The sequence below is a fragment of the Delphinapterus leucas genome, chromosome 18 (assembly GCF_059928025.1).
Source record: "Delphinapterus leucas isolate spDelLeu-1000000601 "Yukka" chromosome 18, BTC_Dleu_Yukka2, whole genome shotgun sequence".
NCBI lineage: Eukaryota > Metazoa > Chordata > Mammalia > Artiodactyla > Monodontidae > Delphinapterus > Delphinapterus leucas.
In genome coordinates this window covers 21,816,558-22,104,915 of record NC_143146.1, presented here as the reverse complement: position 1 = coordinate 22,104,915, position 288,358 = coordinate 21,816,558, and the positions used below count along the sequence as shown (strand labels likewise).

The 288,358-nt window shown below is 33.3% G+C and overlaps 1 protein-coding gene and 1 long non-coding RNA gene across 2 annotated transcripts; one reads left to right on the top strand and one right to left on the bottom strand.

Moving 5' to 3' along the window:
- Positions 1–50,126: 50,126 nt before the first annotated feature.
- Positions 50,127–70,478, bottom strand: SLITRK6 (SLIT and NTRK like family member 6). Its single transcript, XM_022576666.2, has 2 exons — positions 69,657–70,478; positions 50,127–67,306 (listed from the first exon to the last, which is right to left on the bottom strand). Exon 2 carries the CDS (start codon positions 67,281–67,283, stop codon positions 64,755–64,757), a length of 2,529 nt encoding a protein of 842 aa, XP_022432374.1. The 5' UTR covers positions 67,284–67,306; positions 69,657–70,478; the 3' UTR covers positions 50,127–64,754.
- A 7,729-nt stretch (positions 70,479–78,207) lies between these two features.
- LOC111176466 (uncharacterized) lies at positions 78,208–198,762 on the top strand. The gene is made up of 3 exons (XR_016388653.1): positions 78,208–97,999; positions 138,068–138,122; positions 167,435–198,762. It is a non-coding gene; the product is annotated as an uncharacterized LOC111176466 (long non-coding RNA).
- The last annotated feature ends 89,596 nt before the right edge of the window (positions 198,763–288,358 follow it).

Below are 288,358 nucleotides of genomic sequence, written 5' to 3'. Positions count from 1 at the left end.
AGATAGGATTATAAAAGTTGGTTGGAGACACATATGATGGCAGGTACTTCTGACAGTTTTATTATGTTAGAGAAAAGAATGTGAGCAAAATATTAGACATAAATGATGAGCATTAAGTATTGTCATAGTGTTAAAAGGAAAAAGTGAAAAAGTAAGCAACATGTGAGTGACTGCCTATTTCAGGTAAATACTCTAAATTACTAACTGTAGCAATCAAGGAGACCTGAATTTCTAAACCTGTGAAAAATAACATCTCATTGGAAAAGTTAGAGAAAGGTTTGCAAGTGACGTTTACATCAGTGAAAAGAGCGGGACTTTGCAACAAGGACCTCAAATACCCTACAGGCCATAAAATATTGAGATGGAATTAAATACAAATCTTGCAGGAATGATAGAAGGGTATACAACATTTTAATGTGCTTGTTAATGTATTACTTTTTAGACATTGAGGCAAAATCATGTAAGAAGCTGTGTTTAAAGGACACTCAAATAACAAGTCTTCAATTAATCTCGTGGCTGGATGCCTAAGACAAGTTGAAAACATCCAAACTATTAACTTCATTTTTTTCTTTTTGTAATTATAGTATTTTAAATCATATAAAACCAAATAACAGAATAAAATCTTTCTGCCCCACTCTCCTACATAGCCATATCTTGATCTTGCATAAAAACAAAATCAGCAGTCCTGTAAGAGTTTCTGAATTTGGGGCATTACATATTGCTCTGAGAATCTAACAAAAGTAACTTTTTCCATCTTGTATCTTCACCACATATAAGACATTTCTGCCTAAACCCATAGTAAGTTTATACAGTATACCAACTTATAAGTAACTTTAAATTTCTTGAAGCCCTACCATAGTTCTCTTTGAGTTCATAAAATAAATGTTAAGAATACTATTTTTAGAGATATTTAGAGATTTAATTATCTTTTACAAATGAGTAAATTGGAGAAAAAATTTTTTTAATTATCAGTCAATATGTGACTTAGCCCTGTGTTAATTAAGCAACCTAACCAGCTACTTCTTAGGTTGTCAATTATATTTGCTCAATAAGAAGTGTAATAAAATTCATGGAAAATTTCAAACCATAAGCAACTGCCCACCATTCATTGGCAAAAGAATCTACTCCAAGGATTATCCTGGCTTTTCCTACTGAGTCTTTCAGGCACTTCCATAAGCACTTCAGTAAGAAAATGAATAATGAAGATAAGGGAGCTCCAATTCAAATCATTTGGCAGTAATTGATGGCAAATAACAAAAATAAAATGTGGAGATCATTTATGTATTTCATCTATATATATGGTTCCTGTTTAATTGAGAGTTGGCTCAAAGTCCTGTGATTGATTATAATTTGATTATTTATATTTCATACTCAGACTCTAAAAATAATTTTATTTTACAGTCTGTTAGTTAATGGATTACAGAATCAGTATGTTCTGTAATTTAGGGACATTCAACTGTTGTTTTCTATTTTCGCCTAGTATTGGCAATTAGGTTTCCACTCACTACAGCAATGACTCTCACCCCAGGGCAATTTTGATTCCCCCAACGCTGCCCAGGGGACATCTGGCAATGTCTGAAAATATTTGAGACATTTTTGGTTGTCACCACCTGGGGAGGGTTGCTACTGGCCTTCAGAGAGTTGAAGCTAAGGATGATGTGGAACAAATTATAAAGCATAAGGCAGCCCACCACAACCAAGAGTTAGGAGGCTCAAAAGTCTCTAATGCCAACTTTGATAAACCTTGAAGAAGAGAAAATGCAACAGAAATACTAATGCAATGATTTCTCCTCTTCCCATCCTCTTCTTGACTGACATCCAATAACTAGAGAATAGGGGCGATTCTATCTTCCAAACCTCTTTGACATGCTGTATCTTTAAAAACTTGTCAGATATTATTAGGCCTGTAGTTACTTGGTCATACAGTAGTGGCTAATTGGCTGCATACCCAAATAATACTAATGCTGAATCTAGAACACTAGATTAACATGTGATTTGCCTTACTAAGACAATATATTTGAGAAAATATTAATTATTATGAGTACCTGAAATAAGCTCTGTTACCCAGTTTATCTCTAAAACTTCCATCTCATCATTTAAAAGTATATAATTTTATTGCTATTTCCAAATGATTCTTTCTACAGTTTTACACCCAGAAAGGAAATCTGTAACTCCCAGCTCTGTCTTTTGTTTGGGAAAAATAAATAAATAAATAAATTGATCTGGCTATGTGATTCATCCCACAGAGATGTTGAGAAGTAATTTCCTTTTTTTCTGTCTTTTTCTGCTTTAATTGTCTATTGATGAAATATCAAAGGCAATTAAAAAAACTGTTTACTCTCAAGAAGGAGCAGTTGAGCATTTGCATACTAGAAGTCAGGGAACAGAAAAGCTCTGCTTGATCAGCACGTTAGTAGACTCGTCAATAATTTAGATGCAGCCTAAAGGCTATAGATGGATATTTGTTATGAACTGCTGACTTGAAAAAGAAATGCATTCTATTCTGAAATGCTTGCAAGACTTCAGCTTTCAAGTCAGGGAATGCTGCAGACAGCTGGAAGCAGCTATAACAATCTCCATACTCCCTTCCCTTTCCCTTCCATACTAGGAAGCACCACATGCTTCCACACTTGAGGGGAGCTTTTCTTTGACCTTTAGTTTTAAGATTTCAGTTTTTTTCATTTCTCAAACAAAACAAAAGAAAACAAAACAAAACCCCCCAAATTGCTTATTGGTTCTAAAGACAAGAGAATGCAATCATGGTGAGGTGACCTAGGCTATACCCATGTTTAATTTCAAAGTTCTAAATGCTGAATGACAGTTATATAGAAAAGTTACATTTGAGGCATTTTTAGAGAAACCATTAGGTTCTATAGCAGAATTTAAAGAGTAAATCTACATCTTTTTTTTTTGTCTCCAAGATTATTTATACAAATGCTAAATATGTTGAAAATTATGCACACATACCACAATTTTTTAAAATTTAATATCAGACAATACTGATACATATCAAAAAGATATTCTTCCAAAGTTTATGAAAGCCAACATTCTTTCCCTCAGATCTGTCTGACTAGAAGAGGCTACAGTATTTGAGATACAGCACAGCTTGCATGTAGGGGCTGTGAGCTGCAAAGTCCTCATATCTTGACCCTTAACATATTAAATGACTTGGGTTTAGTTTTAAGAAAACATAAATAAGTTAAAATATGTGAAATTAAGCACCATCAATCTTAAATCTCATCTAATAAATGGTAAGGAATGCAACATAAACAACTGAACTAATTATTTTTGAATAGGACCAATTTACTGCCATATTACAGTGTGGTGGACTAGAATGTGTCATTTGTTATCAACCATTTCCAAAGAACAGTTTTCTTTATATGTCAGTCTCCAGTATTCCATCCACTTGCAGATCTCTGTTCTTTAATGGCGTAAAAATAAGACTTCAGAATCTGCCCCAACTTGATTAATATAATTTTGGACATGCAGGACAAATTATCTTAAAATTGACTTTTATTAATTCACTTTCATTGGGGCTTTCATATCTAGAAAAATGTTCCTGGAATAGCAAACACATGCCAATAACTGGAAAGATATAAACATTGTACATTAATAAACTTTTATTCTTCTTTATAAATTAATGTCTCATCAAAAATATCAATAAAAATTTCAGAAATTAATTGGATTCTGAAAATACACTGGCATTCTTACTATTTGGATGGTCCCTAGATAACTGACAACTTCAAAACAGGAGAGACTAATACTTAAATATATTGGCTTTTGAACTTTGTTCACATTTGTACACTTTTGTTAGGTAGACAATGGCTCTAATAACAAGGAACAGATGCCTGGAGAGTGACTCTGCATCTTTGGGAAGAAAGAGTTCTAAACAACAATTACAGGAAAATCTGGTGACACTCAGAAGAAACTATATTACAAGGCTAAATTCATTGAAAAGGATAACTGAACATTTGTCATTATCAAGAACCTGAGAAGCCCAACTTCCAGGACACTTGTATGAAGAATTAGTTTGATCTTGATTTTGTTCATTTCAAATTTCTAAAGGTTTTGATGCCTGAGAAGGAGAGAATGTGGAAGCTGGCTAATTGTCTATCAACGTGACCAGAATGATGGCTATTCTTAGTTTTTTTCTGCTGCTATAACAGAATGCAATAGACCAGGTGGCTCATGAACAACTGAAATTTATTTCTCACAGTTCTGAAGACTGGGGAATCCAAGATCAAGGCACTAGCAGATTCAGCATCTGGTGCGAGCCAGTTTCCTGGTTTATAGACTGTTGTCCTCATATGGAGGAAGCAGCAAAAGAGCTTTCTGGAATCTCTTGTAACGGTACAAATCCCATTCATCAGGGCTCCATCTCCTGGAGTAATCATCTCCCAAAGCCCCCACCTCCAAATACCATCACACTGGGAATTAGGTTTCAACATACACATTTTGGAGGAACAAACACTTTCAGTCTATAGTAATAGAGAATAATTTTTCTTCTTTAAAATCTTGTAATGTTCATTTTCTTTGCAATGTTTACTTCAGTTTCTTTCAGCATGACCAACATAAATGATTTTAGTGTACTTTGTACTTTAACCATCAGTCTTAAACTCTATTTTATCTGCTCTAATTTAGCATTCATTTTCTACAAAAAGTCAATTTGATATTATGAAACAATATGTAACAATAAATTAAAAATTACAGCAACAAAGATGATAATCAGTTATATGGTTACTTAGTAGTTCATTTATCAAGTATGATTTAGCTGTTTTATTTTATAATGCTATATGATTTGCATTTAGTGTTCATACTATTTTTTCATGAAGGATCAGTTTAATGTAATTTCACTGCCTCAGTTGGAACTGAGGCTTACAGAGATGACCTTTCCAGTGTCACAGTCTATTTAGTATTCAGATTGATGTTAGTCTCACTCTAACACATGTACACTTTTCACTAGACACTTCTGCCTTTCCATCTTTAAATTCAAAAATGATGTTTTAAAAGTTTCCATTTTTTAGACAGGCAACTTAAATAAGAATTCTGAACTTTCTTATTATAAGCTAAAATATGTAGAAATATTAATTCTTTACTAAGAAAAAAACATTTTGAATTGTAAGATATGAAATGTTCTACATAGACTAGTAGCAACAAAATAAATCTTAGTTGAATAATTACAACCTATTAGATCATATTATCAAGAGAAAAATTTATATCATGCACCAAAAAATGAAGCACTTTCAGAATCTGTGTTTTTACAGGTGTTTACGTATTTATTCATGGCTTTCTCAATGAAATATTTATGTGGAAGATCTTTTGACCACAATGCTAATAATTTATTTCATATTTGTACTTAAAAGGAAAATCTACTTAAAATTTTTCTAAATTGTATAGAGTGATCCCTAGGAGACATTAAGTATTATTAATTTATAAGATCTGATGTTCTTGACAAACAAAATAAAACAAAAACAAATTCATAGGTACAGAAAACAGATAAGCAGTTACCAGAGAGCTAGGGGGTTGGGGGTGTGGGCAAAGTGGGTGAAGGGAGTCAACTATGTGGTGATGGATGGTAACTAGACTTGTGGTGGTGATTATTCTGTAGTGTATACAGATGTTGAACTATTATGCTATATACCTGAAACTGTTTTAAATTTTAAAAGATCAGACATTCTTAAAATTTTAAGATCATGGCAGAAGATAATCTAGGAAAACATAAAAACTAAATCCATGCAACATAATCTAGAATTCTCTGGTGGTAAGATGCTGAGGCAATGTTGTATAATTCACAGTCATTGTTCTCGTCATCTACATCAGTTCTGAATGCATGATATGAATTCAATATAGCCATCTTTATTACTTGTTTTATAACATTTATATTGCTTTACTTTGTTTCAAAACAATTAGATTTGTGTATGTGGTACTCATTAGACAATGAGTTTGAAATGGTCCCTCAGAGATTTAGATCTTGAAGAGGTTCAGAGCATGCTACCCCCAAAATATGACACCTTGGCATATTGAATATTTAAGCTGAAGGAATTTGAGGAAAAAAGCAAGTTCAAGGGTGACTCTGACCTTCTCCCACTCTACTCTCAGGAAGAAGTTCATAAGACCATCATGTGAGAGGTGCTTTATACCCAGAGGACAAGAACTTTCTTATCTCCAAGACCAAAGGGATAGCAACAGGAATCTGAATGAACAGGCCTTGCTACATTTCTCCCAGTTTACTACACTTAGCTCATACCCCTTTTCGTCCTATTGCATTTTCCCACTACTTGCCACTCTTCATCAAACCTAGCCTAAAACCCATCAGGTTTAACTACTTAGGAGGTCCTCATTTCCTCATGAAGTTTCCTGTGTCACATAGCACTTATTTTAAATAAATCTGTGTGCTTTTCACTTGTTAATATGGCTTTTCTTATAGGGTGCCCAAGGGTGAACTTAGAAGTGTAGAAGCAAAAGATATTTTTCCTCCCTTACAACTTCCAGGAGCAGTCAAATTCAGGAAATTGGGAAGGCACAAAAGGAGGAAAAACAGTTGTATTTTTTTCTCCATCAAAATGAAGGGAAATTTTTGTCCTCACCTTCATTTAACTCTAGATAAGTGACAGGGGAAGCTTCATGCTTCATTCACCCTTTCAGATCCTTGGAATGTTAATATTCTTACGAGTAAATTAAGTGGCTTATCTTACATGCTGGTTTTGTGAACAGAGGAGGGTATCTCAAAAATTCTTCTCTCCCATCTTTGAAATATTGCAGGCACTGTGAGAGTGTCTTACGGTCCTTACTCAGCGGGAGGACGCACATTGCCTGAGCCACCATGTCAACCTGCCTGAGCGAGCATTATTAGCCCTCCACTAACCTAATAAAGCACATCCGTGCTTGTGTCTAAGGATCTTGACAATTGTAGACATTTGATACCTAAAATTGTGAGAACCGGTTGGGTTTTCCATTTCTTTGCAAATTACTTCATGACTTGTTCCAGACAAGAAAAATATTTCAAATATACTTCCATAATCACATGCAATGCAAAGTAATTAGTTTGAGATGAAAGTTAATTATGGATGCTCTGAAAAAACAGGTTTGTGGGTTTATCGGATCAACTTCCAATTGTAGTTTTGTAAATGTATAACCTAATACTGGAGTCACAGGAAGAACCTGTACATAAAAATCTAAATATGTAACTCAATTATAGACTATCAACCTCCATAGCATATGGCTCGTTACAAACAATTTAATTATTGTTACAAAATGCTGCCTTATGTGTATACTTGTATCAGGTATAAAATTATACTTAGCAAATCCTTGCAGGTTTTTAGCCAAGATTCTTCCATAGTTGGTTTTGAATCTAGAAGTATGATCTTTTAGTTTCTTGTCTGTAAAATAAAAAAAAATTTAAGTTATAACTAATTGCTTAATATTAAGCATTATGCATTACATTTTCTGTATCTTAATTTGTTTGATTTTTAGTTGACAATGTGTTGAGACACATCAGCTTTTAGTTTCTTTCTACAATTTGTAAATAAAGACCTAAAATGCTATTGTTGCTTTTACTTTTCTTTAAACATTAGGAATCCTGATAGATCTGTTTCCAAGAAAGTTGATATACAGAAATTAATGATTCCATTTAATAAAGTAAAATACATAAGATAGTAGAGTACTTCTTCCCAAATTGTTTTGTTGTTACTCCTGTTGTTATTGTTGTTTTGGTTTGATTATTTTTCCCTCAAGTAAACCGACCTACCTCTACTATGAAATTTCCTGGAATATCTCAACAAATATTGGGACTATATGAATGTGTATGACATACACAAATGTCCATGAGTGTGTGAATCTGCATCTGTGGCTTTGCCAAGAAGCCCTTAGGGAAAGAATTTAGTATGTATAGGACTCAGTTTTTACAGACATACAGGCCTGGGTCTGTGTCCTGGCTTTTCCTGCAAATCAGAGAAAGTTTAATTATCCAGATTCTTGGTTGGTTAACTACTCTGATAGAGTAATTATCTCTGGCAGTGGTAGACCTATTAAATTGTAAAAGAAAGAGAAAGTCCTCAGCACAGTGACCCGGACACTCAGTAAACTTGAATTATGTCCCTAACATCTGGATTTCAGATTTCTGGTTCCTTTGAAATGACTTCCAGAATTAGGATTCTCTTGGCTACTCATTTAGATTTAGTCATTGTTCCAGCTCCGTTAATTTATTTGTTTTTCTTGATTTCTCATATATTGTGCAATATAACAGTGATTTAGAATTCTGAATTCTGGGCATAAATTAATGCTTCTTTGACAATCACTAATAGTTAAGAAATGCTTTGGATCAAAAGTCACCTTTCACAATAATTGATGTGTTTTCCTTTATCACTTAACATGTTTAAATTATAATTAAATTTCTTGTCTACCATGTAATGTCCTTGGTTGTAATATCATTTTGTATGTCTGTGGAACATTAAAAATGATAATTACTACAAATTTTGCTTATATTATTTGTTAATTTTATAACAATATAACAACTTTTGACTCTAATAGCAAAAAGGTTTCTTCAACTTTCTCTTAAATTTATTTAACTATTGTAAAACATGAAATAATTACGTATTGTTAACATTATCAGTCTGATTAGTTTATAATAAACTGGTACATTTGATGAACTAATATAATTAAAAGTGATCACAACTGAGTATTCTGTTATCTCTTATCTTTTTCATGTTCAATTAAGCTTTAAATATTAAACTTTTATCTAAGTGGTATTAGTTATATTGAAAAACATGAGTTTCTATTCTAATGTTGGAATATGTATGAACATGTAGAATATGTATGAAGTGTACAAAGATTCAGGAATTTTAAAACCATGCAATTCATTATCGATAGAAAATGGTGTCTTGTTTCACCTGAGGTTGGGTGAGAGGTACAATTTAATCAGCAGCTGACTTCTGTAACCACTCTAAGTTTAGTTTAAAAATATGTAAATAAAATGAGGAAGAAAGATACCTATCTATATGTGTGTGTATATATATATATATATAGAGAGAGAGAGAGAGAGAGAGAAAGAAATAAACTTTATTTCCACATATTAATCTTGCTATAGTTTTGCTATAGTTTGATATATATTTAGTATTTCCCAGGTAGTTTTTCAAGTTCTCTTTTTCTCATTCAGATATTTTCAAACATTGTGCATCTAAATGTGACATGCAATATTTATTCATTTATTTATTTTTATTGAAGTATAGTTAGTTTACAATGTTGTTAGTTTCAAGTACACAGCAAAGTGATTCAGATATATATATGTTCTTTTTCAGATTCTTTTCCATTACAGGTTATTACAAGATATTGAGTATAGTTCCCTGCACTATGCAGTAGGTCCTTGTTGCTTACTTATTTCATGTATAGTAGCACGTATATGTTAATACCAAATTCTTTTTTATTTTAAATTAATTTATTTATTTTATTTATCTTTGGCTTCGTTGGGTCTTCATTGCTGTGTGCGGGCTTTCCCTTGTTGCGGCAAGTGGGGGCTACTCTTCATTGTATTGCGTGCGCTTCTCATTGTGGTGGCTTCTCATTGTGGAGCACAGGCTCTAGGCGCATGGGCTTCCGTAGGTGTGCCACGCAGGGTCAGTAGTTGTGGCTCGCAGGCTCTAGAGTGCAGGCTCAGTAGTTGTGGTGCCTGGGCTTAGTTGCTCCGTGGCATGTGGGATCTTCCCGGACCAGGGCTTGAACCTGTGTCCCCTGCATTGGCAGGCAGGTTCTTAACCACTGAGCCACCAGGGAAGCCCTCAGATTCTTAATGTATCCCCCCCTCCACCCCACTATCCCTTTTAGTAATCACAAATTTGTTTTCTATGTGAGTCTATTCCTATTTTGTGAGTCTATTCCTGTTTTGTAAATAAGTTAATTTGTATCATTGTTTTATATTCCACAAGTCTATCCACAGATGAATGGATAACGATGTGGTATATATATATATATATATATATATATATATATATTTACACAATGGAATATTACTCAGCCATGAAAAATAATGAAATAATGCCATTTGCAGCATTGCCATAGATGGACCTAGAGATTATCGTCTAAGTGAAGTAATTCAGACAAAGACAAATATCATATGATATCACTTACATATGCAACATTTATTTTCATACTAATGAAATAGCATTTCTTTTCCAAATAGAGGAAATACTAGGAACCAATTATTCAATAATAATAATAATGATAATAATATAGCCTCAAAAGGAAAAAAAAGTATGACCCTGATATATTATTTTCTAAACTTTATCTATTTTCTTTGCTACTATAATTTATCTTTCCATTTTATGTTTGTTTAGAACTGAAAGCCGTCGAAAAATAAGGAGATATAGATGTAGGTACCGATATAGATGTACATGATAAAGGAGAGAAAAGAATGATTCACATTATGTTTAATTTTATTTAAATTGGTGAAAGCTTAAAAGTGAAATATATGTTTAGCAAGAAGAAAATAACATTCAGCTTCTTTAAACTTATTTAAGGCAATACAGTAGGAGAATTTTATTTCACTGTTAGTTGTGCCCGTTGATATACATTTTAAGTTGCAATTGATACTTTTAAATGTAGGCTTTCAAGCACTTTCACCCATGCAGTGCTATTTGAAATATATTAAACAGCTGTTAGTTATATTCTAATTTGTTTGCCAGACTCAGAATTATTTGGTGCTCATAATTAAAGCAAAATATGCAGAGATCAACATAAAGGCAAATCAGAATGTGCCATGTAGACGAATAAAGGAAACTTACTTAAAGGTTCTGTTCTAGGAAATTGATAATACCCACAACTGAAGGAGCCGAGGAATTACTGGCTGGTAGAGCCCTCAGTGGGCTGATAATATTCTTAAGTATCTTCAGATGTCATACACCATGAAACTTTCATAGCACTTTGATGCTCTTCTGGGAAAACTATTATATGTTTTTCAAAAGTTAACAAGCTCTACTTTATTGCCCTCAGCTGTGCAAAGCTTTTGTCCCGTGTTCCTTCCTTCACGTCTCCAATATCGTATGTACACATAAAATTCCTTTGATGTTATGGTCCTGGAATTTACAGAAGCCCACCAAGAGAGAGTTCAGTGGAAAAACCTCTGGATTAGGGATTTGGGACATTTTCTGTGTGTGTGTGTGTGTGTGTGTGTGTGTGTGTGTGTGTATAATTTCTGAAAAGAATACATTTTCCAAAGAAAAATGAAGCAGCATCAGAATATGGAGAGAAATGAGGTATTGGATTTGAGGGTGTGTTTTTGGAAGACTTTTAGACAGGGTGCTTGGGAAGTACTTTTTCAGAATGAGATTTTTGAACAGAGACTTAAAAATGCATAGGAAAAAGCAATAAGAAAATTGGATAAGAAATAAGAAAGAAAGAAATTCCAGTCAAATAAATAGTATGTTCAAGAACTTAGAGGTAGAAATTTGCATAATGTATTCAAGAAACTGATTGGGCATGGGTGACCATGGTAGAAAAATTAGTTGAAGAGGTAGGCAGGGGCTAGAACATACACGTGTTTGTAGTCAACATAGTCAATGGTAAGGTTTGGTTTTATTCTAGTTGTAAAGAAAGTTGTTGTAGGATTGTGCTTAGTTGAATGTATGATATGATTTATATAAGCAGAGACCACACCGGATGCTAGGATAAAATCCATTCTCATGGTCTAGGAACCAAAGATAATGGTGGCTCAGATTTCCATGCAAAGGAAGAAGAGGTAAGAGGAAGAGGCAGAAATTAGGCCAGTTTGGAGTATAGTTTGGCCATCAAAAGAACAAATGAGGTTGAAAATACAAATGAAGTCTAAAGAAAGAAGACAGCACTGTTTTTAGTCCTAAACAACTAGATGAATGGAGGTGCTGCTTATGTATATGAAGATACTGAGGAGGGACAGGGTCAACAATGTACGGTTGACACATCTATTTTACAGAAAAATGGAGAAATATAGATGTACTTCCTTATAAACTGGATATGTGATCCAGACGCACACAGGTGGGCTCCAGAGATATGTATATAGAAAGATAACATTTAAACTTAAAGAACTAATGAGATCACCTCTTCAGTGAATATAGATAGTGAGTGGACACAGACTAATGCCTGGGAACTCAGATATTTAAGGATGAGAAAGAAGAGGAAGAAGAAGCAAAGAGATGGAAAATGGACACTCAGTGAGCAATCAAGCAGACTGGAGTTTCCTGAAACATGAGTTTACCCATTGGGAGAAGTGACTGTAGGAACTTGAGGTAGTTTATGTCAAATTGTCCCTATATTTCATGGAAATAAGAAAAGTCATCAGGTGAAAATGTGGAGATGGGGCGGGCAGTCGTTTTACAAGGAGAGGTGGAGATGTAGCCAACTTTTTCAGAGAATGGAAGATAAAGTTGAAAAAGACATGTAATATATTGGATTAGTTTTTAGGACCTATTTGAGATTTAAGTTTACAAAGTGGGATATGCATTTTTTCAGTATCAAAAGTGAATATATTTAACCATACTCAACTTACAACAAAGGAAATGGGTGAGCAGAATAATAATTCATGCTACAGCATGTTTAGTCAACTGGCAACAGAAAAAGTCAGGTGTAGGAAGGCAGAGAACTTTGTCTTATAAGAATTAGAACCAAGGTTCTGTAATCATCTGGTATACACTCAGTGTTTTACCTCAGGTTAAAATGTACGTGATGGGAACTCCAGGGATCTTCCAGATTCTTTGTTTACTGTCACGGTCAACTGTGGCCACAGTGTAACACTTGTCCTGAGTTACACTCTGTACTAAACAGTCATCTGTATAAGTTCCTTTGTGTGCACTTCATAATCATTCAAATCTTTGATCCTGAGCAATACTTAGAGCCACTTGATACTTCTGCCATTACACAAGCAATTATCCAAGGGATACACTTGGCACACAGACAGTCCATCATTGACTGCACTAAGTTTAGTTTGGCTTTAATGGAAATGTTGATAAAGTTGGTATGAGCCAGGATGTGGTAAAGTGGCCCGAGCTGTGTGTTATAATGGAAGAATAAGCAGGAAAAGTGACGGGAGCCAGGCACAAAGGCTGTGTGTATTTCTTTAAGCCTCATGCAATGCTGGGGTACATGTAAGCAGAGTAGATAGAGGTTTTTCTACGGGAGTGACAAAAAAAAGGAGAGATCTACAAAAGTGTTATACTAGAATTGGCTAGATTATGCTGCAGAAGCATACAATTCTAAAATCACAGACTTAACACAAAATTATATACTTTTCAATTACGTTACAACATATGAATCATCATTTAGCTGCTCAAGATAACAAGGCTTCATCCATCATCCTTTGACTATACCATCTAGTGATACAGCCTTTCTGTCACCACAGCAAGGAAGAAGAGCTGCTAGGGAATCCCACACTGGCCTGAAATGTTTCAACAGGGAAATGATTCATGTCACTTCTATTTACAACCCACTGACCAGAACAATTAATTTGTCCAGACCACACTCAAAAGACCACTGGGAAGTGCAGTAGTTGATGTTCTAACAAAGAGAGGAAAACCAGGTATTGGTGAGCACAAGTAACCACAAGAGTGAGCATGTATACACAAGAGAGGATCTCATAAGGAAAGAATTAAGGACAGGATGACAATCATGGACAATGAAAAAGTGACATGTTCAATATGTTGGTATTTTTCAAAGGAATAGAATAATGATTGCAGCAGTGAACTAGCCAATTGACATGAAAAAGAACATATATGGAACATTTAAATTCCATTCATTGGAGTTGGGGCAATTATGGTAACAACAAGCTAGGAACTGACTTTTTTCAAAAAATTTCTCATTTACTAGCTTTATGGCCTTAGCCAGATTATTTAACAATTTTACATGGGTTCATCTATCCATAAATTGATGAAAATTCAGGGAACTTCTCTCATATGGCTGTTGTGATGATCAGATGTGATAACAAACACAAAAAGCTGTATGTTTTATTATGTAACACATAGTCAAAGTAAAATTCCTTATTATTAATGGAGATGAAATGGTAAAACCCTTAAATGCACATGAATAAGCTTTTTCTAAAAACGAAGCTGGAAACCTAAAGAAACTGGCTTAGAATATCCCTTTAAAAATAGTGAATTTATTTTGAGATGAAGTCAATAAAAATTTGAGGAATGACTGTTCTGTGGTTGGATATCTACAGTGCACATTGAATATAGAATATTTTAATTTGCTGCTATCAGCTTTCCTTAAAGCATAGCTTAAATCATTTTTAAATTACATTCTTTAAACACTTTTTTTTGTACCTAGTGCAAGTGTTTAGAAGTGTGTATTTTTTTCATTTATCTTACCAGCTGACTTGGAATTGTAGTAGTCTGTGATATAACATGGAACATTTTATCACTTAGAAGGAAAAAAGGAAAGGATATCATTTGTGCAAGTGACTGTTTTCTGATCTTTCTATTTATCAGAGAGTTTATTACTCTTTAGCCATTGAGTTTATTGTTCCATGTAAACAAATATGTGCATGCTTGTGTGTGTATGTGTTGGTCTGTGTGCATGTGTACGTATGCTGAGAAGAGCATACATGCATGTATTTTCATAAAATGTATGGCAATGTCTTCTTCCGGTTAGTTCTATTTTGTTTGAACTTTTCCCAAACACACAGCATTCTATAGATAGCAAAGGAATCTACACAAAGGTCTCAAACAAAATCAGATAAAGACATTAAAGGACAACATCAAATCTATTTCACAACTATATTATATCATTATATCATTTTATTGGAAAAATATATATGGAGAGTCAGATTCAGAAAATAAAGCATGAGAAAAAATAAGAATGCTATTTAGAGATCAGCATTGTTGATTATTTATTTTTGAGAGATGTTTAGTCTGGTATTCTCCTATGCTTTACATGAACACTCTGGCCTTACTTTCTTATTCAGCTCCAAGTTTTCTCCATAAATTATACCCAGGCACTGAAACTCTCTCTCTGGAGCTAAACTGTTTACATGCCAGTAATTAAACAAGTTTTTTAATCTAAATTCTACTCTGTTAATTTTTTGATACACATACAAAAGTATATCATTCCTCAAATCAAGGAACTAAAAATATGCTTTAAGACGGTTTAAAAGAGAGTTAAATATGTCAGCCTTTATATAATTGAATGAATAATGAAGACAAAACCAGTCAAATTGATTTTTTATAAAATCTAACATTTATTCTGGGCAGACATGGTCTGTGAAGGACTTTTTCTGGAGAAACGATTTGAGGTGATATCTGAAAAATTAGCAGAGTTGAATGAGTGAAAATGACATAAACTATAAGTTAATATTCAAATTATTCTTTCTTTTACTTTCAATTCTGCTTTCCACTCCTGGCTCTTTATTGTTTTAAGAGATGTCTTGCTCGCTATTTCCTTCCCATGCACCGCCCTACACCTGCTTTTTTCTTTTCCAGTCACAGCCCTCTTTTTTCTTCATCTCCTGGTTTAATACTGAGCAATAAGCATGTTCCCTTTGGTAAATACTTATCAGAATGATGGCATTCTAAATGCTGCCGGGCACAAGCAAACAGGTGTGTAGGTATTTAATGGAAACATTCGTGGGCCAAAGTAAATTGTTAACTAGAATTCTTCAAAGGCTCAGTTAGAGAACATATATTCTAAAAGATAATTCTCCTAATCTTTATTTTATCACTCAGATACAACTTTGGTAGTTCTTTTCTTAGATTACAGCTGCTTCCTAACTCCTCATTTAACTAGCTCTTCTTGAAACCTGAAATAAAGTATTCCTCTATATTTTATATTGAACTGTTATTAAAAAAAGTATCTGAAACTTGAACGTAGACAAAAAGTTGGGTCAATGTCTTTCAATGTTTGTGGGAGTTGAGATCTCCCTAGGATTAGGATTATGCAGATTCCAGGGGAATATTTTTAGTTCTGTTCCCTACTTACTGTTGATTAAAGATTTCAGACTTAGAGAACCCACAGGTTCACTTGTGGATTTTTGTCCAGTAGAGATGCAAATAATTTGTGTCCATTGGAGCAAATAACCCTAGAGGTAGCAGTTTATGGGCCTATTGGACATTAAGCGGCTATTTTTTCATCTAACCCACAAATTTTGCCATTTTATAAGAATTTTAGCTTCTCACATGCTCTTTGAACCAGAAATTAATATGTTAAAATATTTGATATGTGTTCAATTTATATATACGTTACAGTTATAATCTGATCTTCTTGACAATTATGTGAATTATATTTTAACACATTTCAACACCTGTGTCTTCCCTACATTGATTTTTCAGGATCCTTGGTTCCTTTTTTTGTACTCTATAATTCTAAAACTATTAAAATAGTTTGTATTACAAAGGTCACAATGCTTCTTCGCATAGATTTAATTTAGGATGTGAGGAAATACCTGGAGGGACAGTGGGTGCTGTCCCATAACCCTTAATCCAGCAGATGGAGCTTCAGTTATAAAGCACATCTGTTGTTTCTGAAAATTTTCAGTTGATCAGAAGAGTGGAGATGAGACAAAAACCCAAGGATTCTTCATGTAAGAAACTTCATATTTCTGACAATGCAAACCTCCTGGGAATATTGAGTATGTTCAGAGGCTTCATAGCGATTCACCGACTCTTCTTCTGAACCTGGGGGGTTGATCTCCTTTCCCTCTACTGCCAGCAGTCTTTCTCCTCCCCAGGCCCAAACACATACTATCCCATACTTTCCACCTTTCTTGCCTATGTCTACGGCAAGCATACAATCTTTTTTGTGGTTTTCTGACTTATCTATTATAGCTAATTATTTGGGAAAGAGCCAGGAAGGGAGAAAAAATGAATATAAAGTAAAAAAAGAATCACATAAAGAAAACTGTTTTGGTCTCACCTAATTCTACAGATACAGGCCCTGCCGCTTCTTTGTTCCTATCCGTGTCCCTTCAATTCTCTTTCTTCCCAGGGATCATGGTCACAGTTCATCCAGACAGGTAACCTTGCACCTCTTCCCTGGGACTCTTTCCCCTCTCTGGGGGATGTCATGATGCGGTGCTCAGATCTCTTTTCAGGACTGAGGAACTTGTTGCTTCAGCTACTGAGAATGTTGTCATAAAACTACCTTTAATTTTCAGTTTTTTTCTGAAATGCCTCGAGGTCCCTATCAAGTCCACTTTCCTGGAGTGGCCCACATCCAGTGGTTGACAATGGGGAGTTATAGAGGCCAAGCCATCTAGATCAAACTCATGACAGTTCTGAAGGGTCCTTCCATTTCCAGAGTACCCTGGGAGGTCAGCCATAGTCATGGTTGGGATTGTTTCACGGATCAACTCCCTCTACACAGACTCTTCCCCTTCCCTCCCTTCACAGGTGTTGATTCCAGGGGTAAATCCTAGTAAACCTTCTGCAGACTTGCTTCCTAGTAATCTTTACCTCTGAGCTTCTAGCAGAACCCAGCCTGGGACTGCAACCCAGAGATGGTATGTCTAAAATAACAGTTGTGTAGGTAATCATGATTGGTGTTTTTAAATACAAAGAACTAAATAAAGACTCATTTGCATTTCAAAAAGCTATCCAAATTCCCCTCCTTTTCCTCCTCCTTAAAATGATGTCTCAACTGGGCACTTTACCGCAGAAATTGCATGAGAACTCTGAGGAAAGGACAAAAATAGAGTATTCAGAGAAGGAAGTAAGTGTAGGTGAGAAGAAAGCTGCGGGTAAAGCCCAGTGTTGACAGGAGATAATAGAGTAACGGGAATTTAATTTTCTTTGCAGTCCATGGTATCACAGCAGTTACTCCTCACATCAGTGTTAAAAAAAATTTGAAATAGATTTTCCCTCATTAAGATGGAACTTTGGTCATGGGGTATAGAGGAGAAAGATTCTCAAGCAGTAGGAGAAGAACCATTAGAAGCAAGAAAATAAACAGAATTCCTCTGGTCATCATCCTAAGGGAAGCAGCGAAGGAGATTTGCCCATTTGAGACGTATCAGTGGGAAAGATAGTAGTAGTCTAGACTTATATATGCAAGAATGACAGTATTGTGTTACCTGTCCATAGATAAAGTGACAAGCTTAGAGGGCAGCATTTTGTGTATGTATCTATTAAAAAGAAATGAGTGTTCACATGAAATAACCTCTGAACTTTGATAGGTTACATACATTTTGAGATTAGACTACTATTAAATAGGTTCACCAAATCAGACAGCATTCACTGGCTTGAAGATCTGGGAAAAGGTAACAATGTGCAGATACCCCTCTTTGTGATGGAGTAGTTGTTTTTCACAGATGTTACTTCACCCCCCTTTTTATTCATCACCACTCACCATATGATTAGTTTCAGCATGTAGTGGGCTCATTAGTTGCAATTTGATTTGTGCTAGCCTGTCATACTGGTATTTTCCATTTTGAGATTAAATCATTCCTCTATTCAAGAGATTCCAAAGACTTAGAATAAAATCAAAACGTCTAACTGTGGCTGCAGGCCAATTCTACTGGCCTCTGCATCTCTCCAAACCTAGATCCTGCAATTTTCCTCTTTACTACTTTCTTCAATCACATCAGCCTTCTTATTCCCTCAAAGTCCCAGCCTTCTTTTTTTTTCTACATTTACCTCTTTCTGCAACCTTTTTTCTACATCTGCCCTTGTCTCGGCCCGTGAAGCCCTTCTCCTATACTCACACATTATATATAACTCTCTTTATTCATAACTCTGGTATCACCCAACAGTTTCTCTAACCATAATGTAAGTTAGACCTCATCTCCGATTCAACTGATTCTCTCAACCCCTTAGTTCCTTAAAATGTATTTTATAGCACTTATCATGACCTGAAATGCTTATCGATGGGGTGAGGCCCACACACATTATGAAGGATAATCTATTTTACCTAAAATCTACTAATTTAAAAATTAATCGCATCTAAAAAAATACCTTCACAGCAAGATCTAGACAAATGTTTGAGCAAACAGCTGGGCACCATAGCCTATCCCATTTAACATGTAAAATTAACTATCACAATGAGTATTTTTTTATGTATTTAATTTTAATTCCAATTTATTAATTTATTATTAAACAATCATCTCATCCCATGTGATCTATTTTCAAGTCAGAGTTTCAGATAATACAGTTAGCATCAACTTTCAGGTCCAAGTTGGAGATTTAAAACTATAAATACTATCCCATATCGAAGTGTCTGTTTATCATATTGATTGATTGTAAACTTTAATAGTAAGTGAACAGGAACCAGAAATTAAATCCATACTTAGACTTAACCTCAGCATATTATGTCAAGAATCCTTCTCATTATCAATAACATTATTTATGACTTGATAATGTTTTCCGCTTCACAGTAGAGAACATTTAGTTTGATGTTTTATAGCTCTTAACTGACCTGAATGTAGGCAAGTGAAACAAAATTGTTTGTATAATATATGGATGTGAGATATATTGAACATTTTCACAATGATCTTACCTGGACTTCCTTTGAGGTATAATATGGAGCTTCTTTTTATAAAAGTTAACCAAGAAAGTACAATTATGATATTAAAGAGTAGATTTTCTAAGAATTATTCTAATTTTACTGTTGAGAATAAATACCTTAACTTCCTTTTATGTGCTCATACCTCAATAAATACATACTGTTTTCTAATTATTTACTTAATACTTACTATCACCTCATTTACTGTAAGTTAAAAGATACTGTGAAAACAAGCTTTCTAATACTTGTTTTTTATATGAAATGAGCCTCTCACTATATATTCACTCAACGATATTTTATTTTTAATTTTTTTTTACATCTTTATTAGAGAATAATTGCTTTACAATGGTGTGTTAGTTTCTGCTTTACAACAAAATGAATCTTCTTTCTTGCATCTCCCTCCCTCCCACCCTCCATATCCCACCCCTCTAGGTGGTCACAAAGCACCAAGCTGATCTCCCTGTGCTATGCGGCTGCTTTCCATTAGCTATCTACCTTACATTTGGTAGTGTATATATGTCCATGCCTCTCTCGCTTTGTCACAGCTTACCCTTCCCCCTCCCCATATCCTCAAGTCCATTCTCTAGTAGGTCTGTGTCTTTATTCCTGTCTTACCCCTAGGTTCTTCATGACATTTTTTTTTTCTTAAATTCCATATATATGTGTTAGCATATGGTATTTGTCTCTCTCTTTCTGACTTACTTCACTCTGTATGACAGACTCTGGGTCTATCCACCTCATTACAAATAGCTCAATTTCGTTTCTTTTTATGGCTGAGTAATATTCCATTGTATATATGTGCCACATCTTCTTTATCCATTCATCCGATGATGGACACTTAGGTTGTTTCCATCTCCGGGCTATTGTAAATAGAGCTGCAATGAACATTTTGGTACATGACTCTTTTTGAAGTATGGTTTTCTCAGGGTATATGCCCAGTAGTGGGATTGCTGGGTCATATGGTAGGTAGTTCTATTTGTAGTTTTTTAAGGAACCTCCATACTGTTCTCCACAGTGGCTGTATCAATTTACATTCCCACCAACAGTGCAAGAGGGTTCCTTTTTCTCCACACCCTCTCCAGCATTTATTGTTTCTAGATTTTTTGATGATGGCCATTCTGACTGGTGTGAGATGATATCTCATTGTAGTTTTGATTTGCATTTCTCTAATGATTAGTGATGTTGAGCATTCTTTCATGTGTTTGTTGGCAGTCTGTATATCTTCTTTGGAGAAATGTCTCTTTAGGTCTTCTGCCCATTTTTGGATTGGGTTGTTTGTTTTTTTGTTATTAAGCTGCATGAGCTGCTTATAAATTTTGGAGATTAATCCTTTGTCAGTTGCTTCATTTGCAAATATTTTCTCCCATTCTGAGGGTTGTCTTTTGGTCTTGTATGTGGTTTCCTTTGCTGTGCAAAAGCTTTGAAGTTTCATTAGGTCCCATTTGTTTATTTTTGTTTTTATTTCCATTTCTCTAGGAGGTGGGTCAAAAAGGATCTTGCTGTGATTTATGTCATAGAGTGTCCTGCCTGTGTTTTCCTCTAAGAGTTTGATAGTTTCTGGCCTTACATTTAGGTCTTTAATCCATTTTGAGCTTATTTTTGTGTATGGTGTTAGGGAGTGATCTAATCTCATACTTTCACATGTACCTGTCCAGTTTTCCCAGCACCACTTATTGAAGAGGCTGTGAGAGTGTATGTTCATACGCCCTTATTTTCAGTCACAATTACTACATTATGAACTGAAAGTAGAATGTTTTATATGATTTATAACGTAACTATCTTCATCTCCTGACCTTAGTGATCCTCTAGAAAGTACATTCATATTTTTAAATGTTACCATGTGCAAATAAAATTCTAGTGCATGGTTTCTAGTTCACCTTATCCCTATACTCAGGTATGATGTACTAGATGTACATCTGATGAACTTCAAAATGACTTATTCCATAAAATAGTATTTTCTGGAAGCTCAACATGTGTCACTTTTCTATGAACTGAGTATACAGCGTGAATAAATAGAAAAAAACAACAAAACACTTTCTTGTCCTTATTGAGCTTTCAATCTATGGAGGGGATGCAGACAGTGAAAAAAGAAATACACACATATAAGATAGAGATATGTAATATAGAGAAAACTCACCAGAATTAGGGTGTAAGGAGACCTGGGGAATGGGTTGCCTCAGTGGAGCAACTGACATTTGAGCAAATATATGAAGAAGTTGAGGAAGTGACCTACTTAGCAATCCAGGGGAAAACATTCCAGGTAGAAAAGTAAGTGCAAATAGCAAGGAGGCTAGTATGATTGGAAGTTAGTGTGACTGTAATACATGATGGGGAAATAAATAGGAGAGGAGGGCTGAGAGTTAAGAGAGAGATCATGTAAGTCCTGGGAAGCTGCCATAGATAGTTAAGCCTTTACCCTAAGAAGGGGAAGCAAGTGGGTTACGTGGAACAAGGAAGTAGCATCTCCACTCAGCTGATGTGAGAGTAGTCTTATAAAGAGGGAAAAGGATGAATTAGGAGAGTATTATAATACTACAGATGAGAGATTAAAGAAATGAAGTTGGTGAAATGTGGTTAGATTCTAAAAGAAGAAGTAGTTTGTGGTTTGGTAATAGACTGTGAACGAAAAGACAGAAATGCTCCAAGTTTTGGGGCTAAGAACGTAGAAAAAGAACACACTTACCCATTTACTGAGATGGGTAATATTGATATAGGTGCTGATTTGGTTGAAGGGAGGGAGGAGAAGCTGACTTTTGGATCTGCTAAGATATTTAGTTGTTTATTAGACATCCTAATGGGGATTTTGAGGAGGCAAATTGTATATGTGCCTATAAATAAAAAGATGAAATATTTCAAGCTCAGCTATTAATAGTCCATGTAAAGTTTAGGAATCAGTTTAGTAATCATTTGGATAATATGTGAATTATGTAAATTACCTATAATTACATGAGAATCTTGCATTTTAGATATAATTATGAACTAATAGTTTAGTGATTTCAAAGTCACAATGGTTAGTTACTTCAAATTTTGGTTAAAAAATTTAAAAATTTGGTGATTCAGTATTGCATTGAGAATTAATTAAGGTAATTTGATATTCTATGCTTGCAGATTTCATAGATAATATTACTTCTTATTTATCGTTTAAGGAAATATAATACTAATCTTGAGTTTACGAACTTTGGAGGAAAAAGCAACACTGAATGTTTTAATTTTTTCAATACTATTATAATGATAAATACACTTGAGTAATAGCATTACTTAGTGATTATACATGAAAATGTAAGCATTTCTTAAGTTTAAATTAAGGACTAATAAAATGAGGTTTACGTTTTGGATATAGACTAAAATGAAAATAGATAATATATTGAAATATATGTCATATATATAATATGTAATGCATATAACCATACATTGAAGTTCATAGTAGAGATTGAGGGTATATGAAGATCATTTCAGTTAAGTATGCTTTAAAATTGATATAGTTATTAAAAGCTTGTATTTTTTGTCCATTTATATCATGTACATTCTGATGTCAACTTTTGAACATTCTCTTTATCTAAAATTACATATTTAATCAGTCATGTGATAGATAAGTATATTTTGCAAATATAAATACAGATTTTTGAGATGAAAAACAAGCAACAAGAGAAAAAAACACAAATAAGAAAAATATAGATAGTACGTGAGTGCACCAAAAAAGTACTTGATCTGTCACTACGAAGTATCCTCAGAAAGGAAAACCAAACCAAAAGGTAAAGAGTTTATGGCTATTGTTTGTCAAGAAAAAAGAGGCAAAAATATACAATTGCTTTTCCAAATAAGGATATATAATGTTAGGAAACGAATATTTTTTCTTTCGTGCATGTCAAAATATAAACACTTGTATAAACATTTGGCTTGTGTGAAAGTGGAAATGAAACTGAGTGAAGATACCGATTTGCTTCGTGAGGTGTTAGGTCACCTGAGTGAAATGGTTATAATGAAAACAGTTATTCAACCTTATCGTGCTATAAAAATGCTTCATAATCACTTTATGAAATATCCAGGTTAAAAAAAAAAACTGTAATTTAAAACTCTTCAATTTAATGCTATGAATGAAAAGACCAAATGAATTTATCGGATGTAAAAATGTAAACTACTGTAAGAAGTAGGATTACAGTTCTCAAGATTGCTCAACATCTCCTGAATCTGAGGCTGTGATTTGAAAGAAAAAAAAAAAGAAACGTACTAATGGGCTTTCCTACAATCCTACAAGTAAATTAATAATATCAAGTAACACCTTATCTCCTAATGAATGTCAACAGAATAAAATGAATTCACACAGTAAATAGACACATTTAAGTCCTTTAAGATGTTTTATTCTCATAAATAAACATTCAAATATTGTGGGGTCTTCTCTCCCATCATCATACCATTGCTAAGGTAAAGCACAACCTTGTTTTTACTCTCCAAAATGAATTTTCATGTAAAGAAGTGATGAGTACTTTGCACTTTAACACCCAGTCTGACCTAGTTAATAGCAATTCTTGTTGACCTTTATATAGTTACCTGGCAGCTTCAAAGTCGGAATGGGGTGGAGTTGAATTCAGTTGGTTCTTTTCAATTAAGATTCTCTGTGGATTCTATAAGCAAAGCCACATAGAAGTGTACACCTTAATAGTATAAGAGTAATCTGGTAAAATATAATAATAAGCCATTCTTTTAAGTTCATAATAATGCATGTTCTACATAAGTGTAAAAAGGAAGTCCAATCTCCACCACACTTTTCTTGCTCTGCCTCATGTAAAACACACCTCAAAGTCATTATCAAGCTTAACAACTTGTATTGTTCTAGATATTTTTCCATATAATTGTATATAGATGTTTACAGATGTGTGTATTCATGTGTACATACATACACATACTTTTTATTTATAGTTTTTTATTTATATTTTACTATATTGTTTAGCAACATGCTATTTTAGCCAAAGATGTATCATAGATACTTATGACAATCCACACAGACTTTTATTCTTTAACAAGGTCAGAGTAACTGCATATTATGCATGTCCAATGGTTCATATTATCATTCTTCTAGTAATGGGATACTTAGGTTGGCTCCAATTGTTTACTAGCACAAATAGCACTGTAGTAAGCATAGTGGATTTTATTTTTTGGTTTATTTCCTTGGGATGTGTGTGTGTGTGTGTGTCTACAGAAATAGACCTCAAGAAAACAAATCCTGGTTCTGCCAATTATAAGCTATTTGACATCAGGCAAGTCCTATCCTGTCATTGCCACGATTTACCCATCTGTGAAGTGGGGATAATACTATCTCCCTCATAAGGTATTATTGTGAGGATTAAATGGGATAATACAATTACAGTTTCTGGCCTATAGTTTCTGGCCTATAGTGATCAGAGATAGATGTCTTTTGTGAATGTACTTTTTTTCAGACTTTGAATAAAGCTGAGAATTTTTTATGTTAATTATGCATTTGGATTTATTTTTCTATTCAGCTCATTTTTTTCTGTTGAGTTTTTCTTTATCTTGATGATTTGCTAGTGGACTTTAATGATATTGTCTAATTGTTATGTCATTTGTTTGCTATTATCAACATTAAAAAGCATGGGCAACAAAGCAAGGCTAACTAGGGAGATGCCTTGTGTGGCACATCCAGATAATGAGGACATGTTGGCTTAAGTAAGTTGTTGAACAATGAACTCAAAGTTTGTGTTTATTCTTCATCTTGAGTATTTTTCTTAAGCTAAAATAGGAAAGCAAAATATATCTTACAAAAGAATGCTGCCAAAATCAAATTGTGCTTTTATTGTCTTTGATACAATTAGTATCTACCTGGCTCAATAAGGGCTCTAGAGTCTAACCTACAAGAAAGGAGCAATTCAGTCATTTCTGAATTGGTGCTGTGGCACCCAAAAAGACTTTTATGTTTAGGAAGTTGACAAATGATTCAATGTGTTGTGTCCTGTAACTCACCCATCCAATCCCCTTCCATAACAGGAGAAGTGGCACTCCATTGGCTGAAATAATTATCTTGTAATATAACCTTATCTTAAACAAAAGATCATCAATGTTCTATTCTTCTATATAAACTTAATTCTACTTACAACCTATCTACATTTTAGGAAAAACAGATATTTGGGATTTTAGATTGCTGAGACTTTAAATTTTATATTGCCAGGTTTTTGACAGATATGAGTGTTTTCTAATCATTCCAAACCTTTTTCCTTAAATCAAATCATATTGATTGACAGCCTTAGAGAGAAAAATTCACTATTACTATTAAAGAGCTGAAAGCTTGATACATATAATTTAGGAATTGCTGCCCCTCTCGTAACTGTTAGATTTTATTTAGAAGTTAACAGAAAGGAAACATTAGTTAAACTAATGATTAACAGGGTATAATATTTTAAACTAGAATTTTTAAACCACTCTAAATATTTACGATGTCTTAGCTAATGTTCTAATTGTATCATATTACTTATGCTAAATGTCAGCCTTCAAAGAATTATCACTGTTGCAAAACATTCCTAAGTTTCTCAAACTCATGGTATCATTTTTTGAAATCAGTTTATTAAAAGGAATTTTTTTCAGGTCCTACTTCTAATCTCAAATCCTGTTCTAACCATCTGATAAATGAATTACACATAACATTTATAAAAAAACAAACATCCATATTTATCATTCTTTTTAAATGCAGAGCAATACTATCTTATTGAATGAATGATTACTTTTAGTTTTTTTTTTTTCTTAATTTCATTTTTTCTTGTAACCCACAGAGTGGAATTCATTATTTTGGGAATTTGAATGTCAAACTTAAAAAGAATTCCTACCAGGAATACTTGAATACTGCAGTAAAGAAAGCACAATTAAATTTTGGTTCATTTCACTAGGAGCAGATAAAAAACAACAACAGAAACAACAACAAAAAACAAAAATGATATTTGTTAATGTAACTGTGCACTCATAACCTGTCAATCAGTGTGTTGAGGGATTTACTTGTATTCACTCCTGTAATCCTCACAACTCTGAGATATTTCCCATTTTATAAATAAGAAATAGAGGTAGGAAGAAAAGTTTAGTGATCTGCTAAGGTTACACAAGTAGTAAAGGCAGAATCTAGATTCAACTCATGTCAACTCCACAGTCTTAAAAACTGAACTACAGTGTGTTAATCTGAATGAGAATTGTAACTCACCATGTTTACATGCAAAATCTGTTGATACAGAATTGCACCGTATAGTACCAAATGGGAAGAAATTATACTCTAATACCTATTTTAGGCTGGTCTCATAAACTAAATTAAAATGATCCATTTCTGATTGCTATTTCTTTCTTTTTTTAACTCATCAGAGCAACCTTAATGGGCATTTACACTCATGATTGTGCACGAGATGCATTATGTGTGAAGTAAAAAAGAACTTAACTGTTGGTAACATTTTAAATGCCTCACACTTATTTATTTCCTCTTCTATTCATAATTAATAAATTCTTATTAAGCATAGTTTAGAAAATATAGGACATTAAATAAAACAAAAACACTTGCAATTTTACTATGCAGACATAGTTATTTTTATAATTTCAGTTTATAATTTTCCAGGCATACTTTAGAAATAATAATTTTAAAATGATAATCATAATGGATAGTTTGGTTTGTGAGCAGCTTTTTCACTTGCTATTATAGCATCTTTTAAATGGCATGAATATGCTTATACAACAAATTGTAATGAATGCAGAGCTAAGTATTTCTTAAAACATTTTGGATGTTTGGGGAGCAATACCTGCCTTACGGCCCCTATCAAAACCCTGTTGATGAAGTAACTAATTTCACCACATCTGTGTTTGTGAAAACCTGGTGCTCATTTTTCTTGTACCCGTGTTGACAAGAATTTTGAAGTAGCTTTAATAACACACAAACACATTCCCTCTGTCTTCATGTCAGAGAGAAAATATGCAAGATGCAAACATGCAAGTTAGATAAATACCTGGATTTTCAAAATGAAATTAAATTTTTATTAGAGAATTCTCATTTCCACACAAAATTCAGGGATGAGGCCATATAATAGTGACAGGTGGTAATAATTTATGAGAAAAGATAGGGTTATTTCCTGTGACTTGCATTTTGTGAAGAAACTTATAGAAGTCAATGCAGATTAACACTTGGGAGATTATTATTTATTAAGATTTATTATTCTTTGCTTTATATACAAAAAATCAACAGCTCTAAAGGTTTTAAATAATGAGATTCAATTGTCTAGGATGTAGAAAATATTTCTCATATATTATCATTGATGACAAAGTTACAAATAGAGAAATCTTTAAAGCACATCTGGCTTTCTTGTCAGAATATGAATAAAACAGCATTTCTAACAGTTTTTTATTAATACAGGGTTTGTGGTTTTATCTTGATTCAGAAAGGATTATTTTTTAAATGAAAACCAATTATAAGCCTTAATTTAATAATCATGACGTTAAACATGTACCATTTTTCTCCATGAAAATTGTACACTATTTTAAGCTAGTTTTAAGTAGTTTTAAGCTAAATAAGCCCAAGAGGATTCTCGTTTCTAATTACCACTCATATTCCACTGGCACTCCATGTATAGAGAAATAATCGTGGATTCATATATAATTGTATACTTTATGGTCTCAATGATATTTTCTTAAACTTTGTTTTTATGATGAAGAATTTTAAATAGACCAACTTGTACATATTTCTTGTATATCATCTGGTCAGTGGTCCTAAAAAATTAAACCAAACAAAAACAAACTACTATGATCTTGGCAGTAAACATGTTCTGGAAAATTTCAGATGTACTTAATTTGGTTCTCCATTGTCCATTTGTACATTGGTTATTTCATGACATCTTGAATAAGCTGACTGTTTCTCTGTAATACTAGAGCCTATGCAGCATTCTAATAACATCACTTTATTTATCACTTTAAGGACTCCATTCTTCAAGAATGTCTTAGTTCCATCCATAGGCCCTTGCTTAGTTCACTTCATTCTCTGTTTATGCACCAGCATCTTCGTGCACCCTGCTTCATTAATTGGAAAAGTATACGGACCTGACTTAAATCTGCATCATATTTGCACTCCAGATTTTTATCAGATAATATAACCCTAAACTCTGTGCTGTCTAATTCTTTATTTAAAGTTTTATTGCAAGGATCAGTCATCTTGAAGAGTCTCCTGAAGCATGTACAGTGGCACCATTACTCTCAGTTATGTACATAATGACCTATGATCATCTGGAAATAAGACAGTTGTGTAACTACCGTGTTTTGGCTGCTTTTAGAGTTGCTTTGATGAAATTTGGTTATGCCATTGGCCTTTGATGAGAGACATTATAGCAAACATTCATACAAAAAATGTTACTCTATATTATGTTAGCAAAGACATATGTCCACAAGATTACATCATGTTCTCTTTTATCAGGATTGAAGAGTCATATTTTTCTGATATCTCTTTGTAAAGTTTCTCTTGAGGAACTGGTTCATGAAAACTTTTGTTTCTGTTTCCTATTTTGTTTTGTTTCTTAGTCGCTAGTTCACCGAATGTGCAACTACTTCCAAAGACTTTTCAGGATGCCATTTAAAACATTTCATTTGATTAACGTCAGGAGAGTCATTATTTACTTTAGGTTGAATATTTTTTAAATATTGTAAAAATAGGTCTTCAGAACTTCATCCATTTTGTTTTTCAGTCTCCACAGAGAATGCCTAAAAGCTAATCTAATTTTAATATTAATTAAAGTAAAATGACAAATTGAGAGATTTCTGATGTATATGTTGCTTCACGTCCTGTATATTCGTGTTTACATTAACTTATGTAATTAATGGTAAGTTTATGAAGTTGTAATTGAGTTTATTGGTTAAATTGCTGTGTTTAAATAGGTTGTCTTCTGCATAAATCAGATATAATTATTAAAAATAAATGCAAGAGTTTTTTTTGTTTTAATGTTTTATTACTGGTACACACATGGTGAGTTCTAATGCCTCATTCTGTCATATACAGAAAAAATAAGTTATTATTGTAAAATGATAGGGGAAAAAATGATTCATTGCCAATTGAACTAGCCCAAACAGTCTGATAACATAAAGTTATCTTAAATTTATACTATTAAATATTCATTATATATGTAAATTATTCTTTACGTCACATTAGATGAATTGGCTAATTCAGAAAGTGTGCAATCTCAGAAACAGCAGATAATGAACATCTTTTGCAGTGAAATTATTTTATGCTATAAATGTCAAATACTCTCCTTCTTGGCAGGCAATTCTAGAAAGCTCCTGAAACTTGCAGTTTTCTTGAAATGAATTTGAAATAAAAATATCTGTTCAAGTTTTTTAAGGTGTAAGGAGCTCCATGTATCCTGGAACTAGTAAAATACTGTCTGCTTGGTCTTTCCAGCTAATAAAAATTTAAGACTTTCAGCAAGAAACATTTTAAAAACATAATCCTTTTGATTATTTTTTACAGCTTATTTTATAATGATTTGCTATCTTCAAAAGAGAACAATGACCATAATTTAAGTGTTTTATAATTACTTGAAGTCATCATTATGAAAACCCAAATACAGTATAATTAACTAATACCTTTGAGGTTTTTACTGATGGTTGATATTCTAAAACTAGATTCAGACTTCTATGCTTTCTGAATTTTTTCTGCTTACTTTAAACTTTTTAGTCTTCTGCTTTGATTCAGCTGCTAACCTGAAGTTTCTTTCTGTTTTTATTTAGCCTTCTTAGTCTGGTTCTTCTAAAATACTGAGGTACTGGTAATTGATTTATTAAAATTTTCTGTACGTTTAAAACATAAATTTCCCATGATTGTGAACTTGTCAAGTATGACAAACTTGTGACAATTGGGCTTTTAGGACATGGGGAACTCAAATGAGAGTCACAGATAAGATCATAGAGGGAACTGTATTATTGCTTTATGCTTATTGAAGTAACATATGCTGCTACCTAACTTTGGATAGTAGATCACATACATTATCTTTATTAGAAGTAAAAACTACAATAGAAACAGAGATGTACACACTCCAATATGCTTGCTTTAACCATTTAAAAAATGTGATATTTTGTGTGTGTCCTATCAAGGAGGCTTCATAATTGTAGTGATAGACTGTTGATTGAAGCATAGTCTCCAAATTTTACTTTTCAAAGAATATGTTTCATCATATCTTCTGTTGCTATACAACTGAGAATGATTTCTTTAGCACAGCATTTATTTAGACACAGTAATTACAAGTAATCCACTAAAACTCTTGCCTGACTTTCAGTTGCTTTCATTGTAAGTCCAAAATCTTTAAAACAGCCTGTTACTGGTACTGTTCAAACATTTGGGGTCACATATTTACTAAATACCTAATTTTAATCCACAGTATTTTCTTGACCATTTTTTAGGTTGTGTTTATAATATTTTAAAATTTTAAGTTTAATTAATATAAAATGATGAAATGACAAAACTGCAACTGCAAATATATTGCTAAATTGGCCAAATAAATCCATGACATTCTTTTAAAAATTATGAGCAACAGAATTCAAAAGCTAACACAGGTTATACCCATAAATGCTTCAGTATCCTTTTGAAAACAACATGAACAAGTACTTGTAAAATAGGAAAAAAGTATATATATACTTGCATCTTATATTTTAACTCACATTTCCATTCTATTTTTCCCAGAGATTGCTATCCTAATATATGATTTTAATATGCTAGTCTTATATTTATGACCATGTTATACACACCTGAAAAATATCTGTATGTAGATTAAAAAGAAAGTTTCACTGGCTAATTTCCCATAATCAGTTCATTGGAAATGTATCTCAAGGTAAAATAGATGGAGTTTGTGAGTCTCAATCATTCAGTGGATGATTTAATTCTGTTAGCTTCAAAAAAAGATTTCTATTTTTATTTATTTTTTAAAGATTTAAGCAGTGCAAAATATTATTGTATTAATAAGAATTTGCAAAATCACTCAGTTCTCTGCACTCATTCTGGGTTATATGCCAATTATTAAATAATCAGTTGGAAAAATTATCCCAAGCTTGGACATAAGGCAGGAAAGTTGGAGGCACACCTTTTCAGTGCCTTATGGGGGCAAAATCTTTGGAAGGGTTCTCAGGGTAAGGTACTGAGTTTCTCTCACAGTTTACTGTTAATTAAAGGATTCAGATTGAGTGAAGTTACTTTGTTAATTTGATTTACTAGTAATGTAAATAATTTCTGCCCAATGGTACAGATAACCCAAAATTAATGACCCTACAGGGAATTTATCAGTTTTATATATAACCTGGAATTATTATCCTAACTTGTTTTTTGTTAAACGTCCTCTAAATATACTAGCTTCTTAGTTCCTCTTGGAGTTGGTCATAGCATCTTACCAGTTTCCTCTTTAATTAATGAGTTAAATAAATTCTTGATACAAGTCCATTTTATATTTGTCCAATGGTTAAGAATTTACATTTTAGAAATCGTACTTTAACATTATCCATAACAAAAATACTTACAGTGATCTATCAGCTGAGACCTCAATTAAGCTTTCCTTCACACTTAAAACAAAATTGCAAAGAATTTATTACCTAGTCATTAGAATAATTCACTGGCTTGATTTCTCAGAAGTGTATCAAGGAGGATTTACTGACATAAAATTACTTTTATTATGGATTTTACTTTTTTTCTTAAATATATCTTGTTTATGGAACCAAAGTTAGATGAGTATTGAGTAAAAATAAAGCCTCATAGAATTGGACATTTTGTATTTTAGGATGTTATCAATTGGCTGTGAACAAAGGTTTATATATATTTGGTAAATACATACAGAGAGGTACATATCCACATTTAATAGTTGAACATAAATAATAGTTTAATTATGCATTTTAGTGGATTAGTAAAACAGAGCAATATCAAAAACAGAATTAATTCTAATTAAATGCAACTGAAGTTTTGAAGTTCAAGACATTAAACACAAGATTGCATTTTGCTTTTAATGGTTGCATAAATACTCCCTCCTCCCCAAGATTGAAGTATAAAATCTCTTGTGGAAAATACCATCCACAACATCAACAAAAGAGAAACATTTAAGGAATACTGGAAAATATAGGGCTTTGGAAAACTATATTAATGATTTTGTTACTGTATTTTTTTTCATAGAAACTACAACCTCCAGTTTATTTAATATATGATACATAAATTTTATGAATGAATAAACTAGTAGAAATGTGGTTTGCTACCAGTGATAATCAGCAGCCTTGCAACAATAAAACACTGTATATTGATTACCAGTATACAAATATTTGAAGAAAATATTAATAAAAGTATTTTTTGTTAAGGGTCTGATTTATTTTTAAGAAAATATAAAACAATATTTTCAATATGTTATTTTTTCAAAATATAAGGTTGATTTGTCAAAAGTAAACATATTTTCACCCTCTTCTTCCTTGCAATTATGCAAAATATACAACTAAGACACAGAGTGTAATATGGATGAACTAGATTACTAAACCCTTTAAAAAATACTGACAAAGAGAAAAATTCAGAGAGTATAATCTTCATATCCCATTAATATCTTCCAGCATGCTTTTTTACAAGGATTGAGTATTTAACTTTTAATTTAGACAGATAGACAAAGATAGAGATAAAGACAGAGACATGAGAAAGAGAGAGAGAGAGATAGATATATAAAAAACATGAACCCTTGCTATGGGTTTATGGATTAAAAAAATATATATTGAGCTTTTCCATATTTCTGCCTATCAATGCCCTTGCTTTACTCACAAGAGACTCTCCATGAAGAACAATACATTCTTTGATAATTTTTAAGAATAAAAATGTGATTTCCTTAAATAAAACTTGCCAACAATTTTGCTTCTAAAATCATTAATATATTTGAATTCACAACATTCCAAGGTATACTGAAATAGCCAGTTTATAATATGACTCTTGACTCTTAATTTATACATCAGGGAAAGATATAAACTCTATCATAAGTTAATGGTCGCTTGGTTAAAAAAGGGTATAGTAACACCAAGAATGGATTACCTTTTTGCTTGGCACACAAGAATTTTTTTCCATTTTTTAAAATGTTACCTTTCATTAATATAGAAATATACTTTGTTCTTTTCTTGTTTTATTTTAGATCTTTATTGGAGTATAATTGCTTTACAATGGTGTGTTAGTTTCTGCTTTATAACAAAGTGAATCAGTTATACGTATACATATGTTCCCATATCTCTTCCCTCTTGCATCTCCCTCCCTCCCACCCTCCCTATACCACCCCTCCAGGTGGTCACAAAGCACGGAGCTGATCTCCCTGTGCTATGCAGCTGCTGCCCACTAGCTATCTACCTTACATTTGGTAGTGTATGTATGTCCATGCCTCTCTCACGCTTTGTCACAGCTCACCCTTCCCCCTCCCCATATCCTCCAGTCCGTTCTCCAGTAGGTCTGTGTCTTTATTCCTGTCTTACCCCTAGGTTCTTCATGACATGTTTTTTTTCTTAAATTCCATATATATGTGTTAGCATACGGTATTTGTCTTTCTCTTTCTGACTTACTTCACTCTGTATGACAGACTCTAGGTCCATCCACCTCATTACAAATAGCTCAGTTTCGTTTCTTTTTATCGCTGAGTAATATTCCATTGTATATATGTGCCACATCTTCTTTATCCATTCATCTGATGATGGACACTTAGGTTGTTTCCATCTCTGGGCTATTGTAAATAGAGCTGCAAAGAACATTTTGGTACATTACTCTTGTTGAGTTATGGTTTTCTCAGGGTATATGCCCAGTAGTGGGATTGCTGGGTCATATGGTAGCTCTATTTGTAGTTTTTTAAGGAACCTCCATACTGTTCTCCATAGTGGCTGTACCAATTCACATTTCCACCAGCAGTGCAAGAGTGTTCCCTTTTCTCCACACCCTCTCCAGCATTTATTGTTTCTAGAGTTTTTGATGATGGCCATTCTGACTGGTGTGAGACGATATCTCATTGTAGTTTTGATTTGCATTTCTCTAATGATTAATGTTGAGCATTCTTTCATGTGTTTGTTGGTAGGAGCTTAACAAATATTTGTGTAAGAATGACAAATATGGTGAAAAGTCTCTAGGCTCAATTCTTTGTAACTTAAGTCATCTAAAATATCATCCCCATCTTTCTCTGTAAAACAGCTTCCCATCCTTGATATCTCCCTTTTTCTTAATTCCTACTTCCTGGCATCTATTCCCCAGTGACCCAGTTAGCAGTACCTGCTTGAGAGCATAGACTTTTAGATTATTGGTTCGTCACTCCTTGCAGAGGGTTGGAGGAACTGCATTTGGTATCAAATATTGTTTTGGTCACTACATTGAGAGGCATTGAAAAAATTCCACTGTTTTTTCTTAATGCCTTATGACTTTTCAACCACCGTGATTCAAAATTCAAAACACATGCTGGTCTGTAAATCAAGTGTCTACTCCAATACTTCCTACAGAATGAATTGTTAAAAGATAAACTATGGCATTTTAAACCAATGTTTCCTCAATAAAAAATAAGTTTGAAAAAAGGTAAGCTAAGGCATATTAAAATTTTTCAAGAGTTGATTTGAGCAAATATCAGTTCAAATCAGGCAGCCCCAAACTGGAAGTATTTAGTGATGCTCCACAGACAGGAGCTCTGGGAGAGACTTTTATAGAGAAAAGGGGGAAGCAAATTAAGAAAATTTTTGAGTAGCTATAGCTTAAACCTCCTTGGCTGTTTGTGACTAGTTATCATTAGGTTTCAGTTTCTTAATCTTGAGGCATTTACAGGCTTACATTTTGGTTTCCTTATGTAGGCTGTCATGGCATTAGAGGTTCCTCAGTTTAATGGCTTCTTTGTCTAATTAACAGTATTAATACTAAGAAAATCTGGGAGAATTGTTCTCACACAGCATAGAAATCACAGGAGAGAAAATGCTGAACATCATTAAGTAGTTTGTAGCTTAGAAAGAAGTTTAAAATATGAAATTTATTTGACAGTTTGAAGAATTCAAAGTTATAGAAGTGAGGATAGAATTTATACAGTAAATTGATTTTGTGCAGTTAAGATCGAATCTCCATAAGTAATAAAATGTCAATTTTCAGGATAATTAGAAGTCAACCTGATTTTCTGGAACTTTATCTTCAGAAAAATAGAATAATATGGTGTTATTTCCTTGTTAGACATTAGGATGATTTGACTATAGAGACTCTTTTTTAGTGTTTTCCGAAATATGCGCATGGTATCTTTTGGAAGACTTGAGTTACTCATTCTATATAATGTTATTAAGTGTTTACATAATGGGAGACTATTTTTTTAAGTTTTTAAATAATTTCCTTGAAAATTTTAATAATAACATAATCATCACTATTTTGGTATACTTCTCTGCCACATCTATTTTATGATCATTAAAATTAGTAACATGTTTTATTTCTTTTAATGTCTGAACTTAATTATTAAATGTTAATCAAGATAGTTTTCTATCTCTTGATTATATATCCTGCTGGTAGGGAAGAAAGTCTGTTACTTCAGTGATTCATTATTAACCGAGGCCGACTTGATTTTATACCACTTCACAATTTACATTGAACTTTATTAGCAAGGCTTGCATTTAGTCTTTTTGACACTTGTCATAAGTTGGTGATTGTTTTATGAAACCTATTTAGCCATACATTTATGCAATAATTTAACATTTAGTGATAAGACATTTGCTTATGTGAACATAGCCAGAAAAAGACATTAAAATTTGATTTGGCACTGTATTTGTTTTCCTTAATAAGAAAAGAGCTATTACAAACCTTTTTTAAAAGCTCCTTTGCAGAAGGTTTTATTTTGAAATCTAAGATTGAAAACATGGTTAGAGATTAAGACATATTTTGAGTGCCCTTTGCTAATAAAACCCACAATAAAACAGGTGAGGCTTGTTTGACTTTTATTTTGTAAATCTTTTATCTTTTTCTTATTCCTATTTTGTTTGCTATTCTCTAGCCTATAATTGACCTCTTCTGTCTCATAATAAGAACTCATAATGATGGAATGTTACAAAAAGGATAACTGTACTAAGTAAATCTTAAGTAATTTGAGATGTTATACAGACTTTGACCAACATGCTCAGCTTCCAAAGACTATTATGTTAACATAATAAAAGGCACTGTCTTCATTTCACAAGTATTGTATTCAATGGGCCTGAGGTAGAAGGAAAATGAAAGTTCTTAATTTGATCCTGGGTCACATGTGCTTTATTTTACAAATTAAAATGTAAGGAATGAAGTGGTTGAGGAACGTTTCTATCATAGACTCAGAAGCAAGACAGAAATTAGAACTAATAATCCTTAGAACATGCATAGTAATACAATTCTTGCAATATGTATAGGGTTTGGATAAAGTTGGATGCAGATTTAGAATTTTGATAGAGGTATATCCCTGAAATAAGTAGAGGGAAGTCTGGATAGTAATTAAAAACATTCATTCAGTAAATTCACTAAATAATAACTACTGAACTGTGTATTGAGAACTCTTTTAGATATTTGTATCAGAGATTCTAGAGGGCATGACTCAATTCGGATTCCATTCTTATTTACTATGATTTCAAAAAGAGAATGGCCCCAGTGTCTCAAGACTGTTCTTCACCAAGAGCTCTTAAAACAGCCTTAGCATATGTGGACAGTTTCTCAAACAAGGAGCTTAGCCTGCTTGACGTCATGATTGTAAGAAAAAAATATTCAGTTTCACCACATTCAGCCTATTATGTGCCTTTTTGTTTATATTTTATTCAAAGTACTCCTGTTTCTTCAAATGTTCCTTTTAATTCATGTTGTTCTCCAATAAAAGGGTAGAATTTTATATATCAAATATTATGTTAATATATAGGAGTGAATTACATTAATATATTATTTATCTATCAGGGCTATAGAAGGAGAAAAAGATGATGCAAGCACTGATAGAGTGAGAGAAGAAAAAGGGATCATTTAGAAGCATGACCAAGGCAGACTTGAATTTGAACACTTGTCTTTTAATTTCTGGGCTAAGTTACTCCTAATTAAGTTACATCTTAACTTTTGTGAGCTTCAATTGTATCATTTAAAAGAGGAATGAATGCTTGTTAGTGATTAATGTATTTTAACATCTTGACACTGTATAGACTCAAAAATTAAAAGTGTTTTTTAAAAATTTTGATTCTTATGGGAATGCCATTAAAAATTAAAATGAAGACAATTTTGGAGCAAAAGAAAGAGGAAAGTGAGTATTTCTAGAAGTTTGGGTTAGAAGAGAGGTTGAAAGAGGACAAAATATAAAAAAGCAACAGGGAACTCTACTACAAGTTCATTTCTTTTGACATGTCTTACACTGTTCATAATACAAAAACAAAATTGTATTCATGCTACAAGTAATGTATAGTCTTCTCTTTTATTATGCTGTGTGCTTGATCTCCCAATGTCTCTCACCAGATTCTTGCGAGGCTATTATCATTGCTAAAATATGATCCCATATCATCTGAATTCTCTACTTTTTCCCTTCATTCTCCTGCAAGTGATAAAAATCCTAAAAAGGAGAGCAGAGTAAGACAGTTTTCCATCGTATTTTGAAATATTTACACTGTTAACCTGCTGGCTTTGTGCTTTAAGTCTTCCTCTGAATCCATCCACAGCTGTGACTGACTTTAACCTGAACCCTTCTGCAGAACACAGAGGTTTTCCTGATCAAGTCCAGTGCAGATTTTGTTCCTGGGCAATGGGAAGGTGGCTGCTTTTAGTGTTATGTAGATACTGATTTCAGATTGACCATAAGTATTTGTTCTTTTAGATGTTTAGTCAAATAAATCCGTTAATAAACAATGGAACCTTTTGAAACATTTATTTTTCCTTGAATTCTGTTTTATTTTTCCAAATTGACATTCATCTCTTTGATGTGGTATTTATAAGTTTGGGTCCTATAAACATGTCTTTCTTTTTTCTTTTCATAATGTTTACCTTCTCACATCTTGTCTGTGTCTTTGTTATTTCCCAGGTGATATTCTGAAGATTGCATTGTGTTTATTACTTTAAAGCTTGTATGTCTTATCATCTAAACAAACGTGATTTTTTTGAAGTTGATTTGCAATTTGGTTCTTGCTCTAACTCTTTCTCCAGATATTCTTTTATCTTTTACTGTACTTAACAGGTGCTTGCTTATCTTCCTCTTAAGGATGATAGAATTAAATACATTAACTCAGTGATTTCTATATATTACAGTTAGAACAAACAGATGTTCTTCTGTCAACATACCCTCCCAATAATGTTATTAACCCAGAATTGGGTATTATTCTACTAATTTAATATTTTATTTTCTCTTTTCTGTTCTATAAAACTAATAGATCTCAAAAGAAAGTCAAATGTTCTCATAGAGCATTCAAATATTTTAATAATTTAATAAATTCCCACAATATTTCCCTTTAATTTACATGACTACACTTTGAAAATTGGTATAAATTTTAAGTGATAAACATATCTATAGTACAAAAATGGCTGTATTCTTAGAACTAGAATACTTTTTCCAAGGATACATAGGAAGTCTTAAAGAACTTTAATGTTTTCATGGCTCTATACATCACAGTTTCCTTCTAACTAAAAGTATATTGGCAATGAAGCAAACATGAAAAAAAGAGGATAAATCATGAAATCAAGGCTGCTTTGTAATTATTATTCAGGACCTCAATTTGTAAGGAGTAGGGATTGTTATTTAAAATATATATTGTCTATTTTTGTGTTTGGTGTTAAGGAGTGTTCTAATTTCATTCTTTTATATGTGGCTGTCTAGTTTTCCCAGAACCACTTATTGAAGAGACTGTCTTTTCTCCATTGTATATTCTTGCCTCCTTTGTCATAGATTAGGTGACCATAGGTGTGTGGGTATATCTCTGGGCTTTCTATCCTGTTCCATTGATCTATATTTCTCTTTTTGTGCCAGTACCATACTGTCTTGATTACTGTAGCTTTGTAGTATAGTCTGAAGTCATGGAGCCTGATTCCTCCAGCTCCATTTTTCTTTCTCAAGATAGTTTTGGCTATTCGGCGTCTTTTGTGTTTCCATACAAATTGTAAAAATTTTTTGTTCTAATTCTGTGAAAAATGCCATTGGTAATTTGATAGGGATTGCATTGAATCTGTAGATTGCTTTGGGCAGTACAGTCATTTTCACAATATTGATTCTTCCAATCCAAGAACATGGTATGTCTCTCCATATGTTTGTGTCATCTTTGATTTCTTTCATTAGAACACTCTCTAACACCATACACAAAAATAAACTCAAAATGGATTAAAGACCAAAATGTAAGGCCGGACACTATAAAACTCTTAGAGGAAAACATAGGCAGAACACACTTTGACGTTAATCGCAGCAAGATCTCTTTTGACCCACCTCCTAGAGTAATGAAAATAAAAACAAAAATAAACAAATGGGACCTAATGAATCTTAAAAGCTTTTGCACAGCAAAGGAAACCATAAACAAAATGTAAAGACAACCCTCAGAATGGGAGAAAATATTTACAAATGAAGCAACTGACAAGGGATTAATCTCCAAAATATACAAACAGCTCATGCAGCTCAATATCAAAAAAACAAACAACCCAATGAAAAAAATGGGTGGAAGACCTAAATAGACATTTCTCCAGTGAAGACATACAGATGGCCAACAAACACATGAAAAGATGCTCAACATCACAAATTATTAGAGGAATGCAAATCAAAAGTACAATGAGGTATCACCTTGCACCAGAAAGAATGGCCCTCATCAAAATATGTACGAACAATCAATGCTGGAGAGGATGTGCAGAAAAGGCAACCCTCCTACACTGTTGGTGGGAATGTAAACTGGTACAGCCACTATAGAAAACAGTATGGAGGTTTCTCAAAAAACTAAAAATAGAACTACCATATGACCCAGCAATCCCACTCCTGGGCATACACCTGAAGAAAACCATAATTTGAAAAAGGTACATGTACCCCAATGTTAATTACAGCAATATTTACAATAGCCAGGACATGGAAGCAAGCTAAATGTCCATCAACAGAGGAATGGATAAAGAAGTTGTGGTACATATATACAATGGAATATTACTCAGCCATAAAAGGAACAAAATAATGCCATTTGCAGAGACATGGATAGACCTAGAGATTGTCATACAGAGTGAAGTAAGTCAGAAAGAGAAAAACAAATATTGTATAATATTGCTTATATGTGGAACCTAGAAAAGTGGTACAGATGAACTTATTTGCAAAACAGAAATAGAGACACATGTAGAGAACAGACATATGGATACCAAGCGGATGGGGGGATGGGATGAACTGGGAGATTGGGATTGACATATATACACTACTATGTATAAAATAGATAACTAATGAGAACCTATTGTATAGCACAGGGCACTCTACTCAATGCTCTGTGGTGACCTAAATAAGAAGGAAATCTAAAAATATGGGGATATATGTATATCTATAACTGATTCACTTTGCTGTACAGCAGAAACTAACACAACATTGTAAAGCAACTATACTCCAATAAAAATTAATTTTAAAAATATTGTCTATGAGAGACATAATTACCCCCTCCACACACTCTTCATTGTGAAGGATTTGAAAAATTTGAATCAGGAAATGCAGAAAGAAATGTTTATCCAGAAATGATCTTGAAATATGAAGTTTCAAAATGAATTAGCAACTTCATGATCCTGAGTGAAGAGTAGAATTAGTGTAACCTTAGCGTATCATGAGACATTTGTTAGAATGGACTGAAACATACATCTATTAATCAATATTTAGAAGTTTCCTCTTGTATGTCAAGCACTGGGGTTGGCTATTAGGAGTGAATGGATGAATAATGTTATTGTTTATGTTCAATAACATCATTGAAGATATTCAATAATAATGTTATTGAACATAAACTATATATTTTAATATATATATTATAAATATGACTTTCAGAATGTCCTGCTTAAGTCTAACCAATTAAATTATTTACTAATGGAAACAGTGGGCTCCTCCTACTGTGTACCTCTTTATTCCTTGCAATGAAAAATGTGAATGTACACTCAGTAAATTATCATTTGTCTTTTAGGCTGTATATATAAATTTTGGTTGTGCTCTTTCAGATGAAAATGACACATCTTTTTTCAGGCATTATATGTGTCTATTGCAGTGTGGTTTAGAGTTTTTATACTTTTATAAAGAGTTAAAATGATAAATATAATGTCAATAAAAATAGAATCCAAGGCAATAGTTTAAAATCACATTGGATTTTAAAAAATCTCTAATGAAGCACAAAACCTTACCTCTGGAAGTTGCTGTGTAAATAATTAGTTCAGAATGTCTCAGAATGTCTTACACTTCTAAGGATAAATAGATATCTTCTATTTTATTTTTATAATAATATCCTACAAATATATGGTTTAAATAGAGTAATAAAAATGTGTTTTTAATAGACTATTAATAGACTATTTAATAGACTATTTGTTTGAGCAGTTTCAAGTTTACAGAAAAATTGGGCAGAAATAACAGAGGGTTCTCATATCCTTCCTTCTCTTTCTCCACATCATTTCCACTATTATTTACATCTTGCATTAGTGTGGTACATTTATGGGAATTGATGAGCCAATATTAATGCATGACTTTAGAACAGTATAATACTGTATAATAATTCTCCACCGACTCATCCCTTCCCCTTCATCTGAACCACTGGTGATCACTGTTTTTTTACTGTTTTTATAGTCTTGCCTTTTCCAGAATGTCATATGGTTGGAATCACACTGTATGTAGCCTTTTCAGACTGCCTTCTTTCACTTAGCAATATGCACTTGAAGTTCCTTCATGTCTTTTTGTGACTTGATAATTCATTTCTCTTTATTGCTGAATAACATTTGAGGGGACTCAGAGCAGGCCACCCCCAAATATGTCAAAGTAGCATATTGATTATCTTAAGTTAAAATTACTTGGGCAATGGCTTATGCAAGTAGGACACTCTGACCCTGCTCTCTGTGCCCCTGAAAGCAGGAAATAAATCTTGCATGTGAAAAGTACCCTCCCTGTGCCAGGAGGTAGAGAGACCTCCTTATGGCCAAAGAGAAGGAATTCAAGGCCTAAAAGACTGTAGAAATAAACTGTTTAGTTTCTTCACTAATTGTTACCCAAGCCTAAGTTTCTTTGTCTTGTCAGATATTCACAAATTTATTGTTTCTTTGTCTAAAAGATATATAAACAGACTGCTTTTATCACATCTTAGGTTCCATGTCTATGAGCTCTCCGTATGTACAAAATTAAATTTGTTTGTTTTCTCCTCTTAATTTGCCTTGTGCCCATTTAATTATTAGAGCAGCCAAAAGAACCAAGAGAAGTAGGGGGAAATCCCCCCAAACATATTCCATTGTATGCATGAACCACAGTGTGTTTATTCCCTTATTTAGGGACATCTTGGTTACTTCTAATTTTTGTGAAGTCAGCAATGGAGAGAGTTGGTCCCTCTTGCTTCATACCTCTTACAACAAAAAATACAAATAAATGTTCAATATATCATTGTTTATATTTTAAGCTCTTTATCTGTTGTTTTGGTTATGCTCTTTCAGATGGAAGAGACATTTATCTTTTTTCAGAAGCTGTGTGTGTGTGTTGTGGATAAAGCTCCTGTAAACATTTAGGTGCAGGTTCATGTGTGGACATAAATTTTCACCTCACTTGAGCAAAGGAATATTATTTCTGGATTGTAGAGTAAACCTATGTTTAGCTTTCTATGAAACTGCCAAACTGTCTTGCAAAGTAGCTGGACCATCCTGCCTTCCCATCTGCAATGAATGAGAGTACCTTTATCCCACATCCTCATCAGGATTTAGGTCATAGTTTTAGATTTCAGCCATTCTAATAGGTATATCTCAATGTTGTTTCAATTTGAAAATCCCTAATAATATACGATGGTAAACATTTTTTCGCATGCTTATTGCCATCTGTATATCTTCTTTGCTGAAATGTTTGTTCTGAATTTTGCCCATTTTAATGTTTTTCTTATTGTTCAGTTTTAAGAGTTACTTGCATATTTTGCATAACAGTATTTATCAAATATGTGTTTTGCAAAGATTTTCTCCCTGTCTGTGACTTCTCTTTTCATTCTTTTAACAGAGTCCTGCAGAGCAGTTTTTTTTTTAAATTTTAATGAAGTCCGAAGTATCAATTTTTTCTCTCATAGACTGAGCTGTTATCACCAAAAGCAAGCTCACTGAGATTTGCTTCTATGTTTTCTTCTAGAAGTTCTACAGTTTTGCATTTTACATTTATGTCTATGATTCATTTTGAGTTCATTTTCATGAAAGCTGTAAGGTCTGTATCTAAAGTCATTGTTTTACATTTGGATGTCTAGGTGTTCCAGTACCATTTGTTGTAAAGATTATTCTTTCATTATAAAATTTCTTTTACTCATCTATCAAAAATCAGTTGACTATATGTGTGTGGATCTGTTTCTGGCTTCTTTATTATCTTGCATTTATCTGTGTGCTCATTCTCACCATTTCCACACTGTCTTAATTATTGTAGCCTAATATTAAATCTTGAAGTTAGGTAGTGTCCAATCTCTGCTTTTTTTCTCTTTAGCATTTTGGTGGCTATTTGGGATCTTGTTATTTTCTCTATATTGTCAAATCAGTTGATAATTCACAAGATAACCTACTGGAATTTTAATTGAGATTGCATCAGATCTATAGATCAGGTATGGAATAACTGGCATCTTAATATTGAATCTTTCCATGCATGAATCTGTAATAGCTGTGCATTTATTTAGATCATCTTTGATTTTTTCATCAGAGTTTTCCATTTTCCTCCTATAGACCTTGCACATAATTTATTAAATTTATACCTAGGTCTTTCTTCCTCCCCCCCTCCCTCCCCCTTTCTCTCTCTCTTTCTTTCTTTCTTTCTTCCTTTCTTTCTTCCTTCCTTCCTTCCTTCCTTCCTTCCTTTCCTTCATTTCTACTAATGTAAATGATGTTGTGTTTTTAAAATTTTAAATTCCTACTGTTCATTGCTTTTCTTTATACAGGGCTATTAGCTCTTGTATATTATCTTTATAACCTGAAACATTGAAATAATTACTTATTAGTTCCAGGAGGATTTTGTGTGTTTTTTGTTTTCTATTATTTGGGATTTTCTAAACAGAAAATCATATAGTCTGTGGAAAAGGCAGTTTTACTTATTCCTTCTTCTAGTTTTTCACCATTAAGTATGATGTTAGTTATAGATTTTTTAGTTGTTCTTCATCAAGTTGGGGAAGTTCTCCCTTTTCCTAGATTTATGAGATTGTTTATCATGAATGGAATTTGAATTTTTTCAAATGACTTTTTTTGCATCTATTCATACGACCGTATGATTTTTTTCTTCTTTACCCATTTCATTTGATGGATTACCTTAATTGATTTCTGAATGTTTAACCAGCTGTGTGTAGCTGAAAAAAAATCCCACTTGGAGAGATTGTTTTTAAAAAGTAATGAATACTATTATGATTTTTCCATTTTATTATTAGCTTGTTGTTTTTTAATATTTAAAATGTCTTAACTTTTAGCCACCAAATAACTGTGCATGCATGTGTATACTCTCTCAACAAATTTCTCACACTCTTAAATAAAAAAGGAAGTAGCTAGAAATTAATCTGTAGTGATGTTAAGAGGAAGGGCAAGGCTTTCAGGCTTCCTCTTTTTTTAACAAAAAAGTTATTTTTTAAATGTTGAAAACACTTTAAGGAATTACATATGTAGCAGCTCTTTAAAAATGAAATTTGAAAGTGATAGAGTTAATATATCACTGTCTTATAAAAATATTTCCTTATGTAAAGAAGTTATTACAAAAGCAAAAATCTGGGAGGCCTCCTGGGATGTGATGTTACATGCTTTCCCTCTTAACTTATTTGTCAGTCATTTACTTGTCTCTGTGCTTCGCTCTCGTGAAACTGTGTTCCCTCTCTTCATGTGCTTCTTGTAATCACAGAGGACCTGCCATCTAAGTGAATAAATAGACCTCTCTTCCAGTTGATTAATGGAAAGCCATAAATCCTCTTAGTCACTGATGAATAGTAACAGATGCTTCACATCTTGTGGCATCAGAGCATTAGAGCAGACCTCTAGATCAAAGAAACTGGATCATTTAATAAATATACCTGCACCCAGAAGCATGCACTCTAATATTTATGGATCCTAAAGAGATGCCTAACTCTGAGATATATACTGGTACTTTGCAAAGGTTCTGTATTGATGAAATGCCTCTGAAGAAAATTGCATAGAGAAAGTCAATAAGAATACATGCAAGCCACATTTTTTCCCTAGAAATGGAAGACGTGTAATTCAAGCAGTTGTATTCAAAGCTGAACATTACTTCAGATCAACATGGGGATGAATACCCTGGTACACATGATGATGATCATTTAGGTGAGATTTTTTGAGGCTCCTTGACCAACCGAAATTTTAAGTGTTTGCTCTCATCACGTTCAGTCTGTTTCTTAGAAAGAAATGAAATCAATTTGAATTTTGGCTTTCTGAAATATTGAGGGAAAAGAAAGAAACAAACAAAAAACAACAAGAATCTAGCTAGCTAGGCTGGTTGGAAGCTGGCAATCTCATTCACTATTATTCTTATCCTGTACTTGCAGCACAGTTATTTCTAAACCAATTAGAATAAAATGTGTTCTTAGTGGAAGATATTAATCTACCCTTAGATTCAACTGGTAATTGGCCTGAGTGAGTTAGGAAGGGTCACATGCTATAACGTTCCACAGACATCTTTCAGTAGTCCAGTATGTGAGCACATTGAGTTGTATGGAATACAAAGCATGAATCCCCTTCACTACCTTATATTATCAAGCTCAGTTATATGGATGGTAGTTGATAATACATAATTAGTTCATTTGAGAATGGCAAGCCATTGAGTGCATTTTCTTTTCACAAAAAGGAAATGAAAATGTTTATTTTATAACTTTGAAGATAATTCTCAGTGTACTGTGGAGAACGGAATGGAATATTGATAGATTAAGACTATCAAATATGAGTACAAATAAACACATTATTTATCCTACTGTTAATGTTAACATAACCCATAGAATCTTATTTCATAAAGTAATTTTAGTAGAATGCAATTCAGAATCTCCAAAATTATATCACTAATTGCATTTTATTGTAACTGTAACTGCTAAATGATCCAAGACTGTGGTGACTCCCATTGATTACTGCTTCATAATACTGACACCGTTTTCTCTTCTCCTCCCATATTACCTAGGACTGACTTATGGAACTGCTAGGGTATTGAGGAAATAGCAGTGTGTGGTTTCCAAGGTGAGGTTATAGAAGACATTGTGGTGTACACATTTCTCTCTTGTATCACTTGTTCTGGGGAAGCCAGCTGGTGTGAGGACCCTTCAGTAGCACCACAAAGAAGGACACATTGCAAAGAACTGAGGCATCCTGCCAACATCCACAAGGGTGAGCTATGTAGAGTGAGCTATGTAGGAAGCAGGCCCTCCAGTCACAGTCAGACCCTCAAAGGACAGCACCCCAGTCAATACCTTGATGTCACCTAGTGAGAGACCCAGAACCAAAGCTGCTTATGATTTCCTGACCCACAGAAACAGTGAATAATTAATGCCTACTGTATTAAGCTTCTAATTTGGGGGATAACTTGTTGAGCAATAATAGAAAACTAATACCAGATCTTTAGTGAATAGTTCCATGAAAATGATAGTAAACTGGGACTTCACTCTCTATTTCATGTGAACCAGCTAATTATTAGTTTGTTAAATTCTGTTGACATTTTTCTAAAATGTTTATGCTAACCACGTTTCTGTGATAACGTGAGGAGCATTTGGTCCATGCTTAGTGCTTCATCACAGTTGTACTTGGCTTAAAATGGCATAATGACGCTGGGGCTCAACCCACTTAACAATATCGATTTCTATTGCTCATAATTTCTCTCTAAGGTACGCTTGTTTTCCTATGTGAAACATTTTGGCACTTTTCAGTATGCGAACAATACTGTTTTACTCTTTTAGAGGAAGCCGTATATGTTATTTATTCATTGTATTCTTTGCTGACTCTCCATGATTAATAGATACTTTTTTTCTTTTCCCAAAGAAATGAGGTTATACTGTATTTTTTATAATCTAATTATTACTTAACTATTCATTAAATCATAGCTCCCTCATTAAAGTCAAAGGCAGGCGATCATTATTATCCATACAACATGGTGGCTAGCTCGTATTGACATTTGATGAGCATTGGTGAAAATGTTAATAGATTATTTCTATTAAGTTCGATACAGCAGACATGATGTTAAATATTTATATACATTGTTCATTTAACACACATAATAGCCTCCTGCTCAGCACTGAGTGTGTTTTTTTATTCCAATTTTAGAAATAAGGAAGCTAGAGTTTCCACCTAGTAACACATTGACCAGAATTACTCAACCAGCACACAGGAGACGTGAATTCATCTTAGCCATAAATTATGTTCCAAAGCTGTCTTTCCAGTGATATGAAAATTGTGGGTTTTAAAATTTCTGTATCTTGGATATAATTTTTTGCAAGGTTTCTATGCCTAATGAAACCTGCTTTCTGAAAATTTTAAATTTCATTTGTTCCTTCATTCTTCACACATTCATCCAGTGTCTGTTAAATGTTGTATCTTGCATTGGCTTCTGGAAATAAAATAGTGAGCAAGAAAAGAAACTATGACTTTCTGGAGCTCACAGCCTACTAGGGAAAAAGAGGTTTTAATCAAGAAAATACACAAATAAGTATAAAAGTATAAGTGTTATTAGTGCTTGAAAAGGGGTATATAGTCTTAAGTGAGTGTATACACCCAAGGATTTTGTCTAGGATGGAACTTTGGGCAAGTTTGAGGTTAGAACTAATAAATGAGGTAGCATTGTCCATTCAAAGCGAAGAGAGAAGTATTTTCTGGCAGAGAGAGAGTCAAGTGTAAAAAGTCTGAAGATCAGATCTGATCAGACTGGGGAAGGAAGAGGGGCTTTGTTTATTTTGATTTATTACATCTTGAAAAAAAAACAACCTTTGGAACCACAGTTGTCCAAGGACATTTTTTAAAAGTTCATTGTAAATGTTGTGTATAATAGCAGTGATGTAGACAGAACAATGGGCAGGCCAATGTCACAGTACAGAAAAGAAAGGTGAGAGTAGAGAACACCAGAAATAACATTTTTTGAAAAAAAATCTAACTCCAGAAATTTCTCCTGGAGAATGTTTAACAGATTGTGGCCAACTACCAAAGATGCCTTATTTTTAAAGAATTATCGTGTTAGAAAATAAAAGGACAATACATTTAATTATTAAGGTGTTTTATTTTAATACCTATAATAACATTTTTAAAAGCCTTTTTGGCAAATATATTTTAAAGGCATAGAAAAAGTATAGATTTTTAGAGTCTTTTAACTGAGACACTTAAAATTATACTGACTCTAAACCTCCAGTTAGGTCCAAGTACTGGGAGATCAGCTCACTGCTTTGTGACCACCTAGAGGGGTAGGATAGGGAGGGTGAGAGGAAGACTCAAGAGGGAGGAGATACGGGGATATATGTATATGCGTAGCTGATTCACTTTGTCATAAAGCAGAAACTAACACACCATTGTAAAGCAATCATACTCCAATAAAGATGTTTAAAAAAAATAATAATTTGGAAATGTCACATATTGTATTTAATAGTTTTGTTAACTGCTTCCAGCATCTCAGGTATATTTGACCTATTTAAATCATAAGTGATCACTCATGAACAGTGCCTCTTAACTGTACTAGTAGAGCTAGACATGAATTGTCAGTTAGCAAGAAAACTAGAAAACATAAAAAGCCAAGAAAATGGAATGTAAATCAACTTAGAATAAAGTCAAATAAATCTTGAAAGTAGACCTCCTACAAGAAGAACACAATGTACAGACAAGGAGCTGCTACTATAAAAATTCAATTTAAAAACCAAAAGGTATCTCTGCTTCTCTTTAGAGCCATTACCACCCATCAAGAGTGTTAATGATATCCTGAGATCCATGTCAGCAGGGATCATAAGCATAACTTATGATGATATGAATACAAGGAACGCTTCAATTTATAATAGCAAGAGTGTTCAGCAGACATGGCGCTTTTGTTATGGGATATTTAAATAAGAGAAGGACATTGCAACAACTTTAGTAGGAAACAGAAATCAATTGCAGAATAAGAGGCATCATGCTCAATGAGACCAAAATAATGATCATAATATTTATTCAGTGCAATCATTTTTAGCATCTTTCCGCATTCACTGACTGGCACCTTGTTTTTTTGTTGCTTTTTTGTTTTTCTTTTTTAACATCTTTATTGGAGTATAATTGGTTTACAATGGTGTGTCAGTTTCTGCTGTATAACAAAGTGAATCAGTTATACATATGTCCCCATATCTCCTCCCTCTTGCATCTCCCTCCCACCCTCCCTATCCCACCCCTCTAGGTGGTCAAAAAGCACCGAGCTGATCTCCCTGTGCTATGCGGCCGCTTCCCACTAGCTATCTACTTTACATTTGGTAGTGTATATATGTCCATGCCACTCTCTCAATTTGTCCCAGCTTACCCTTGGCCCCTCCCCGTATCCTCAAGTCTATTCTCTAGTAGGTTTGCATATTTATTCCCGTCTTGCCCCTAGGTTCTTCTGACCATTTTCTTTTTTTTTGCGCAGTCTTTTCAAATATGTATTTTAACCCAGGTGACTTTATCAAGTGACTTTATCAAGATTTTGTATTTTTTCTTCTGAGAACATATCACATTATTTATGAGGTGTATCTAAATAAAGAATCAAATGATTACTAAAAAACTTGAAAAAAAATCAAAGTAAACAAATAAAAATAAACCCCATTGTATTCTGCAAAAAGAAAATCGTGAATAAAAATGTCTTAAGTGCCTATTATAATTTATCACTTAGAAATATGCAAAATATTTGGACCCAGTTAGAAAGTTAAAATATTTCAAAGTATTCTCAAGGCAAATCAATCCAAAAAACAAAATTAAGACTTTGCACACTAAGAAGACAAATTATAACAAATTTAATAGACATATATGAAAATCTTCTCATATCATGGTTTATAGAAATTTAATGTTCTTCAAGTACAGAATAACTATATAATAAAGTAAAAAACAAAGATTTATATTCCAAAGTTTTCATGATTTAATAGCAAGCTAATTCAATACAGTATTAATATTATATATTAGGATAGAGTAAATTACTTTTGTTTTACATGTATGCTTAACTATTTGTGGCTGAAAGTTTTATCAAATTTTCTATTTACTGCTTGTAGATAACCTGAAAAAATACCTTTCCTACATTTGCTTCAGTCTCTTCCAACTCATTGTTATTTCTCGGCTTTTGATTCCAAATATCTTGTCAACAACCTTATGACCTCTCACTAATACTGATCCTAACACATCAGTGAATAGTAGCTTTAAGAATTTCTGGAATAATTTTTCACTTTTCTTATGTTTTATACCTTTCCCTGGAAGGCAGGTGTGACATCAGCAATTACAGAATGCATTAAAGCATAGAACTATTTACACTGCATTTGTCCATTGACATCTTTGTTTAATTTGGCAAATCTGAATCAAACATTTTAAAAGAACTTCAATTAAAACACTCTCTCACAAGTTTTTTCTTCCTTGCTATGTATCCTTATCTTGTAAATTCTCCAAAACTAGTTTATAAATAAAACACAATCCTTGATGTCACTACTGTCTTCAAAAATACTTTCTTGCTGTGATCTTTAATAATCTATAATAATCTGAAGGTAATATGCTAATAAATTAAAACGCTTAGTGTTTTAACATGAGAAGATAGATGCTATAATATCACCGGAATATAACAGAATAAACTGTTTTTCTCAATTTCTTTAACAACCAATCTATTGCAACACCTGCATTCTTAATCAATTGACGAAATAGACAATTCTAAGTTGCAAGACAGTAAGTCACCATCCTCACACAATATAAGAATTTTAGGAAAAAAGAGTAAAATTATAGGTAACTTTATCTTCTGCTATTGTCTTAAATCACCATCACCAAGATGCTAAAATTTCTCAGTACAATATAGTTTTTTTTCTATAAATGGCTGCACCTTTTGAATTCCCATCAATAGTGGATGTGTTTCAATTTCTCAACATCTTCATCAACACTTGTGACCTTTTGGTTTTGTTTTCTTAATGATAGCCATCTTGAAAAGTTTGAGGTGATATCTCATAGTGGTTTGTAAGTTGCATTTCTCTGATGATTAGTGATTTTTGAGCACACTTTCATATACATGTTGGCCATTTGTATGTCTTCTTTGGAGAAATGTCTATCCAAATACTTAGCTCATTTTTTAATCTAGTTATTAGCTATTTTTGCTATTGAGTTGTAGGTGTTCCTTGCATATTTTTGGAAATTAACCCCTCATCAGATGTACGGTTTACAAATATTTTCTCCCATTCTGTAGGTTGTCTTTTCATTTGTTTGACTGTTTCTTTTGCTTCGCATAAGCATTCTAGTTTGATAAAAATCCAACTTGTCTATTTTTGCTTTTGCTGCCTGCGTTTTTGGCATCACAACTATGAAATCATTGCCAAGACCAATGCATATAGCTTTTATCTTATGTGTTCTTCTAGGAGTGCTACGGTTCCAGGGACTTACCTTAATGTCTTTAATCTGTTATACATTGACTTTCTTGTATGATGTAAGATAAGGGTTCAATTTAATTTTTTTGCATGTGGATATACAGTTTTCCCACCACTACTATGCAGGTTTCTCAAAAACTAAAAATAGAGCTACCACATGATTCAGAAATCCCACTTTTGGGTATTTATTGAGAGAATTGAAATCAAGATTTTTGAAAAAACATTAGCGCCTCCACGTTCATTGAAGCACTATTCATAATAGTCAAGATGTGGAAACAACCAACTGTCCATGACAGATGAAAGGATAAAGGAAATATGATATATACACACAATGAAATATTGTTCAGCCTTTGAAAAAGAAAATCCTGCAGTTTGCTACAACATGCATGAATCTTGAGTATACTATGCTAAGAAATAAGACAGTCACAGAAGGACAAATTCTGCATGATTCCATTTATATGAGGTATTTAAAATAGTCAAACTAATAGAAGCAAAACAGCAAAATGGTGGTTGCTAGGGGCTGGAAGGAGGGGGAAATGGGGAGATGCTAATCAAGAGGTATAAAGTTTCAGTTATGCAAGATGGATAAGTTCTGCTGTACAATATTTTGCTTATAGTTAACAATATTACATTATATACTTAAAAATCTGTGAAGAGGGTAAATTTCATCTTAAGTGTTCTCATTATAATAATTTTTAATGAACTAATCAAACATTCCCAGAGAATATTTATAATTTTCTTCTCCAATAGATTTTGGAATATAGAATATACATGTTAACAGGAACAAATTCCTATTCCTTTCATTTCTTAGAAGATGACAGTGGTAGTATCAAATTAATATTTCCTAGTGAATTAGTACACATGGGTCAGTGATTAAAGAATATTTCAAATACAGATTTTCAACAATGATGATATTCCAAGGAAAAAACATTTTTTTCAAACAGTTGATGGAGTTTGACAAAGAACAAAAATTACCTACTATATAATTATGGATATATGTTTGAGCTCCTGCCAAGTATATACTCCTCAGTTAAATGTGGGAACACAAGGAAGTATAAAATATACCTCCTGACATCAAAGGCTTTGCAATCTAGACACAGAGATTGGATAATAACAAGAAAGATAACTATATAAGGCAGTATATTCTAGTGTCTAATAAAAATTATTGAGGCTATTATGGCAAGACTCATTGAGAAGGGAAGTCATGGGCTGAGCCTTTTAGAAACAGAAGGAATAGCATAAACCAAAGATATAATATAGGAATATGCGCAAAATGTTCAGAAAAAAAATCTATAGGTCTTTTGGCTAAAGAAGAGTCAGTTTTTGAGTTTCTGAATACAGTGCAAATAAATTATTCATTAATCTGTGTTTAAATTTTGAGAAATGTGGAAAAGCCTTAGATTAGCTGCAGAAACATATATAATCTAATTTTCAATTTTCTATTAATGATCAAAAAGTGGTGGGGGAATTTTGTTAATACTGAAGTTTGAAAGACACTTGCATAGAGTAAATTGCTCATACAAAATTAATCATAGCTAGTTATGTATTTTGGATGGGGTGCTAAGTCTCTCTTATAAAATGAAAAGCTATTGGAAGAATAAAACTTGTTATTTTTTAAACATTTTATACTCTATAGTGCTTCAGCCTATAATTTGCACTCAATAAGGTGAGCAGGACTTACTGAACTAATATACTTCAATTACATTTTAAAATCAAACTTCCATACCCTTGGATATACTTAAATGTCAGTAAATGCCTACATAAAAATAAATTCTGTTTCATAAAAATTCTTCTAATTTCCTAACTTAAATGTTAGGAAATGTTCTGTGATCAACTGGCCTTACTGCTATGTAAAGACATGTTCCTTTTGGAGCAAACTGTTGCGTTGCATTTATTTTCTCAGTTTAGTCATGATCTAAGGACATATTAGAAGGATCCTAGGTTCTTAATAGAATTCAGGTCATTCAAGGTTAAACGGAATTACTTGAATGGAAGCTGATGTTGAAATCCAGGTCAGAAAGCCCAACTCTTGCTGCGATGGTGACCCTGCCATGAACAAGTCTTCCCAGCAGCCTCACTGAGGCTTCCTTTTCACCCACATTGGATGCCTAAAGCTCTAAGTACCCAGGAGAGAATAGCTTCAATATATGTGTGAGGAATATCTCAAAAAGTGAATGCAGTCATCTACTCATACTATTGCCAGCAGTGGTGCTAACCATTTGACACCATCCAAAGTCCACATTCTTAAGTGCTCATTACTTCAGTCACTGTGGACCAAGCACCATCTTTAATAGTGAAACAGAAATGAAAAAACCTGTCCAGACAAATGCAATAGCAATGTAATAGTGAGAAAAGTACTGCTTAAATGAAATGTAAATGAGATAGTTTGCATTTGACATGTATATTACTTAAGAGTTTGGCTTTGATTTCAAAATTAAAAAGAATAAAATAAAGAGGCATTAAATCTTGTTTATCACAGCAATGGATATAGTCAAAATGGCAATTTCTTTATTAGCTCCTCTCCAATTAAGAAGTATGATAATTTTAATTTTTCTTTAATATTAGATTAGAATACCTTTTGTTATTTTATAAAAAATTATAATATTTCCAAAGTTATTAAAACAGTATAAATTATCATTTTGGATTTTATAGATGTACAATGTGTTTCTTGTCTTTTACAAATATTAATTCTCCTTGGATAGTATATGCACTTTCCATTTTACCACTCAGTATATCTAGATATTGTTTTCTTAAACTAACCAGATATCTTGACAAAACTATTTAGAAAAAGGATGATTCATTTGAAAGTCTCCACAGGCTAATTATCTGTATGTTTATACTTTCTTTCTTGCCAACCTCCTTTTATCTGTATAGCATGTTCAACTCTGGATAAGAGATCAAACATAAAACAGTCAATGACAATTTTATTAGCAGCTAAGATTTTGTCTTTGTTTATAAAATTTATGCTATGAACTAAAATTAAGTTTGAGGGAATAGATTCACTTAATCCAACAATATTTCTCGTAAAAATAATGAAAGATTGGAAATTCCTTTATTCTGCAGATCACTTGCGATCAATTTGTGAGACTCCTTTTATTACCACAATTTAAGCATCCAGTGAATTAAAGTCTGGCTCCAAATAATGATAATGAAAAAAATCATAAAATTTCATAGGATTGATTGTAGGTAATTCTGACTCTCATTATCATTTTTCCTGAAACTTTCTGTGTAATTTAAACTATAAACTTTATTGTTCCTTTGCTTTTTATTTTAGATTTTTAAAAATTTCTCATCTTTAATTAGCATAGTCACAATGACTGACAAATGAAGTATCATTCAGAATCTGCCACCTCTGTGAATTACATACATATATGTCTTCCCAGCCAAAATGCTGCATTATATTCATTTAATCTTTCTAAACAATAATTGTTCTCTGAACAAGATCTACAAATAAGATCCTCACATATCTTCACATATCAGTTAATAACCTCTCTTCTTGTAATTGAGTCACAAAAGGTTGAGTCATCAACAAGTTTTGAGAGCTACAACAGTTAAATGCTTTTTTAAAAATTCTATTTGAAGTTTTATTGCTGTAGCTACGTGTGACTAATACACTAGAGAAAAGGGTAACAAAAATGTGCTTTTGAAAGGAATAAATATCCCAGGATGAAACACTAGTCCTAGATCAATTCATCTTTCCTTTGAATTTAATACTAATTACACAATTATGTGTCATTGCATTATTATTTTACTGAAGTCCAAAGCAAAAGGACTGATTATCAGAGAAGTTAATTTTCAAGTGAAAAGGTCAAGGTCATTTGTAATTATTTTCCTTTAGAATTCTATGCCTCTAGGGTTAAAAAAGAAATGTATTGCAGAGGGAAAAAAAATCAGCTAAAGAAACTCAGATATACTGTACCCCTTTAATCTGGAATTTTTCAGAGAAGGGTAGTAGCAATACAGAAAAGGCAGTATTAACTTTGACAAAGGCAACAGGAAATTATTTAGTGAACTATGACCCTGTAGTAAAACTGAAGTCTAATCACATCCGGATATATAATGTGATATGGATTTGGACATTACCTCATCTTGAATCATTTAGGCATCACTGGCAATGTTTTTGGACCTGTGAACTGCATAAATATAATTTTGAAAATTTATTTTGAGATTATTTTACATGTCTTTATACATTAACACATATATGCATGTACATTATTGCTAGCTGCTTCATTTTTTAATGTCTTCCCTAGAAGTGCTGAGACTAACATTTTTACCCAATGCTGGCACTATGAATCATTACATTCCTATTTTGATGGATTCTTTTCCCATGATTATGTAACTCAATATGAGAGCTGGGAAGAAAGTAATTTTCTGTGATTTAGAGATCAGTTATTTCCAGGCTTTTGGGTATTATGCAGCAATGGCACACAGCTCTTAAGCATCAATAGTGCAGGTACTCTTTCTAGTGGAGAGCAAACACTTTTCTAATTCACTAAATGTATTCCTGAGGAGTGACATTTTTTCTCATATTACTCTCATATATTTCTCATATTCCTTCCAAATTGTGAATATTTTGCCTGGCTTCCATCCAAATATATATAAAAGAGATGAATCATAAAGAAACATATTTGCCATATGACTCCAGCTGAAACAAAAAGGTACAGAATTGTACTAAAAAACTCCTGGGTATAATACAAACCTTATAAAGGACACTGCTAAGAAGAGTCCTGCTAAGCTCACTGTTTTACATTCACATTCAACACTGTGGCTTCAGGAAATTCAGACCCAATGATACTAATCTTTATAACTTGACATTTTTCTCTCTTATATGTTATGCCTTGTCAGACATACTATGTAGTGTTAATGGCATTCAAGGATTAAATATAGAGACTACAGATGTAGAAAACAAGTTATGGTTACCAGGGGGTAGGATACAGTGGGGGTATATACTGGGAGTTTAGGATTGACACATACACACTACTATATATAAAATAGTTAACCAATAAGGACCTACTGTATAGCACAAGGGACTCTACTCAATACTCTGTAATGGCCTATATGAGAAAAGAATCTAAAAAAGAGTGATATATGTATATGTATAACTGATTTACTTTGCTATACAGCAGAAACTAATACAACATTGTAAATCACCTATACTCCAATAAAAATTTTTTAAATAACTAAAAATATAGATACTAAAATAAATTATATTGTAAATAATGAAACAATCCATTTTAAATTGCATATGATTTAAAAAACCCAACACATTGTTATTTCAACAAATGGGCATTCACATGCCAAAAAAAAAAAAAAGAATCTGATTTCAAACCTTACATCTTTCATGGAAATTCACTCAAAATGGAAATGGATCATGGACCTAAATATAATGCACAAAACCAAAAACCTCTTAGAAAATAACATGGGAGAAAATCTAGGTGACCTTGAATATGGTAATGACTTTATAGATACCACAAGAGGCATAATCCATAAAATAAATAATTGATAAGCTGGATTTCATTAAAATTAAAAATGTCTGCTCTGTGACACTGTCAAGAGAGTTAGAAGACAAGCCACAGACTAGGAAATATATTTACAAAAGACATCTGATAAAGATGCATTATCCAAAATACACAGAAAACTCTTAAAATTCAACAATAACAAAACAAATCACCTTATTTTAAAAATGGGCTGAAGAGCTTAACAGATACCCCATCAAGGAAGATATACAGATGGCAAAACAGCACACGAAAAGATGGTCCAAATCATATGACATCAGGAAAAGGCAAATTAAAACAATGAGATACCACTACAAAGCTATTAGAATTCCTAAAATCTGGAACACTAACAACACCAAATGCTGGTGAGGTTGTGGAGCAACAGGAATTCCCATTCGCTGCTGGAGGGACTGCAAATTGGCCGTTTTGGAAGACAGTTTGGTGTTTTCTTAGAAAGCTACACATACTCTTATCTTATGATCTGAGATTTATGCTCTTTGGTATTACCCAAATGAGTCAAAGACTTATGTCCTCATGAAAACCTGCAAACGGATGTTTATAGCATTTTTATTCAAAATTTCCAAAACTTGGAAACAACCATAACATCCTTCAGTAGGTGAACGGATAAATAAACTGTGGCACATCCAGGCAATTGAGTGTTATTCAGCGCTATAACAAAATGAGGAATCAAGCCATGAAAACATATGAAAGAATTGTAACTGCTTATTACTAAGTGAAAGAAGTCCATCTGAAAAGTCTGCATAGTGTATGATTTCAACTATATGACATTCTGGAAAAGGCAAAACTCTGGAAGCAGTTAAAAGATCAGTGGTTGCCAGGGAGGGATGAACAGACAACACACAGTGGATTTATGGGGAAGTGAAAATATGCAGTATTATACCATTATAGTGAATACATATCACTATGCATTTGTCAAAACCTATAGAATGTACAGCATCTACAGTGAATCCTAATGTAAACCAATGAGTTTGGGTGATAAAAATGTATTAATGTAGATTAATCAATTATAAAAACTGTACCACTCTGGTATAAAATGTTTACCTTGGGGATGGCTTGGCTTTTGTGGGACCAGCAGGTATATGGGAACTCTGCATTTTCTGATCAATTTTGCTGTGAACCTAAAATTGCTCTAAAATAAAATTTTACTAAAAAAGAAAAATATAATCCTTAGTGTTATAAAGCTGTCTTTCTAGTATTCCAATGATAAATTCATTGAAATAATTATCTTTATTTTAACTTACAAGCATTACCACGTAGATGTAGTCACTTCAGGCAGAGATCTTAGAAAATGGAATAGTGAAAATACCAATATCCTATACCATAATCTCTATATCATAATTCTAACAACACTTATATTACATATTGTGTGTACGTGAAGTTTTAAATCAATGAAATATCATGAGAACTATACCCATTGTATTTTTTGTCTATGCTTGATTCTAAGAAATATGACAGAAATTACATTCTTAAAAATTGTGTTTGGAAAATATAAGAATATTGATAAATAGTAATTCTGAATTTATAAAAAACTGCATAATAAGTTTCTGTCTGCCACATGTGTGTGTTGTCCTAATTCACTAACTCATTCAACACTTTTCTAGCTGTATCTAAAATGTGCTTTTATACCATTTTGAATAATTTAGAATTACGTAACCCATGTCTAAAGTTACTCAAACATCTATTTTTTCTTCCATGAAGTTGAGTGTCCTACCTAAACACAGAAGCAAAGTATGTGCAAGGGTAAGACATACATTCTTTATGATTCTATATGGCCTGTAAATATTCATTTTCATGACAGGCAGTCTGGTGAAGACCAGTGCCCTGAGAATGAAACAAAACAAAGTAAACAACAACAATAAGAAAACATTCCAATTCTGGCCTTATTACTCTTACTAACTATGTAATGTAAGGCAAACTCCTTTATTTGTAAAATGAGAAAATTAGAATAAACTCTAGAAGTTTATGATGTGCTGTTATCTCGGAATTGTGTTTCCTGCATCATAATACAATGTTTTCAGATATATATTTCTAAGCCAAAATACTTCAGAATGCTAGGAATAGGCCCAAAACATGTCCCTGAAAGCCTTAATTGATGAAATCATATGTAGCACTTAAACTGATCTTATTCTTCCAGAATGATGACTCCTCTGAACTTTATTGTTCCTTTTCTTATTCTACCATGTATCAGTATATTAACTTATAACAGTATGAGTCATGAAAACACAGTAATGGGGACTTATATATCTTTAGACTGCTCATAACACCAAATAAAGGGATGGAAATACATTTAACATCCATTCACTAATGATACTTTCATCACTGATAACACCACGAATTTAAAATTGAACATGTTCATCTTGGCAACAAAATGATTCATTTTGCGTGTAGCATCTGTTCAAGAACTTTATAACATCAAATATGACAGGACAATGAAACGCCTGGAGATTTACACAGGCAACTCAAAATACCTTACCATTTACAGATAATCAATTTTCTCACTGGTAGAGCCTTAGAGATGTAAGAGGCAATAATTATTTGTGGAAGGTCAGGTCTTCTGCTTTCCATATTTCACATTTCTGAAATAATTCTCTATTTAAAAATTGTGCAATTTTAAATCATTTAAATTGGAAATACATGAATGATTCTGTGTACGTGTGTGCAGTTTGTTGTTTTGAATTGTTTCCATTCTTTATTCACTAATCTGTTGACAGACATTCACTAACAGAAGAGTATTTGTCTGTTTATACTTTCAAAGCAGCTAGAAAAGGATTCTACATCTGGCAGTCTCCTCTATGTTCCACATACATAGAATAGATGTGTGTATAGTAAATATAAATTCAACTTTAAAAAACTAGATGGGTTCTAGAGAATAGATAATGGAGTTTATTTCCATATAAGACAGAAAGTTGTTAAAGAATATAATTTTAATAATATAATCATCTTATAATTCAGTGATAAACAACTATTATGTCCTATAATTTATTATAGTTATAAGTCTCAGGGAATATTTGGACAAATATCTATATTTCAGGATGTATGGAATTGAAAAATCACAAAGAAACATTGTATTTTTAATCACATGTGTGCTCCTCATTAAAGAGATCATTCTTGATTTGGCTGCCCAGATATATAGGACCACTCCTTGTAACTGTCTCCTTTCCTATTGTAAAAGATTGTCCTTGTATGATATTCCATCTTCTCAAGAAGAAAACTGCAGCCATTCATGCTTGAACCAACAAAGTGTTCAGGGAAAAGAAATAGAGAAGAAACCTCAAATTCATTGTAAAACCATTTCCCAATTACCAGGAGATCCAAACTTCTCTAAATAGTCAGGATTTTCTGAACATGGATACCCCTTTTCATGTACAGAACAGCCTCCTCCAAAGATAATTATGTAGAAAGTCTTACATATAAGAAATATTGTGATCTTCCCTTAGATATATATTTGTTTGTGTTAAAAAAAAAAAACAGATTATTGCCCAACAATTCTGCGTTATTAGTATTCCTTTTCTTTTAAAAGTACCTTTGATTATACCTCTATTAGTTATCATAGAATAATAAATAATACAAATAAATTACACATATGAGACTATCATTATCTATTTCATCTTTAGTAGTTCTCCAAAAAATATATATATGTAGTCATATATATTTATATATATAATTATGTATGTATTGCCAAAAAGTTCATTCAGGTTTTTCTGTAACATCTTACGGGAAAACCCAAATGAACTTTTTGGCCAACCCAATATATGTAAAGACATAAACCAGTATATTAAAAAATTTTTCTTTTTAATGACAAGGGGATAGTCATATCACTTTTGTCAATCCTGGATTAAAGCTTAAGCATTTTAAAGTAATTGAATCAAAGCATGAGAGCAGCTTAGATGATACTGCTACTTCCATTTACTTACTATTAGAGCAACAAGGAAAAACTTTCCTCTGTGATATGAGATTGATTCAAGAGGGAGAATCAGCATTATTGATATAATCCTTTTTTATATAGATTGCAAAATTATCATCCCAGTATGGAGATCAATGGAAGATATCTGAAGAACACTCATAAATTTCCAATAAGTATTTTCATGGTTATTTAGTGAAAGTAATTTGTTAAATACACATTAATACAATTTGTGTCTAACAGATTGACAGAATCGAAAGGGTTTCATCCAGTATGATTATACACTACTATCACAGTACTACAAACATTCAAGATTCAGACATGAATCAGAGCTTGCCCTGATATGCAGTGAACAAAATGTAACTTCTGTTTAAATTTTAAAAAAAAGAATCCTTGGTTAATGAGAAGTCTAATTTTTTTTGAATGCCCAGGTACAATGTAAATAAGGCTGAAGAATTAGGATTTAGGACTCTGAATCTGACAATTAATTGCAGAAAGAGACCACCTTGGCCTTGTAAGTAAATAATCAAACAGGGAATATAATTAAAATTATTCTGTAGTGGGAGGGAGAAGACATATGAAATACAGGTAAAATAACCGAAGTTCTGAGTGATTATCACCAGTCACAAGACCCATTAAGAGGTAAAGACCATCACTAGAGTTCCCAACTCTCAACTACTTGTAGTAGGGAAACAAATTACATAAGAAAAGTTCCATCATGAATTAAACAGTTAAGCCCTTACTCTTACTCTTTGGAAACCATAACTATTCCTACATCATTGTAAGTAATATCCAGACTCTTATAGGATTTCAGCATTGGGGTTGAACCTTATTTGGAGGATATTTTTACATGACTCCATAAGCAACTTTGTTCTGTCTTTGATTTTAAGTTGAAGAATGAATATTATATACACAATGAACGAAGATTTAAAAAAAATATTTCCATCACTCAAAAGAGAAGAATGTTCCTGAGGACATGTCTCTGTCTGCATTCATGGATCCATTCCAATGATCCTGCAGGCATGGGGATTTCTTAAGTCTCTCTAATACCTCTATGCACTTGATTAGGATCAGGAAATATTGGCAGACACTCTACTGAGCAATAACATGAATTCTGCTCTTGATTTGTTCTTTTCTTTAGAGTGTAACATTTAAATTTATGCTTTGGAGGGTTTACTACTCATTGTGCTGAATATTTTTTAGTGGATAAACATATAAGCATTACATATGCACTCAGATTTCCTTTTAGTAAGTGTTAATTTAAAAAAGAATTCCCATCTTTGTCCTTTCCAACCTTAAAAGTTACTGGAGAAATTTAGGTTTTTAATGGACTTTTTAATATATAATATTTTATTGCTTTATATTAATATATGCAATGATTTTTTAAAAACTTAGTGATATGATGTCATAATGAACTCATAACTGTTCTTCATACCATGCCACACAGGCTCCTACTGTTTTTAACAGGGAAGTCTCATTCAAAATCAAAGAAACAATGTATATTTAGTTAGTAGTGCAGAAAATTGAGTGTTGAAGACCAACACATTTAATAGAACATTCACAAATCACTAAAATAGTGCAAAGTAAATTAAAAACATCCTTCCTCATAGGAAATATGTTCCTTCCTAACCCTGTGCATGGATCTGAGTGGTGTTCAGGAAACAGAACTAAATTATCTTAAATCCACTTTGTCTTGTGAAAATCTGCTGTATGATTGATTCTATAATCAGAAAGAAGAAAATAAAATCATTTCTATTTGTATTGAGTGGGAAAATGATTTGCCAGAAAGGGAAAACCACGGGTCAGATTTAAAGTTTGGTTCCATGTCAATCACATTGAGACACTTAATGGCCCTTTTGCACATGGTGAAGAAACTGCTTCTGTGTGGGTGACGACAAACAGAAATCTTGTTTTTGCTTGTTTGTGCTTGTGTGCCTGCGTGCATGTGTATGCGTTAATCCTGACTTGACTGAATTACAGATTAGACTAACTGAAGAAAGCACATTTAAAAAGAGGGTTTTAATTTTAGTTTTATTGTAGTGAGCAGTATTTTTAATTTTCTTGAAAGGCACCCAAGAATAATTACCTTTGTGAACCAAAAATATACAAAACTGTACAGAATAAATAGTTCATAAAAATCTAGCTATACTTTCTTGTAAAATAAAGCTACGTTGTCCCAGTCTTGAGGCAACTTAAACTACTTACCCTTTATATGTTCCTTTTGCTACTAATTTATGGCAACTACCAGTTTACATCAATAAAAATAAAATAATATTTCCTATTTGTTTTACACCAGCAAATTCTTACTTACCACAAGAAACATATTTCTACTGTGGTATTCAAATGTACAAAGGATTAATGCTATGAAAGAAACCAAACTTAATAGATGCACTAATCATATTTACAGTTGAATATCAGTAGCATTTTTTAAATATCCCAAGAATAAGAATTAAACTTTGAGCACAAATGACGTACCTTAATTCACAGCAGCATTAACAAGATTGTCCACAAAAATGTGCAGAAAAACCAAAAAGTTTTCTTATCCATTCCACCTGAACTGTTAATCATTTCCATTTTTAAATTCAGAAAGCATAGCAGTGGCATTTTTAATCATCAAAGGTTCAAAGTTTTGAGCCACTCATAGCCTATATAATTCAACCTTCCATTTTTTCTTTACTGTTACTATTTGTAATTTTAAAGTTCCAGTTCCTTTTGCCTTTATTGCAAGAAAACTAGGTGTATCTAAGAGTTTACATTTTTGTGGTATATATACTGGTTTTATAAACAATATATTTCTTACATATTATAATTACATATACAGGTATACTTTTTAAATGACAAAATCCAATTCTATTTAATCCATGGGCAATATAACTCAAGAAAATAAGGGTTGCTTAAATTTTGAACCCTTTTAGATGTGCAGGAGGACTTCTATGAAACACTTTATGTATATGGGAAAATATTACTATAATCCTTGAATGATTTACATGCAAGGATTTATTTTATTGGGGATAGATAAAATTGCCTGAAGACAATGCAATGGCTTCTCCCAGTTATCCCTGAGTTTCTTTTTATTCTTTTTTCCCCATAGGATTGCTGCTGTGCTTAAGTTCTGATTGATGATACACTCATATAAGGCACTTATTTACAAGGTCTAGACTTAAGACAGAATCACAGCATTTCTGCAAAAGCCTTCTAACTCTCTATGTTTGCTGCTCCAGGACTTCTAAGTAGTCAGGTTCAGCATGTAAGTTAGCTTTCAGCTCAAAATACTCATTTTTAGTCTGTTCCACTAATACCTTCCTCGGTCTTGAGTACATTAATGTCTCCATCAACTTTAACTCTTCATGGGCTCCTGGATAATGTACCTCCATATCAGGCTGAAGTTGAGCAATGTTTTTCCTTAGGTATTCTGTGATTCCCAGTTGCTGAAGTTCTCTTTCTCTCTCTAAAATGTTCCTATATAACAAACTGGCATCCTGGAAGGGTAAAAATTCAGTGGATTGGTCTGTGACTTTGTACTTCATATTTGATCCTGTGAGTGGGGAATGATTTTCTCGTTCTAAGAGACTTCTTTGGAGATGTTTTGCATCACTTCCCTCTTTCTCACTCCTTTCTTCTTCTTCTTCCAGATGCTTTGAGCCAAAGGATGGGCTTCTATAGACATGAACCACAGGGCTCACCATGTGCTGCTCATAGAGTGATGCTGTGGGTCTCTCAGTAGTGTGGTGAGTTGTTTTATGGCCGTACATGCTATACTGGAGATGCACAGGACTGTTGTCTCTCATCTGTTCATCAGCTTGTTTCTTTTTGTATCTTCTCCTACGGTGGAGGACAAGAACCACTATCCCTGCAGCACAGAACACGATAGTTATGAATACAATCAGCAGTCCTAGTATTAAAACAGATAGTGGTACAGCATCGGTAAGTGATTTAAAAATAGTGTCCGCTGTAGTTGTGGCTGTAGGAGTATTGACCATTACGTAACTAGTCTGAGTTGGCAAGGATGGGTTATTGACCAAACCTGGGCAAAGAAGTTCACTGTTAAGTGCTCTCAATTCCTTTTTGTCTAGGTGCTCTGGAGAGGTGCAGAGTATTTCATCTGTCACTGTGTTCTTACTTAATTTTTGTATCCATTGCTGCAATCCAACCAGGTCACAGGAACAATCCCAGGGGTTGTCCTCAAGGTCAATCTGGGTCAGTAAATCAAGGTCATCCAAGATATTACTTACAGGTAGATGGGTAAATTGGTTTGTTTTAAGGTTTACCCTCATAAGAGGAACCCCTGAAAAAATATGTGGTGGTAAAACTTGCAGGAGGTTGTTGTTTAAATAGAGGACTTTAAGTTTAGGCATTGGGCTGAAGCTACCAGGTAATATTTCCTTAACGCCATTGTATTCAAGATATAAGTACTCAAGATTGTGGAGACCAAGGAACATACCTCCACTTAATTTAGTCAGATGGTTACCATTCAGATAGAGCTTTTGTAATCTTGTTAAATTCACAAACGATCCTTCTTCAAGAACCTCAATACGATTGTTTCCCAAGTGAAGCATTTCCAAAGTGAAGTATTCCACTAGATCAGACTTCATTAAGGTATGAATAATATTCCCTGCAAGAATAAGCTTTCTAGGATTTTGTGGAGGAGGTTTTAGATCTGATAAGCTTTCAATATTGCGCTCTTGACAGTGTATTAGAAGTCCTGATGGGGAGAGTACTTTGCAGTTACAAGGAATAGGACAGTAGAGTCCTGGAAGTTGAGTGAATGGCTTTGTAATATAAGGTATTAAACCTGGTGCTTTGGTGGGTGGTTTTAAAAGAGACGTGGTCTTGGTTGACATGCGACCATCACTTATTGAAGATGTTACTGCCAGATGTAATGATCCTGAAGGATCCTCGTGTTCTTCAAACACTGGTGGAGTGGAGCAAATTGATTCCTTTTTCAGCCGGCTCAGTATGCTTCCTTTTAAAAATGGAGGGCTGTTGCACACAATATCACCAATTATAGACTGAGGGGGCATGTTTTCCAACCAAAGTTTTAGCTGTAATAAGTCACAATTGCAGGCCCATTTATTGTCCTCCAACTGGAGATCCAATATTCTGCCAATGTGTTCTAAAAAACCAACATAAGGCAATGTTTGCAACTGATTTCCACGAAGATCTAGATGGGTTAAAGGAACGAATCGAAATATGTTTGGAGGAAGACTCTCAATAGCATTGTCATTTAAAATTAACACTTTAAGTCTGTTGAGCTTGCTAAAGGCACTTGGTTCAATCACTGTAATAAAATTGTTATCTGCTTGTAGGAATTCCAGGTTTTCCAGTCCATGGAAAGTATCCTCTTTAAGAATTTCTAAAGAATTGTGATTGATGTGAAGTTGCTTAAGAAGGCCAAGGCCATTAAATGCACCAGCCTCAATATCTGCAATATTGTTAAATCCAAGGTGTATTGAGATAGCATTGGTAAGCCCGGAAAAGTCATTTGTGTGAAGCATTGTCAAACCATTATTTACTAAACTTAAGTGGAAAGGTCGTGATGGTGGCACGCTTATTTGGGATAACTTCTTGATACCTTTCTCTTCACAATTTATTAGCATCGTGCTGTCTTTTTCCTCACAATTGCAAAGAGAGTCACAAGAACCTCTGGCTGAGGCAGAGGACATTGGTGATTGGGACTGTGACGATATACAGGCAAGGAGAGATGAATACAAGAGATGACTCCAAAGTTTCATGTTGTCTTGTGATGGATCTGATTCTGTAAGATAAAATGCAATAGCAATGGGCTTCAGTGGCCAGGAGCAGGGAGGAGATGAATCTGACATTTTCAAAATGATAGGTTTTCCTCTAAAAGGCAAAATATTATTATTCTGAATATATAAATACATTGCTGAGTCCACATTTTCTTTTACTTTTTACAAATATTATGACTGGCAGGTTTATTTTACTTTTAACTTGCATTGTGATAAAAATCTAAAATTTAGGTCAGGGAGAATTTAAAATGTCAACTCAGTTGTCTTCAAATCTACCAAATAATCTGCATTTTAATAGACATGAGGGGTGCTGGCTAAATGGACCATTGATACTTTGATATGATACAAAAATGTATACTTGAGAAGACCCTGGCTTTTTTTAGTTTTTAGCTCAAACTAAATGAATCTAAGGCTGAAGGATTACAATAAAAGACAAATATGTAGGTATTAGCCAGAAGCAGAGAGACCCGTAAGGAATTCAAAGATGATCATTAGAAGGAATGTATGTTTGCATGCATTATACACTTCCTTTAGTTTTGTTTTTGAACTGGATATCACAATATAACATCTAGTAACTCTGTGTTTAACCTGCGTTGATTTTGGCTTAAGATACTTATTAATTCCATTATTTATTTTAAAACTTTGAGAAAAAATATGTCTCTATGTAGTAAAGTTGAACTTTATAAAAGATTTTGTTTTAACTATGTTGTCTAGGGCAGTTTGTATAAGCCTTGTAGTATCAGATATATATGCTTAAAGGCATCCATTCAAATTTCACTTCAGTCACACTTTATATTGAATTTCTAGAGGTGGAATATTCACTGCTACTTTTAAATTCTGTGGATAAGGTTAATATCATAAAAAATAAAGAAGAAAAATTGATCTTTAACACATATTTCAGGCTATTATAAAAGAACAAACAATGCCTCATATAAATTTCTAGCAAATGACTCCCTAATGAGGTCTTGAACCAGGTTTTAGGGCACTGAATGTCATCACATAGTTAAGCAGTTGATCTTTATTATAAGGCTTAATGTTGCAAACAATGAACTCTAAAGCAAGCTTCACTATATTAAAATATTTGAGGATATCTCTAATTTAGGAAATAAAAAATGACAGTTCAAGATAACAATATCACATATTCCAACTCCTTAAAAATTTAATACCTGCACCTGACATAGCAATTAAAAAAAAAAATTCTAGCTCTAAAATGACAGCAGTGATGTGGTAAATACTTTGAAGTCTAATGGTATCTAATTTTATTCCCTTCTTTTAAATATTGCACTTTAAATTTATATAGACTAAATCGAAAGGTAAAGAAACACCACATCTTATAACTATTCGACTTTTGGAAATGATAATTGCTTTCATGTTTCTGGATGGAATGTGAACTTTGAATCTAATTAAAAATCACAATTAGATAATACATCCCAGAATCCAATCAATAATCCTGAAAATAAACTTTCACTCCATGAAAATACATTGTCTTATTGAAAACATGTATAGTATGAAGTTCCTGAAAGGTAAAAGGCAACCAAGGACATCAAACAATAGAGTCCCTTTCTATATAAAGTGAAAGTTAGCAGGCTGAATGTTTCCATAGGGAAATAGTTTGATTTTAAACAGCTCTGAGGGCTATGCTTAGAATCAAGCAGCTTGAAGTTGGAAGTCTTCATCTTGTGGATTAGCATCCACAAACACTGAAACTACTTTTCCATAGATTACCAAGAAAGAATACTATGCATTTCACCAGGCACAGTATCTTAAGAAAAGAGTAAATAACTTCCAGATGAGACTCTCTCCTCTCGTTATTTTTTTTAAATCTTATGTGCATTTTATGCTCTTCAAAATGTCCTAGGGAACAGTTTCTAGTCTTTTCAGAAATACACACAAATGTGAAAAGTGGTTCTATATTGACAATCTGATACAGTGTTAAAGAGGTCAAAAAACCTCTATTTACATATTTTCAAGTCAGGAAAAAATAAAAGTGGTATACAAAATACAAAGAATCTTTTCATATTGTGCTTGTATTTCAAATACAACAATGGTGTTTGGAAGTAATCTTCCCTTCAAAAAGCACAAATAATTCAGTTTCCCATAACAAACTGCATGCTGTAAAAGAAATAGTAGCATATTATTTTACTTGTTCTTCTCTACAGCCAGCTGTTGGACTAAATGCCTGCTGCTCACAGAAAACAGGCATCTGCTACAGCATTAGTTGTGCCAGTGAGCAAGAATGAAACTGGATATCCTTTAATGCAAAGTTATTTTTTTTTAAAGAGGCAAACAGAAATTCAGTCACTTTGGGATAATGCAAAAATATGTATAAGGAAAGCCTGGAAACATTCATCTTACCTGTAAAGCAAAAACTTCCTGACGTTATCTGTAATGCACAGCTGGAAGAGATGTTCAAAGTAAATTCAGTTTCTTTATTAAAAAAGAAAACACCGACCACCACGTACTTTCTTCTCAAATATCACTTTTTGGCAAGTCCCATCGCTTTATAAAGTTAAAACCTCTGGTCAAACACAAAATGCTGAGCATTTCATTGAAAATATTTCAAGCAGAGTGCATACTAGATCATCCTGAAGCAGTTGTCCTTTTATTCCCCAATTAAAATTCACGGCATACTTCACAGCTATGCTGACTTTTTTTGCATATAGTTAACCATTTGCAAGCTGCCGAGTGCAGTAAGTAAACAAGATGTGTAACAGAGCTGGGGTTGATCACTCTTGCTTTCTTAGGCTGTAGATGCAAGCTGCAGCAATGTTCTCTTTCCTCCCTTTCTAGTCTTTCTTGTTAGTTCAGTTTGTTATTAGTCAGATTGCCAAGGGCTGGGAGGTAGGCGTAAATAGACTTCTTGGCTTTTGACTCAGCCTTTAAGCCCTTCCCCAGCAGAGCGCTTTAATAGGCCAGTGTCATTTAACACAAGAGACAGCTCCACCTTGGGACTCAACTCCTCCTCTGGCAAATGGTTTTTCCTCTCCCTTTAAATACCAAATACAGTGCAAGTGAATTTTGATGCGAATAATTACATGTTTCTTTAAATGTTTAATAATATTGTGTTATACAGCAGGCTAAATAATACACTATATTAAATTCTCATCTAGCACAGTACTGTACTGTTTGCACATGTGTGCAGAAAAACTGCAAGTATGCTACCAATAGAATAGTTACTTCAGTTTTATTGTTTTTAACTGGTATTTATGGTTGAAATTGTGCACTAATTAAATCTTAAAATGTTAACATGAACTGCTTTCCTGAAACATTTGTATTTTTGTATTCACCATTTGAAAAAAAAAATCTTCAAAGCCTCATGTCTGAGACTCTAAGCTTTATACTCCTTTTTTTTCCCTACAGCCAACGTTCAATAATGAGATTAGAAATGAGGTTCTTTTTTCAGGTAGATAGTATTTATTTGGAATGGAAATATGATCAGTTAAAAATACCTTCAGGAATCTTCATTACAAATGGTTGTCTCTAGTTGAAAACAGCCTTTCACTTTCAAAAATATGAAATTATGTCTTTCCAGATAAAATGAAACAAGTTAAATGAATACGTAAAAATTACAATAACCTGATTTTTATGGTACTAGCTTAGGGAGCATTTTTTTCCTAAAAAGATTATATTTAAAAAGTTACTTGTTTCTTCAACTCTTAAAAGTTTCTGAATCATCACTAATAAAACTCTCAACTGTCAGATTCGTTATTTCCCCAAATGCCTATGTTTTAAAACTCACTCCTCTCTGCCTACATTCCAAGGACCTGGACTTTTTCAGAGCCAAAATGAATATACTAGATGCTATCATTTATTCATTTTGAAACAGGCTATGTTTAGAAACACTCTTCCCTATAGGTTCTAGAGGTTACCTATATTATATTAGGTCTCATTTCAGAAAAAGTATTTTTTAAGAGGTTTTTTGCAGCTTATATCATCGAAACAGGAAGATACAGATTAGGTTATTATTTAATGATTGTCTGCAGTTATGCACTCAAATTCACAAAGTTTTCATATCCTTAATGTGGAATAGCTGTTTTAAAAGCTAAGGATTTTGAGGCAATTTCTAATATTCTCACTTTTCTTTATTTTACAGCTTCTCACTAAGTTCCTCATTTAATAGCACTGTGTGCTTTGATAGAATAGAGATTATAATACAGATGAGGGTGTGGAGAAAGAGAATAAAGATAAGGAATAAGATAATAAGGAGAATAAGAGAGAATAAAGGAAATGAATTACTTTTGGGCAGAGTCTGCTGCTAACTGAGAGCCAAGTTAACTTAAATCAGTCTAATGATTTAGACAGGTGGTGACAAAACAGAGTTAGAATCAGTGAGAAAACAGGGAACTAGAATAATTTTTCTTCTAACACTGTAGACATAATTCTCCAAATGCATTCATTTAGGTTTTGGAGGCAAAATAACACGAGAAATGCTCTGGAAGTATAGTCTGTGGTGGAAAAGTTGTTCAAATAGCCATATGGGACAAATGGAAATAAATTCCTTATAAACTGATATATCTTCTCCAGCTTGAGGATGTGTTGATTTTATTCATAATATATACTAGTATATATTTGCTGTTATTTTTCTTGAATCCTTTGCCTATATATAATATGTTATCTTTTTCATGCATAAATTACTGGTTAACTACACAATGGTCAGGGATAAAAGGAGTGACTAACAAGCCTTTGAAAAAATTCTCTACAATTTTCATAAGTTTTGGGTGGGAACATAAAGAAAGGTTAGGTGAAGAATTATTGTTTGAGAAACATTCTGTAACTTTTAACTTAATTCAAAGGAGTAATATTGATAATGAATTACTTAGCATTACCTCAAACTTAATAGTAAAGTACATAACAGCACATTTGAAATGATTATAGCTAAATCCACCCAGCTCTATGTTTTGTTAACTACAGTTCCTCAGTTGTTTCACTAAGTCAATAATGCAGTCATTCTTTCCAAAATGCTCATGGCAGAATGTGTTAATTATTGTTGGACAACATTTATTTTAGCAACATTTTTAATTTCCAATGATTACCTGGAAAAGTATTTTCCCGTGTAGCTTGCTCCAAGTTTTAATAATAAATATCTTAAGTGATCACAATAAATACTCAGTTTTATTACTCTTTCCACATAATTTACCCCAGTGACTCTACATTGAAAAATACTAAAAAGTAATCTTTTTAAATCATATCTTCTAAGTTATGCTTTTTAGAATGTGCATCTTAAATAGCAAACGTGAAAATATTCTTGTCACATTGAAGAGTACCAAGCAGTCAAAAGAAATAAACGTATCTGTGTTAGTCTCCTTAGAGCAGCAGCATATGTAAGGCAGAGCAGTACTTTCGGTATCAGGACTTAGGAGAAGGCCTTTCCTTCCCTGCTTATCCAATGCGACACAGACCAGATGGAAGAATATTTTATGAAATTTATTGGACCAATACTTTATCTGGAACAAAGAGAATTAAAAAAAAGATTGTTCACTGGAAAGAGGGAAAAAAATTAACAGTGAAAGAGATTTATTAATTCTGTATAGGTCTAGTTCTACTTCAGAACACCTGCCCACCTTCTTCAGTGCCACAGTTAAGTGGTCAAGTGAAGATGTATAGCAGATTGATTCCAACTCAAGAAAATGGAAGGTTTGAAGAGAGAGGTCTTTGCACCATGTGCAGTGTAGAATGAGACATATTTAAATACTCTGAAGGTAGAATGTATAAAACTTGATGACTCTTTGGGGATGATAATACTACAGATGGTCTTTCAATATTCGTTGGTGATTTCATTCTTTTAAGAAAGAATTTAAAGAAATAAGTCTAAATAAATGTCACTTTTTAAGTAAATACTTGTATCATTAATGTAAAAGAAAAATACAGCACACATACTTGAGAAACAGTTATTATCGTGGGCTCTGTCTGCTCTGTACTCTCAGGGAATTACAGTGAAATTCATGATAATGCTATGCAGACTGAATATTACAAATATTTTCAAATAATGTCTAAATTTATAGATCTGTAGAGATCTTGTGCACTGGTTTTATAAACATTAATAAAGACATTTTGTTTTTTCTTATTTCGAAGTAAAAGTTTTCTTTAAAATAATAACGCGGTGAAGTCTACTTGAAAAAATAATTTGACTTATATACATAAATTCCATTCACAGAAAATAATAATAAAAGAATATTGCCTATCTTTCACAATGCCATGCTATACAGTAACCTTTGAATTTGATTCCCAAATATTGAACTTAGGATTCTCTTTCATGTTTCACTGAAAGAGAAGCCCCAAACTCTTTACTATAATTACTTACTTTTTTGGTTCTGTTAGAGTCAGAACATAATCATTATGGATACCTTCACTTCTGACAATAACACGCAATTTAACTAAAGGAATGTGACTTTTATGAGGAAGAATAGAAGATCTTCTCACCTTTCACCAAAAACCTCTTGGTATATGGGGACATTTGCACACATTCATCAAGAATAATGTCATCTCAGTGAAAAGTCTATGTATCTTAGAAAAATTTATATATTTTTAAAGTGACACATGAATGGGTATTTAGGAAACTTGCCTTTTGCGTTGAACATTTAATAAAAAGTTTAATTTGTTACTTAAATCTTAAGTTTCCTTCATGCTCAATTTGATCTGAGAACAAAAGTATAAAACTAATAATGGAATTGCCTTATTCTAAGAGAGGTCTTACAATAAAACTTCCTGTTTTGATTTGAAATCTGCTGACACAAAGGAACTCTTTGATGCCACTGCTTAACCTGGCAAAACTGAAAACAAAACAAAAAATTTCTCCTGGAAGCTTGGACTGTAAGTTGTCTTGTCTTCATAACAACAACAACAAAAAAATCCCCTACTTCAAATGGATGACTAAGAAGACTTTTTTCTAAAAAAAAAAGAAAACAAAGTTGCAAAAAAACAACTAAAAAATGTTGATGGATGTTTCCATGATGAATAATGAGCAGTGTTCAAGAGAAACAGGTCCAGTGGAATAATGGTAGACTGTGGATTATATTGATTGTAAAGACTCATTGAGGGAAAGCTAGTGTCTACTTCATATTTTTTTTCCTAGAGTTGCACATAGTTATAAGTAGTTATTCAAGTTCAATAATTTCTTTGTACGTTCTCATTATCATGTAATCTTAGGACGTTTACTTACTTTTTCTCAGGAACATATAGAGTTTTAATTTTTAATTTTTGTCCACATTACAAAACCTAATGATGAAAATAAAAAATAAAAATATTGATCCCCATGGATCTTTCCAAATGTTGTCATATGGCAGATATTATAACACAATCCGTGTGACTATATTACTTTGTATTCAGATGATTAACAGTAATGGTAGGTAAATACCACTGAATCAAATATGCATGATAGGCTTCGTGGACCACCTACAGGGGATTTTAAATTTCTGGATGTCTTCCTATTGCCAATCACAGTTCAGACATATTGCTGTGTCACTGAAGGATGCAAACTTACTTTAATAGTTTTAATCTTGTAATTGTGATATTCAACCATTTTTTATAAAATATGTCAGTTTCATTTTGTTCAACATATTATTTCAATAAGATAAAGCTGTAAATATCATGAACTTGAATATAATGTATATATATAGAGAAATAAATTTCTTTGTTACAACTGGATCTATGTTCTGTAAAGAAACAAAATAATTGGCAAGGTACACATGTTTGTTGAGAAATATATGTACATAGTTCAACAGATGGTTCAGTATTTTTTAATTTTGCGTTTTTCATTTGATAATGGTAGAGTTAATATAAAAAGACATTTACTGAACTATTAATGTCATCACTGGAGTATTAATATTAACCAAGAAAGTGAATGAATTATCCTTGACAGAATCTACTGAATAATGTTGACTTCTTTTGTTAACAGAAATCTTGCCAAAAAACTCCAAACAAAATAAGAAATATTACATTTCAATATATAATATTTTAAAAAGTGTTACATAACTTAGAGAATAAACTTTTGAGTTGTAAATAATTCACTCAGATACCCAGGGAAAGATAGTCCTTCAGAACCAATCTATATTCAACATGCCAAAAACGCATTTATAACTTACCTACACACCTACATGAAGATAAATACAGATTTTTTTGTTAATATAATTATCTTTTTGATGCTTTTATTGTATACATTTTACTTTATTAATATCTAATGTATCTTCTGGAATAATTGAGGTTTTCTTATGACATATTTTGAAAGTATATATATTCTAGGTATATATATTCTACATAACATTACTATGTATATTGTAGGTTCAAGAAAATATGTCCAGTATTATTTATAATTTTCATGTTCCCCTATATTGAAATAGTACATAAATTATTATGATATATGATAAATAAATACCAATAAAGTATTAACACTAATAAATTCTAATAAAAATTAAGACCTAATAATCAGGCAACCATAATAAGTTATACTTGTTTAAATTGACAGACATCCTTTGTTGTTTTTTTGGGAGGGAAAGGACAGAGGGAACAAGTTAGTTTTTGATATATCATACCAGATTTTCTGGGGAAATAAAAAATAAAATCTAACCCTCATAAAACACTCTTTTGAACTAAGAAGGACTTTCACTTCCTTTAGCCTCAAATAGTATTAAATTTAAAGTCACATGACTACAGTAAAACAAATACTCCTTGAAATATTTTGTAGCCTTTTCTTTGGCTAATTATAATCAGAGGCATTTCTAAAAAGTAGTTTTAATTGTAACTGCAACCTACTAAAACTTAGCAAACACTAATTTTTAGAAATTTCACAGCTTTAAACAATTATTTAGCCTTAAAACAATTTTTAAAGCACAGCTTCTCCAGCTTAAGAACCGAAGCAATTCAAAATAACACTTACCTGCTCTTCCTTCCTATATACATAGAAACACGCTTTCAACAAAAAATTACAAATCTTTGAAACTAGTAGAAATCCTCGATTTGGTGGGGGGGGGAGGAAAAATGAAAATAAGGATTTTTCAGTCTAAAACCAACCTTGAATATTTGTATGATATTGATAAGAATTAAGAGAATCATTCCTAACAACTCCCTTGGTTTAAAGCTTTTTTTCTCTTTCAGCACCCTCTAGTGGATATTTATAAAAATTCTTGACAACTGAAAAAAGTGGCAAGCATGCTAACTTGTCCAAATTTTACTCTATAAACATGTAGTTTTTTTAAAAAAATTAGTTGTTTAATATTAATAATAATAAGTAATATTTTATACAACTGTGAGCACTCCCCATGTTTTTAACTACTATGATAACTCTATACATAGTAACAAAGCTATTCTTAGAACAAAGCTATTCCACAATTACTATTACAGTGGGAAATTGGAGCACGAATGTAATATATATAATGTTACAGAACTGGTAAGGGCAAAAATCTAGATTTTAACCTATCCAGTTCACTCTGACTTCAGAATTCGTTTATTCAGCAGATAACATTGCCACTCAGGACAAATATTTTAATGAGTTAACATAATTTATAATAAGATCAGGTGTTAGTCCTCTACATAAGAGGAACAAATTTAAAAAGAACACTTCTGTTTGTCCTTTTGAATAAAAAATTTGCTTTCTAAAACATTTCATTCAATATGTAAACTTTACGGACAACTGTGGGCAAATCATTGCATCAGTTGAAAACACAAAGATGAATCATTTATATTTATACATGCGTATATGTATATATGGTTAGTACATATTTAGATGTATCTGAAAGACTGTATCAGAGTGATGAGATGTGTGTATAAATAGCAGTTTCCACATGATACTACAGTATGCTAACCATCTATATTTTCTTGTCCTTCTTTCTATCTCTATGTCAAAGAGAACTAAGACTGGCTATAAGACTGGCATCAAAACGAAATCAGTTTATATCAAGTCTACATTTCTTACTCTAGGTATGCCTGAGAGAAGAGCCTCTTGTGCAATACACAATCAGAAGGCCTTTGGATCAGATTCATGTTACATGTTCTACATCTCAGGAGCTCTGTACTCTCCCTGACCTATAGTGGACCCCACATATTTTATAAGATTCCCCAAGTAGATATATAATCTTCCCTTTAAAATATTCATCTCTCCCTCCAACCCCACCCCAGCCTATAATAGATACAAGTGTATCTTAGTAATTGAAGGGGTGGATAGGTGCTAATGATGTCAGTGGGCATCCAACAGACCGGTGGATTTTCTGAAGAACAAATGCAAGCAGGAGTGAGATTTGAGGAAACAAGTCCACCAGGTACAAGGTGCTGAGGTGTTGTATGTCTCTAATCACCTAGTTCTTCAACAAATTTAATAATTAATATAATACTGCTTCTCATCCTCATAAGGATTTAATTTTGCTGTTCTGTTGTTTGTTAAAGTCCTAAGATATTAAAATCCATATTTTTCTTGGTAGCTCAGTGTCATCTTTGTGAATATTAGTTATTTTACTCTGCCCTAAAACGGTAGATAAACCACCTGAATTATGATGGTTATGTCATTATTCTTTCACTAAATAACATTAGTGAAAGAATAATGACATTCATATTATAACATATTGTGGACCATTGTGCTTTCACAGAATCACAAGAATGTGATTATTCTTGTGATAATTATGTCATTATTCTTTCATTAAATGACCTTAAACCTCAGCAAAACCTTGCCCACACTATCAACTTTTACTGACTGCTCTCAGGGAACTCACTTCTTTAATCTCCCTTTAAAACAAATAAACAAGCTTTTTAAATGTACGTACAATTTGAGAAAATAAGTTTACAATGGTATGACATGTAACTTTACTTAAATGTGATATTTAGCTTAATCTTGTATTGAGGTCATTTAAAAAATTTTTAATTTCTTATGTTTGTACCTCTTCTAGATAGATAAAGCAGTTTTACAGCTGAGGAACTTACAAAGATTTATGGAAAAAAAAATCATTATCACAACAATAATATAAATTCAGAATACTTACATAACTTTAGTAAATGTTAGATAATATACTTGTATATAGAAAAATTTTGAACCTCACAGTCTTAAAGTTCATAAAAGAACTGATTTAAATGTGAAAGAGTTGTAGAGATTACTTAACTCACAATAATATTTTAGGTGCAGTTAAATTTCAGGAAAAGTGTGAAAAGAATTGTTAAATTTATCTTACAGCTTAGTAAAAGAGTTAGGTTTGACGGGTCGTTTGATTTCAGGGTTTAAGTTTTTGTTGTTTTTGTTGCATGTACATACACACTCAAGAACATATATGTATATATTCTTAATTCACTATTATGTAAATTGTGGTTAGTTACTTTTTCTTGGAATTCCAAAATTAGTAGTACTGCCACAACAATTTTTGTGAACACTCTTAAATATTTAGAAAGTTTCATGGCTGATATTCAGAGTGTTTCCTGCTGGTGTTATATTTATTAAGGCTGATTTGATAGATCTTTTTGCAGACTGGTATATAAAATAGCACATTGACCCTTGAACAACATGTGGGTTCTGGGTGCCAACCCATGCTGTAGAAAATCCAATATAACTTTACAGCCAACCCTCTCTACCTGTGGTTCCACATCCAAAAATCAACCAACGTAAAGGACCTTCAAGATGACGGAGGAGTAAGATGTGGAGATCACCTTCTTCCCCACAAATACATCAAAAATACATCTACGTGTGGAACAACTCCTACAGAACACTTACTGAACACTGGCAGAAGACCTCAGACTTCCCAAAAGGCAAGAAAATCCCCATGTACCTGGGTAGAGCAAAAGAAAAAACAGAGACAAAAGAATAGGGATGGGACCTGCACCTGTGGGAGGGAGCCGTGAAGGAGGAAAGGTTTCCATGCACAGGAAGCCCCTTCACTGGTGGAGATAGGTCTGTGGAGAGGGGAAGCTTCTGAGCCGCAGAGGAGAGCACAGCAACAGGGGTGTGGAGAGCAAAGTGGAGAGATTCCCACACAGAGGATCGGTGCCGACCAGCACTCAACAGCGTGAGAGGCTTGTCTGCTCACCTGCCAGGGCGGGTGGGGGCTGGGAACTGAAGCGCGGGCTTCGGAGATCAGGTCCCAGGGAGAGGACTGGGGTTGGTTGCGTGAACACAGCCTGAGGGGGCTAGTGCATCACAGCTAGCCAGGAGGGAGACTGGGAAAATGTCTGGACCTGCCTAAGAGGCAAGAGACCATTGTTTCAGGGTGCGCAAGGAAAGGTGATTCAGAGCACTGCTTAAACGAGCTCCAAAGATTGATGCAAGCCACAGCTATCAGCACGGACACCAGAGACGTGCATGAAACGCTAATGTCACTGCTGCAGCCACCAAGAAGCCTGTGTGCGAGCACAGGTCACTATCCACACCTCCCCTCCCGGGAGTCTGTGCAGCCCGCCACTGCCAGGGTCCCGTGATCCAGGGACAACTTCCCCAGGAGAACACACAGTGAACTTCAGGCTGTTACAATGTCACGCTGGCCTCTGTTGCCTCAGGCTTGCCCCATATTCCCTACCCCTCCCTCCCCCAAGCCTGAGTGAGCCAGAGCCCCAGAATCAGCCGCTCCTTTAACTCCTTCCTTTCTGGGCGAAGGACAGACATCCTCAGGTGACCTACATGCAGAGATGGGGCCAAATCCAAAGCTGAACCCCGGGAGCTGTGAGAACAAAGAAGAGAAAGGGAAATCTCTCCCAGCAGCCTCAGAAGCAGTGTATTAAATCTCCACCATCAACTTGATGTACCCTGCATCTGTGGAAGACCTAAATGTAGGGCCAGACACTATCAAACTCTTAGAGGAAAACATAGGCAGAACACTCTATGACATACATCACAGCAAGATCCTTTTTGACCCACCTCCTAGAGAAATGGAAATAAAAACAAAAATAAATGGGACCTAATGAAACTTCAAAGCTTTTGCACAGCAAAGGAAACCGTAAACAAGACCAAAAGACAACCCTCAGAATGGGAGAAAATATTTGCAAATGAAGCAACTGACAAAGGATTAATTTCCAAAATTTACAAGCAGCTCATGCAGCTCAATAACAAAATAACAAACAACCGAATCCCAGAATGGACAGAGGACCTAAATAGACATTTCTCCAAAGAGGATATACAGATTGCCAACAAACATATGAAAGGATGCTCAACATCACTAATCATTAGATAAATGCAAATCAAAACTACAATGAAGTATCACCTCACACCAGTCAGAATGGCCATCATTTAAAAATCTACAAACAATAAATGCTGGAGAGGGTGTGGAGAAAAGGGAACCCTCTTGCACTGTTGGTGGGAATGTAAACTGATACAGCCACTATGGAGAACAGTATGGATATTCCTTAAAAGACTAAAAATAGAAATGCCATACGACCCAGCATTCCTACTACTGGGCATGTACCCTGAGAAAACCATAATTCAAAAAGAGTCATGTACCACAATGTTCATTGCAGCTCTATTTACAATAGCCAGGACATGGAAGAAACCTAAGTGTCCATCAACAGATAAATGGATAAAGAAGATGTGGCACATATATACAATGGAATATTACTCAGCCATACAAAGAAACAAAATTGAATTATTTGTAGTGAGGTGGATGGACCTAGAATCTGTCATACAGAGTGAAGTAAGTCAGAAAGAGAAAAACAAATACCGTATGCTAACACATATATATGGAATCTAAAAAAAAAAAAAAAAGTTCTGAAGAACCTAAGGGCAGGACAGGATTAAAGATTCAGACATAGAGAATGGACTTGAGGACACGGGGATGGGGAAGGGCAAGCTGGGATGAAGTGAGAGCGTAGCATGGACTTATATATACACTACCAAATGTAGAATAGATAGCTAGTGGGAAGCAGTCGTATAGCACAGGGAGATCAGCTCAGTGGTTTGTGACCACTTAGAGGGTTGGGATTGGGAGGGTGGGAGGGAGATGCAAGAGGGAGGGGATATGGGGATATATGTATATGTATAGCTGATTCACTTTGTTATAAAGCAGAAACTAACACACCATTGTAAAACAATTATACTCCAATAAAGATGTTAAAATAAAAATCAACCAATGTCTGCTTCTGTAGTACTGTAGTACATATTTATTGAAAAAAAAAAAACACATATAAGTTGACCTGTGCGTTTCAAATTTATGTTGTTCAAGGGCCAACTGTATAAGAACAGCTATGCTAAAGGGTAGCATTAAATGATAACAGTTTATCTTCGCTAGTCACCAGTTCTGTATTTTTTAATTCATTTGCCACATATTTATCTGTAACTCCAACATCAATACTCACTGCACTTTACTGACATGTACATGCTCAGAGAGGTAGAAAATTTTAATTGCCAGCTGTGCACGTTCTTAGCTGAAGAGGAATTGATACTCTGCCTTTTTCTTTGAGCACTCATAGTGTAAAAGAGTGTCCCATTCAGAGTATATTTAGTGCCACATTTTTTGCATTTTTGCACTCTTTGCTGTTGATTTTGCTGATTAAATTGGTCCCCAACATAGTGCTATTTGCTATTCCTAAGCACAAGAAGGTTGTGATGTGTTTATGGAGAAAATATTTAACAAAGCTTCATTCAGAGATGAATTGTAACGAGGCTGACCATGAGTTCAATGTTAATGAGTCAACAGTATATAGTAATGAAGGGTCTTTAAACTAAAACACACATAAGAATGGTTAGGGATTGGTCAGTTGTTGAAATAATTGTGACCAGAGACCGACAGTTACCTAACCCTGTATTCCTCTTGGGAGCAATGATTCAGTATTCATTAATTCAGTATTTGTGGTGACTTTATGAGACAGAACTACTGTGAACTGTGAATCACAAGAATTCACAATATGTTATAATATGAATGTACTCATTCAATTAAATTTTCATAGAATGTTACAAATACCATTCATGCACAGGCTTGCTCTTTCTGCATAGCTTGTTTGATAAATGGGGATTGAAGATTTTAAAATCTTAGAAAATATGTTGAGAGCTGGAATTAGACTGATATAATTGTGGTTTATTCATTAGAAATTTTTAAGAAAAATAAAACATCATGAAACACATAATTGGTTTTATGAGCTATTATTTATTGAGACTCTAAGTCATGAACACGTATAGTCCAGAAGTATCTCTGGAGTCAGCAAGGGGGCCAAGGAATTATTCAGGTGCTTCAGCCAATGGTTGAAAATTTGAGGTAGCTCAGGAGGTATGTGGGACTCTCACACTGCCCAGAGCAGCCCAGTATGGGGTATGTTGGAGCAATGATGGGCATTTGGCACTGCCTGAAGCATGTCAGAGACACAGGCTGCTGGGTTTAGACCATGTGGGAAGGACAAGTACTTAGGGCATGTCTCCTGCAACAACTCTTGAGCAGTGGACTCATCTGTCCCTTGGCTATACCGTAAGCCCTCTTGCTGGAAGGCACGACGACCAAATTAACAGGGAATTTGTCAAAAGTGTTTGATTTGATTCATTATTTCAAATACTAATTAAGAAAAGGTCATATTCTTATTAATAAGTATTGCATCCTAAACACATTTTAAAAATTAAAAAAATAGGAAATTATTGGAACATATAATGGACTTTGAACAGTTAGTGGGCCTAGCTCTGTGATAAAAGACCTTGGCTTCTTCTGAAGGACACTATTCTTACTAACGTCAGAGTGAACACAAATGGATTTGAATTTCAGTTTGGTATCATGGGGTTCCAGCTCACAATCTGGACTCCCAGACTGTGAGTTTCCGTTGCTGACTACTTGCTTTGTGGACTTCAAGCTCCAGCATTGGATGCAGAGAAAACAGCCTTACAGCAACTGCTTAACCAGCTCCCACAATTGTGTAGGATCACTTTCCTTTAACAAATCTATCAGTCTCCATATTTCATAGAATTCTCTGGTTGAATCCTGGCTGATACACTTGATAAGACATTGGATGGTCTATAGATTGTAGGCTATATATATATAAATATATTTTTTTTTTTTTTTAGATTCCATATATATGGGTTAGCATACGGTATTTGTTTTTCTCTTTCTGACTTACTTCACTCTGTATGACAGACTCCAGTCCCGTCCACCTCACTACAAACAACTCACTTTCATTTCTTTTTATGGCTGAGTATTATTCCATTGTATATATGTGCCACATCTTCTTAATCCATTCATCTGTCAGTGGACACTTAGGTTGCTTCCATGTCCTGGCTATTGTAAATAGAGCTGCAACAAACATTGTGATACATGACTCTTTTTGGATTACGGTTTTCTCAGGGTATATGCCCAGTAGTGAGATTGCTGGGTCATATGGCAGTTTTATTTTTAGTTTTTTATGAAACCTCCATACTGTTTCCATAGTGGCTGTATCAGTTTACATTCTCACCAACAGTGCAAGAGGGTTCCCTTCTCTCCACACCCTCTCCAGCATTTATTGTTTGTAGATTGTTTGATGATGGCCATTCGGACCGATGTGACATGATATCTCACTGTAGTTTTGATTTGCGTTTCTCTAATGATTAATGATATTGAGCATTCTTTCATGTAGTTGTTGGCAATCTGTATATCTTCTTTGGAGAAATGTCAATTTAGGTCTTCTGCCCATTTTTGGATGGGGTTGTTGGTGTTTTTGATATTGAGCTGCATGAGATGCTTGTATATTTTGGAGATAAATCCTTTGTCAGTTGCTTCATTTGCAAATATTTTCTCCCATTCTGAGGGTTGTCTTTTGGTCTTGTTTACGGTTTCCTTTGCTGTGCAAAAACTTTTAAGTTTCATTAGGTCCCATTTGATTATTTTTCTTTTTATTTCCATTTTTCTAGGAAGTGAGTCAAAAACGATCTTGCTGTGATTTATGTCATAGAGTGTTCTGCCTATGTTTTTCTCTAAGAGTTTTATAGTGTCTGGCCTTACATTTAGGTCTTTAATCCATTTTGAGTTTATTTTTGTGTATGCTGTTAGGGAGAGTTCTAATTTCATTCCTTTACATGTAGCTGTCCAGTTTTCCCAGCACCAATTATTGAAGAGGCTGTCTTTTCTCCATTGTATATTCTTGCCTCCTTTATCAAAGATAAGGTGACCATATGTGCGTGGGTTTATCTCTGGGCTTTCTATCCTGTTCCATTGATCTGTATTTCTGTTTTTGTGCCAGTACCATACTGTCTTGATTACTGTAGCTATGTAGTATAGTTGAAGTCATGGAGCCTGATTCCTCCAGCACTGTTTTTCTTTCTCAAGATTGCTTTGGCTATTCGGGGTCCTTTGTGTTTCCATACACATTGTGAATTTTTTTGTTCTAGTTCTGTGAAAAATACCATTGGTAGTTTGGTACAGATTGCATTGAATCTGTAGATTGCTTTGGATACTATAACCATTTTCACAATGTTGATTCTTCCAATCCAAGAACATGGTATATCTCTCCATCTACTTGTATCCTCTTTAATTTCTTTCATCAGCGTCTTATAATTTTCTGCATACAGGTCTTTTGTCTCCATGGGTAAGTTTATTAATAGATATTTTATTCTTTTAGTTGCAGTTGTAAATGGAAGTGTTTCCTTAATTTCACTTTCAGATTTTGCATCATTAGTGTATAGGAATGCAAGAGATTTCTGGGCATTAATTTGTATTCTGCAACTTTATCAAATTCATTGATTAGCTCTAGTAGTTTTCTGGAAGCATCCTTAGGATTCTCTATGTATAGTATGTCATCTGCAAACAATGACAGTTTTACTTCTCTTTTCTGATTTGGATTCTTTTTATTTCTTTTTCTGCTCTGATTGCTGTGGCTAAAACTTCCAAAACTATATTGAATAATAGTGGTGAGAGTGGGCATTTTGTCTTGTTCCTGGTCTTAGTAGAAATGGTTTCACTTTTTCACCATTGAGGACGATGTTGCCTGTGGGTTTGTCATATATGGCCTTTATTATGTTGAGGTAAGTTCCCTCTATGCCCACTTTCTGGATGGTTTTTATCATAAATGAGTGTTGAATTTTGTCAAAAGCTTTCTCTGAATCTATTGAGATGATCATGTGGTTATTCTCCTTCAATTTGTTAATAAAGTGTATCACATTAGTTGATTTACATATACTGAAGAATCCTTGTGTTCCTGGGATAAACCCCACTTAATCATGGTGTATGATCCTTTTAATGTGCTGTTGGATTCTGTTTGCTAGTATTTTGTTGAGGATTTTTGCATCTATTTTCATCAGTGATATTGGCCTGTAGTTTTCTTTCTTTATGACATCCTTGTCTGGTTTCAGTATCAGGATGATGGTGGCCTTGTAGAATGAGTTTGGGAGTGTTCCTCCTTCTGCTATACTTTGGAAGAGTTTCAGAAGGATAGGTGTTAGCTCTTCTCTAAATGTTTGATAGAATTTGCCTGTGAAGCCATCTGGTCCTGGGCTTTTGTTTGTTCGAAGATTTTTAATCACAGTTTCAATTTCAGTTCTTGTGATTGTTCTGTTCATATTTTCTATTTCTTCCTGGTTCAGTCTCAGAAGGTTGTGCATTTCTAAGAATTTGTCCATTTCCTCCAGGTTGTCCATTTTATTGGCATATAGTTGCTTGTTAATCTCCCATGATCCTTTGTATTTCTGCATTGTCAGTTGTTACTTCTCCTTTTTCATTTCTAATTCTATTGATTTGAGTTTTCTCCCTTTTTTTCTTGATGAGTCTGGCTAATGGTTTATCAATTTTGTTTATCTTCTCAAAGAACCAGCTTTTAGTTTTATTGATCTTTGCTCTTGTTTCCTTTATTTCTTCTTCATTTATTTCTGATCTGATCTTTATGATTTCTTTCCTTCTGCTACCTTTGCAGTTTTTTTTTCTTCTTTCTCTAATTGCTTTAGGTGTAAGGTTAGGTTGTTTATTTGAGATGTTTCTTGTTTTTTAAGGTAGGATTGTATAGCTATAGACTTCCCTCTTAGAACTGCTTTTGCTGCATCCCATAGGTTTTGGGTCATCATGTTTTCATTGTCATTTGTTTCCAGGTACTTTTTGATTTCCTCTTTGATTTCTTCAGTGATCTCTTGGTTATTAAGTAGTGCATTGTTTAGCCTCCATGTGTTTGTATTTTTTACAGATCTTTTCCTGTAATTGATATCTAGTCTCATAGCATTGTTGTCAGAGAAGATACTCGATATTATTTCAATTTTCTTAAATTTACCAATGCTTGATTTGTGACCCAAGATATGATCTATCCTGGAGAATGTTCCATGAGCACTTGAGAAGAAAGTGTATTTTGTTGTTTTTGGATGGAATGTCCTATAATTATCAGTTAAGTCCATCTTGTTTAATGTATCATTTAAAGCTTGTGTTTCCTTATTTATTTTCGTTTCGGATGATCTCTCCATTGGTGAGAGTGGAGTGTTAAAGTCCCCTAATATGATTGTGTTAATGTTGATATCCCCTTTTATGGCTGTTAGTATTTGCCTTATGTATTGAGGTGCTCCTATGTTGGGTGCATATATATTTATAATTGTTATATCTTTTTCTTGCATTGATCCCTTCATCCTTAGGTAGTGTCCTTCTTTTTCTCTTATAATAGTCTTTGTTTTAAAACCCATTTTGTCTGATATGAGATTTGCTACTCCAGCTTTCTTTTGGTTTCCATTTGCATGAAATATCTTTTTCCATCCCCTCACTTTCAGTCTATTTGTGTCCCTAGGTCTGAAGTTGGTCTCTTGTAGACAGCATATATACAGGTCTTGTTTTTGTATCCATTCACCCAGTCTATGTCTTTTGGTTGGAGCATTTAATCCATTTACATTTAAGGTAAATTTCGATATGTATGTTCCTATTACCATTTTCTTAATTGTTTTTGGTTTGTTTTTGTAAGTCTTTTTGTTCTCTTGTGTTTCCTGCCTAGAGAAGTTCCTTTAGCATTTGTTGTAAAGCTGGTTTGGTGGTGCTGAATTCTCTTAGCTTTTGCTTGTCTGTAAAGGTTTTAATTTCTTCTTCAAAGCTGAATGAGATCCTTGCTGGGTAGAGTACTCTTTGTTATAGGTTTTTCCCTGACATCACTTTAAATAGGTCCTGTCTCTCCCTCTGGCTTGCAGAGTTTCTGCTGAAAGATCAGCTGTTAACCTTATGGGGATTCCCTTGTATGTTATTTGTTGTTTTTCCCTTGCTGCTTTTAATATTTTTTCTTTGTATTTAATTTTTGATAGTTTGATTAATGTGTCTTGGCATGTTTCTCCTTGGATTTTTCCTATATGGGACTCTCTGTGCTTCCTGTAGTTGATTAACTATTTCCTTTCCCACATTCGGGAAGTTTTCAACTAAATCTCTTCAAATACTTTCTCAGTCCCTTTCTTTTTTTCTTCTTCTTCTGGGACCCCTATAATTCAAATGTTGGTGCTTTTAATATTGTCCCAGAATTCTCTGAGACTGTCTTCAATTCTATTCATTCTTTTCTCTTTATTATGCTCTGCAGTAGTTATTTCCACTATTTTATCTTACAGGTCACTTACCCATTCTTCTGCCTCAGTTTTTCTGCTATTGATCCCTTCTAGAGAATTTTTAATTTCATTTATTGTGTTGTTCATCACTGTTTGTTTGCTCTTTGGTTCTTCTAGGTCCTTGTTAAACGTTTCTTGTATTTTCTCCATTCTATTTCCAAGATTTTGGATCATCTCTACTATCAATATTCTGAATTCTTTTTCAGGTAGACTGCCTATTTCCTTTCCATTTGTTAGGTCTGGTGGGTTTTTGCCTTGCTCCTTCATCTTCTGTGTCTTTCTCTGACTTTTCATTTTGCTTAACTTACTGTGTTTGGGGTCTCCTTTTCGCAGGCTGCAGGTTCGTTGTTACCGTTGTTTTTGGTTTCTGCCCCCAGTGGCTAAGGTTGGTTCAGTGGGTTGTTTAGGCTTCCTGGTGGAGGGGACTAGTGCCTGTGTTCTTGTGGATCAGGATAGATTTTGTCATTCTGGTGGGCAGATCCATGTCTGGTGGTGAGTTTGGGGGTGTCTGTGACCTTATTATGATTTAGGCAGCCTCTCTCCTAATGGGTGGGCTTGTGTTCCTGTCTTGCTAGTTAGTTGGCATAAGGTGTCTAACACTGTAGCTTGCTGGTCGTTGAGTGAAGCTGGGTCTTGGCGTTGAGGTGGAGATCCCTGGGAGATTTTTGCCATTTGATATTACATGGAGCTGGGAGGTCTCTTGTGGACCAGCGTCCTGAACTTGGCTCTCCCATCTCAGAGGCACAGCCCTGATACCTGGCTGGAGCACCAAGAGCGTGTCATTCACACGGCTCAGAATAAAAGGGAGAAAAAAAAGAAAGAATGAATGAAAAAGTTAAAATAAAATGAAACTAAATAAAATAGTTATTAAAATAAAAAATAATTATTAAAAAAATTTTAAATGTAATAAAAAAAAAAAAGAAAGAAGAAAGCAGCCAAACCAAAAAACAAATCCACCAGTGATAACAAGTGCTGAAAACTATATGAAAAAAAAGAAAAACCAGAAAAAGGACAGACAGAACCCTAGGACAAATGGTAAAAGCAAAGCTATACAGACAAAGTCACACACAGAAGCATACACATACACACTCACAAAAGAGGAAAAGGGGGGAAAAATATATATATATATATATATCATTGCTCCCAAAGTCCACCTCCTCAATTTGGGATGATTCGTTGTCTATTCAGGTCTTCCACAGATGCAGGGTACATCAAGTTGTTTGTGGAGATTTAATCCTCTGCTCCTGAGGCTGCTGGGAGAGATTTCCCTTTCTCTTCTTTGTTCGCACATCTCCTGGGTTTCAGTTTTGGATTTGGCCCTGCCTCTGTGTGTAAGTTGCTTGAGGGCATCTGTTCTTCGCTCAGACAGGACGGGGTTAAAGGAGCAGCTGCTGCGGGCTCTGGCTCACTCAGGCTGGGGGGAGGGAGGGGAACGGAATGCAGCACGAGTGGGCGGAGGCAGAGGCCATAGTGACGTTGCACCAGCTTGAGGAGCACTGTGCATTCTCCCGGGGAAGTTGTACCTGGATCATGGGACCCTGGCAGTGGCAGGCTGCACAGACTCCCGGGAGGGGAGGTGTGGACAGTGACCTGTGCTCGCACACAGGCTTCTTGGTGGCGGCAGCAGCAACCTTAGCGTCTCATGCCCGTCTCTGGGGTCCGCGCTGATAGCCGCGGCCTGCGCCAGTCTCTGGAGCTCCTTTAAGCAGCGCTCTTAATCCCCTCTCCTCGCGCACCAGGAAACAAAGAGGCAAGAAAAAGTCTCTTGCCTCTTCGGCAGCTCCAGACATTTTCCCGGAGTCCCTCCCGGCTAGCCGTGCCGCACTAGCCCCCTTCAGGCTGTATTTACGCCGCCAACCCCATTCCTCTCCCTGCGCTCCGACCGAAGCCTGAGCCTCAGCTCCCAAGCCCCACCCGCCCTGGCGGGTGAGCAGACAAGCCTCTCGGACTGGTGAGTACTGGTCAGCACCGACCCTCTGTGCGGGAATCTCTCCGCTTTGCCCTCCGCCCCCCTGTTGCTGCGCTCTCCTCCGCGGCTCCGAAGCTTCCCCCCTCCCCCACCCACAGTCTCTGCCCGCGAAGGGGTTCTAGTTTGTGGAGACCTTTCCTCCTTCATGGCTCCCTCCCACTGGTGTAGGTCCCGCCCCTATCCTTTTGTCTCTGTTTATTCTTTTTTCTTTTGCCCTACCCAGGTACGTGGGGAAGTTTCTTGCCTTTCGGGAGGTCTGAGGTCTTCTGCCAGCGTTCAGTAGGTGTTCTGTAGGAGTTGTTCCAGGTGTAGATGTATTTCTGGTGTATCTGTGGGGAGAAAGGTGATCTCCACATCTTACTCTTCTGCCATCTTGAAGCTCCCTCTTTCTAGTTTTTTTTTTAATGGATTAGTGGGGGATATATTTAATTTACTTATATTTTAGTTTATACATTAAACTTTTAACCATTAAATTATTACCATATCTGCATGGCAATTTACATCACTTAGTAAGCAATATCATGTAGATTGGAATTTATATAGAGGTATATCATCTGTATATAATATATATTACATTATATATTAATATTTAGTGGTTATATATTAATGCATATTATCAGATCTGTTTTTAAATCTTTAAATATTATATCCAGATAGGTATCATGTAAATTTTAAGCAATGAATCAGTTTTTTGTTTAAACTTAATATGTGTGAACAAAGTAGAACAACACAGAGTTTATTTGTATTCATTTAAATACATGTAGATTTTAGATATATACTAGTATATAGAGAGTAAATGACTTCAAGATAGCAGCATAAGACGATAGTAGTTTTAAAAGAACACACTAAGTGTAAATTCCTAGAATATTTTTATTGATCTACATTCTTTTAACTAGAAAGGGTACAAATATCTAATAAATTTCTATTATATATATTTGAGAACACATCTTCCTTTTGCTATGATAAGCTAGTAATGTTTTAATATATAGGATATTTGAAATGAGTAAAATTGAAATTTTGCCTTTTTTCATTGTAATTAAAATATGCACCCTAACATATAGTGAAGCATATTTTCAGAAATGAATTCACCATCTTTCAGAAGACTGCTCATTATCTTATGTTATTATGTGGTCAGTGACATCAGTGTATCTTCCCAGTGACCTGAATCTCAATCCTTAAACCCTCTCTATTTTCAGTACTACAACATTCAGTTTATTTCTAAATCCTAAATATTTATTCTTTCTCACATTGGTTTTGCATTTTACCCACACTATTTTTTGAGTTGTCTTAATATTTCTACTTGCATACCCTTAGGATAAGTTTTCTGATTCTAGTTTTTCTTTCTTTCTTTCTTTTCATTCTAATCAATGCTACACATTACTGCAATTTTTATTTCCTAAGTAAGTCTGTCTCTCTACAGTTCACAGATTCCTAATGGAAGAACTGAATTCATTTTTTTTTTTTTTTTTTTTAGCTTTGACTCTTCTGATAGCTTGGAAACAGACTTCTTCAGTACTTATCTCTGTTTCCTTCACTGTTCTCTTTTCCCACCCATGAAAATAACTCCTCCGATATCTAGGAGTTAAATACATGAAGACCCTAGGGAACACCTCTTTCACTCCTCAGAAAATATGAATTTCTCCTTCTCCTCTATGCTATAGATTTTATCAAACATGTATGCTTTCTCTTTGAGTCATTTGTCATATAATATGTTTCTGTTGGTCAGAGATTATTTTCTCTTTTCAGTTGTTCAGATAAATTTTCTTCTAGCATTTCCTCCTTGTGTACTAACAGAATTTTGAAATATTTTATAGTCCCCTCAGGGAGAGAAAGGAATCTGTTAGGCCACTACTAAGGGTGAGACTCACAAAGAGTGTTCAGTATTTTAATTAAATGATCTCAGTACAGGTAAATTCACAACATGTTCTTGTGACTTTAATCCAACATAATTGATTATTGGTTGACTAATGAGAGTGAGTGTCAGCAGGAAACTTGTACACAAGTAGAAATAAAAATAGATTTATATTTTTCAATAATCTCCTGGCAAAACATAATTAAAATATGTTTTGAGTTTGAGTATATGTTCAATAAAATACAAAACGTACTTCTACTTGTTTTATTTATTAAAATATATCACATTGATCTATCAAAAGTAAAAATTATACTTTTTATTTTTTCTTCCTTGAAACCATGCAATAGAAGCAAATGGATTATAGACTGACTACAGTTGACCCTTGAACAATGTTTGGGGTTCGGGGTAATGACCCTCCACTCAGTTGAAAGTTTGAGTATAACTTACAGTTATACTATAAATCCACAGTTCTGCATCAGCACATTCAACCAATCAGTGATTTTGTAGTACTGTAGTATTTACTACTGAAAAAATCTCCATATAAATGGACCCTTGCAGTTCAAACCCATGTTGTTCAGGAGTCAACTGTATTCATTGACCTCTTGCTTAGTACAGAGAATGGTGGAGAGGATGTCAATCACAACACACTTTTTCCTAATGTGTTGGTCATGGTTCTGTTATCAATGCATTGATAAGGCATGGAGCCTTGCTACTGCTTTGGCACTTGGATGGAAAAAGAAACAGCTGTCTTCAATATTTCTTTCTTATGTTCATTGCTTGGCTCTCCCAGGACAAGCACTCTTTGATGATAATCAGGAGATATTAAAAGTTGTTAAGTAGCAGTCATCAAACACCCAGCAACCCAAATCTTACAAAATAATTATATTCAAATATCTCAACCTGGAGATAACGTGCTCTATTTCTAATGGCAAATGTCACGTTTCATAGAAATACGAGTAAGAAAAGAGCATGCTTATGTTGTAACTTATGAGAAGAATGATTATAAAAGCTGATTTGAGAAAGAAAACTAGCATGCCAATCTTCAATTTTGCCGGATGTGCTTGAGCCGACTAACTGGATGAATAGAAGCTGAAGATCTGGAGTTGAAGAGAAAGACAAGCAAATAATTCAACATCTAAACATAAACTTAATGAGTATAAGAATAAAGAAAAAGAGAACAGTTAAAGAAAATGTAGAGAATGAATTAATACTGCTTAAAGGTCATGGGTTATTTGTTATATCCTGCCTAAAGGGCACAATCTACCTAACATAGGAACAAAGCATGTGCTTTATAATTTGTAAAATATTATAAGGTATGCCAGAAACTTTTAATGCAAACTTATCTTCTCCGTTTCTTAATGAAAATTTTCTGTATGTGATTCTGAAAGGATAAGCTTTGGCTTCTGTGTATTGCTCTTTAATATAAGTAGGTATGGACTAAATTTTCACTACGCATATTTTAATAGGATAAATTTATCCTCTTACTCTGGTGTTCAAAGGTCTATAGAAAATGTCTTTAGTTACTTTTGCCCTTTGCTTTTAGGCTATCACTGTTACACTCTCTTGTCTAAGGTAATCTTTACATCTTCAAGGGCTCAGGGCTGTCCTGGAGGACGGACTTTCACTCTTGACCTGCCCTTATCATCTTCAGACTCATGAGCTAATGGTTGGCAAATACATTCACAACTAGGTTGTTAGTCTTTAAGAAGATTTTCTATCCCTTTATTAATCTAAGGACTCAACTTGACATTAGAAATTCTACATAATTTGACTCCTTGTTAAATTCTTACATGCCTACATATATACCTGGCGGTAGATTACACCTACAGTTGATTCCCTAATATCCTCTCTTTCCCCCACTACTTAAACTGCCTAGCTTGAGCTGCTCCTTCTGACTGAAAAATGTATTACTTCTTGTTGCTCATCTTGCCTGTCAAAGTCTTTTCTCTCCCTTTAGATTGATTTTGAATCTAGCTCTTCTAGATCTATGAGGAATACTTGATTCTTATTTACCTCATTAGACTTAACTGGTAGAAATTTCAGCTGTAGGGCCTGCTAGTGGAGAAAACATTTTTCTATAATGGGAGCTTATTAGAAACTCCCTTTATATTGTATAGCAACATAATAAAAGAAATCAGAAAATGAGATACTTAATTTAACAAGGGTCAAGTTTTAATCATTCTGTATAGAATAATGTTGCATCGAAATGGAATCTATACCAATCTTTTGAATGAGAATTATATAAACCCAAAGGAAAACCACAGCTACTAATTTCAGTATAATTAAATTCAATCTGATACTTCCATTTGAAGCCATTGAAGTAACCTTGTTCCAAGATGCAACTATGTGGTAACAGTATTAGCTCATTATCCGCCCTTTATTTTTTAATATCCTTTTTAGGAAATTTATATAATTGAAATGGCATGTGTGTTGATGACATTTATTGAAATTTGTAAATGAATAATTAGCTATTATAATAAAAATCTAAAACAGAAATTTTATATTAGGATGGTTATACTGTACAGGGCACAAACATGTAATTGCATGTTTAATATTCAAGTCATATCAGGCACATTTGAATCTATCATACACAAAGTATTATACAGTATAAATGCATAATATCAGAAATGTTTTAGATAATCTAGTTTCATATGGTAATAATTGCATATGTACATATTTTTTCATGTATTACTTCAATAAATATTTCTTGAATTCTAAAAGTAGTAATGATAATATTAAGAACTTAATAAATATGTTGACAATTTTTAATGGGAAATTACTGCTGGGCACTTATTATATTTGAATTTTTAAAAAATCTTCACAGCAACACTATAAAAGACATAATATTTTTATTCTCATTCTACAGATAAGGAAAATGAATATCAAGAAAGAAAAATAACTTGCCGAGGGTCACACAGCTGGTAAATAACAAACAGAGAGAGCCATTCTAGTCTGGCTGAGGATAAAAAAACATGCTTTACTGCACCAGCCAGTTCTAATGACATATAAAATGCTTAAGGTTTGTGTTATTTAATGTTTAACTCTGAGACATTTAAGTAAAATATCAAATGATGTGTTAGCATAATGGAAATACATTAATTTTCAGATTTTATAAAACACCTTCTTGGTTGTGAAAAAGATCTTGGGGAAAAGACTTCTTACTAAAATAGTTAAAGAAGGTATTTTCTCAAGAAAATAAAGTTCAAAATCAAAGTCTAATTGGCTACAAATCATTCTGCAAAAGATGTGTACTGAAAAATAATTTGTAGTTCAATATCTCCCTCTGCTGTTAGAAAACACTAATGAAAATTGTTTAAGCATATATGTTAACTTAGATGATAGACTACGTTTATACACTTAAAATGTCAGAATACAGTAAGGTTTTCATAATCTTTATTTTCTTCTGTTTTGAAATTGTGACTCCTGTATTATATTAAAATTTTTCATTTCTTGAAATGTGTAAAAATGGTAACTGTTAGACATTAAACTGATAGTGAGTAACTTACATGATTAATTTACTCTCCTGAAATTTTATGTCTGTCATGTAGTTGTTTCAGGTAATCATTCTACTTAACAAGTATAACAAATAAAAGAAGACCTACAAACTTGTTCTGTTACCCCAAATGATAGACATTTGCATTCATATTAATTTGCATTGGAATAGTAATTTTTTCATTATAAAATTAAAATTTAAGAAAAAAAATTCCAATTTCACAGATTTCCAGGGTAAGAAAGTATTATAACTAAATATATAATTTTTAAATAGCTACCTTAATAAATTGATAGAATCTAAATACAGTATTAAACAAAACTTCCTAATAATGATTAAGAACAACAACCAAAAAAAATCATAGATCATAAAAGTGAAATATATTACATGATTACCAACATTTTTCTTTCTGAAAGTATAACATAGATATTAAAAAGAGTATACCATTTTTGTATTTGCTAAGAATATTAAGTGTTTTATAAGTTGTTTCCTAAAATTATGTTTGTGGTAAGTAGTGTTGCATGGATATCCTTTAATACTCCCTATGTTTATGATATATTGTGTTGCATAGATATCCTTTAATACTCCCTATGTTTATGATATATTGTGTTGCATGGATATCCCTTAATACTCCCTATGTTTATGACAATAAACATATTGCATGGATATCCTTTAATACTCCCTATGTTTATGACAATCAAAAATCCCCAGAAAGTTGAAGATTAAATAAGTGGAAAAATTAAGTACTTTTAATGAAGGAAAGAGAGAATATAACAGTTAAATTAATCCAGATTAATCTCAGGGAAAAAAGCATAAAGCTATTTCTAATTGAATGAAATAAATTTCATAATGAAATTAATATGTTATTTATAGAAATATCTAGTATAATGATTTAACATAGTGCAAGCTTATACTTTACCTGTTTGCTCCCATTTTTACATGTAGTTGTTTAATCCCTTTCCTGTTTGTAACAGTTTTTTTCCCTTGAAGCCAAGGGCCAATAACTTTACCACACTCTTCCTTAGATACTTCCATCAATGTAACTATCTGCCAGGGATTCACCACACCTTCCTTTGAAAGAAATGTTTTCTTTTCCACTTAACTCATCATTGTGATGGCATAGCTATCATTCTCCCATACAGTCTTCTAATAATTTTCTCTCATTTCTTCTTCAGCTATTCTCTTCTATGATCACATACTGTTCCTTGTCATATTCACCAAATGTGTCATATTTAATTTATGAATTCAGTTACAACACACCCTTCAGTGGTTTGATAGTTTAACACCCAGCATTCTGGGAAAGAACCAAACAAACTCAAAAGAACAACAAAAACAATGAGAAAAAACTCGGTACATGTTGTTTGTCTATTTATCTGACATAAATACTCCCACAACAGCTGATTAAGAAATAATATTGTGAAATCATTGGGCATAGAGTTGTGAAAAGAAGCACAAAATCACACAATCAAGCCAGCTCCAGCACATAACTAATCTCTCTGACCACAGTCTTCATTACAGACTCCCTGTTTGTTCAAATATTCCCACTACAACTTATTTTAAACCCCATATGAATTCCCAGTTAATTTTTATAGCCCAATTTATCTTGGTTTCCAACAATAAGAATGAATTGCTTGCTTGCATGCATTCCAAGCAGTTATTTCTGGCCCAGAATCTGTCCTCTTCACAGTGATTAAAGGGTTCTGTCTCTTTACACTTATGGCTCTCACAAATTTTAGAACCTTCAAGTCCCTCACTTCTAATTATGGAAACAGGGAAAAACAGAGAGAACATGAAGGATTGCCAGACCATTATAGGGCAGACCCAGAAGGGGTGTATATCATTTTCAGTACATTACATTGGAGGTTTGGATGAACTAGATATTTGGCAGAAACTAGAAGTCGCTAGTACATTTTCTTTATTGCAGTTGACTTTAATTTGGTTTTAAATGACAGTGGTGTGAATATTTTGTATTCTCTTTGATTGATAAGCATGGCACAGGTTTTTTTCTGATAAAACATGCCATGTTCCTATTTCACCTCAATTTGAAAGAGGATATGATTAAATTCCATTCCAGAAAAGAAAAGCTATGGAAAACTTTTTCTTTGTGAAGTCTGAGGAGGCTGAAGAGAAAAATAAAAGTAAAACATTAAGATCATAGATCTCTGTTGCCTTACCCTTTTTTTCTCAACTCATGTGTTAACCTTGAAGAAGTGTATACATGTATAGTATATTCCAAATAAGTACCAAATAACATGAAACATGGAATCAACTAGTGATACATTTCTCTGGATGTGAACTGGAAGAAGCCATAAATCTCTAAGACTCACATCCATCCATGTAACTACGTTCATGGCTGTTGAAGGGTGATAGATATATAAGCCCATGTAAATACTCATGTCTGAACTCTTGCTTGTGATTTTCAAGATATAATGTAGTTCTCATGTACTTTTGGGAGATGATTTATAGAAGATAAAAATAAAAATTGGTTGATTTGTAATTTGGGGACATAGTTTGATTTTAGAATGTAAAACTCCACATAGAATTGATACTTATGCTGGCATTTACAGGAAAAATGATGAGTCAGAAAATGGCTTACTTGTGTGTATATATTTGTTTGTGATAGTGGGGTGCTTCTTGTGAAAAAGACAAGATATATATGAGATTCTGGCAATTGCAGTCCTCAATAGTAAACATTTGGAAGGAAACTAAGCCTGTGATATACACATGGAAGATTAAATACTTTGTATATTCCATATCCTCCCAACACCATGGCCAAGTGTATAACTGAAGATCCCTTTTCATTTTTCTTCTAGAGCTGAAGTACATGAAAACACATAATGAATCAGGCTATGGAAAGTGCCTAGCAAACTTTATTTATTTATTTATTTTAGGTTGGCCCATGGTCTACTATCCAAGAAGGGATTTGAGGTCCTGAGGACCAGCTACCCCTCAGGGTAGTGTTTTTCCTTATAGCAAAGATTTAAAAACAGAGGTAAGTGAAAGGAGTTTTAACAATAGAAATGTATATAGAAAGCTTTCTACTCCCAAGCTGACTCTGGAGAAGCCATGAACATAATGTGTAAGTATGGATCTTGTAATGTAACACAAAAACTCTGAGTAACGCCTAAGGGGACAAGTGTTTCCATAATTTGTTTTGTGTCCAGGAGAAGACAACTTAGAGTGGAAAAACCTGAGCATAGCAGACTAATTTGAGTGAAAGCTTTTAAATTTTACTCTTGCTTCATTTACATTTTCACCTAAGAGGCTTGCCTACTAATTCCTCCAAGATACGGAAATTAGCGGCCCTAGCCAAAGGTGTTAGGTGTGGGTGGACGCCATATAACAGAAAAGCCATGCTGGGGTATGCTGTCATCTGTCCCTCTGCACTTCCTGTCTTGCTTCTCCCAGGGAGTAGACAGCACCTACACCTCTGGTACCAGAAAAGTTGACTTGTGCACTGGCCAAACAAGAATATTATTGATGGGGGTTTTGTAGTTCCTGAGACTCTTTGGTCTGTGTACATCCCTCTTCTCTCTCTAGATGAGTCACTAAGTATCTTGAATTTTATTTAAAGTTAATGATTCTCATTTAGTTGGGACTGCTTCAGACTTAGGAAACCCAAATTGGAAAAAAGGGTGTTGATCTCATTCTTCTAAATCTCTAAATAGAGCCTCACCTACTCTGCCACCCATCCACACACAAACACACACACAGGCTACTGCTTTCTGATGCCTGCAAATCTGGATCAGTCCTAGTAAAGACAGGTGAGTGGTATGAAAGGTATGACTTCATTGGTGTTAAGTAATCTGGAATTCCTCTGGCATTATCAGATGCTTAAAGCTGACACTTTAACTTGAGGTACAACTTGTGGCTTGTTTTGTGGCCCTGCTCTACTACACTTTCTATGACATGGAAAATTGACTCCTCCAGCTGCCTACTTCCAGTTCTTCCTCTTACAGTTCCTTTCTGAGAGACTTCTTCCGGTCTTATGCCTCCAAGGAGCTTTCGAGGGCAAAGAACTTTTAAGATCGCTCCAGACCTGCTAGTTCCCTCTTAGCAAACATCTGGTTCATGGGCAACCCTTGGAGAGATTGCCTTGACAGATTGTGGGAATCCTAGTCATTCTTTATGAAGTCCTCTTCTCTTACTCTGTCATCAGACACTTGGCTTTACAGTCTTTAACTTGAAGCATTTCTAGGTTTGTGCTTAGCCCATGTCCATCACCTCAAAATCAAGGGACACAAAATCAGTTATGAGTGGTCTCCTTGAAGCCCATCTCAGCACAAATTAGAAAAAAAAATCATGTTTCTCCTCTCCATGGAGACTAAGAAAATTCCACAGAATTATAACATTTTCCAAAAAAGTTATCTCTCCCTTCGCATTTTTACTGAAGGCTTATAATGGCTCTAGTCTCAAAACAGATGTGTACACACCTTTATTGTATATCTTGCCTAGGTTAGCTACCTTCTCATTTTGGGTGTGGGGATACTTACCAAATATTTACTTATTTTGGTGTTCTGATACTTCAGCCAAAAGTGATTTGGAACAAGTCACATTTTAACAATGTGTTACAATATCAAAATTCAATGATAATGTGATATCATCTAAGAAATTTAGCTCAATTTTCTGTACCTAAGCTCTAATTAAGAAATATCAGTTTGATTTGATGTGCATTCTTTTGTCAAGTAAATACTTTTCTGTGGTATTTATTATGTCATCTTAGCTCCAGGAGAGGGTATAGAATTCTACACCAGAAACAAGTACGATAGAACACGTAGGATATACAGGGTGCAAAAAAAAAGACTTAAAACCGAAAAAAATCTGACAGTTAAAAAAGAGAATACAGGGAAGGACAGGGGTTGGGTCCTAGACAAGTGTGTCCTGACCTGCTTCTGAGTTTCTAGGTCATGTGGAGGGATGTAATAGAGAGTTTAAATGAAAATCCAAAGGCAAGGGTCTTTTGCTTCCATCTCTACTTGGGGCTGTAGGAAAAGATAACATTTGTATTAAAATCACATGAATGCAACAGTAAATTCCTTCATGATGCCTTCAAAAAAGCCAAACAGAGCCAACTATCTCGTTAAAAGCCAATGTAGAAATAGAATAGGTGAGATAATCCATTACAAAGATCAAAGGGAATCCATTGGGTTAATCATGTATTTAAGCCCCACTCTCCCCATTGTCACAGATCACATAACCCTTTTCCTATACAGACAGATGCCTTCTTGGAAAAGAAGAGGTAGAGAAAATCTAAAAGACTGAACTTCTATTTCTGCTAAAAATAAAGAAAACAACTTAGGTGATAAAATTTTATTTAGCACTTCTTGAGGTGGACAGTCTCCTTTTGTAAGACTGCAAAATGGGGCAGAAGACAGGAAGCTTTTATGGAATAAAGAATAAAGACCAAGAAGAAAAAATAGGAAATATCTGATTGACTGGGGCCACACAGTCAGCCTTGTCTGCAGTGAGAAAGCCTAGAGTTAACTTGGTGTTTGGGGATAGGCACAATGGATATACTGAATTTCTGATCAAGCAGAGCATTTAGAGGGACACAAAAGTTATCTAAGTTTTGGTTATGTATTTAAATCAATGCTTAATTTTCTTTAAGCTAATTAAGTGGTGGTGTTTATAAATTCATTTTGGTAATACCAACTGAAGGTAGAAAAATATATATCTCTAACATACAAATGTAGACATATATAAACACACAGACACAAACAGAAATCTTACAGCTTCCCTTTTAATATTTTAGCCATGAGACAGGTCCAGTAATGCAAAACTCACTAGGTTACAAAAGAACAGCTGTATTCAACTTGAGTTTATGGCAGGTGGAATAAGTAAAGGTTACCTGTTCAGATGGCTTAAACTTTTTTTCTAATATTTGTGGAGAAGACTATTAAGATTTTTCATTTGCTTAGTTTCCAAATAGATTCCCCTTGGTCTTTTTTCTTCTGAAAACTATTATCCCCTGAAGTTTGTTTTTCAAGGAAATGGCTCTCAGTACCTAGAGAAGACTTATATCTCAAGGTACAGAGAAAGAATGAAAGTTCCTCTAAGAAGGACCTTTGTTTCCTGAGCCCAGAATTTTTATAATACCTACAAGGGGAGGTTTTAAGATTGAGAAAAAGGATAGGCAGGCTTTCTTTCTGTTCTTGAAGTCTCAGTTTGTCAAACAAGTTGTACAAGTTGTCTTCAATTTGTAAGAGTAAGACAGTTGTTTTTAAATCCTCAAAGAAGTGGGTTGCAACCTGAATTACACCCAACTACATTATTTTCGATTTTCTTCTTTACATGAAGGAAAAGATCTTCAACTAAGATAGAACTCAAAAGATACCTACATTCTACATTAAGAGTCATTTGCCTTTGGCACCTCAGGCTGGTGCAATGTCATGTAGGCCTCTGCCGCCTCAGGCTCACCCGCATCGCATCCCTCCCCCTCCCTGCCCCCCTGCCTGAGGGAGCCAGAGCCCCCGAAGCAGCTGCTCCTTTAACCCCATCCTGTTTGGCAGGACCAAAACCAAAGCTGAACCCCAGGAGCTGTGTGAACAAAGAAGAGAAAGGGAAGTCTCTCCCAGCAGCCTCAGGAGCAGCGGATTAAATCTCCACCATCAACTTGATGTACCCTGCATCTGCGGAATACCTGAATAGACAGCGAATCATCCCAAATTGAGGAGGTGAACTTTGGGAGCAAGATAGATTATTTTTTCCCCTTTTCCTCTTTTTGTGAGTGTGTATGTGTATGCTTCTGTGTGTGATTTTGCCTGTATAGCTTTGTTTTACCGTTTGTCCTAGGGTTCTGACTGTCCTTTTTTTATTTTTTTAATTTTTATTTATTATTTATTTATTTTTGGCTGTGTTGGGTCTTCATTTCTGTGCGAGGGCTTTCTCTAGTTGTGGTGAGTGGGGGCCATGCCTCATCATGGTGCGCAGGCCTCTCACTGTCGCAGCCTCTCTTGTTGCAGAGCACAGGCTCCAGACGCGCGGGCTCAGTAGTTGTGGCTCATGGGCCTAGTTGCTCTGAGGCATGTGGGATCTTCCCAGACCAGGGCTCGAACTTGTGTCCCCTGCATTGGCAGGCAGATTCTCAACCACTGCACCACGAGGGAAGCCCTTTTAATTACATTTTTAAAATTTTTTCTCAATAACTATTTTTTCTTTTAATAACTTTATTTCATTTTATTTTTTCTTTCTTTCTTTCTTTTTCTTCCTTTCTTTCTTTTCTTTTCTTTCCTTTTCTCCCTTTTTTCCTGAACTGTGTGGAAGACAGGCTCTTGGTGCTCCAGCCAGGCATCAGGGCTATGCTTCTGAGGTGGGAGAGCCAATTTCAGGACACTGGTCCACAAGAGACCTCCCAGCACCACGTAATATGAAATGGTGAAATCTCCCAGAGATCTCCATCTCAACACCAAGACCCAGCTCCACACAACAACCAGCAAGCTACAGTGCGGGACACCCTATGCCATACAACTAGCAAGACAGGAACACAACCCGTTCCATTAGCAGAGAGGATGCCTAAAATGATAATAAGGTCACAGACACCCCAAAACACACTACCAGACGTGGACCTGCCTACCAGAAAGACAAGATCCAGCCTCATCCACCAGAACACAGGCACTAGTCAACCTCCAAGAGGAAGCCTACACAACCCACTGAACCAACCTTAGCCACTGGAGGCATACACCAAAAACAATGGGAATTACGAACCTGCAGCCTCTGAAAAGGAGACCCCAAACACAGTAAGTTAAGCAAAATGAGAAGACAGAGAAACACACAACAGATAAAAGAGCAAGGCAAAAACCCACCAGACCTAACAAATGAAGAGGAAACAGGCAGTCTACCTGAAAAAGAATTCAGAATAATGATAGTAAAGATGATCCAAAATCTTGGAAATAGAATGGAGAAAATACAAGAAATGTTTAACAAGGACCTAGAAGGAATAAAGAGCAAACAAACAGTGATGAACAACACAATAAATGAAATTAAAAATTCTCTAGAAGGGATCAATAGGAGAATAACTGAGGCAGAAAAATGGATAAGTGACCTGGAACATAAAATAGTGGAAATAACTACTGCAGAGAAGAATAAAGGAAAAAGAATGAATAGAATTGAAGACAGTCTCAGAGACCTCTGGGACAACTTTAAACACACCAACGTTCGAATTAAAGAATTCTTCTTCCCAAAAGAAGAAGAAAAAAAGAAAGGGACTGAGAAAATATTTGAAGAGATTATAGTTGAAAATTTACTTAATATGGGAAAGGAAAGAGTTAATCAAGTCCAGGAAGCACAGAGAGTCCCATACAGGATAAATCCAAGGAGAAACATGACAAGACACACATTAATCAAAGCACCAAAAATTAAATACAAAGAAACAATATTAAAAGCAGCAAGGGAAAAACAGCAAATAACACACAGGGAATCCCCATAAGGTTAACAGCTGATCTTTCAGCAGAAACTCTGCAAGCCAGAAGGGAGTGGCAGGACATATTTAAAGTGATAAAGGAGAAAAACCTACAACCAAGATTACTTTACCCAGCAAGGATCTCATTCAGATTTGATGGAGAAATTAAAACCTTTACAGACAAGCAAAAGCTAAGAGAATTCAGCATCACCAAAACAGCTTTACAACAAATGCTAAAGGAACTTCTCTAGGCAGGAAACACAAGAGAAGGAAAAGACCTACAATAACAAACCCAAAACAATTAAGAAAGTGGTAATAGAAACATACATATCAATAATTACCTTAAATGTAAATGGATTAAATGCTCTAACCAAAAGACATAGACTGGGTGAATGGATACAAAAACAAGACCCGTTGGGCTTCCCTGGTGTTGCAGTGGTTGAGAGTCTGCCTGCCAATGCAGGGGACACGGGTTCATGCCCTGGTCCAGGAAGATCCCACATGCCGCGGAGCGGCTGGGCCCGTGAGCCATGGCCACTGAACCTACGCATCCAGAGCCTGTGCTCTGCAACGGGAGATGCTACAGCAGTGAGAGGCCTGCGTACCAAAATAAATAAATAAATAAATAAAATAATAATAAAAAATAAATTTAAAAAAAATTTTAAAAATGAATTTAACTTGTTTCATCTACTGAGACACAGAATTTAATAGGGCAATTTGTACAAAGATAATTGAGGCAAGGTGACATAAAACATTAGAAGGGATTAACCTCTAGTACATTTTAGTTGGAATTTAGAAATATTGCAGAAGCTTTTGTGCTCTGTATGAGCCTAAAGAACCCATAGAAAATCAGTAATCAAATAGGAGAGAAAGAAATACCACAAAGGAGTTACGGCACAGGAAAATATGGATGGTAAATGTCTAAGATAATTTTAATATATGTTTATTATATGGATTACTTTTTCCATGGAGGAATGCACATGATTATATATTTGTGAGATATTGCAAGTATAGCATCAATATAGAAAAATAAAATTAGATATGATTGGGGTAAATGGAGATGGCTAGAAGTGTTGCTGGCAATGTGAGTTGGGTCCCACTATAGCGTGCCTTAAAGAAGTTTTTCAGAACCGTGGAGTTTTTCAGAACATGTAGATTCTAGCAATTTTGTAGTGGAGAGGTTGAAAACAAGGAGAAAGGCTAGAGATTCAGGCAATATTTCAATCTAAAGTTAATAAAACCTTCAATTAGAATGATAGTAATAGAATAGAAAAGCAGAAGATATTGACACATGTAGATTTGTATTACTTTAGAAAGCAGTGGGAAATTTAAGGGAACCAGGCAAACTGTTAAATCCATAATTCATCATAGCTTTAAAGCTATTACATTTGCTCATCTTGAAGGTTTATGTTCTGTTGGCATTAACAAAAGACAGTTGTAATGAGGAAGAAAACACGTTGACGATACATAGGTGTTATGAATATCTAGTTAACATGACTAAAATTAGAGAAGGGAGAAGACTGTGAAATTAGGTGAATGTGAAAAGTTTTCAGCGCTCTTCTAGGTAAACACTATGGAAAAGTATATTCATGAACACAGAGGCATTTGCAAATAGGGATTGAAAACCACCTATTGATGAAACATGACCACTGACATGAGGGAGACATTGGATGTTAACTGTCAATTGTGATGCCTCTTTAGAAAGTGCGAGCAAGTATTTAGGAGATTATGGGGACAGACTATCTGAAAGTCTGAATTCTGTGCAGAAAACAAAAACCATTAGATATTTAAAGCAGAAAGGATTTAATATATGAAATGAGAAGCTTAAAAATGGTTTCAGTGACTGAAAGAGGGGAAATCAGGGGTCACAACTGAAGTACTGGGTTAAAGAGAAAGTATTGCAGTTGTGCTTCTGGTTCTGTTACACCATAGTTAACAGCATCTGCGAGCAGATTTAGGACAGCAGAGACGGGATGTCTCAGCTCCTTCCCAACATGAATGTCTCAACCTCATTCAGTCACCAAAATGGCAGTAAGAACATGGCCTCTGTGTTACTTAATCATCCAAATCTCCTTTCAGTGCATCTCATACCCAGAATCCTAGCAGCTAGGGAGTATGGTTTAGTTTCTCGTATTCTGTGATTCAGAGGGCTCATAGAAGGAGATGCTGAGTGAAGCCCAGAAATATGAGTGAGGAAGAAACAGTAGGAGATGATTTTGGCAGATGAAATAAACAGGACAATGAGAATTTAGGTCTGAACCTAGTTATAATGCTCATTTCTCAGGTTACTCCTGGGTCTCAAGCAGCATCAATTGCAAATATTGTGGCAACATTAAGACATGAAAAAATTGCACACAAGAACAATATGAGACTATTCAAGAGCTGCAACTTCTCTTACTACTAGAAACATACTTTTCAGCATTTTACAGATAATAATGTTTGGAGCACTTCCAGTGACCTCAAACATGTGAACTCTGGCAAGAAAAGAAAAAATGTATATGTACTCTCTGATAAAGAACAAAGTAGGTTATAGACATCAGAATAAATTCTAAGGTACGTAGTGCTCTACAGATACAAGGCAGTATTATACAATGGTTAAAGAGGAACTATAAAGTCATAGGTAAGGGCCAGGAAAAACCTCTGATTCCTGACTCTGCAGGCAATACTTATGTAACCTTGAAATACTAGTCACTCTGCCTCAGTTGCCTTATCTATAAATTGGGATAATATAATACCTATCTTTTGAATTGTTGTGAATGTTTAATTGGCTTTAAGTGGACTAACTAGGTCATAATACAGAACCTGACATGTGATAATACTTACTAGATTTTTAAGTATTGCTATAGAACACTTATTTTCTGTTAGCACAATTAGAGATATTAAAAAAGCAAACAAAAAATTTTGATGGGGTAAGATATCATTTCCTGCCTACTCCTCCCCTTTCCAAAAAAAGGAAAACAAAATATTTTGAACTTAACATTTTTTTTACCAGTGGTACAGCCCTGAAATATACTAAAGAAGACTTTAAGTTTCCAGTCATTTGTTTCTGCCATAGCGAATGCCTAGCTCAGTGAAGGAGTACATGTTACAATTAGAATCAGGCTTCTATTTACATGACCATGTTTAGATGTTAAGTTTGACATACCTCATATGTGGTGTGCTCAGAATTTTTGTTCTCTAATACACATATATTTCACTGAACCAAATATTTCACAGGATTATCATTGGTAAAAAATACAAAATTAAAAAATCAAATCTTTATTTTTGGCAGATCTAATCCAGTCCTACACGTTTTAAAAGAGGGAACATTCCTAAACATTAGATTTCTGACTGACCCACTCTAAGTCCTGTAAATTCCAATAATGAAAAAATTAACCTTCATCAGAATGAGGTCCTTGTCATGAAACAACCCTAAGGCTCTCAGAGCTGTATTTCACATGCAGCGTTTATCTCTGTGCTGATCTCTGGCCCCTTGGGGCTGCTGTTTACCAAGCTGGCCATGCTGAACCTGACAATTTTCTGGCTTGGTTATGCCTTCATAGCCCTCCCCTGACAATAGCATCTATTGAGGTCCTTGCTGGAGATATTTTACTTTCTCTGAACTGTGATTTTCCAAAAGCTTGGTAATTTGGGATCTTCACCTGAGTGGCAAGAGGTGAGATGACCGCATTACAGATACCTTGAGGACTGTAATTTATCTAGTGGCTGAAGGAGAAAGTTGAAGTGACTTAGAAGGTTCTACAGTTCTGGTGAGAGCTACTGGGGGCTGAGAGAGCAGAGAATGACCATCAGTCTTAATACAAAAACAGAACAAAAAAACCTTAATGTTTACCCAACTGAAAGACATTGATAATTCATTCATATATTAAGATGTTTTTTTTTATGCACCTTATTCAACTAGGGGGACAAAAAAAGTAGTCATGGGGGAGACTAAGTAAGTTATAGAAGATGTTCACTGTGAATATTTGTGGTCCCTATACATCTATGACACTGCACTCTCTTAGTTTTTGTTTTAATTATATTGTGCTTTCTCAGTTTACTGGACTAGCCCTTTAATAAGAAAGTTCTTCAGGACTTTGTGTTCAGATATTTTATAATGTTGAGGGGGAAGTTTATTTCTCTCCTTAAAAAAATTAAAAAAAAAAACAATTACACATGTCTAGTATATTGCTTTCCAGTTCTTCTTGATATAATTAAGGCACATAATTTCTTCATGTATTTAATTTTAAAACATAGGATGTTTGGGCACTAGAAAATCTAGTATTAATTTCTAACTTATATGAAGCAGAAAACAGCAATAGTTGCTTTCCTGCATGCATTCACAATTCATTGACTCTCTATTATGAGAGTTAATCTTAAGGAGATTAGTCTAGTGGATTTTAATCATGGTAAATTCTATGGCATGATTTTGCTATTAAACACACTATCTAGAAAATATATTGAAAAAAGGGGATTGATATTCATCTACAGCTTGTACTTGTCAGAAGAAATGTGATATAAAAATCACTTCTGGTCTTTATGAGCCACCAGCAGTTCTAAAATAGTAATATTAAATATTTTTGAGATGTCAGTAGGTTAGTTAATGTAGAGACAACTCATATAAAAAGAAAAGCACTCATAACTATTTTGGCTTTGCTTTGAATTAATCAGATATGATTTTCAAATGGTTAACATTTATTTAAATGTAAAATGATTTACATCTTTCTAAATTTAAAATGCATTATTAATGAAAAATTATTGATTAAATGAACTAATATTTTCCAAACATATATGAATTGATTACAAAATTATTTAGCAAAATGGTCTATCTCTTTAATTAAAATTTGGAAGCAAATGAATTCAATTCTCTTAAGTGTTATACATATTTTAAAAAGCTAGTAAAACCAAATATATGTACACTGTAAGTATAAAACTAAATGCACACATAAAGCAAAAGTGGTTAATATAAGGACTTCAATTGTTTTTATATTTCTCATTATTTTTACACCTTCATAAGTTGCAATTTTTAGTGTTTAGGCCTTCAGTAATTCTACAAGAATCTAATCTTACAGTTTAATCTTATGGTATTGAAAGGAAAAAGAAAAATCTCATAAAACAGGTGAAGTTGCAAATTCTGTGTTGATGAACAATTTATTCCTGATTATTATGAATGAGTTTCCATTGTATAGATACATTTACTTATATCAGTAAAAATATGCAGCTTTCACAGAGGTTTAAATTTATGTAATTTAGCACTTTCTTCTGAAATTGTCTTAGTCCATTCATTTCACCAGTACTGTTTCTTTGGAAACTGCCACACCGTGTCTCTGTAATCAATTCCCTGGAGCATCACAGGCTATGTGTCATGTGTCAACACATGTGAATCATCCATCACATTTAAAATGATTAGGAAGCACTGGTATGCAATTCTCTTTATTTCTAAGTAGGCAAATATGGAAACAGGGAATCATAGCTAAATTAAAGAAAGCTGGAAAAAATAGCTATTGTACTGGAAAAAGGAGGAAATGATATGCATAAATGAAACCCTACCCAAAGTCCGAGCATGCTTTAGCACATATTGAATTATCTAAAGTTCTCAGAGGAAACATTCTATTCACAGATATAAGATATCAGCATGGAAACCTGTAAATCTAAAGAGAGGGTGTAATATGTTTAAATATAGATAAGCAAAAACATTGGATTTCTAATATGTTTGTAATAATTAGTTTGAAAATATATGGGAAATTATCTCATTTGAAGTGAAAATAAAATTATCAAATGCCTAACACTAAACTTAGTAAAATAATTGTGCAATATTTGTTAAAATCAATGAGCAAAACTTTATTAAAAGACAGAAAATCATGTCTGGATTAATTAGAAGCATATTATGCTCCTGAAACTAATATTGAGAAATGTGAGTCCTATCCAAAATTAGTACATAATTTTGATGTAAATCTAAAGTAGTTGAGTTGATAATAATGTTTTACTGGGGGTGGAAATATGCTAAATAGCAAACAAATTTGTCCCCAAATCCCCCCCCCAATAAAAGAAGGAGGAAGTGGAGGAAGAGGAGAACTAAGCCTACTGATATAAACATATATTCAGGGGTTGAACACAAGACTGTCAAGTAGATAAAATATATAGAATCAAAAACCCAGTAAAAGTAACCAGGAATATTTGTGAATCCAGGAATAAAAATAGCTAATTGGTTCCTTTTTATATTAGATTCTGCTCTGTATATTTTTATATATTAAGTAAACTACATAAATAAAACTAAATAGCAAGAGCTATTTTTATCATTTTTTAAAATAAGGAATTGGAAGCACAGAGAGTTTAAACAACCTGAACAAACTGACTTATAAATATTACCAAAATTTGAACCTAGGAAACCTGGCTTCAAAATTTGAGCCCATAACCATAACGCTGTATCATTTTTAGTGTTTAATAAATATCATATTTCTTATTAATGGAGAAATGACAGGCCACTTAAACTGTTAGGAAAAACTGTCTAATCCATTATACCAAAATAAAAATCAAACAGACAAAAATTAAAACCCTAAATTAAAAAATAAAAATAATGATGTTATATTTCTGCCTCATATCATATACTTAGTAATATTCAGATGGGTTAAAAATATAAAATCAAAGCCAATTAGAAATGTATTCATCCATAATAATTCTATAATCTTGAAATCTTAAAATGGGTAAGGACTTTTCTAAGCAAGGCACACCATGTAAGACCCTAAGTAACTTAAATTCCTGGCACACAGTACTTAATACTCATTTGTTGAATAAAAGTACTACTGAATGAATGAATGAGATGAGATGAGATGAATGAAATAGGATACTTACTATATGACTTTTTGCATATGATAAATCTTAAGGGAAGATTTATCACCTTTTTTCCTCCTAAATAATCTTCTCTTATTCATGCCTTATCCTAAAGGAGATCACTAGTGTTTGATCTGTTTCTAAGAATCTCTGCACATAATACTGGGGATCAATAATAAGTTTTAGATATTATTTGGTCACAGGATCAGACATTGCACTTTTTCTGAGCAAGGTAGGGCAAGTGGTATCTTAAATAATCATGTGAGTGTATCAGAAGAGATCAGAAGAGTATTCTGTACATCCAGTTATGACCGGGAAAAACAATTAAGAGAGAGGGAAAAGTTGATTTTCTTATCAGAATGATTCTGGGGATAAGGGAGACCCTGAGACACCCCCCCCCCACACACACACAGAGCTTATATGTTGTGACATCTATTTAGGATATAGCTTTGATGGTAGTTAAAATTTAAATTTCTGTAAGGAAAATTGGAGTTTGAGTTGATATCATCTATTGGCATCATAGTGTGTATGAAGGCTCTCAGCGTAGACCTGAGTAAGGAGGATCATATGAGGAATTGATTAGATGTCATTGGAATACTCTGAAGATTAAGGGCTTGCCTTCAAACTTTATCTAAATCCTTAATCCACTGTAAGCAGAGTCCACTGAATCTTTGTGGACCTTACTATTCTATAATCCCCTGCTACTCTATGCGTCTATACATACACACACACACACACACACACACACACAAGTGAATTGCATAAGGCAAACAAATTTTTCAAATACTTGATTATTATTTTTTGTTCTAGGTAATCCAAGTTTTAATAGTCAAAATGCAGATTTTTTAAAATATAAGAGGAAATCTAAAACTTTTAAAATAATAAAATATTCTTGTAAAACTGCATATAGAAATATACAATGATGTGTGTGTTCATGCTCATACAAGCTCATACAATTAATAATTGGTTAGAAGATATATGGAGACTGTCTCATTCAAAATGAAAAAGAATTATCAAATTTTACAAGCATGCATGCACTCACTTCTCAAACTCTGGGATATAGATTATTTTATTTTAATTGATCTTACTTTACCATTATGCAAGAAAAATACTATACTCATTCCAGGGAAAATAAAACTAGGATCAGTAGAAGTAGTCTATTTAAAATAGTTTCCTTTATATAGTAACATAATAATAACTTTAAAACTTTCTACAAAATATTTTGAAAATAAATTCTAAAGAGTCCTATGTTGCTTTTGTTTTCCTAAAAAAAAGCCGAAAGTATAATCTTTTTCTGAACTATATTTATGTGATTGCTTAATTAATATAGTTAAAATGTAGATGAACTACTCACTAGAATATATTTACATTGATTTCACAATTTTTTTGGAAGAAAAGTTACTTACAATCCTATAAGCTACTCTTTGTTTGTTTTTCTCCTTGTGCTCATTGTCACAAAAGCCAGGAGTCATTTTATTATTCTATACTGCTTTTTTTAAATTAATTCCTCACCAGCAACTTCTATAAACCTGGCCCCTCAGGTACATTATAACCTTTCATGTGTTTAATTACATCTAGATCAAAAAAACGTACAGCCATTCTTTTCCCATTGCTATTATTTCTAGATGAGTTAGAGTGGTATCTTCAAGATTTCTTAACCCAAATCATGTTAAACATTGTAAAACAAGCTCTTAATCTTTACTTCACATCTTTTCTTCATGTTCAACTTTATGATCTCTAAAACAAAAAGCCTTTGAGGCATTCTTGTTAGACTGTTTGTCCTCTTAGAAGAAAACCTTTAAAAAAAAAGAGCAAGTTATAGATAGCATTAAAAAGGTAGAAAACAAAATTGAAGTGTGAATAAAGTTCAGTTTTACTTTATCTTGCATATTGCTTTTTATAACCTCCAGCAACTTAGGATATCCATAATGTGTAGTATATTTGCATAGATAAAAGGGATGGATACATTCCGCATTAAGATTGTTTCCTCAAAGGACTGCTAAACCTTTTTAGATTTTTGGCAGAATAATAAAAAAGTCAAGTATTATGATCAACTTTCAGTACACTTTTTAATTTTTTCAGTCCAATGTCTTTCCTTTTGCTTTTGAACTTTCAGTAAAAGCAACCAAGAGGCTATGAGAAGTTGCATCATAGACAATGAAGAATATATGTGTTGGCTAAGCAACAAAATAGTTGCTTTCTTTTACTGGCTATTTATTTGCAAAATAGTAAGTGGATTGTTCCTTCTTTGTAAATCTAGAACTAAAAGCAAGTATAAAATACAAAAAATGCCTTTAACACCCTATAGTCCCCAATAGTATCTACGACCCTCTATTTTAAACCTGAGTTTCAGAGAGATGTGCTTCAGATGAAATACTGCAGTCCTCACTGTCTTTAAAAAAAAAACAGTAATATCACTGCACTGACATTTTCTTTTACAGTGACACTAGAATTACTAATACCACTATAGGGATGTCTGAAACTGCTCACTTCAAAGCTGGTAGTGTCCCTTTTTCATTTTATATCCTTTACAGACTGTCTTCGCTTTAGAGGTTAGTAATTCATTTCCATTGAAATGTTCATTGGAATAATTCAGTAGTATTTTCAGGATCTGAGACACTGAGAGTAACGTAAGAGAACTTGCTGGAAGCTTTTGTTTTATTTTAGACTTTTACTAGAAAAAAATTTTTTTTAAATCTCTTTTTTGTACTAAGTATGGAGAAATCTATAGTAAATAAAATATATGCAAATGAGTATTATGTAAAACAATATATGTGCGTATTTTAAATGATTATAATAAATGAGTCACATCTTACCTCTACTAAATTTATAATATTCTGATATTTTTTTATAGAAAGATTGGTCAATAAAAGAGGAAAAAATACAACTTGAAATTGAAAACACACAGATCTGACATATGACATATATTTTTACAGTTCAGGCTGTGGCTATCTAAACTGACCTTAAATCTAGAATATTATGATCTGACTTGAAAAGTACTTGAAAGAGAATATGATTCAAATAAGTTACGTTTATTCAGAATTGAAATAATCTAAAAATTCTTGCTCTGATGGAGGACAGTGTACAAAGATATTTCTCAACATTTTTTGCCCAAGCCATTCCTTCTATTATTTGGCAACTATTTGTCACTTGTGATTAGGCTATAGGATAAAATAATCATCAGATGAATTTCCTGTTTTCTCTGATTTCATAGTGCAATGAAGACATTTTTTTTGAGCCTCCATTAAAGTACAAGAAACATATCCAATTTGTAGATTAGTAAGAAAAGGATCAACTCTTGTACTTAGAAGTGTATAGTACATTGGTTGTGCAGCCCAATAACACATTTACGATTTTTGGTCATTTTGAAAGAACATAAATTATGCTATTCATAAATACCTTAATGCAACATTGTTGTTTGAAAAATAAGGTAAGGTTTATAATAGTGCAACCACTTTACATATAGGCCCTTCAAACCTTAATTTCCAAGAAAACCAGATGCAACAAATTGATGCATGTTTGCTCATTCTGAAGACAGAATTATTCCAGTATTCAGGAAAAAGCAACTATCAATCAAACAAACAAATCTTTGTATTAATTCAACAAGACTCAGCTGAGCAGATATCTAAATGCATTAGCATAGCATGTCTGTGAAAGAATAGAAATATTAATAGATTAGCTGTGTCTCTCTCATCCACATTTCTAATTCCTCACCTTTAGGGGATTTACTTATAAATACTATATTGCCTGACATTGACTCATGACCACCAATTAGTCCCATTACAATATTCTACCTCGCACTGACTTTTCTTATTATACATGTTTTTCTAAATTTCCTTTCCTTCAGTGTAATTTAAATTTTCTGAGCCTATTTTTCATAGAACTTGACTATCTTCTAGGAATCAAGAAATTATATAATGCTAATGGGAGTATATAATGTTAATGAGTTTATATATTATTCTACCATACATCTCTGTCATTTTCTTCTTAAAAATTTATTGTATTATCTGCATGAAATAAAGTGCAGAGTGTTCGGTTTAATGAGTTTTGGCAACTGTATACATCTGTGTGTACACCTGTTACTGGGTGTATTAGTCAGAATTTCCAGATAAACGGAACAAATGGGAGATAGATGATAGATAAATAGATAGATAGATAGTTGATAGATAGATAGATGATAGATGTATATAGACAGAGATAGAGGTATAGAAATAGATATATAGGGTGAGATTTATCATGAGTGATTTGCATATGTGATTATGGAGGCTAGGAAGTCCCACAGTCTGCCGACTGCAAGCTGGAGACCCAGGAAAGCCAGTGCTGTAGCTCTTATCCAAATCTAAAGGACTGAGAACCAGAAGGGCCAACAGTGTCAGTACCTGTCTGAATCCTAAGGCTCCAGAACCAGGGCGACAGAACCTTGATGTCCAAGGGCAGGAGAAGACGGGTGTCCTAGCTCAAGCAGAGAGCAAATTTTCCCTTCCTCCACCTTTTTGTTCTCTTCAGGCCCTCAATGTATTGGATGAAGCCCACTTGCATTGGTGAAGACAATTTCCTTTACTCAGCCTACCGATTCAAATGCTGATCTGTTCTGGAAACACTCCCAAAGACACACTCAGAAATAATATTTTACTAGTTATCTGGTTATCCCTTAACCTAGTCAAGTTGACACATAAAATGAACCATCATAGGGGCAATGTTTGTATTTATCCTGCTTGAGTTTCCTGAGCTTCTTAAATTTGTAGTGGGTGTCTTTCATCCATTTTGAAGGCTCTCAGCTATTATGTCTTTATTTCTTCTGCTGCATTTTCACTCTCTTTTTCTTTTTTGGCAAGCTGGTTGTGCACTAGGCCATATCATGTTCTACCATAGATCTCCAATTCTTTCTTTTTCTTTTTTAGCCTTTTTTTAAAAACTGTTTTTTTCAGTACAGACTTTTTTTGTTATTATTAATTCAAGTTCATTTTTTCCACTGTTCAGTACATTAATTTTTAGAATTCATCAGTGACTTCTTTATTTATGATGTATTTTAATTTAACATTTTTTTCCATTTTATTCTTTTTATTAGTTTCTTTGTCTCTGATAATTTCCCCATAACATAATACACATTGCTCACAATTTTAAGTATGTACTTGGGCATTTTTATTATAATTACTTTAGAGTCACTTTCAGAGAACATCAGTAGCAGGGAAATCTAGTTTCTGCTTCTCATGATAGTTTCTTTTATGACCATGTGTCATATGTTCTTATTTATTCCTGTGTATTGTGATACTAGTGTAATATTGTTAATCTTTTAAAATGACATACCTTTTCTTGAGCCAGACTGAGTGGGGAGCTGAATCAATCTGATCAGTAGATGAGCAATATCTGGATTTTTTGAATGTTTAATTTGATTCAGTTTACTAATAGGTTCAATTTTTTTTTTTTTTTTGCGGTACACGGGCCTCTCACTGTTGTGGCCTCTCCCGTTGCGGAGCACAGGCTCCGGACTCGCAGGCCCAGCAGCCATGGCTAACAGGTCCAGCCTCTTGGCAGTATGTGGGATCTTCCCGGACCGAGGCACGAACCTGCGTCCCCTGCATCGGCAGGCGGACTCTCAACCACTGCGCCACCAGGAAAGCCCAGGTTCAAATATTTTTAACCATAAGATCAGAACTTTTCCTTCTTTGGGAGATATGAGGAAAGATGAGATTCTATAGATCTTTTTGTGCTTTACAGCTGAGGCTCGATTTTTGGCACTATAATTCTCTTTATGCTCTATACCCTACTGTCAGCTTTCTGTTCAATGTGAAATTCTTCTTTCTCTTTAGTCTTGACTACCCTTTCTGTGCCTAGAGAGATCTTTTTGAAGGATTTGTGTAAGAGGGGTTTCTCTCAGAATTTTGTCATCTCCCTCTTACCTCCATCTACAGTAGATTTTCCTATTTTCAATGCTCTGTCAATAATGAGAAGAGCCATAGGTCTCTACTCTCTTATTAAGTGTGGATCACTTTCCATAAAGTATTTCACTTATTATTATTATTATTTTTTTTGCATATTCTCTGATGATTTCAGGGAAGCTAGGATATTTAAGCAGGTCTGGCTTGTTGGGCTGTTTATGTGAAAGCTACAATCTGTTGCAACTATCTAGAACACAGAAGAAACAGAGGTCTCTCTCTCTCTCACACACACATATGCACTTTTGTTGTTTTGCTGATAACAAATAATTAATTTATTAGCAAGACTTTCCATTCATTTATCAACAAGATGCTTTGTAGACCTATGGCTAAGAGACGATGTTAATATGCAGCCACTTACTCCTTTCTAGGACTGGTAAATAACCTAGTCGGAACATCTTCAAAAAAGGAAATTCCATGTTATTTTAGGTAAAGTTATTCAATGTTGAATCATCACTGCAGTCTGGGCATTTCCTCTTGTGTGATCTTTATTCTGTTATTTAAGGTGTTTTAATTTATACTTAAAATTTTCCATGTTCTTAAATATGATTATTAGGTTTATCTTAAGAATATGCTCTTTAGAATAGCTTTCTCAAGTGATTTGCTAATAGCTTTAGGTGTTCTTTGTAAAGAATTATTAATTTTTTGTCCATCTCATTTTAACTATAATAGAGTTTGCCATGATTTTACTGCAACCTATTTCTTGCTTGGTCTCCAACAAGAAAAAGAAACAGGAGAAGAACAAGTGAGCTATCGTGGTTCTCAAAAATCTTATATTAAGCCTCACTATCATTTTTTTTATCATTTTAATCTTTAAGAAAACAAATATTAACATGTTTTAAATATCCATCAAGTGTCAAATCTAGAATCCATTAGCAAACATAACAGATATGAACATGTGCATATATGAGAGTGACTGTAAAAATACAGCCCAGTTTTCCCCCAACCCTTCAGTTGGTCTCACGAGCTTCCCTTTTCTGAAGTTGCCAGAATGACCCCAAATTTTCTTTTATTTCTTTATAAAAAATGTTAGATCCATTTTAGTCATCATCCTTCATCCTATTATATTCTCATAGTAACTCTTCATTAAGAAAAACATTTGGAACTGGTTGGCTTTAGTTTGGAAAATCCTAGATTTGCTATTGTTTTCCTTGACATGGTTTAAATAGAACTTTGTTTTACACTCTGCAACATGCTGAGGAAGAGTCTATAAAGTACTGAATTATTCATGTTTGTGATCCATTGTAGTCATTCCCTAGTGCCTTCTGGGTTTTGCAAGAATGAAACAAAGAGGAGTTATGTAAGTATCAGCAGTATCGCGCGGCCTTTCAAAATAAACTTTACAAATGAAGTGTTTGGGAACAGTTTGTGTTTGTCAGAGATAAACTACTGAAACTAAGCAAACTTGGTAATTTATTAGAGTTTGCAGAACACATAGACAAAGAGCAGGTTATTATTTTAATAGTTGTATCTAGGTAACTCAGATAAATATTGAGATACAATGCTTGGGAAAATTATTTCTACTTGTAAAATTAGAGAAACATAAATGATTGTACATATTCAAGGACCATATTGTAACACAATAAAAATTAACATGAAAGTTATGACATTTGGATTTTATTATCTCCTTTTAATTACTATGCATGATAATAAAGTTATTAGGTCTATAGTCATTAAATATATTTTATGTCAAAGAGATTAATAAAACAGTTTCAAGTTGGGGTGTGATGTCACCAAGATGGCAAAATAAGAGGACCCCAGCCTCCATTCCCCCATGGTTATCAATTACTAGGCAACTATTCATGAACAAAAATTGCTTTGGGAGAGCTCATGAGTCTATGTAATAGACTTCGACAAGATAGTGGAAAAAGAAAACACTAAGAATAATCACACACAAAAAGAAGGAAGAACAGCCTCATTTTTCCTGCATTACCCCACCCCCAGCAATACCAAAAGGGAGCTCACCAGCTAGAATAGTTCCCCTCCCTGGGAAAGGGAGAGTGAGATGAGAGACCAGCTTCTCCAACCTTTCAGAGCACCCTCAAAGGACCCGCTTTGGTCTCAGCCCTCCCAGAGACCAGCAAAGCTGAGACAAGTAGAGGCACCAAGGAACAAGGAAGAAGGGCAGCCGCCTTATAACAGGAGGAACTGTGGTTTCCAGTAAGCTACTCTGCAGAGGACCCCAGCAGCTATTGCCATGGAAGAAATCAAGGACCACCACAGCTGCCTCGGACTCCTTGCAGATTTCATCAGTTTTTACCCCACAGGTATTTGTGTTGGCAGATGCCAGCCACCTGGGTCCCCAGCCCTGCTTTGTTTTCTCTGCCCTCACTAGAGCCTGGGATCCACGTGGCAGCCAACCCTGGCCTCAGTGGCTGCATGAGTGCAAGATGCTAGCCTGGACCCCTGCAGTTATCCCTCACTACCAGGGAAACGCTTGAGATTAGCCCTTCCAGTTGTGCGCTTGCATGCTGCTGACCTGACCTCATTGGCCTCTACTGCCATGTGTGTGACCTTAGTGAGATCCTGCAGCCACAAAAGTGCACACCAATAGCCAATGCCTCCATAGCTGCTTGTAGGCCCAGATTCAGCCCTATCTCTAGTCCCTGGATTGCACCATTGAGCTCAACTAGCTAGGGACCCTCCTGGCAAGGGCTGAGGCCAACAGCAGGCACACTGGTGGCTGCAGGGTGCCTGCTGTAGGTATATATTACCACGGATGCTGGGTCTCCCCACAGGCCCAGGACAGTGGAGGCTGGTATCTGGAATCAGGCCAGGTGTGAGCAGATGCACAACTGGAGGGGCTAATTGCAGGTGGGCATGGTGGTGCAGTCCAGTCATGGGAGACGGGGCTGGGTCTGGGTCCACAAGCAGCTGAGCATGCCCAGCCTGTTGGTGCACACATCTGTGGCTGCAGGGTCTCCCTGCAAGCTGTACACATGGCCGTGGAGACAAGGCATGTATATATATTTTACTATCGTATCTTTGTAGCTCAAACTACAACCTGGCACAGAATAGACAGAATAATTGCTAAAAATTAATAATCAAACATTTAGATGTATTATTTTTGTTTTACAGGAAAAAAATTAAAATCCCATCCAAGCTAAAAAAGGATGAGATGTAAAGCACAAATTTAGAATTTACAGTTCTCTTATTCCTGTTTTGAAAATAAAATGTAAGAAAACCATAAATGAAGTCCTTTACTTAACAATGAATCATCTTTTAAATTTGCTGTTAGTATAATTCAATAAACTGGTAATGTAGCAGAGATAATTTCTTCTAATATGTAAGAAGCTAAATTTTCAAATAACTTAAATGATCAGTCCTTCTCTAAACAATTTAATAACACAAGAATATGACATAAAACATCCAACCTCCTTTAAGAGTAGATCTGATTGCATTTTCAGAAATTACAAAAATTTGCTTCAATGCCTGAGTACATTTAACATATGTGCCTTGTTTGGAAGCTAAGTTAATTTAATAATAACATTTAATAGTGTAGTATTAGAGAAACATACAACCTTGTTTTCTCTGATCTATCCACAAAATAACTGCCTTAGATACTAACCTAAATGATTCCTCAATAAACTTTATGTATTTAAGTACATCCCTGCAAAATGCTCAGATTTCTCCACTTAAATATTTCCAGAGCACCAGGCCAGCAAAGACTATCAGCATCTGGAGACAGCATTTTCAGACAGATTGGTACAAGATGAAATTAGTAGGAGATGAAAAAAGGAGAAGGATTTAAACTTGGGACTCAGGATGGTTAAATGACTTACCAATGACACCAGGAAATGAAAATCAACAGATTTGAGGCTTATGTTCTTTGTACTACATGATGAAGGAAGACTTGTACATAAATTCCTTTTTTTTCCCCCAAAGAATGAAATCTCCTTACTAAACTCTAAAAAATATCTCGGCCATGCCATCTCTCGGATAAATAGTAGAACAAAATCATTATGCATGTGTGTGTGTGTGTGTGTGTGTGTGTGTGTGTGTGTGTGTAGTGTGTGTTTAAATATGTGTGCCTGTGTGTTGTGGTAAGTGTTTAGATGTGTTGATTCCAAAATAAATCATTTCTACGTGTATGTAGTGGCACTAGTAGTGCCTGTGGTACCTTGTAGGATTGTTGTCCTGGACTCTTTACTCCCTCCGGCAAGGTAACTTTGCTGTGCCCTCCCTCTCTGGGCAGAGTATATTCACTCTGCCACATTGATGATGGTACTGACCAAGTGACTTGTATCCATCACCTATATGTGATACAGTGAGAGACACCTTGAGTAGAAGAGAAATATACATTCATTATTTCCTTTCTTTTCCTTCCCACCATCTCTTCCCTCTGTTCTTCACTTTCATTTAATACCAAACAGTACTTAACTTCATCCCCATAACTGCACTCTTCTAGCATCTGGGAAGGACAAATAATTTATTCTAACCCTTCAGGGACTTACCATAGATGAGGAGATGGGGTTACTGGTTGTGAAGAGAGAGAAGGAAAAGTTCCTAACTAATGCATTACATTACAGTGTAGCACACAGAGATTTAGTCAAAGTTCAAGAGGACTATTCAAAAAGACTTTCACTTTGTGAAGTAAAGAAGATCTTGAAGGTGATGAAAATTTGCACATTCATTACAATTTCTGTAACAGTAGTATCAAAAATGCATATATAACATATTTTATTTTATTTATTCTTCAAATATTTATTCATTTTAAATACACATTCCCTACCAGATATTGCTAGTGAACCTAAAACAATAAAACAGGAAATTGAAAATCAGATCACTTAAATTTTCATTTGGTCCATTGTACTAGTCTCATTTGTCCTCTCCTCATATAAGACTGTCTATGAATATTTTCATGGTTGTTAATTCTATTATCCTTGAAGGTAACTTTAGAGTATGAAGGGTAAATTAATTGCTTTTAATGTTTATAAGGATGACAGTAGGGTATTCAGCTTGTGTCACTAACAGCTTTCTTGATTCAGCAACTACTTAAAAATAGTTTTCTAATATACTAGAGTGTTATAATTAACTGACAATTTATGCTTTCTAATCTGTAAAGACTAAGCAGAGATTAATAGTTGATATTTATCTACAAAATTACTAAATGAAAATAATAAGACATGCAGATAGACAATTTTTCTAAAGGAATTAAATATTTTATCAGCTTGTTTAAATATTTTATCAGCTTAAGTTTTATCAGAAGTTGACTGATTCTATTGAGAAGCTCACCTGGTCATTTTAGAAACATGCTAATTCTACTCTTCCCCCTCTGAAGGGCAGAAGGTACTACCTAGTGAATTTTCAGGAGTCAGGTCTCGGCTTCAGACCTTGCATTGTAAATCTTAAGACACGGACTGGAGCATCAAGCACAGTCACTCAAGTTTGGTGCAAGAGTGTTATTTGTACTTTTTAGCATTTCTTTTTTATGTTTCTTGAGGTAATTGTGAATATTTTACATTAAATTTTTAGGAAAAAAGATTGTCATCATGTTTCCTTAGTTTTATATTTAATCTCTGACAATTCTGTATAATTTTATTACTAAACATTGGCAAGTAAATTTTCAGTAGGCTAAGGCATTTTACTCTGGACATTTTTAAAATTTAATTTCCTCTTGCTGATCAATTGTCTTTTCTCTAGCAGTATGCCCTTGAAATTATAAATCTGAGCTTAATAAAATGAATTGCCTTTTGAATAGAATTAGTTTTTTAAGTGAGCAAAAGATACATTTATATGTTCTTCCCTTCACCTTTACTCTGTTCAATCTAATTCAAAGTCTGTTTGCTATATTGCTAAAGTTTATTCCAAATCCATCTACCATCTCATATTAACATCTACCAATATAACCCAGACTTCCTAAACTTTGATGGATGCTTCCATTTGTTCCTCCTGTTTCCATTTCTGAGTTCCTAAAATATCAGTAGTATTCTCCAAGCAGCCAAGGTTATCTTTCAAAAAAAAAAAAAATACTCTCATTATCATAACCCTTCCTTGCACAAAATCCCCCAATAGTTTTCCTTTGCAATGAGAATAAAAAGCAAACATTTTTTCATGGCCTACAAGGCCATCTGGTTCTTGCCTATTTCTCTGCTACCTTATACTACAATCCTTCTTCATCTCTACACCATATACATAGTAACTTCTCCTTCCTCTTTTAATGTTTCAAGTTTATTTCTTTAAAGAGACCTCCTCTGACATCCCTGACTACAGTAACTGCCTCATAATTCTGCTTAGCTCACTGTCTTCATGAAATGTATCAACATTTATTTTATCTGGTTAATTTATTTACTAGTTTTAAAATTATATCTCCTCAATAGAAAGGGACCTTTTCTGTATTGTGAAGTGCTAAAATCCCAGTAAGTAAGACAATTCATGATATATGTTAGTCATTTAAATCACTTTTAAAGTCAATTTGTGGGATGAAAAGTGTATTAAATAATACAGTGCTACTTGTAATATATGTTGTTTTGTATGGCATCTGTAGAAATTGAAGCTTATTTTCTTAATATTATAAGACTCCCCCACCCCGCCCCTCAAATAGCCTATGCCCTGACATAATCATCTCCCCTTGAGTGTGGGCAGGAACTGAGTTTATGACGGGACATGACATCCAGAGTTAGGTTATGCCCTATGACAATGGCGAAGGGATTTTCCAGATGTAATTAAGAAACCTAATCAGAAAAAAAAAAGAAATCTAATCAGTTGAATTTTAGTTAATAAAAAGAGCAGACTTTCCTGTTGAACCTGACCTAATAAGATGTATCCTTAAGGGAGGCTGGAAGCAGTAACAGAAGCCTTTTGGCTTTGTTAGCCATAAATGATTCAAGGACACAGATTCACTCCATCTTGTTATTTCAACATAAACAAGGACATTGTCCTTTTACTCATGTTCAAATTGTACTCATGATAACAGGAAGGCACCGGTTGAAGTTAGAGACTCTCTTTTTATTTGAAGATGACACAGAGGAGCAAAGAATAGAAAGTATTATCTAATCTAGTATCTTTGTAGATCCAATTAATAAGCTTTACATAGAATAATAAAGTTGATTTCATATGAAGTTTTATTCCCTCAGCCATGTATCACTATAAATAGCTGTGAATACAGAATATTCATTTTGTAAAGAGTAAAGTCACATTATTTTATGAGATGAACATTTGAGATGAATAAAAATCTTGCATTTTGGTAGAACAATTTTATTACATTAAAATGTTCTGTTTAGGTATTTGAATTAAAGTATCTAATTATAAAGTACTATGTATTCCACTTTATATTAAATTTAATATCATTTTTTTCTAGACAGTGAGAAACTAAGGCTGTTAAATGTCAGTTATATTCCTTAGAATTTTTGCTTCACTTTTAATTTGTCATTTTTCAGATTTTATACAGAGCAGAAATCTTGTATAACCTTAGAAACTTTGAACAGTTACCTAATTAAGGTTCTTCAAACATGCTTTATAATTTTACAACGAAGCTTTCACTTCAGGAATGTTTAAGTGTTCATTCTTCTTACAAGTTATAGCCCAGAGAGTAAGACCATTATGCTTACACACAAAATATGTGATTTCCAGTATAAGAGAAACTTGTTCAGTTTTTCTCTTTGTTGAAGTAATCTACCTGATCCGTGAAAGTAAGGATAAAATAGTATAAAATTTGTGTTTTGGTCTTTCAAATTCTAATTTTTTTCCCTTAATATGTGGTTTTTGTTTTGTTTTGTTTTGGTAGACTGAGTCTGTACGAACTGCTATTTCAATCAAGTAAATTAACATTGGACTGTAATAACACAATGTATTTTTTCAGTTGAAAATGTATTAGAAAATAGTCTAGACCAAAAAGCTGGAAATGGGAGTCAAAGTAAGTTCTCCTTCAAGTACTACGTAAAAAAAAATTAACCTTTCCCTGGATTTTCCAAAGTTTTGTTTTACAGTAACTCAGGAAAATCATGAGTATTTGAGACAATCCATTCTATTTATCTTGTATTTACACTTTAAGAATGTAATTTCTAATTAAACAAACATTAAGAATAGCGTTCCAAAATGTTCCATGAATTTAACAGTGTTTAACTTGCCTCTGATCCCACCATTATTCACTTAAGAATGGTCGTTTGATGGACTTGTCAGGTCACTGAAAGTACATCTCTTACTAACCCACTGAACTGAGATTTAAACATAAAATATAAAGTATATATCTATATATTATACATGTGTATGTTATATATATATATATATATATATATGATTGCCTCTTACTCAAGAGAATACTAGAGCTTATATTACAAACCTTATTTTTGTAATAGTTTTGGTCTTTTTGAGATTATTATAAGGGGAAATTATTTTCAGAACATCTCACAATATAAATAAGCTTTTTAACTCTTCTATTGGATTATAGTTATCACAAAAGAGTTATAAGGTTCAGCATTATTTTTCTCATCATTAAGTTACCTTGTAGAACATTAAACTCAAAAGAGTATTAGAGTTTCCCACAGTTTTAGACTAAGTAGGAGGTAGAATTTTAATTGAATCTCAGATTTTCTGTTACCAGTTTCTATTTGAATAATTAGACTGATATAACTGCTGCTGTACAAACAGGAAGACAGAAACCTCTTGTAGGAAACAGAGGAACATAGGCAATATATCTTGCAAAACGTTTGCGGGTAAGGTTTGCAAAAAAAGGCTTGGGGTGAGAAGAATAACTAAAATATTCTGTTTACTGATACAAGGACAGAGGAGGCAGATTATTCATAAGGAATGCTAGCTTCAGAAACTTTTCATTTCGAATCTATTAAAACTCAGTTGCTCAGGAAGAGGATTTTTTAAAATATGTGGTTTGTGCTTGGGATAATCAATTTCTCATACTCTGCAACAATAGCTGCATTGCATTCATTTAGAATAAAGTTTATTCCTTAAACTTGTCTCTTCATCTTCTGGCTATAATTCTTTCCAGAGGGCACTCCTGCAGACTGTTCAAATAGTACACAATCTTCTCCACCGCACCTTCTATCTATGAATCTAAAACTGGGAGGCAATCCTCTGTGTTCCTCATTGCTGTTTTTTAAATGAAGTTCCATTCCTCTTTTCTAGAAATCTCCATCTTTTAATCACACATCTTCAGACACCCCCAGATCTCTCATTGGAATTCTCTGCTGACAACCATAGTGTACCTCATCTTAAAAACTTTATTTCCTACTCATTTCCATTGTCTCCAACACAACTCATTTTAGAATTGCTGGTGATTTTAGCATCTACTAATTGACCCTCACAACAGCTGGCCCTCTCAGTTTCTTGACCTCTCATTACTGATGTAGTTGTTGCTTTGCAGCCTCCTCCTAGCTTCTGGGTATAACCTGAAACTGAGTTCCCCAGTACGGGGAGGGCAGGAAAAGACTGAAGAAAAAGGCAAACCACTCCAGATTGGTAGGTGGCAGGTTTAATAAGCAAGGGAATTTACTTAAGAGGCTTGTCCTCGGTGACCGCGAGAGAAGCAGATTCCATACCCTGCCCCCAGAACCTTAAAAGTTTATATAGAGGCCTTAAATGAGCTCAGTCATGTACCTAGTCCAGGTAGCTTCAATACAACATTTCTATTACAAGGCTGTCTCCTTGGGGCAATTTCTGGGAGCAGGAAAGACAAGTGGAATGCATATTCCAAGGATGGGCTTGGTGAGGGTGGGGAAATTCCAATTACCTGGTTCTGACTTGTGGTCAAGCCTTTTTGAAGGCCTCCTCCAACTGTGGTCTACCACCTACCTCAACCTTGCACTCCTGAAACCGAATCCTTACAAATAATGATATCACCTCAACAGTTTCAACTTTATGTATCTTACTCTCCACCTATAATCCCCTACATTTAGGGTTCATTCCCCCTATGACCCTGAAAATTCTCATACCCTGCCTGAACTAGTATGCTATAGATCCTACCACTTTTACATCACCACTTGGATATATCCACTTTCCTAATTTCCCAGTTAAATTTTTGCACTGACTTATCATTTGCCTACATCTCCAACCGACTTAAATCACTCTATCCCTTATTATAATTATTTTGCATTATCATGTCTAGCTAATTAGCTCTTCATCATAGTGCCTCTCAATAGCGTCTTTTCCTGGGTAGTTGAGTAAAGCCGGAGGAAAAACAAGCTGACTGATCTCATTCTATATTTGTATCACTAACTTTAGCAGTAGACTTCTTATGGTGACTAGCAATCATATTTTTCTCTCCTTATCTACTCACTATTAACTCTTTCTACGATTTTTTTCAAGCCTTCTTCTCTCTCTCTTCCAGTAACTTTCCTCTATTCTCACTCTTGGGTGATGGTATTGACATTTTAAATTGGACTTAAAATATCATAAAATTTACCATCTTCACCATTTTTCAGTGTACAGTTCAGAAGTGTTAAAAATATTTACATTGTTGTAAAACAAATCTCCAGAACCTTTGACTTTGACATTATTCAGAAAGAGAAATAATTAGAAGTGAACACCCACCAGTGCCTTGGTGCAGACCAGCACATTTTTCAACATGCTTGCATTGACCACATGCTTAATTTGGTCACTCTGCATGAGATACCCAAACTCATGAAAAAGCTAACACTTTCACAAGTGTAGTATGCCTATCCCCACTATCTTATTCAAGAGCATTAGAGCAGCGCTTTTCTTCTCTTGCTTCCTCTCTACTTGACCATGCCCATCAATAGACATGCTTTCTGCCATCTTAAATACAACTTTCTTAACCATACTTCCCCTCTCCAGCTACTATTTTATTTTTCTTCTCCTATTAAAAGCAAACAAACAAACAAACAAAACCTCCTAGAAGGAATGTATATTATATGCCTCCAATTTGTTTCTTCTCATTCTCTCTTAATGTAATACCAGTAGTTTTTCTTCTACCACTATTCAGAAACCGTTTTTGCAATACCACCTATGTTGCTAAATGTGAAGTTAATTTTTCAGTCTCTACCTCAATTAACTAGGTACTTCAAATTTCCCAGACCACTTAACACTGGATGCCTTGGAGCTCATTCCTGTTATATCACCTCTGAACTTCAGATACATATCTATCTACTTAGTTGACATTTATTTTAGGATATCCAATAAATATACCATGCATCAGTAGCTCATTCCTTTTTATTGCTAAATAATATTCCATTGTATGATATAGCACAGTTGTCTATCCATTTACCAATTAATTGGAAATTTAGGTTGTTTCTAAATTTTTGGCTGCTTTGAATAATGCTCCTATGAACATCCATGTACAAGACTGTGTGAACCTATGTTTTCATTCCTCTTAGGTTTATATCTATAATTGGAATTTCTGGGCTATTTGGTAGTTTTATGTTTGATTCTTTAAGAAACAACCTTTTGCAAAGTGTCTGTACCATTTTACTTTCCTACCAACAATGGATTTGGGTTCCTGTTTCTTTATATCCTCACCATCATTTGTTTTTATTTATTATAGCCATTCTGGTAGGTAAAAAATTACATCTTATTATAGTTTTGATTTGCATTTCCCTATTGAGTATTATTTTTTCATGTCCTCATTAACAATTTGTATACCTTCATCTGTGAAATATCTCATATCTTTTTCCCATTTCTTGATTTCTCATTTTGTGCTGTTTATCTTATTGATGTGTAAGAGACTTTTATTGGATGTGTGTTTACTATTATTGTATCACAGTCTATTTTGTTTGTTCATTTTTCATTTCACCTTCTCAGTGAGACCTTCCCTAGCCATAATATGTACAGTTGCAATCAGCCTACAACTGGCTATCACCATTTGCTTTCTTATTTTTATTAATATTACATATCATCATCTAACATAATACAGGTTTTCTTTATTTAATAATTTTGATGTCTTTGTCTCTTTATTAGAATGTAAAGTCTATGAAGAAAACATTTTTTAATCTCTCTACTTGTCACTGCTTTGTACTTAACACATTGTAGGCTCTCACTATAATTAATCATTCTAAGAAAAGGATGGTTCAAGAAATTCAAGCAAAATAAATGTCCTTAAAATAACTGTGCATCATTCCTTTTTTTTGTGTTGTAAAATAATAATACCCTCAGGCTTTTACTGGAGGGGTGTGTATTTCCTTCTGAAAGTCTAGCTATTATTATAACTAACACATATAATATCAAATTATGTTAATAATTGTGATGCATTCATAGAAATATAGAATTTAATGCAATGCATAAGGACATATTGTGTATCTGTAAAATAATTTTGCTGTCCAAATAATTTTATTATGATTTTGTTTTTTAAACTCTTTTCATAAACAGATAAAAATTGATCAGTATTCAGTAATGAACAAAACACCTATAACATTTTGTCAAGCTTTAGAAAAATTAGTGTTATTGCCTTGTTCTTATCTTGCAGCTAGTTCTACAACTAAATCAATCTTGAGTTTGTTTTTAGCTTCCTGCCTACTTAGGTTTAGAACCAATCTATTATGAGCTGTCTGAGGTTCTTTTCTGGATCCTAAAGTAATCTCATCCCTAATGCTTTCATACAGTAACCACTTAATCTTCTTCATAGAGTGGGCAGAATAACCTTACACTTTATTTTTCTAATAAAATGTTTCTTGGCTAAGAATTTCAAGTAGGAGAAGAACTGGGCTATCTCATTCAGGCACACATGAAGTACACACCCAGCTCATTCACAAATTAAACAGTTTTTGAATTGCTGGTTTTATTTAATGTGTATAAAAATCTATATTTTTAAAATCTCTTTTTAACACAAATAAAAAAGAGAGAAATAATTCCTCTGTGGAGAACTTAAGGAAAGTAAGTAGATTTTTAAAAATTGAATTCTTTCATTTTACTGATGATAAATATGAATAAGTCACTTAAATTTTATATATCAATTCCGGCACTTAAAAAATGGAGATGACAATAATATTTAGCTAACCTATTATTGGGAACATGAATAATGTATGTTTGGTATATTATATATTCTAAACTATTGAGCAAATACATGTTATGCTTTTTAAAACACCTATTGGAAGGTTTTGAAACACATAGTTTACTAAACATTTGTTTTCTCAATTCACAGCTGATATGAAATGATCATAAAGCTACACTGTTTTATGGAGACCATTTAGTTTTCCAATAGTAGTGTCTGGTATATATAATAGAGGAATGAGAGACAGAAAGAGAGAAAGACAGAGAGAAAGGGACTCTATTAAGTTACTTGATGATAATCAAAATATTTAAATGAAAGCAATATTTTATAATAAGTTTTTAAATTTATTCTTCTTTATCCTCACATTCTGTTTGGTCTTGGAATATATATTTTTTTAATTAGTGTTCTTAAATGTCATCATAAAGTGCAAGTTCACTAAATTCCTTATGATACCATGTTACCTTTGTCAAAAGTATAGACACACACACACACACAGAGGTATGATAAAATTGAGTTAAGTTTAAAGAGTTTAACATAAATTTGGATACAATATTTCAGAATTGTTTCTCTTTATTTAACCAAGTTACAAATATAATTTCTCCAGGTTGACATAGACAGATAAGATTAATAATATAAGATTTGATTCTAGAAAAAAAATCTAAATCTAATTAACCTGAGTATGTGATCTCTTTTCACTTAATTTACATTTTCCTTCATGTAATATATGTGTCCTAAATTCTTGAAACCACCTTATTCACTACAAATTTAACTAAAATACCCTACATATCATAAAGTTGAACTAACATTGTCTTTGAATTAGTGAAAAATAGTGTTATTTTCATAAATTTTTAGGCAAATAACATGCATTTCAGTATGGAAATGCAAATTTATTATCTTACAATATAGTTTGCTTGCTAATTAACTTAAAATTACTTTTTTTCCCCTATGATATCATAGACATATTTTTGGCACTATTTCCCTAGACCCCTAAATTTATAGTTTGTTACATATTTTGTGGATAATATTTATTGAATAATTGAAATTTCTCAGAATAAGTTAAAGTATGGTGAGAAGATTTTTGATAGTATTTATTCAGAAGTTGAAAAGTCATCCAATTCATTTTCTTGAAACTGAACATTATAGTAAAAACTTTACAAGCAAATGTCTAGTAAACTTAAATCCAGAATTTTTTTTCTTTCATTTTAAAAATTTTAGATTTCTTTTTTATTGAGTGACATCTATTTTGTTTTCTTTTTTTCACTGGAGTATAGTTGCTTTACAATATTGTGTTAGTTTATACTGTACAGCAAAGTGAATCAGCTATACATATACTTATATCCCCTCTTTTTTGGATTTCCTTCTCATTTAGGTCACCACAGAGCACTGAGTAGAGTTCCCTGTGCTATACAGTAGGTTCTCATTAGTTATTTATTTTATACATAGTATCAATAGTGTATATATGTTAATCCCAATCTCGCAATTCATCCCAACCTGTCCCCCTGCTTCCCCCTTGGTATCCATATGTTTGTTCTGTACATCTGTGTCTCTATTTCTGCTTTGTAAATAAGATCGTCTATACCAATTTTTTCAGATTCCACATATATGAATTAATATACGATATTTGTTTTTCTCTTTCTGACTTACTTCACTCTGTATGACATTTATTGATATAACATTATATAAGTTTCATGTTGTACATTATATGTCTACTTCTGTGTGCCCTACAGCGTGCCTGCCACCAAAAATTTAGTTTCCATCCATCACTACAGTTGATCCCCTTCATTTATTTCACCCTCTCCAGCCCCTTCAATTCTCTGTTCTCTGTTTCTACATATATTTTAAACCCAGAGCGCAGTTTATAACTGTTCTGAGAAGTACGCTATTATACATTTAAGGGTATTGTTCTGTAAGTTGGCATTTTAAAAAGCATAAAATACAATGCTTTTTCTTTAAAGAATTTACATTAGCCCTAAAGAAAATCTTGTTTTGTGAGATTAACTAATGTGGTTTTCACTCAGTAATACATCCCCCCAATTGAAACTGTTGAACAAGATTTCTTAAACAGTGAAAATACATAATACCATATAGTCACTGTAATGCTAAAAGTATTTGCACAATTCTCTCATTCTCATGAATGTTTGTCCACTTTTCTAACATATATATTTGATGTGTTTTTCAAAAACATCTGTTAGAAAACATTTCAAAGTATATTTTAAAATATTTACATACATCATATACCTAGCATAAACAATAAAACCCAAATGTTAATTCTTATAAATCATACTACTAATGATTCACTCAATTTATTCTAACAATTTCTCAAAAAAGATAGTTTTTAATATTTTATATTAAGTAAAATATTTTATTATGCTAATAGCATAAAACTATTTTATTACAAAAACATTTTTAAAAATAGACTGATTTTTATTCATAGAAAATTTCCAAAATATATAATTCTATTGATAAGATTATGTTAAAAGTAGAAAATGACCTGTTATGAATAGAAAGATACAGGACTAATTTCCATTTGGAAATGATTTGAGATCATCTTTAGAGGGCAGCACCTAACTAGGGAAAGAGGTATTTCAGGTCTAAGCAGGAATTTGAGTACATATTATAATGGCTAAAACTGGCAGTTAAAAGTTGATTGTCCATTAAACTATCACTTATTCACAATTCAAATATAAAAAGAGGCTAAACAACAGCATCTAATAGTAACCTAAATCTGTAATGCAGTTGCAAAATACGCTTTATTGAACATCACCAGCGGTTAAAAGCATATATATTTTGTCAATTAACATTGAAGCACATGGAGCAAATTTTCTTTATTCCTAGCATGGTAATACATAGCAACAGTAATCCATGCATTAACAACCATGTTTTATGAAAAAAAGAGAGTAGGAATGTATTTCACATTTAATTTGGATGATAGCAAAAAAATTGATAAAAAGATACAAATAGTGATGTAAAATGAATGAGGCTCTTCCTATATTATTTTATAGTTTTAATGAGGCTAGAATTTTAAAACATGGGTCAGAAAACTTTTGTTCCATGTTACTTGAATTAAAAAAAAAGAATGATAGTTAAGAATTATACAGTGAAATATTTTAATAATTACTTTATTAAGCATGCTCACATTAATGAAGCAATTGTTCCATCACTCCATGATTGTGTAATGGGAATATCGTATCTGCACATAATCATTATTTCTGGAAATCCTTGATATGATAAAACAGTCTTCTGAACTTTTCTATACCCAATGACAATCCTTTTGTAAAGTTTTCAAACTATAAAAGACAAACTAAGACACTTCAAGAATTGTATAAACTGGACTCTAATAATCTTAGTGCTTAACATTAGAGACTGGGTGTGTTATTACTTATTTATGTATAAATGAATCACTTACACATATAATTAACAAATAATTTACTATCTCACCAGTAGATTATCAAAACTACCATACAAAGCAGCACCTCATCCATTTATCCATTCAACAAATATTTACTGAGCATGTACTCATGCTAAGCGTTCCTAGGAGCTGCCCAAGACTTCACAATATAGGCTCCTGTCTCATGAAACATTAAATTACCAGTCTTCTCATTTTACTTTTAGATAGGATGTGTGTGTGTCTCTGTGTGTGTGTGTAGTGACAAATGGGTACAGAGGCAGTTGTTCTGACTGCCCCATCAAGAAAAAACCTTCTTGTTTCTTTAGCACAATGTGATAAATTGTACTCATATAATATTTTAACTAAGGTAGTAGAAAAAGCATTTTCTACAATATTCTGTGCTTATGCTGTTATCTGTAAAACCACTTAAAATAATTTTTATTTTAAAATGTGGCTAAATTTAAAAGATACAAATATGTCTACAGTATTCTAACCCTTAATCATACATTTTAATTGGCTGTAATAGCTTATTAAAAAAATGAAGACATATAATTAGCATAATAATTTTAAGGAAATCTATTAACTCACTTTTACTTTTATCCAGTTCTTTAATTTTAATTTAAAAATATATGGTTTTAAGGGCATTACTTATTAGTAGTTACAGCAACTAGCCTGGTTTAGAGATTTAAAAATCAGACATTTAGACTAATTATTACTGTTGTACAGATCTCTGCATTCAAATGAAGTTCCAGGCATGCATGTAAAACTAAGATGAAGATGAAAGGGAGTTTTATTAAGACATTTATCTCCATGAAAAAGGCAAAATCTTGGCCTTGTCAGTTCTCAAGTTTTTATTAAGTATCTATAAAATACAGATAAGCCTTTATGTTGTCAAAATATCAATTTTAATGGAATGCATGGAAGATCCAGGGTGAAGCTTAAATTTGAATAGCATGATATACTATGAAATTACTAAAAAAGAGCAGAGGTATGCTTCAAGTATATCTTATGCTGACCTTAGATAAATAGCCCCACAAATTATAGAGCAGCTATTTTATTGACATGAAAGAAACTTCAATCAGAAAAGAGAATAACATGTTTTGTTTGTGCCTTAATATTAGTCTGCAAAGCCAATGTATTTCTTGTCATATTATTATTATTATTATATTGCTTTACTTACCTTGAATGACTTACCTTGTGATTAACTTTTGAGTTATTATTATTTTACATGTTATATTTTAATTCTAAGGTTTTCAAGGACTTTAAATACCATAAAGTTGAAGTCTTATTAAACTTTCTTCAACTTTATGGTATTTAAAGTCCTTGAAAACCTTGGAATTAAAATATAACATGTAAAATAATTTTGACATTTCTTCATTTGGCCTCTGTTATGCTGAGCAATATTTGCAGCTGTGTAAACCATATGTTCTCCAATATCTGTTGAAAGAAAGCTAGTATTTGTAACTTAAACCTGAAATGTTTACAGAAATTTTTGAACATTTCAATAGATGCATGAAGATTTTTATCTTACTTACTTGAAAACTATATTCAACAGAGTTGATTTCCCTCAGAATCTTCCCATGGTTTTGAAATTCTCATAAGCATGCCAACTTTCATTTCACTCACATCTTATGTGGCATCATATTAAACAAATCTTAAGGTCCCCTGATATTACTCTACTTCCTATTTTCTCATTGTCTTCTACTGATGACAGATATTGGCTACAGAAACTGTGGTTGCATAATGTGGTTAGGACGCTGTCCATGGGCCTCTTTATTGTTTAGGCAAAATATGTACATGGGAGGTTTAGACAGTCCCATTATGGCAGAATGGCTCAGTCTTCATATTTGGGCACTTCATTCTCTTCCACAAAGCCCCGCAAGGCAAAAGTTTTCCTAATGTTTTAATTGGCTTACCATATAAAAATTAATAGTATCAACCTGTGAACTGAACTCTCAGCACCATATGTTGCTTTGGAAGATAGTCTCTGATAATTTTATTTATTACCCTCATTAAGTGATCCGATAAACTTCATACAATCATGATCTGTCATTGCAGATAACATTTATTATGAAAGTATACAGACAGAGGGTGTCCTCACATCATTTAAAGAGGCCATGTTATGTTTCAAATTGATACATAAAACCATGAACTGTGTCACCTGGTGGCTGTCCACTGACCAACAAAATCTGTTCCCAAATTTGTTAATTTCTCCGTTGCTGATGCCCTGAAGACTGTTTTTAGTTGCATCCACTTTTTGGCTCATTTAATTTTATTTGTTCTCATGATTTCAATGATCTTAATTGCCATCCTTAGATCATTGCCTTATTTGCTGGCACCTTTATTTTAAATGGTCCATATCTGAAGCTAGTGCTTTTTCTTTTACTTTACCCTGAAGCACTTCACTAACAGTGTTGCTGAAGCAGAAGCCACTAGGAATGAGCTAATATTCTATAAACTCTAGTGTGATAACAACCAGGGTCATACTCATGTGGTGAGCACCTATTGCTATGGGCTTACTCCAGATCAGGGAAAGTCGGTTTGGCAGACAAGACAAGAGCCCAAGTGGCTCATTGCTGGCAGTATTATCGCTGCTTACATACATTCCTGGCCTTCTTTCTTTGGTTTCTATGTTACCACATATGTCTCCTATTCCTGCATGTTTTAACAATATTTTTCATTGCCATCCTCCTTAAACCAATCTTGAAAATTTACAGTTTCTCTAGATTCAACCTTAGTGTCTCTTTATCTAGACAATCCTAACTATCCCATATCTTTAAATTCCATCTATAATTCTCCAGTTGAAAAATATCAATGCTAAACAGGGAGATCAGCTCGGTGCTTTGTGACCACCTAGAGGGGTGAGATAGGGAGGGTGGGAGGGAGACGCAAGAGGGAGGGAATACGGGGATATATGTGTACGTATAGCTGATTCGCTTTGCTATACAGCAGAAACTAACACACCATTGTAAAGCAATTATACTCCAATAAAGATGTTAAACAAAAAGAAAAATATCAATGCTAATTCCAGTTATTTTTTTGATTCCAAATCAAGATGGCAACTAACACTTCATAGCTTCTTTTGGTATCTTGAAATCAATTCAGACCCAGTCTAAACTGAAGTTGTTTTTACCCAACTGAGTCCTTTCTAAGAGTCCTCTATCTGTGAAAATGGCAGTATTATAACCAGAGACACTTATGCCACCCTTATATCCAGTAAATCACCAATTTCTCTTAACTTTTTCCTTTTATCCATACATGTCTATATATTCCCATTACCACTAGTTCAAGCTTTCATCATATTTTTTTCCTACACTATTGCAATAACCCTCAAACTTATTTCAATATATCCATCTTTCTCAATGTCAATCAAGTTTTATAGAGCAGTCAATGTAATATTTTTTGGATAATAAGACAAAATTACCAATTCTCTTCTTTACAATACTCTCTAACAGATTGTTATTCTTAAGATAATTTTTTAAAAATCCTTAATATAGCCTAAAATTTCTGTATTATCTGGCTTCTGTCTATTCCTTAGGCATCATATCATTTCATTATAAAATCAGGGACACTCTAGCTGTTTTGAATTCCTGGTAAGCAGCAGACTCCCCCTGGATTCAATGCTTTTGCACTTATTATTTCCTCTACCTTGAATATTGCTCCATTTGTCCTTAACCCTAATACTAACCCTTACTCTTTATGGGTTCAGATTCAAAGTTACTTTGTCACCAATGTTTTCTCTGATATTTCCTGATACTATAAAAGGTCCATATTGTTTGCTCTTATTTCAAACTGTTTTCCCTCTTTTTGTTACCTATTAAATACCTATAATAAATTTTTTTAAGTTATTGATTTCATACATCTACCCCCAATATACTTAAATTCTACCAAAAAAGCCAGCCTTATCAGTGTCAGTATATGACAATTTGTCAAGCAATGTTTAGAAAATGAATGAATAACTGGATTATTACTTTTGTAATAACAAGCATTTCTACTTTGATAGAATATTAATGTTACATAAAAATTTTTACTCTAAGTTACATCTAGAGTGTTTATTTCTATTTGAAAGAGAATATTTAAATATCGGCAATTAATCATAATAATATTTCTTGTTTGAATTGCTGATGTTATAATGATAGGATGTGATGAGTACCTACATCATCCCAGGTTGAGGGATTCCTAAATTGAAGTTTAAGTGTAGGGATTGGCATTTGGCCTTCAGAGGCTTAGGCTAAAGCTGAATGCAGATCATTTGGTCAAATTCTGAGACTGAAGCTGAACATCAATGTTACAGTCCTTAATAAAAGTTACTACTATGCATTGTTATATAAGTGGAATGTCGATTAGTGTTGATAAGGAAGAATTAGGTTTTAGCTCAACTTTTTATGTTTGTTTGAATGTTTTATGATGTAATGTCAGTGTCATTAAAGTGAAAAAATATTATGCTGAACAAAAAAAGATTCTAGCAGAGTTTTATTAAAAAGGACTGAAATGTAAAAAATTAATGAATGAATTATTTTGTCTGTTTCTTACAATTCTATATCAGATCTCAATGAGGGCAATATAAAATCATACTTTGGCTGAGATTATTTATACAAATTTTTTACTGTAGTTTCTACAATAATTTTATATACTACTTTGTATAATTAGGAATGACATGGAGATCACTCATTAGCAAATCCTTAGTTTTTTATTCTCATAGTGAAAGTTCAGATGTGAAAATAGATCACAAATTCAATTCGATTTTGAAAAACACAATCAAAGAATCTAGTTGATCTTTGATTTGCTGGGAATCAGTTTCTGTTTCTACTGGTATAAACTCCATGAGAATGGAGATTCTTTTTTCATATTCCCAGCACTTAGAATGGAGGATAGCATATGGTAAATGCTGAATGAAAAGTTACTGAACAAATTACATGAATGTATTAATCATTAAAACATTTTAAATAAAGTATATTTAATCTGGAATAGAGAAAATATACTTAGCATTTAGAGAGAAGTAGTAATTTGGCATAAGATTTCTCTCTGCCAGCCCTTTTATTTAATTGCCCAGAGTTGGCTTTTCTCCAGTATATTTGAGCGATTATTTTTTTAATTATTTATAATTTTAAATGAAACATAAATAACAAACTACTTGTAAATATTCGAAATTGTCATTGTTAAATTATTGCTATGCAAATACCAGGGAAGAAAACCTGTGCAAATATCCACCTTTAGCTTCATATGTCAACAAGTACACATACACACTTCTAAAATACTATTACAATGTTAATGATGGAAAATTTTACTTACAAAGTTTTTATTGTTCTATAGGAGAATTTTGAAACCTTTAAATCATTGATCACTGAGAACATCACCATGTAGCTTCAGTATGATTGCATAGAACACAGATACTCAGTTCAGAATACTTCTCATGCAAGGAGAAAAAGAAAAATCAAAGAGTTTTTAATAAAAACTTTAAAGTGCAATAAATTAAAAAATATACTTTTAGTCACAATTAAAAATATGTACATGTAACATTACTTTTCTTTCAATTTTATTTATTGATGATTAATGAAATTAAATCCTTTTTTCTCACTGTGATTTCCTCTTACTTGTCTTTAACTGCTACTTTCCTTTCAATCTTACAGTGGAGGATAATTGAAATTATGTCTGTGACTTGGAAACTGACCAGTATTCTGAAATGTGAGTTACCTTCTTAGTTTTAATTATCATCTTTTTGTATATGTAATGTATTACTTTGAATACTATAAAGCAGTGGCATAATGGAAAGGAGACATATTACCAAACTGACACAGTCTTCAAACCCCCAGGCATCATCATTCATAAACTCTGAATGACAATGAGATAAGCCTATTTTCCTTTATAAAATGTACAAACTGTATTAAAAAAAAAATTAAAGTGCCTCTAGCCAATTAGTTGTGTGCCTTTAACCCTTAGTATCATAATGGAACTGGAAAGAGAGCTTGTAGTAGTGTTTGGATGTCTCTGTAACTCCCTCCACTCATTTTTCTTAGTCCTCTCTCCATGTAAGTTTTATTCTACAAATATTTAAACAATAACTAAGGACAATTCTGTAGAATGTCTGTTTAAAAATAAAAATCACTTGCTTCTTAGCTGTTCCCTACTCACTTTGGAATAACTTCTGTTCTAATGACTGGATAAATTTCTCTCAGTCTCCTAAATACTTTATCTGGTTCTAAAATCTCCAAGTTGAATAAGAAGACATTTTGGTCCAGCTACCAAATAGATATAAAAATATTCATTATAAAATTTATCCCTACTCCCTTTGTAATCAGGGAAGGAATATTGGAAGCTTGTATAAATAAGATGGTTAAATATTGGGATTTGTGAGGAGGAACTTGTGGACTCAGGTACAGGCTTATGAGAGATAAATATATATTGTCCCTGTTAGTACTTTCCAGTCCATATTAATTGATATTTATGCATGCTCAAATATTAGGTTGTTGTTTTTGGAATGTGTGTGTATACCTGTAAAAAAACAAGGTAATTTACTTGAGAGTAACTGAGATGATATCTAATTATATTCCTGTCCAGCTTGAATGTTAAAATGTCATAGTTAATTATTTTTAAGATAAAAGAAAATTGAGAGAGTCATTACCATTTTGAAATAAGACCAGGACATAGATTTATAGCAGAAAAGAAAACCATGAATTAGATGAAATCAATAGATGTCAAGCACATGAGAGATTCTTGTGACACTTTAAGAAAATTAGTGACTTTTAGCTATAGACAAAAGGACTTATAAATGTAATCTAAAAGGTTTCTCATTTAATTGACAAAGAAAATCTAAAAGCCTGGAGTGAAATGAGTATTAGATCATGAATTGCAAAATGCCACAAGCTATCTTAAAAAAAATTTCTAATTCGTAAATATATCCTTCGTTAAACTGAAATCGAGTGCCTCTCCTAAAATATATTAGAGTTGTTTTAAAAACTTTCTTCAATAATAATTTATTCTATATAAATGTCAGAAAATGATCACCTGTTCAATTCATGAGTATTTATCCTCATTATTACATACTTTAATTAAAGTATAAATACTAACTTACTGTTTTTTCCTCATTTTAAGCCTATTTAAATTTACCTACATTACACCAATTCTTTTAATCTTCAACTTTGCTCTCAAGTTATTAATTTCTAGTCTGGAAAGTTATAAGGTAACCATAAAATTAATACAAACTATTGAATATTAATTATTTTACCCTTTCTGTCTGAGCTTCAATCTCCTAATTTGGAAAACAAAATGAGACAGCAAAAAAAGGCAAAAATGATAAATGTCCACCTCACCTAAACAAAGGCATGTGTCCCAAGTTAGACAATAATTTAATACTCTAAAATTTTAAATAATTAACAGAGTGAAGCCAGGGCCAAGAGGAAAATTATTGAAGATTTTGTCTATATTATACTCTATCTATCATCTATCTATCCATCTATCTATCATCTATCTACCTATTTAGCCATCTATCTATCTATCATCTATGAGGGAACAGTTCCTGTTACCTAAAACAGAAGCTGCACTAGATTCTGAACTATTTCTAAGACTTATCCTCAGTTCCCAGGAAATGTACGCACTGCCTTGTAACTCACAAAAAGTTGTTTTTTGCTTAATTATGCATAGTTGGTTTTTGGTGCTTATAATTGAAGAACTCCAGTTAATAATTTTGGAAAAATTTGCCTTATTCATTGACTTGTTAATTTATTATATACTTATTGTGCTCTTTTTGTAAGCTGGATTATTCCAAGATGTTTGAACAATGGCATGGACAAATCATTTTAAACAAAGATAAATGGGTATTTTTTAACATTTAGATAGGAATCTCAGAGCCTTGCGTACAGTTATTTGTATATATAGCTTTAAAAATAAGCCTATTTAATTAAAAAAATAATTGATTATATGCTCTGACTGTGGGAAATCTATTTACATCTTGAAAATGTTGAAGATAATAGAATAAACCTTGATTAACTTTCCCTAAACAAAGAGATGATAATGTTCAAGACAAGGTCTTAGCTATTATTCTAGTGTTGGGTTTTAAAATTACTATGAAGACAGAGTTGTTATTGACTTAGTTCTAGATGCAAATGAGAATTCTATACCAACATATAATTTGAAAAACGGAATATGACTTTTATAAAAACTGCATTCTTATGAAGCTTGACAGATCTACAATTTGGCTGAACAATCTCCATTTTCAATCTTTCAACTATATAATTTTACAATATAAAATAAAACAATAAATGCAATTTCAAGCCTCTCAAATGTTACTACTACTGTGTTTCATGTTTTTGATTTTCATAGATGAAGTCACCCTTTAACAGTACTGATGGCATTTTTAAATGTGGAGAAATAAAAATTTACCATATTGCATTTTGTCCTATATAAGTCCATATATTTTATATTTTCTTTTAATTACTTTAACTAAAGCTATAGAAAATATCTGTATTACCATGTAGTTGTATAGTGGTCAGTATTACACTCTAACAATATGTGTAATGTTCTATAATAGTGGTAAGTATTTTAATTGGTTTAGACATAATTTATTCTAGATCTATGATGTTTCTCATCATTTCATTTTGTCAACTTTTATAATTATACCTGAATTTTAAACATAGCATTTAAAATCTGTATTTTTGTTCTCTCCTAAAGTAGCAATTTCATGCAAAATTGCTTTGTTTATGAGAACACAGCATATGCTTAGTTTTCTCCCAGGATGTTCTATAAATCTGATGAAGTTGGGAAGTAAAATTCCATTAGTACCACTACTCTAATTATAGTATTTATACTAACTTGTTTTGAACATATTGGATGATTAAACATATTTTTTCATATTATTTTATAATGATAAAATAATAACTTTTGTTCTAGAATATTAATTGCAGCCCAAAAATGTTGAAAAAAGTTAGATGAAATCTTGGGTTCCTATTTTATTGCTATCCTTAGTTAACATAATGTCTTGATTGTAATTTTGTCCTGGATCCAGGGGTGCCAGAAGTAGAAAGATGTTCTTCCCCTGGATTTTCAGCTACATCAAACAGTAAATTGTCATTTTCCTTAAGTCAGTTTTAGTTTTATTCTGCCAATTGTAATCATTTTATTATTAAATAACATATCCATGTATAACCTTGACAGTCCTTATGGAAACTGAAATCCTGCTCTGTCAGTTAAGTGACATCTTTTAGTTTCTCTTATTTTGTGATCCTTACACTTACTTGCTAGCAAATCATCATATTCTGTACTGACTCTCCTACTGTAAATACTAACCTATAGAGAAGAGTCCCCAATAACTTTTTTAATGACATCAGTGCCCCCTCAACTTCTTATAGCCTTGGTGTTTGGAGGATTGTCTAGATCTTCCAGTGAAACATAATCTCTGGTGGGTCTTCTAGTCATTAATAACATTACTATATCCATTTGAGTAAGCACATATTTCTCTGTCATAGAGCCTATTCTTCCCTCTGTGGTAATTTAGGCATTTCAACTTCACTAAGTTTAGTTTATTACTCTTTCCATGTTTCCAATTGCCTTCTCTTGTTCTCATCAGGTGCTGAATGCTGTAACTTGGGAAAATTGTCTCAAGTCAACAAATATTTCCTTAACCATTTTTATCTTTCAGCACTTTTGTTAAAAATCCTCAGAATCTTGTCTCATGGGTATGGGTTCAGCTTCTTCCACTCCATGCTGGCTAGAGCTTGCAGGTGATTTTCAGCCTGGAAGAGTATTTTCATTATTAGTTTTATGTGTAAATTTTGAATGTGAGAATGGGCAACAGCTCCCAGCAAAATAACTTAAGAATAATGATAGTGCAGCACCAGTGCAATTAATTTACTGCACATTTTCCTCCAGTGTGAATGGTGAAAATGCAAAAGATGGATATCAAGTAATTAATAACTCAAGTATTTCATTTTTATTATTTATTGGTAGTTTAATACAGATGGCAATAAATCTCATAAATGAGGTTTAAGGAAAAGCACAGAACAAATATACTAAAATGTACTGAGGCTTCCTGTATATATATATATATATATAAATATTAGATAGAAAATTATAGTTATCACTTTCAAATAAAACTGCATTTATAATATCAGATTAATATTAATAGATATATATTTTTGAAGTGTTAATAGCTGCTATAATAGCATGTTTTGTGTATTTGTGGGAAAACAATGTTAAAAAAATTTGCAAGAAGTACTAGGTAGATAATTTTGAGACTTTTGTGAATTTAATTTTAACCAAATGTCTCAAAAGAAAAATATTATGTAAAAATCTGAAAAAAAACCCAACACATTCTTTGTTAAAATAAAAGTTAAATTTTGAGCATTACGTTTAAATAAATTTTGCTACGATTTTCTCAATCCCTGTTTAGCTTTGGATGAGTTGATCGTTCTGCTAAATGGAGTTATTAAAACCAAATATTAGCATAGCATGTCTAGATTCCTTAACATACGTTATTTTACTTAGTTACCTAAATGCATATGATCTTATTTGGGGCTTATTAAGAACAACATACTGAGTAGACATGTCATTATCATTCTACAACTTTTAAAGACAAAGATTTCAGATTAAGTAATTGATGCAAAATTACCAATTTAATAAATTGTAATGTCATAGATCAAACTTAGACTTCCAAATTCATGTACAGTTCATCTTTTGATAAACTATTGGGTGTCTTTATAAGCTCTAACATACTGCAATCAGAATACTTATAAGTATTAAAAATAGATTGTTTTAATCCTAAAATTATAAATAGATTTTTATGTGGATAACTTAGATGCATTGACACATTTTTTCATAGAGTAAGTATTAACTGATATTTTTTATTAACATTCTTATGGACTTTTTCAGGAATCATGTCATAAATATTAACCCAAACAATAGCATAACATAATTAACAAATCTTAATGGTTTTAGTTATATATCATGTGTAGTTCAGAAATAAATCCTAAAATAAGTAGATCTGTTCCCTATTAAAAAACTTTCCCCCCAAAATTTTTTTAAACCTAGCTCTTCTTTTTTTTTTTTAAACAAACCCTTAAAAAAAATTAATTAATTAATGTTTTTATCTTTGGCTGCGTTGGGTCTTCGTCGCTGCACACGGCATTCTCTAGTTGCGGCAAGCAGGGGTTAGTCTTCGTTGCGATGCATGGGCTTCTCATTGTGGTGGTTTCTCTTGTTGAAGAGCACGGGCTTTAGATGTGTGGGCTTCAGTAGTTGTGGCTCGTGGGCTCCAGAGCACAGGCATAGTAGTTGTGGTGCATGGGCTTAGTTGCTCCACAGCATGTGGGATCTTCCTGGACCAGGGCTCGAACCAGTGTCCCCTGCATTGCCAGGCATATTCTTAACCACTGTGCCACCAGGGAAGTCCCTAGCTCTTCTTTTTTACTACCATATTAGAAGGCAAACTCTTCTTTTTCTCTTTCTTTATTCTCTCTTTCAGTGTGTTTGTTTGTGTGTGGAGTGTGTTTGTGCAATTTATATTCCAAGATTGATCAGCATATTGTAAAAATATATACTAATCTGATGTCACTTAAGCAATATGAAAATAATAAGGAAAAGTTTATAATAAAAAAATTGTCTTCACTATTCTTCCAGCATTAAAATTAAACAAGATGGGTCTTATGACTGCTTTCTTGTAACAAGGTACAACTTCACTCATCTAGTTTACATTTCATGTAATTGAATTGAGAGACTGAATATACAAACAGACAATAGCTAGATGATACGTAAAAATAAAACTTTGACCCACAGCCTACAGCAAATTGCTCAAGAAACCAGCCCTCTACAATAAACAACCCAGGAAGCCAGCCTGCTGTCATTTGGACATGAAGGAACCCAGATTGCTATCTCTAGTGACAATTCAGAAAGCTAAACAGTAACTTCTCTAAGATTTGGGCCAAAATGGCCAGGGCTTATTCATAACTAGCAACTTTCCTAATTTTGTCCCCACTTCTTACTGAAAGCAACCAGAGAAAGCCAAATATGCACCCCTGACCAATCACATAGGATTCCCTACTTCTAGTTATACAACTACAGCTTTCACATGCCAACACCTTTAAATGAGGACATATTTGAAGCCTATCCTTTTTACCACTGAGAAGTTCTCCCACTCTTCTTCCTGTCTTTGAATCACTGCAACAAGCATATGATGGTGGTTGACTCTCTTATATGTTCTAAATAAATAGCCTTTGCTTTGTTATTTTGTTGGTCTTTTATTTCTGTAGAATCTTCTTAAAATAGAGATTGCCACTCTTTCTTCAGAACATTTTAAACTTTCACCCTTATTTACAGTATTCAAAAGGCATATTTTTTTTGTACTGACAGCTTCTTCCCCAATTTCTTCTAAGTAATATGTAAGTTGGCATGCTGCATTTCTTCTTTTATGCCTGTACTCTTGAGACTTAATTTCAGAGGCTTCTCCAAGTTTTAAGGACAACCTGCCATTTTCATACTAGATTATGTAAAAGAAATAAAGGCCTCTGTCTCCCAAGGACCCCAGAGTGTATATGTCCTTTGCATGACTCTAAAATTGAATATCCAATAGGAATGCAGAGCCTAGGATCCGAGGTTTGGAATTTCATCTCCTCCCTTTACTGGTTGTACTGCATTGCGCTAGTTGCTTAACTTTCTGTGGTTTCAACTTCCACATTTATTTGATTTGTTGTGAAGATTAAATGGGTTAGCTTACTTGAAGCAATTAAAACAATGTCTATCACACACTAATGTTGTTACTGAACAAAACTTGGGTTCGCTTGTCTAAAGTGCAGCAAAGCCCATCTACTGAGATCAGATTGTGGTGAAGGAAAGTACAGCATTTATTGCAAGACTCATGCTCAAAATATCCAAACTCCCAGATGACTTTCCAGGAAGGGTTTATAAAGGCAAGGTGAGGGACAGGGTCAAAGAGTACCTGATGAGCCTGTGTACATCCTTCTGTTTGGTTGTTGGTGAGGTAACAGGGTGGTGTTTCAGGAATCTTAATTATCAATTTTCTAGTTCCAAACAGTCTAGAATCTACAAGCTAGTGGTCAGCATTCAATTAACTTATTCCATCTGGTGGGGGTTTTAGTATCTTCAAAACAACTCAAGGATTTGATTCAGGGTATTATCTATAGCCCTTGAGGAGGAACTAAAGGTCCTAGACTTTGTTTTATAGCTAAACTATTATTATTTTGTCTTGAATGATGGGTTTCCTTTGTTTCTGCATTTTCTCACTTCTCTGATTAATTTTGCTCTTTGGAACTCAGGGAAGGTCTAAGCTAAAGCTTTTCTACAAAGAGGCAGGAGGGGGACACAGGAAGGTCCGCAGGGTCTTGCTCAGTTTCAATGTTAGAGGAAAAGAGACAGAAAAGAGCAACCATCCATCTCCCTCATCTCATAACTTCATTTTCCCTCATAACTTAATTTTCTTTCTTTTAAGAATGAACAGTTATGTTAGATTCACCAGGACAGTACCACATAAACATGCCTCAAATTATGCCATGATCTTAATTTAAGAAAATTTCCATTAAAAATACATTTTCTTTAGGACACATGAAAGGTGTTAATCTTTTAAATGGCCCATAATTGAAATAATAATATCTAAGGCTTCAAGTAGAATGGTAACTTTAGGCAATGTAAATATTTTTAAAGTGAGAAAATTAAGGCTCAAATAAATTATGTAAAATGCCTAATATCTTGTTATAGTATCTTCAGTCTCTATTATCTTCCCATAATTTGAAAGAGCTACAAAACAAGGGAAGGTACTTATTGTTTGAATATTCTGACATTTTTAAAGCATTAAGAGAATGTTAAGCAAACAAGCATATTTTAATGATATTATTCATTTAATATAGTATTTTTTAAAATAAATTCTAAAGTGAGGTCAGAATTTTAAAAGAATAAAACAAAAGCCCATAATTTTGTAAAATTTAACTTTTATTTTGTAATGTTCACCAAATATAGTGTTAAAATATAAACTGAAGCATATTAAAATTTTAAGTTTCTTTGAGCAAAAATCCGTTTGAATAGGGCAATACCAAACCGGAAGTTGTAAGGAGTACTCCACCCAAAGGAACTAAGGAGAGAGATATTTGTAGGAAAAAAATGATGCAGAATAAGGAAATGATTGGTTGGCTACAGCTTAAAGCCCATTTGGTTTTTGGGGACTGGTAGCTTTTTTTTTTTTAACATCTTTATTGGGGTATAATTGCATTACAATGGTGTGTTAGTTTCTGCTTTATAACAAAGTGAATCATTATACATATACATATGTTCCCATATCTCTTCCCTCTTGCGTCTCCCTCCCTCCCACCCTCCCTATACCACCCCTCCAGGCAGTCACAAAGCACCGAGCTGATCTCCCTGTGCTATGCGCCTGCTTCCCACTAGCTATCTACCTTATGTTTGGTAGTGTATATATGTCCATGCCTCTCTCTCGCTTTGTCACAGCTTACCCTTCCCCCTCCCCATATCCTCAAGTCCGTTCTCTAGTAGCTCTGTGTCTTTATTTCTGTCTTACCCCTAGGTTCTTCATGACATTTTTTTTTCTTAAATCCCATATATATATGTTAGTGTACAGTATTTGTCTTTCTTTTTCTGACTTACTTCACTCTGTATGACAGACTCTAGGTCTATCCACCTCATTACAAATAGCTCAATTTCGTTTCTTTTTATGGGTAAGTAATATTCCATTGTATATATATGCCACATCTTCTTTATCCATTCATCCGATGATGGGCACTTAGGTTGTTTCCATCTCCGGGCTATTGTAAATAGAGCTGCAATGAACATTTTGATACATAACTCTTTTTGAATTATGGTTTTCTCAGGGTATATGCCCAGTAGTGGGATTGCTGGGTCATATGGTAGTTCTATTTGTAGATTTTAAAGGAATCTCCATACTGTTCTCCATAGTGGCTGTACCAATTCACATTCCCGCCAGCAGTGCAAGAGTGTTCCCTTTTCTCCACACCCTCTCCAGCATTTATTGTTTCTAGATTTTTTGATGATGGCCATTCTGACTGGTGTGAGGTGATATCTCATTGTAGTTTTGATTTGCATTTCTCTAATGATTAATGATGTTGAGCATTCTTTCATGTGTTTGTTGGCAGTCTGTATATCTTCTTTGGAGAAATGTCGATTTAGGTCTTCTGCCCATTTTTGGATTGGGTTGTTTGTTTTTTTGTTATTGAGCTGCATGAGCTGCTTGTAAATTTTGGAAATTAATCCTTTGTCAGTTGCTTCATTTGCAAATATTTTCTCCCTTTCTGAGGGTTGTCTTTTGGTCTTGTTTATGGTTTCCTTTGCTGTGCAAAAGCTTTGAAGTTTCATTAGGTCCCATTTGTTTATTTTTGTTTTTATTTCCATTTCTCTAGGAGGTGGGTCAAAAAGGATCTTGACTGGTAGCTTTTAGGTTTTGGATTACTTACATAGACTGCCAGGGCATCAGAGCCACTTCAGTCTACTGGACCCCTTACTAATTAATTTAACAATAGGAAAGAATAATCCTAATTTAAAGTGACTATTCTTTATAAATCAAAAGTATTTAAGCATATATTTACATTTAGAAAGTATTATGTGATCTAAATTGACCTAATTAGTGGAGAAGTAAAGAGTTGCTAAAGTTGACACTTAAAAATAATAAAAGGTTTGAAAGCAAGACCATGTCTTCTTGAGAGAGTAATATTCATAAACTTCAAGTAAAGTTCAAAGTATAATCAGAATTCCAGATGCAATAAAGGCATCAATCAAAGTAAATATTAGGAATCCATGACTAGAGATGGTAATAGAAAATATAATTGAATGTCACAAAGAAATATAAGGAAATATGAAGCAGAGGCAGAAGATTTTGTGAAAGACAACAGATAAAAATGAAATTCTGGAACTGTTCTGGAATTTTACTTTTCAGGTTTACTTAGGGAAATTGGTTAGCAATTTTTGGCAGTGTTTCTCAGAAAGGTGGACCAGAATTAGCATGACCAGAACACCAGTGACATGTAAATGTGTATAGAGACATACTTTCAAAAGCCAGCAGGAAATCTAAGGTTATGAATTCTACTTATAAAGATAATTTGATTTTCTACTCTATCTCATAGGATATGAAATGCTTTTTGATAAAAGTTTCTTTCCTAGGTTCAGGCACAATATCACACAACTGCAGTAGAAACAAACAAACAAAAATCCTAGTTTGAGATCCAAGGAATTTCAGACAATATATGAACTTAGGATAATAGCTAAAGTATATGGGTTATGCTAGGGACTCAATGTTTATTTGTTTTTTGATGATGTATAAATATGCTGGATTTTGTTTATAAACATAAAATATAATGACAACTAATTAATATTTGAATTAGTACACCATCTTCAATAATTATTGGCTATGTATTACTTACCCTGATACCTCTCATTGTTCAGATATAATATTTTAATGTTTTTAGAAAAGTTATCCATTTTTAATAAAAATACAAATAAATACATATACTATTTGAAATAAGCACTTGTTTCATTTATAAATATATCATTTAATGGAATTCCTAAGGTCATGTAATTCCAGAACTTTATGAAACTTTAAATTTCTCATATTAAGAATTATGAAAGGAGCAAACTGTGGTGCTGTAAGGACAAAGAACAAGCTAAACTCAAAGGGCCAATGTTGCCGGAACAGAGTTACAGGACTCTTATCACTCTGTCACATTGTGACCATTACAATGTCCCAGAGCCCTCCCAAGCAGCATGTTCTGTCCCTTTCCTGTCCCATATAAGGAAAGGTATTTGTCCCATTCTTCTCACGCTCTGCACACTGAAAGTATACATACCCTGCCCAATCAGCAGATGACTCGCAGATTTCTTTGTTCCCTGGCTATAAAACCAAACCAGTAACCCTTGCTCGAGGTCATCTCTCCCTGGCTATCAGGAATTCACCTGTTCTAGCAGCGACCCTTCCTTTTAATAAACTCTATCTTTTTTTCATTCTGCTTTGTGTTTCGAAATTCTCTTCCAACTGACGTTCGGTCCACGTTCATTGGAGGTTATAGTGCATAGTTTCCTTTTCTTGTAATATCTTTTCTGGTTTTGGTATTAGATTAATGCTGACCTAGTGGAATGAGTTAGGAAATATTCTGTTTCTATCCTCTGAAAAAGATTGTAGAGAATTGGTAAAATTTCTTCCTTAAATGTTTTGGAAAATTCACCAGTGATGCATCTGGGCATAGTGCTTTCTGTAGTGGAAGTTTATTCTTGATTCTTTCTCTTTAATAGACAAGGAGCTATTCATATTTTTATTCTTGTGTGAGTTTTGACAGTTGTGTCTTTCATTGAATTGATCATTTCATCTAGATTATCAAATTTGTGAGCACAGCCTCATTCATAGTATTCCTTTATTATCCTTTTGATTTCCATTGGATCTTTAGTGATGATCCCCTTTCATTTCTGCTATTAGTAATTTGTGTCTTCTCTCTTATTTGGCCTGACTAGAACCTAATTGATTTCATTAATCCTTTTCAAGAACTATCTTTTGGTTTTGTTGATTTCCTTTCAAATTTATTTTCATTGATTTTCAGTTTCAATTTCATTAGTTTTTATCTGTCAAATGATGAGAGATTAAAATGCTTACATAGGTGAAAGTAAATGGACACTACCTTAGCTTGCTGAAATTAATCTTCCTTGATTTTAATGGAAATTTGTCAATAGCTATCAAAGTATAGGTGAAGGAAGAAAACCCCTAACTTGAAAACATAGGTTTGTAATTCAAAATTCAAAACATAAGGTTAAGTAATTATGACTATATTTTAGTGAAATATGAGCTATACAATATTATTTTATTATTAATTTCAATGGATAAATGACAATAAAATTATTTAATGCTGTAAAAATTGCAGTGTTATATGTATGATATCATTCACATAACATTTTATTGTAATAAAATAAGTCCAAATGGCTAATTGGCAGCATTTACTTTCGGCATACATTACTTTCCTTGAATATTATCCTAGTTTTGTTTTAAGGTGCATAAATTAAATTTATAATTAAGAAAAATATGATTGCTTTTATTAAAAAAACAATGAAAGTAGCTCAGATGCTGAGCAGAAAGTAGTTAAGAAATCAACATCATTGACATTCACTGACTCTGATAATAATAATGGATCTAGAAAGAAATACAGAAAATTTTATGCAGAGATTGTCTTCGGCTAATGTGATTAAATAAATTTACTATTTTTTATTTTATTTAATTTTCCTTTCTCTGGAATTGTGTGCTTTTCACTTAAAGTGATGTCTCTTACACATTTTGTTCCAGCACATGTAATGGTGTGAGTACAAACCTGATATCTGACTACCTTGGCATAGATCCCAAGTCAGCCACTCATTAATTATACAACCGTAGCAGATTATCTAACCTCTATAAACCATTATTTTCTTATCTATAAGCAGGAACATAATTTTATTTACTCACAGGATTGTTCTGAGGACTAAATATGGTGCTTTCTTTAAAATGAGATATGTGCTCCTCAAGTACATGAGAATTTTTTAATGATTATTTGGCAATGGAAAGCATTAGGGAAATATATTTCCAGAATTTCATATTCCATATACTCATTCCTAATAATCACCTGCCAGAAACGTTCCTGTGTGTTCTCTTTTCCAAACTCAGCTGTCATAAACTGAAGTCCAGACCCCAGACTTTACAAACAAGGAATGCCTCTAACCTCATTATGGTGATTTGTTCTGAGGTGTTAAATTAAATGTAGACACAGGAGAAACTTTTAAAATATTGATACAGTTATCAAGAAAGTGAACTACACTAACTATTGGGTAACAAGGTATTTTGTAAGTCGGGCAGATTTTTGGTTGTTTGTTTCAACATAATTGAAGGAGGACTTCATCTATGTTACCAGTTGATAGGTCAATAGGCATACATTCTGGTAACTGATCACCATATAATTTTTGGCATATAACATTTTAATTCAAAGATTGAGAAATGGCTATACTCAAACACCTTCCATTTCTATCCACTTATTTAAATAATTTTTTTAAAGAACTTGCTTATTTCTCTAAGGACTATGTAGTGTATTATATTGCAATGACATTTCATTGATATTGCACACAAACCTCCATTTAAAAATTAATGTTACTATTTCTAATAATCCAGAAATTTAAACTTTTTATCTATTTCTGCATATAATGACAAATTGAATTCCATTTAAAGATTTGCCAATTTAAAAAAAACTTTTTTTAAATTTAAAGGAGGAGGTTTTTGAGAAGTCTTGAGTATATTAACAAAGTAGAAAAACCACTGGTGCAGCTAACACCTAACATTAATTGCTTATTATTTTTCAGTTGCTAATTTTAAGAATATAAATGTTTTATCTCAGTTATTGCTCATACGGCTCTATTATTTTCATATAATAGATGAGACAGTGTGTGGAGAGGTGAATTAAATTCCTCATGCCTATACAGCTAATAAGTATGCATATTTGATTCTAATACAGGCACTGTGACTCAAAGTCTGTGCTCCTAACCCTTTTGGTGTTATTTCAAGTGTTTAATGTAGTAAGTAAATGGTAACCATTATTTTAATCATCAGTAGTAGAAATAATTATATAAATAAAAGAGTAATTGCTAAAACCTATTAATTATAAGACCAATATTTCTGTTTTCTAATCATTATTCTAATTATTTGTATCTCTCTCTTTTTTTTGCATTATTACGCAAGCCTAGGCTATAGCATAGAGGACCAAAAACTATTTATTAGATAATTGTTAAATGGATAAATACTTAAATAAATAACAACTTCTGAAACATGTAGTTTCAGAATTATATATCATTTTCCTTGGCATTATCATCGTACTATGGGCCTTATGTTCAGCTTACTTATTTTCCTATGACATAGAAATATGTGAGGACTGAATAATAAATCTTATCATGGCCTCTTCATGAGTAAAACACAATATTAATCATATTAATAAATATATTTTAAAGAAAATCCCTTGAATTCACTTTTCCTCATGTGGTTATAAATTAATTTTTTCCCAGTAGTTCATTATATTGACCCACATGCTTTGTGGTATATATGCACACAGTGAACTCCTTGCTTAGCTTTGTGTAACATCTGTGGCCATACTTTAGGTAAAATGAAGTGCGATAGAGAAAGACAATCCTCCTATTTATACTGTATACCATTTTGCTAATATTTTATAAAATCATAAAATGAATGAAAACTGATTCATTAAGAAAATAATATGTTATATTAAAACAAAAGAAGTGTTGTCATGGTCAAATATGACTGGAGATTTCATGCCATTGTCAGTGAATCTCAATACATGTTAGCAGTTGAATATCTTAACATAATTCCTGTAATAAATAAATATGCTTAAATTTCCTTAATACATTGCGTCTCAGACTTACTGATCATGCAATACTTATTATTTATCTCTTAGAATTAATGTTCTAATGCATATAATTTAAGGACAAAAATTTCATATAACGAGGCAATATAAGAATTTGATAATTAATTCAAAATATAAATAATCTAGCCAGGGAACAGCCAAGATATAAATCATGAGTGATGCTCTGGTTCACAAGTAAACAAAATGATGTTGTATGTTTTATTACAAATCACATATTCTAGCTTTGTGACCTTTAGCCAGTTATTTAACATCTCTACCCTCTGTTTGCTCCTACCTCAAAGAGGCGTGAAGCAGAGTAAATCTCAGAATGTGTGCAAAAAAACACAGAAGCAGACCCAGCAAGCTGTGAATCTAGTCAAGTTCATGTTGATGATGATGATTGAATTTTACAATTTATTTCATGTTCTCTTGGGACCTTGAATGTACATAGGAATTATTAAATCCTACATAAACTCATTTTAGAAGTTTCTTTTTTTCTGGAATATTGCTTCAGTAATAGTGTTTGCTTAGTGTGGAGTAGATGGATTGATATTTATTGTACTTGCTCAGCTACATATTGTTTTGCACCTATCATATCTATCCATCCATCTATACCTGTCCTATCTGTCCCTTTCTATGTCTATAATATAGATGAGTAAGCAACTGAAATGTATTTGCAAAATCAATAATATAGGTTAGTGTGCATATTGAAACACTTTTTGAGAATACAAGAGAACTACATGACCTCCCCTTTTTGATGTTTGCTCATGTTTTAAAACCATGAGATTTTACTTATTTTCTTGTCACAGAGCTAAATAATAAGCTAGATATTGCTGTTATGGGAAACATAATGTCTACTGTGCCATTCAGCATGGAAAGGAAATCACCTGTGGCTAGTTTGAAGTTTGTTCCTGAAATAGGTATGGATCTCTCATCACCTGCCTGATGTGATAGAGGCCCAACAAATCCTTTTATCTCAGCTGTGCTAGTGAGAGAGCCTTTGTTTAATCGTGATGAAAAAAGATCTTCCAGTAAAAGGGAAAGGGGTTCCCTGCAGAATAGGAGCCTCCAAATGGCCATAAAAAATGTGTGTGGGTAAACATCATTTATACAGTATTGCATTATAGCAGATTATAGGGCACATGTTGTGTGCCATAGACTCCATGGGGGAATCAGGAGGAAAACAGTTTCTATTTCCTTGAAAGTCCTATCAGGATAACACAGCTAAAACAGTTGCTAGAAGTAATCCCTCAACAGAGTTTGAAATCACATTGCTTTAAAGAACAACAATGACAAATACAAACCAGTACGATATTTGGCACAATTTTCTAAAATATATTTATTTTAGATCATAAAAATATCAATTCTATGTGTCAAGAATATTTCTCAATTATAACTGTGTTATGTGAAGAGAATGATAAATCCATTTACTTTTAAATATAGCATACATTAAGATAATGTCCTAGGAATAAAGAAAAAACACAGATGCAGGTATTTGAAACATGTATTTTGAAAAGATCATGTTTTTCCATCTTATGATGTTCATTACCTTATGATTCATCAAAAATGTTAGTAATGTGATAATTACTTTAGGTCACTAGGTTAATTGTATTGTATTGGCAATAAAAATGTCTGTATAATCGTGTGTGTGTCTGACTGTGTGTGTGCTCCAATAGATTTACAGAGGTTAGGGCTAATAGATGACAGTCAAAACTACAATAAACAGGGTTTCCCTGGTGGCGCAGTGGTTGAGAGTCTGCCTGCCGATGCAGGGTACGCGGGTACGCGGGTTCGTGACCCGGTCCGGGAGGATCCCACATGCCATGCCGCGGAGCGGCTGGGCCCGTGAGCCATGGCCGCTGAGCCTGCGCGTCCCGAGCCTGTGCTCCGCAACGGGAGAGGCCACAACAGTGAGAGGCCCGCGTACCGCAAAAAAAAAAAAAAAAAAAAAAAGAATTAAATACTTTTTTCAATTAAGTTATTTACTCCTCCCCTTCCTCTTTTTTTGCCGTACGCGGGCCTCTCACCGTTGTGGCCTCTCCCGTTGCCGAGCACAGTCTCCGGACACGCAGGCTCAGTGGCCATGGCTCACGGGCCCAGCCGCTCTGGGGGATGTGGGATCTTCCCAGACCGGGGCACGAACTCGTGTCCCCTGCAACGGCAGGTGGACTCTCAATCACTGCACTACCAGGGAAGCCCTCCCCTTCCTCTTTTTCCTATCTTCATCATTGCCATCATCACTTCATCATCATTATTTATATTTATCTTCTGTAAGTTTTACCAATAAGGTCTGTTAATGTTAAACCTCAGTATAAAGAGGAAAGTACCAAAGGAAATTAGCACTTTTGAGGATCTTTAATACACTGTATGTGGTTCTACGGAATCAAGGATGGCTGAAGAAAGACTAAACTCTTTATTTCTGTAGTTCTTGGAATAATTCTTTTGCATTTGACCCACATTATTTGCTTTTCAAATACCCCCTAACTCTCCTCTATTTTCTTTATAAAATATGCGATTTTCTTTACATTCATTCTTTTCTCTCCTGGTTAGGAAAGGAATAATATTGTCTTCTTTTTCAGAATACCTATGAATTTTTTTCCAAGGAAATTACTGCATGGTTTACTCTTCATAACAATAATTAGTCCAGAGTTTCAAACAGGTCTTAATTTATTAGTAGTAGTCTAAATAAACAGATTTGCCATCCATGTCAGTCAAGGTTCTCTCTGATTTAATCAGAATAATAATTAAAGACTATTAGTTAGGCCATATAATTTTCTGGAATATCTGATAGCATGAAACTAGGTTTAGAATCATTGTAGTCAATAACACTACCCAAATTACACTAATAACTTATGTTAATAACATGCCACCAAAAGCTTGGTAAGGTCCCCGCACTCACCACTGCTGGCTCTTGGTACAGGGGTTTCTGCTAGAATTTCTCCCACTACTGCATCTGAAACTTATGTGTCTCTCAAGATGACTCCTGGATGACTTCTGAGCAAACAACTTCTCATCACAATCTTCCTAGTCAAGGAGCACGTGGGTGTTTCTTATCTGTGGAGACCAGGTTAAACGCCAGCTGTTTAGAATGGCAAAGTGGGGAAAGGGCCATAGACTTGGTAATATCATTGATATCCTACCCTTAGTAGTGCCTGGATTTGCCCTTGCCACTCCTATTGACTCAGGAGACACATATGCCCTAGTTTAATCATGGTCCTACTTTTAGACTTCCAGTTGAGTGAGATAATATAATTCATTTTTATTACAGCCAATTTGAGTTAGAATTTATATTGCTTGGCCAAAAAGTTATTCTGGCTAGTAACATCCTGGGAGTGTATATAATAAGGCCAAAACAGCCCCTTCCAAAGAGCAACATAAACAAAGCCCAGTCTAATCAACTTGTTTTATGAAAAGAAAGAACTGAGTTTTAAAGTTGGCATTTTATTTTAATCATACACATAGTAATTCCAATTTGCTCCTCTCTGGTTCTGCTTGCTTGTTTTCCCCTAATGGGCTTTATAATGAGAGTTAGGGTAGAACTAAAAAATCCTGGTATTTTTGTTATTTGACAAGGAGGCAAGCCTGGTGAAGTCCTCGTGACTGTAATTCTTATTCATACGGTCTCATCTCAATGTACACATTAAATTCCCTATTTCTCTTAGAACTCCCGTTTCTGACATACTGTTTTAAAACATTTTAAATTCCTATGTGTTTAGTCCTGTTGCCCGACTCCCCTCCCCTTGCCAACATACTCTCTATTGAAGTAATTAAACATGTATAGGCTAACTGAATTTTAGAATACTCATCTTAAGAAAATTGTTTCTAAGGTCAATTGTAATATTTTTAAAATAAATATTTCTTCCCTGACATACTTTGGATAACACGTAGGAGCTGAATATTTTTTCATTTTACAGCATAGCTGAGGATCAAATTACTTTACAATGTTTTCTCTGATTTATATATTTTTTAATTTGTGTCTTAATTCTCAGTTAATGTACATGACTTTTCTCAGCATGCAACCTAAACAGAAAAATTGTGTCATTTTTAGACTGTGTTTATGATGTTCAGAATAATCAACTCCCAAATGTAAATTTTCTCTTTTTGGCACATGCATTATTAATTGCAGAACACTATATATGGTAAAAAATATCAAATCACTCAGTGGACATCATGGAAAAAGCCTTACATTTCTAAGTGACTTTAACTCATTCCCTCTACTGTGCCTTCCACAGGACGTTTAAGCTATATATATTTTTCTTTATTATGGATTATTGAACTGAATATTCATTAGAAAAATATATTTCACTGTCAGTCTATACTGATTCTTTATATTATTTCATTTCTCATATCTCAATTTCCTTATATAAAATGACACATAGTTGTTCAGATCAGATGATAGTAATGATTCTTATTCATACAAATTGGATGAATAAAAGTATAATATAAAGGAAATATGCTTTTAGATATGAGAGATTTATTAAATAATACAAACCCAGAAGAAAACAAATATAGTATTATTTTGTTGGTACCAGAATGATCTATTTTATCACTCAATTATATATTTTATTTAATTATTTTAATTAAAATATATAGTTGAATATTTCCTACCTTCAATTAATGAAATATAAACCTCAAGAAGTAAATATCTTCATTTATGTGAAAATTGATAATGTGATTTTTGTCATTATTATTTTGAGATGTGATGTATAGGTTATTGCATTTATCAGCTTATGCATTTTTGGATCATGTCTCAATATCTAGCTCAAATCTGATTTCCTATCAATTGTCTTGACAATGTGAGTGCTTCAATCACACACAAACCATGTAACTGCTAACTCTACACTGTCCCATCCCAAAACATATCCACAGTACTGAATAAAAATTTAGAGGGATCATTTGTTTTCTATTTAAATTAGTTTTCTGACATCAATATCACACATATAAAGTCCTACACACTATTCTTTAAAGTATATAAACAGCACGTTTTCTACCGGCTTCTAAAAATTTATGTATCGCAATTTTGTATACACTTGGTATCTAGACTCTGAGCCAAAAAATGAGGGATTAGCAACAGACAAAATCAATTCTGTGATGGTGCTCATGCCAACAAGGTTTCTTCTCCACTATTCATTCTAGTTTTGAGTCATTCATAAAGCAGGGAAATTGCCCTGGTCTTTTCCAGAGAGCTAAATCAGAAGTGACAGATTAATCTGGTTAACTGCAGTGGCTGGTTGGTCTAGAAATGCATTTTGCAAAATATATCAGAATATCCCCAGAGGGATCTATAGACAGAAAGCAACAGCAACAAAAACATGGAGTATAATCAGTACTTGTTGATTGTAAGAAACTACCTTAAACAAGTTTTAATATGAAAAATCTTAAAACATATTTTGCCAGAATTACCTGAATTACGTATTTTAAAATTTAGTCTTAGTAACTAAATAATTTGACAGATGGCGGCATTAGATTTTGAAAAGAAATGAGTGTGACACTACCGAATTTTTCTTTCTAATTAATGCACATGTAATCCAATTTAATTGATTAGAAACATTCAGTTTACTTACAATTAAACATGACAAATGTAAAGTATTGGCTGCTCCAATGTTTCTAATGGATGACTGGTTTTTTCATCTCATAATCATGGTTACACAAGGTTTTGATGATATTTCTTTGACAGCATATTTAAAGAAATACATAGTTTGAGATAAAAGAAAAGTTAACTATTAATTATTCACGATTTTTTAACCAAATGATGATTATATACCATCTTTGCTTAGGAAAAAATGCTTCCAATTATACCTATACTGACCTAGGAGTTGAGTCACAGAAAGATGGGTTAAAGTTTTCTGTTACATATACTTCTTGGTAACAAAGGATAATTTTCAAGTTAAAAAAAAAATGCCCATTGAAATAAAATTGTGACAAAATTCTCATTCGTTTTAGCCAAATGTGTTGGCATTTGACTTATATGGGTATAAAATTTAAAGCACTTGCCTTTATGAACATGACTTGTATATATTACTAAAAACCTGTAAAATTATAAAACAATGTGATAATTTCTATGAAATATTTTAAAGAAAAATATTTCAAAATATGAAGGAGATATAAAGCAATAAATTGAGAAGATGATAGGGAACTTTGCAGAAATTATAGTTGGTAAGTGGCTTAAAAGTTTTATAATTTTGTAAGTAGAAGAGGTGCAAAGGAGATCTGTATAGGCTAAAATGCTATAGTTAAGAGACCCCCAAACTGATAGTTTTAAAATATAAAAGCTTAATTTTCTCTCTCATTTAACTGCCTGGAGTTGAACTGCAGTCTGGAAGGGCAGTTCTGCTTTAAAATATTCTGAGTTTCACGGTTCCTCCATGATTTTGCTCTTACAGCCTCTAAAGGCGGGGGTCAATAAATAACAGTTCAGGAGATAAATCTGGCCTGCTGTTTATTTTTCTAAATGAAGTTTTATTGTAACACAGCTATACCAATTCCTTTATGAATTGTTTATACCTGCTTTTGTGGTACAATGCATACATGCAGTGTGATGCATGAAAATCGAACCCCCCATAATGTGATTAGTCCTTATATGAAGAGAAAGAGACAAGAGCTTTCACTCTGAGTACACACACAAAGAAGAGGTTATGTGAGCACACAGCAAGTTACCAACCATTTACAAGCCAGGAAGAGGGCTCTCACCAAGAATCTGTAGGCACCTTGATCTTGAACTTCCCAGTCTACAGAACTGTGAAAAATAAATGTCTGTTATTTAAGCCAACCAGTCTATGGTATTTCATTATAGCAGCCCAAGTTGACTAACACAGAAAGTTATGTTTATCATGTGTTATTTTTTATAACATTAACATATGTCCATACAAAACTCTTCTGGGGAAATTCTAATGGAACAATCTTCATTTCTTCTTATATATAAAAAATCAATTTGAACACTCAACACAGTTAAAAATGAATATTTTTGTTGAGTGATAAAAAAAAATAGCATGATATAACCACTTTCCTTTTACTTTCACTACCATTACATCTCAAAGCTGAATAAAATGAGTTCTAGATATTCACATGCTCAGAACTGTTTTGGCAAACAGATGCAGTGTGTGTTTTCACTTGGACCAGGACTTCCCCAAGGGGCCTTCTTAATGCTTCTCAACATAATCTGATCACATGATGGAAACAGATCATACTGTTTTGGATATATGAAGAACTTGTACAGATGTAGCTTTAGGCCATTTCCTCCATCTCTTTGTACAATATCATCAAAACAGTAAAGTTGAAGATTTATTAGTACAAACTATAAAAGGGTTATTCATTGTCTCCCTTTATTTGTAACATAGCTTTGACTAATTTTATAAGTTTAAGGTAAGTCTCAAACATCATTGCCATGTTTTTAAAGCAATTGACCTCTTATGCCTCTATAAGGAGACAAATCTGCAGTCCCTGGTAAACACTCCCATACAAATGAAGATATTTTCTGTGATCAGAAGTGGAAACATAAAGAAATCATCATGCTTACTGTACTGAGACACATTAACCTATAACAAATGAATCACAGATCTCAATTTTTTAAACAAAAGTTAATTTCTCACTTATGCCACAGTCCAATATATGTTCTAATCCACAAAATCATTTAGGGATCACCTTTTCCTTCATCTAATAAGTCTTCCTTCTTGAACCTTAGAACTGTCAATTAGATGCCTAAGGATTTAGAAAAGAGATTTAGAAGTCACTTATGTCACTTTTTACTAAATTTTATTGGCAAAGCTCAGTCACAAGACTATCATGAAAGGGACTGGGACATGGAAACTATCTGTATATTCTGGAAAAGAATACAGGGACAGGTTAGCACTACTTTTCAGTTTGTCTACTCTACCGTTTTGAATACCATATATCAATTCACTCTATGCTTCCCATACATAAAATAGTCTTCTGGTAAAATTACACAGAATTTAGTCAGTTAAAACAACCATTTAATTTCATTTACAATAATGAGGGTCAGGATTTGGGAAATGTCTTAATCAGGAAATTATTTCTTGGAGTTGCTCATGTGTTTGGAATCAGATGTCATTAGGAATCAGTTGTCGGCTGGAAACAGATGCCATTTCTAGGACTAGCTGCACAGGATGACCAAGACAGCTCATTCACATGGCTGGCAGTTAAAGCTGCTGTCAACTGGGAGCTCATCAGGCTGTCAGCTGGAACTCCCATGTAATCATCAAATAGAAAACGATAACGTACACAAATATGGGCTACATGCCTCTTTCTAAAGATAACAAAATATTATTTTATTTTTAATTTGTTAAACTTAAAAAATATGATTAAGAAAAATATAAGCACTTGGATTATATTAAGTATATAATTTATTTAAGAAAATAATTATATTAGTAAGAATGAGAAAATGTGTGAATAATTATGGGGAAAAATTTTTAATAAAGTTTATGCTATTAATATATTTATATTAGGAATAATTTTCATTATAAATTCAGTTAAAGGGTTGAAATATAAACCTCTTGCTCTTTTTGTGAGCATGTAGCTGAAATTTTTATTTGTTTATATGTATATATATATATATGTTCATTTATTTATTTAAATGCTTCAGTGTACAGATTTATGAAATTATATATTGAACACATGTGTAATCACAATCTGGATGAGATATTAAGAAATTGACCCTTATCAAACCTTTGTTTTGCTTACAATTTGCACACACACACCCAACACAAACACATACCCATAGTTTTTTATATACCAAGAAGTTCAGTTGCTAGTTCATAGGGTATGCATATGTCTGGGTTTTATAATTACAGAGATTTTTCCATAATGTTATATAGTAGTAAACAACATTTCTAGGTGCCTCTCTCCCTCTCCAACACTTGGTATCTTGGTTTTTTTAAGTTTAGCTTTTCTGGAGAACCTCACACCTCACTATGGTTTACATTTCCATTTTTATAATGACCAATGACGTTGAACCTTCAAATAATCTTATAAACCATCTTGGCTACCTTGTTTCAAGAAATGTTCTTCCAGATTGTCCAGTTTTTAACTTATGGTGGCAGTCTTTTTGTACTTGATATGGAAGAGTACTTTATCCTCAATATGATTTCTTTTTGAATATATGCATTACACACAACTTTTCTCACTCAATGTCTTGCCTGTTTTTGCATAGAGCCTTTTAAGTAATAAAAGGACTTAAATACACTCTATTGATGAAGTAAACGTATTTATCCTTAACTTTATGTGTGGCACCCTTTATATTTGGATTAAAAGGTCATGAGAAAACTTTCTGTATTTTTTTCTAGAAGGCTTATTTTAAAATAACATTTTGCATATAGATGCACAGACTGGAACTTGCTTGCCTATGTTGTGACATAAGGCTCTTTTGCTGTGTCCAATTTACTATTTATCTAATCTATTTAGTTATTAATTTCAGTCATTAAAATTTTTATTTCAAGGATTATAATTTGATTCAGTTTTGGTTTATTTGTTTGTAATTTCAATTCTCTGATGAAACTCTCCAGCATATCTTTTCTTTATTTCGTCGTATTCACCATGGGTATTTTAAACTTTTCCTGAGATTTGTAGCGCCTGGAACAGCTGTCTGTTTTCTCTTGATTCTCCATCAGTGAATCCCATATTCTGGCATGTCTTTTAATTACTCTGAAATGTTAGACTTTGTGTACCTGAAAGGTTAATGGCTCTGAATGTCGTCTTCATCCAAGGAGCATTCAATGTGTTCCTTGCAGCAGAGGGATTGATTACAGGCACATCACCTTAATCCAAATAAGGCTAGTCTATTTCCAGCTTTTATGTAATCATAAACTATAAACCTTTCAGATCACTGACTGAGTGCCTTGCATGCTCACTAGCTCTTCTCTTTCTTTTGCCCCTTAATCCAAGTTTTTGCTTCTCCAGTTCTCCTATGGCAGCACCAAATTCTATGCTTAGCTTCTCAATCTTTCAAAAAGTTGTTTTCTCTCTTTATTTCTCTCTAAGTAACAAATCCCAAGATTATAATAAAAGCCCCAGGGTCATATATATATGACATTTGTTTGTGTTGCTTGGATGTTTTACACAGTATTTAGTATTTACATACAAGAAAATGCACACAGGTTTTCTAGTGATTAAATAATATGACTATTTCATTCAGAGATAGATGCTAAGTGATTCTATAATCATGCATCTTAGAGTTACATCCAAAACTGCAGGAAAGATACAATATAACTATTTTCACTAAACTTGGATCTCAGAATCTCTTTTGTATTTCCACAACATAATCTTATAACCAAAGTGCTATAATTTCCATGGTTACTCAGACAGCTAATGCTTGCTATGGTTAAAATTTGTGTCAGATTTCTCGGAGATTTTTCATAGAAGTAGACAATAGCACAGAACTATTTCCAAGGTTACCAAATTTGGCAAGAATTGTGTAGGTGAATACCAAGAACAAAAATAATTTTTTTTTGAGTTCTTACTATCTTTCTGAGATATCTTTAATTGCTTTTAGTTAGGTGCTCTGAATATCTGTCTTTGATCAATGAATCTCAGCAGCTGATTGTATGTCTAGGTTTGTTCTACAGACTTGTTAAAAAAAAATTAACTTAGGCTCTACAGCTTAGAAGAACGACGTTAACTTTAAATGACTGTAATTGTTGTAAATCATGCGGGAAATTCAAGTTGCCTCAACTATGACAATCCAAGGAAGGATTTTTGTATTAGATCCTGACTATTTAGTTTTCAATGAACCTATTATATATTGGCTAGCATTTGTTGGCTTTTTAAATTTTTTCTGATACTTTGATATGATCTCAGAATATTTAAAAAGATGTTTATATATAAAAAGTATTTATTTTCATTTGTTCAGATATAACGCATATTGTTTTCACATTATTCTAATTAACTAGAAATCTGTTGTCTGAATTTTAAAATATTTATTTATTTATTTATTTATTTTTGGCTGCGTTGGGTCCTTGTTGCTGTGTGGGAGCTTTCTCTAGTTGTGGTGAGCGGGGGCTGCTCTTCGTTGCAGTGCAACGGCTTCTCATTATGGTGGCTTCTCTTGTTGCAGAGCATGGGCTCTAGGCACGCGGGCTTCAGTAGTTGTGGATCATGGGCTGTAGAGTGCAGGCTCAGTAGTTGTGGTGCACGGGCTTAGTTCCTCCGTGGCATGTGGGATCTTCCTGGATCAGGGCTCAAACCCGTGTTCCCTGCATTGGCAGGTGGATTCTTAACCACTGTGCGACCAGGGAAGCCCTGTTGTCCGAATTTTTTAAGTCAAGTTTTCTTTGGCTTTTGTAGCTCACTTATTCATGAAGATGGAAGACATTATTATATCAACTTGATGCTTACTTTATTTAATAAAAATTTAAATTTTATATTGCAGCAGAAAGCTTAACAAGCCTTGACTGCTATCTTTCTGAAAATATGAATGAAAGAGTGACACTACCTACTACAAGGATGGAATTCATAATCATAAAATGTGAGGGAGAGAACAGACCATTTTTTAACATTTAAGATATAAATAATAACCTAAGTCAACATGGGTTTCCCTGCATAAAATTTATCAAGTGGTTGGAGGGTAAAGTATGAAATATGAAGCTTATATTTTCAAGAAAATAGGAAATGTACACTCAAAGTTATCATTATTCTACAAGCTGGAGCTACTGTTAAGTCCATGTATTGTCAGTAAATGAAAAGCTAAACACTGTATTTACATGCAAATACAATGTATAATAGTAAAAGCAACCTGTGTTGTGATACTACTTGCTAAGTATCCAAATGTCTACATTAGCTTCAAATTTTATTAATATTATTTTTGTAACTAATTAATAATAATTTACATGATATAAATTTATTATACATTTTGACAAAATTGTAATTCATTTGACAAAATACAATGAATAAATTGAGTAATGTATCATTTAAAGCTTGTGTTTCCTTATTTATTTTCATTTTGGATGATCTGTCCATTGGTGAAAATGGGGTATTAAAATCCCCTATGATTGTGTTACTGTCGATTTCCCCTTTTATGGCTGTTAGTATTTGCCTTATGTATTGAGGTGCTCCTATGTTGGGTGCATAAATATCTACAATTGTTATATCTTCTTCTTGGATGGATCCCTTGATCATTCTGTAGTGTCCTTCTTTGTCTCTTGTATTAGTCTTTGTTTTAAAGTCTATTTTGTCTGATATGAGAATTGCTATTCCAGCTTTCTTTTGATTGCCATTTGCATGGAATATCTTTTTCCATCCCTCACTTTCAGTCTGTATGTGTCCCTAGGTATGAAGAGGGTCACTTGTAGACAGCATATATATGGGTCTTGTTTTTGTATCCATTCAGCCAGTCTATGTCTTTTGGTTGGAGCATTTAGTCCATTTACATTTAAGGTAATTATCATTGTGTATGTTCCTATTACCATTTTCTTAATTGTTTTGGGTTTGTTATTGTAATTCTTTTCCTTCTCTTGTTTTTTCTGCCTAGAGAAGTTCCTTTAGCATTTGTTGTAAAACTGGTTTGCTGGTGCTGAATTCTCTTAGCTTTTGCTTGTCTGTAAAGGTTTTAGTTTCTCCATTGAATCTGAATGAGATCCTTGCTGGGTAGAGTAACCTTGATTGTAGGTTTTTCCTTTTCATCACTTTAAATATGTCCTGCTTCTCCCTTCTGGCTTGCAGAGTTTTTGCTGAAAGATCATGTTAATCTTATGGGGATTCCCTTGTATGTTATTTGTTGTTTTTCCCTTGCTGCTTTTAATATTTTTTCTTTGTATTTAATTTTTGATAATTTGATTAATATGTGTCTTGGTGTGTTTTTCTCCTTGGATTTATCCTGTATGGGACTCTCTGTGCTTCCTGGACTTGATTAACTATTTCCTTTCCCATATTAGGGAAGTTTTCAACTATAATCTCTTCAAATATTTTCTCAGTCCCTTTCTTTTTCTCTTCTTCTTCTGGGATCCCTATAATTCAAATGTTGGTATGTTTAATGTTGTCCCAGACGTCTCTGAGAGTGTCCTTAATTATTTTTGTTCTTTTTTCCTTTATTCTGTTCTGTGGTAGTTATTTCCACTATTTTATCTTCCAGGTCACTTATCCATTCTTCAGCCTCAGTTATTCTGCTATTGATCCCTTCTAGAGAATTTTTAATTTCATTTATTGTGTTGTTCATCACTGTTTGCTCTTTAGTTCTTCTAAGTCCTTGTTAAATGTTTCTTGTATTTTCTCCATTCTATTTCCAAGATTTTGGATCATCTTTACTATCATTATTCTGAATTCTTTTTCAGGTAGACTGCCTATTTCCTCTTCATTTGTTTGGTCTGGTGGGTTTTTACCTTGCTCCTTCATCTGCTGCGAATTTCTCTGTCTTCTCATTTTGTTTAACTTACTGTGTTTGGGGTCTCTTTTTCACAGGCTGCAGGTTCATAGTTCCCATTGTTTTTGGTGTCTGCCCCCAGTGGTGAGGTTGGTTCAGTGGGTTGTGTAGGCTTCCTGGTGGAGGGGACTGGTGCCTGTGTTCTGGTGGATGAGGCTGGATCTTGTCTTTCTGGTGTGCAGCATCACGTCCAGTGGTGTGTTTCTGGGTGTCTGTGACCTTATTATGATTTTAGGCAGCCTCTCTGCTAATAGGTGGGGTTGTGTTCCTGTCTTGCTAGTTGTTTGGCATGGGGTGTCCATCACTGGAGCTTGCTGGCCATTGAGTGGAGCTGAGTCTTAGCATTGAGACAGAGATCTCTGGGAGAGCTTTTGCTGATTGATATTACGTGGGGCCAGGAGGTCTCTGGTGGTCCAGTGTCCTGAACTCAGCTCTTCCACCTCAGGGGCTCAGGCCTGACACCTGGCCAGAGCACAAAGACCCTGTCAGCCACATGGCTGGAGTTCCTTCAGAGTTGGAGAAGCTGGCCTGCAGTAGCTCTCCCTCTGCACTGCACATTAGAATCACCTGTTTCTGCCTTGTTTTGCCCCAAAGGCAGTGTTCCACAGAGAAAAACAGTAGCCTTGAAAATAGTCACAGCTCTGAGATGGCTTTTTTTTTTCCTTTGTGCCTAGTTGGTTTCACTTGTTCACAGGGGGCCACGTGTGGAGATCTCACACCCGGCTCATCCGAACAGAGTTCCTAGTGCAGAATGGCTGCCGCCAACACCTCAGCTCAGGAGGGCCATGTCTATTTCTATTCTTATGATAGTTAACCTTGACATTTTTCCTGAAAAGAAATCCTGAAGACCCATCCTCTCTAACAAAATACTGTCATTCAAGTATTTATTTGTAACTTTGTTTTTTTTCTTTTCTTCTCCATATTTTTTTTTTTTTGGTAATACCCATGTACGTGAGGGTGTAACCTTTGTAGCATATGGACTGTCTGGGTGTCTTAGTATCAGCTCCTGTCTAGAGCTGACTCAAGGCTAAGTCTTTTACCCCAAGGAAGGCTTTAGAATTTATGTGATTTTTATTGTAAATAATTCCAGGAACAACCTTTCTCTCTCTACGCAACTGAGTTATTGCTTCAGGTCAGGATTATCTGAATTTCAGAAACTTTTTTGTTTTGAGTCGTGGAATAATCAGTTACTTTTGTAGGAACTCAGTTTTGCATTATAAAAGAATTTATGGGTTTTTTTCTATTATTTCTAGGCATTTTACACAGGAGGGCATTCAGGCTATATACATCTACAATGAAGTTCTAAGAAGTGGAAATGGAAAGGAAAACTTAATGCCAATACATTGAAATTTTTGATAATATATACAGTTCTTCAGAAACATTCAGGTAAATAACTGTATAACATTCTAATAGTAGGTAGCTTTCTAACAGTTAAATACATTAGATCATCTCCTACAAGTTATACCCCCAGTAGTTATGCATATATTTATAATCTTGTTTATTTCAGTAACTCCTCAAATGGAGTCCACAACGAACCAATTTTTATGACTATTGCAAAACTACCTTTACAATTGTCTGATTTATCATCTCTCACCAAAACTACTCCAATAGCTGCCTGATGTGTCTCCCAGATTCACTCTTGCCCTTCTTCTTTCTTTTCTCCATACAAACTAAAGTGATACTCTTTCCTCAAAACTATTTGAAAGCAAGATTCACAAAGGCAGAGATTTTTTTCTTTCCTTTCTCTTTGACAAAATATAGTTCTTAGAGGGCCTAGCATATAGCAAGCAGTTGATAAATATTTATTGAATTACTGAATGTACTTATAGTGAAGTTCTAAACAGTGCGGCCTCTGGGTGTCACTTTAACCAGAATTTCTACTCCCGTTCCATTCCCTCATCAAGTATCCATCTCTCTTCCTACTCTCTTGAATTATGCCTATGGCTTTATGGTCCAGAGATGTTCACTTACTTTTATGAAAGATGTATATCAAAGAATGAAAGTGGAGAAAGAAAAAAATGAAAAAAGTATTTGGAGCAAGATGAGAAAGCTAAAAAAAGCGTATATCTTTTCTTACAAAATATTTTTATAAACATTAATTTCTTTTCAACCCCAAAGTGTAATCTGTCAAAAAAATGCTCATAACAAAGGTAGGAAAATGAGATAATTGTAGACTAGACTAGAGAAGCAGTTTTATTTTCCCTCAGTTTTCTCAAATGTAATTACATAATGAAATAACAGCATGCAGATTTTTAAAGTGCTCCAAGCAGCTTATGATGTAATAATTAAATATATCATTTAATGTGTGAATTTTATTCAGGCCAATGAGCATCTTGGATAATCTATGTCACAGGGGAAAATATAAAGTATCTATTCAAAATTATCTTGAAAAGTTAGGTGTTTTTGCTTTTGAAAAAATATAATAGTGCTTATCTTTTGGTGCAAGATTCTCCACCTAGGTGTTACAATATCTAAATTCTATGAGTTGGTAGTAATATCTTGCATACAGTTTTTACCACAAAAATGTATACTATAACTCATTTTTTTTCACAAATAAGGATGCTTTTAGGCGTGTTCTCATAAAATAGTGTTTTAAAGAGTATATGATTCCTTGTGACAACCCCAAAGTTTATATGTAGTAATAATTTCACCATAACACTGCAAAAAACATTTGTGTGTAGAAAGTTCTTGAAGTAAAACCTTTCCTATTTAATTTTTCAGTATATACACTTGTATTTCTCTCTTCATGATCAAAATTATTCTTCGGTTTCTCCCAACAAATGTTATACTTAAAATATTTTTACAAACTGCATTTTGTTTGCTTTCTGTTTGTTTCAGTTGGCTGGGTAATTCTAAATGTATCACTATAGCAGCAAAGAATCAAGGTCAGATAATGTATAATGGAAATACCTCATAGATAAAAGTTAAAAACTTTCCAGAGTTCTCTGTGTTAGAGATAAAATCCATTGTGACAACTGACTGAATCAAAACAGAACACTGTATATTTGCTCAGTTCAGTATTTTAGTAGAGTGATGGAGTGACTTAAAAGATTACTTCTGAAAAGCAAATTATATTTTATTGGTTTAATACTATATACAATTAGTTACAAATATTTGCTCAGTTTAAAGTAGTCAAATATTAGACTCTACCATACCTCACACCTACTGTTAAAAAATACAAATTTTACTAATAAATCTCAGGAAAATATTAAATTATACTTATTTATAAGCAGGTAAGTTTTTTACAAGACAGTCAAAACAGTGAAATGCTTAGGAAATAAATTTTTATCAGCAACAGCAGTAATAGCATTTCCTTCCTTTTACTGCTCTACTTGGATTAAAATGATTCCTGGCATTACTTACCTGATCTTGGTGACAGTGCCAAGTTCTCAAATGTCCTCACATAACATGTGGTTACAATTATGGTCATAAGTGTTATTGATAACTAGCAAAGTTTAATTAATTAATAGATCAAGTTAAGTAATCTCCTAATTCTCTGATAATGGCAATCGATTTTTAATTTTATTATAAAATTTGATGAGTGTATTTTTAAATGCATTTAAAACTGAGTCTTAGTTTTTCTTCCTTTTGTGTGCTTTACTACATATATATTCAGTTTCATTTTATCAGAAATGTCTTTTATGAGCCTGACTTTAATGTTAATTTAATCTTTTAAGCTAATCCTTTGTGTACCATGCAAAAAGTGTTATTCTAATGACAAAAGCAGTCAAAACACTAGAATTAATGTGTTGTTAATTAACACAGTTTATTATTTTGTTTCCTTAAATTTTCAAATATTTGAGTAAAATACTGTCACAAGGTAATTAGAAAGTTAGAACATAGAAACCTGTTCTCAACTGCTGAGTAAAGTATAACCACTTTAGAAATGAAATATGACAGGTGCTATTTCTGGTTAGCATCTTGAAATGACATATCAATCTCTAAAAGCTTACTTCTCAATATCAAAAAAGATTTAGCATTTTAAAGAAAATAATCTCTGTCAGAGGAATCAAAACATAAATCCTCAAATTTTCTATCTCATTTGCCTTCTTTCACCTTTTTTCACCTTTTGTTGAGATAAGAAGAAAAACTATACCCTGCTATACTTCTGTTTTTCCTTACAAGGCTTTGCAATCTTCTTATACTTTTAAGCTTGTATTCTAACCTATGTGTGAAATTTTGGAATAGAATGTGTACATAATGAGACCCTGTGCTGGCAAAGTGATGACAATAAACAACAAAAATTTATTGCTCACTGTTCTTGAGGCTGGGAAGCCCAAGCTTAAGGCATTGGCAGATCTGGTGTCTGGTGAGAGCCTGCTAGACAGATGGCTATCTTCTCCCTGTATCCTCACATGGCCAAAGGAATGAAGGAGTTCTCTGGGGTCTCTTTTATAAGGGCGCTAATGCCATTCATAAGAGTTCCATCTTCATGACCCATGAATTTTGAGTGTCACAAACCTCAGTCTACAGCAGATCCTATTTGTATTTTGATAGGCTGCATGTTTGACATAAAGTTGTGTGTGTGTGCATGTGTGTGTGTGTGATCAATTAAGTAATTAATGGAAATAAATTTAAAAGTTGGTTAAGAAAATAATCAAACATTTAGAAACACTTGTGTGCAAGGTAATCTATTTAACACACATACTGGTTTGTGACCACTTCAGAATTTTCTTATACTGATGAAATGGAAATAGAAGAATACTGAATTTTTTCTTGAGTTTCCATACTTCAAGGGCTCAAGTGTTACAGACAGCATATCACTACATATTCACTCATTCATACGTTTCTCCTGAGTTCAAACTTTCACTGAAATTGCTGCAAAAAACATAGAATTAATGTATTTCCTATGTATTTATATTCAATGAATTTTGCTAAAATTGAGGCTTTTGCCTATAAAGTATAATAAGATGAAAAAGAAAATTTTACATTAGTGTCAACACAGTTATTTTAACTACAGTGAGCCATATGGCATGTATTAATCCTAAAAAATAATATGCCAATAGTTTATTTTTATTGAGCTATAGTGGTTTAAAATATATAGTTACTTCAAACTTGTGGCTTCTTTCAATGAGTGAAAGAAAACCAAAAATCATCAAGGATTATGATGATTTCGGCTTCAGTCTTTGGAAAACTGAAACTAAAGGTCTCATTCCTTTGGTATTAATCAATTTTTTTCAATTACTTACTCCATTAAGTAAAAGGTCATATGCATAGAGTATAACAGCTATTATCTGTAATATTTCCATTAACAGTATTTTACTACATAGTGTGAAATACCAGTAAGATAAAATACCCTATTTTTCCCTTAACATTTGTGATGGGATTAAAATGTTTATTCATATGAATTTTTATACTAACAACATAACATTTCCAAATATGGTATTACAAATACATTAAAATTACAGTGTTGTTGAAAGGTACAAATATGAAAGTATATCCTCTGTTTCGCTATACATCTAAAACTTGGATTTTAAAATATCTGTTTCCATTTGGGCACTAACATTCACTGACTAACTGAATCAAATATTCAAATATTTTGAAAGCCAAGTTATCCTATTATATAGTCCTTCCAGTATGTGTTTGTGTGTGTGTGTGTGTGTGTATGTGTATGTGTGTGTGTGTATAAATGTATACCCACACATAGTATAACAAATTATTCTCTCTAGTGAGAGAACAGTTAAAATTTATTACTAGCAGAGTAAAAAAGGGGAATTTAAGAACACATGGTGAACTCAATGAAATTCTGCAAAAATAAATTAATAAATGAATAAATAATATATAAAGAGCTAATATACAGTCCAAAATTTTATAGACAGAACTTTTTCAATAAGTGAGGTTGCCAGAATAAGTAAAAATCCAACACACAGGCACAAATACACACACAGAAATATAAACACACACTAATAATTGCTATGCAATCTTAATAGGAAAAACACAAATATAGAGGCACAAAGATCCTTTGTACAGGTACAAATTTTAAGAGAATGTAAAGAAACATTGTTTTCTATTGATTTATTTTCAAACATTAAATAGTACTGCCTCTCAACATTACCTTAATGTATTCATTCTGATTTATAGAGAAGATAAAACTGTTTTAGGAAATTATCAATACTCTGGAACAATCTGTTTATCAAAATGGTAATCATACTCTAAGATACACAAACTTCCTGTTTTGAGGGAGCATCCTCGTGTTTTCATAGCTATTTATTCTCACAGCTAAATTAATCAATCTTAATTGCAATATCTTAATAATGATATATTTTCCAAATCCTTGTAAATATTCTATAATACCTATTGCTAATTATTTTTAATATAATTTTGAATTAATGTATCAAAATACAATTTTTTTCTCCCAAGGAATTATTATAGTCCCTCAAATAGAGTGAGGTTATCAGAAATGAACAATTAAAAAGGAATAAAACTTTACATGTTGGCTCTTTACACATTAGACATGGCCTTGACTTTAGAAATATATTACCTCCTTCACTTTTTGAAGTGAGGTGTCTGAGACCTAGAAAAGTCATACAATCTAAGATTGAGAGGCTAATTTTGCATAATGAATTGTTTTTTCTATATTTGCTTTTATGTTGCCCAATAGATTATTTCCAAAAATTATTGAAAAATTGCTATTTTGTCCTGTCTTTTATCTAAAAGCATTAAAATATAAATAAAAGAAAACTGAATTAAAGAAAAAGGAATGGTTTACACATATAATCCTTCTCTAAAAATATTTACTTCAATTTTAAGTTAATGTCTCAGTAAATCATATTTCCTTTCTCTCAGTATTTATATAATATTTTTGTCTAATTAAAACAACTTCAATAGAATTAACACATATTATGGCCTGCCTGACTAACATAGTAAATATAAATGGAAAGTTATCTGATGAGATTTCCAGTTGAGAAACACAAAATAATTTAGGTAATAACCTCTCTTCTCATGGCAAACATTGTGGAAACTGGAAAAATTATGCTAAATAAGTAATAAGATAAAGAGTATGTGTTAATGTGAAATATAAGCAAAACTTGGCAAATAATTTAAAATATTGTGGAGGACTGGATGATATTTACAGTCCTGGATTTCTGGGAAACTGAAAGGTAACCCATTGAAATTGAGATTATGCTTAGTTTAGTTTTTTTGGTGCATGCTGCATGATTAAATAATTATGTGTAGAATACCTCAGGAGGTCTGTATGGCTTGGATGAGCATAGTGGTGGTTAAAATTTATTTCATAATGGGGTAGACAAATGAGTAAAATTACAGAATATATAGGATGCATGATGTTTCAAAAAAAGAGATAAAATGGAATTGGATTTATAAAAGAAGCTAAGTCATGAGATCAGTTGATTAGGCTTTGTAGAGAATTTCTCTCTGCTTTATGTCTACCTCAAGTATTTCTTTATAATATTATAAGTACAGTTCCTTATGTAAAGCATAACACTCTTATGCACACTTATCAAGATAACCTTATATTCTTGAACATATAGAATATGGATTTTGGCCTATACTGTCTACACTTTAAAAAAAATAATAAGTTCTGTATTATTATATAACATCCTATGGCTAGATGCACTTAGGTGGGTTACCAGACAGTAGGAAGTTGAACAGTATTGATATGGGGGTCAGGCATTGAGGCTCTGGTGGTCTCATGGTTGAATGGGTCCACCACTGTGAAAAAGAGAACATTGTGTGGAGGGCATCATTGGACTTGTGCACTGGGTCCAAAATGGAAAATGTTTCATCCCAGGGCCAGGGTGGACCTTATCATGTGGAACTATAGCCACCCAGATGAACACACACCCTGGAGGCACTGCCAGCAGGAAGAAGCCTCTGGTCAGAACTGGATCACTATACCACTAACTTTGGAATGTTTTTATGGTTTAAAAGACCTGCTCCCAAAGTCACTGAATTTAACATTACTGTGTTGTTTAGACTATGGATTTCAATTTGGGGGGTTCATCTTGGACGTACTACAACAGTCTAGTCTTGTGGAGTTTCCTTCGAGACCAGAAGCGTAAATTAGGTCATGCCATTAGATTCTGTCTACTTATGTATGGAGTAATCTCGTATTTTTTATCTTGATAATTGCACTACACTTATGTATGATTTTTAACAATGAGATAAAGATAGGGTAAATTGGTTAAAACTTTTGGTCTCTAAAACTCTGATATACAATGTGTTAGGTGATAAAGATGTAAAGATGAATAAAACTAAGTCTGTGACATTAAAGAAATCCTGTTTTAACCTGAGACACAAACATCTCCTAAATAACTGCAACCTGAAAGATCAAATGTGACCTGTGGTGATAATTTCTTTGAGAGCACAGAACAAAGTGAGCCCACCTAAACAAAGTCAGTTTCCTTCATTGCAACCATCTCCACTAAGAATTTTTTGTCAATAAGTGTGTCCGTGTCTTACTATGATCTGCAGAAGGGGTTTCCGAACAAAGTCTGCAAACAACTTTCTCTTGGGCAAATGTTATTCTGATTGGGTTCTTCCAGTACTAGAAAGCATGTCTCCAACTCATTTGTGTTGTATACTTGTAAATAATGTGCTCCTACCAGCCATTAAGTTGTTCTAATTAAAATTATTTTCTGGACATTAATAGCAGGAAAATTTACCAGTGTATTACAAGGAGATTAAAAAACAAACTAAACAAGACAAAACAGAACAAAAATCTTTCTATCTAGTGTTTTCAGTACAAGCATGCTACAAGTTTCCTTAGCTATTTGGATTAATAAAAGCTGTGATCATGAAATATGAAAATTTTCTGAACATCAGCTTATTTCCTAGTGACTCCATGTGCAGATTTTGTTGATGATATCCTATAAGAAGAACATATACTACAACAGTCTCACTTCATGACCAGAGACACTTTTTCTTTTAGCTTTATTTTTTTTTTCACTATTTTTTCTCATTAGAGGCAGAATCTGCCTCTTTATTGGTTCTTTATTTGCCTAATATTTTTTATTTCAAAAGCAGAAAAAAGAAAAAAATCAATTAGCTTCTTTCACCTTGAGAAAACAAAAGTCTTTTTAGTACTTTTAGTGAAGTACTTTATTAAATTAGGAAAGAGCTATTGGTATTATCAGGATTCATGATTTAAGTATAAAAATGACAAACCACAAAAATAGAATGCTTATTTCCCATACAAATTCAAACTTCCTTCAAACTGTTTCAAAGTACTTGTGCTTTACCTCATAAGATGCTATTTTCAAACTTGAAATAAGGAAATCATTTTTCCTTCTTTATGGCAGATAAACCATTTAACTTTGTCACAAAATGTTATAAACTACGATAAGTGACAATCATAAATATATATTGCAAATGTCCTTGCATTGTTCTACATATATTAAACTTATTTAAGTATTGTAAAAAGTAAAATTTCAGTAAATCATGTTCTGATTGCAGGTGTGCTGATAATCAGAAACTTGAGTCAGAGTTTATTGAAACAAGTCATCGTAAATTCTATAAAGCCATCAATTCATTTATCTCAGCCTAGTCATAGATAAAAGAGTCTTGAGAATCATTAACTATACAGGATGTCCCTACAAGCTCACTAAATGATAGAGATACATAAATGTGGTAATATTATGATGAAATATGTAAGAATATTAAATTTTTAAAAAACTATATTAAAATTATTTCAGAATTAAAATACATAGCTATAAGCTATTATTTAATAGTAATGTAATGGTAAATCTATTTCACAATATATTATCTCTATACTTTATTGGAAAGATTTTTAAAATAATGCTCAATGAATACTCAGATTATACCATTGAAATTTTCATGAATTTAGTGCAATCTATTGTGACTGCACTCTTATATTGCCAGTTTTTCACCTGATCTATTTCTACAGATTATTTAGCTGTCTGTATATCTTGATATTCTTTGGTTACTATTATAAAAATACATATAAAATAAGTTTGAAAATTAGGAAAAATTTCCATTCTGCCATTGACAAGCATTGTCATTGAATGACCTAAGACAGACTGTAAAATATCTGTGTAGCCTCTTGAATGTCAATAAAAGTGTTAGATTGTTTGGAAGTGATTTATAGCCTCATGAGAAATGATTACCCATATAGTAAAGGATAATTTAAATCTTAAATTGTGTTATGCTTATGGTTCAAAGAATAATTATTACAAAGAATCTCTAACCTCTCATATAGCTTTTTATCCACTGTTCAACAAACTTAGCATCTCTTTTGAATAATAATGACCCTAACTTTCAAATTTGACATTTAAAATAACAGCATACAGATATATATAAACATAAGTGTATTTTTGAGGAATATTACATTATTAGGTTTATTGTTGAAAAATATCCCGATTTCTAGAAATTTACAAAATGATTTCAGAAAACTGCAGAGCGTAGTAATCCTTTGAAAGAGTCATTTCTCTAAGGCCTGAGTTAGTATGAATGCATGTGGAATGTGCTAACTAAAATATTTTGTCTCATATAATTTATCTATACATTATGTAGTAACGTTACTTCATTGTCTGGGTCAGTCATTTTTTCAGCACATATGCACTGAATGCTTGTTTACTGTATACTTCTCTCTATTCCAATTTATTGTCTAACTCCATTCTAGGTTCCTGCCACAGATCTATCTTCCACCTTATCCCTCACATCTTTAAAGACTACCCTTAATTATCTGGCATCAGTAAGGATCTAATAGTCCTTGTTAGATAAAGTTTCTTTTCTTGTCTCCTTTGCATGGTATTGGCTGCCTCTGATGTATGTGTCCCATACAGAATATATATATATATATTTTTTTCTTTTCTTTTTTTTTTGCGGTACGCGGGCCTCTCACTCTTGTGGCCTCTCCCGTTGAGGAGCACAGGTTCCGGACGCGCAGGCTTAGCGGCCATGGCTCACGGGCCCAGCCGCTCCGCAGCATGTGGGATCTTCCCGGACCGGGGCACGAACCCATGTCCCCTGCATTGGCAGGTGGACTCTCAACCACTGCGCCACAAGGGAAGCCCCAGAATATTTTGATTAAGGGTATTTCTGGGCATACTTAGCAACTGACTACCAGAGTCTATCCACTTTAATAAAATAGTATAAACACATTTTTCAAATCATACTCTATAAATGCAAGAAGATACAGTTACTTGGGAGGAGTGAAAAAGTTTTTACCTCTACCTTCATTTTTAGAATTTTTCTTAAATCAATAGGTTTGCTTTAAAAATAATTAAAATTTCCACTTTTTGAAAATAATAAACACCATAATTTACATGTATGAAGTAATTTAGATTATATAAATAATTTCCTATAGTTATCTCAGAATATTTTAAAATATAGTTCAAATAATATATACTAAGTAAATTAGTCTTGTTTATTGTCTAGTATTAGTCTAATTTAGTCTTTTTATTACTGACTATAAAGTTAACTTTGTTTTTATTACTTTTTAATGTCAGAGTGATTCAGACCTTGGAGATATTTATTAAATATAAAACAGCAGGCACACAGTCAAATTCAAGTCAAATTTAGAAGGACGCAAGAATTGTGTTTTTAATGCCATCAATTCTTTACTTCACTTGGAGGTGCATCTGCTGAACATGTGGGTGATTTCAGACAAAAAGTAAGCTTTCTGGTCCTCATGTCTTATAACCTTTGCATAAGACCACAAGCCAAGAAAGTAAAGGTCTTATTGCAAATCAGTGTTGCCCTATTTTATTTGTATATGTGTTTAATATGTATTCATCACTCTTATAGTCTACATCTAATTAAAAACAGTAACAATTATATTTAGCTATAAAACACAAATATATTTTGAAAATATTATATTTTTTTCTGCTGCTGTTTGTATTAAAGAAATATACACTCATGTATTAACAAAGTTTAGCTGAATGTTTCAGTTTCCACATAATATAGAAATTAAATTCTCATAAATTTCAGTTTGCAACATTCTATGTGCTATTAGGATTATAGATTAAAATTTAAATCCTTAATTAATGATGCTTAATAATTCTATTAATTTATTAGATGTGTTTGTTTCTTAATATCAAATCCCTGAGCTAGATTTTATCACAGAAGCCCCAGTAGAAGGTGAATGTTGCATGCTTGCTTATACTCAAAGATTAGTGACCTGTGGTCTAGCTCATACACTAAATTGGAATCTTTTCAGTCCACAATATACTGAAGAGGTTGCCACAACCTGTTTTGGGTCTCTTGTGTATCTGCTTCCCCAAGCTCTTTGACTATATCTGGATTCTCATTCTTAAAAAAGTTGTACAACCATCTACGTAGTTGTTGAAACCAAAACCCAAGAAGACCATTTCTCTCTTTCTCTCATTTTTCTTGTTAAGCCCATTCCATAGTCATAAATATATCCAGTATATATCCATTAAATTTTCTCCATCTCCTTTTCTATCATGCTAGTCTAAGCTATCAACATCAGGTAAGAACCTAGGCTGTTGCAATAGCTACCCAACTTCTTTCCTTGCTTCAACTCTTGCACAATTCATCTTCCTTGTAGAGACTAAAGTTACCTTTTCAAAACAAAAATAAGTGTACTTCTCTCCCAGCAATATAGTAATTCTGGTATTATGAAATGTTCTCCACAATCACAAAATACCCAGATGACAGACAAATGAAAATAAACAATTTTATATGCTTCTAACTGAACTGAAACTGCAGAAGTAGATACATTGAAATACTGAAGCAAATGCTTACTCAGGGACACAATTTAATAATGAAGGTTTGTGAGATTAACAGACATGTGGAGGAATTAATCTTAGTAAAGCAACCATCAAAGCAATGTATTCCCTGACTTCAGTTAAGGTAAATGGTTCCCAGATTTTGTAGCCTTGAGCTTTTACTATTACTTGAAATAATTTTGGACTTGTAATACCCACATATTTAGGGACTTCCTAGACTAATACTTTTTAAATGAAATAAAATTTAAAAAAATATGTTTGAATAAATACAACTAGTATCACACATTGACACTGGTGAAGGATATCCTCATTTCAGAACTTTCCATGATTCTTGCACATTAAAATATGCTTAGTATGACTTCACAATCATACCTCAACTGATATATAAGAAAATCAGCAATCATAGTTAAGAATCTGAAAAAACACAATGTATTAGATACTAGGGCTTGAAAGACTAGACTTTGGATGTTGGAATTGTAACATATAGAATAAGAAGTTATTTTTAAATAAGGCTTTAACAAAATAAAAGCTGGTAGAGGAAAATGAGAAACAGTATGAGATTATCAAAAATGACAAGGGGAGTTTGAAAAAAAAACAAAACACTACAAATTCTGAAAGTGAAAACCAGAATTTTTTCCATCAAAATTCAAAAGAAAAAGGTCTACTCTTTAATTGCTGAAAAACTTGTTTTGGATGAACTCTCTCACTTAGCATGACTAGATAGGATAAAAACAAAAACAAAACCACTTTTAATAAACTTCATAGCAATAATGGCGATACTAAAATGTTGGGTCACAGTCTGGTAGAGGAACAAAACCACAAGATAAGGCTGATATTTGAGGTCATTTTCCCCCTTGAGAAAGTTATAGATACATAAATATAAGTGACAGCAATAACTGTAAGGCTCATTTTCTGTATCATTATCCCATTTTCACAAGTGACATTTGGCTGGAAAGACAAACATTAAAATTCAGGGATAACCAAAAAAAAAAGTTGTTAAGCACTCAAATCTTTCACCCAAAAGATACACCTTAGGAGTGAGGCTGCACTGGGTATAGATGAACCACCACAAAGCTTGAAACATAAAACTGAGTCTTCTTAGTCCCTCGTTGTAACAGGTGATTTGCCACTAGCCTAATGGCTGTAAGGTGAATCTTCACTGCAACAGGATAACAATATCCATAGCCTTACTTTATACCTAAGAGTTTTCATGAATAATGTTCACATCCAGTTTTTTAGAAATCTAGTATTAATATCACAGATTTCATCAAACAAGAGGAAAAAAGATGACAATAGAAGCAGATCCAAAAGATATCCAGATATTGGAGTTCACAGATAAAATTTTTTTTAAGTCAGCATTTAATATGAACAAAGAGTAAAATATTATGGTACAGAATTATAATAGATAAGTGGAAACAAAAAATAATCATAAGCAAATTTTAGAAGTGATTAAATTTAGTAACAAAACTCCAAGTTTGTATTTAGCAATAGATTGTACATATATAAAGAAGGAATTAGATAATTAAGAGATAAGTCAAAAAAGGAAAAAAGATTACAAAAAGACACCAGGGTAGAAGATTTAGGAAGGATCATAAAAAACATGTGACATATAGTTGAAAGATCTAATAAATGGATAATTGGACTCCAAGAAATGAATGAGAGATGGAGGTAGGAGAACAGCACAAAAAGCAATATGTAACAGATAAAAACTGAAGAAGATATCAAGTTACAGACGCAAGAAGCACTTTATATAACAAACAAGAAAAATAAAGGGAATTATTCCTATGCCTGCCTCCTAGTAAAACTAAAGAAAGTCAAAGATGAAGAGAAAATATTAAAAGCAGTCAAACAAGTGACTTTATAGGAAAAATAGAAGCCAAAAGAAAGTGACACCTTCAAATTGTGGTGATAAATTTATGAAAGTAGAATTTTATATTCAGCAAAAATATGCTTTAAAATGGATATACACTCAAAATATCTTATAACACTCTAAAACAGAAAGCATTTACCACCAGCAGGTAGAGAACTAATTAGAAAGGGAAACACACAGGAAGAGTCAAAGATGGTAATGTTTTATTTCTTAACTTGGGTCATGAGTATTGAGACATTTGCTCTATTCTCTTGTCATTATGTCACATATATTTTTATGTATGAGATATTTTATATTAAAATCAGAGTGAGCCTGGTAAAATGTGGCTGTTTCTGCATTTAGAGCTGGTGAAGCAGGGAGCAGGCCACAGCAGCCTGCGCCAGTTAGACCCCAGAGGGAAGTAGTTGACAAGTGGGCTTCCACTGGTCATTGAGAATAGTTTGCCCCTCCCGTCCCCTCTGAAGAGAGATGAGTTCCTCTTTAAAAGGGATCTTTTTAAACATTCAAAGAAGTATATTCCTGAAGCTTTTCGTTATGAGCTCTTTAAAAACTGCAGAGAGAGCACTAGGAAATTGGAATCTGAGACAAGCTGCTATGTTGGGGAAGAGAGAGGGAAACACAAAATGGATCACAGTTAACATTGTGGATTTCTTCAACAAGAGTATTACAGAATTCTGTCCCGAAGAAAGTTGTCTGCTCATGTCTGCATGCCCAACATATGAATATAATTTGGCAGGTGATTCTAATATTAAAAAGCCAATCAATTACTCTGCTCCAATATACATTGACTACTTGATGACTTTGTTCCTGGTAAGCTGGATGATGAAACATTTTCGTTCTACTATTGGTGTCCTGTTTCCCCAAAACTTTATCTATGGCAAAGACTATTTTAATGTGTCTGTTCAGGGTTTACACCTGTATTTCTCAGCTGCACTTTCATTCTGTAATACAACTGCAGTGTTTATACCTGTATTTATCCGCTGCACTTTCATTTTGTAATGCAACTGTGAGAGGAGACTTAACTCACATTTCCTGTAAACATTTATTTCTTTACTCAGGAGGTCAACCTGATTGATAGGCATAAATTGGCACCAGGAATTAGTTGAGAGGCTTGGATCAAAAGACAGATAATCACTTCTTCTAGAACATGATTAACACTCTTGCTTCATTTATTACTATTTCTCAATGCTATTTGTTATAGACTAGTGATTCAAAAGACTAGTGATTCAAAAGACTAGTGATTCAATATAGACTAGTGATTTGTCCTGTTGACAAAACAGGAAGAAAGACACCCAGTGTCTACCTACTGCTAAAATGGCTTCAAAGGTAGGTGAGCCCCATAGCTTTTGAGTGAGAACTTAAGAGCACAACCAATTCTGAGTCACTACTATGTGTGACCACTTCTGCTATTGTCATGGAATCACTCTTAATTGTAATATGTGATGACTAACCTGTAGTTTATTAGTTTACTTATTTTTATAAATTGAAGAAAAATGACCCTCTACTTTAGGTAATATCAAAGGATATAAAGAATTACTAGAAATAATTTTAAAAGTTTCCAAAACAAATTTCCTAAAAAAAAATCAAATATGTCTTATTTCACTTCTGTTTATGAATATAAAAGGTGACTTTAACTTTCTATAACATTTAGAACATTTGTATCACTTTGGATAACCTTTATTCTCATGTTTATATGCCAGTGTTTTATAGATTAAGAATATATATTTATATTTTTACAAAACCTATGATTTTAATTCAAATCATCACAGGGCATTATGATATAGGAGCAACCAAAATTGTTTCTAAAATGACTTAAAATTTTTTAATCTTTATTTGGAATTTTACTAACAAATAAATTGACCTAAATCTTGTATGTATCAGAAATACATTTTAAGGTTTCTAAGGATGCTTTTGTAGATTTTCACTTTTAAAAGCTTTATTAATCAATGTTAACACACATAGTTTTGGTTAAGGAAGAAAAAAATCTTCCAAAAATTGTGAAAAACTTAGTTTTCAAAGTCACTTTATATGTTGTTTTTCAAATGTGTTTAAATTTCGGTTTGGAAAATGAAAGAAAGTGCTTAGTATTTTAATTATTTTGTTTTGAGTTCACTTTAAAAATCACTTCTATACTTGTTTTTATATGACTGAGTCTTTAGTTAAGAGTACTGTGGAATGTAATGTACTAGGGGTGTAATGTACAACATAATAAATGTAATTAACACTGCTGTATGTTATATATAAAAGCTGTTAAAATAGTAAATCCTGAAAGTTCTTGTCACAAGGAAAACAATTTTTTTTATTTCTTTAATTTTGTATCTGTATGAAGTAATGCATGTTTGCTAAATTTGTTGTGGTAATCATTTCATGACGTATGTAAGTCAAATCATTATGCTATACATCTTAAACTTATACAGTTCTGTATGTCAATTATATCTCAGTAAAACTGGAAGAAAAGAAAAAGTACTATGGAAATGGATGAGCTTTATTTAAATAAATATAACCTAAGGAAAACTTAAAGAGAACATAATAAAGACCATGAAAGTGAACTAAATTTAAAATATACACACACAAATATTGTTTTAACAGCTCAGTTTAAATATTCCTAATTAAAAGAGTAAAATTATAAGTAATGGGCCAAAAAAAGAGAAAATGAATTAAATCTACAATGTATAGAATTTCATAGGCTTAATGAGCTATATTTAAAACATATTGATAAGTTTTCACATATATCTACATTGTGAACTAAAATTGTTTAGTTTTTTGAGTAAAATCTTTAGATTCCTGAATTTAATAAAAATTCCAGAAGAGGGAGATGTTTACTCTCAAATGAAAAATTTTTTTCAGTGTGAATGAATTGAATTCTATAAAACAAAGGAAAAAAAGACCTTTATATATCATCTTAAATATATAGGAATTATAGATGGTAAATCTCTGTGGTGGTTAAAAGTTTATCTTACTCTATGATCTATCACAGGTACTTTTGCTATATGAGGTTAAGATTTTTATATCAATTTATTTGTCTTATTTATGTTCCCTAAAACATGTGCTTAATTTTTCAAACATTTAAAAAATATTTTATCAGTCATTTTAAATAGAAATTAGTATTCAACTTTAGGAATAATTCATTAAGATATATTTTCTTACTAATCGTGAGATGACTAATGTTTTTGTTAAAATTGTTTAAGAATAATATAGAAACAATTATGTCAATATTCTGAAATAATTTTAACTTAATCATGCACTATTTCTAAATATCTATTTATATGTAAAGACCAATATACCTTTTTATTTGACTCTTATTTACTGAACAATCTACTAAATAAAAATATTTTCAAATAAATTTTTAAAGTATTTTTATATAAATCATAATAATTCCTAATAAGTAAAGGCAATGAATAATTTTCCATTGTCTTTTCTGATGAGAAGGAATGACAATAGATTTAATACTATATATTAGTATGCTTAATTATAAAGATATTATCACAGCAAAACACATTTGTTATTTACACAGCTAACTAGCCCATGAGTCTCAATATTGGCAGTCTGGATCTTTCAGGAAGAGCATACATACACAAAACCCTATGTTATTTTGTTTTCCTCTGCAGGTATCTTGACATTAAATTTGTATTTCTACACTCTCCTGTTTCAATTTCTTGTCTCAGTTATTAAGTACAAAGTTTGTGAAAAACCAATACTAATTTACATATTATTTTCATCAGTGTATTCTTTTGCCAAATCTTTTTATTTCCCTGAAGCAATATGGACATGTGCCCTATATTTTTCACCAGCTTTATTTGAGTTTCCAGAAGTTACTCTGAGGAATAAGCAGTGCCTCGTTAGCAGAGATTTTCATATTGTTTGCATCCACTTTTTCCTCAGCTTGCTATTCCCATTGCTTCAGAACTGCAGGGAAATTATGGGCTGAAATGTCAATGTCAGAATTGTTGAAATACAAATAATATTTTCAGAGAAATGCCAAAACTAAACTTACTGATGGTGAACCTAAACTTTTTCTCAAAAAAAGTGTGTTAAGCACTGTGAATCACTGTCAACATTATAGAAATGCTAACACCTGCACCAAATTAAGTGCTAATTGTTTTCTGGAATAATTTCTTGTTAAAGAAAATACAGTACTGATTTAGACATGCTATCCAAATGGGCTTTGTTTGAAGAAAGTTTACACACAGGGTGAAAAAAGATTCCTATGGGATTATTTGCTAATTGACTTATTTTAATAATGAACTTGTGAATTGGGCAGGCTATAGTAAAATATGTGAAAAAATGACAATTCTAAATCTTCATCTCCATCTTATTTTATGCCATATTTTACACTTTTTTCATAATCTACAGGAAAATATATCATCTCTATCCAACCTCATTTTAAATATTCATTCCATATAACATTCCTTCGAATTGGTTATTACCTTTCCAAAGAAAAGTCTGAGATCCCTCCTTCCTTCTCATTTTGTATTAAGTGTTCCCAGTCATAATCAAAGAATAGTTTTACAATGCCAAGTTGATATCTGTATATATTTGAGAATATTTCTGAAAGGAGTATGAGAAAAGAATGCTCAAGATAGAGATGCAAAAGTTAAGATGAATTATTTGTCTTCAAAGTGAAAATATCACTCTCATAAAAATCCTTCAAGCACTCTCAAGTGTGTTCAAATTAAAATTCAAATACTTTGGGATGACATTAAGTAATCTTATCACCTGGTCACTAGCTCTTAACCTTTGGTAAGTACTCTGTTACTTCAAATCCAGAAACACCCAAGGACCCAGTCTTGCTTTATTGTGATGCCTTTATGTCTCACACTCTGGCATATCCTGCTATATTTGCAATTGTGTTTACTGCCTAGAACTGACTGACCCTTAGGATTTTTTCCAGGAAACACGTATTCATCCTGTATAAAACATATCTTGTGTCTTACTCTCTTGGAAGCTTTTCTTTTCTTTCTCACTCTGTTAATTCCCATACAGTGTGTTTTATAGTGCATTTTACTTACTGTAATCAGAGAACTATAATGTCTATTATACTGAGACATTTTTTTCCACTAGGTTGTCAGCACATAGGGCCTGTGCCTCTTTGTATTGTATCTTGGAACTTGCACATAGTATTCACCCAATAAGTAGTTAATTATATTCCAAGTTTATGTTAACCTCCTTACCTTTCATGTTCTCTTATCTTAAAATATCTATGCTTATGATAATTCTTATTTATGTTATATCTATTATTCAATTGCAGGCTCACATTTCCCTCCATCACTGACTACTTCAACTTATTATTCCAGTCATCCTTGATGTTTCTCTACTATATTCTTAGACGTATCTATTTTAAACATTCCAGTGATTAGCATTTATATATTATCTTCTATTGCTTGATGACTCATATTGTCCTTATTATTAGATTTAAGCTCTTCAAATCAGGAACACAGTATTATGCTTATTATGAGTCGCTAATGGTCTCTAGATCAGAACTAGACCCAAAATATGTGCTCAATAAATATTGATGGGTTTATTAAAAGGGTCAGAGAGAATGAATAGATGATAATACATGACAAGTCATTTTTTTAGATGATTTTTACAGGGGAACAAAATTTCAGCTCTTTTAAAAGTTTCAAATGTTAGGAGACAAAAATAGTGCCCTTGAACATAAGTGATAGACAGCTGGCTGATAATATGATGATGAATCATATGACATTCTTTTCCATTTCTTCCTTTACAACTCTTAATAAGAATGTGTGCCATTAATCAACACCAAAGAGTGCTGCATAGTTTGTGGGTGGATCTCAGAAGTAGCCAGATTTTGTCGGAATATTCAAATGATAATATTTTCAATCTACTAAAGGTATATTGCCATGTGGATTGTTAGGATTCTTGATCCAGACATGCAGCAAAGGAAGCATAATACATTATAGGTTTCTATGTTCTCTCTGTAAATGTAGTTGTGTGAAGGCAAGACATTTTCTACCCACTGCCTGGAATCTTTTCTCCTAGTGCTTTCACACAAAATAGGCTTCTGTTTGCCAGTGAGATTTAAGCCTCAAGACCACGACATGTTTTTTTCCCAGCAGTGGCTTTTTATTGCAAGCAGAGCTATCAGCAGTGCCAGCCAAGATAATAGCCCCATGCTGAAAGGTTTCTTCATTGCTGGAACAGCTCTCAGGATATGGATTTTTTGAAGGTTGTCAAAGCAGCGTGAATTTCTAAAGAGATTTTTAAATATAAGAATGGACATTCTTACAAAAATATGTGTGTTCGTATTTATTGATGCACATTATCGTTTTTATGCAAAATATCCCATAAGGAATATAATCTAATTCTACCACCTGGAAATGAAAACATGTTATATGTAATGTGTATACTTATATAACATTCTTTCTCCATATTGTATCATGTTTGTAAACTTTGCTCTAATACAAATAACTCACCCATTATTAAATGTTCCTCTGAACTTCTACCTCTTTATTCAAATTTGTAAACATGAATTTTATAAAATCATGGTTTTTAAAGCTATATCTTCCTAATGTAGCTATATTTCATTTTATATTTGAAACATGGGGAGTGTTATATAATTTATAATATCTAAGATTTAAAAGATTTTTCTGGTATCAAATTCTACGTGTGAGATGTACATCTTGAGATAGAGATAGCAAACTTGGTAATACAACAACTGACTAGAGTGCTTATGGTGATACATCTCTACTTTTAAATGGAGGGATGTCTCTTAAGATGTACTTCTGCCTGTATTGTACTATTGATATTATATATCTAGGACATCCCAGACAAAACCACTCTGCTCATAAGCAGAAACATAATACCCCAAATGATGCAGATGTTAAAAAATGCTCAGAAGTCCTGCATACAAATAACTACATTTTATACAAGTGAAACCAAGTGGTTGAGGTAGACTAGAGTGCTATGAAAATAGAAAACAAAGTTCATGTTTTTAAGATTAAGTTGCGATATGCCTTTTACATTTTTTCTTGCTCTGAGTTAAAACAGACGATATTCTGTGAAAAACTTTACATTTTTTAGAAGTATCCAATATATACTCCTATTAAGTCTTTTTTATTAAAAAAATGTTATTGTTAGGAAACAGCTATTACTGCATGGTCAAATTCCTGATGTGAGAGGAATAGAAATAAGAAAAATAAATTACCTTGAAACCCATGTTTTGAATTTTCTTACTGTAAGTTTGCATGGCTATATTACAATATAATATTAATATATAGATATCATATATCCACTACAGTAGCCAGAAAAACACATAAACTTATCTATGTAATTAAAACATTTTGGGGAGAATTTTGAGGTAGCTCACGATTAGAGGTATTAGCATGACTTTTTCAGTAATCCAATTGAAAGATGATTGCTCCTGACCCAGTACATGGATAATAGAGAAGAGAGAAATGGATAGATAAGTGGACATTTAAAATTAAAACTGAAGAGATGTCATAATTGATAGAATGTAAAACATGAGAAATAGAGGGTCAAAAAAAAATGATTTGTTAACTGGGTAGACTAAAACCATTTATAGTACTATGAGATGTGCTTGGGAAAGGCAAATTTCAGGTCCAAGAGGTCGAATTCAATACTGGAACTATTTGATACAAGCCACATTGATATAAACAGCAGTTTGTCTTAGGAAAGACAGTTTGCCAAAAGCAAATTAATGTATGCCTTTAAACAGCCTCTGACATCTATTGTAGCAGAGATGTCAACTTGACAACTTGTCAGCATAAAGATTGTAAATAAAGCCATGGGATTTAAGAAGATTGAAGATGAGTAGAAGGAGAAGAGAAAAAAAAGCTTAGGAAAAACAAGATTTCTAAGAAGACAGAGAGGAGAAGCTAAGTTTAGAGGATAATTAGAACTTCCAGAGGAAAGTAGTGAGTGTATTTTCCCAGAAATTTTGTGGAGCATATTTCAGCAGAGAGAGAAATATGTAACACTCTCCTACAGATCAGGTGCTAGATTTTATGTCTACTAGTTTTTACTGCCAGAAGCTCATTGAAATTTTAGTGGAGGGCACATCTGGAAGGTTGAATAATAAAGAAATGCATAGGATTGAGGCCTATGTGTGTAAGCAGTTCTTTCTGAAAGGCTGTGAAGGGGAAGAATCAGAAAAAAAACATGTTACGTGGGAACTAAATCTAAACCGAGATGTTGTGTAAATGGGTTAAGTCATTCAGATAAAATTATGGTTGTGAAAGAGAGAGAAGCTTAGGATATTAATAAGGAAGGAGGCAATAAATAAAGATCTGGCTCTGAGGAGACTGAATAAGAAATGATACCAAGCATAGGAGAAGAGAGTAAGCACAGAAACTATTTAAGAAATGCCAATGTCATTATAGGAAGGAGGGAGGATGAGTGGGTATCCATAGAAGATGTGTGATTATAGGAAGTATTAGGAGTTTAATTCTATTATCTGTTTAATTCTGTGTGAAGTAAAAGGTAATGGTACCTACTGAGAGTTACTGGGCTCATGAGAGAAACATTTTTTAAAGATAATGGAATATATTTGAAATAATAATTGTGCATAAAGTATAGGAATTATAGAAGTTGAGATATAACTTTGATAAATATCTACTGAATGTCCAGCACACAAAAACACTACTTAAGTCCTAAAGTGATATAATGATACACAGCATAATTAGAAGTATCTCTGTCCTTCAAAACTATGTAATTTGTCTCCAGGGATGAACTTAAAGGAGGATATGTGCTGTGATCTGAGAATTTAATTCACTTGGTAGGAAAGAAAAAGTGGATCAGTGCCTTCATTGGGGAGTGTATGACCTTAGTGGTGGAAGATAAATGGAATTTAGCTAGATGAATCTGGAATATTAAAAAGTAACAGCATATATGAAGAACCATCGAGGTGAGTAAAGAAGTTGGGCTTAATGAAAGAATAAAGAGAAAAAGGAAGGGAGGAAAGAAAGGAAGAAACAAAATTGTGTGTATATGTATTTGTGTCATAGGACACAAGAATTAGGGCAGAAAATGTCAGCAAATAAAAGTTTTTACTAATTGTTTCAAGTTGAGTTTAACAGCTTGAACCAACATAAAATCAATAAAGAACCAGAATTATAGGTTAATGTAGTAAGTGGAGTTATTAATTTTGATTCAATTCACCAGATTTTGATGAAATAATTTAAGTGGAACAAGCTCAGAAACAAGGAGACTATCCTGGAACTTCCAGGTGAGAGATGGTGGGAGCCTAAAGTTGGGAAATGCGAGCATGGATAAATAGATAAATTTGAGATATTTTAAGGAGGACTAGGTGATGTGTTGACTCAGGAGAACACAGTCAGATGGTACCAAGGATGAGTCTAATGCCTTGTTTATTACTGATCAAAAGCTGATACCACACACTAAATAAGACAGAGCATATTTTGGAAGACAGTTATGAGTTAAGTTTGGGACACACAATGATTGATGTTCCACGTGGACATACAAAGATTAAACTTGATGATTTGGGGGTGGAACTTTTATTTTGCTTTGGTGGATTTCTAATTTGTTTTTGCCCAAACAACATATTCTATTTTATTATGGAAACGGATTGTCAGGATTACTGAAATGTAGTCAGCCCTGCATACCTGATGGATCTGAGATTCAACCAACCACAAATCAAAAATATTTTTAAAAATTCCCAAAAGCTCCAAAAAGCAAAATGTGAATTTTCCATGTTCTGGCTGTTATTTATATAACATTTACATTCTATTTACACTACTTATATAACATTTACATTGTATTTGTTATTACAAACAATCTAGAGATAACTTAAAGTATATGACTGGAAGTATATGACTGGAGGATGTGCATAGGTTGTATGCAAGTATCAATACTATGCCATTTTACATAAGGATATTGAGCACCCATTGATTTTGTTATCCAAGGGTAAGTCCTGGAACCAATTCCCTTGGGATACTGAGGGATGACTGTATTTCATCTTCTCCAATTAAAAGTTTGATATTTTCTCTTATACTAATTTTCTTTAATTTTTTCTTTTCTTCATTTTGCCAATTTTTCTTTCCAGAGATATGTGTCATTCATTAATGCAGTTTAATATATATTGAAACCTATTTCCTTGCACCTAATTTTTTTTAATTTACCATGTAATTTTTTAATTTTTAAAATCATGTTATTCCAGTGACAGTATCAAGTAAATTTCCCTATGAAAGATAAAGAAATAGATATGCTCAAGTCTTTTTAACCATTTTTATTTTGTATCATTCCCTGGAATTTTATATTCTGGTTATTATCAAATTTTATATTTTTATTCAATACTCAAGAATATAATTTCTATTTACATTCAACATGTAATCTATATTACAAACATCTATACAATGTAGTGTAAATTTTTTATATTTGAGTTTTTTAAATATATATTCTGTTATTTCTTCCAAATTGTTATTTTGAGATGAAAAACAATAACTTACTACCAAAAGTTAAGAAATATTAATATCAGTTGTATTTACATAAGTTAACCTTGAATAAATAATGTTAAGTGGAATATGCTAGACATAAAAGGATGCAGTTTATTTGATTCCATTTATATGAAATAGCCACAAATGGTAAATCCCTAGAGACAGAAACAGATTAGTGGTTACCAGGGCCTAGGAGGCAGATAACATTTGGGAAGTGACTGGTAACGGATATGCGGTTTCTTCATGAGGTGGTAAAAATGTTCCAAAAATAGTGATGATGGTTGCATAACTCTGTGACTATGCTAAAAACCACAGAGTTGTACAGTTTGAAAGGATGAAAGGGAGGTATATGAATTATACTCAATAAAGAAAGTTGTTTTAAACAATGTAGAAAACATTACAGGTAAGGTTGTAGGATCCTTTGTAGATACCATCAGTCCCTTTCCTTTTCCTTCCTCTACAGTTTATTTTTTTTTTAATTCTTAAGCTTCATAATAGTTATGTGTAACTATATATACTATTATTTTGTGTTTTTGTTTAGTTCACAAGTCAGTTTTCTTTATCGAGTTTCATTATTCTATTTTTTTCTCCCCTGCTATCATGTTGGGCTGAACAGTTTTCTGTGTAAAGATTTTTCTTTTTCTAGTTTTGAGCCCTATTCTATTTCTACTGCTAATTACCATAATTTTCCTAAATATTTTAAATTATATTCAATATCTCAATTTCCTTTTAAATGATGCAATACTGTTTAAACTCTTTAAATTGCCTTGGGGCAATGTCTCTTTTCAGTGTTTCATATTATATTTATTTTGTTATATCCAACTTGTTTCTATAGCAGAAAAATAGGTATATATTTTTTTCATTAATTTCCTCCTTAGGTTACCAAAAAGTTGTATCTTTGTGGTTGTTCAAAGTTATTGTTTCTTTTATCCCAGTTCTGCCTATGGGGTTCAGATGATTTGTTATTTTTTTCTGTTCAAAAATATCCTTTAATTTTATCTTAATTGAAGACTTTTGTGGGAGAAACTCTCTTCATCTACCTATCATCTATCTATCTATCTATCTATCTATCTATCTGTCATCTACATTGCTATGCTTCATAAATTATATTTTAACTAGGTACCAAATTCCAAGTTACAATTATTTTCCTCAGAAATGTAAATGTATTATTCTAATTTATGATAAGAAGTTACCTGTCAGCCAGGTTATATGAAATGTTTCTCTATGGTAATATGTGTTTGATCTATTGCAGTTTCTTTAATTTTGTTTTTTCTTTGAGAATATGTGATATCACCATTATAAGTCTAGCATTATTTTCCTTCTCATCCTACTCCTTAGTCTTTGTGATTTTTTTCAATCCATGCATTTATGTACTTTTAAAAAGTTCTCTAAAATACTCTAATAAGAATTTCAAATAATGCCTCTCCCTCATTAATTATCCTGTTTTTCTGGAATTCTGTTTTGCTGAATTTCCTGGAATTCTCATTAGGTATATTGTGAAATTTCTCATTCTAGCTTTAATATTTTATAATTTCTTAATCATAATCTGTATCTTTTTACCCCACTGTTGCTATACACTGTGCTGCTCTGTCTACTTAAGAGTTTTATTTTTCTACATTATTTCAGTTACATAATTTCCTTTTTTATATATTTCCATTTTTTCTAACTTCCTTACAGGACCATTTTTTCCTAACTTCCTTTTCAAACAGGGCCACTTCTGCTCTTTACTACTCCTAATACTGATAGTATTGTGACTTTTTAGTTTCTACACAACTTAATTAACATTCCTCCATCATTGTAAGAGCTTTTTACTGTATCAATTATTTTCTTTTATTGAATTTCTTATATGATGAAGTATGTATTTCTTTGAATTTTGTAGAGAAACAAAAATACATTTGTTATGAGAATACATAACAATGTACATTTGTATTCTTTTGCTAATTATGTACATTTTGCTAATTATGTACATTTTTTTTCAACTGTAATATTTCTTTCAACTACTACAAAATACTTTCTCACTTTTTTTAAGCCACTCACTCATTTTGTAAAAAATAGGTATCCCCAGATCTGCTTCTTGCTTAATAACATCTTTTATCATCTAACATAACTATAGATTACTACTCTCAGGTCTTCATGCAGAAGGCTCATTAAAGTGTACAGACTTTCCTGATATCTGTTATTACCATAAATAATTCATGAAATACTCCAAACTTCAGACTATCTCATTTACACAATATCAGAAAATGGGGAACTTTCCTACTTGGTGATTTCACATTCAGAATATGACACAACCTCACCTATTCACACCATATCAAAATTATACTTCTTGAAAGTATAATTCCAGAATGGATGCACCAAAAGATATCAGTGTGAATGTGTGGGATAAATTAGAAAAAAGAGTGATCAAACCTTCCCCACCTTTAGTTGGATATTCATAGTGGTGGGTGAATGGGAATATTTATTACAGCTAATCTTTCTAGCCAACACTTTGCATTTTATCACTTTATTACCATCAGTTGGTCCTTATGAGTAACAGATTACTGAATAAAATTTCTTATTTCAGAAGTTAGTGAATATTGTGTCACTGTCTTTATATCCTAAATATTTAGGTATTGGCAGATGAATCCTGATTTCATTTGTATAAAATCTAACTTAGAACTCTTCTATCATATAGTTTCTTTTTGATATGCTTTTGCTATATATAATTTTGTTGTAATTTTGTTATATATTTTGACAGGAGTTGCATTTCTAACAATACTTCCTTCTTAAGGCCCATATGGCTTATTGCCTTTCTTAGGATGTACTATGCAAGCTGCAAAAGTGTGCTTCAGAAAATGAGATTTTGATATATCTGCAAATTACATTAGTTGTGTTCCCTGTTAAGGACAGCTAAGAATTCCTGAAAAGATTATTACTTGGGTCACTTGTGTCTTCTAAACACAAAAAAAGTTTTAATGTTCACACTGAAGATAGATTATTTTCCCCAAAGTACTGTTTTTACAGTTGCAATGCCTTTTAGTTCTTAAACCAGGAAATTAAAGCTACCTAGCTGAACAAAATTAAAGCATTTTCTTTATAATTATTATGCCTTAAATTATTTCATATAAAAAATTAAAATATGATTAAATACAACTACTACTTCAATATACAAGTAAAGAAAACATGTAATTCTGCTAAATCTTTGTAGTTATTCTTCTTTAGCAAACTTTATATAATTTCACTTACGCTAAAATTCCTATGGATATCTTTCAGAACATAGTGATCAAGAAAGAGATCATAGAAACATCAAGAAAGCAATGCCCATGTACAAGTGCAGTTTTTTTACTCTGAAGGATGTATTCCAAGAAATGGAATTGTTGGAACAAAGTGTAAATGTATTTTTAATTTTTGTAGAGGTTGCCATATGGCTTTCTAAGATTCTTTTTTAACAATTCACATCTCTACAAGCAATGTAGGAGAGTACTTTTTGCCTACATTCCTGCTGACAATAGTTGTTATCACTCATCTTAATTTTGTCAAGTGTGATAGGTATAAAGTGATAGTTTACGCTTATTTTAACTTGCATTTCTCTTACCAGGAATGCATTTCAACATCTTTTCACATTTGAATTTGTGTTTGAATTTGTCGGTCATTCGGATTTGCTATAATGTGACTTGTATTTTCACATTCCTGCCAATTTTCCTATTACAGGTTCTGCCTTGTTCTTGTGACACACCTTGTCTTTTTATTGCAAATGTTTTTCTTAAAGTAAATCTTTTGTTAATCTGCTCATTTTAGTTACTATCACGATATTTTTCTTTAACAAAAAAGACTTCATTTTAATTTATGTCAATTATATTTTTTCATTTAAGAGTGTATTTCCTCCTCTAAGGTTGTACATGCATGCTAAGGGATTTTTTGGCTGGCTTTGTATTTAAAACACCTATAATTTATTTTTGTATTCTAAGATGTACTACCAAATTTATACCATTAATTTTATTAAAAATTGCTTCATTTTTCTTGCACCACTTGCAGTTGGTGTTACATCTTAAAGCATTTAGTAGAATTATCTGCTTCTGAAGATATTATTCGGGGGGCATATTTTTAACTAAAAATTCAACTTTCCTAATATTTATAGGGCTTTTCCAAATATATATTTCATATTGAGAAACTTGTGATAGTATTTACTTTTCTTGGAATCAATGCCTTTTAACTTAACTGCCAAATTTATGTGTTTAGAATTGTTTGTAGCAATAATATAACATAATAACAAAATCCTTTTTATGTTTGTATGGTCCTAAAGCCGTCCTTTACTTTATTCCTAGTGTTAGTAATTTCTGCCTTCTTTTCTTTACTATTAGTCTTCTTAGAGGTTTGTCAACTTTATTGACTTTTTCAAAAACCAGATTTCTTTTTCATTTTCCTTTTCTGTGTTTATTTTCTATAATCGATTTCATTAAGTTCTGCTTTTGTTTTTATTATTCTCTTAGTTCTATCTGCCTTGCAGTTTTTGGTTTTTTCTTGCTTTTGAAGTGGGAATTTAGATTGTTGATATAATACTTATTTTTTCCTAGTCCAAGTCTTTAGTGACACAAAGTTCCCTCTAACATTGCTTTAACAATAACCCATAGACTTTGGTAATTTTAAAAAATTTATTTTATTTATTTTTATTTTTGGCTGCCTTGGGTCTTCATTGCTGCACGTGGGCTTTCTCTAGTTGCGGTGCGCGGGCTTCTCATTGCGGTGGCTTCTCTTGTTGTGGAGCACAGGCTCTAGGCGTTTGGGCTTCAGTAGCTGTGGCACATGGGCTCAGCAGTTGTGGCTCGCAGGATCTAGAGCACAGGCTCAGTAGTTGTGGCGCACAGGCTTAGTTGTTCTGCGACGTGTGGGATCTTCCCAGACCAGGGCTTGAACCTGTGTCCCCTGCATTGGCAGGTGGATTCTTAACCACCATGCCACCAGGGAAGCCCAGCCTTTGGTATTTTTTATGCTTATTTTCATTCAGTTCAATGTCTTGTTTGATTTCTTTGAAACTTCCTCTTTGACCAATAGATTATTACTAGTTGGCAATTATAAATGTAGATGCTATAAACATTCTTATTGAAGTTGTGTGCACATAAGTTTTCAACTCATTTGTGTAAATACCCAAGAGCATGTTTCCTTGATCGTATTGTATGACTATGTTTTGCTTTGTAAAAAACCATGGAAACATCTTCCAAAGTGGCTGTACTATTTTGCACTCCCACCAGCAATCTATCAGAGTTTCTGTTGCTCCATATGCTTATCAGTGTTGGGTTTTGCGAATGTTTTGGATTTTAGCCATTCTGATAGGTATATAGTGGTATCTCATTCTAATTTGCAATTCCTTAATGTCATACGATATTGAAAATTTTTGTATGATTTTTTGTAATCTGTCTTCTTTGGTTCAGATATTTTACCCATTTTTAAATTGGATTATTTTCTTAATTTGAAGCTTTAAGCGTTCTTTACATATTTTGATCAACAGTGTTTATCAACTATGATTTTTTCCAAATATTTTATCTCAGTCTGTGTTTTATTATTTTATTCTATGGACAATGTCTGTTGAAGAACAGAAGATTTTAACTTTAATAAAGTCGCATCAATTTTTCTTTCATAGATTATGCTTTTGATGTTTTATCTAAAAAGTTATCATCATAACCAAGGTCTAGATTTTCTCCTACGTTATATTCTAGGATTTTTATAGTTTTGTGCTTTAAAAATTAGTGGCAAATTTTAGGAAACATGTAAAGTTTGTGTCCAGGTTTATTTTTTTGGTCTTTCCCCAACTGTTCCAGCACGATTTGATGAAAGGACTATCTTTTCTCCATCGGTTTGCCTTTGCTCCTTTCTGAAAGATCAGTTTATTATTTGGGTGTGGGTCTGTTTCCGGCTCTCTTTTCTGTTCCTTTCATCTATTCACTTTTTTTTTCTTTCCCATAGCACACTGCCTACCTCACTGTAGTTTGAAGTCAGAAAGTGTCAGTCCTCCAACTTTGAATTTCTTAAACATTATGATAGCTATTCTGCTCTTGCTTTTGAAATAAACTTTAAAATCAGTGCATTGATATTCATAAAGTAACTTTCTCAGATTTGGATTAGCAGTCCAACTTTACCCTGAGAACCTGGTATGGCTCCTGAAGGTAAAACCCACAAAGGCCTTTCTTAGAGTTTTAAACTCTCAAATTAGTCTACATGAAGTCTTTGTAATTCATTAAGTACAGCTTCAAGTGTTCCTTCCACACTAGTTTCAGATGCAGGTTTTGGCTCCAGGTATGCTGTGATTCTGTGTATCTGCCTGTCTGTCCAGTTTTCAGGGCAACTGTTTGCCTGTGACTTTAATTATCTGATGGATTTTAAAAGAGCTGTTGGTTTTCCCTTTGTTCAGTATTTTTTTTTTTTCATGTGACGATGAGGGTGATTGCTTCCAGGCTCTTTAGATGTTGTATTGGAAAGCAGAAGTCCCATGTGACCATGTTATTTTACTTTCTATTTAAAGAAAAAGATTTTCCTCCTGTTCCATAAAATATATCCTACAACTATTATTTGTACATTGAGTTTATGAGAAAAATACTTTGCTTTTAAGTTAATAACTCTCCTCAGTTCAGTTTTTTCTTCATTGTGTTCAGTATATTTTTATTCTCTTGGAAAATGTCCAGTCTCACTTAGAAGTTCATCCTTTTAATCATTTATAATCCATTCCTAAATTATTTTAGACATTTAAATGGAAGCATCCTTAATATTACATGTTTCTAAAAAAAAAGTATGATAATTCCTGAAATTCAACTGTTGGCTGTATAAAAATATAATTTATGGAATGATCTAAATCAGGGATTTACAAGCCATAGCCCATGAGTCAAATCTGTTCTACCACCTGTTTTTATAAATAAAACGTTATTGGAATACAGCCACCTTATCTGTTTATAATTGTCTATGGCTGCTTCCACATTATGGCATTATTGCTTCTGTTGTAACAGAAGCCAACTATCCCCAAAAGCCTAAATTATTTACTGTCTGTCCCTTTAAAGATAAAGTTTGCTGATCCCTGATATAAATAATAATAATCATTGATCATGGAAAGTTTGCCAAAAAAACAAATTGAAATGAAAAGCATATCGTTTTAAACAGAGCTGTCACTTCAAATTTTGTTATACCAGTATTATTCAATCTTCTATAGAATATAATTCTTGGCCTGATTTAAAAATTATGCTAAAGCAAACTAAATATTAAAACAAAATGTTACTAATTCAAAATTAAACATTTTTATTTATTTCTTATTGTGATATAATTGACATATAACATTATATTAGTTTTAGGCATACAACATAATGATTTTATATTTGTATATATTGCTAAACACTCACCACCATAATTCTAGTTAACATTTATGACCATAGAGAGTTACAAATTATTTTTTTCTTGTGATAAGGACTTTTACTCTCTATTCTCTTAGCAACTTTCAAATATACAATAACGTATTATTAACTATATATATATAGTCACCACGCTGTATATTATACCTTCATGATTTAATTATTCTGTAACTAGAAGTTTGTATCTTTTGACCACCATAAAATAAATTATATACAACATGAAGTTTTAAAAAATATTGTTGAAATTCTCAAAATGTAAATATTTTGTATGTAATTGTCAGAAATTCAGCTACAGTTTCTTCATTTATTTACATCTGCCAAATTTGCTAAAAATGACTAATGTAATGGTTTATTATTTATATCACAGATGCTGAATTTTTTTCTTTCTGTGATGGCTATTTTGCCAGATTTTGGCACAATTAAGTTTGTAAAAGTGGCTGAGCTTTAGTGTGATAGACACTTGAAATCTCTCATTGGATGGTATGTCATATTAATATAATAAATATGATTACTATCACATTAATAATATAAATATGATATAATTATGATATTAATAGCATTTTATACTCACATGCGTAGCATATTTTTTATTATTGATTTTAGAAGACAATGAAAACAAGCAAAACATCTGAAACTGGAGCTCCGAAAGAAAAAGAAAAATCACACATTCACTCAGCATTTTGGAAATATTCCCAAGAGACATTTAATTGGACTCCTGCACTAAACTTCTTAACAATGTACCAATATTTGTTTTAAAGTTACATGAAAGAGAGCTTATAATATTTTATTCATTCAGCGTTTGTCACACATTTTCTGGTTTCCAGTCTTACTAATCTATTTTGAGTTGATTTATGTTTAGAGTGTAAGTTAAGGGTCCAGTTTCATTCTTTATCATGTGGCTGTCCAATTTTCCCAACAGCGTTTATGTAGTTAACTGAAATTTCAATTCACTCGATGATTACCTTATTTTTAAAAACATTTAAAGTGCAATGTACTTCTCTGTGGCATATGTCAGCTAATAGGACATGAGATATCTCCTTGTTTAATGTACTCTAAAAGAGGTCACCCTACATATCAGCAAATTTCAGTTAATTGGTGGGGGTAAAGTACCATATAAACTGTTAATTCTTTATAAACCAACAGATTCAGATATAATTAGCTAATAGATCAATATCTGTAATTACAACTTGAGGTCCTACATGTAACTGTTGCATTTCTGTTTTGGTAATTACCTCTTTTCACATTCTCTATCCTCCATGGGTTTTTGAGAATTCTGAGTAGTGAAATAACTCTGTAATTTTCTCTCCCTCTTCAATCAGCAACTCCAAGTTAACCTCTAACCACAGTCTTCTCAAATATTCAGGAGTAATGAAAAGTTGTACTTTGCACCATTTGCTTATTAGCTCTCATTATGAAATCACAGATTAGACACAGATTGTATTCGATGAATAAAAGATGGAGCAAATTTATGACACAAAGACAACTTGAATTGCCACTTTGACAATGAAATATGGCAGGCAATATATAGAAAAAGTGGCACATTTTCACTTTTAATGTAAATAAAATCGAGAACACTAAAATTAAGAGGTAAAGATCCAAAAGGCAAATAGACTTGCCAGAAACAAACAGCATTATTAATGAAGTGACATTGTGTTTCCTCATTCTAGAATGTCTAGAATGACACGTGGCCTTTGAGTTCCCTAATTGATCACACTGCTCTGGAAACACCTTAAGAACTTGAAAATAAAGAAAATCCTGGATACAAGTTAATAAATATTAACTAGATATTATGTGTCTGACTTGAGAAAAAAATACAGTTACAGATAAATTTTCTTGGCCGACAAAAGAAAAACAGGCCATTATTGGAACAGACACGTGCTTTCAGGAAGACTGTGTTAAAATTTGTTTCTTGAATAAAGTGAAATTTAAGTAAAATTTTGAAAATGTGCAATACAGAGTTGAGCATTGTAAATATTTAATAGGAAAGACAAAGTGTACTTAAGTGATGACATTTATTGAGTTGAAACTAGTGATATGGCCAGAAAAAAGTAAAAAATGTGAGTATTTTAGTAAAGAATGGGAAAAAGAGCCTTTCTGGTCTTTGGTTAAAAGTTGTAATTTCATGTAAGAGGCAATTAAAGACCATGAGAGATTTCAGAAAAGTGAATGAATATCTTGACATAATCAAAATATCACTTCAGGAATATCATTCTTCTCCTTTTTTAGTACATTTGGGAAATAGAAAAGAATAGAGACAGGATAATTACGCTTCAGATAACTAAAACATTAGGATAAAAATTTTAATATACCTGGACTAATATTGATGATTAATTCAGAGGAATGAGGTATAGAAGACATCCTGTGGCAAATGTGACATGAAAAGAGATTAAGGTAGCAAGACACATGGATGCAAATTCCTCTCCAGGATACTACGTCTGAGAGACTCATTAAAAGAAGAGATAGTTATACTTCTCCTATACTCAGAGATGTAACATGATGGGTAGGAAACATGATGCCAATTTCAAAGGCTGGAATTTCAGGTGTCTTTAAATGGTTATAACATATTGGCTAATATAAGCAAGCAATATTTCAAAAGAATATAGAAAAAAATAAATGATTCCAAAATGAAATCAATTAATAGATGAGATATATAAATAGCTACATTCTCCTTGTCCCTTACAGCTCATGAAAATCTGCAGCTTCTCTTGGAAAGCCCAGCTCATATTCTCATCTAGTTACTCAGCATCAGAGGAATTTTATTGGGATGACACCTGCCCATTAACAGCTGCATCCACAGCTAATGAGAAATCTGAACCCCTGAGAATTACCTCTCGGCCTAGTGCAGATGCTCATAAACCTTTGCAAAATAAGACTGCAGTAGTTAAGGACAGTGGCAGCATGAGAAGGATGTTTTACCTCTAGAGCATTTAGTATGTTCTCTTCTTGGGAAGGACTATGCCCTCTCATCCTTTGCAGAGCCTTTTATGTAACAATTCACCTGCTAAGTAAGGGAGCCTCTCCATTGGCTTCACAGAGAAGTATTTTTACTACACACTTTATAATATAAATAATTGACAAATCCTTAATCAAGTTCTTAGTTCAGTGGAATAAATACAGCCATTGAAATTCCAGTAAGGCCTAACCCACGTCACATATAGGAGTTTACATAAAGGTTTAAAATCAAATATTGGTAGTGAAAAACAAATAATTTTTCTTGGCATGCCTCCTTCATATAGACTTTGAAAAAGTCAACATTTATAAATAATTAGTTGATAAATTTGGAGCCTTAATACCTTCTCCATCCATTTCTGTTAGAAACACAGCTAAAAATTTTAGATAATTCTGGGGTAACTAAATACATAAAACAATAATTACATAATATTTACTTTAAATATCAGAGTAAAAAATTTTTTTAAAGCTTGACTTAATTGGGAGGGAAGGATTTTTTAAATTAAGATGTAATCTTTAAAATCATACAGGGATTATTAAAATCAGTATAATTTTTAGCCCTGCTAATCATGTAAAATATATGAGCTTTTTGTCTATTCTCTACAAAGAAAATGGAGTGCTTTAATCAGGAATAATGCCACAGATATTCCTGGAATAAAATATAAAAGAGAGAATATATTTTTATTGCAATAGCCTCTTCTACTTGGCTCAGCTGTTTTAAAACACATTGGATTTTAGAGCTTTTTTATTATTTAGGCTGACTGAAGTTTAATTCACATTAGTTTTATGTTCTTGTAGGAAAGAGTGGTTATTTTGTGACCAAGGAATCCATTTATTACTGATTCTACCATTGATTTACTATGTGCCCTTGAACAAGGCAATTAACTTCTTTTTGACTCTATTTCTTAATTTATAAGGTGCAGGTGCCACTATTATGCAGACATGGTGGAATAAATTTTAAATTTCCAATGAAGAAGAAGCTATGGAACATAGGGTATAATGTGATGGAAATCTTGTCAGCTGTTTTAAACTGCTAACATTTAAATTCTATGGGAGCTACTTAAGCTAGCCAAATTTCCCAGTCTATATAATGGTGAAAAGCACGTGGTAGAGAATTGAAGAGGGGCAATATATCTAATTTTATTTTCAAACAAGGAAAAATGTCATTTTACATATGAATAAAGTAATGTTTCACCAACATCAGCTGGCTTCCACAGAGCAATAAGGACAAGATATAATAACAATCAGAATAAAAAATGGAAATTATTAGAAAAATTATTTTAAAATTATATAAAAATTATTAGAAATAATTTTTACTTCCTTATCATAGAAAGCTATGAAAAAATAATACTGCTAGTTTTCAGCTTTATAGAAGATTTTCAACATTAAATGTGATTTGAATTGTTTTGCATAAAAATATCTCCTTCAATAATGATTCAGATACCTGAAATTATAACATTAGAAAGTTATTTTCTTTTCAAATATGAAATTTTTACTCAATAATATGAAAAAGTTTCCCCAATCAACACAACTGAAATCCTGAATTAAACATGACAAACATCTTCTAGTTTACCTATAGGTACAAACAAATCACCAGGAGGATGATGGAATCTAAGATGGAAATTTCACCAGAAATAATAGCTGCCTTGGAAAATGTACAGTGTTGAGAGAGGGATTTGGATTTGGCAAGAAAGAGCCATGATCCAAGAAAGGAGAGTTTCAATTTACATAAAAGTTTGATCTAGAATAAAAAGTAAAATAACTAAGGCCAAAGAGAGACGGTATACTGAGAGATAGAGAAGAAAAGAGGATAAGAGAGAAGAGGAGAGGGGGAAAAGAGAAATTTTCTTCACCTGGGATTTGGTTAACAAGGAATATTTTTCTCCAAAATTATAGTTACGAATCTTCCCTCCTATTATTCCATGGTTATTAAAACCCAGTTTATAAAATTTTTATGATCTGTAACAATATTTTACCCCTCTGTACCAAATTTTCTATGCTATGTCTAACCTAAGGAAACAAAAAGTCTAAAACAAGAGTCTAAAACAAGATATTATATTCCACATTTATTGCAGTGGATCTACCATTATCAATACATGAAGAGTGAAAGAGAAGAGCCTATCCATATGTTACAAGAGTTTCACCTGTAAATGACGGAAAGAAATATGTTTGCATCCCATCCACTAGAATTCAGATACAGGGTAAAAATAAACCACAAGGGGGCCTGCGAAATATTTTCTTTAGCTAAAAATCCAGTGACAAGGTAAAGAAAGTTCTTTCTTATTAATTGGAAAATAAAACAATGGATATTCACAAAATGCATAATAATAAAAATCAAGGTTAAGGCATATACTGTTCTACATCATTTTAACTTTAAGTATAGTAGAAAATATAGGATTAAAAAAGTTTTTATATTCACTAAAAAATACATAGTTCTTCAGAAAAAGTACCTGAAATCTGCAAGAGTATAAAATAATGGAACATAATTCTATGCTAATTAATGTAATGAAAAAGTGATTTAATCAATTTATTAAAACATAAATATATATTTACTATACAAGACAGACAAATAGATAATTGGAACAGAGTCAGAAAGAGACCTAGACATATATAATCACCTGATTATGACAAAAATTCCACAATAATTCAGTGGGAAAAAGAAATGTTCTATTCAACATGTAGACCTGAAACAACTAGACATATATATGGTAAAAATGACTTCAGCCCCTACTTCAAACATAGACAATGAATTTGAGATAAGTGATAAATATAAATAATAAAGTAAGATAAGAGTCTAGAAAAATACTTAAGGAAATAACTTCATAAACTATGGGTAGGGAAAGTTTCTTAAACAGGACACAAATCATAAAAAAGACTGATAGATGTGCATAAAATAAGTAACTATTTTCATGGAAATAAGCCATATGCATGGTAAAACAGTAAGCTAGAGATTGGAAGACTATACTTGCTATTATATACAGATAAAGCACTAATATGCAAATAAAGCACTTAATTCAGTATATAACATGATTCTAAGTTAATAATTAATAAAACAAAAAGTAATAAAAATGTGCAAAAACCATCAGCATTTAACAAACAAGATTATCAACATTATTAATTATCAGAGAAATACAAATTAAAACAATTTACCTGAGTGACTAAAATTGAAGAAAACGAAAATAATAGGTGCTGACAAGGATTTGAGGAATTGTAACTCAAACTTTGATAGTGGAAATGTAAATTAACTCATCCATTTTGGAAGATTGGCAGTATCTACTAAAGCTAATATATGCCAATTCAGCAATATGTTCTCTGGCAAGAAATGAATACTTATGTCCATCAAAGACACATACCAAAATATTTATAGTGGACTACTCTTAGTTGCCCAAGCAATAAGGATTACCCAAATGCTCATCTACAGAAGAAGGAAAAATAAATGCTGGTCTATTTCCACAACTGAATATTACAAAGCAACAAAAAGATCTTAAATACTAATACTAGCAATGACATGAATAAATCTCAAATTTTTACTGTGGGGGAAAAATGTCAAGAATATAAGTACAAACTTTATGTTTCTATTTATGTGAAATTCAAAAACATTGACGTTGATATCAAGTGGTAGAATTTTAAATTTTGGTTACATTCTTGGGAAGGGCTTGATTGGAAGAGACCCTGAGGGTGGTGCTGGAAATATTCTATATCTTGATTGAGTTTATGTCCACATGGGTATAATAATTCACTGAATGATGTAATTAAGATTTGTACAGTTCACTTTATCTGAACAATACATCAATTAAATATAGAGTTTCATATCTTTCAATTAATTGCCTTGTAAATTCTCAAATTCCTGATATACAGCAAATAAGTCTAAGTTTCCTCATTACTTCACTGCATTATGGGATCTTACCCAACAATTGACTTAGGTTACAATTTGTTCATGTGTTTTAAACACAAGTATTTTTATATATTTCTTCTTTTGAGAACATCACACTGCCTATTAATTTATAGCAACATTTTTCACATATTTTTTTCCAATTTTCATGAAGAATCACTTTATAAGTTTGAGGTATACAGCATGACGGTTTGTTTATATATATTGTAAAATGATAACACAATATTGTGTGATAGCACAATAAGCTTAGCTAACTTCCACAATCTCATATAGACATCCTTTCTTTGAGTAAAAATGCTAAATATTCTTTGTTATGTAACTATAACTAACTTGATTCTTCTACCAATGACCCAAGAATACATCTAAAGTGACTAAGTATACTAACAGTCCCACAATTCAAAATTGTACTTTGTAAAAATATATACTTATTTTATGCAACTTATATAGATTGGTATAGATCAGTAGTATTTTTAACCCTAGTATACCTTGAACCAACGATTAACATGAAAAATTTCTGTAAAGTACACTAATATACACTATAGGAAAAAGCCATTGCTATCAGGGACATATCTAACTTAACTGTCTCTGATTGTCATAGAAAATAGAATTTCTTTATGTTTTATCCTTAGGGTCCAAAGAGTATCTAGTACATAATATTGCCCAATACACATTTATTAAAACTAGAAATATACTTTATTTTTAAAGTCACTATGGTATTCATCAAATATTTTTACATATTTTACCTAATATACTTTAAATAAGAGAACATATTCACAGAGCAATTGTTGAATAAAGCATCTATCTATGTGTGGTTACATAGAATAAAATTCTAATTAACTCTTAATTACTTATTTATTCATTAAAAGCATCACCTATATCTGTTTAAATAACTAAACACATTTTATATTATTTTGTTTTATATTCAAAACCATGAAATGTGTTAATTAATTTCAATATATATTCAAAAATATAATCTGTTAGGTGCTGCTCTATATAAAAGGTCATTGTTTGATGGGTTTATTATCTAGTAGATGACAAACATAAATAAGTTAAATATAAATATTAATAAGCATATTCATTACATTTCTAATGCCATTAAAGAGTTATGAGTATGATGTTCCAGAGTATGAGGACAGAGAACGTCTGCTAAATCATCTCAGGTAGGCTGGAGAGAGAAAGTCCATTAGAAGATATGCTTATCTTGAAGATTGAAGGAATAGGAATTAGCTACAGGAACAATGGATGCAGAGAGTCTAAATAGAAAGAAAACAATGTGCAAATGCCTGAGATGAGCAAAAGTGGAGTGTACATGATGAATTTAAAGGAGTTCAAAATTTGTGAAAGAAAAGACTAGGTACAGAATTAAGAGTTAGATATAATTAAATCCTGGGAAGCTATGTAGGTTTTGAATCCTTATTTCAAAAACTATGCTTAACATTACTAATTATTAGAGAAATGCAAATCAAAGCTACAATGAGGTATCACCTCACACCAGTCAGAATGGCCATCATCAAAAAATCTAGAAACAGTAAATGCTGGAGAGTGTGTGGTGAAAGGGGAGCCCTCCTGCACTGTTGGTGGAAATGTAAATGGATATGGCCACTATGCAGAACAGTATGGAGGTTCCTTAAAAAACTGAAAATAGAACTACCATAGACCCAGCAATCTCACTACTGGGCCTATACCCTGAGAAAACCATAATTCAAAAAGAGCCATGTACCACAATGTTCATTGCAGCACTATTTACAATAGCCAGGACATGGAAGCAACCTAAATGTCCATCGACAGATGAATGAATAAAGAAGATATGGCACATATATACAATGGAATATCATTCAGTCATAAAAAGAGACGAAATTGAATTATTTGTAGTGAGGTGCATGGAGCTAGAGACTGTCATACAGAGTGAAGTAAGTCAGAAAGAGAAAAGCAAAACAGCACATGCTAACACATATATATGGAATCTAAAAAACAATGGTACTGATGAACCTAGTGGCAGGACAGAAATAAAGACGCAGACAGAGAATGGACTTGAGGACACATTTTGGGGAGGGGGGAGCTAGGGAGAAGTGAGAGAAGCATTGACATATATACACTACCAAATGTAAAATAGATAGCTAGTGGGTAGCAGGAGCATAGCACAGGGAGATCAGCTCAGTGCACTGCAACGACCTAGAGGGGTGGAATAGGAAGGGTGGGAGGGAAGCTTAAGAGGGAGGGTTTATGGGGATATATGTATGCATATGGCTGACTCCATTTTTGTACAACAGAAACTAACACAGCATTGTGAAGCAATTATATTCCAATAAAGAAGTATAAAAGAAATAAAGACTAGATAATGTTCTCATGATTCTTATTTACTTCTGTATATTATATTTACTTGTGTATATTTACTTATGAATAGTGATGTAACTTAAAATATATATATATTTCATAACATAAAGTTACATAACTACTAGAAGTCAAAAAGTTTAACTGGCCTGTGATACATTTCTTTCCTAAATACTGGGAATATGTTCTAGGGAAAAAAAAGTGAAGACAAATGATCCATGTACTTTCTTTGTCAACATAATAACTAAAACTCTAGGTAAACAGACTAAAAATACTTGCTAGCAGAAGAGTCCTTATTTTTGGAATGTTTCTCTTAGGAATGCTTTAATAAAATAACCCAGAATTTATAGATACATGTGGCATGGTCACACAAGTTGGAGTTTAAAATATATGTATAAATTTCACAGATGAAACACTACCCTGCTGTGTGGGAAAACCCAAAAAATCCCATTTGGAGATTTCTTCTACAGTTATGATATTGTAATGATATCAGAACACATGTCTGATATGGGAAGAAAAAAATGTGGAAAGCTGACCTTGAGGTCCCAGACCACTGATGTTTTTTTTGAGTCTCTTTGTTTCCAGTATCCTTAAAATTATTAATAAAGCAAGATCTGTACTTCATAAAAGTCTGATTTGACAATCCAGTCCTGTATATTGATCTTCTTAATTATGGCTTTTTAGTTGTCTATTATAACAACAATTTCACACAAACTGTTGAAAATAAGCTTAGAATATTTTATATGTTTATTTCCTTTATCTTAAAAATATCACTATATTTGCAATAAAATATATATTTATGAGTTTAAAATATTTGAATATAAATATGACTAAATCTCTGACATCTTGGAGTAAAATTTTGTGGAGTATATATTCAATGTATCTTGGCATTTTCTGGGCAAATTTTATTTGATTAGTTAAATAAGGCATTCTTAAAATTTGAGACTAGTATATTAATCTTCCATTTGGCCAACTTAAGGGATCAAGAGAGTAAACTAAAATGCAAACAAATGGTTCTTAAAAACACAGGTACAGATTTTAGTGTTCCTTGAACACGCATTTGCTAAATTCAAATGCACTCTAATTTAGATTTCCTTTGACATAATTCTATTATTTCTTAACATAAGTATATTAATCAAAATTACAGTGGTAATAGAGATGCCCTTAAAACTGCCCTTGAAACATGCAACCATTCCTTAAGAATTTAAAAATATTTTGCACAACCTTCTGACACTGAACCAGGAAGAAATAGAAAATATAAACAGACGGATCACAAGCACTGAAATTAAAACTGTGATTAAAAATCTTCCAATAAACAAAAGCCCAGGACCAGATGTCTAAACAGGTGAATTCTATCAAATATTTACAGAAGAACTAGCACTTATCATACTCAAATTCTTCCAAATTATAGCAGAGGGAGGAACACTCCCAAACTCATTCTATGAGGCCACCATCACCCTGATACCAAAACCAGACAAAGATGTCACAAAAAAAGAAAACTACAGGCCAAAACTCCAATAGTACATTAAAAGGATCATACACCATGATCAAGTGGGGTTTATCCCAGGAATGCAAGGATTCTTCAATATACGCAAATCAAGCAATGTGATACACCATATCAACAAATTGAAGGAGAAAAACCATATGATCATCTCAATAGTTGCAGAAAAAGCTTTCGACAAAATTCAACACCCATTTATGATAAAAGCCCTTCAGAAAGTAGGCATAGAGGGAACTGACCTCAACATAAGAAAGGCAATATATGACAAACCCTCAGCCAACATCATTCTCAATGGTGAAAAACTGAAATCACTTCCACTAAGATCAGGAACAAGACAAGGTTGCCCACTCTTACTGCTATTATTCAACATAGTATTGGAAGTTTAAGCAACAGCAATCAGAGCAGAAAAAGAAATAAAAGTAATCCAAATCAGAAAAGAAGAAGTAAAACTGTCACTGTTTGCAGATGACATGATACTATACATAGAGAATCCTAAAGATGCTACCAGAAAACTACTAGAGCTAATCAATGAATTTGGTAGAGTAGCAGGCTACAAAATTTATGCACAGAAATCTCTTGCATTCCTATACACTAATGATGAAAAATCTGAAAAAGAAATTAAGGAAGCACTCCCATTTACCACTGCAAATAAAAGAATAAAATACCTAGAAATAAACCTACCTATGGAAACAAAAGACCTGTATGAAGAAAACTATAAGACACTGATGAAAGAAATTAAAGAGGATACAAACAGATGGAGAGATATACCATGTTCTTGGATTGGAAGAATCAACATTGTGAAAATGACTATAATACCCAAGGCAATGTACATATTCAATGCAATCCCTATCAAACTACCAGTGGCATTTTTCACAGAACTAGAACAAAAAAATTGCACAATTTGTATGGAAACATAAAAGACCCTGAATAGCCAAAGCAATCTTGAGAAAGAAAAAGAAAGCTGGAGGAATCAGACTCCCTGACTTCAGACTATACTACAAAGCTACAGTAATCAAGACAATATGGTACTGACACAAAAACAGAAACATAGATCAATGGAACAGGATAGAAAGCCCAGAGACAAACCCACGCACCTATGGTCAACTAATCTATGACAATGGAGGCAAGGATACACAATGGAGAAAAGACTGTCTCTTCAATAAGTGGTGCTGGGAAAACTGGACAGCTACATGGAAAAGAATGAAATTAGAACACTCCCTAACACCATACACAAAAATAAACTCAGAATGGTTTTGAGACCTAAATGTAAGACCAGACACTATAAAACTCTTGGAGGAAAACATAGGAAGAACAGTCTGATATAAATCACAGCAAGATCTTTGTTGATCCACCTCCTAGAGTAATGGAAATAAAAACAAAAATAAACAAATGAGACCTAATGAAACTTCAAAGCTTTTGCACAGCAAAGGAAGCCATAAACAAGATGAAAAGACAACCCTCAGAATGGAAGAAAATATTTGCAAACGAATCAACGGACAAAGGATTCATCTCCAAGGTATATAAACAGCCCATGCAGCTCAATATTAATGAAACAAACAACCCAATCCAAAAATGGGCAGAAGACCTAAATAGACATTTATCCAAAGAAGACATACAGATGGCCAAGAGGCACATGAAAATCTGCTCAACATCACTAATTATTAGAGAAATGCAAATCAAAACTACAATGAGGTATCACTTCACACCAGTTAGAATGGGCATCATCAGAAAATCTACAAACAACAAATGCTGGAGAGGGTGTGGAGAAAAGGGTACTCTCTTGCGCTGTTGGGAATGTAAATTGATACAGCCACTATGGAGAAGAATATGGACGTTCCTTTAAAAACTAAAAATAGATTACCATATGATCCAGAAATCCCACTACTGGGCATATATCCAGAGAAAAGCATAATTCAAAAAGACCCATGCACCCCAATGTTCATTGCAGCACTATTTACAATAGCCATGTCATGGAAGGAACCTATATGCCCATCGACAGATGATTGTATAAAGAAGATGTGGTTCATATATACAATGGAATATTACTCAGCCATAAAAAGGAATGAAATTAAGTCATTTGTTGAGACGTGGCTGGATCTAGAGACTGTCATACAGAGTGAAGTAAGTCAGAAAGAGGAAAACAAATATCATATATTAATGCATGTATGTGGAACGTAGAAAAATGGTACAGATGAACCAGTTTGCAGGGCAGGATTTGAGACACAGATGTAGAGAACAAACGTATGGACACCAAGGGGGGAAAGCTGAGGGAGGTGGGGTGGGGATGGTGGTGTGATGAATTGGGCGATTGGGATTGACATGTATACACTGATGTGTATAAAATTGATGAGTAATAAGAACCTGCTGTATAAAAAAATTAAATTAAATTAAAAATTAAATAACGGTTTGAGTGTGAATTATCTTATTTGACTTTCATTAGGGTCTTTAAAATAGGACATCTCTACAGAGTATTGAAGAGAGGATATTTTGAGACCTCAAGCTGTAAATCACAGAAAGTTGACCACTGATTAGTTTTTATTTCACTTTCCCTCTTTTCTAAAGTTTTTAAAATAGTATCTTTAACATGGCAAAAGCTGCTATATCATTATTGTTATTCTATATATTTTTAGTAAAACTTTGCCAATAACATCAAGGTAATTAAAGAAGTGAGGCTTTTATTGAGAGTATATTTAGGAAAACACAACTTTACCCCAGACAGGAGATTCAGTTTTCTCGTAGATGAAACCATGACACACAGGATGGAAGCCACTGTAGTTCTAGCACATATACTTATAAAAGGAATTTCCATTTCTCAAGTAAGCAGAGTCAAGAATCAATTTTAGAACTAATCTCTCAACTATCATTGATCTCAGAATATAGACTAAGGAAAGTGACACTGGTGTGATTTTTCAAGTGAGAGAATACTCTGGAATTTCTGTTGAGGAATCCAAGGCAAAGTCTGAGAAATTGCCTTTGTGTGAATTAAGAAATACAATTAAAATATTAGGCTTTTGTGCTGGCTTAGGTATGAGACTTATCAGATCTATGCCTTTATCCATTCTTGTGGAGCACTTTCTCACAAACTCAACAGAGACAAGATATTTAAGTGCTAAGCCAAATAAATGAGATGAGATTTTGTACAATTAGACAAACAAAAAGCAAGCAAGCGTCAGCTGTCACACCCAAGAGTATCCTGAGAATACATGGTGACTAAATATAATATGGTATCTTAGGTGGGATCTTGAAACAGAAAATGGATATTAGGTAAAAACTAAGGACCTTTGAGTAAATTATGGACTTAAGTAGTAATAATGTATCAATATATATTCATTAATTGTAACAAATGTGCCATAGTAATGTAAGATGTTAATAATAAGGAAACTCAATGTGGAGTATGTGGGAACAATTTGTACCATCTTTACATTTTTCTGTGAGTCTAAAACTTTCTTAAAATGAAAAGTTTATTTTAAAAAAAGCAAGAATAGAGAAATCAATGAAAGAATGAACAGATTAATACCAAGACTATTTGCTAACAGTGTTCTTCTGATCTAGGGATCTAATTACCTTATACAAAGACGTATTTGGTTATAAATTCTAGGATAACAATATAAATTAAGAAACAAAATCTTATTGAAACAAATCAAAACTCATGTTGTTGAAAAATCTGATCTGCACCAAATCTGAAGGACTATTGGGACATAAAGGAGCTTGTGGGTACTTCTTTTCTTGAGAAGAAAATTTCAAATAGATGGTCTTCAAAACAAAACAAAATATTGGTGAAACCGCTAATTGTTGATGCTCTAATATCTGAAACAATAAAGCAAAATGGGTTGTTTGTTTATAAAGGGAAAGCTGTGTTGTAATTACAGTCTCTGAGCACAGCAGAAATGCTGATCTTCTGTAGGGCTTGGAAAGCATGAATGAAGTTCAGGGATTGGCAGACTTTCAGAAATGGAAGTTTTTAGGAATGGTTGACCTTTATCTGAGAAGTATGTTTAATGGATTGTTGCTGTTGCTTATTGGCTGACTTCCAGACACATTCACTGAAGTGAATTGTCATTGATTTATGAAATGAATATAAACGAGTTTCAGTGGTTATGTTTTATCTTGGCCAGGGAAAAAATCATTCTTTTCCTGGAACACTATGAACTTTTATTGTCACATCAAATAGGATATAGATATTTCATTGTTCAACATTTTTATATGATAACAAATGTGCTGGCTTCTATAATGATATCTGACACGTGTTACATCCTGTATGCTGTCTGGGGGTGCCAAAGCTCTTTCAGTGTTATAGATTCAATCAGGGCATGTAGAAAAAAACTGTATAAGAGTTAATAGTGTTTTCTTCTAATTTTTATTGTGTTTTCTCCTATTTCAAAGGAAGGTAGAAATCTACCAAGAGTGTCTCAGATAATCATGATCCAAAATGGAAATAAAGTTGCATTTATTTCCATCCTGTTATAACCATGGATTCCAATAAGGTAATCAATAGAGTTTGCAAGCAAACTTCTGCCTTTGGTAAATGTTTCTCATTATATTTAAAGGCACTAAAAAGTGATACTAATATTATACAGTTATATTTATAGCAGCCATTTTTGAATTTGTAATATGCTTCAAGTTTTGTGGAAACCATATATCACAATTAATCATAATAATAATCCTATGGGATAAATACAAAATGGAATAATGTAACTAGCAACTCATTTCCTTAAAAGCAGAAATACTAAATGAGAAATATGAGTCTCATTGTAAGAGTCTTAATTTAAGTAAAATTGTGAGACAAATCACTTTTATTTAAGTATTCTTTAATTAAGACCATGTTGTAAATCACTTTTTCAATGTTTTCAATAATATAAAAAATAAAGACTATTTAAACCCAGGTCATGAAGCCAATAATTAATACAGTTACTAATTTGAATGATAGATTATAAAAAAGATTAACTTTGAAGAAGTTCTGCATTAGGCAATGGATAAGTAATTTTTTTCAGGCCAAATTCTCACAGAGAACAATTCAGAAAGTTGGACATAACAGAGATATCTTCCCTTGTAAAGATTTAAAGAGATCGAAAGCAGTAAGAAATTGTGGGGTCAGTATCTGCAAATAGAGGAAAGTCAAAAAAACTTAATTTGGCATACAAAGATGCTTTTCCTCTCAGGGCAATTGCAGATACGAGAGGAAAAAGTATTGACTAAGAGGATGAGTAAGTGATTAGAGCTTTCATCTGTCTCCCTAATATGGAGCACTCTGGAAAATATTCCAGGTTTTTAGAAGTGAACTTAAGAGCCATATCCTATGAGTAGAAGGGGTTTAGAAAGAGACCCTCCAACAATAATTGAAACCCAGGGTCAAATCATCTTAATACCTGAGTCTATTAAGAAAATCTGACTTTATTTTGGCTGCCTTCTGGAAGTAAAAGTAAATCCACTTGGAAAAATTAAGATCACCTAGAAATTTACATTACTTTGAATTTTTCTTTCCAATGGTCTGGAATTCTATTTTTAAAAAGGAAATAAGAGCAGAAGCAAGAAGAACTACAATCCTGCAGCCTGTAGAACAAAAACCACATTCACAGAGGATAGACAAGATGAAAAGGTAGAGGGCTATGTACCAGATAAAAGAACAAGAAAAAACCCCAGAAAAACAACTAAATGAAGTGGAGATAGGCAACCTTCCATAAAAAGAATTCAGAATAATGATAGTGAAGATGATCCAGGACCTCGGAAAAAGAATGGAGACAAAGATCGAGAAGATGCAAGAAATGTTTAACAAACACCTAGAAGATTTAAGAAAAAACAAACAGAGATGAAAAATACAATAACTGAAATGAAAACTGCACTAGAAGGAATCAATAACAGAATACCTGAAGCAGAATAAAGGATAAGTGACCTGGAAGACAGAATGGTGGAATTCACTGCTGCGGAACAGAATAAAGAAAAAAGAATGAAATAAGACAGCCTAAGAGACCTCTGGGACAACATTAAACACAACAACACTCGCATTATAGGGGTCCCAGAAGGAGAAGAGAGAGAGAAAGGACCCGAGAAAATATTTGAAGAGATTATAGTCAAAAACTTCCCTAACATGGGAAAGGAAATAGCCACCCAAGTCCAGGAAGCGCAGAGACTCCCATACAGGATAAACTCAAGGAGGAACATGCCGGGACACATAGTAATCAAACTTGCAAAATTAAAGACAAGGAAAAATTATTGAAAGCAGCAAGGGAAAAATGACAAATAACATACAAGGGAACTCCCATAAGTTTAACAGGTAATTTCTCAGAAGAAACTCTACAACCCAGAAGGGAGTGGCATGATATATTGAAAGTGATGAAAGGAAAGAAACTACAACCAAGATTACTCTATCTGGCAAGGATCTCATTCAGATTCGATGGAGAAATCAAAAGCTTTACAGACAAGCAAAAGCTAAGAGAATTCAACACCACCAAAACAGGTATACAACAAATGCTAAAGGAGCTTCTCTAAGTGGGAAACACAAGAGAAGAAAAGGACCTACAAAAACAAACCCAAAACAATTAAGAAAATGGTCATAGGAACATACATATTGATAATTACCTTAAACGTGAATGGATTAAATGCTCCAGCCAAAAGACACAGGCTTGCTGAATGGATACAAAAATAAGACCCATCTATATGCTGTCTACAAGAGACCCACTTCAGACCTAGGGACACATACAGACTGCAAGTGAGGGGATGGAAAAAGATATTCCATGAAAATGGAAATCAAAAGAAAGCTGGAGTAGCAATACTCGTATCAGATAAAATAGACTTTAAGATAAAGAGTGTTACAAGAGACAAGGAAGGACACTATATAATAATCAAGGGATCAAACCAAGAAGAAGATATAACAATTATAAATATATATGCACCCAACATAGGTGCACCTCAATACTTAAGGCAACTGCTAACAGCTATAAATGAGGAAATCAACAGTAGCACAATAATAGTGGGTGACTTTAACACCTCACTTACACCATGGACAGATCATCCAAAATGAAAATAAATAAGGAAACAGAAGCTTTAAATGACACAACAGACCAGATAGATTTAATTGATATAGGACATTCCATCCAGAAACAGCAGATTACACTTTCTTCTCAAGTGCGCATGGAACATTCTCCAGTATAGATCACATCTTGGGTCACAAATCAAGCCTCAGTAAATTTAAGAAAATTGAAATCATATCGAGCATCTTTTCTGACCACAACGCTATGAGATTAGAAATGAATTAGAGGGAAAAAAATCGTAAAAAACACAAACACATGGAGGCTAAACAATACGTTGCTAAATAACCAAGAGATCACTGAAGAAATCAAAGAGGAAATCATAAAATACCTAGAGGCAAATGAAAATGAAAACACGATGATCCAAAACCTATGGGATACAGCAAAAGCAGTTCTAAGAGGGAAGTTTATAGCTATACAATCCTACCTCAAAAAACAAGAAAAATCTCAAACAATCTAACCTTACACCTAAAGGAACTAGAGAAAGAAGAAAAAACAAAACCCAAAGTTAGTAGAAAGAAAGAAATCATAAAGATCAGAGCAGAAATAAATGAAATAGAAACAAAGAAAACAATAGCAAAGATCAATAAAACTAAAAGCTGGTTCTTTGAGAAGATAAACAAAATTGATAAACCATTAGCCAGTCTCATCAAGAAAAAGAGGGAGAGGACTCAAATCAATAAAATTAGAAAAGAAAAAGGAGAAGTTACAACAGACACTGCAGAAATACAAAGCATCCTACGAGACTACTACAAGCAACTCTATGCCGAAAAAATGGACAACCTGGAAGAAATGGACAAATTCTTACAAAGGTATAACCTTCCAAGACTTAACCATGAATAAATAGAAAATATGAACAGACCAATCACAAGTAATGAAATTGAAAATGTGATTAAAAATCTTCCAACAAACAAAAGTCCAGGACCAGGTGGCTTTACAGGTGAATTCTATCGAACATTTAGAGAAGAGCTAACACCCATCCTTCTTAAACTCTTGCAGAAATTTGCAGAGGAGGGAACACGCCCAAACTCATTCTATGAGGCCACCATCACCCTGATACCAAAACCAGACGAAGATACTACAAAAAAAGAAAATTACAGACCAATATCACTGATGAATATAGATGCAAAAATCCTCAACAAAGTACTAGCAAACAGAATCCAACAACACATTAAAAGGATCATACACCATGATCAAGTGGGATATATCCCACGGATGCAAGAATTCTTCAATATATGCAAATCAATCAATTTGATACACTATATTAACAAACTGAAGAATAAAAACCATATGATCATCTCAATAGATGCAGAAAAAGCTTTTGACAAAATTAAACACCAATTTATGATAAAAACTCTCCAGAACGTGGGAATAGAGGGAACTGACCTCAACATAATAAAGACCATTTATGACAAACCCACAGCAAACATCATTCTCAATGGTGAAAATCTGAAAGCATTTCCTCTATGATCAGGAATGCGACAAGGATGTCCACTCTCACCACTATTATTCAACATAGTTTTGGAAGTCCTAGCCACAGCAATCAGAGAAGAAAAAGAAATAAAAGGAATACAAATTGGAAAAGAAGAAATAAAACAGTCACTGCTGGCAGATGACATGATACTATACACAGAGAATCCTAAAGATGCCACCAGAAAACTCCTAGAGCTAATCAATGAATTTGGTAAAGTGCAGGATACAGAATTAATGCACAGGAATCTCTTGCATTCCTATACACTAATGATGAAAAAGAGAAATTAAGGAAACACTCCCATTTACCATTGCAAATAAAAGAATAAAATACCTAAGAATAAACCTACCTAGGGAGACCTGCATGCAGAAAACTATAAGACACTGATGAAAGAAATTAAAGATGATACAAACAGATGGAGATATATACCATGTTCTTGGATTGGAAGAATCAATATTGTGAACATGACTATACTACCCAAAGCAACCTACAGATTCAATGCAATCCCTATCAAATTACCAATGGCATTTTTTACGGAATTAGAACAAATCATCTTAAAATTTGTATGGAGACACAAAAGACCCTGAATAGCCAAAGCAGTCTTGAGGGAAAAAAACGGAGCTGGAGAAATCAGACTCCCTGACTTCATACTATACTACAAAGCTACAGTAATCAAGACAATATGGCACTGGCACAAAAACAGAAACATAGATCAATGGAACAAGATAGAAAGCTGAGAGATAAACCCACGCACCTATGGTCAACTAATCTACGAAAAAGGAAGGAAAGATATACAATGAGAAAAGACTGTCTCTTCAATAAGTGGTGCTGGGAAAACTGGACAGCTACATGGAAAAGAATGAAATTAGAACACTCCCTAACACCATACACAAAAATAAACTCAGAATGGTTTTGAGACCTAAATGTAAGACCAGACACTATAAAACTCTTGGAGGAAAACATAGGAAGAACAGTCTGATATAAATCACAGCAAGATCTTTGTTGATCCACCTCCTAGAGTAATGGAAATAAAAACAAAAATAAACAAATGAGACCTAATGAAACTTCAAAGCTTTTGCACAGCAAAGGAAGCCATAAACAAGATGAAAAGACAACCCTCAGAATGGAAGAAAATATTTGCAAACGAATCAACGGACAAAGGATTCATCTCCAAGGTATATAAACAGCTCGTGCAACTCAATATTAAAGAAACAAACAACCGAATCCAAAAATGGGCAGAAGACCTAAATAGACATTTCTCCATAGAAGACATACAGATGGCCAAGAGGCACATGAAAAGCTGCTCAACATCACTAATTATTAGAGAAATGCAAATCAAAACTACAATGAGGTATCACCTCACACCAGTTAGAATGGGCATCATCAGAAAATCTACAAACAACAAATGCTGGAGAGGGTGTGGAGAAAAGGGAACCCTCTTGCACTGTTGGTGGGAATGTAAATTGATACAGCCACTATGCAGAACAGTATGGAAGTTCCTTAAAAAACTAAAAATAGATTACCATATGATCCAGAAATCCCACTACTGGGCATATATCTGGAGAAAAGCATAATTCACAAAGACCCATGCACCCCAACGTTCATTGCAGCACTATTTACAATAGCCATGTCATGGAAGGAACCTATATGCCCATCGACAGACGATTGGATAAAGAAGATATGGTACATATATACAATGGAATATTACTCAGCCATAAAAAGGAATGAAATTACGTCATTTGTTGAGACATGGCTGGATCTAGAGACTGTCATACAGAGTGAAGTAAGACAGAAAGAGAAAAACAAATATCGTATATTAATGCATGTATGTGGAACCTAGAGAAATGGTATAGATGAACCAGTTTGCAGGGCAGAAATTGAGACACAGATGTAGAGAACAAACGTATGGACACCAAGGGGGGAAAGTGGTGGGGGTGTGGGGGTGGTGGTGTGATGAATTGGGCAACTGGGTTTGACATATATACACTGATGTGTATAAAATTGATGACTAATAAGGACCTGCTATGCAAAAAAAATAAATAAAATAAAATTCAAAAATTAAAAAGGAAATAATATATCAGAAAATAAGAATAATTTTAAAGAGGGGAAAAGCAAAATAGAACAAACTCATAATAATTTTAAATATTGGAGTTGCCAGTCATGCAAGTTAAAATTACTATGATTAATATGATAAGAAATTAAGTGACACAATAGAGATTATAATAACTGAAAACTATGTAATAGAAACAAATGGAAATTGTATAACTGAAAATACAATTGATTAAATTAACAGCTGAGTGAATGGCTTTCATGGCAGATGAGGAACAGTTGAAGAGCTAATTGGTGAAGTTGCATATATTTCAAAAAGAGTAATGCAGATAACAAGTCCAAAAGAGGCAAAAGATAGACAATATAGAAAAGAATAAAGAAGTCATGTGAAACATAGTGAAACATCTAATACATGTGTGAGTTAAATGCCAGAGAAGGGTAGAAGTATTGAAGTAGAAAACATCTGAAGAGATAGTGGCTGATAATACTCCAAAAGAAGAAACCATAATAAGTTACAGTTTCAAGAATCAATACAAAACCCAAGAAATAAAAATCTGAAAAAAAGCGTGACTAAGCACTAAGTAGAAAAAATTATGACAAAGACTAAAATATATTCTAAGTAGTAGTCAAAAGTAAAAAAGAAACAATTATCTATTGCTTATAACTACATTCCCAGTTGAGAATGACAGCCTACTTTCCAATAGAATAAAATGAAATCCAGAAGATAATGAAGTCATATCTTCAAAATATATTTCTATAACAAATATCGAGTTCTGTACTGAGTGAAATATATTTTAAAAATAAAGGTTAAGTAATGATTAAGTAAAGAAAACAACAATAAAAATATCATCATCAACGTAAACCCCACAACGCTTGAGATGATTAGGCAACATCCAATACAATCTGGGAAATAATAAAAATAATTCTTTGATTAGAATGAAAATGATCCCAGGTGAAGCTTGGAGATGAAGAGGAAAATGAAGAGCCAATAACAATAAATACATAGGAAACTCTAAATGAATATTTACTGGAAAAATTACATGTTTATAATATATATATTACATTTATATATAATAAAGCAATGCTGGTTGAATTTCCACTGAAATTAGAAAATAATTATAAAATAATATATACACCAAAAGATAATATAGAAAAACATTAATAATAATTTTTAAAACATTCCAAAATAAATCAGAATGGAGAGAGGAACATATAATCATGAAACAAAGAGAATACAAAGAATAAAAAGTAGAATTACATAAATTACCTTAGTAAGCGGAATGAGTATTAAAAAATAAACTAGTATTCAAAACACAAAATTTTTCATATGGTACACAAAAACAAAATCCAATTATATGCTGTTTAAAATAGATAACCCTAAGATATAATGATATAGGAAAAACCACAAATGGTGAAATGAGTTAAAACTTGCATGATGCTATACTAACACAAGTTATCAGGCATAAGAGAATTAAGAAAATAATTCTTAATTAGATAAAGATGGATATAATTAATCAGGACAATAAACTTGGAATTTATATTACTATTAAATGTGTATGGAAAAATTAATTATATATTAATATATATAATTATATATATATAAATATATGTGTATATATTTATAATTAGCCCTTGAACAGTGCCAAGATTAGGGGCATTGATCCCCATGCAGTTGAAAATCCAAGTATAACTTATAGTCAGCCCTCTGTATGTATAGGCAGTCCCTCCCTATTCATAGTTCTGCATTTTCCAAATCAACCAACTGCAGATCCTGTAGTACTGTGGTAATGTAGCACTTGTTTATTTTTTTAAAATCCAAGTGTAAGTGGATCTATGCAGTTCAAACCCATGTTGTTCAAGGATCAACTGTATATGTAATAGAAATAAAAGCATCGGTAATTAAATCCTCAATTATAAAGGTGAATTTAAACACAGCAAGACAAAATAAGGAGAAATAAATCAGGAAAGATATAAGGTATCATGCAGCACTGAGACTACATAAGAAACAAATATAATTTATATATTTAGAGAACTGCACACAGAATCTGAGAATAGTATGCATTAGTTTGAAGTGCATATGAAACACAGTGAAATTCACCTTTTTTATTAACTTTATGAAGAAAAAATTTACATAAAATAGATTGCATCCTCTAAAGTGGACTATTATCTGGGTTTTGCACAGGTGTTTACACCAATGAAACCACGAACTCAACCAAGAGGTATAGTATTTCCATCACCTACAAAGGATTCCACATGTTTTTTAAGGCCCATTATTCTGTCTATAATGGATTCCAGGTGATCACCAATCTACTTCTTTGATTCTACATATCAGTATGCTTCTTATACAATTTCTATAGTACAGAAAAAATGTCCTTCTCAATCCTTTTCTAAATGGCATAGCAATGATCTCCAATCAGGGGAGTATCTATTGTGACACAAGTGCGATAGAGCAGCGGTTCCCAACCTTTTTGGAACCAGGGACCGGTTTCATGGAAGACAATTTTTCCATGGATAGAGGGCGGGGGGGGGATGGGTCAGGCAGTAATGGGATAGTGGGGAGAAATGGAGAGCGGCAGAAGAAGCCCGACTTCCCTATCTTTGGCTATAAGTGTGGCCTTCTACCTCCAGATGCAGGTCGTGTACTTTTCACATGAAAGCTTTATTTCTTGCTTTCAGGGAGATAGAACGGAGAGGCAAAGTGTCCCTCTTACGTTGCCCATTTCTTAAGTAACTTTAATTCAGAATATTCAATATACCATTAAGGCACATTTTGGGGCGGGCTACCCTGGGCTCCAACATTCTTTACAGTTATCTTGCTTAGCATTTTTTCTATGTGTTTCGAAATTTTAGTGTAAATTGTAGATTTTTCTTCTTTGCACTAACTTCACCATGTTTAATGATTTCTTGGCTCTACCTAGTAGTCACAAAATCCTGTATATGTTGAGGTCTGTTTGGTATTTATGGCTAAGACTCCTTCCCACAGTAAATTTGACATTGCAGATGTAGTCGCTGAGTCAGTGGAGAGCTTAGTAAAAGTCCTATCTGTGTAGTTTTTGCAACCCCTTCCTACAACAGGAAGTACTGATATTTATATTAGTCCTTCTCAGGGTAAGGCTTCTAGCTTTTTTCTCCATCTTTTCATAGGTCAGGAGTACTTCCTTAGGCCATGCGTAATGGTAGTCCTGGATCCGGTTTGCCACACTGCTTATGTTTACTGTTCCTATTGCTGCAGAACTGAGTTTCAGCCCCAGGTATTGCTGTGTGTCTTATAAATGTATTTTTCTTACTTTGAACCATTTTATGACTTTGAAAAAGCCCTTCTTTACTTTGGAGCAAAGAGGGAATATCTAAGTGTGAACGCTCAGCAGTTTCTTGGTCAGAGGTTGAGCTTGTTTTATATCCAAAAATACCACTTCATTTATCAGTAATTCTTGGTCCTGTTTATAATGGCTTGTTTTTTGGCACTCTCTTTAGAAAGTAGTTTGGGTGTTTATTCCATGACAAATGCTGCTATTGAATTGTGCCCTGTGTAAGTAGGGGCAGGTCAGATGACCAACTGACCTAGCTGTTATAAATGCATTTCTTTAATTCATAAAAGTAAAATTGCCAGTATCACTCCTGCTCTTTATATTGGCTTAATGTTTTCAGCTTGGTCTATGTTTCTCCAGTGTCTTCATTTCATGTTAGTTTTCCACTAATTCCCACCACTGTCCTTATAAGGGATTCTCTGGTGTTGCACATTTATGTAACGTTTTAACTCTACACATTGACAGAGAGGCCCTAGATTTGTTTCTCAACCATATTGCCCTTATGACTACAATAAATGAAATTTCTTTTATAATTTTCTGATTTTCTTCCCATACCTTCAGTTGGGTATTTAAAGTCAATTGATCCTTTTCTTCAATACTCACTCCAGGATCAAAAGAAGCAGCCAGCCCTATGTCATAATACTTATAATCACAATTTTAGTCTTCATGACTAAGTGTAGTAGGTACACAATATCCCACCAAGTTGTGCTTTATTTGCTCAATTATCACATGCCAGTATTGGATAATTGTTATGCCAGTGACTACTAGTGTCTCATTTTTTCTTTACAAAAAATTTTTTAATGGTTCTTATAAAAATTGTGTGCTATGCAATTCCACAATTCAATTTTGGGTCTATACTTCACAGGACCACTTGTAGTACAAATTACACTTTAAGTCAAATTGGCAGCTCTCTCTTTACTCCTCCAAAAGGTTACATGCTCAAAATGGATTACTGTGAGTATTTAATGAAGGGAAAATTTATTTATAGATATGGACAGGACCAGGGAACCAATAAGAAATAGTAAAGCACTACAAGATCAACAAAAATAAGAAGCCATTATCATTCTCTTTAAGGCACACTGGGGAGAAGGGGTGCTGAATTGTTATTGGAATTCAGTAAGAGCTGTCACTGAAGGTAGGAGGCTGGCCTGCAGCAGCTGTGGCCTCCTGTAGAGGAACAGAGCCAATGCCTAATGATGGACCCTTAAAAAAGGAATCCTAGAGTAAATCACCTTATTCTCCTGTTGGTGCATCCTTTGGGAATAATGCAACTCGAAACTACAGGAAAAAGAACCTGATGTTATTGAAGTCCAAACAATCATTAGAGATTATCCTTCAGGAACACAGAGCATGATAGAAAGAATAGAGAGTGGGTCTTCAGGTGCATACAGAGAATATCCACTCTGTAAGTACACAAACATTGAAAAATTATTAGGGTGAAAACATTCACATGTTTCTTCTATGTTAGAAAATAAGATATTTTACTAAGTTGTATAATATGCATTAAATATTTAGGACAGTACTACCAGAACTTTGGTGGTATCTATTCTTTTATCTTCTTCATGTATTTATCATATTGCTTAACATATTTTGAAACTCTGTTGTATTTGTTTGACTGCCCACCAAATGACCTCCTTAAGAGAAAGGAAAATCTATAAATTTTGTTCTTTGAGAGCCCAGCGGATAATTGAATCACTAGTAGGAACTCAATAAATATTTTTAAGCTGAACTCTGAAGATTTTTCTGTCTCAATTCCTTCATTATTAAAATAGATTAATTGTGTATACTTTATGAATCTAAAGTGACCAATATGAGAAGATTGCTGAGTACTGAAAATCACAAAACATGTTACTTACAAACTACTCTTAACTAAATCATTATTTTTATTTTCATTTATTGAATATATTTTTCAAGTATAGTTTGAATGTAATGAAATATATACAAACAACTATTTTCATTGATCTTTGCTTAACAATTCAGTCATATGTCTCACTTTACCTTACTTTGTATCAATATATTGAAATTTAATACAGTATGCTGATTATTGTGAATAGCACTGTATTGCATATCTGAAAGTTGCTAAGAGTAAATCTTAATAGTCCTCGTCACAAGTAAAAATCGTAACTATATATGGTGAGGGATGGTAACTATATTTATTGTGATGATCACTTCTCAATGTATGCAAGTATTGAATCATAATGTTGTACACCTGAAACTAACATGTTATATGTTAATATAACAGAAAAAAGAAGTAATTTAGAAATAATATATGTAGCTTTCAGTTAAACATGAAGGAATTAAATCAAACTTTACTTCTGATAACTTTGATAACTACTAAAATGAAATTGAGATGCATGAAATGATGAAATAATATAAGTAACCAAAAAATGATCAACTGCAAGAAGAAACAACACACACACACACACACACACACACACACACACACAATGCAATCTCAGCAGCAGAGGGAACAGTGGTAATTGATCAAGTTAAATAGAGGCAGCTGAAACATAAGCTCTAATTAGGAAGAGCCAAAGACAAATCATATTACCCAAATCCCAGAACTCAAAAAATTGGATTCCCCAGATACATTTGAGAAAGAAAATAGAGATAACACTTAAAGACAACTTATTGGTTATAAATTATGTATAAGAAGAAGTTATAGGAGTTTTCAGATTTTCCTTCTGAATCATCCTGAGAAATAGGCACAGCAATACCCATCCCATTTCAACAGAAGACTGAAGATTTATTTTCAGGAAAGATATTATCAGAGATAGTAGATGTACCAAACTAGGAATGAAAGGACTAAATCTCCCAAATGTTAATAATCATCTACTCACCCCCTAATAGGCACTCAGTATGCTGCCAGCATTGCTCATTTCCCTGGGGAGAGTTGCTTCCTGGAATAAGGGATTATAAACCACAGATACTGATGTTGTGACTCTCCCATCCATGAAGGCTCTGCCCTCATGACTTAAACATTTTCCAAAGTCCCCACTTCTTAATACCATCACATTGGGCAGTAGGTTTCAAAATACAAATTTCCGGGGGTCACATTTAGACCACAGCATACATGTTAAAAACATGGAGGTATATAAAAGAAGAAATTACTGAAGTGAAAGTTGTTATCTAAGGAACAATAAAAATCTGAGATCAGCAAGGTGAGAAAATGGTTGTTTTATGAGTCTTTTAAGACAATTTAACCTTAAAGAAAATATAATAGTCCATATTATTTTTAATAGAATAAATTTTGCTACACTCATCTACCTAGTAGACTGTAAAATGACTTTTCAAAAGGAAAGCTCTGGTTAAATTTTTCCATTTACTTCCAAAATTGCATTTATGTGTTTGAGAACAATCATACACAATATTCTCCACTCATTTTTCTTTCATGAAAACATTTTTAAGATCCTTTCACTGTGTTGTGTTTATGCTATTTTTTAATATTTTATATTGGCCTTTCACTGTATATCATATTACACTGATTTTGGAGACACTTTTCTTTTAACATCTATGAAGCTAAATTGTATCTTATAGTGATAGTGTCTTTCTGTATGATTGGTAAGTTTGTTTTTTCATTTGCTAGTAGTACATAAAATAATAATGCCATTTACAATAATGTCTTAGATTAAGTGAAATATAATTTATAGTCAGACTCTTATTGATGGACTTTTAGTTTATTTCCTGAACTTGGAAAGTAAAAACAATATTGCAATACACATATCAACATTTTTTTCTTTTGGCATAAATGGGATAATGCCAGTAGAATTAAAGACATGGAAGGGAACTTCTAGTTAAAATGCATGTGCATTTTTAATTTAGATAAATGTTAGGGAATCAGCCTGTAAAGAGGATATAACAATTTGGGTATTCACCATGGGTCTTTGAAAATATCTATAGCTTTAGTTCTGCAAAACTCCTTTTTTTTTTTTTTTTTGTGGTACGTGGGCCTCTCACTGTTGCGGCCTGTCCTGTTGCGGAGCACAGGCTCCGGACGCGCAGGCTCAGTGGCCATGGCTCACGGGCCTAGCCGCTCTGCGGCATGTGGGATCTTCCCAGACCGGGGCATGAACCCATGTCCCCAGCATCGGCAGGCGGACTCTCAACCACTGTGCCACCAGGGAAGTCCCAAAACTCCTTTTAAAATTTTTAAATATTATTTTCATTGCCAAGATTACTGGTTAAAATTTCACTTTATACTATTGTTTTATTCATATTCCTTTAATTATAAGAAAATGAAACATGGGTAAATGGTTTGTTAAATGTAATTTCACGAAATATGAAATATTTGTTAATATTCTTGTCATATTTTTATTGTTATTGGTTTCAAAAATTTATAATAACTCTTTAAACATTAAGTTATATCATTGCTTCAATGTATACTTTGTAACTATGATTTAACCAATATTTAGTTTTCCTACTATTTTCAATACAATAATATATTCTATTTAAAGCTAATAATCCATCTTAAAACCATAATTATGTTATTTGTTTTTGCTTTGATTGTTTCAAATTCAAGTTTCATTTTTGAGCATGACAGTATTTCATTAAATAATTTATTAAGAAAGTGAAAATGAATAGGGCATTTAAAACATTAGTTTAGAAAATAATCACTATTTTCTATATGTCAACTCAGAGAGTTCAAAACTATATTAATAAAATAAAATCATGTATGCCTTTCAAAAATGTCAGAATGTAAAACAGTTTGATGTTTTGCAAGTCATTCATATTCTAAACACAGCTACATAAATATCATACACATTAAGATAAGTCTGAAATTACCTACATTTCCCCGATGGGTAAAATATATTTTTGATTTTTACATTCAATACAAATTTGTCATCAAACTGGCAATACACTGGTAAATATTGAAATTGTTCAAATTTGCATCAGTGGCCAGTATAACCTTACCTAGACAGTGAACATAACCTTATTACATTTTAAACTTCTTTCCCTTGGAGATAAAATCACTGTGACACACAAATATAAAAATAGGAAATTAAACTAGATTAGAGAGCTGCACTGACAGACAAAGACAGCGTAAAAGAGATATGCCATATCTACATGTACCAGAATCAACTGGAGTCAGCTACACCCAGGAGAGCTGAGAAATCCCATCCTGCCACTGATATCCCAGATAGCTATGGCATTCAGGCAGTGTCAAAATGAAGGCTTAACTGATCCTAATTTTCAGGATGATAGATACAGAAAATATATTACATAAAGAAGTCTTAAATGCTCACTAAAAACACATAGAACTTATAGGAATATGGCCTATTTTGAAAAAAAGGAGACAGAATAATATGAAAAGGAAGGAACAATAAAAGTGGGCTTAATTGCCAAAAAAACATTCATTCTCCAGAATAATAGTTTTAAAGATATGTCTTAGATTTCCTAAGTAAACAGATTGAGACTCAGAGATTTGTATGAAAAGTGTAATTGGGGAGTGATCTGAGAACAGCCCCTCTGAGCCAAATTATGATGCAGTTGCAACAGAGGTCTTAACCAATGCTATGGAGATCTCTGAAGTTAGGATGCCCATTAAAAGTTGTTCAATCTTGAGGCAAAGTGGTTCGGCACATATACGAGTGTCCTTTCCTTGGGCGAGGTCTTTCCCCAAGGAAAGGACATTATGCACCCATTTTGCCTGTTGTCAACTGATTAGGTAATTCTTTCTACTAGCCATTTAATGCTTTCCTATGGCAAATATTGCTTTGTGGGTGTTTATTTGCAATAACAAGTTATTTCAATTTTTTCCTGCCTCCATAGGTGCATTCATATGTCCCTGCTTTTCCAGTCTTTGTTCTACCAATGTTTGCCAGTTCTTATGAGTACATAAACATACCAAATATATCCATATATATTCTTAATTCTGGACAATTCTCTCTCCATACAAATTAGAGACCAGATAAACTTCCCAAAGCCCTCTTCATTGGGAAAATTAACCTCAATGCTGACTTTTTGAGGCATTCTTATGTGAGGCTATAGTGAAGAAGTCCATTTTTAGCCTGCGGCTATACTCCTATGGTGACCAATTCATGAACCAAGCTCAGCTACTTTCCTCCTTTGTCAGTCGGTCATACATACCAACTCCATATGGTCATAAGTGTGAACTGAGGGAAAGATACTGATGGAAACTTGGAGGATAACATGGGAATTTGGACCACCTAATTATGAATCTTACTTGCTCTCTGGTTTTCAAATGCTTGATTATAGATGTATCACTTTGATCTTATGATGGATTGCTACTGGAAGTATCAGATCTTTTGATATGGTTGGTCTGATAGAATCCAGCTCATGATCAGACACTCTAGTATCATGGTCACTTGACGTTTTATGCCAAGTCCAGGGAACCATCAGGAGACTTTTTAAATGGTATAAACTTCTGTGCTGCAGATGGCATGGCTTTGCTCTAATACCCTAGAGATCTACTTTGTGGTTCTCCTCTTGGATGTTTCCATAATCCCCACATGGTATCTTATCTCCTCACAGATTCTTCTAAAACCATAGGGTTTGACTGCTATCTTGGCCCAAGCAACAGGTTTACTTACACTATGGACTGGACCCATAGCAGAATCCTTTTTTCCTACAGGCAACACTTAAACTTAATAGCCTTTCTCTACACATAAATTGGTGGAGGCAGTATTCTCAAGTGTAGACTGTGTTATTACTTCCAGTACCCAAAGAGGTCTTCTAGGTGTTGTGCTTCTTTCTTAGTAGTAGAAGGTAAAGGATGTTAAAAGATAGTCTACTTTGGAGAACATATTTTGTTGTACAACTAGAAACACTAAAATTTCCTCTGACGTGACAGGTTCCTAAAATTTCTTTCTGTTTGTCCCCCACCCTTTGTAAGGTGTTTTATGAAAACCTTCAATGTTTTTACACCCTTTGGACATCTATTCAAATAACATGAGGTCATCAAAATGGTGGAATACTGTGATAGTCTGTATAAAGTGAAGATGTTCTGAGAGGTTTGGAAAATACTATGATGCGAGAAGGCAGAAGACAGTCAATTTAGTCCTTAGTGTATGTTCGTATTTCTGATGTGAACACAAAGTAGTCCTCTTGCTCGATAGGGATGCATTAGGTTTTCCTTGGTGCCAAAGTGATGATTTAAGTGAATATCTGAAGGGTATCACCATGCCTGCATAAGGTAACTTAAGGGGGCAGTAATCACTGCCTTCCTACAAGGATAAAATTATTATTTTGACTTTTTTAGCCAAGACAAGGGAAGTCAGTTTCAGTATGCTTCACTTGGTCTCGTCCACTGTAATAGTTCTCATACAACAGACCAAGGAACCAGTGTAGTCATTCTGCCAAGTCCCAAGTGTGCTCATTCTGCTTATATGTTCAGGCACTGGGAAAAGTGCCATCATGTGTGCCCATGGACCCAATACATTCACTGTGAACCAGACCCAGAACTAAGCTTGATTTATCACCTAAGCACTTTAAATTCCTACTCTAATAAGGGAGAAATGATGATGATGCCTTGAGTCCTTAATTATCAATGTCCAGCTGGACACGGGATTTAATAGTTTTTGGTATGTTTTAGTATTTCCTTTTTACTTATGTATGTTTGCCTGAGTAAATAGTTATAGGATACTTTGTGGAACGAATATAGGAATTATTATTGTGCACGTTTGCTATAGTGTTTTCGCATCCTTTCTCACAGAGAGTCAGGCTTCCCTTCAGTCAATGGGTTTCTGAGCTTCTTAGTGGTTCAAGTTTAGAAACAGGGCAAAAGATTATGCCACTTTATTGGCAATGCTGCCTACTGCCTCCTAATCATCCATCCTGAATATATTTTGTGTTTTATACATAACAGTATCCTTTTTGACTGTCCATGTATCTTACCTCTGGGAAGTCCATGTTCTATTAAATATGTCCATAGCTCTCTGTGAGTCAAGCCATCCTAACTGCCAATTTTATATCTCTGTTCATTACAATAAATGGATTCACTTGTTTTCATCTGATTAAGCACCACCACCTGGTCTCCATTATTTTTTGGATCTTATCAAGCCCATTACTATCAAGGAACCAAGTTCTGCAACAGCATCTGTTATCATCAGCCCTTGTCTACAAAAGATAGACCACTGAGCTACTTAATGATGCCAGTTCTTCTCTCACCAGTGCATTTCTGTGTCTTCACCTATTGGTTGTCTGTGAAAGCCAGATGGGTCAAGGCAGATCATGGTGTTTACCAACACAACAAAGCCTTGTCCTCACTGCTCTACTCTGCTGGATGTGGGGCCTTCACAGGAACAAGTCAGTGAAAGTGACATGCAGCTATTGATTCTATGAATGTATTATTTCAAATATTCAGCAGGGAGAATCAAAAGCAGTTTGTCTTCCAATGGAATAAAAAGGACAGCAGCACGTTACTGTGTATCCTCAAGGTTATTTACCGGTCCTGCTATCTGCCTTATTAGAGTCCACAGCAATTTTGATTGACTTGACTTTCCACATAGCAACATACTAGACCTCTAAATTGATAACATTTCCACTGACTCTGGTTAAAAGGATCTGTTATTACCTGGATGTCTGTTAGATAGCCTGGGTGCTCCATAAAGATAAATTCAAGCCAAGGAGTAAAAATAAATTCCATGAATATTCATAGATATTTCAATATACTGACATTTTCATGGATCCATTGTCTTGCACGTGTTGGAGGAATTGCTTCTACTAGGATGACAATACAACCACATTTGTGCTGGACAGACCCTTTACTTTCAAAAGGGTCATGGTTGGAATGATAACCTACTTTTATGCTAAAAAGGCAAATTGCTGCAAGCTGTTGCCCTTCCCACACAAGAATTTAAATAATAGGTCACAGAATCAAAAGGTCTCCATGGTTCTGGCATTCTGATTGTAAAAAGACACCATTCATAAGCTAATAGCTGAGTCATATCATCAAGGCTAGAAGCCCAAACTACAAGAGATACCTGTGAGGTAGCTGCTTGTTTTTTTTCAGAAGTTACAATAAAAAAAAAAACCCCATCAGTTTCATAGACTTGAAACTCTACAGGGTCATTAGGAATACAATTCTCTACATGCAGCCCTTCCCGATCAATATAATTCGTTCTGACACTTATGGGATGGGGAATTACAAGTGTACAGCACGTCAATTACTGCTATACATTCTCATGGAAAAGCAATAACAGGACATTGAATTAGCCCAAAGGGTCATACCTGCAAGATCATCGTTATATTTGTTCTTTGGTACATAATGTGTCTTTTTACTCAGTCTGCTTTTTAGATTTTCTCTTTAATACTCTGGTTTGGAGCAGTTTGATCCTGCTGTGCCTCAGTGTATTTGTCTTCATATTTTTTGTGGAAACTTGGAGTTTGTTGAGCTTCTTGAATCTGTGAGTCACAAGGTTTTGTTGTCTATTTATGAACAGGTAATGTACCCAGCTTTGTGTGGATGTTTTAAAAATGTTAGTTCTGTGGTTCTTCCCCAGAGTCAAGTAGTTTTCTCACATGCATGTTCTGATCAGTACTCTAATGAATAACAAAGGAATACTCTCTGAAGATTGCTGGATTTCTCTTTGTGTGTACCTCTCTTTTCTATATTACTCTTGTCCTCTCCTCTGTATTACTCTGCCTTGTCCTATCCAGATCCTCAGCGCCATATTTTCTATTCATGGGGTCCACTGGGCTCTACCTGGTTATCCTCCTTGACCTGCTTCTAGGAAATTCTCTCAAGGCAGTACATTTGGGTGAGTATAGGGCTCAAACTGTTTGCTTCTTGTGTCTTTAGGATCACTGATCTTCACTGACTCTGTCATTTTGGGGTGTTAGAGAAAAGAAGTAAATTTACAGTAAATATGAGTCCCACTACTACATCTCGGCAAGAAGCAAAGTCTGTGTTCACAACTGAAATCCTATTATATTTCAGGGTCCTGCCAATTTGCCATATTCTGACTCTGAGACTGCTGAAATCTTTGTGCGGTTTCTTATTTTTCCCGTGTGGTGGAAGGGTAAATCAGTTGGCTTAGAATTGGGCTGAGCTGTCTTACTGAAAGGTGATATGTATCTCCTTGCCACTGAACCCTGGTGAAGACGTGAAATTTGCTGATTAATAGTGTGTTCTGTAACCATGGGTCTAAAGAAATATGGGATGGTTTATACCAGCCTGACAGTATTTTTTATGGATAACCATGAGACTAATGATTTGAACCTGTTCTCAGTAAATACTCTATGTGCACTGCCACTGAAGGCTCATTACATAGCAACAGTATACCTTCTACTCCAATAAAGACGTTAAAAAAATAAAAAAAATAAAAATGGTTAAGATGGTAAATTTTAGGTTAAAAAAAAAAAGAATATACCTTCTAGACCAGCAGGGTATTAGGAATTCTGGATGTGACTTTATTCTGGGCTCCCTGATTCTGAGTCGTTCCATGGACATCAGCAGTTCTCCATCCAAGAGAGAAAACTCTTTCAGCATGGTTCCTGCAAAGGGAGACTGGAATTTGCACCTGGCTTCTTCTTAACGCCTAGTCTGAGGCAGCCTTAGCTATTTTGCACACTTTTGTTATATTGTATCATTTTTTCTGCAATAAACTATGTATTTGTAAGCACTTTCATTCTGAGTCTTAAGAGATTTTGTCTGTTTGTCAGTTTGTGTTTAACATTGATCTGTTGATTCAGGGGAGGTTCATGCTTCTTATATTCTAAGGTTTGGAAAAGGACTTGAGAAAAAATAACATTCAGTGTTTTACAGTACCTTCCCTAAGACATTTTTTCATCTTCAAATCTCAGTCTCTGTGAAAATCTTGAACACATTCTGAATCCCCATCTCAGAGAGAGTGCTGCAAACGTCCTGTTCCTCTTTTCAGTTTTTTTCTGTATTTCCTTTACCCATCAATCACAAAAAAAATCAATATACTAAAAAAAAGATGAATGTGCCTGTCTCATTTGTGTGTCACTCTTTTCTCAGATATTTTAGACCTTCAAACTGCCTATCCTAGTTGTTCTTCAATGACTCTTAGCAGTAGTTTTGTATATTTTTCTAGCTTTATGATATTTTACAGTGTGAAGATTGATACGATTTTAATTACTGAAACTGAAGACCTGAGGTACATTTTAACATCTTGCAAATTGGTCTGAACTTATAAAACACATCTACCACTTTACTCAAATGTAAGTGTTTAGATCTGCACTGCCTGATATGGTGATCACTAGCCAATAGGGTACTGAAATGTGAAATTTAATTAATTTAAATTAAATTAAAAATCTGATTCCTCAGCTGCATTAGTCACATATGACTAATGGCTACTTTATTGGATAGTGTGGGTATAGAATACTTCTATTTGAAATTTCTGGATAATCCACATAGGACTTGTCAAATATTTTTCCAATTGTGGTAATCATACTCAAAGCTAACAATTCATTCATAGGTAAAATGCTAGTTGGAGGAGTTTTTTTTTTTTTTTTTTTTGCGGTACGCGGGCCTCTCACTGTTGTGGCCTCTCCCGTTGCGGAGCACAGGTTCTGGACGCGCAGGCTCAGCGGCCATGGCTCATGGACCCAGCCGCTCCACGGCATGTGGGGTCCTCCCGGGCCGGGGCACGAACCCGTGTCCCCTGCATCGGCAGGCAGACTCTCAGCCACTGCACCACCAGGGAAGCCCTAAAGTGCATTTTTAATACATCTATTTCAAAACATGCATTAGGTACACATTCATTTGTGTCCATTTTATGGACTTTACCCTTTACACCTAAATTCCATAGAAGTCAGGGACAATTTGTGTTTTGCACCCAGCTTGTAGAAAGTGCTTATAATATTACAGCTGCCTAGTAAATATTTTGAAATGAATGTATAGATATATGGATGATAAAATAAATGAATAAATTATTATGCAAAAATATAATTACTATCACATACATAGGATTTATACTTTTTCCATCAGGATAACTTGTTCACAACTTAAACATTTGCATATAAATACATTTACTGACTATCATCTAAAGGACAATCATACTGATTATCATCTAAAGGATATTTTGTCTAAAACTTTTTGGACTGACATGCCACAGAAAACAAACTCCCTTGTCAATTGCTTCATTCTTGTAATGAGCTCTCAACAGATCTTTCACTTTTGAAAACATCAGTCATAATTTAATTATAGCCACTTTAAGTCTTTTGTTATCTACCTTCAAGTAGGTGTTTGTTTGTTTTGTTTTTACATAGATGCTTCCATGACAGTGATTATTAATCAGCTACTTGCCAGGGTGCATTTCCAACAAAGAAGGACTGTCTCAGAGTCCTCTGGAAATAGAGTATGCCAGGTACTTTTGGTACAGCTTCTTATGTCATCACTTAAGTAATTTTAAGACCATACCATTGGACTGAATCAGAATATACAGAACATTAACTGAGAAGGGACTATGAGATGGTAGATTTTATTGGTAACTTTTCATGTGTGTGTACTTGATTATGTATTTCTCATATTAATTCTTTACCACAACACTATGGTAGAGGTGCCTGAGCAAACTTGCCTCCCCGCCGAACCGCTACGCTCCCCCCTACACACACACAGTGACAGACTGCGCCAGCAACACAGGGAGTCCCAGAGGCAAGGGAATTGCTCACCATCCTGGCAATGGCAGTGGCTCTGGAAGAAGCAACACAGCCAGAACCCCAGAGGACAAGAGGTGATAAAGGCATGGAGTCACACCTCTTACAGAGACAGTGGTGGATGGAAAGTGCCACTCTCAAGCATAACCCTAGGCAGCTCAGGTAAAAGAAACCAAAATCTTGTGTAATTGCGCCATCTTCTGGAAAACAAAAGAAAGAATGCCAACTGCCAACTTAAACTCCAAATGCACCAGCCTAGGAACAGTTCAGCAAGCCCCAGGAAGGACCCCAGAAACACTGTATCACAGAAAGAAAATGACAAATCCCCAGATACCAAACTTAAAATCACAGAATATTGAAATATAACTGATAGGGAATTCAAAATATCTGTCATGAAGGAACTCAATAAGCTACAAGAAAACTCAGAAGGGCAGTTTAATGAGCTCAGGAATAAAATTAATGAACTGTTGGAATACTTTACCAAAGAGATTGAAACTCTAAAGTAAAGCCAAAAAGAAATTCTGGAGCTGAATAACTCAATAAACAAGATGAAAAATGTATTGTAAAGCACTGGAAATAGAGCATATTGTATAAAAGAATTAGTGAGCTTGAAGATAGAAAGCTAGAACTGATACAAGTAGAAAAAGAAAGAAATAAGTTGTAAAATAAAATGAAGAAATTCTACAAGATCTATCTGACATTTTAGGAAAGGGACTGTCTGGGTATTCCATAGGGAGAAGAGAGGGAAAAGAGATCAGAGAGTTTATTTTCATAAAATAATAACTGAGAACTTCCCAAACTTGGTGAGGAAACTGGATATACAAGTTCATGAAGCTAACATCTAATTACCTCAATGCAAAAAGACATTCTCTATGACGCACATATTAAAATTGTCAAAAGTCAATGACAAAAAAGAATTTTAAAGACAGCAGGGAGAAAAAAGGATGGTAACCTACAAAGCCCTACCTTGAGAAACAAGAAAATCTCAGATAAACAATCTAACCTTACAACTAAAAGAACTAGAAAAAGCACAAATGAAGCCCAAAGTTAGTTGAAGAAAGAAAATAATAAAATCAGAGAAGAAATAAATGAAATAAAGACTAAAAAGACAGTAGACAATATCAATGAAACTAAGACCTGATTCTCTGAAAAGATAAAATTGACAAGCCAAACAAAAACAAGCACATAGATGTAGAGAAGAGAGTAGTGTTTACCAGAGGGGTGAGGGGGGGTGAAATGGGTAAAGGGGATCAAGTGTACAGTGATGGATGGAAACAAAATTTTTGGTGGTGAGCTCCTCGAAGCAGTAATATAATGCTATACACGTGAAACTTATATAATGTTATAAATCAAATTACCTCAATAAAGAAAAAGATTTTTAAAGTTTTTCTCAAAATTTTTTGTCAAAAGTCCAAGTTTAATAATTCTTATCTGTTCATATGGCATGTTTATGGATCCTTAGCAACATATTGTGTCTGTCACTGACATACATTCTCAGAATGAAAATTTATTTGTTCATCGTTAGCAATTAGAATTGTAGTTAATTCTCATTTAATGAGTGTAATTCAGATTAACTACTAAGTTAAAATTTGACCCCAGTTCAGGGACTCAAGTCTTAAAACTCATACAGACCACTTTCTGCTCTGCCTATGTCCAAAATCCTTCTGTGCTCTATCCTAAACTGGCCCCATGACTGCACTTCTTACACTTACCTCGTCGTTCTGACTCCATGACTGGATTTGTACATATTACTCTGCCTCCAGTTGGAATTCTATCTCAGTCATGACCATGCTACATACAAGACAAAACTCTCAATCACAGCTTGGAGATACTTCAAACTCTCTTTCATCTGACAAGTTAATTAAAGCAAGTAAAACAGTGTTCTAGATGAACATGAGTAGGAACACAATATCCAAGGGATGGGATTTATATTTTCACCATTTTTTTCTTTTTAATCAATTTAAAAGAGACAGTCTATAGTAGCTTTTCCTAACCCAAAGCAAGCTTTATTGCTCATCACTTTTTCCTAGTAGGAAAATTTTCTCCAAGTAATTGTCTTTATTTTCACAGTCAGAATAAATGTTACATTTACATAAAGTAAGATCAAAATCTCAGATTCATAGGGGGAATGGAAAAGGTACAATATGGTGATCCAGAAGTATAAATGAAGCCACAAACTTGCATAGAATATTTATCATTAAGACAAAACGTTTTTGAATTAGGAAATTGGAGCAATGAATGTCCTTTGGATTATAGCACATTCTTCCCTCTTAATATATTATGTGGCTTTACCACTTTAGGCACAAATATTATCTAAATTATATAAATCCAATTTACTGGGAAGCTCCTTTTAAGGACCTACTTCGGTGACATTATCTCTTCAGGTTTACTTTCAAACATGCAGCTAATAATGGGAGTCCCTTCAACCATTGCAAAGAAATGACTGACAGATGGCATTGTTTCATACTCTCTTTGATGCAGTCGGTGTGAGACTTGGAGTTTAAAAGAGCCCTTTGTAAGTAAAAGGTTGAATAGTATGAAAGGCAGTCTATACAGCCTCTAAGTATTCCTAAGCGGGGTTGTCCCTGCTCTTTAAAACTTACCCTTTTGAAGAACTAAAATGATTTCAAAAGAAAATGATTACCAACATGGTACATTTCACTATGGATGAACAGGGAGCCATGCATTGAAATAAAGGTCAGCTGCAGTTATTGGTTAAATCTACAGAAACCAGCAAATCAAAAAGCTTTCACTGTTGAGGGAAATAAATGTGTATCTCACTAAATCCTTAACCACCCTCTAATAAGAGAGAATTCAACACTATTATGTTGACTAGAAATTACTAATAACACTATATTAATTGTCCTTATATTGACACAGTTGAAAAGTTAGAGAGGCACCATTCTTTGACTATAGGGAATTCTTTTGTAACATACCCCAAAGAGCTGTCCTGTACAATAGTGAATTTTAGAAGTAATTCACAACTGAAGCTTGGGACTGTAATTTTATAGAGGACTGTCCTTTAACATTTTAAAATTCTATATTCAGAACTAGATAAATATCCTATCTCCAACTTATGCCAGAACCTTGAAATATGTAGAGTTTCCAATTTTGAAAAAATATTCCTTTCATTTGATAGAGTCTTCAATTCTTTATGGGCATAGTGTATTTTATACACCTGGAGCAGGGTTTGGCTCTCAATTGTATATATTTAAATCAGTGATAAAAAAAAGTCCAGTGTCACTGAATTTTTAGAAGTTTGACACATTCTTAAATTGTTTGGAGTATAAATTGATAAATCTTTTTCTGGAAATGCTTTTATTATATATATATATAAAGATTCTTAATAAATTGACCCAGCAGTTTTATAATATGTGAGGAAGGAATTGAGGAAAGGAAACAAATGAAAATTAGGTTCATCTACAGCAGTTTCTGAGACCAGAACTTTGAACCAATCCAACAATGAAAGAACAGCTAAGTAAAATTTGGAAAACCTTGAAAGAATCATGTTAGTATTTTTTGCTCAGAAAGGCTTTCCTTTACTACCTTATCTAAAATTTCTTCCCACCTTTCCCAATATTGTGTGTTTTTTATACCTCTGCTGGAGCTGTGCTTCTGTTTCCTCAGTAACAGTCCTGTCGTTCTGCTTTGTACTGTATCTCAGGATGAACAGACTTCTCTCATTTCAGCTGGCATGTGGCAGCGTTTGGTCAATAGAAAGCAAGTGTGGGAAGTTGGGGAGTATGAGGAAGAGGGGCACCCATGGATTTCTCCCTCCTTCTTTGCTTCCCATTGCATCTCTAGCAGTAGCTGGGAAAGTTCTGTGGTTGTAGGTTGTCTTTGTTGGGTCTTCTATTACAAAAATACCACAGTCTGGTGGCTTAAACAACAATGATTCTCTCAGTTCTGAAGCCTGGGAATTCCAAGATCAAAGCACCAGCAAATTCAGTATCTGGTGAGAGCCCACTTCCTGATTCATGCATGACTCTCTTTCTCCCTGAGTTCACACATGGCTGAAAGGGTGAGGGGGCTCTCTGGGGTCTCTTTTGTGATGCCACTAACCCCATTCATGAGGGCTCTATTCTCATGACCTAATAATCTTCAAAGGCCCCAATCTTCAAATACTACTACACTGGGGACTAGAATTCAACATATGAATTTAGGGCTTTGTATGAAGTTCATATTAACTTCAACATATGAACTCAGTCTATAGCATAACTCCTGCCAGGTACGTCTGTCATGAATCCAGCTTCTGCAAGTGACTCTGGCTTCTGGGCTCTTGTAACACTCCATCCTCCATTTGTCCCTAGATCCTAGGAATTGAAGAAGTATCCTGACTTCTGTGTCTGGATTGCTTCACAGACACTGATTCAATTTCTCAAGCTATCACATCAGTAATTCTCTGCATTCAATTTCCTCTTTGTTAAATACTCAGAGAGGTTGCTTTCTGACTGGACTCTGATAAATTAGTATTTATCTAAAACTACCTTACTAATATCCTTTTACAATTTATTTTTGTGGAAACACTTATAAGGACTTCATGGGGACACTACCATTAGACACCAAGGTTGTTGTGAGTAAATTCCCTTTCCAGTAATCAAAATGTTTTTTGAAAATTTCTATTCCTTCCTAATTCAAGATCTTTCACTAATGTTGACTAAATCATGTTATAGCTGTGGTAGTACTTTAAGCACTTCTGAAAAACTGCATTAACCACCCTGTGAGAAAATACTGTCTCAATAAGTTTTTTTTTTCTTATAGGAAAATCTCAGTGCATTTTGTTTTTATTACATCTATTTTGACTTTATACAACTCAGATAAATCTCAAATTATCTACCTATCTTAAAAGCAAATTATTTGAATGGCAAGAATGGTATTTTCATTTTTTCAACATGCAAGTGGGTCATATAAATGACTCATTATGAATCAGTTTTACAAAATAGCATGTGAAGAAGTTCACTAAAATCACTCATGGGATTTTCATCTTTTCTTCCCTCTGTTTTGAATTTTTGCTTACCCTCTGAATTTGTTCTAACATTCTCATTCTTCTATTTTATTTTACATCATATTTGAAATAGCTTCCAATCACAATGTACCTATTTTATCTTTGGAAAGCAGTCCAAAATTATCTTAGACCTCAAAACAAAATTTAATTAGCCTTGCATTAATTTGGCATGAATGGATATGATGGCAGAGGTAAATGGGAATCAACATCTTATCCAAATTGGACTTTCCAGTTTTTGTTCTGTTTTCTTTGTTTTTTCAGTCTGCAAATACTCCAGTTTTTCAGTTCTCATACTATAACACGTGTGTATTCAATGTTTCTTCTAATTCAAAGTTATATTTAAAGTAAAATTATCAGCAATCATAGGGATACTGTATTTGGTATTTTAAATTTTATTTACTTTAAATTAGCAGACTGACCTGATATTTGTTTAAAATATTTTCTCTGAAAAAAATTTATAATCATGGAATTAACACAAATCTGTTTAGAAATATTTGAAATAATCATCTCTAATTTTAATGTTTTAAAGAAAATCCAACTAAATATAAATAGTTATATATATTGAGCCATCAGACCATAATAAGGCAATTTACTGATGATAACTCATAAATTTTCCTCAAATAGGGTGACAAATAGTAACAAAAATAGAGTCAAATAGTGCTGTTTATAAATTCACCAGACACCTGAAATGTTTAGGAACACATACCAGTAATTAACTAATTAATGCAATTTGTTAATAATTATTTTAAATCTATGGAAAAATAAACCAGAGACTTCTAATATTCACTGGTAACCTTAATTTAAAATACTTTGTATTTACTCAGAAATATGCCGTAAAGTGGGTTTCTTCTACAACCTGAAGGCATTCCACTGTCACACATTAAAAACATGATGCTAAATCTGTGTTTTTTTTTAAATACATGCACCATTTTGGTTTGCTTGAAAAAAATTGTAGGTCATTGCTGTAAGTAACCAATTTATGTTTGAAGCATCCAGAGACAGTGGTTCCACAAATCAAGCTTAAGCAGTTTGGGTTCAGACTACTACTCTCCTCCAAACCATTCCAATTGATGAACACCACCTGTGGCACTCCGAATTCACAGCAGCAGGCAATAATTTCCCTTGGATACCCATTACCAGTTATTATTCCCAAGATAGACTATTAGATATGGCTTGTGAACATCTCAGCTGTAAACTTGAAAAAATTAATTCTGATAGCTCCTGTGAGATCCAGTTGTACCTTGGTGACAACATAAATTAATGGAATTCTCTTTAAATAAAAAAGAAACAAATACATATTCTTACTTTTTTAAAAGTAATAAAATTGTTCAAAATAATATTTTTATAGATTTTGCAGGGTTCTTATGTGATTATTTTAAAATACAGAAACAGTTGTAAATCCTGCAGATAAGGTAGATGAAGCAGTTGGTAGTCAACTGTTTTTCTCATACCAAAGCTATTTCCAGATATTTGGCTTTGAGTACACAACAATTATATGTGGTTTAGCAAAAACATCGCTGCTTAAAAAGAAGAAAAAAAATAAAAACATTAAACACCTGTTACATTCAAATTGCCTTTGGAAACTTGCATTAACTGAATTTAAAAACATCATGTTAAATTCACAAGAATTTAGAGTGGCTGCTTTGAACATTCTTTCATAAAATTATAAATTTATTTATAAAAATGCAATATATAATTGCATGTAAGCACCATCTGTTTGCTAACTTTGTAATATTAAAAAATGATGTATTGTTTATCTCTTATTTTTATAGAGTACATATATTTGAGTTGGTTATGTCCTTGTTCATTTTTGCCACTTACAGTAATTGTAATATAGGTGACACATGTGTTTAAAAAAATGTGTGAATTGTATATTCATAAGCTTTTCTAGTCTGCTATAAAATGCTGGTGTATGGCAGTTGACTATTATCCATCTCTAAGTTTTCTCAGTGAAAGAGAAGATACTGTGGTTATAAATTATAACCAATATATATGAATAGAAGTATTAGTAGCAGAAAGGAACAACTTTGTATACAAAGTAAATGGGTGTGTCTTTTGTCAAGGAAAAAGAAGTAGTTTTGCCCTAAAGAGAAATGACTGGGTGTTCGAAGAACCAGAGAAAAGTGTAGGACAAAACCTGAGTAGATATATAAAGTTGTAGAAGATTCATGGAAAGGGATTTTTAATTTTCTTGGTCAAAACTGGCTAAGATTTGATGAGCTTATAAGATTTTCAAAAATACCTTTGGTATCAAATATTATACTACTACAAAATTAGTAGTTAGATATTCTTGCCTTTAATTTTTCTTAAAAAGTCTTAGATTATTGGTCTGCTTTTAATAAAAGCTTATAAAATGGTTTTTCTTTACCTTCTGAATAATCTGCATAAAAGGCAATAATTTTGTGACAATTTCCTGTGTTTTATGTTGACTTTATCATATTATTTGAGAAAGCAGACTTCTCACTTTTGAATGAGCTTAGTTTCTTTACAATCATATTGCCTCCTATATTTACTTTTAATATCTTTTTGTCATTTTCATTGAATAGCTAGCTACGTATTGCTTCTTAATAAACCAGGATCTTATTGAATCCAGCGTTCAAACTTCCTGACAAGTTTTAATATTTTGCCTTTTCAAAATCACATCCTAAATTATATCTTTTGAACCAAAACTGTTTTTAAGATTTCCCAGAGGACTCCTGGAACATCAGAATAGATTTTTTGTTTTACTTTTGAAAAAGAGAGATGCTAGAAATAGGCTTATTTGATATGTTACTATTGATAAGTTTCTTGAGAGTGGTCATGAATTCAGATATGTTGCTCAGCCTTCCTTAAGTTAAATGTGATTGGTAAAATATTAGTAAAATAAATATTTCAGAATTTGTATGCTGCATGGGAAGTTACTAGAGTTATGTCAGTTTCTTCATTTTCAATGATGTGTTTCTATTTATCAAAGTCCTGATGCTGCTTTTCCTTATATTATATAAAAACATTATAGTGTCATCAATTATAAATTCAATTATTTTTTAAAAATATTAACTTGATCACAACTTTCTCTGAATCCAGTATATTCTAAGCCATTAGTTTTCAACTGTGAATTTACATCACTTACCTATGAACATATTAAACTTTATTAATATACAGACAAATATATATATATAGTGTATATATATATATACATATATATATGACCTACTCCAGACTTACTGTATCTTATTTGATGATATATTTTTGGTATATTCTAGCTATATTTTAGTATATTCATGATATATTATGTCTCACAATTACTATATTTTACATTTAAGAATTTTTTTCTCTGTAAGGATTATGCTTATCCATTTTCATAAATTTGATACAATATTCACTTTTTGAAAATATAGTTTATCATATTTATAAATATTTTGTCTAAAACTTTTTGGACTGACATGCCACAGAAGACAAATTCCCTTGTCAATTGCTTCATTCTTGTAATGAGCTCTCAACCGATCTTTCACTTTTGAAAATCATCAGTCATAATTTAATTATAGCCACTTTAAGTCTTTTGTTATCTACCTTCAAGTAGGTGTTTGTTTGTTTTGTTTTTACATAGATGCTTCCATGACAGTGATTATTAATCAGCTACTTGCCAGAGTGCATTTCCAACAAAGAAGGACTGTCTCAGAGTCCTCTGGAAATAGAGTATGCCAGGTACTTTTGGTACAGCTTCTTATGTCATCACTTAAGTAATTTTAAGACCATACCATTGGACTGAATCAGAATATACAGAACATTAACTGAGAAGGGACTATAAGATTAGTAACCCAAGACCCAATGGAACAAGAATTAATTGCAAAGGAATAAATTAACCTATGGGGGATGATTGCAACTTTTTTTCAAATGTTGTTGATGTCTTAATATATTATTTTCTGGATACAAGGGACACCTTTCTCTTAAACTATCCATAACTCATAACTGTAGTAGACCATGTTATTGTAAATAGAAATGAACCATTTACCTTTTTCTTCCTACCTGACCCCTCCAGAATTTGGAATCGCTTTTTGAGTGTTTGTATTTCCATGGCAATGTGGTTATTTGCACAGGTTTAATAAGAGTCTGGGCTTCCGTGAAGATGGCGAAAGAGTAAGACGCGGAGATCACCTTCCTCCCCACAGATACACCAGAAATACATCTACACCTGGAACAACTCCTACAGAACACCTACTGAAGGCTGGCAGAAGACCTCAGACCTCCCAAAAGGTAAGAAACTCCCCATGTACCTGGGTAGGGCAATAAAAAAAAGAATAAACACAGACAAAAGGATAGGGACGGGACCTGCACCAGTGGGAGGGAGCCGTGAAGGAGGAAAGATTTCCACACAGTAGGAAGCCCCTTCGCGGGCAGAGACTGCGGGTGGCGGAGGGGGAAAGCTTCGGAGCCGCGGAGGAGAGAGCGCAGCAACAGGGGTGCGGAGGGAAAAGCGGAGAGATTCCCGCACAGAGGATCGGTGCCGACCAGAACTCACCAGTCCGAGAGGCTTGTCTGTTCACCCGCCGGGGCGGGCGGGGCTAGGAGCTGAGGCTCGGGCTTCGGTCAGAGCGCAGGGAGAGGACTGGCGGCGTGAACACAGCCTGCAGGGGGTTAGTGCACCACGGCTAGCCGGGAGGGAGTCCGGGGAAAATTCTGGACCTGCCGAAGAGGCAAGAGACTTTTTCTTGCCTCTTTGTTTCCTGGTTCGCGAGGAGAGGGGATTAAGAACGCTGCTTAAAGGAGCTCCAGAGACGGGCGTGAGCCGCAGCTAAAAGCGCGGACCCCAGAGACGGGCATAAAACGCTAAGGCTGTTGCTGCCGCCGCCAAGAAGCCTGTGTGCGAGCGCAAGTCACACTCCACACCTCCTTTCCGGGGAGTCTGTGCAGCCCGCCACTACCAGAGTCCCGGGACCCAGGGACAACTTCCCCGGGAGAACGCACGGCGCGCCTCAAGCTGCTGCAACGTCACGCCGGCCTCTGCCGCCGCAGGCCCGCCCCGCATACGTGCCCCTCCCTCCTCCCGGCCTGAGTGAGCCAGAGTCCCTGAAGCAGCTGCTCCTTTAACCAAGTCCTGTCTGAGCGAAGAACAGACGCCCTCCGGCGTCCTACACGCACAGGCCGGGCCAAACCCAAAGCTGATCCCCGGGAGCTGTGCTAACAAAGAAGAGAAAGGGAGTTCTCTCCCAGCAGCCTCAGAAGCAGTGGGTTAAAGCTCCACAATCAACTTTGATGTACCCTGCATCTGTGGAATACCTGAATAGACAACGAATCATCCCATAATGAGGAGGCGGACTTTGTGAGCAAGATTTATGATTTTTTCCCCTTTTTCTCTTTTTGTGAGAGTGTATGTGTATGCTTCTGTGTGAGATTTTGTCTGTATAGCTTTGCTTCCAGCATTTGTCCTAGGGTTCTATCCTTTTTTTTTTTCTTTTTTTCTCTTAAAAATTATTTTTTTATTTTAATAACTTTATTATATTTTATCTTACTTTATTTTATTTCACTTTATCTTCTTTCTTTTTTCCCTTCCTTCCCTCCCTCCCTCCCTCCCTCATTCCTTTCTTTCTTTCTTTCTACTTCTACCAATTCGTTCTTTCTACTTTTTCTCCCTTTTATTCTGAGCTGTGTGGATGAAAGGCTCTGGTGCTGCAGCCAGGAGTCAGTGCTGTGCCTCTGAGGTGGGACAGCCAACTTCAGGACGCTGGTCCACAAGAGACCTCCCGGCTCCACATAATATCAAAAGGTGAAAATCTCCCAGAGATCTCCATCTCAACACCAGCAGCCAGCTTCACTCAACGACCAGCAAGCTACAGTGCTGGACACCCTATGCCAAACAACTAGCAAGACAGGACCGCAACCCCACCCATTAGCAGAGAGGCTGCCTAAAATCAAAATAAGTCCACAGACACCCCAAATCACACCAACAGACGTAGACTTTCCCACCAGAAAGACAAGATCCAGCCTCATCCACCAGAACACAGGCACTAGTCCCCTCCAACAGGAAGCCTGCAAAACCCACTGAACCAACCTTAACCACTGGGGGCAGACACCAAAAATAACAGAAACTATGAACCTGCAGCCTGCAAAAAGGAGACCCCAAACACAGTAAGATAAGCAAAATGAGAAGACAGAAAAACACACAGCAGTTGAAGGAGCAAGATAAAAACCCACCAGACCTAACAAATGAAGAGGAAATAGGCAGTCTACCTGTAAAAGAATTCAGAATAATGATAGTAAAAATGATCCAAAATCTTGGAAATAGAATAGACAAAATGCAAGAAACATTTAACAAGGACCTAGAACAACTAAAGATGAAACAAGCAATGATGAACAACACAATAAATGAAATTAAAAATACTCTAGATGGGATCAATAGCAGAATAACTGAGGCACAAGAACGGATAAGTGACCTGGAAGATAAAATAGTGGAAATAACTACTGCAGAGCAGAATAAAGAAAAAAGAATAAAAAGAACTGAGGACAGTCTCAGAGACCTCTGGGACAACATTAAACACACCAACATTCGAATTATAGGAGTTCCAGAAGAAGAAGAGAAAAAGAAAGGGACTGAGAAAATATTTGAAAAGGTTACTAGTTGAAAACTTCCCTAATATGGGAAAGGAAAGAGTTAATCAAGTCCAGGAAGCACAGAAAGTCCCATACAGGATAAATCCAAGGAGAAATATGCCAAGACACATATTAATCAAACTGTCAAAAATTAAATACAAAGAAAACATATTAAAAGCAGCAAGGGAAAAACAACAAATAACAACCCCATAAGGTTAGCTGCTGATCTTTCAGCAGAAACTCTGCAAACCAGAAGGGACTGGCAGGACATATTTAAAGTGATGAAGGAGAAAAACCTGCAACCAAGATTACTCTACCCAGCAAGGATCTCATTTAGATTTGATGGATAAATTAAAACCTTTACAGACAAGCAAAAGCTGAGAGAGTTCAGCACCACCAAACCAGCTTTACAAAAAATACTAAAGGAACTTCTCTAGGCAAGAAACACAAGAGAAGGAAAAGACCTACAATAACGAACCCAAAACAATTAAGAAAATGGGAATAGGAACATACATATCAAAATTTACCTTAAATGTAAATGGATTAAATGCTCCAACCAAAAGACACAGATTGGCTGAATGGATACAAAAACAAGACACGTATACTTGCTGTCTACAAGAGACCCACTTCAGACCCAGAGACACATACAGAGTGCAAGTAAGGGGATGGAAAAAGACATTCCATGCAAATGGAAACCAAAAGAAAGCTGGAGTAGCAATTCTCATTTCAGACAAAATAGACTTTAAAATAAAGACTATTAGAAGAGACAATGAAGGACACTACATAATGATCAAGGGATCGACCCAAGAAGAAGATATAACAATTGTAAATATTTATGCACCCAACATAGAAGCACCTCAATACATAAGGCAAATACTAACAGCCATAAAAGGGGAAATCGACAGTAACACATTCATAGTAGGGGACTTTAACACCCCACTTTCACCAATGGACTGATCATCCAAAATGAAAATAAATAAGGAAACACAAGCTTTAGATGATACATTTAAATGTCCTCTTTCTAAGCAATTTATAGTTTTAATAACTTATTATGCAACCAAAGCCATCCCTGGAGTGTCATATTTGAAATGATGCTTATTTAATCAGCTATGACCATGCATTTTTAAGAAAGTTAAGCTGTAACAACCGCTAGCACTTGAGGCTGAAAGGTAGACTGCTTACAACACTCAGGCTTATTATACTTTATTGGGAGCCTCCAGTATGTATCAGGGAGGCACATCTACTGATCCTGTCTTTATTGTTGTAGTTACATTATCATTAAGTGTCTGCCTTTTATGATCATATTATTTTTTAATAAATGAATTAAAGATGTTTAAAGTTGTTTTTATAATTTCAAATATATGATTTTTATTTCTATTTACATAATTCATGACTCCTAACTTGAAATGCCTATTTTCACATTGTTGATTTCTGTGAAGTTTTTAAAACAAAAGCTTTCATTTAATTAGAATATTTTCAAATGATACTTATGTTTGTCTACTGGACAATTTATTTTCTCATCTAATTGTGGGAGGTGTATTGAAATCAGGAAGATATGAGGTTTGTCAATAGCAATCCACAAAATACTTTATTGTTAATTGGTTAAGACTTATTAACTAAACATTTAGAACTATGAAAATATCTAATTAATTAAATCATGTATTATTGTGTGATAAAATTTACTATCCCAAATAATGCCTATTAGGCAAAACAAAAAAATATTGTTTTTTCTAACTTATTTTTTCTTTATTAAGTGACTAGTGAGCATGTTTCCATCCTTCATGTATATCCGTTCCTCATTCTTATCTCTTGAAAACAACATATTATACTTCTGAAAAATGAATGTAGTCATCTCCATTCTATAACTGATGTTATTAGTCCACTTTTAAAAAAGATATGACTTGTATATCTATTGTTATCTCCCCTCTTTTCTCTGTCTTCCCTAGTTTAACTGAGTATTTTATATAATTCCCTATTGTCTACCCTCTTAGCAAATCAATTTTACTTCATTTCTAGTGTTTTTTAAAAGTGGTTTCTTTAGAATTTGCAATATACATTTTAAACTAATCCAAGTCCACCTTCAAATAACACGTATCATGTGTAGTGCAGCGTCCTTAATTTAGAGTATTTCCAGTTCATCCCTCCTGTCTCTTAAGGCATTACTGTCATTCATTTCATTCAGCTGTATGCTAAAAGCACTTAATACATTCGTACTATTGTCATTAAGCAGATTTTTTTTATCTGAAGAATAAGAACTATGAAAAATTTTATTTTACCTTCATATATTCCTTCTCCAATATTCTTGCTTTCTTTATGGACCCTCAGTTTTTGACCTACATCATTTTATTTCTCCCTGAAGAATTTCTTTTAATGTTTTTTGAAGGGCACGTTTGTTAATGATGAATATCCCGTTTCTGTTTTTCTGAGAGAGTTTTTATTTTTCTTTTACACTTGAATAATGTTTTTCTTTCTGAATATAGAATTCAGTATGAGTGTGTGTGTGTGTGAGTGCGTGTGTGTGTTTCCTTGCCTACCTGTAACCATTGTTTCTACATCTTACATCCTTCAAGGAAACCACATCATCTTCATGTGCTTACCACTCATTTTTCTTAGATACAGATTCATCCAATGTAATGGTTATTAATTATTCAGGATCCATTTATTTTGTGGTAAGAGGACTCCCCAGTACATTGGTCTGACATATAGCCTAAAGTAAATTTTCAATAGTGGTATTTCAATATTAGATAACACATATTTTAGATTTTATCACATTTCTTTACTAAATATTTTGTTTAATGACTACATAGGGTTCTTACAGTAAGTTTAGGGATATATGCCATTGTCCATTTTCTTTATAGGAATGGACTCTGAGATAACTTTAGAAGTAGCAATGAGTCTGTTCATTTTATTCTTCTATTAAATAGCTGTTATTGAAAGTAAAATACATATAAATGTTCAAATTGTTTGAACTATAATTTGCATATTTCTTAAAATAATCTATGCAATGATTTAACCTTAAGAAACAAATTTTAATTAAGAGAGTTCCAATATGTGTATGAGCTTTTCTAAACATAAATGTTTAGTATTTAGATCTGTACTATGTTTTAATTACAGTATACTACTGTGATGACTTGACTTGACTTGCTGTGCAGAACTGTTTTCCAGGCCTTTTTGACTTCTCTGTACTTTAGGAGGTTAACCTTTAGATCCCTTGTCCATTGGTTATAGCTTTGGCCAAAGCATATGTGGAGAGAGTTTAGTACACATTTTGTCTGCTCTGTTAATGCTGCACCACTGGTTGGTCAGTAGCTGCATTCTCTATGACCCCAGTGACATTCAGCTGGCCCCAATTCCATGGTTGTAACACTTACTAAGCTCTGATAAAAGTACTCTCCCCCCCTTATTTCTAGGTATGATAATAGCTTCTAGTTATTGTGTGTCCCTGGGAGTCTTGCCATCCATTTAATTCTCAACTCTGCATCTACTGATGTAAGTAGTATTTCATTAAATTATTCTTAAATAACTTTTTGATTATGCCTTCTCTTTCTTGTCAGGCCTGGTAAGATTAATAAATAGGCTAACTGAATCTTCAGCAGGATTAAATCAGACATATAATATTTTATTAATTATATGTTGTTACATGATAGAAAGCAGTTGAGTAAATGGTTGATAGAATTTTCCTTCTACCTAGAATATTAGCAGGAAATTACTGCTCTTTCCTCCTAAGCTATTTCAACATTAAAAAGCTAAAATTTGAGAGAAGATACAAATGTTCTGAGCCTAGAAACAGGTATAGGATGCTGTAGTTGGCTTTACATTAATCACATTAATATGGAATTAGAAACAAATACACTTCTTAGACCCTATCCTAATTAACATATATGGAGTTCTGCACAGCTGAAAGATCACTTAGAAGGAACTCAATAAACTCTTTTATCCTAAGTCACATCTCTCCTGTGAAGGAGAATTCCTGATCTGTAAGAATCTTCCATTACAAGGTCAAGAAGTAGAAAACAAATACAATTTTCCCCTCCTTTTAAAATCCCAGTTTATTACAAAGCATTAAATTCCATTGTTCAATGAGTTTAGGCTACACAAAGTTTAAATTGGCTGTAGATAAATGAAGTTACCTAGCAAATGCTTCTGAAGCTCAATGGATGAGACAGTAGTAATGATTCAATTCTACATTAATGTAGAATTCCTTCCACATTAATAGAAATGAGATATTTGAATTACATGTATATTTTCTCCACACTGAACAATTATTTAAGACCTCAGAAACAAAATTAGCATTTGTTGATTCCCAGTGCTTTATTTCACCACAGACATCAAAATAATACCACTAAGTCTCTGACATAAATCAGTATGAATAAATTACTTATTGTCCCCACCCAGTAATGTATGACTCTAATGGAATGTAAAATAATTTGACAAATCAGAGAAGCTATAGTGGCATGAAAGCTTAAAGAATTAACTACCAAAATTATAAACCCATAAAATATATACAGTGTTTGTATTCACTTAAGGTGAATAAATTACCATATAAACAGAATATAATTTCCTGTAGGGCCTGTATTTTCAGGTTTATAATACATTTGTGTTTTCAAATATTCTCAGTATACCCTGAGCAAATCTTCTCTTGATTCCTAGGCTGGCAATGGCATTTGTTAATATGCTCTTTTACTTTTATATTTAGTAGGTTAAATGTCATAGTCACAGATGTGTGTTGTCACTATCTCTAAATGAAATTCAGCAGCAGCAGTTATTTCCAAATGGTATTGACCAAATGCTAGAAATTCATGAAAAAGGAGAGGTAAAGGTAATAATAGGAAAAACAGGACAAGGGAAATTGATAAAGGAGGGTGTTATACCTATCTCATGATTTTTGATAAATGTAACAGTTACATTGGACCTCTGCCCAGAAGAAACTTGAATTTTCTTTTTTTAGCAAACCTCTTAATCTTTCCATTTCTGCCTTTCACCCTCTTTCGCAGTGTCTTCTGCATCTTCTTCATTCTTTCTTACTCTTTTACTAACATGGGCATTAATTGTGGGTGTGTAATCAACTTCTTAGACTTACCTTAACACCAGCTCCAACAGAAGGTCAGCAGTGAGCATGGAGTTAAGGTTATATCTGTTACTCTATCAACACTATCAATTTTGATGATATTTATCTCTTGAAAAGTTCCTTCATTTAATTATTAGTGTAGTGCTTATCAATTATTCATCCCACGTATTATCTGTAAATGTACTAAACTCAATGTTCTTTCCACTTCCGTTTGTCCCCAAATTCTATGACCACATTAAAAAGGATATCTGTCTTTTTTTTGCTTTCATACAATCAATTTATTTTTTAATAAGAAATGAAGGCTTAGGTCAAATTGGTCCCCTATAAGTCACCAGTGATATCATTCTACAAGTAGCATTCAAAACACCCATGGAGATACAAGAAGAGAGAGAAAGGGAGGGAATTGGCGGAAGGAAGAAAGGTCTTTAGAGAATAAAGTTATGATACGTACTTGTTTAAAAGTCTATATATTGATTATACTTGTATTTAGGAAGAGAGAAATAATAAAAATTTCCAAAATTCATGCAACTTTTGCTTCATTACATAATGTATCAGCTCCTTAAAATAATTTCCACTAAGGTTATAAAAAATTATTGGAAGCATAGATATCTTAGAGTTTTAACATCTTTATTTTAATGCATGTTTCTATATTAGATATTGGCAAATATTTCCTAATTAAGCTTTAGTGATCAATACTTGATTCTAAGATTAAATGTCTTCATATTACTTTTTCTTTCATAGAGATTAAAACAAATATATACAAATTTTGTTCTAACAAAGTCCCCAATTTTCAAAAAACTGTTTTTTTTTAAATGGATTCCATGCTCACCAGCAATGCTGTTATGACAGTGTAGCAATTGCATCTGCAAGATATTAATTCATAGAGGTGCCTGAGTGATGACATGGAAGGACTAATGTTATTGAAAGGATTTATTACTTCAGTTTCCTAAGAGGAGGGGTCACAGGAACACATGAGTCTGGTCAGGCAGTAGAAAGGAGGAACAACAGAAAGCCCAGGCCAGAGCCTTTATTGAGTTTTTTGCAGGAATGGCAAATAGGGCAGGGGAAATATCTTAGGATTTGTTAATTTGAATAATGTAGGTGTGCTCTGAGCTATAGGGGTGGTCTTCAGTTTGTCTCATAGCTGGTTCTGGATAGGAGAGAAATTGGCTTTGTGTGTGAGAATTAGATAAGGGAGTGGTTAAGAATATGGACCCTGGATAGCAGGGGGAATGTAAATAATTCTGGCCATTAATCTGGCCCTGTAATTAACGAATGCCAAATGGACAAATACAGAAGCTAAGAAAACACAGCATAAATTACTTTTGCATAACTGAGAGTTTTATTTTGACTCAACTTTTCTCTGCCTCTGTAATACTTTTGATTCATTTTTTCAATAAGGACTCAGGTATAAAAGGCTCCAGAACTCGAGTAGTGCCTGTATAACTTGAAATGAGTATTTTTGTTGTTTTTTTGGTCTTTAGAAGTTAGGTGAATGTCTGAGGCAGACTAAAAATTAATTATGGTGAATTAGATATTGGCGTGTAACTTTTCTATCAGAGAAACTTACTGCAATAACCATTTGGAATAAAAGGTCAAGAACCCGCAAAGACAAATAGGTGAGAAGAAGATAGCAGAGATAGTAGAAGAAGCTAGAAATTAGATACACAGTTATCTGATGCCAGGGAAAGATGTAATCTAAACTGACAAGAAGTGGGAGCTCTGGGAAGCTAGGCAGTTTGTCCAAGAGACCTGCCATCTCCCTCATCCCCCATGCTCAAAACTTAGAGGTATCAAGTCTTCAACTTACAAAAGTTGAATTAAAATCTGGATTGAACACAAACAAGTTGATTTTTTAATAAGAATCTTTGATAAGGATTTTTAATAAGATTCCTAAATGCCCTCCTCTAAACAAGGAAGCCAAGCAAAAACAAATATGCAAAGTTAGCAGAATTTTGGAGGTTTAAGTATAGTTGAGGAAGGGAGATTTGTGGTTGAAGGTTGGAGTGAAGAGTGTGACTCAGTTCCATTTTTCTCCTCATAACCCAGAACATGGCAGCCAGATTTTATACACTAGACTAAGATTTAGGATTCCCTACTTGAAAAAATCTATGTGAAAAGACATTGACCACTATGAATATGAGGACGATTAAAAAGGTGTGCAAAAAAGCCACTGACAACATAAATAAAACATTTTTATTCATCTTTATAGTGTTTTGTTGTATATAAAGATGGAGAATGAAGTATCATTAAGTTTCAGGGAATCATGTCTAACATTAAACAGAGAAAGTAGTTCTGCTTAAGCCTCAATACAGCAGTTTGATATAAAGCAATAGTAAAAGCAAATAGAAAACAAAATAAATGAAATGTAGGAGAAAACAAAATCCTAAAGAGAAGTAATAAAAAATTGAAATAAACAAGCATCCTGGAAATCATTTCCCCTAAGGCATTTGTCAATTTATAAGATAATGGCACCAGGAGGCAAAAGCTAAGAGCTTTTCATAGTCACATAGGGTAGTAAAGCAAAAAAATGGAGTTAACAGCCAGTACAATATACTTTAGAGGTAGTGACATTTAGAATAGAGTCCATAAAATTAGAGAAGTATATTAAAATTTTTAGATTAACTACTTTAAGAATAGTAAAAAAAAAAAATACAAGTCTAATGAAAACATAAAGAGAAAACCTGCAATTTAAAAAATGTACTGGGTTATTAAAATAGCAAATATCTTAAGATATGTTATCCATTCCAAAACCAATATTTTGATAAAATTATATAATAGTTTTCCCTCTAAATTATTCTCAGTGGGAGAAATGTCATGGTCACAAAGTAGAATATATGTGAGATGGGTGATATTACTGTGGCCATTTTTGAGAAACATCTCAAAAAATATTTTAAACGCTAGTAGGCTATGAGATGAGTTTCTAGATGAAAATTGATCGAACCTAGGTATAGTGAACAGAATATTTTCTAACCTGTCATATCATAAAATCAGGTTTCCCAACAGAAATCCATCTTCAAGTGAGATTCCTGGATCTAGAATAAGGCTTGACTACTTCTCCAGTGCAAGAATCATTGGTATTAGCAGAGGGCCCGCATTCTGTGATGGTAAGTTTTATGTGTAGACTTGGCTAGGCTATAGCACCCAGTTATTTAATCAAACACTACTCTAGGTTTTGCAGTGAAGGTGTTTTGTCTGTATGTTTAACCTCTACAATAAATTGACTTTAAATAGGATTACTTCGATAATGTGGGTGGGCCACATTCAACTAGTTGAAAAGCCTTAAGAGCAAAAACTAACCTTCTTGGAAAAGAGATTTATTTTAAGAAATGACTCATTTGATTGTGGGAGCTGGTAAATTTAAAATCTGTACACAGGCCAGCAGGTGGAGAACTTGGGTAGCCTCTAGACTACAGAATTTCTTTTCCAGAAAATTCAATTTTTGCTTTCAAAGCCTTTCTTTCAACTGATTAGATTGGTTGTTATTCTCTGGAGAACCCAGATTTATACACATGCCCACTGTCCCATCTTTTTCAGTACTGGCATTACACAATGAGGAAGAAATGGTTAGACAGTCATGGATCTTCTCCCTTTACTATGGGATCCTTTCTGGAATAAAAGGAATTTAGCTTAGTTAATCTCCTTGTATACATACAAATAGAATTCCTGGCAGACAAGCCAACACCATTTCCTCAAGGCAGGATCCTAATCTATGGAATAAATATTCTCAGCAGATTGAATCTCATTTGCCTAAATTTACTTGTGTTAAACAAATTTAGAATGAAATAATTTATGAGGTATGTCTCCCTGAAAAAATTTACTTAAGCTATAGAACTGAGTTAAATGTAGAGACATTTAATAACAACAAAATGACATTTTATGCCAACTGGGAACTTCATAACTTAATGGGAGTCAGAGTGAATCCTAATACAAGGATAGACCTGGGAGGCTAAATTGGCAGTCCTATTCCTATTCCTTTTCCTTTTCACTTATGGCTTGTAGTTAGTTTTACTCCTAAATAATTAGTAAAGCTTGAGACTGGTAAAATCTCTGATTCATGTAAGTCTAATTTGATAATCCTTGTTAGTCCAATTCTTTGTATGGTCACATTTGATTAATTTAGAAATTCTGAAACATAAAGAGAGGTATATATAAGGAAATTAAAACCACATGCAATTCTATTTTTAGTATATAATTCTGCGTTATAGTTATTGTGATGTCATTTATCTCATTCTATGCAATGCTGTGACTGATAGCATTATGTAACAGTCAGTATTATGATAATTACACATAATCTTTTCAAACTCAATATGGACAAGTCTGTTAAAACCCTCTGAATTTCATACTATTTAAGTGCTGCAGTTTACAGTTTATAAGTCTTCCGTTCAAAACTCAGCATTTTGATGAAATTATATAATAGCTTCTTCCTCCAACTTATCATATTTGGCTATATATGCTTTAAAAAATGTGTTTGAAAGTTCAGTTCCTTGTTCCACCTACAGCTCTTTAATATATTTTGAATTCTTCAAATTATCAGGTAAAACCATTACTGCTATAAATTATTTTAAGATTGAATGAGTAGATTGAATAATTTTAAATGACTAAATTATTCAAAATTTCCCCCACTTCTAAATGATCTATAGGCCATTCTGACATGACCAGTAAACTATTTTATTTTCTCTTCATTCTTTCTTGCTTTGGTTTGTTAAATAAGAAGAAATAAATTAAATAGTCATTAAATTTATTTATAAAACCTAAATTCCTACTGAACATAACACACATTTTCTAAAAACATAAAAGTATGTTGTTTTATAATAAATGTATATTTAATAAAATGTGAATTTATTCCAAATAAATATGTTTAGTAAGAAGCAGAGTTGAAAAACAAAACTATCTCTTGTTGAGTGATATTTTCATTTCCATAGAAACTATAAAAATAACCCAACATTTTATTGTTGTCCATAAGTAAGTTAGCCATCTAAATTATTTGCTATGGTTTTGTAGACAAATTTCAGTGTATTTAACCAAATGTGGGCATAATTACCAAAGAATTATATAAGAAGACATAAGCAGAGTTTTAAAAAAACATTCTCTCTTGTTGAATAGATTTTTCTTGAATTCTATAAAGCGATTATATATTTTTTCATCACCATTCATAAATAAAATAACTACTTAAATTATTTGGTATAATTTTGCAGATACCAATATTAAAAAATGTGGTTTTCTGTTCTCAAGCATATGCTCCATATTCTTTTTCTCCCTCTGAAATGCCTTCATTTATACATATTTATATACATGTTATATGTATTATATCAAGTTTATTAAAACATTTTGAGCATGGTTCTTATGTGTGAAATGCATTTTTTGTCTTAATGAATATTTTTAAATGATTTGCTATTATTCCATTTACAAGGCAGAATTACTTTTTATATAATTATGTGAAAAATAATACCACATAGACAGGATAGGGCAGTGATATTAATGTTAGTAGTAACTAATTCACTCTATAGCTTACAAATGAAGTTAAAATATTAAAAGTTGTAATATACTATCTAAATAATGCATTATTTTGATAATGTGTATCTAGACACTTCTATTTATCCCAAGGTCAATGATTAAGTTTGGAATAAATAATAATATTATTTTTGCTTCAAATCATGAACTAAGGAAGTTTCTCTTTAATTTGGTCCTATAATTATAAAGGCATAATCAATCTGTAGAAATAACTATTGCTATTTTGAAAAGCAGTGATTGCACAGGACACCAGTACATGACACAGAATAGGGCATTAATATATGAACTGAAGACCCTGAAAATCAACAATAAAAATTAGAGGGAAATGCCCACATGATTCTGAGGGAAATTTTGAAAATAGTTTAACCAATCTTTCCCTGAATATCATAGTAAAAAAATTGGCATTTTTGTTCAGTTGTAGGAAATGTTTTGATAGTTACAAAATTATAGGAATAACTAATTCAAATATGCCAATGAATTGCTGGCCAACAATAGCACTTTAAAAAAGAAGAGAAAAAGATCTTATTTAAAAATCCAGTATCTAGCTTAGTTACCACAGATAACATGTTTTACATATATATAGAATGCAAATTTTAATGTCTCAAAATGTATTCATGGTCTATAAAAATGTTATGATTTATGTGCTTTCAAAGCAATTTTTACATATTTTCAATACATATAATTGTCCTTCAGCCTAAAATAAACCATGCATAGGTTTACCATTTTTCTTAGTCTGTCAAAATATAAAATATATAAAATCATATCTACAGCTATACATAGTGATATAATTAAGATACCAGTGAATCATATTTATGTGTTCATTTAGCTATATTTATCTACCAAGCCTTTTTGAGGGAAATATTAACTATCAATTATATTTTCAAAGTACACTGAGTAATAATGTATTTTCTCATTTTTTGAAGACTTGGAATGTAATCATATGTTTAGCAGTGCTTTAGCTTTGGGAACACTATGTCAGGTTAATATTGATGAATTCAGAGAGAGATTGACTGCTTGTTTTCCAAATGCTTATAGGTAGGTATAAGCATGTATTGGAAAGCTTTAATTAAGTCATGGACAGAGCTTCATGAACCACGGAAGTAATTTAAATATGAATCACAAACTTAACAAGCATAAAACAAATCAATTAGAGAGGAAGAAAAATAATATCTTTATGTATAGATAGCATTACAGTCTACATAGAAAATTCTAAAGAATCTATAAAACATAAACAAAACCTACTAGAATTATTCAGTTTAATAAGGAAAAAGCGTATGAAGCCAATACACAAAAAAATAAGCATGTTCCTATTTACTAGCAACCCAAAGTTTGTTCACTGAAATGAAATTCAAGAGCTATCTCAGACAGTTGGTCACCTTAGCTAGACATACAGGTAAATGGAAAGAATTAAGCTCCCAGATACAGAAATAGAACCATACATTTTTGCACAACAGATTTTAAGGTTCCAAGACAAGACAATATGATAAGTGAGTATATTTTCCTCTAATATGTCACTTAATCACCACAATTAACATGCATGTTATTTTTTATTATAATTCCAATTTTGTAATTTAGGAAACTGAAGTACTGAGGGATTATGTTTCTTGCTAAATGTCATAAAGCTACTAAATAGCATATTAGGATGCTAACGTAAGATTCTGACTCTGCTTTAAGAATCTTAAAAGAATTAGAATAAAATTAGTATGCAATATTTGTGACTATGGGAGAGAAAAAAACTAACAAGACATAAAAAGCAAAAGTCATAAAGTAAACTTTGATAAACTTAGTTATATTAAAATTCCGATTCACCATAAATATTGTTAAAAGACAAGCAACAGACTGAAAGGAAGCATTTGCCACATGTTTAACATACACAGTATTGATATCCAGGGTATATAAACATTTCCTACAAAGAAAATAAAAGCAACTCAATTAAATAATTGGGAAGCAATTATGAAGTAGAGCCAAAGAAAAAGGAATAAAAATCGTCAGTAAAAGGGTACATCCTCTCATTAATAATGAAAAAGAATGCAGGTTAGAATACTATTAGCATCTTTTAACCATCAGCTTTTAATAATGCCAACTGTTGTTGAGAGAAGAAATTGAATTGCTCTGTAGAAAGCAGTTTGAAAAAAAAGATTGCAATAAAAATATGTATATCTTATATTTTAGCAATTACTTTACTTTGTTTATTCTCTAAAGATTTGTCTTTATGTATGCTTAACAACATATGTACACTAATGCCTGGGGAAGCATTTTTTCCTAATAGTGAATATAAGAAAACATAAATATACATTGTAAGAAACTGATTAAATAAACTTAGGGTACGTCCATATCATGAAATACAATACAGCAATGTACTCTTATTGAAATAATTTAAATATATACATAATTAAATTACTAAATGTATAAAATATATATACTAAAGTCAAAGAATACATTAAATTTAAACTATAGTATACATTGAGGAAAAGGAAGTACACACACAAACTGCTAGTATGGATTTCTACATCTCCATCGGGAGATGAATGGATAAAGATGATGTATACACACACACACACACACACACACACACACACTCACAATGGAATATTACTCAGCCATTAAAAAATGAAATAATGCCATTTGCAGCAACATGGATGGACCTAGAGATTATCATACTAAGTGAAGAAAACCAGACAAAGACAAATATCATATGTCACTAATATGTGGAACTTATTTACAAAACAGAAATAGACCAACAGACATATAAGACAAACTTATGGTTATCAAAGGGGAAGGGGGGGAGGATAAGTTAGGAGTTTGGGATTAACATATACACACTGCTGTATAAAATAGTTAATCAACAAGGACCTACTGTATAGCACAGGGAACTCCACTCAATATTTTGAAATAACCTATAAGGGAAAAGAATCTGAAAAGGATATATATATATATATATATATATATATATATATATATATATATAAAATCATTATGTTGTACATCTGAAGCTAATGTGCTATGTCAATTATATTCCAAAATAAATAAATTAATAAAAAATAAAAGTAAATAAACATGTTCACGTAGATATACTAGGGAAAATATCAGTAAATATACTCACCAAACAGATAACAGCTATACCTCAGTGGGAGAGAAGGAGAGATCTGAAATTGACAGAGCTGTCAAAAGAGGTATCATCTTCAAGAGTATCATTTTAATGTCATGATGAACAATGGAGAAATGCTTTTCTTTCTTTGATAAGATGGGTGATTTGGGGCAATAAACAAAATCTTGAATTTAGTTTCTTCACTTGTGAACTATCCATATAAACACTAACCTCCTACATATACACAGATAATGAAATTAAAATACATTATGTAGCTCATAAATGACTTCAATACATTTATAGTTTAAATGAATTATTGATGGTATTGCCATGATTTTTCATCATTCTACACTATTTTTATAAAATTCACTATTAAAAGTGATATTATATAAAATAAAAACTGGCAAAAATAGTCTCAAGCATGTTTTTATGTATGGTTTTACAATATCACACTGATTAATAACAATGACTATCTGTCATGTATCATTTCTATCTATCTAAATTAATGTTATTAGCATTATACTTAATTTGAGAGTAATTACTGTAGACTACTGTTTATAGAGATAAACAATAAATCAGTTCTGTACTTTTTTTTTAGTTCTGTATTCTCATTAAAAAAATAATTATTTCACCAAGTTTTATGTATTCCCAGGTCCTAGCTGTTTATTTCCAACTAAGACATTTTACAAAATAACTAAATAAGTTATCTTTTGTTCTAAACTGACTAATAGATCATATTGGCTCACAATTATCATTCTACTAATAGTAAATATTAATAAATATATCCTCACATGTTTTAGTACTTTAAATTTTCATTACACTTTTACAGCTCTTGTCCTCTACACAGCACTATGAAATTATTATCATCACTCCTGTACAGATTGTGGTAGACAATTATTGTTCAGCAAATAAGCACTCTTTTTCCCCATCCTCAGTCTCCATGGTGGGGGGAAATGTACTATTCCATCTCATTGATGCTAGATGCAGGTATGTAACTTCCTTTGGCCAATGAGATGGTGTAGATGTGGTTCAAGCTAAAGCTTGAAATGCCTCTGTATGTATGGTCTTTTCCTTCTTTTCTCCTACCTTTTGTCATGAGATTAACCTAGTTCAGGTAGCTTCTAGATGAAGGAGAATGATACATGTCTCGAGCGGACTTGGGTCCACCCTTCATCTTGGAGCCAAAGCTAGCTGAGTCCAACCTGGATGAGCTTTACACCAGCCAACTTAGAGAAATGTACATGAAAAATAAGTGACATTGTTTTATGTCACTGTAATGTTATTACAAAACAGAAGTCAGTTGAAATACAGGTGATAAAAATTCATTAAAAGTAGTAATTTTCATAATATTATCCACATTACTAGAGGAAGATCAACTTCTTTTTGTCTTGTATAAACCTAAAGGCTTTTTTTGGTATTAGAAGTCATATTTATGCAGACTTTATCACATCACTACTGAGTATAATGTATGAAAATTATTATAAAGATAAATTAACGAGTTAATGTTCTTAGGGTAGAAACATATAATCTACAAAAAGTAAACAAATAGAAACAATGTTTTTGGTGTTTATATTTTGACAGTTGATACTCTTCATTAACTGATAACTCTGTGCTCACTATTTTCACTTCCCCAGAAAACTATCCACATAGCTTTTCAATTATAATTGAATTATTATTCAAAACTTTGCTTCTTCCTTATAAATATGTGCCTGAGATTTCTTCCTCTACTCAATACATTTGCCTCCATTAGAATCAATATATTTTAAAACAAAGATCAAATAACAGAACACTATGTCTCTAATAACCTCTCATTAATGCCTATTGAATCAATTGCTGATTTAGTCTTTTGTGTAATCATGTTAAAAGTGCCTGTGATTATTGAGAAGCTGAAAATTAACAAATAAAGAAGCTAACCATAGTCATAGATACTTCGGGCTGAACAGAAATACACAGTTAAAAGATGTTTTAGGATATACAGGGGTGATGCACCCATTGAAGTTAACTTAAAGCAAGTTTTGACTGCTCAAATTCTGAGGGTCTTCACACATGTAGTAACTTCCAAAAATATCAAATGAATCATGCCTAAGTGGCTTCTTCCCTATAAATTAAACAAAAGATAGAGTATAATGCTAGAAATATGAGAAAGAGAAACTAAAAATGATGGAAATGGTCATTTCCACTTCTAATTTAAATAATTTCCTTTTTTGCATTTTTATGTTTTTATAGTGATGACAACTCCCTTCAAGAGCAATACAGAGCATTTTTTAAGCCATGGCACATGTTCTAATTCTGAGAGCCTGAGAGGATGAGTGGGTTTTGGGTTTTATAAAAAGTAGCTATTATAATTGCTTAACATTTATTTGATGTATACTCAATAATTGATGTCTAAACTGTCATTGAAGAAAATATTGTTTTCAGTTCATATTAAGTCACTATCACCATGGATCACTTTGTCCATTCTAAAAACATTTTGTAAGGATTTCCAATTACCTAACTACATGAGAAAACTAAAAGATATTCCATGTTTCAGATTTCATAGAAATGGGAATTGCCTAATCGTTATTTTACATACACTATATAAAATGATAATTTGAAAGCGAAGTTTACATTAACAGAAGTTTACCTTGTCATACCACCAGGAACAAAAGCTTAACTTAATAACTATGAAAGTAAATCGAATGACGGAAAAAAAAAGTCATAAGAAAAAAAAGACACCATACATAGATGATTTTAATTCTTTGTTCATTAAAATATACAAGAACTATCATATTGCTCAGATGACTAAATGCACAAATACTAATGGCTTACAACATCACCCAGAAGGCAATTCGACTCACTATAGCCAAGACTAGGATAAATAACTTTCACATATTACACATATAATACTTAAAACGTGGGATAATATATTCTAATTATCCTTTGTGAAGTGAGGTGATCAGTTGCTATGAAATTTAACTAAATTTAAATTACTCAACTTCCTAAATTTAAAAATGGCAGCATTTAAATGTGAACCTAGATGTGTGTAATTCCCTAGCCCATCTGCTTAACTACTTTGCAATATCAGGAATCGTGTTGGTAGGAAAGGATATTAACAAACTCATAACTTTGTCAGACTTTATTAGTACAGAGTTAAGGGAAAAGAAAATGAGTTTTAAATGGTGTAAGTTAATGTACCAATGAAGGGTAGTCAACAGTGCAGGAGTATAAAAAGCACATTATAACTGTGATCAATAAACTAGCAGGGCATTACATTTACATGAGCAATTACATTAGGACAGAAATAATTTGAAACTTATTTTAGGAAATTTCAGCCTCTCTTCCATATCATATGTTGGTGCTAAAGGAAATCATAGAATCTCATTATATTATCAAGAAATGAAGACAGAAGAGTGTCAATAATCACTTTTAATTTACCCAGTTTATCTATGGATGTATGTGATTGAAAATACTTAATGACAAATATAAAATTAGTATTTGTAGAATCTCATAAGTATATGAAAAGAGGTAAAAATAAATCCAAGTTAATTGAATATGCAATTTTCACACTAAACTAAATATAATATTTAGTCCGAGAAGATTCTGCTCATCCAAGAAAGAATTCAACTTAAACCACTGTTTCCTTCAGGTTTCAGCATGATGGTTCTCATCTGATGCATAAAATAATTAGCATTTCCTTTTTCCTTTCTATTAGATGTTAAATCACGCAGAAATTTTGTTGCATCTTTTTGACACATTTTGTTGCTTCTGCAAGCATAGCAGATTGCTTTATTTGCCAAAACTTACCTAATATATGGAATGATTTGTTAAAGTAGTTAAAAAAGTTAAGGGTTCTTTTGTTGCTTTTAATTTTTTGTTTTTTAGTAATCTGATAGAAAATGCAGATATGATTGAAAACAAAAAATTAAAGTTTAGTGTATTTTGAGCATAAGGAATTGTATCTAATAGAATAACTGTTAGGAGAATTAAATAGGACTAACTGAGCAGATGGAAGCAAACAGGACCAAAAAAGTAATTTAGATATGTAAAGCTGCATGAATACAATATGACAGAATAATATCAAACATCCAGAAAGTTATTTGATGCTTTTGTTGACATTTATTACAATCTAATGGAGTATAGAAGAGGGGAATTAGGTATTTAGGACATACTGACCATACTTTCCAGTGTATCTGCCAATGTCAATTTTCTCTCAATCAGTACTAGACATCACATCTAGATTCCCTGTGGCCTCTTAGCATTAATTGTCCTCTCTATTACTTTATAACTGCTCTATTAATGGGTAATCTAGAATTCTAATTGATCAGATTGATCAGTTTATGTACTCAAAATATATACTTACTCATTTGCTTTACAGATGAGTAAGTATTGATACATATATTAATACAAATTAGCTGTTATTAGGTTCCATGAAAAAGAAGGGTTGTTTTTATTTTATTTAGTTTTATTTTATTTTATTTGTATTAAGATACTCTGTAGACACAAGTAATCATTCTCCAAATGAACAAAAGGGATTTTCCTCCAAGACTGACAGGCTTTTAATCCTTAGCTCGTCTCTCTTGTTTTAGTGCTAAAGCAGGCAATTTTAAATGAGAGAAGACTTCCTACTTATAGATTAAGAATATAGTGGAGAAGTGCCCTGGGTGCCCCAAGATACCACATAGTATTTTAATCTCTAAAATTGGCATATTGATTCTTCCCTTGAATCAAATAATAGCTCATGGCATGATCTCCACATTTACTATATGAGTCAAATACTTTGCTAAAGAATTGCTGGGAAATGATATTATTTCATGGCATAAATATTGGCTTCTTATATCAAAACAAGGGTAAATACAGGTCAGTAATGATGTGGATAAGTGACAAAGGCCATGAGGACTTACTTGGACTGCCTCTTTTAACTGCTCCTTAATCAAAGACAGTACTCGTACGGCAGCACTGAGGTGTTTGATTGCATTGATAGATTTTCTGGGGTAAAATTATTATTTTTTTCTAGAATAAAGTCTACTTATGTTGCCAAATATTTAAACAGTTTATTATAATTAGCTAATATTTCTCCTAAGTATTTACTTTTATTGACCTTAATAAGTGACTTGACCTATACTATTAACCTTTTCAAAAGTTTGGTACCAGTTTGGTACCAAATGTTTGTAAAATGAAGTGGGCATGTTTGCTGTTATTATTTTCTATAATGAAATAGAGATTTAATGTGTTTTAACTAATAAAAATATAAGTTGGATATAATTTATTTTTTTTGAAAGGGGTGTTGCTTAACATCTAATTTCTTTACTGGCTATTGATATTCCAGGTTCCTATTTCTTCTTGAACCAACTTTACATTTTACATGTTGTTGTGATTTTGTTAATTTAACATTTCTTAAGTGGAGACCCGAGTGAGTGGGGTGTGGGATGTTAAGCCACAGTTCAACAAAAACTGCAAGAGAAAGTAAAATAGAAGTTTATTACTCACAGGTCCATTTGGCCCTGTCCAGAATGTCCATGAGAATATTTGGTCTGTGCCATATGGTTTTGGACAGGACCAAATATCAAGGACTTTTTGACATGGACCAAATGTCTTATGGACTGTTTGGATGGTACCAAATGTCTTGCAAGGCATCAAAAGAGCTCTTAAAATAATGAAAAAAGTGGGTTAAAAAGATTTGACTTCCTCACATGTCACCCCAAATACCACAGAATGTGACTCATATCTTATCTATAATGTTGATTTTTGTTAAACATAAATATAACTACATATTAACATAATTCATATTAACTTAGAATCATTTCTAAACTATGGTGCTATGGCTACTATTCATATTAAAGGCAAGTCTGCATAGGTGTGTTTGCTAATGCAACACTTTATTAAGCATTAATTGGAGATAATATGTCAATCACATTCAGATTTTATTCCATAGATTTCACTCAGTCAACAGCAATTAAAATATTGAGTAGAGCAATAAGCATTATACTTAAAATTGTCTTCATGCTATTTTTTATCTGTTAATCACCTGTAACTATTCTATAGTCTCTATTTTGTGATCATTGTATGTTAATAGCTCATTTTAAAAGGGCACTAAAACAAATCTCCATATGTCTAGTTATTTATTAAATTTCATTTCAACTTATTCTTTTTAAAGAAATGTATTATTAGTCATATGAACAGCCACTTAAGGCTTAAACTATATATGTGCAGTATATATATATATATATATATATATATCTTCCAGATTCATTGAGATATAATTGATACACAGCACTGTATAATGATTTGATTTATATACATCATGAAGTGATGATCACAGTAAGTCTAGTGAGCATCCATCACCTCATGTAGATACAAAATTAAAGAAATTAAAAAAATTTTTTCTTGTGATGAGAACTCAGGATTTATTTAGTCTTTTAACAACTTTCATATGTAACTTACAGCAGTGTTCATTAAATTTATCATGTTGTACATACATCCCTAGTACTTATTTATCTTATAACTGGAAGTATGTACAGTTTGACTGCCTTTATCCAGTTTTCCCTCCCCGACCCCTCACCTCTGGTAACCATAAATCTGATCCCTTTTTCTAGGTTTATTTGTTTGTTCACTTGTTTGTTTGCTTTTGAAATATAATTGACCTATAACACTATGTTAGTTCTTATTATACGATATAGTGATTTGAAATTTCTGTGTTTCAAACTGATTCACCATGATAAGTCTAGTTACAATATGTCACCATAAAAAAAGATATTACATAGTTACTGATTGTATCCCCCATACTGTATGTTTTATACCTGTGACTCATTTATTTTGCAACTGTAAGTTTGTATGTCTTAATCTCCCTCATGTAATTATTTCCTCCTCCCACCCTCCTTCCCTCTGGCAACCACCAGTTTGTTCTCTGTATCTATGATTTTGTTTTGTTATGTATGTTTATTTGTTTTGTTTTTTTTTTAGATTCCACATATAAGTAAATTCACACAGTGTTTGTCACTTTATGTCTGATGTATTTTACTTAGTATAATACTCTCCAGGTCCATCTATGTTGTCACAAATGGCAAGGTTTATTATTTTTTATGGCTGAGTAATATTCCATTTTATATTTATATACCACATCTTCTTTATCTACTCATCTATTTTGAGCACTTAGCTAGCATCCATATCTTGGCTATTGTAAATAATGATTCAATGAACATAAGGGGGCATATATCTTTTATAAGTAGTGTTTTTGTTTTTTCTGAATAAACAGGAGACGAATTGCTAGATCATGTGGTATTTCTATTTTTAATTTTTTTAAGGAATCTCTATATTGTTTTCCATAGTGGCTGCACCAATTTACATTCCCACCAGCAGTGTACTATAGTTCCCTTTTTTCCACATCCTCGCCAACACTTGCTATTTGTTGCCTTTTGAATAATAGCCATTCTGACAGGTGTGACGTGATATCTTATTGTGGTTTTGAGTTACATTACCCTGATGATTAATGATGTTGAGCATCTTTTCATGTGCCTGTTGACCATCTATATGTCTTCCTTGGAAAAATACCTATTCAGATCCTCTGCCCATATTTTAATTGTTTTTGCTGTTGTTCGTAGTGGCAGTGGTTTTTTGATGTTGAGTTGTATGAATTTTTTGTACGTTTTAGATATGAATTCCTTATCAGATATATCATTTGCAAATATCTTTGCTCATTCACTATTTGGCCTTTTTATTTTCTTGATAGTTTCCTTCATTGTGCAATGCTTTTTAGCTTGATATAATCCTATTTTTTATGTTTGTTTTTGTTTCCCTTTCCTGAGAAAAGAGCTTATATATTTCTTAAAGAAAGTGACTTCATATGTTTCAAACTTTTTTCTTTCTTCTCCCCTACTTCCATCTTTTTTTCTAAAACATAAACTGTCCTCAAAATTAACTAGAAGTTTATATTTAATAGAATCAACTGTCCAACTGTACAAAAGCACTAAAGTAAAACATATTCTAAAAAGTTTATTTAAAACTAACCAAGGGCTTCCCTTGTGGCGCAGTAGTTGAGAGTCTGCCTGCCAATGCAGGAGACACGGGTTTGTGCCCCGGTCTGGGAAGATCCTACATGCAGCGGAGCGGCTGGTCCCCGTGAGCAATGGCCGCTGAGCCTGAGCGTCCTGAGCCTGTGCTCCGCAACGTGAGAAGCCACAACAGTGAGAGGCCCGCGTACCACAAACAAACAAACAAAAACTAACCAAATGGTAGAATGCAAAAAGATATTACTCTTAAATTCTGCTATATTGATGAATGGAACAGGTACTACCATTATACTGTTACTGATAATTTTTATGAAATAGCTTTAGTAGTCAATCAGTTGTTTAACCAAGAAGTCTTCAATTGTCATTCTAGCAATGAAAAATATTAAATTACTGGGCAATTCTTCCTATTACATTGAAGTTTGTTTTTATTTAAATGTATGGTGTATTGCAGTATTCATCTACAAAAGGATTTATCTGGCTGCATATTTTTTGGATGAGCATTCTTTTATAAACACACACACACACATATATATATATATATACACTATGATAGTCAAAGATTAATTTAAGCATGTAGTTTCAAGTGTTGTTCTAATTTTCATTAAATAAAATATCTTTAAGCTTATCAAAATTTCCTTTCTAAAATTTATAGTATCTGCAAAAATGTTTCCTTTTTTTAGAAAGTCACATTTAGATGTCACATAGGCTTTTGGACAATTTGTGCATTAGACAATGTTCAGCTATTCCTTAAAATAATTTATTAAAAGTCTTTCCAACTGATACTGACCTTTCTTAAGTTAAATCATTCATTGGTATCATGTTGCTTTGACAATATTAAAAACATTTTAAAATCTAAAGTGGATAAATATCCATAGAGCTTCTTAGCTTTAAGGCAATTAAACAATAAAATATTAACCTATGCTATACTTGTATGAAGTAAACCATTGGAAGTGCAGGAATGACTTTGAAAGACATTGGAAATAACTAAATTATAACCATAAGATTTTTTTTCAACATTCTCTAACTTACAGCAGTGATATATATTTCTAAATTCTAACCACAACAACAAAAAATTGGTTTGTCTGGTCCAGTTGCATTCTTTAGACACCAAGTACCCATGATACGCTTTGGCACCAAGTACCCATGATATGCTTTGCACAAGGATATGCAACCAGCTAATACAGAAGTGGATTTAAGCCAATCAGAACATCCTCAATTTCATCTCAGTACGTGTTCATATGCCTCAGCTAGCATGGGAGCAGTGTTAACGCAGAGCAGACAACAGCTTTGTTCAGTTTATTTTTATCCCACTTTTCTACTTTCTGAAGGTAAATGAACAATGCTTATCTAGAAAAAAATGACAAGTTGTGTAAATATGTTGGATGCTGATGTATTATTTTATGCCTTGCTTCAATCACTTACTTTTTAAACTCTTATTTTGAAGAAAAATTATAAAACATAATTACTATATTTTTAAAATATTAAAATAAATTAGAAAATGATGATTTAGCAACAACTATATTCACACAGTCCTTAATTTCTACCCCTTCTTTCTGAGTCTCCTTTCCTTTTTCTGATTTATCTCTCATCTCCCCCCCACCTTTTTTTTTTTGCTACACACCCCTGTTTTTAAATTTATGATTTGTCTCTTCCTTTCTTTTTCAATGATTTTTCATAAAATGAGGGGTAATAAGAAGGTTGAAAGTACTTAATTTTTACCAGCATAAGGTGTACAAAGAAAAAGAAGGAGAAGGGAAAAATAAAGCTCAGTAGCTATTTTTGTACTCTGGTTGAATGGTATACCTTTTCAAGATTGTGTATTTCTTTCATTGAAAAACATTTACTCTTTAAATGTATTTCATTAGAGACTACCCTGTAAGGTACTTCATACATATAAAGTGGTTTTCACTACCCTATTAAGTAGTCCCCCAATATTCATTATTTAATTTGTTAAAATGATTAAAAGACTGAGGAGCGCAGAACAGGTTTAAAATACAGAGCTATCATCCAAGTCTTCCATCTTGGATGACTAGAGATTATCTCATTTCCAGAAATTAGCCACAATCAGAAGAAACACTAAGACTCTTCTTCAAGTGTAAGCATATATTTTTTCGTTTTTTAATTGATACATATTTGAAATATAATATCATACTAGCTTCAGTTCTACAAAATAATGATTCAATATTTGTATATGTTGTTAAATGATCACCACAGTAACTCTAATTAACATACATAACCACACTTTTACACATATATGTTTTTTTGTTTCTTGTGACAAGAGCTTTTAAGATCTACTCTCTTGTAAGCATACATGTTTTTGTTTGTTTGTTTGTTTTGTGGTACACGGGCCTCTCACTGTTGTGGCCTCTCCCGTTGTGGAGCACAGGCCCCGGACGCGCAGGCTCAGCAGCCATGGGTCACGGGCCCGGCCGCTCCACGGCGTGTGGGAAGAGCATGTGGGGTCTTCCCAGACCGGGGCACTAACCCGTGTCCCCTGCATCGGCAGGCGTACTCTCAACCACTGCGCCACCAGGGAAGCCCAAAGTATACGTTTTAATTTGGATCTCACAACTCCATTTTCTGCTCCTGTATCTCATTCATTCTTTTCTCTTTTATTCATTTACTCAAAAAACAAAAAAACTTTCTTGGTCTTGGCTTCTCAATATGGACTGTCCATTATGCTTATTAGTTTGTTTGACAAAGTGAACACACCTTGGATCACAGAATGAAGAGAATATGGATCACAGAATGAAGAGAATTTTCCTTTCATTTTGGAAACATGCATCTTAGCACTAAATTTTAAGGGCTCTTATCACTAAGATTTAATTACTCAGGAAAGAAAGGAGGGAAGACAGTAATAAGTTACTCCATTAATTTACCTTCGACTCATTCACTCACACAACACTTAATGAGCTCCTGTTTAACTTTGAGACTCCTAATACTTTATAGAATATTTGCATCTGTTTGTGGAGTAAAATGAAAAGCAAGCATTCCAAAAATGTGACACAGTCTCTCGATAGAAATATAGGGACTTCTGAAGGCTTATGGAGATTTTGACTATTATTGTCCAGATTGTAGGACTCAAGGTTACCAGAGGATTTGAAGTCAAAGCTATTAACTAAGGGGAAAGTTCCAGCTCTTAGGTAAAACAGAATTAGAAATATCACAGGAAGAAGGGCAAGCGTGCCAAGGAGGAGACAGTGACAAAATGGGACATGGATGAAAAAGCAGAGAACAGAGTGTGAGTATAAAGCAGAAAAAACTAAAGAGGCATTCTGGTCATAAAGTTGTTGTATGCTACATTAAGTAGATTAACAAGAAAGAATTGTTGGAGTATTCAAGCATGGGAGTCATGTAAAAATATATCTTTAGAAGTATATCTCTAGTTGCAGGGCCATAGGATTTGAGGACACCAACAACATGGGAACTCAGAAAAGTAGTAAAAGGTAATGAATTTAGTGGACAAGGTCAAGAGATACAAACAGGATCAAGTGGGCCAAGTGATTGATCCCATGAAATACTGAGGAAAGTGAGATGACCTGGGGCTATCCAACAGATCTCTGATTGATAAGAATGTCTAGATATTGTGATAATTTACCAAAAGAAGTAAAACAGATGGAAGAACTGATATCGCTAGAGAAAAATTGGGTGGTGGTTTAAATCTTTTCAGGTATCATATAGAGACAACCCCTTGTTTAAATCTGTTTCGAGGACAAAATTAATTAAGAAAAATGACATTATTATTGTTGTTATTGTGGTTTTAGTTCTTTATACCAGCCTGATTTATAACCAAGTTAGTGCACATACTATCTTGGGAGATATCAGGTGTACAAAACAATAGATCAAATATGAAATATACATATTTATAAGAAACTATTCAGTAACAAAGCCTTTATAATATAATTAACTAATTGGAAAATGTTTCATCATTTTTTACTATTTGACATTTGATATATATCCATGAAAAATATTATCTTCCTTTTAGTAAAACATTAATTATATTAAAAAATGTGGGATGGTGTTAATCAAATTTGAAGTTATATATTTAATTTTTATTTCATATTTTAATTTGAGATTAGAAATAGCTAGCGTAAAATAGCAAAGGTTTCTAATGTTATAGCTGGAATTAAAATACAAATGATCACCCCTATACCTATATACTATTGTTTAAACTTCAACTGCCTTATTAAATTCATCATTATGTTTTCCATTGAAGATTTTAAAGGAATTTTAGAATGTGTGGCAATAATTAAAGACAGGCAAAAAATTATAAAAAAAAAGTTTAAAGTGACTAGTGATCATTTTAAACTTTAAAAAACTACTATATACATATGTGTGTATACACATATGTATATATACATTATAAGTAACAATATTAATAAAGATGCTTTTAAATACGAGCACTGAGATCAAGGTGAGCATTAAGGTGTATAACAACAGGAGCATAAAAACTTTGCACAAAACAGCCTTGAAAATGCAGAGCCTGGTTTATCAGAAAAATAATCTTTCTTTTAAATATGTATGAAGCAGTAAGCAGACAATTTTCCATAATTTATCTCCCTACTGCATGCTATCATTACATCTTCCTGGGTAAAGAGATCGTAATGAATTATGTAAATTCTTGATTGTGTTATCAAGCACACTTGTACCTTGATAATCATTGCTTGATTCTTTGCAATTTGGAAATAAGGACCTCCAGAATGTTCACTACTTATTTGTAATCCACTCAAAGAACAAATACAAAGATTTCTTTGTATGATTAACGAGTATCCTCTAATTAAAAGCATGACAACAATATGTTGAAAAGCAGAAATAACTCACTGTGTTCTGTACAAATTACTTTCTGAAAGAATGGACATTTTAAAAAATAAATTTGAATATAACAAACCACCTAACGTTATCTGAATTAGCAATACAATTATTTGTATTGACCTTGATAAGGTTCAAACATTTTTTAATATTTCTTATACACTATGAAATCATAGGACTTGTGCTCCAAATCTATAGATTAACAATTAATCTATACAGAACATGTAACATTGGAGCACTATAGGGGAACCCCCACTTCATAGGTTACACAAACTACCTCAAAGGGTACACTTACTCTTGTTTATGTTTATGTATTTCTATTATACTCAGACTTTGTCATTTGAGATTTTACCTCTTTATTTTGCTTTTTATAAACAATAAATATATCACCAAATTTATTAATATTCTATCTATATTTCTTTAGTTATTATATTTCTGAGAACTTATAATGCTTCTATTAAGTGCTACCCCCACATTGCACTTATATTGATTAATACTATTGATAAATATCCACTTTAATATAACAACATAAGCTCCAAATGAGTCAATGGTATCTTAAGCCTGCAAAGTAGCACCTGTCATTTTAAACTAATACAATGACAGTACTGCCCTCTAACAATTCTTAACAACACATGATAGTTTTTCCATATAAGCAAGTAAAATGTTGCAAAGCATAGAGAATACATTAACATTAAATCTCTGCAATTAAAATTCTCAAATTGTTATATACATATAAATAAAATGAAAATTGGTCTTAAAACAAGTTGAAACAATTTTTTAAAAATTGAAGATTCTAACCCTTTGCAATTTACAAGTCATTTTAACTGTATAAGTTTAAAAAGCCCTCACAGTTGAAAGGTTTTAGATAATTTGTAATAAAGGGTCTTGTTCATTCACTTGAATTTTTCTCTTAGCTCAACTTGCTTTCCATTTTAAAAGTCACAATAAGATATCTTAATAAGATCAATATGAAGAGTATATGAAAAATAGAAAAATGAGAGAGAGAATGAAAGAGAGGGAAGGAGGGGTGAGTGAGGAAGGGAGAGAGAATGAGAGGTTGACTTAGAGACAGAATACACAGCCATTAGGAGAAAAGATTCAGCGAAGACAAGCAATAGTATAGCAATAATGGTCTACTTCGTAAATATGGAAATGCGTAAATAAAAGGGTAGGCTGGGTTTGACTGACATCACAATCAACACAAAAATGTTCTTGTCTACCACATTTGTTAAACTCATAAATTCTAGTAGCTTTTCTGTAGACTTAATACAATTTTCTACATAGAAAATAAAAATACTTTTTTTCCTGGATGACTTTTATTTATTCTTCCTGCCTTAACACACTGGCTACAACCACCCTAGAAGTGGTGAGAGTCAACATCCTTGGCTTGTTCCTTATCTTAGGGGAAAAGCATTTAGCCTTTCACCATTAAAGATGATGTTAGCTGTAGGTTTTATATAAATGCTTTTTATGAGGTAAAGGGAAATACCTTTTACTCATAAGTTGCTAAGATTTTGTCACAAGAACATAGTTTTGAATTTAGTCAAATGTTTTTTCTGGACCTATTGAGATGGTCACATTATTTTTTTCACTTAGTAATATGAGTTGTATTTATTAATATTCAACTGTTAAACCAACTCCACATTTCTGTGATAAACTCACTTGGTCAGAATAAATTATCTTTTTATATACTGTTGAATTTGATTTGCTACACTTAAAAAAATAATAAAATTTTATCACAGAATAGTTTTAGATTTACAAAAAAGTTGCAAAGAGTACAGACTTCCTGTATACCTTTACCCAGTTTTCCCTCTTGCCTCAATTAAGTACCTCAGTCAGAAGGAATTTATACATATACCTTTTGCTACCAGCTCTTAAGCCAGAAATAGTCACATAGTTCCACCCCACCAGGTGAAGGCAAGTAAGAGAATCTTATTACATACCAGAATGCAGAAAGCCAGAAAGTACACCAGGTCTATGAATCATCAAGTCTGCAAATCGGCAACCATGAGAGCCTGAATTTTCTCCAAGAAGTGTTTTATTTAAATAGTACCATGTTATAAACTTTTTAAAAGATACTGCAGTGTATGTGCTTTTGCATTTGCTAAAATTACCATCATTAGCTGTTGTTGTACCCTTGGTACATTCATATCATAACACTGTCTGCTTATCAATGTTAACTGTGTGCATTACACCAATACAACAATGGATGTATTTTTGTACAGTACAGCAATATAGATGCCATCCACTTGCCTTCTTGGGATCCTTCCTTCTTCAATTATAACTTTCTTTTTTAATATTGTATCAAAAATAACTGAATAGTCTACTGCTCATTATTTCAAGGAATATTCTAATAAGGCTTCCATAGACTATCCTCATAACACTGACCTTGGACTTTCCCAAAACTCTTCTACCATTCATTTGAAGATTTTCATATGAGGCTTCACATGTACAATATTCTACACATTACTAATCCCTTTCATTAGACAACAGTTCCTTCTCACAGGAAAAAACTTCAGGCTTTTAAGCTCTTACACCCACTCTCATTAAAGATAGGACTGAATATTTAAAAGAGAATGGTGATAATTTCCTCAGATTTGTATATGACTTCCATTTTCAAAATATTTCATGCATATTGGCCTTTCTCAAACAACTAGAATATTAAACACCTGATAGAAGAGAAAGCAGTGTAATTGATTTCCTGCATTTGGTACTTTCATCTCTATAATTCTGTAAGTTCCGGAAGTCTTTTATTTAATTGAGCCTCAATACTTTCATTATTTATCTATCAAATTATTTATTTGTGTCCATCTCATTTCCAAATAACATTTATAAGTGGAAATCCTTTCATAGCTCATTGCTTTATAATAAGGAATAAATTTGATTTTAAGAGACATCATTAATATATACTAGATTAAGTTGAACCCATGTTTTCAGGAGAAAATGCTTATTTTTATTATTTGAACTGCAATTTTAATTTTCTGCACATTACCTTCATTAGTCTATTTAGCATACATATTTCCCCCAAATTAGTAACATGACATAACTATTTATATCAGAAAAAAATAATTGTAAATATGTATGTATATATATGTGCATGTGTATATACACACGTACACATACGTTTATCTTAGAATTTAGTGATTGCAAAATCTTGGTAATATCTATTTAATTATAGTTAAAGCTTACATATTGGAAAGATATTATAAAGGTATTGCTATATTTTAAATTGTGTTCTTCAGTTTCTAGATGTCTTTAGCTAAAATAGTTGCTGGTTAACCACTAGTCTGATTTCTCTCACTTTAATAAAAATGGCTATATTTAGTTTAGTAATTTAATAATAATGGAATAAAAATTATGAACTATTTGTGCCTATCTCTTTTCACTCAGCACAGTTATTTTGAAAGTCATTTATGTTGCTAGGTGCAACAATACTACTTTGTTCTTTTGAGTGATGTGCAATGCTCCATGTTAGCCTACACCCCTATTTGTTTATGTAATCACTCATTGGCTATTTGGGTTGTTTCCAGTTTATGACTATTAAAATCAAGCTACTGCAAACGTTTGTGTCTATGTCTTTGTATGGAAATATGTTTTCATTACTTCTGCTCATACACCTAGAACTGGAATAGTTACGGTAGATATGTTCTTAACGCTTCAAGAAACTTCCAGTTTCTTATCCAAAACATTTGTCCCCATTTAGATTCCTAACAGCAGGGCTAAGAGTCCCAGCTATTACATTTGACACCCTTGTTAACAGTTGGTATGTTCAGTCTTTAATTTTTGTTACTTTATTAGAGATATAGTGATATGTCACTGTTATTTTAATTTGCATTTCTTTAAATAATACTGCTTTCATGCATCTTTTGTGAGTAGGCATTTTGTGTGTGTATCTCTGGGTTAGCTATTTGTTTAAATCAAATTTTAATTGTGATTGTCACATTTGTGAGCTCTAAGTGTTCTTCATAAATTTTCATTGTGAGTACTTTCCTAGATATTTTTAAAAAATCTTTGGTTGGATCTCCCTTTTCATTTTATTAACAGTGTATATTGAAGATCGAAACTTTTTTATATTTTATGAAGTCAATATTGGTTTTTTTCTGCTTTCATTGTTCCTGCCTATCATCCTATTAAGATAATGTTGCCTAACACAAGGTAAATATTTTTCCTTTCTAGAAGTTTAATAATTGACCTCCTTATATCTAGACCAGTGGTTGCCAACCTTAGCACTATTAATATTTGGGCCAGATAATGCTTTGTCCTGTACCATCTTATTCCTTGTGTGCTTAGTAGCTCTGCCTCTACTACTATGAGCTATTAGCAACTCTCCTAATTGTAAAAAACAAATAAATGTTTATAATTTCAGTGCATCAGTAATTTTATTTTTATTGCTTTGTAATATTCTATTATACGACAATACCACAGTATGTTATTTTAAACATTCCCCCAATATTCATGTCTTCAGCGTTCAGTATGTAAATGAAATTATCTTTTTTTCAATGACAGCTATGTTTTTGGTACGCATTTCAAACTTCACAGAATAAGAAACAAATTTTCCTCATCATTAGCAGGAAAATTATTCTACACTAATATTGAATGGTAACATGGTATTTATTCTGCCATTCATTCATTTTACAAAGGTTAATTTATATATTCAATATGCATGAATATATAAAATATGTATTTTCCCCCAAACAGTAGAAAGCTATGTTAAATATCTGATGAATATATGTACAGTTTGCATAGGAATGGGAAGTACATATTTTTATAGAAACCACTTTTCACTTGTTTTATCCTTTGGCTATTGCCAAAAGAGCAAACTTTTAATTAATTTTAAAAAATTTAAAATATTTGATACTAAAATATTTGTATCTTAGATTTCCTGATTCCTATCACCTAAAAAAACAAAAGAAAACAACTCAGCAGTCACAAAAACAGTAACAATTACAAAAGCAACACTGGAAGAACTGTGTACAAGAGTGGTAAAAATAACAAATAGTTTTCAGATGGATTTGGGTATGAAATCTTTCTCTAGCTTGTCAGTATGTGTAAAATATCATCACATATAAAATTTTATTCCAAGAAAAAGGAACCCTCCTACATGGTTAATGGGAATGTAAATTGGTACAACCATTGTGGACAACAATATGGAGGTTCCTTAAAAAACTAAAAATAGAGCTACCATATGACCCAGCAATCCCACTGCTGGGCATATATCTGGAGAAAACCATAATTCAAAAAGATACATGCACCTCCAGTGTTCATTGCAGCTCTATTTACAGTAGCAAAGATATGGAAACAACCTAAATGTCCACTGACAGATGAATGGATAAAGAAGATGTAATACATATATACAATGGAATATTACTCAGTCATAAAAAGAATGAAATAATGCCATTTGCAGCAACATGGATGGACCTAGAGATGATCAAACTAAGACAGAGAACAATAAATATCATATGATATTGCTTATATGTAGAATCTAAAAAACATGGTACAAATGAATTTACAAAACAGAAATAGAGTCACAGATGTAGAAAACAAACTTATGGTAACCAAAGTCAAAAGGGGGGAGGAGAGATAAATTAGGAGATTGGGATTGACATATACACAGTACTATATATAAAAGAGATAACTAATAAGGACGTATTGTATAGCAAAGGGAACTCTACTTAATATTCTGTAATAACCTATGTGGGAAAAGAGTCTAAAAATGAATGAATATGTATATGTATAACTGATTCACTTTGCTATGCACCTGAAACTAATACAACATTGTAAATCAACTATACTCCAATAAATAAAATAAAATAAAAATAAAACTTCACTCCAGGATGGTGAGAGAAAACCAACATTAACTTTGCACATCCCAGTGTTGTAAAAGGCACTAATCAAATGATTATTCAGTATATTCCAAATGAATAAAGATGTTTTACTTTTTAATTATTAACTATATTTTAAGAATACCCAGAGGAAAATCATAATTTTGTAGCTTGTGACTTTGTTAGGATAGAATGAATAAAATGCTACTATACAGTGTAAATTGTTATATTTAATTAGCAAAAAATTATCTAATTTTAAAAATAGGCTTTAAAATTGTATAGATTTTTGAAACATAAACATTTCAATGTAAAGTATATGAGTCCAACCATTGTATATAAATTTCCCATAAGTATGTGCTTAAAACAAAGATATTTTCAATAGATAAATTCATAGAAAGGTGTTTTGATATGTCATCATAATCTACAAAGCATATTCTTTTCCCGAAAAAGGTTTATCTGGTTGACATACAGATAACTGAAGTTTCTGAGTTAATAATGTGGGATATGTCATGAGTAAACAACTAAACCCACAAAATGTATTATTTTCGTATTAATAAATCATTTTTCTAGAGAAGCCCTGTCTAACACAGTAACCACTAGCATATTTAATTACTTAAAGTAAAATTAATTAAATGAAGTAGAATTACATTTCAATTTTTCAGTGTATCCAGACTTCAAGTGCTCAATCACTGAATGTGACTAGTGACTATCATGTTGAACAACATGGTGGAACATTTCCATCAATGCTGAATAAACATTAAGCAGCGCTTAAGAAGTTATTTTTGAAAGTTCCTGCTGAAACTCCAAAGAGCCTGCATTAACATATTGTCTGTCCATTTACTACCATGTGACCTTGGAAAATCAGATTTCTCTGCTCCAGTTTCCTCCTCCAGAAAATAAGTCTACCATTAGTACCTATCTCCTAGGGTTCACATGAAGGTTAAATGTATAATACAGGTAAAGTATTCAGGGAAGTGCCAGGTGTACTTATATGGTATATTACTGTTATTCTGGAAATGAATTAATAGCTACCCTTATTCTATGAAGAAGAATGGCATATTTTAATTGTTTCTCAAGTGTCACAGTTTCAAAATCTCTTACCTCCCTATACCATGCCTGCCAGTTTGCTTTTCTTACACACACACACACACAGTGGGAGGGAGGCCAGTGCCCAACTTCTATCAATTCATCCACTTGCCATTTTACTGCACTCCTTCCTCCAAGTCATTATGTCCACATGAGCCACGATAAACCCAAAGCTACGTTGAGCCTATAATTTATCTTCCAAATGAGGTACTTGCAAGAGTTAAAGTGAGCATAAATATCGTTTTAGATTATGACCTTGAAATGGAGACCATCCAAGGCAATGTGGTAAATAAGCGTCATTCTATGAGTAATCTTTAGCCCCAGAAAAGGCTGAACAGAACCTGAAGTCCTTGAACTATAGCTTTCTCTGATGTGCCCTAAATGAAAATTTCTGCCTTACCATTTGATCCTACATCCCTGGACACTGACACTCCTCTTATTTCATATATGACACGTGGCATTTACTCAAAAGCAGGGTGCGGGTAGAGGTAGTATTAATAGGGTGAATTAATAGAAGTAGGATTAATAGGGTGAATAGGTTGCTATTCATTTTCTCTCCAGCTTTTTCTTCGCCGTTTTTTTTTTTTTTCTCTTCTCCTGCTTCAAATTTCCTCAGTATTGTAGTGAAAAATGTACAGCCATTGACACTTTAATCATTGTCAAAATATACAGAAACATTAACTGACTTATTCTATATTATCCTCTATTTCACTGTTTATTCTGTGATTCTCAAGGGCCCAGAAAAGTGCCCCATAGCCCGTCTGTAGAAGTATCTACTTGATTTGCCTTGATTTAAAGAAAACATGACCTTAGTGTTTGCTGTGTGAAGTGGAGTAAAACTGCATCTCTTGCCACTAGTTATCCTACTGCCTGTTCCCCACTTGCCAAGGTGTCCACATATTATACAAAGCACATATTCATCCCTTCTTGCAGCATCTTCTACCACCCTCTAGCTTCCCAGGTGTTTGTACATTTCAGCATGTCTTGTGCTGTGATAGTCACCTACCAATACTTTCTATGGTTTTCCTATTGACTTAGCTGCATGCAGCTCTCTTAATCTTCACTCCCACTTCTCATAGTTTATTTTTCTCAGCCATACATGTTTTTTAATGTATACATTATGTACTCTTATGCCCAGAAATGAGAATTGGAATGTTTAATCTTGTCCTGATTTACCTCTCAACTGGAGAGCTGTTACTAATGTCAGATTACATTAAAAACTTGTTAACATTATACGATTGGGCATTAATCTTTAACAAAGCAATCTTTTTACAATAATTTCCCAAATCACTGATTAATTGTTATGCGTGCACAGATTTTTCCCCATGTACATAAAATAGACTGGAATATATCTTGACCACTCATTACCTCCTCTAGTACTGAAAACTTTTCATATTAAAGACTAGTTTCACACTGTGCAATTTTATAAAAAGGTAGTATGGTTTTCACTTCTCAATTCTTGTATGTCTTCATTCAAATTATCATGCATCAGTAATGTGACCAATTTTAGGGAGGAAAAATTTCATTTCAATTAATGTCACCGCTACCACAATGACACCTGGATACAGATATACAAAGTATCTGGCATCAGTTGTTTTTTTTTCTTTTTTTTTTTAACAAAGTAGTTATTGAATACCTACTATGTGTTCCACACTGTGCTGTGCTTAAGCTATTGCATATTTATCTAGCATATGTAATAGAAATTAGTAAGTCTTCATTCTTCACAGTTGGGTTACAGAGATAACTAACCTTCACTTTTAGAATACTATATTTTCATAATCGTGAATATACTCTGCAAGGTCATACCTATGTTACTTCTGACTGCCAATGTTTAAACTGCACTAAATCTACTTTCATTTTTTGTCTGGTAAAAATACCTAAAGACTCTTGTGATGTGGGTTCCATGAGAAGCACTCTACAGATATGCAAATTTCAGTTTGGTGGTAGGTGGCAATGTGTATCTGTGATCTTGTCAGACTGTGAACAGGTATGTGTGTATCAGAAATAAATGAAGTACAACTATTTTAATGGAAATTAGGTCCTCTTTTAAGTTAACTTCTGTGAGGATTGTGGGAAGAGGGCACTCAGCCCTCCCATGTGGAATAGTTAAGAATAGATGTTACTGCCACTTCATAAAGATGAGCTTGATTTGTTTCTTCCTTCTCTGCCTTCTGCAACTTTTTTTTTTCTAGTTCAATACACCTGTTGGAGCAGTTTCTTCTGCCTTTTGATGAGTGTTTAGGAGTTTAACATCCAGAATTATAATGTTTTGCCTTTCCACATACTCATTTGGCACCCTGCCATTTTCACAGATTTTCAGGTTACTTAGCCTTTAGAAAATCTTGAGTATAAATCCTATACACTTTTAAAAATGGTCTGTAATCTATATCAGATAATGGTCATTTTAGAAGTGCAATTTTAAATTATCTGAAAATGTTGGTTCCTCATGGCTTCCAGTATGGACTTCAATATTTGACTTGTCATCTTCCAGGGAATATGCTGGCATTTTAGGCCTAAATTCCAGGAGATTATAAAAAAAGCAGTTGGGGAAGATGAGGAGCTTGTGTTCAAGGCAACAGCATTTGGCTTGGATGAGTTGAATGAAATATTTTTATTTTACTTTTATTTTATTTTTGTAGGTTTGATAATTTACACATTAATTTCCAAAGTGCCTCAAGGTTTGTCACTCAAAGGCACCATAGTATCTTTTTTTCTGGAATAGTTTATAGAAATAAGAACATTATCACCAACAAAACAAATTGTATTAATTTAGTTGTGTAATTCAAACAATATTAAAAATTTCTTCCTAGGAATCTTTTTTTTTTTTTTTTTTTTTTTGCGGTACGCGGGCCTCTCACACTGTCGCAGCCTCTCCCGTTGCGGAGCACAGGATCCGGACGCGCAGGTTCAGCGGCCATGGCTCACGGGCCCAACTGCTCCACGGCATGTGGGATCTTCCCGGACCGGGGCACAAACCTGTGTCCCCTGCATCGGCAGGCGGACTCTCAACCACTGCGCCACCAGGGAAGCCCCTCTTCCTGGGAATTTTATAACAACAACAACTCATTTATGGGGGCACTAGCATGATAATAAGGCTGATTCCAAAAGAAAGTAGAACTGTGAAGTATTTACGGTAGTTGAAAGAAATAATGTTTGAATAAGATTACTAATTTAGCTTCAAAACTAAAGTTCTGCAGTACAATACAACTTTAAACTTGGTGATTTTCTTATGAACTGGACTTAACTGCAATTCTATCATACATGGTTCATTTGCATCTTCATTAGGTTTTGTTTGTTTGTTTTTTACTAGCTACTAGGTACAATTACAGAAATGTAAAATATCCTAATCAATAGTAAAGAGTAAATAAGGTTTTTTTAAGGAATGCATATTTTTCAACCAGAGAATCTTGAGTAGGGATGGAAACTATAGTTTACTACCAAAGCCTAGTTTGACATTGAAAAGGCACACAATAATATCTTTTATCTTCAAAAGTATTGCATATTTTTAAAGCACATACAAAACGCTCATTTTGACTATTCATTACCATGTTTCACAGAATTAAAGGAAACTGTCACTTTTTTTTTTTCAGGTTCATTGTTTTCAGCACTTTTTCCTGACTGGTTACTTCTGCGTCTTCTCAAAGGCTGATCTAATTTCACACTGGGGGAAGCTGTGGTAGTGGAGGGCTTCCTTTTCATCCTGGCAAAAAGACAAAAGACAAAACTGCTTCTCAGTTAACTACCTCTTCTAAATGGCTTCTATTAAGCTATAACATCGTCTACTGCCTTTTTCTGTACCTCCTTTTGAGCATGTGTCTTTTTGGTGTTCACTGCAGGCTATTGTTTCAGAATTAGTTTACTCTGTGTCTCCATATATAAACACACTAGGCATGTCACCCCTTCTATTTTTATTAACACATAATACATTCTTTATATATGGAAGTCACCCAGGGACCTCCATACATAAACATGGTTTGCCACTTTTTATACTTTGTCCACACACCATGCTTTTAAATGGAAGATTGCTCTGTGAGGTTTGTCACATACTCAGCTTCATCCAGGAAGCAAGGTGCAGTCTGAACTGACCTGGAATTCCCAAATTCAATGGGAATTTTATATTCCCACTTAAATCTTCAACCGAGATTTAAATCAGAGGAATGTACCATTCTTTAGATCTCCTCTCAGCTCCTAACTTTTTTTACTTCACCAGAAAAATAGAAATAATTTTCAAAGGTGGTCTGTTATTTTATTGATTATCTTTCCAATCTGTTTTTACGGCATAACCATTATGTGTTTATTCTTTTTGAGTATAGCATTTTAAATTGCAAAATATTTCTTACTTTTCAAAAGTGTTAGCTTTAAAATATCTATTTTACAATACAGACTTAGGAAGTTCAGTTTTTGGTTCTCTCTGACTTCGTTTTATTGCTTTCCTCTTGCTAATATATGATACTGAAGCACTGAATGCAGCTGACTGATTCAATGTGGTAGGGGAAGTATGGAGAAAGATTAAAGAAACAATGGAAATGTAGAGTGAAAGTCAAATTACATACTTAAACTGCATTTGCCTTTTCTTTCTCCATAATTACCTTTTTTTTCTTAGATTCATTCTTAACACACAATAAGTCACTCTTACAGTTTCGACTGTGTAATATTATTGACTAAACAATGCAGTAGAATGAATAAAGACAGTAAGAAATACAGCTCTACTTTACTAGCCCTGTGCTGCTCAAAGGAAAGATTTTTAAGCGCAGTGTTAAAATGGACTGTCTGGGGCTTCCCTAGTGGCGCAGTGGTTGAGCATCCACCTGCCGATGCAGGGGATACGGGTTCGTGCTCCGGTCCAGGAAGATCCCACATGCCGCGGAGCGGCTGGGCCCGTGAGCCATGGCCGCTGAGCCTGCGCGTCCGGAGCCTGTGCTCCGCAAAAAGAGAGGCCACAGCAGTGAGAGGCCCACGTACCGCAAAACAAACAAACAAACAAAATATAAATGGACTGTCTGTTCCTGCAGGTCATCACTTTTTATAAAAATGAGACTATATTTTCTTCTGTTTCTCATAATGTGATTACACCTTCTTTGTAAAGCTCTTTTCCTTTTACCACCAAGAGTGCTAAATTAAGTAACATGTTTCCTGCAGCCAGTACAAATTGGAATATCCATACATCATTAATTCCTACTAAATTCTAATCTTAAAATTTAACACCATAGTCACCTTCCCCTTCAGGTCATTAACTAGGGTCATTTTCTAGATTGTTATAGAGCTGTTATTTTTGCCAGCCCCCCCATTGGTTTATTGATATGTCTTACTTTATCTTAGTCATCTTTCTTTTTGATTGATTTGTGATGCTCAAGGACTATATAAACTTTTACTGTTTTACTGTTTCACTATGCTTTGCTTTATTGTGCTTTGTAAATATTATGTTCCTCATAAATTGAACGTTTGTGACAACCCTGTGTTGAGCAAGTCTATCAGCACCATTTTTCCAACAGCATTTGCTCACTTCATGTTTCTGTGTCACACTTTGGTAGTTCTTGCAATATTTCTTACTTTTTCATTCTTATTATATTTGTTACAGTGACCTGTGATCAGTGACATTTGATGTTATTACTATGACTTGCTGAAGGCTCAGATGATGATTAACATTTTTTAGCAATAAAATATTTTAATTAATGTGCATAAATTGTTTTTTTAGACAATACTGTTACACTCTTAATATATAACTATAAGTACAGAGTAAACATCATTTTTATAGGCACTGGGAAACCAAAAAATTTGTATTACTCACTTTCCTGCAATATTTACTTTATTATGGTGGTCTGGAACTGAATCAACAATATATCCCAGGTGTGCCTGTATATTTGCATAACTGTTGGGGTTTTTAATGTTCATTTTTTTTCCAGGATACATCATTATATATGACAAAATTCATTAGAATTGTTTGGACATTTGCTAGTGTTTCTCTATTTGAAAATATGTAATTTTCTTAGATTAACTTCAGTAACTCTTAATGTAACATTTTATTTGTTTTTTCCTACTCTGGTTCCTTTCTTATTCTTTGTTGTTTTTCTGAAAATTAAGGTAATTTAATGTAGGACATATAGGTTCTCATACTTTTATACTTTATATTTTTCATCATTTATATGATACCAATTGATTCTTTAGATATATCTTTTCTGTTCTTCAACAATTCTTAAACACAGGATACAACTTTTTAAAAACATTCAGGAACCCATTGTTTCCTTAGTTACTGTTCTTTCATAGAAGTTACTTTGTCTTTAGTTATGCAAAACTTCCCCGAAAACTTTCAGAAGCTCTTATTTTTCAAAGTTCTGTTAGTGCCTCAAACTGTCTTTGTTTCTTTGCGTTTTGTTTTTCTCTTTTCCTGGTTCTCAATTTACTTTTATCTACTACAGATGATAAAATGATAAATTATATTATAGACAGAAAGTGAAATCTTAAGTTTTTAATAAAGATTGGTCAACAGTCTAAACTTCTTATAAATATGACCACATTCTCCAACATCTTCAGAAAATGTCAGGAAATTCAAAGAGTTTGTAAATACTTTTCTACATTTCATAATCAAAAATTCACAAGGACATATGATCATTAATTTTCTATATATTAAATAACATTAACAATAGAAATTGTTAAGAAAAAAATTGATAGTTAATGAAATTTGTTACAAGTACCAGGCTAGGTGGATGAGTAAGAGATTTTGCTCTGGATTTGTTTTACTCAAGTGTTAGGGTATAAAATTTGATTTCTGAGCAACTGACTGAAATATTGTATTTATACCAAAGTTTAGCCATACACTGTTTCAACATCTGCCCGTTTCCAGAAGCTTTCAGGAAAGCATTACTTTGTCCCACCAAACCCTATTTTTTTTCCATTCCATCATTTATCTATTTAAACCTGCCTTTCCTTAAATACCAGTTTTTCTGCTTGAAATGCTTCCCAAGCTTAAAACAACCTATTTGTTAAATAATTTTTAGATGAAGGAAATTGTTTGAAAATTATGTAATAGTTTAGTCAATGTTCTGCTATTGCTTCAAAAAACCATCCTGCTTTCACATGCTATTACACTTTCTTTCTTTATATAGATAAATAAAGGCCTAAAGGCAGACCCAGTCTTAGCACTAGCAAGAAGGCTGGGTACAAATGGCAGCCCACATACCATATGTCCCAATACTTAAAAGTTAAAAATCAAGTTAACAGATTGTGAAATAAAGTATATTCTATCCTTCTGCTTTGACAAATATACCTTCATAAAGTCCTGGAAACCCAGGATTGAATTTGGAAACATTGGACTTCTTTCAGTGCCAGAATAAACTATGGCACTGTGTGGAGAGCCGGCTTGCCTCCCGCCCACATTCTGTTCCCATCTGTGGCTCCCTCCTGCACTGTGTGGAGCTTGAACACATGCAGGTGGACCAGTTGCCCATAGGACCAAGTTTCGTTCATATACGCTGAAAATAAGGCGAGTTGGCCACCATTTATAGGGATTGACCTGGGGTAAAGGCCCATGCAGACTCTGATATTGGTATTTGAACCATCTGAATTTAGAATTTTAGTCTCAGGTACCCAGTGCATGATCTCCAAAAGTGGAGGCATGGGCTCTAAGTGGGAATTTGCCCTTGGCCTATGGGGAGTGGTATGAGTAGAAATGGAATCTAGTAAGCCTCCAAAATAAGTGGCTGATGCATTTGAACTTTTGCCAGGCTCAAAGGGTAGCGGTGCCTTGATAGAGTTGTTGCCTCCAAGTGCAATACCAGGAGAAC

Excerpts from the sequence above, each read along its gene's own strand:
- SLITRK6 (XM_022576666.2), bottom strand. The coding sequence starts at position 67,283 with ATGAAACTTTGGAGTCATCTCTTGTATTCATCTCTCCTTGCCTGTATA.